Below are 216,544 nucleotides of genomic sequence, written 5' to 3'. Positions count from 1 at the left end.
GTACGTTGGATGGCTCCTTTTGAGTTCTGACTTAAACCCAGAGTAGATTCACTGCCCCACTGGCATAGGAGCCACTACAATCCCTCCTTTTTCAGACCCCAGGCCCATACACTAAGTGGAGCAGGAGACCATGATCTCGATTCAAGCCTAAACAAATAGAATCAAACAAGTTAATCGGGTTTCAGCACGCAATTACTTCAGCCGAGGGCTAATGCAACCGGAGGCCGAGTAGCAATAAAGCCGCTCACAACCTGCCAGAGGAATTGGTGGAGGCCACACTGAAACATGCGGCTAGAGAACATCTGAAGAAGCCGCGTGCCCAGGGGGCGCCAAAGAACTGCCGCCGCCAAAGGAAGGCGAGCAGTATTTCGTCGGGCTCCGAACATTCACACATTCCTCGTAAATTACTCCAGCGTGGTGACGCTTCCGCACCGCCTCCTTTCGGGCGCGCGCAGCCTTGGGAGCCGCCTCCCGCGAGCGCCCTTTGGTCCCGCCCAGTGCGCGCGCCCTGGCAGTAAATAGACTCGAGGCCCGGGCGGAAGGGAGGCGGGGCCGCACGTCTGTCACGGGTTGCTGCCTGTTGGGGAGAGCAGCGGCCGCCTTCGTGTGAGGGTGGGATAGGTGCGAGAGTTTGATAGCAACCAGGAGGGAGAGAGAACGGGGAAGAGTTCGCCCCTCTCCGCCATGGGTCCCTGCCGAACTTCCACGGGCTCCGTGTTGCTGCTCCTCTTCCTGGCTCTGGATAACGTCGCCCTGGGAGCTTCGGAGGAGCCAGGAGGTAAGGCGAGGACCTTCAGCTGCCCTGGGAGGAGGCGTGGGCGGCTGAGGCACTCCCGAGGCGAGGTCGCTTTCTTGGAAGTCTGCGGGAGTTGCTCGGTTCTTGTGCACTTTGCCCCAACGCCGGCCTCGCTCCTTCCTTCCCCCCCCCCTCCGCGCCATCCCAATCACTTTTTTTGAGGTGAGGGGCACCTTTGAGGGGCTGTAACCCTCCCCTCTCCCTTCTCCGCGGACTCGTAACAGCGGCCCGGTCGCGATCTAGTCCTGAGGAGAGGGACAAGCCGCAGAGCTTGCAGTGATTTGAGCAGCAGCGCTGTGGCACGGTGTTGGGATCCGCTGCGTTTCCCTGCGTGTTACGCGTTGGGGAAACGTCTGGGTGTGTTTAACCCAAGCGGTACAACGTTTAGTCAGTTAGATTAAAACGCTTTTAACTGGCTAAGAAGGCAGTCTTGCGGTTTTTGCAGCTTTCCCCCACTCCCCCAAATTTTGAATACAAGCTTGCCACCTATAGATAATATGAAAACTGAAGGGGACAAGCACCATCTTAAAGGAAGTTCCTCCCCCTCTTCTCATAGCAGGGGACGCCTCCTACCACGCATGCATTTAAAAACAAAGTGCTTCTTGTTTCAGAATTTCTCACACTTCTCTTTTATACATGCAAATTCAACTAATTGTTTCACTGAGGGTGCGATTTCCTAGGTGTAAGTTCTATTGAAGTAGGTGGGGCTTACTTCTGGGTAGACATAAAAAAGATTGCACCGGTGGACTTTTTCTTTTTTTTTTTTAATGGGGTGAGGGCTCTGAGAAAACCCCGAACCATAATGGGATGTGGTAGTTTAAGAAAGCCAAGCACTAATGCAATAGGTGTCTGTTCCTGTCGGTCTGCATTCCTTGAGTCGAAACTGTGACATTACGTGTAAATATTTGAGGAGATAGATTTTCTTAATGTTTGGACTTGAAACCTGAAGGCATTTGTTATCTGTGATTAAAACTCCTGATATAATGCCATGTGATGCAGATTACTTACTACTTCACACCCCTTAATCACTTACTTGTACTGCTAGTCGATTTAAAGAGCTGAAGTGGAAATTCTAATACATTGAGAAATTCAAGTCTGAACTTGGTAATGATAGTTTGGGCTAATTAACGAGTGGGCAAAGGTATTGATGTCATTACTGATGTACGCTGATGACACCCAACTCTACGACTCCTTTCCACCCAATTCCAAGGAAGCAGTTTCTGTGCTAAACCGCTGTTTGTTGGCAGTAATGGATTGGATGAGGGCGAACAAATTGAAGCTTAATCCAGATAAGACAGAGGTGCTCCTGGTCAGTCGAAAGGCAGATCAGGGAATAGGGATTCAGCTTGTGTTGGATGGGGTTACACTCCCCCTGAAGACGCAGGTCCGCAGCTTGGCTGTACTTCTGGATTCAGCCCTGAGCCTGGATACCCAGGTTTCGGCGGTGGCCAGGAGTTCATTTGCACAGTTAAAGCTAGTTCGCCAGCTGCGCCCATTCCTAGAGATGTCGGACCTGGCCACGGTGACACATGCCTTAGTTACATCCCGATTGAATTACTGTAACACGCTCTACGTGGGGCTGCCTTTGAAGAGTGTTCGGAAACTCCAGCTGGTTCAAAGAGCTGCAGCCAGATTGTTGACTGGAGCATACAGGGAGCATACAACTCCCCTGTTAAAACAGCTCCACTGGCTTCCAGTCTGTTTCCGGGCACAATTCAAAGTGCTGGTTGTGACCTATAAAGCTCTATATGGTTCGGGTCTAGGTTATTTGAAAGAACGTATTCTCCCTTATGAGCCTGCCCGTGCTTTGAGATCTTCTGGAGAGGCCCTTCTTTTAGTCCCACCTTCTTCACAGGCACGCTTGGTGGGAACATGGGAGAGGGCCTTCTCGATGGCTGCTCCAGTGCTCTGGAACTCTCTTCCTGGGGAAGCTAGGCTGGCTCCCTCCTTCATGGGCTTTCGGAAGCAGGCTAAAACTTTTTTGTTCAAGCAGGCCTTTGGAGAATAATCCAGCCCTCCATCTATGTTAATGTTTTATAATTTTGTTGTGTATTTTTTAATTGTTTATGGTTTTGTTTCCCTCCCCCCCCATGTATATTTTAAACTTTGTAAGGCCGCCTTGAGGCCCAGCATTGGGCAAAAGGCGGGATACAAATAAATATAATAATAATAATAATAATAACTGAACTTCGTGACTTGGTAATTAAGGCCTGAAAGGTGGCCTAGAAATATTTTTAATCAATTAATTAAGGCTGGAGTCCTAAACATAAGGGAATAAGCTTCATTGAATATACGCAAGGTTTACTTCCATAATCAAGCATAGGATTGCACTGCAAATGTTCTGTTCAAATGGGATGGGACAGTAGCTCAATGGTAAAGCTCATGATTTGCAAGAAAAAGACCCCAGTATCTCTGGTGAGAAGGAGCAGGTGATGGAAAAGACCCAGTCAGCAGTTGGAACAGAGTTAGGCTAGATGGCCAAATACGCTGATCTGGTATAAGGCAGTTTCCTATGTTTCTAACTTCAAGTTTCAGTTTGAGTAAATACTACGTTTCCTAGTATATAGGATAAAATTGTAACTTTATCCCTGTGTGGGCGTTTAAAAATAGTCCTGCCTAATCATGTGAACAAGTTTGCAATATGTAACCCTGCCCGGATGTCTCTCATGTTATGTAGTCCCCCCGTACGTGCATATGATGTGAACATCTATAGAGAGACCTACCTCTGTACAGCTGCATAGGCATAGGTCTACATGCAATCTGGAACCCAACGTGATTGGGGTTCTAGATCATATGGAGGTATATGCATGCATGGCTCCCTTCTACACATATTTGTGCCAGACACATGTGTTGTGGCATTGGGGGTGGGATTAGATAGTATGCCTCTGTTCCCCACTTGTGTGATATGAGTTAAGATTATTTTTGAACATCTGAAAAGGGCTATTCTTGTAGTGGAATTGGTTCTAGCTTTAGAGTTACAATTCATTGCTAGAATTACTACTGGTTACAGGAGTTCTTCCCAAGAAGATGAATAGCAATTGTTATGTGACTCTTTGAGCTTCTTTGGAATTGGTACTATTTTTAGGCAAATTGCTGTTGTCTTTTACTTCTGTCCTATTCACTGACAGGTTCATTTGAACTGGGTAAAGTGGTAGGCATGTTTCTCTTCTTCTGACTCAGATGTGTGTCTATCAGCACTTGTGACTAAGGTGTCTGATGTGACAAGCTAGAAAGCAAGATGATGAAACAAATGGCCTGGTTCTGAATTACTTCTTTGTAATTGCACTAAATAAATTCTGTGTAATGTGTAAAATTCTATGTAATGCGTTCACAATTGTGTAATAGACTTGCTTAAGACTTGGTTCACTGAAGCTGATAGCAAAACTTCATTAATCTACAGTGAATTTGTACTACAATTTGAAATCTTAATGGCCTCATATAATACCTACTTAGTATATCTACCTGGGAATAGCACAACAAACATAAACAAATAAAAGACTTCGATAACTCCAAGGTTTGGAGCTTCCTGTTTGTAAGAATTCTTTAATATCTATTTGTCTTCATTTTTAATGTGTGAGAAATAGTTTGTGCCAGTCTTAATCTTATCTCCCAAAATAAAAAGTAACTAAGTGTATAATCACAGGCAAATTAGCTTTGATTCCAGGTAGAGCCCCTCCTCGTTCTTTATACACACACACACACACACACACACACACGGTATGGGAGGAAACTGGGAACACTGAGACTAACTTGAAGTACTGTTACTTTATTATTAATATTCTTCCTCCCTCTTTTCTCATAATAGGTTGTCAACAATACACAAATAAAACTTGTGAGCAATGCCTGACGAACGTCACGGTAAGTAGCATACAATTGCCAAATAACACCTTTTGAAAGTTGAAATCCTGTGTGAGTCTGCTGCATGAGATGGTCTTAAAGGTCAACCAGACCCAGAATTCTTCAGGTGCTCTTAATATGCACCTATGAGTACAGACTTTCATATTCAGTGAAATAAAGGTAATTATTCTGCATGTGCAGGGAGAATGTGTGCAGAGGGTTGTCCCCGATGCCCTAATTGGGAAGTCTCCGCTACTTTACAAGCTTTGTGTGTGCATACGTGCATGATTGCGCACACACACATGCAGCGGTTGGATAAGAGCTAAGTGGAAACACCACCTCTATATCCCATTTAGGATTAGGGGGTGATGATATGGTGGACAAAAAACACAATAATTTTCAAGAGAAATCGCTCGTGTAAATTCAAAGCATCACTTCAAAGGGATACTGTCCCCTGCAGAATAAGAAAATATGTTGAGATTTGTCCTGCCATTTGTTGAAATGATTCAATGTTCTATTTTTGCTTAAACTTTCTGTGAATAGGGACATGTAGTCAGAGGCTAATGCTATTTTAAAACTATCAGAACATATAGTTATATCACACTATATGTTCCAGTTATGTTAATGACTTATAATTTTGTGTATTTTAAACGTTTTTTGTTTTTTTTTACATTTCTTTTCCTAGGTTTTACAATGTATGTTTTAAACTTTGTAAGACCGCCTTGAGGCCCAGTATTGGGCAAAAGGTGGGATACAACTAAATATAACAACAACAACAATTATATGGTCAAAGGCTGCTATCCTAAACAGATGTACTTGGCAGTACTGAAAATGGTTGAACTTCCAAGTAAATATGCTTAAGGTTCTGTTTAGATGAACTAGTAATGACTTTTATACTAGTCTCAACACAGATTCATTCATTCATTACATTTCTATACTGCCTAATAGCCAAAGCTCTCTAGGTAATTCACAAAAAAATAAACCCTAAAATACAGCATGATAACACGTAATATAAAACCTTTAACATACAAAAATTTAAAATAGTTTGTAACAGTTAAAACAATTAATAAGCTACCAGGACCTGATAAAACAACTAATGTTAAAAAGCTGTATCATATGCTGCCAAATCCCTGGAAGTAATGACAGTCATGTGATTGCTCAAGCTGTAATATATCATTTTCACATCACTTGCACTAATTACGAACTTATTTTATTCCCTTAGGAGATTACACTGGCCAAATTTCAGAAAAATAGGAACAGGGGCCTTTGTGCTTTGTACTATCTGCCTTTATATTTTGATTTTTTAAGAGGCAAACTACTGGGGACGCCAGGCATTTTGTGAAGCTCAGCACCAGCTGAGTCTCTTTATCTGTGATTGAGAAACACTGAACTCTGTCCTTCTCCCAGTACTGAGAAAGGCTAAAATGGATGGAGCTGGCAATGTCGTTACTGGGTATGGCCATGGCCACTGATGTCATACATCCGTCTGAGGGTCTAACCCCAACGTAGTTCTGCATTGTTTTATTGAATTGCCTTTCTCCCATAGCTGCTTCATTTGTATATTTTGTACAGCACCAAGTACATTGTTGGTGCTATATAAATAATAATAATAATAATAATAATAATAGCTACACGAGAAAGCAGCAAGAGACAGAACACAAAGTGCAAATTGGCAGATATAGAGGGGGTAATGTGAGTGCACATAGCCACAAGACTCCAGAAATTAAGCTTATATGTTGTACTGTTGTTCAGGGAATTGCAACTTAATGTCATTTAATTGGAATTAGAAAGGAAGGAATTTCACAAGAAAAGCTGGTGGGAATGATATTATTAATTACATAAACAGTAAGCGTGTTTATGTAAAATGTACTGAATGTGACTAAGAACAAAAGGAGAGTGGAACCAAAATGAATTGGGAACCAAAATTTAGGGTTGGTTTCCCGAAGATGCTCTATGCAGGCGCAGAGCTCATGTGTGTGAAGCACAGAGACCACAGAGAAGAAGAAACCTGTTAGTTTTGTGTGTCATAGGCAGGCAGTTCAATTCAACAGGCTTCTTTCCCCATTATGAACCAGTGAGCTTCATGGCCAAGTGCGGACTAGATCCCAAATCTCCCAGGACCTAGTCCAACATTCTAATTACTACCCCACACCACACTGGGGATAACACTCTCTCTCTCTTTTTCCTCGTGATCAAAATGGAACTTGGAGGCAGCTGCTTGAGCCATCATCTAGTCTCTGGTACAATAAGGTGAAGACCAGGGGTAGGAAACCTGGTGCCCTGCAGAAGTTTTGGACTACCTGGCCATTGGCCTTGCTGGCTGGGGCTTATGGCAGTTGCCTACCCCTGGTGTCAATGCTGCTCCATCAGAATATCTTTACTCTGCCTAACCATCCGTACAATGGGTTGGTCAGTAGAGACAAGCTCACCATGCAAACAGGTCAGATTTTGAGTGTAAAGAGCAGGCAAATTTACAGTCGGCCAAAACCACTGTCTGTCTTATAAAAATAATTATATAGGTAAGTTTCAAATTGTTAAATAGCCCTCTACCCCAACAATTTTAGGTTGCAAGCCTGTGGACTCTTCCTTGTGAGCAAGCCCCATTGAACATTGTGGGATTTAATTCTGAGTAAATGTACATAGAATCAGGTTATGAACGTTATTGCTTTTAGTTCTCGGAACTGTCCCTCAATCAGTGGCAATAGGTGCCTGATATGTGAACATAAATCTTCTGTTCTGTTTGTAATAGTACCCACCTGTGCTTTGCAAAGGTATGCAGGTGCACTAATGAAGCAGCTGCATTTCAGATGGAACAGCAGGAGTCAGTACCTACCATAGGTTGTTTGAGAAGCATGTATTGTCCTAGCTGCTGCTCTACCACAGCCATCTGAGGAGGAGAATGGGTTGTAGTATCTGACTCTTTATGACTCAACTGCCCATGACAGAGAATAAGGTGGCAGGAGTGTTGGGCAGCAGTATAGTGGAGCCAGAACTCATGGTGATGGCACTTTTTGATTAGCAGGGACTCTGACATCATCTGCCACACCCCTCAAAATTCCCTGTTCTCTCTGAACTGAGCTGCAAGTGTCACAGAAGCTGGGTAGAAATGAATTTCCCCAGCAACAATATATTTTCTGTTGTTAATACCAAATGTTTTTGGATGGCTTGATCTTGAATGGACAATTAAGATCCATTCATTTTGCAAAAGACCTGCTTCTGGTGGGGGGGAAAGCTGCTAGATTAGCTTTGTTGATATGTATGAACACAGCAGCCTGAATATTTGGACTTTCCTTGAAGGCTTGGCTATGGGCATTGTCATGATGAGTTCTTGCACTTCAAAATTAATCCCTATACCAATTGTGTTTGGTGTAGCTCAACACCCTCTTCCTGATGCTGTTAGCTGCATTAAATGTTTGCCCGGGATACCCTATTGCATGAACCAGCTCCTCTAGTTGTGTGTGGGAAGGGGCAGGATAAGAGGGTTGCTCTGTTAAACTTCTGTGGTTGTTCCATGCTAGAACCTCATGGTCTCTTGTGGATGTGTAGTCCCACACACCAACAGGGAAGGATGAAATAAAAAAAGATAGAAAACTGAGATTAAAATGCAACAAATTTGTTTCTGTGGAACTGGGGGAAGAAGAGGGATTGAGTGCATGACATAGGGGTGGGGAAGACATCTGTAGTTACTGTGTGGGATGGAGAGCTGATTGTAAAGGAGCAGGGAAAGGAATTCATTGAAAAAGACAGGGGTGTTGGGGGGTTAGTGTTAGTGAAAGATAGGAAAGCAGCACAAGAGATGGATTGTGTGTGTGAACAGCTTGTAGCAAGGTTGGGGGAAGGGCGTTGAGTCTGCTTCAAAGTCTTGGGAAGGTCAAACATCAAAGTAAATGGCCTATTTGTTTGAAGTTCATAGGATGGAGCAGTGAAAGAATGGCCTATGTGTGGGAAGATGCTGGTAAGGAAGGAGGATGGCAATTGATTGAAGGTCTGTCTTGAGGGAAGGCAAGGCAAAAGATGAAAAGGGAAGGCAATGAGCATGTGGAATGGAGGATTATATGAGAGCAGCTGGCTGGTATTGAGGGAAAGAGAATTCCAGTTCTGTAAAAAGTGCTTGGAAAAGGCTGAGGTTGGTTTGGTGGTTTTTCTTCATTTTTGTGTGTGAAATAGATTATTATTTGTGAACTGTGTAAAGAGAAATTCATGGTACACCAACAAACCCAAATAAAAAACCGAACAAGACAAGAGTGATCTTGTTAATAAACTTTGTCTGGTAGGAAGGAAACTTCATGTACAAAATAAAGGTTTTAGTTTTTTAAATTTATATTTATACTGCTTCTTCATAAGCAGTATGTCAGGTATGTGGGACAGCAAACTTCACACATTAGCATAGAGCTTGTTACTTCCTACAGCTATCAATATGGTGTTTTCTGTGATTGGTGAGTCAATTGATTAGCTTATTTTAAGCATTGCAACCACCAGTAAAACTGGCTTGGCAGATTATCGGCACTACTTCGGTTCTGAATGAACAGTTTGTTGAAAAATTGAAATGTGTGATTTGGTTTTAAGTGGATGAAGCAACAAGCAGTGCCAAGGGTGCCCATTTTGTAGCCTGCATCTGCTTTAGGGAGTATGATAATTGCATAAACTTGCTGTTCTATAAAGTGAACAAAGGAACACGTAAAGCAGACTTTTCACCAGATTCCTTTGTGTCCGAAGTTTATGGTGACCAAATTACGTAGCTCTGTACGCATATGGCGCACATCCTATCAAGCCAGTATGGAGACTTTTTAATCCCACGCTACATGGTATATTGAGGAATATGTAACAAGGATTCAGTTCACTTGAGGTGAGTGGCCTCTTAAATAGTTGATAGCTTAGCCCTTGCTATGTATCATTCCTTAAATAGTTGACAGCTCTTTCAGCTATCTGAAAACTTGACCTGTGAAGGCTAAACAGATTTGTTGAGTTCTGAAAAACAGTGTGTTGAACTTATAGTTTAATTGTACTATTGTGAGGAAAGAGGCAGGCGCTGGAGAAAACGACTATTACTTGCTGAGAAGTGAAGGGCATCAATTTTTGGCTAACTACATTAGTACTCATTTACTCACTAGTAGTGACTTAATAGTGAAGCCGGCCTTTTGTGTGCAGGCTGGATCGCTCTGCCTCAGGTGTCTCACTTTGAAATTCATACTGTTCTGAACAAATATGTGTAGTACCAGAGGGCAGTATCCAACGGTGTCATTCCACAAACTTAGATAGTGCTAGCAGAGCTCCATTGAATCTTTCTGTTGTGTAAGCAGTTTGCACGATCACAATGTGGTTAACAAGCCATGGTGGCTTGTTAACCCAGCTGTACATGCTGGCCCGATTTACCTAATTACCTTGCTAGCATGGCTTGCTGTGTCATCCAAATCCAGGTGGCACGGCTTCTTTGAGGGGCAACCACCCTCAAATAACCCATGGGTTATTTAAGGGTTGTTGCCGTCCTCAAACAAGACATGTTGCCCAGGTTTCGACGATATGGCAAGCTGCGCCAGCAAGGGTAATGAGGAAAATCCAGCTTGCCCCCCCCCCCCAAGGCATACAAATAGTACATGACTGGCACGGACCATGGCTTATTTCCCTCGCTGCAATCATGTGAAACAGCTCTCTGTGTGTGTTTAAAAAAAATTGTGACGAATATTTGTGGCATGTATGTTCAACATGTCTTTGAAAATAGTAGAGCAGCAGTTTGTGCTGAGCTGAAAGTGCATGTAGTCATTTACTTCCTCTGAAAACCATTTTTTGTGATATGAACATTATCATATGACTACTCTAAAGATATTTTCATCATCTCTCTTCAGACTCTGCTCTGAGACTTAAAATTCAGAGTATGTTTTGCTGGAATTTTAGATCCATGTCAGAGAAGAGCTCAGAGCCAAAAAGCAATGTATGCTTTATTTCTGTTTGCAACATCCTGTCTTTGTGAGACTGTTTCGATTGCAATCACCAAGTATTCAAAATAAACATAATGTGTGAACAGAGTGTTGTTTCCAGCATACCAAACCAATCTGAAAAGCTGTGTAGTTCCAAGCAAGTATGTCCTTGACATTGACTTGGGCAGGATCTATTTCATAGGCTTTCTAACACTTAATAACTGTGCTGTAATACTTGGAGTTTGTACCATTAAAAACAAATTAATTCATGATTGGTTGTTGATAAACTGAGAATCTTTTACTTTGGGTTGGGGAGGGAAGAAAGGAGTTTAAGCACAAGATGCTTTATAACCAATTATTTAGGAGCAAACTGCTTGTGTTACTTGTGGATTAAAGATACTTGAGAAACATCAAATCTACCAAACGTTGCTTTTAATTTCAGTGGGACTTGAGCAAGTGTGTGTTCTGGTCTCATTGTACTGAAGCATCCAGACCAAGCCGTTATTTAGCTTTCAGTATGACAAGCAAATGAATACTTGCCCTGCAATCTTTTAACACAGTTACTCCCTAGTAAGTCCCATTGAGTTCACTGAGACTTACAATCCTGTGTGTTTATTCAAGTGTTTGTAAGACGAATAAATCTTTGATGCCGATATAGGATAAACACAGTATTCTCTTCTAGAACCTTTCAACTGCCTTGCCATATCCTGTATGCACAAAAGACTTGTACTAATTAAGCAGCAATCTTCCTACCCAGTAAAGAATATCCAAATATGAACAGAAATTCTTAAATCATTTTTTGGCTATTTGAATATGCACAATCCTTTAGTGTGCCAATCATATCCTTTAAAAAATACTGCAACTTTTGCATGGGACTCCTAATAATGTAAGATGAAATACATGTAAGTCTTTAAAAATGACTTCTAGTTTCTTCCTCTCTCTCTCTGGATCTGGTCTTAGTCTTTGATCTGAAAACACATTTTGATATGGTGCTTCTTGGGTTCACTTGTACATTAAACCAATCCAGCACATCTAATACACAGCCTCCAGTTTCTATTGGTGACCAAGAGATGATTCTGAAAGTAAATGGCTTTTATCAGTTCACTTACTGATCTGTTTATATCACAGCTTCAACATAACAGGTTTTTGGTTGGGTACAAAACTACCTAGATATTCTTATCTTGGAAAATATGCAGTCTAGCCAAGAGCTGAAGAACACATTTTAATGTGTCTGGGATATTTTTCGCAGACATATATTAAATGTGACTGTACATTACATCATGTGTAGTTAGCTCTGTGTTGAGTTCAGTTGAACTTATTTCAAGTAGGTGTGGATAGGATTGCAGTTTAAGACTAAAAAAAAATATTCTTCCCTTCTAAAATTACCTTTATATTAGACCTTTCTAAAAATGGGACATTTTAAAAACATGAAGCTATTGGAGAACCTGTTGCTTTAATGGTAAATGCAAGTTAACAAAAGTTTTCACTATACTGAGAGCCTGACACTCAATAGGAAAGGTTGTAGCAGTGCTGCTATATTGGTTATTGGCAGTGCCCTGTGGTCAATAGATTATCAGTATTGTCTGTACATGTGTTCCTGTTAGCGTGTCTGTATATATGGTCCTATTATCATGTACTGGCAGCATTTGGTGGCAAATTGTGAGTTAATTAATCCACATTTGCAGAGCCATGCCCTCCATGGGAACAATTTCCGGCTTCTTTAAAAAACGCACAAAAAACTATGAATGGTGAGGTCATAAGTTGTTAGTGTGACATATGAACCCTGGACATTTTCGGTTATTCATGGGTTAAGTAACTCAAAGGTCACTAAGAATAAACTATACAGTCGTGTGAAAAAGAAAGTACACCCTCTTGGAATTGTATGATTTTACATATCAGGACATAATAACAATCATCTGTTCCTTAGCAGGTCTAAAAATTAGGTAAATACAACCTCAGATGAACAACAACACATGACATATTACACCGTGTCATGATTTATTTAACAGAAATAAAGCCAAAATGGACTGCTTCCATAGGAATTAAGATGCTAAGTAGCAGACAGGTGCTGCTAATCAAATGCCCATGATTAATGATCAGCAGCAAGTATGACCACCTCTATAAAAGTCGAAGTTTTTTCAGTTTGCTGGTCTGGAGCATTCAGGTGTGTGTTAACACAATGCCAAGGAGGAAAGACATCAGCAATGATCTTAGAGAAGCAATTGCTGCTGCCCATCATTTCCAAACAATTTAAAGTCCATCATTCTACAGTGAGAAAGATGATTCAAAAGTGGAAAACATTCAAGACAGTTGCCAATCTTCCCAGGAGAGGACGTCCCAGCAAAATCACCCCAACGTCAGACCGTGCAATGCTCAAAGAAATTGCAAAACCCCCAAGAGTTACATCTCAGACTCTACAGGCCTCAGTGAGCATGTTAAATGTTAAAGTTCATGACAGTACAATTAGAAAAAGACTGAACAAGTATGGTTTGTTTGGAAGGGTTGCCAGGAGAAAGCCTCTTCTCTCTAAAAAGAACGTGGCAGCACGGCTTAGGTTTGCAAAGTTGCATCTGAACAACCACAAGACTTCTGGAACAATGTCCTTTGGACAGACGAGACCAAAGTGGAGAAGTATGGCCATAATGCACAGCACCACCTTTGGTGAAAACCAAACACAGCATATCAGCACAAACACCTCATACCAACTGTCAAGCACGGTGGTGGAGGGATGATGTTTTGGGCTTGTCTTGCAGCCACAGGACCTGGGAACCTTGCAGTCATTGAGTCGACCATGAACTCCTCTGTATACCAAAGTATTCTAGAGTCAAATGTGAGGCCATCTGTCCGACAGCTAAAGCTTGGCCGAAATTGGGTCATGCAACAGGACACTGATCCCAAGCACACCAGCAAATCTACAACAGAATTGCTGAAAAAGAAAAGAATCAAGGTGTTGCAATGGCCCAGTCAAAGTCCATACCTCAACCTGATTGAAATGCTGTAGCGGGACCTTAAGAGAGCTGTGCATAAACAAATACCCTCAAACCTCAATGAACTGAAGCAACGTAAAGAAGAGTGGGCCAAAATTCCTCCACAACGATGTGAGAGACTGATAAAGTCATACAGAAAATGATTACTTCAAGTTATTGCTGCTAAAGGTGGTTCTGCAAGCTATTGAATCATAAGGTGTACTTACTTTTTCACACATGGTTTCTCCATTTTGGCTTTATTTCTGTTAAATAAATCATGACACGGTGTAATATGTCATGTGTTGTTGTTCATCTGAGGTTGTATTTACCTAATTTTTAGACCTAAGGAACAGATGATTGTTATTATGTCCTGATATGTAAAATCATACAATTCCAAGAGGGTGTACTTTCTTTTTCACACGACTGTAGGTTAACTTTGGGTTGTTTAAACGATGAACAACCTAAAGTGTTTGGGTTTGGACATCTTGCTAACAACCTATGAATGAGCCGTTCGTAGGTTGTTTAAAAGTAGAAATGGTGGGTGTGCGAGGAGGCAATTCTCCTGTTCGTGCACGACAACCCATGGGTTGTTTAAACTATAGGTTGTTGCATATGAATTAGGTCATATTGTTGGTGTGCTTCTTGCTCGCTTTACCTTTTTGTCTTTTAGCTGATTTTTGCCATCTGTTGGCTTGTAGTATTTAAATTTCCTTCTTTTTCCAGTGTTTATGGTGCAGCAGTACCAAAAAGTGTGTGGAATATCCTGTTCGGAATATCCTGCCTCCCAGTTCACTTTGCAAGCTGAGTGCTGCACGCTGGGGAGTCTGCTGGAGTGAGTAACTCCTATAAATATCCTACAATTATTGGCATTGTTGCTTTTGATGTCTCTTTTCCTTAAAATTGCTATAATATGCTGATATAATGTGTTGAAGTGCAACACCCTGATTAGCTTGCAGTCTCTTTACATCATGTGTGGCTCAAGCTACCACATGTTTCAAGTTCAAAAGTGGAAGGGAGCGCCTACTAGCAATAGCATCTTCTGTGACTTTTGGGTGGTAAAACATAATAGGATTTTTTTTAATGTGTTAAAAATTAAGTTGATCCTGTGGAAATCATGATAAAAAGTGATTACCAGAAGATACGGGGTGCCGTGTGTGTGTATCTCACACATGCAGGATCCTATTTACTTTGCTAGATTACTCCAAAGATACAACACTTTCAGCAGTAGCTAGCCTGGTCTTCATAGGAAAATTGCAAGCAGGATAGGATGGTGGTTATCATCCTTTGCTTGTTCCTAGTGCTTCATAATTAGAAGGTATGCAGCTTTTAAACGTAAAGGCTGTGTTTCTAGTTTTGGGGCTTAAGAGATATTGATAATAAATGCATCTAATCCTTTCCATTTAAAACCATTATGATTGGGGCGGGGGAACCTTCTCAATAATAGATGTCTTACAGACCACCTGTTGCCTATGTGGTGGCTCATATATGAATCTATTGCACTGAGTCTCAGTTTTCTATGGTATGAGTGGATAAATTTGCAATATTTCTTGTGAAAGTGCTTGTATTTTAAAATAAATTACTGAGGCTGATCATAAATTCGAAGGGTTGTGGGATTTTTTGCGCAAATGATTTGCTCACGACCTTTTTTTTATTCAAATATTTCAGTGAATTTTGAAGCTCTGATTATTGCAATGTCTGTGGTGGGAGGAATAATCCTTATCGCTATTTTCGTTTGCTGTTGCTGTTGCTGCCGGAAGAAAAAGAACAGAAAGCAAGTATCTGAATATGTTTCTATTTTTATATCATAAGTACTAATATTTTACTTTATCTTGAGGATTCCATCAACTTATGACATGCGTACTCATACTTGTCTTAAATATTCTGACTTTGAGCAGGCCTGATAAAGAAGATGAAAAAGCTGCCAAGGAGAAAGAGCAACGAAGAGTAAGGCAGGAAGAAAGGTAAGTTGTTTTCAACCTATGGATGCCCAGCAAGTCTTCTAGCTTCTAGTCTTTGGGTAATTAGCTAAGTCCAGATGTTTGCAGAAAACATTTGGAAAGGTAAGCTGTTACACTTAGCCTTTATGCAATATCCCTCCATTTAGTTTTTGATACTTAGTTTGTGGCGCTTAGAGGATTTGAACACCTATAAGCATCTGGAAATACTTTAAGGTCCTATTGAGGGTCAAAAGGCACAGTGTAAAATTAAACTGAATGCAGCTTGTTGAAAGCAGACATCTTGACTTCCTTCCTAATTGGTAAAGAAAATGTTTGTAATAACTTAATTTTTTTAGATTTCAAACACCATATGACATGTTTCATATTTCTTGTAGGAGAGTGGAGATGAAATCTAGGCATGACGAAATCCGGAAAAAATATGGTAAGAGTCAGCTGCTACTGGTTGAATGTGTACGATACTTCATGTCAAAGTGCCACATGCCAATTTATTACAGAGAACAATTGACTTATTTCCAGGGGTCCACAATTTTTGGCAGGCATTGTTAACCAAGTCAAAAATTAGTTGCCAGGAACCTATTCTTTCCCTTGTGTTCGTATGGAGGTGCACCATGCAGTCATAGTCCTCAGCGCCCAACCCTGGCTCCACGTTTGGAGCTGGAAAGTGGAGGTAGATGTCTGCGTTTCACTTGCTGTAGTAAGCATGATGAGTCCGAGCCTTCCTCCCATCCTGGAAACTACAGATCTGGACAGGGATCATCCCAGCAGTTATGTTCAGTTAAGGAGTAGGGATGAGGGGACTTGCCTCTGAAGCAGCATTTTAACATAACATTGCTTAGTCTTTTTCCCATTAGACTTGAAGACAATGGCCTATCAGTAGAATGAATGTGTTCCAACTTGTTTCTTAGCCATTCCCACCAATATCCAGAACTCTAAAGTACATACGTGCTAACTTGTTTGTATTTGTGCAATAAAATGCATATACTTATGAAAATTAGTTTTAATAACTGGTGTTGCAATGGGATGAAATGTTTAACTGTTAACGATTAGCTGATTTATTGGAATCATTATAAAATACAGAATACTGCTTTTTTGTTGCACCATTTCATTAGACAACTGAAAATTAGGAAATTCATGTGATTAACTTGGTTACATTGAAAATGAGAATGTTAAGTCATCTTTTAACAAACTAAAGGCACTCTGTTCTTCAATTTAGAGTAAGGACACAAAGTAGACAGGAGTTAATCTTCCCCAAATTTGTCATTTGATTGAAATTTTGCTTGAAAAGGAATTTGTTTTTGGCAATTCTGATAAGCTGATCCCAATTCCATGGCTCTATCAAACTCTGCTTAGTACTAGATCAATACTTTGGCCGTTGGGAGACAACGAATTACCGGCTAAGCCAAAATACTATACTATGAACATAATTTAGAGTATTTTAATAAATAGTTGTCCAAAAATGTGTTGCAAGAAAGGAGATACTGCATTGTGACCATATGACCACATTCTATGGAAGAATTAATTCGCTAGCCAAACCTCTGAAGTGTAGGTTATTACATGCTAAAGAGTTTGGAATGCAGAATATATTTGTTTTGTTCTTGAATCTTAATATTATATTCTTATTTCTTGTGAGCCAGCCAGAAAACAAATGTTGTTGGGTGGCCTATATAAATATAGTAAATAAATATTTTTTATCAGTATATTTTTTATTTGTTACTACTTGGCAGCTGCTTTCCATCCCCCCCCCATTTCCTCTTTGGTATTTTTCTCTTTACCCCAGCCTGGTGCCCTCCAGATGTATTGGACTGCAACTCCCAGAATGGCTGGAGGATTCTGGTAGTTCAACACATCTGGAGGATGCCAGGCTGGGGAAGGCTGCCTTATTCCAATACCTTCAGTCCCTGTTCTGAACAGATGTTATTTCTTTTCCAGGTTTGTTTAAAGAAGAGAATCCATATGCCAAATTTGAAAACAACTAAGATCTGTTTTGGAATGTCAAAATAAACTCTGGCAATGCTGTCTATTGAATGTGCAGTACAGCTGCTAAAAGATCCTGTAATTTAGATGCCTTAATCGCGAATGGAAAAATGGTCTTTAACATAAGACAGAGCCAACTGTAACCGCAATGAGCTGTTAATAAACAGATGACTGAATAAGCCAACATACCTCTGGAAAGCTGGGTGCCCTCTCAGGCTGCGATATATATATATATATGTATGTATGTATGTATGTATCTCTGCCTGTTCTGCAGGTGCTTGTATTTTATAGGATCTCACTTGTGTTGCATATCTTTTGTTTGCCCGTCCAGTCTTGAACAAAACGTCTTCATGAAGTGAGGAGGGACTTCGGTCTTTTCTGTAATCAACAATTTGTAGCATTTTAAAGTAAGGTTGGGAGTAGGATAAGGTTTTAAGGGTCCTTGTTGGTTACCTGGAAATACTAGCTGAGTAGGCTATATGAAAGGAAATAAGCCTTAATTGTGCTAATAGCAAAAAGTGCCTAAGTTGTTTGAAAAATAATTTGTTTGTAACATATTCCATACGCCTTTATCATGGGATTGATAACATTTTTTCCTGTGCTAAATGTATGTTCTTGTACCTTTTAAAAAACGCTTCTACTACAGAAGTATATAGACTGAATGGTAACAGTATACTGGTGGTCATTAGATGACTGCTAGTAGTAGAATTTTAAATGCTGTGCTGTATTCAAGTACTTCTGAAAGCCCACTTTATACTGTTTGCAATAGGAAGTTATCAAATCCTTATTGTATCTGAAGCAATGTATAATCTTGGAAAGAATGTCTCTAGTAACCAAATAATCCAAAGAATGAAAAGGCTTCTTTCTGAATTAAAGAACCACATTGAAACCTTGAGCTTGATTTCTGCTGCCTAGAATAAGTCCTGTTGATAAAATCTTTTGGCTTGATGCAATAGCCTGTTTTTCAGGCTGTTCTACATCTTGAGTCCTATGCACTGGTGTTTGAAATATTTTTTTCTAACAAGTCAGATCAAACCATAAGGAAAACAGTTTTTCTAATGTTTAATATCAACTGGAAGAGTGGATTAAAAAGGCTACTATGAAACTATTTGGATGGGTGGTTGCTTTAAAAAGGTACTTGCAATATACTAAATCTGTTTTTCAAGAAAATCGTTGAACACTTCAGGTGCCTGAGAAATGCATGAAACAATAAAAGGTCATGGTGCAGAAATTTAGTGGAGAATGTGGAATGATATTGACACTCCTGTAATTTTTTTTCACCTAAAAGCATTGGATAGCAGGTTTAAATGTAATATTTTCATGCCCTCAAACGAAAAAAAGTTGCATTAATCACTTTGAAGTATTGTTAGTTAATACTCAATTATAATCTTAAGGTTTGTATAGGTGTTAATGACACAAACACATACAATATTTTTTAATCTGTTAATATATTTACTCTTCTGTTAACCACTTTATATAAAGGTCACAGTGAACTCTGGAGACCTTTGCAGAGTCCTACCTAAAATGTATAGTACATTCCAGAAACATAGGATATCCTATCATGAAAGCTTTCATACAATTCTCTTGCCGTGTTCATAGTTGAAATTACACTAATTCTTAACTATAATGAAATTTGTAAATTATTTGGCTAACAAAATAAACAGATTTAATATCTTATAGTCTCTTTCTGTTGGCATTCTAGCATTCTATTGCCCTCTTAAACATTAAGAGTGGGGAATGGGATGTGAGCTGAAGTAACCATTTTTCTCTTCACAGGGAAATGAGTAACAAAATACTTTCTTAAGGGCACAATCCTATCCAGATAAATAGCAGCCTTTGAAATCAGAGGCTATTGAAATCAGAGGCTATGGAAGGCGGGTTCCATAAGATAGTCAGTATGAGAGCCAGTGTGGTATAGTGTCTAAAGTGTTGGACTGGGAGTCGGGAGATCCGGGTTCTAGTCCCCACTTGGCCATGGAAACTCACTGGGTGACTTTGGGCCAGTCACAGACACTCAGCCCAACCCACCTCACAGGGTTGTTGTTGTGAGGATAAAAATGGAGAGGGAGGAGGATTATATACGTTGCCTTGGGTTCCTTGGAGGAAAAACGGCGGGATATAAATGCAACAAATAAATAAATCTCCTCCATGCACCTGCCGCACTGCATTTTTGCCTTACGCCCTTCTAGGCATGACTTTGGTGAGGGAAGGGGCCTGGAGACCCGGCAGGAAGCTGCATAAAGCTGCTTCTGTGTTCTCTTACCCTCCCCTGGGACCACATTCTCCCATTTTCCACCTCTCTGTATTCTGTTTCCAAGTGCAGAGACTAGCCAGGGCAGCAAGAACCACGCTGGCCACTAGGGGGTGAGGAGCTCAGTTTTGGGGAAACTAAACAATCCTATGGCCCCCTAAACAGTGTCTGAGGGCCATAGGATTGTGTCCTTAGAAGTTTAAGTTAACAGTGGAATTTGGAATCTGCTAATGAGTAAAATGTTTAACATTGGCACACTCCCACGCCCTTCCATACATTAGCACTCTGCAAACTGCTCCTTGCTGCTTAAGCCGTCTCTCAGTAGGAAACAGGATAGAAGCAAACATGTGCAGTAAGGGTACATGTAGACCACGTACAAGTATTTTGGTTCATGCTTAAGTCACAACTGGAAATGGAAAGCAGTTTTAGAAACATCTGATGGTGAGGTTGCAGGACTATTCCCACTACTCCCTCCTAGCTGTAAATAGTGGTAAGTTAGAGCAGAAATGGCAGTCTGTATTCTTAGGGACACTTATTTTCCCTAAAATAAGTTGCAGGGGCCATAATAAGTGAACATGTGTCATGTAACAACTTCTTCACAGTACATCAGCACTACATTGCAGAAAGGGCTTCAATGTTATAGGGTGTGTGTGTGTGTGTATTGCTCTCAGAATCCCTCAACAAGAGCACCTCTTAGGAGGTAGGAATAACTGCAACACTGGGTGCTTTCATACTGAGTGGAATAACATTAGCCACACTTTATACAATCCCTTTTTAGGGGGAATCTACACAAGATGTAGTCACTCAATCATTTTTATAATATTAAGATTTGCTAATTTCTTTCTGTTGACTACTTAAATTCTGATCCATGTTCTTATTGCACAGATTACTGTAAAGTCTTAGTCCCAATCTCTCACCCTTAAACCTCTTACTTCTGTCCTCAGTTCTCTGGCCACCTAATCTATCTTGCTCACTATTTAAACATTTTCCTTTCTTTCACTCTCTTCACTGGCAACCTGTGCTCATTTCAAACTTCTTGGTCTTCCCTCTTTGCAATCTTGCCTCTTCTTTGCATTCTTCACACTCTCATCTAATACCAATTTATCTATTAAATTATCTGTTACATATTTTTTCAGGGGCCATTTCTTTTTTTGCCCATTCTCTATAGCAGGTTATGCATCAAATTCTCTTCTTCCATGTATTTGTCTGGCTTCCCCTCTCTTTCCTTCTTTGGGCTGTAATCCTATACATACTTATCTGGGCGTTAAGACCCATTGACTGTGTAGACATGCCTAAGATGGCACTGTAAAAGATTTGAAAATGCCTTTTTCTTGCATTCCCATCTTGACCTCCTCCTTGCCTTTCTTTTGTTGGATTTGTGAACTGAACCCAGCATTTGACAACCTTATCTCTTACATTTTGTGTTAGATTATAAACTATAGGAGGAAGCCTGTTGGTGTTTTTAATGAATATACAGCACCTAGCATACAAAGCATTTAATTAAATAATCGATATTATGTAGTGGGCTGTCATGCTGAGTGAGTGCGTATCTATTAGAAGTAAGGCTCATTGAGTTCAATGGCGCTTACTGCTAGGTAAGCAGGTATAGGATTGCAGGTTGAGAAAAGTGACTTGGGTCTAGCTGTTTCAAGATCCCTGTTAGGAAGGGATCAAGGAGGAGTTTTGACTTTCCTTAAGAATAATTCATATCTCTCTAGGCTACACCACCTCTCCATAGAATCCCTCTCTTGGAAGGTTAACATTTCATTTCAAAGAAAGCCATTATGAAAAACCCATTTTTAATGGTAATATTTGCTTTTTGAGAGGTTTTTTTAAACTGTCAAAACCAAATGTGAGTAGCTAAGGGATGGAAATCGCTATATTTAAGCAGAAGGGCTTAGAAAAATGGTAAGATCTGAGATTCTTATCACTGTAGCATGATTACAAGGAAAAGAATGCACCAGTATTCATTTGCCACACCCAAGAGTTTTGAAAGAAAAATGAGAGAAGTTAACCTATTTAACATAACATGGAATTCTCAGCCAAAGCCCTAAGTTATTCCTTTGATCACTTTGACAAGATGTGGCATGTGTCAGTAAGACAACAATGTCTAATTGAAATATTCTTGAAAGTTCCTTGGAACAGCAGACAAGGCTCCAGTTTTTATAATGCATCTGCATATGTCCAGGATCTTTTGTGACTAAGGTTTTGCCTCAACCTTTGGCACAATGCAGCTCTCACAAATGATACAAATTCAGTTCAGCGCTTAAAAATGAACCTAGAATTCAGAAACTTTCTCAGAAGACTTGTTGGTTGTAACTGGTTTGTTGCATGTATACAGGTTCTTTCCTCTTCACCCTAGATTTAGGTTTGCCATTGATCCCATGATACAAAATACTGAGTAATGGAAATCTTTGTTAGTGTTAATAGGCTTCAAGTGATACTTGAGAATGTTGTCAAGTCATGAAGACCACCATGTTCAGCCCTGGCCCATCTGTTGTGGTTGGACTGAAGCCGTTGCTAGTCGGAATCATCAGTGCCTCTGGCCCTTTCTAAACCTAAGGATTATCCCAGGCAGGGATCATCCCTGCCTGCTCCTGGGATCCCATGTGTCATTTGGATGCACAGGGATGATCCCAGGATGATCCTCGGAAAAAAGGCAGGCACAGAAACAGCACAAGTGTTATGATAGGTTCCTGCCCCCTTTTGTTGTGAAAGCCACAGCCCTGTGTGAAACCATGTGCTTCCCTAGATTATCTAGGGAGCCCTGGTCATACTTCCTTTAACTCCAGAAACCTTGCTCAAGCTCTTTCTATGGAACATAGCCTGTTTCTAGTGTTTACTACTGCAACCCTAAGCATTCCTGTATGACTAAAAATTACTCTTAAGTGGAATTTTTTTTTTATTCTTCTTGTCTGCATTCAGTCACTCAGCTACAGTAAATTTGCTATTCAGGATGGAAACAGTAATATACGAAGTGTTGATATCTATCTGGATGATGCATTCTTGACGGTTTACTTCTGCATCGTAATTCAGGGATTTGTGTGAATTAACTCCATGTAAATGTGCAAATACCTGGGAAAAAATGTCAGTTTTTGTTTGTAATAATGTAGTGGGTCACCAAGAGTAAAATTAAACCAGTAACCCAGAGTCTCTTCTGATTGCTTGTTTTTGAAGCACAAACTTGACCTATAAAGCAAAGGCCTTGGTGACTTGATCGCAATGTATCTTTGAGTACCTTCACAAGTGGCATACTGCACTTAAAAAAAAGTCAATATGATTATCACTGTGCCTGAACTAGGAAACAAATCTTTTACATTCAAATCTACTTAAATATTCACAAGGGATGCTAATAAACTTTTCAGCCCGTAGCACTTGTGTGATGAATATTAGCAATGTGAAACAGAATGCAGAAGCCACTAATTGTGAAACTCAGGTGCATATTTTATAACACAGACTTTCATTTTAATTTACATATGTGACAAGTAAATAGAATATTTTTTAAAAAGCAAATGGCACATCCTCATTGCTGAAAACGAGACTGCAATTTCTGCACTTTGTGAGAATAGTTCAGGAGAGCGACAAATTCCCTTGCTATGTATTTGAGGAACTTTTGAAAGTGTGTGTCTAGTAATATCCTCCATCACTTTCTCCCTCTCTCTTTTCAACAAGGTGGGCTGGAAATTTAAATAGCTAAAATGTATGAACATAGGTATATACACATACAGACGTCTCTATATGTAGGAGAATGAGACAGAATAGACGTACTGAGCATATTTCGATTATTGGTATCTAAGGGCCACACATTGAAATTCCTGACCATGACAAACTTCCTCAGGGGTAGGAAAGGCATTAACCCCGTACCTCATGTCCCAGTTTTTAAATATTTGGGGGATGAGAAAGAGCTGACCCCGCCCCTCCCTCCTCCCGCGCTCCGGGCTAGCCACGCCCCCACCTCGTACCTTCCCTGCAGCCCCAGCGCTCCCGCTTTAACCGGCGATGACGCACCTTCGGCGCCATCGCCTCCTCCACCCCAGCGAAGCGCGCTCCCGACGAGGAGAGCATCGCTCGGGAGCGCGCCTCGAGAGCGTGCGCGCCCCACGTGACCCCTCCAGGACCAACTAGAAGCCGGAGATTGTGGGGCGCGAAGCGCGTTCTCGCAGGCAGTTGCTGCGGGCGGGAGAGCCGAGCGGAGGAAGAAGCGGGCTCCCAGCGTGTGCGGACTCGCTCCCTGAGAGGTCTCTGCCTGCCGCGTCACCATGTCCGAGGAGAAGCCCAAGGTACGTGGGGGAGGCCCCGCTCTCCATCCCAGCAGCCCGCTCCCGTTCCTCTGGAGCCCGAGCCCCCCTCGGAGTTGCGCGACCGGGCGGGGGACCCATCCGGTGAGAGCACTGCCGAGCCTGCAGCGGCGTCTCCCTCCTCGGGGCCGTGGGGAGCGGCGCTTGGTCCTCCTGCAAGCCCGGTCCCAGGCCCGCGGATCGGCGTCCCCCCGCCCCTGTTGTGAGCGAGCGCCGGATCCGCCTCACCCGGAAGGAGGGCGCCTGGCGAGGGGGCGGCCCGACCCGACCGCGCTCTTCCTTCCCGGAGCTCCCGCAGGAGTTGAGTCGGGCTCCTTCTCCGCGGTTAGGCCGCGTCGTCGCGACTCCCCGGCCAACGCCGATCCTTCCGTAGCGTGGGCCTCTCAGTCATGCGTCTGTTAGCTGTGTGTTTAGTTTGTATCATTTTAGGTTGTATTTTTAATGGCGGGCCTGTTTTGTGAGTCTCACAGAGAGTATCTGTTCTGGGGTTGCCTCTATGCGGTTAATAAATAATAATCAATTTCCCGCCCCTCCCCCGCTGGGGCCTTTATTGTTAAGTGACGGCGTGCGACCACCACGCGGGTGCAACCAGTTCACGGAAGCAAAGGGCTGACCCCGACTTCCCTTTTCTTCTCCCTTTCCGCTGCACTTCTGTGCGCAGTTGGAGAGAGGTCCATTGGGATCAGGGTTCCTGCTTTCAAAGGGATTTCCGCCCCCACCTATGTTCGTGGAGGATCGCCACCCACGTGCTTCCCAAGTGAAGATAGCTAATTAACACTTAGAGAGGCCCTGTTTTTTGGGAAGTACGTCCCCCAGATTTCGGTGGGACTTCTGAGTTAACATGCATAGGATTTGGCTGCAAATTCTCTGAACGGAGACTTGCAGCCTAATCCTGTGCATGTTTAGTCAGAACTGCGACACCGAACTAGGTACTCTTGAGGTCAGCGGGGCATACTCCCAAGGCAGTATATACATAGGTTTGTATCTTTAGTCCATTTTGTCGAACATCTTCAAATATTATGCTTTATTAGATAGTAGTGTGTCTTGCATTGTCCCCATCAGTTCTAAGCCAACAAATTATATTTTGAGTCAGTGGATATAAACAATGCTGGGCATACAAACTACTTAAAGGTGGGTTTCATAGATGTTTACTGTTCGAGTGCTGAAAATAGAGTATAAAGTACTAAAAAGTTGGCCTGATTACAGAATTCATCAATACATTTGAAGATCGCCTAGTCATAAACACAGCTGAGGAAGTGTTGTAACTAAATTACCAGTTGTATTAAGCCACTATGAATGGCTCAAATGTTTAAGTTGTTAACAATTGTTAAAACTTTTTGTATTTATTTATAAAAGCGTTTTCTACTGCTTTTTGACCCTAACAGGGAGACCCAAAGTGCTTCGCAAAAGAGCATCAAATAGCAAAAATGAAAGTGAAGATCTTAAAAACAAAAGGAAGCAGATTTAAGTGTAGTTATTATACTTTCCTATTTACATATATATGAAATCTAAGTGAAAGATCCCCACCTCACCCCTAAACATTTCATCAGTCTATTGGGGTTTCATCAACCTTCATGGGGGATATTTGTTTTTTGTTTTTTTTGGCCACCCCATCTCTTCTATGACGTCCTGTGATGCTGCTCTGGAAAAAAACTGTGTCTTTTAGTATGACCTCTTTTTAGCCTTGAAACTAATGGGATATACTAGAATTCTAAACCCAGGATCTCTGTAGCAGAGGGAGGGCATTTTAGAATAGACAGTGATGGAGGAGCTGCAACATCATGGAGAGAAGCTGTGTTACACATTTCCTTCCCAGCTTTTTTTCTCAAGGAGCCTCAGGCAGGTTATATGGCCCTCCTCCTCTCAACAACCCTGTGAGGTTAGGCTGAGATTCAGTGATTGGCCCAGAATTACCGAGTGAGATTAATGGCTGAGTGGGGACTTGAACCCAGATCTCCTGAATCATAGTCTAACAACTCTGCCACACCCGCTGTCTAGCAGAAATTTAGGACAGATGGAGTACTACTTCAAACAAGCCATATTTAAACCATGAAATTTGCTTCCACAGGATGTAGTAATGGCTGCCAACTTGGAGAGCTTTAAAGGGGGATTAGGCAAATCCATAGAGAGTAAGGATGTCAATGGCTACTAGTCATGATGGCTGTATGCTCTTTCCGGGATCAGAGACTGTATGCCTTTCAGTGCCAGTGCTGGAGAACATGGGTGTGAGAGTGCTTTTGCTGAATTTTCATAGACATATGGTAGGCCATTGTGGGAACAGCATGCTTGAATAGATTGGTCTTAGGTCTGATCCAGCACTTCTCTCTAAGATGGTGAGGGGGCTGGAAACCAAGTCCAATAAAGAATGGTGAAAAAAAAACCTGGGTGCATATAGCTTGGACAAGAGAAGATTAAGGGGGGACATGATAGGGATCTTCAAATAACAGAAGGCTGTCATGCAGGAATTGGAATAGTGTTGTTTTCTGTTACTCCAGAGAGAAGTACTAGATCACATGGGAGGAAGTTGCAGGGAAATTTCAATTAAACACTGTGAGAAACTTCCTCAACTTGAGGCTGTTCTTCTGTGGAATAGACTGCCTGAGGATGTGGGGTGGTTCTCTTCTACTGGAGGTTTTTAAGCAGAGGCTGTATATTCATCTGTCATGGATACTGAAATTGCATCCTGCATTGTAGAGCCTGCATTGAGCGAGAAGTTTGATTAGATGATCTCCATGGGCCCTTCTAACTCTGTGATTGTATCTTCTTATGTGACAATAGCACTACATCAGTATTGCATTATAGAATCATAGAATTGTTGAGTTGGAAGGGACCACAAGGATCATCTAGTCCAACCATCTGCAATGTGCAGGAAAACCAATTAAATCATCTGTGAGGTGGCTGTCCAGCCTCTTCTTAAAAACCTACAGAGATGGAGAATCCACAACCTTCTTAGGTAAACTGTTCCACTGTTGTACAGTACTGTCAGGAAGTTGCCATGGAAGCTCCCAAAATTGTTGAAAGCCAGAAATGGCAGGGGGTGGGGTGGGGTGGGAATACAATGATTTGGGACAAACATTGAGTTGGATCCAGGCTATGTTTGTTGCATTTAGGGCCTGTTGAAATTAATGGGACTTAAGTCTTTGTAGTGGGACCTATGTGCAACTAAACTAGACTGGATTTTCAGGAATAAAAGACTTACATGGACATAACTGTATTAGTCTAGTAGCAAAATCCTAAACTCAGATTTATTAACGGTACCTTAAAAACTAACATTTATTATTGCATCATTGAGTGTCCAAATGGTGTCAGTAGTAAAGGAAAAAGCTACAATGGAAGGACTGATAGCCTCCTTTACTAACTGTCATTTTATAGCGGATTACATTTGTAATTATTATGCATGTCTTCTGAGCAATCTAGGTTTTTTTCCTTCAAGCCAGCAAAAGTTGTGGGTTTTTTTAACAAAAAAGTGTGTTGATAAGCATGCCTCTCCCTTGCAACAATATGGCTCAGTTCAGATAACATGTTTCTCTATGGTGGTTGTAGAACTCTATGGTGGAGTTTTACACCATCGTTGAGAAATGTGTTGTCTGGAGGAAAAACTCCACCCCATGGTGGAGTTTTTAAAGAAAACACTCCATGCTGAATATTCATGCTGTGCAGAGAGTTCCTGCACAACAGTTGTGTGGAGGGCTCCATGGAGTTTCCCATTGCATTGAGTGGACTTGCCCCACTGGCTACAGAGTTCTCTGGCAGGAGTGAGCGAATGCCACACTAGGAGAGCCACTGGGATTAGTGTTTTTTTTTACAACAATAGCTGATGGAATACCATCAGGGGGGCTGGGGGAGGAGAGAGGGTGGAGGAACTGTCAATCAAACATCCTGTTGCTTTTTACTCAACTCCATGGGAGACCACTATCACAACAGTGGAGTTAGAACAGTTTGGCTCCATTCAGACAACATGCTAAACCATGCTGCTTAACCACAAAATGGTTAATGGAATGCATTCCATTAATTAACCATTTTGTGGTTGAGCAACATGGTTTAGCGTGTTGTCTGAACGAAGCCGTTATGTAGTGACTACTCCCTAAAAACTCAACCGTTGAGTGGAGTTTTTCCACTGCGTAGAGAAAAGTGTTGTCTAAACTGAGCCAGTATGTGGGAGTGTCCATGTAGTCCTTTTAAAATGGGTTGGGAGGGTGAGGACAAACCACAAGCAAGGCCTCTAAAGTTCACAGATGGTGGGGATATAAATACATTAGAAATAAATAAGGTGACCTGTCGTTCCATAGCAGTGCTTAACTATTTTGTGAATGTTTCACTTATGATTGTTAAATGTCTGTGTGTGTTTAAGGTCAAGGAGCACAAGGACCCCTTAGAATGGGGGTGGGGGAGGAAGTAGGGGAAGAAAATTAACTCTAGGGAAGTCAGGAAGAAGGGAGATGAGGAATTTACATCTACACAATGCTCTCACACAGTAGTATACATCTCCATTCATTTGTGGGGCAGGAACTAGCAAGTATGGATATCCCAGTCAGCGAGACTATCTTCATCTATTACATTCTGGCAGGATATAATACTACTGTTCCTTGAGGAGCCTAGCATGTATTTTTGTGCAATGCGGATATTCCAAGGTTTTTTCTTAATGTCTGGATAGATCTTTCTCCAGTTTGTTACTATTTTGGCCTTGATATACAGACTTGGAGACTGCTACTTTGGTTTTCTATGCTCTTGGTATATGACTGTAAATAAAACAGAGGGATCAGAAAGAGCAGTAGATTACAAAGAACGCTTCTAACCAACTGTTTTTATATATGGTTACCATGAAAACAATGCAGCTGAAGTTTTACTTCATAGATTATTTAGGTAGTGGGAGCTCTGAGCTAGTAAATAGCGAATCCTGGTTGTCACCTTTAATGAAACCAGATAATGTAGCTTTGATCAAGCATGTATCAGGTTCCCTTCTGTAATGCATTTTGTCTTTCATTTTGCAAAATAGCATTGGTATAAAATGTTTGTGGTGCATTAAGTTCTTTAGAGATCTGCTACCATGTAGGAACACTGCATGTGTAATTAAGCTGTCCTCGAACTCACTTCCTTTAACAGCTGGTTTCATGAATTAGTACTAAACTTGAAGTACTTTTTTCAGCACTAAACTGAAAAGGGGGTTCTGTGTTTGCAGGCTATCTGTGACTTGGACTGGGCTATGCTTGCTAGTGCTGGTAATCCTTTAGTTTGCCATTTGGGCTAGAGATCAGCAATGTTATGATTTGCATGTTGTCAGGTATGTTATAGGAATGTGCTTAACACCTGAAAAAGATCTTGCAAGTGCCTTAAGTGTCTGCTGGGTTCTCTGACTTGATATGTGTTTTATATTTTGTTTGGCAGGAAGGAGTAAAAACAGAGAATGACCATATCAATTTAAAAGTAGCTGGTCAAGACGGATCGGTGGTCCAATTTAAAATAAAACGGCACACACCACTAAATAAACTAATGAAGGCTTATTGTGAGAGACAGGTAAACAATTTAACTGAATATTTTTCTACATTATGGTCCTGTTTATTGTTGAATAGATTAAGATTCCTCCAAGTGTCAATGGTTTATCTGTTCAGAGAGATTCTGGTATAGAAATGTTTCCCCCAGGCTTATGAGATGCTGATGCGTTGGTGATGTAAAATCCATTGCTCTGGTGAGTTGAAGCATACTCATATCCTATATAATCTTAGATGACCTTGCACTTCCAGTGCTATTCTGAACTCCTTTCAACTTCACTATTGTGTTTATTATCATAGCCCTAGAACTTAAATGCCAATAATCTCAATTAATATAATTAATTCCTCTATGTCAATAATAGGGGCATTGATACTAAGAGCTAAGGAAATCCTATATTGTGGGAGGTACCTGCACCAGTGTCATGTCAAAATTTATTTCACTTCTGTTCTATAGTATTAAGCAGGAGTGTGAGAAAGCATTCTTTAACTGGGATAGTGTGATATGGATAACCCTTGGTGCTCCTGAAATAAGCTAAAGTTACTCTCTGTTACTTTGGAGGCCACAAGGGAAAAGGAAAAGAATACAGAAATTTGTCAGTTCTCCTGTCATCATACTAGTTACTTTGTGTATGTATTGGATATTTATGGAATTCTATGCAGAGTCACCTCTACACTGCACAGAGAAATTATATTACTCCAGTTATTTTGTGTCCCTAGTGGTGCTGCTTAGTTTTTGGTAAATTAGACAAGTGTATAGAAATGGTCAGGAGGCCAATACTGTCTCTGAGCTGAACTTGGCTTATGAAATGCACACATTTCATCAGTCAGTTTTAAATTTTTGGAATACTGATGTCTCTACCCAGTATCCTCTTTGACATAAACAAAGATTTCTGTTATGTGTTTTTAACTTTTGTGAACCGCCCAGAGAGCTTCAGCTGTGGGGCGGTATATAAATGCAATTAAATAAATAAATAAATTATGAAAGCTTTACACATTAATTGTCATCTTTCAGGGTTTGTCAATGAGACAGATTAGATTCAGATTTGATGGACAACCAATTAATGAAACAGATACACCTGCACAGGTAAGAGAAGAGTGTTCTTTGATATCATGTACGTGAAGCTGAGCTGATAGTTCAGGGATGTGCAACTTCTTTGCCCCCGAAGGCTTCATTTGGAATGGGCGGTGAGTAGGGGGCTGCACCTGTGAGCACATGCACGCACGTATGCACACACACACGCAAGCACTCCTGTGCATGCATGCACAGACACATAAACACACCCTGTTCTCCACATGCACACAGTCATACATGAATGTCCACTCTCCCCCCACTCCCAGGGGAGAGCAACCTCCGACTGCAGGCCTAATCTGGCTCATGGAGGATGGAGTATCCTCCATGGGCCCCTGGCCCTGCCCTCCCCAAATTGCAGTGCAACCGGGAATCTCCAGCTTTTCTCCAATCTCAGAGATCTGCTGGGGATTTTCCTGTGCAGGTTTCCATGCCAATCACCCCAATTGGGGTTGTACGCAGTGTGGAAAGGACCAACTCAACTTGGCTCCTGCAAGTTCCAGCTGAGTACTTTTCTGTGTGTTGAGAGGGGTGTGGAGGAAGACATATATTTTAAAAGTGAGCTAGGTGGCTGATGTCGTGGGAGTGGAGGGGCTTCAAGGGTGAGCCCCTGCCCCTTGATCATCCGGCCCACCCGCTTGGTCAAGGGGTAATCCAGCCTCCAGACCAAAAGCGGTTGCCTTACCCCTCCCCCATCCCAGCACACTGGAATGTTTTACCCCCCCCCTTTGTACACTGAGATCATCCCCTCTTGATTCTGCAGAAAGAGGGTGTGTGTGGAAATTATTCCTTTTGTGCTCTCTTTACTTGTAGAATCCAGGACAATAGGGTGCACAAGGAATTATCCCTGTGCATCCTCTTTCCCTGCATCATTGAGCTCCCATGTGTTCATTGAGTCTCCCTTCTCTCCTTCTCTGCAGAAATGGACTGTGGCAGAGGTGTGTGTGTGACAGAGAGGGTGGAATTAGTGGGCAGGGCACCAACAAGGGGCTATGGGTTGCACACTCCAGTTATAGCTGCTGCCCATATCCTGGGAATTCTGCTGATGCTTAGAATGAGAATTTTGTTGATTCCTAGAACATAACAGCTGAATAATTGTTAAGAACAATTAGTGTCTTTCCACACAAGGGACCAGCTTATCAAGATGGTAAGAGAAAAGAGTCAGGAGGAATTAATTGTGTTAGAGAACAAGCTCATACACCTCCTATACACAGGCAAATACCACTAGTGAAGAAGTAGTGGTTAATGCCAGTTTTTCCTTCACTGATTGTGTGTAAACTTTCTGGGGTGTAAGTAAGGTTGGTATTACCAGTGTGCCTGACACAGGGTGGTAAGATTATCACTCTTAGCTACTGGTGATGATTAGAAGTACAGATAATGAACACTTCTACATGAATTAATGCTGTAGGTAATTAATTCAATGCTTTGTACTACTTGGTGGAATTCATACAAAATAAGCATATTTTCTTTAGGAAAAAATTATGCCCTACATCAAATGAATGGAACTGCCTGCATGCTTCAGCATGAATGTATTCCCAGCAGAAATGAGAGCATACTCAGAAAGGGTGTGCATATGAGATTCTAAGAATAGTATGGAGTCATTTCCTAAGACTTAAACTTTGGCTGCAACACTTATTTGGGAGTAAGACTCATTGAATCAGTAGGAATAGGTTTGTAAGTATTTGGCAGGAGGGAATGCAACTAAATGCATCTTTGAGATGGAATCCAAAATACTTCTCAAAAAGAAAGATGGAAGTTGGGCCATAAGGTCTGCACACTACGCATACATCTGAGCATGAACTATTATTATTATTATTATTATTTATTTATTTATTTATTTAGCACCATCAATGTACATGGTGCTGTACAGAGTAAAACAGTAAATAGCAAGACTCTGCCGCATAGGCTTACAATCTAATAAAATCCTAGTAAAACAATAAGGAGGGGAAGAGAATGCAAACAGGCACAGGGTAGGGTAAGCAGGCACAGGGTAGGGTAAAACTAACAGTATAAAGTCTGCACAACATCAAGTTTTAAAAGCTTTAGGAAAAAGAAAAGTTTTTAGTTGAGCTTTAAAAGCTGTGATTGAACTTGTAGTTCTCAAATGTTCTGGAAGAGCGTTCCAGGCGTAAGGGGCAGCAGAAGAAAATGGACGGAGCCGAGCAAGGGAAGTAGAGGCCCTTGGGCAGGCGAGAAACATGGCATCAGAGGAGCGAAGAGCACGAGCGGGGCAATAGTGTGAGATGAGAGAGGAGAGATAGGAAGGAGCTAGACCGTGAAAAGCTTTGAAGGTTAACAGGAGAAGTTTATATTGGATACAATATCTCCATGGGAATGGACTAAAATAAGATTACGTCTTAATATTTCCTGTTAAGTCTGTTTTTAAATGGTCGTTATCATTTGGGATATGAAAATGGTTCCTCTATCCTTAGTTTATAGCTACAGTTATAGGTTCAAAAGGCCATCAGGATAGTAAAAAATGAACTCTCAGGCAACTTGGTCAAACACCTAGGACTTTTTGGGGGGTTGACACATAGGAACCAGAAATATTTATTTAAACTTGCTGCAGATGAACCTTACCAGTTAAATGTTCTGTATGTTTAGACTACACATTTTGGCTTGCCTTACTAGCCAGACATTACTTGTGGTTACCTCTGACCAAGCTCCTATACCATGTGCAGAGAATTTGGGGAAAAGAGGATTTGCCCATATGCTGAGCTTTTGCAGAAAGTGCATTGCTGGTGCCTTCTGCAAAAGCACATCAGAAGGAAAAGGGTTGCACCCCTTCTTTCCTTCCACAAGTTCTTCCCCATGAGGTGTGCTTCTGCAGGAATGTGCAGCAGCAATTCTATGGATAATTTGGGTGAGAAAAATGAAGGGTGATTTCTCCCTTCCTCCAGAATCCCAGCACGAAGAAGTTAATCATTCAGCTCCTCCCAAAACTGAAGTTGTGCAGAAAATACTAGCAGCTGCTGTCTCTTACAAAAGCCAAATGGGAAGGGAGAGATACCACCCAGTCCTCTTCCTCAAGTTCTCCTTGTAGGTTCTTTTTTTTTGGGGGGGGGGGAGCCTGCATTGACACCTCACCTAATGGGCTGTCCAAGATGTACGTTGAGCATGCTATTGTTCGAAGATATGCTCTAAAAATGCATGACTGTTTTCTAAGCAAGTAGAAAAGTTTGAGAGAAGAAATAAGAGTTGTTTTGCTTGCCCCATCGAAAATGTTTGGAGTTGTTAAGTGTACCTAAAAACATGACTTGCTAAGTATAAGTACACAGTTCTTGTTGGGTTTTTATAAAGCATAGCAAGAAGCATTATTCTGTTGTTGAGAATCTATTAGTACTTTAAACAAAGCAGGCATGTGAGTTGAGGTTGTAATGCAGCAACTGAAGCTATAGATCGTTAATCTTTTAAGTTGACGCAAAACTGTTAGTTACATTTTTAAAAGATTTTTAAAATACTTGTCATTTTTGTCTTCACAGTTGGAAATGGAAGATGAAGATACTATTGACGTGTTTCAACAGCAGACGGGTGGCATGTGCTAAATACCCTGTCCTTTTGGGAAGAGGAATGTAAAATGTCACCTCACTTTATCATCTGTCCTTGGATTTGCTATTAAATAGTAAACAAATGAACATGCCAATCATACAGGAATCTTCTCATGTTCTGAGGACACTTATCCAAATTCTTTTCCTGTCCCTGATATACTGCGTGTGCAAGTTGAAGCTGTATCTGTGGAAAATAACTGCATCATAAAAATGGGCCCACTCAAAATTAAATTATCAAATAAGTGAAATACTGGCTGTTGTCTGCTATCATATTGTTACTATAAATTTGTGGCCTAAATACCAACCTACTGTAAAACAAGGATACTTAGTCCTGGCTTTTGTTGTTTTTGTTTTACTGCTTAATTATAGTAATGTAAATATTGAAATATTTTTCCTTGCGATAGTAAGTTTTTCTCAGAATAGTTGGCTTGGGAAGGAAGAAAGGGTTTTTTTACCATTAAACACAGTAATTACTTTAAAACTGTTAATGGGATATCAGAAAGGGCAGTACTTCCAGATACAATGCTCAGTATTGTGGCAGTTTAAGTAAGGCAAATGTACATGTGCTTTTTCATAATAAAATAGCATAGAATCAAACAATTTTTTTAAAGTAATGGAATGTCTTTTGAATTTGTCAACAGCTGTAGCATTTGCATATGTTAACTTTCACATCTACTATTTAACTATCTCATGTCCGGGGTTGAGCACAGTATATTTGATAAAATGTTTAAAGAATGGACCAGACTCCTCTAGGAAGCTCTGCTGTGCAACTTGTGTTAATTTTAATGGGACATGTGCCGGAGAAATTCTTAGCAGATGGTTCCCAGTGAGAGTCACTGCTTCTCATTATTGATTTATTAGACAATAAAAATTGTGTACCTTCTGTCATCTTGAAAGCTGAACTTGTAGCCGTATTTCTTAATCTGATACTTTCAGATCTCTAGGCTGGGATTCAAAGAGCGATGTACCATGTTCTGCATATGCACCAGTGTTTTCTGCTTCTTATTCCTGCTAGAGCTCTTAGCAATGTGCAATGCAGTACGGAGAAAGTGAATTCAATACCATATTCTTTGTGTGCAGATGGATCCTCTGCTCGTGCATGGGGCTCTTTCGATCCCAGTCATAGATTCATAGTTCTTTTAATATATTCTGTTGAGTAAATTAGGCCTTACATTTAAGAACATGGAATTTCAGTATATTTGTGGTCAAGTTAAATGTGCAGGTGTACTATTGGAAGACATAAAACACAAAATTCTGAATAACAAAACCTGATATTCTTAAAGAACTTGCTGTGCTACTTCCCCAAATATTTTGAGTTTTAAATGAATTTTTGTAGTGACATCAGCTTGTGATATTCCTGAATATGTCCAAATAAAAATGTAAGGTCATTCTGTTGACTTTCAGTAAGGGTATTCATTGCTGCTTAAGGTCACTTTCTGCCTTTTATATCTACTGTCTATGTTAAATCATCTTGCAAGAAATCCTGCTGGAAAAGTCTTCTTTTTTCATTTGATTGTATATGGGCTAAGGAGGGATATTCTTTTAACTGTCATTGTTTATTCACCAATTTATACAATACTTGTTTCCTTTACTACTGTATTCAGTAAATATAGTTTGGTACTCTGTCTCTTGGCTTATGCTTAATCGCTGCTGCATTTCATATGACTGTATTCAAAATTTTGTCACTGAAATGCTGACAACTTATTCATATGTACATCTTTATTAAAATTCTTTAATGGGAGTGGACCTACTGTTCAGGGTATAAACTTCTCTTAAGGATATAAGCTTCAGCAGTTTTCATAAAAAAAGGGCATTGGAGGTTTATTCCATATCTTAGTTTGTATCACATGTTAATTCACTAGCTATTTCCTTGTTCATGGGTCAGATGTAAGGTGAGAGAAATCCTTTGGCCCCCAGACTTAGTCTGGAGGGCCATAGGATACTTCAGATTCCTGGAACTAAGGTTGGGGACGCTGCTCACGCCCAGGAGTCCAAGCTCCCCTCCCAGCTGGAGTGGAGCAAACCATACCAACTGCTAAAATGCAGAGCAGGGGGAGCGCAGAGACTAAGCTTGTGCTTCTACCACTCCTCCCACTCGGCACTGGATGGCCGTAAATCAAAGAGGCTTACAGCCGTGCCCATGGTATTGTACCCTTAATATTTTAGAGAGAAATGTGCTATGAAACGTGGGTGTAACAGAGTAGTAAAGCCATGTGTTGTGTAATTATTTCTGGAACACTGAATACAATGGTTGCTATGAGAAACTAAGAACTAACACTGCAGATTCATATGAGAAAAAAAAGGGACCTGAACATTTTGTTTCCATATGTAATGTTACTCTGAATTTTCCTCCAGTGTTTCTGTTGCACATAGTATTTTCACAGATTGTATACTCAGTCTAGTGCAAAGTGAATTTCCAGATCCCAGGTCTCAGAATTCCATGTACACTTAAAAGTATAATTAACTTTCTGGATGTTGTGGTATCCCAAAATATGCCTCTCACTTGGTATATTTTGATGATGTAGCTTTATAGGGGCAGTTGTGTTTTCATCACCTGCTATGATCTTCCAGTTTGATTCTAAATTGGACTACAGCAGTTGCTAGAAATTCAGTTAGCTGTTAACACATTTTATTTCTAAACATTAGAACTGTTGGAAGCTCTGCAGTCTTGAATACTCCACATCTATTAGACACCAGGGATTATTCCATCAGATTGTTGTTGAGACTGAGCAGCAGAAGCTATCTTCTAAGGATGCATGCTATGATCGAGATCTTATAACTTGAAACCAAAAATCTTTTACCTCGGAAATCAGAAGCCAGTTTTACATTTTGCCTGTGGTTCTAGATCATGTAGGAGATAAGCATCTCTTGACCTGTTTTTGATTCCAAATTGGTAGTTGCCTTTCTTGATCTTTGGTGGTGGTGGGGGACTCCAATGAAAAAACACCCTGAATTTGTTTTTTGTGAAAAGTATCTTAGATACACAGCTGATGACTTGTTGAAGATGTAATAGATTATTGTAACTGTTCAGCTCAATTAAAATAACAATTGCAAGAATAAGTAATTGAAAGGATAAATGATCCCAAGGTAAATGTTTAGCATTAAAATGTGTTTCTTCTAAATAATTACAACACCAAAGGAACTAGTGGGCTATGTACATCCTGTGTTTTCTTGCTTTGTGATCTCATCTTTACCAGTGTATCTACAATGGGATCCTGTAAAGGGCTCTAAACATTTTCCATTCTATTTTGAAAGATCTTTACATTCTATATCCTTGGGATCAGAGTGAAGGGAAGAATGACTTGCTTTAACAGGGTAGCCAAGATGCTGGGCGGAAAGAACTTTAATTTCAATTCTGACATCAAAAGTGATATAGAAATGGCATGCTAAAAGGGGTGGGGTGCTTGAGAAGAGGTATAACAGCATACATATTTTTTAACATTTCTGCAGCCAGGAAATCAGAAGACGTTTACTTCTGACAAATCTTGATAAAATAGTTAAGAGCAGAGACACCACATTGACAACAAAGGTCCGCATAGTTAAAGCAATGGTATTCCCCATAGTAACCTATGGCTGCGAGAGCTGGACCATAAGGAAATCTGAGCGAAGGAAGATAGATGCTTTTGAACTGTGGTGTTGGAGGGAAATTCTGAGAGTGCCTTGGACTGCAAGAAGATCAAACCAGTCCATATTCCAGGAAATAAAGCCAGACTGCTCACTTGAGGGAATGGTATTAAAGGCAAAACTGAAGTACTTTGGCCACATAATGAGAAGACAGGACACCCTGGAGAAGAGGCTGATACTAGGGAAAGTGGAAGGCAAAAGGAAGAGGGGCCGACCAAGGGCAAGATGGATGGATGATATTCTGGAGGTGACAGACAGACTTGACCTTGGGGGAGCTGGGGGTGACAACGGCCGACAGAAGTCATGAAGAGTTGGAAGCGACTGAACGAATAAACAACAGGAGAAAATAGCCATCTGGAGTTTGCTGTTAATTAGCATTTCTCTTCAATGTTATATCCTTAGGGTCACACTAGCAGTACAATAACTGCTGCTGGGGGAAATGTAGAAAAAGGACAACAGGAACATGAGGTCCTTTGGGTATTAAGAGTCTTTGGCCTGAAAGGTTAAGATCCACTGATTTAAAGGGAATGTGCACAGGCAATAAAGCAGCAGTCATCACAGTTTCTAAAAATATAAAAAAACGTTTTTTATATTCTGCTTAAAATTAAATTCTGAAAACAAAATAATGTAAAATATAAAAATAGCCTGGTGTGGCAGGAGGGGATGTATCATTGTGATGGTATGGACGGGCGCTAAGAATATCCTGACAACGAGCACACTTAATAGGCAAACTTGGCCAGGCAATACCATGCACATTCACCTAACAGTTGCATTAAGCCTCTGAATAAAAATCCATAGAATTGTGCATGTAACGAGGTGGGGGATTAAATGTTTCCTAGTGCTTCAGATGCCCCTCCCCCTTTGAAGAATGGGTTCACCATTTGGTGAGGAATATGGCAGTATTCATAGCCAGAAGCCTATTTCACACTTAACAATGCGGCTGGTATAAGACAGCAGCGATCAAATGAAAGCGGTTACATGATGAGCGTCTTCTGGACGGATGAAGCGGGTGGATTGACAACGGCAGCGATCGTAAAACACGTAGGCGGAGCTATGTGGCCGTTTCATTCAAAGATGCGGGGGAGTAGGACTTCGCAAGGATCCCTCCACCCCAGACTACTCATGCGCATTTGACAGAGGCATAGCTGTTGGGTTTACAGACATAAAACTGTAAGATGACTTAGGGGATTTCCGGGTTCACCCTGGAGAAACCATTTTTAAACCTGCGCCAGGACGGAAGCGAGAATTGTCCATAGAAATTAATGGCGAAATAACAATCTGAGGGTGTGTGTGATTGGGCACCAGCACGTCCACCTAAGAAACAAAGGGAAGCTGTAAAGAGAGGAGCTCATGAACTTCCTAGCTCAGGTTTTATTTTTGTTTTAAAAGCTTTCCCAAATAGCCATGCAAATGCAATCCATTGTCCATATATTGTTTAGGGAGGAGAGGTGTGCGCGCGTGTGCTGTGGCAGAGAACGTGGTTTACAACAGCCCTGCAATATAGTCTTAGTGCTGCTAACTCCAAGTCGTAGGTGAGGAGTATGGCTTACAACAGCACTACAACGTAATCCGCTATTAATATTTCAGGTGAGAGGTGGGACGGCGATGATTTGGTTTTCCAGCCCAAAGTCCCCGCCACAGACCTCCCCTCAGGTTACAGCAAAGGTAACCACCCCCAGGGGAAGGGGGGTAATCTAGGAATCGGTTGTACGCAGAAGCGTCATGGTCTATTATTCATAGACACTTTTAAATCTCTCACCCCACCGAACCCCTCAAATAACTTAAAAGTCTTCACATGAAACAGAGAACCGAGTTAGAAAAAGCAGGAGCGCCTGTTCTTCGCCGAGACGTTTCGTTTGGGGTGGGGGGTGGGGGTACACCTGCCGCTATCCAATCACAACCAAGGAAAAACAAGTAGATTCCTATTGTGATGCCTATGGGCAGGTCTCTTTTCCGCCCCCGGGTCGGCGTAGGACAAAAAAAGGTTCTGTTAAACCCGCTGTCCCTGTTGTCGTTCTACCCTTTTCCTACCTCTGTGGGTTGTTTGCACATTGAGAGGCGAAGGGCATTGGTCGGCCTCGGCCCGGTCAAAGAGCAGCCGGAAGTCGCTCCTGGAAGAGCTGAGGCGACAGCAGGAGTAAAGCCGCGGTCGTCTCGGCCTCTGCTCTCGGTTGCCTGAGCCATGGCGGGCACGGCGCTCAAGCGGCTCATGGCGGAGTACAAACGTGAGTGGCTGCGGAAGCTCGGGCAACGGCGGCGGCGCTGTGTGTGGTTACGAGGGAGGGAGGTCGCCTGCCTGCCTGCCTGTTAGACTTCCAAGCGGCGTCGGGCATTTTTCTAGGCTTCGTGGCCACGGGAGGCCCCCTGTCCCTTCCTGGGCCTCCAGGGCCTTTCTCCGTCTCACGTTTTGAGGCTGAGGAAGTGTTTGGGCGCCTCCCTGTAGGTGGGGCAGAGGAGGGGGCACAATTTTGACTGGTTTCGGTATAAAGGTACTGAAGTGCACTGACAACTGCTGGGGCCCATGACACATCTACACCAAGTAGGATATAACACTATGAAAGCGGTATATGGTATGTGTCAATGGGCCCCAACAGTTGTCAGTGCACTTCAATACCGCTATAAAGCAGTAGCGTGGCTCCTGCCTCTTATATACCACTTTCATAGTGGAATATCCTGCTTGGTGTAGATGAGCCCCCAGTCTCTTTCAGTCTCCGATGAGCGTAGTGGTGTTCGTCTTCATGTGCGCAGGCTACCTCAGGGATGGGCAGACTTGGATGGGTTTCTTTTTTCACTCGAGCTAGGTGCAAAATAATAGTTCCTGATGGCTGACGTAGAATTAAGGAGCAAAGTGCTTCTGAGCGCAGCCTCAGCCTTGGAATTGTTTCAGTGCCAGGACTGAGGCACGCCCACAAATTATTTCACATATAAACCTACTCTTGCCTCCCCCCACCCCCAGCATTCTTGATTAGCAGCCTAATTTAGGAAGGGAGAAGAGCTTTTTGTTTTTCCTACCTTGTTCTATCTACCATCTGTCCCTGCTCTAAGTGAGGAACCCATCAAGTCAAGTTTAAACATACATTGGTCCAAAGGAATAACACTTTTTCCTGAATTGCTCTAATTGTGCAGCAAAGTTTCTTTTAGAAAACAAAGGTAGTGGTGTTGGTCATAAGTAAAATTCCAAAATCTATATTGTATTAGGCCATTAGTGTAATGGCTCAATAAAGATATTACACTAATATGAAGATTGCCTTTCATTTTTGTGTTATATGATCCAAATGCTCCTAAAAATAAAAAACAACTGCTTCTGGAAACCCCACATGTCAGGGAGTAGGGCAGTGGTAGGGAAACAATGGTCCTCCAAATGTTGATAGACCCCATCTTCCATGAGCCCCAGAAATCAAGACTATTATTATTATTATTATTATTATTATTATTATTATTATTTATTGCCATTTTATACCGCCCAATAGCCGAAGCTCCCTGTTAAGGATCGTGGGAGTTGTAGTCCCAACAACATCTGGAGGGCCACAGGTTCTCCTTCCCTGAAGTAGGGTTCAGTCTATGCGGCAGGGTCTTGCTATTTACTGCTTTACTCTGTACAGCACCATGTACACTGATGGTGCTATATAAATAAATAATAATAATAATAATAATAATTTACATGTATTTTTTTCATGTGCTGAGTTCTTTGTTTTGTTTCATCCTGTACAGAACATTCAGTAACAGTCTGAAATGGTATAGTGCAGCAGAAGGTTGGCCACTTGCTTCTGTTGATTGTATAAACTGTCTGGACCCAAACAGGAATTACTTTGAGCAGTTCTGTTTAAAATCCTGACCAGAAATATATGCTACTTAGTTTCATTGTATGTAATTTTGGTTTTGTCATTAGCAAGCCCTCAATAGGATTGTCAGCTATGGTGGTTGAAATAAAAAATGTAGCCTGTTTCTGGACTGTAGCTCAGTGGTGGAGTACATGCTTTGCATGCAAAAGATCCCAGTTTCAATCCTTGGCATTTCCAGATAAGGCTGGGAAAGACTCCAATCTGAAACCTGGAAATCCACTACTAGTCAGCGTAGAAAATGCTGAGCTAGTTGGCTCAGTGATTTGACTTTGGATAAAATAGCTTCCTAAGTTTCTACTAGCAAAGTCTCTGTAAAAGCACTGAATTGGTACTAAAAACAAACAAAAACAAAACACATTTCTGTTAATATAGGGTTGTATCCAATGGTGTCACTCCACTGATGGAAGCAGTTCTGTCACCAGAAGCGGTGGGTGTCTGTGAGAGAGATTCCCTCTGCTTTGAAGGACTGAGAAACTGCCTGAAGCAGATTTGCGGGCAGTGCAAAAGTGTGCAGTAGGGAGGATAGAGAGAGAAACTCCCATTTCAGTATCAGATTTCTGCTAGCACAACAGTGGATTTAAGTCATCATGTTCTTGTCAATATGTGTCAATAAACAATACATAAGTGCCGTGCTGGATCAGACCAAGGGTCCATCTAGTCCAGCACTCTGTTCATACAGTGGCCAACCAGCCATCGGCTACGGATGAACAAGCAGGACATGGTGCAACAGCACCCTCCCACTCATGTTCCCCAGCAATTGGTGCACACAGGCTTACTGCCTTGAATACTGGAGATAGCACACAACCATCAGGGCTTGTAGCCATTGATAGTCTCCTGGAATTTATCTAACCCCCTTTTAAAGCCATCCAAATTGGTGGCAATCACTACATCTTGTGGTAGTGCTATGTTACACAGAGTTAAGATCATTGGTCCATGCAGCTTGGTATTGTCTCTTCTGAATTGCTTTTTCCTGTCCTGGTACAGAGATATATTTTAACTAGCGGCACCAGGACCTTATGAATGCCAAACACATACTCTTCCATTGAGCTATCAATTCTCCTGTTCAAGGTAAAAAGAGAAATTAGACATGATCCAATAAACACTCTTTTGCTGGTGTTTGCATCTTCTCCACTAGAGAGTGCAATAACTCCTCTTTTCACTGTAGTTCACTCCTTCCATGTTCCTTTTCTCCTGTTTTCATCTCCCACTCTTGTCCATCTTCTAAGAAACTACTAACAATCTAGAAATGGGCTAAGGCAGGCACTTGTTAATCGATACTGTGTAGGAAAAGGGAAGACTAGTAGTTGCCATCTGCTAAAACAGAACAGCTGTTCATGGAAAATTCAAAATACGTTTACAATCTTGCGTCTTATTTCCTGTATTCTGAATTCTATATTTTGGGTACCTCAATATAAATGAAAGAACAGGTTTGTTGTGGTATATATGTTATCTCTTCAATAGTATTCTGTCAACATTCTTTTTAATGGTCCGATACTGTGCATGTTTACTTGCAAGTAAGTTCAACTGTGTTCAGTGAGACTTACTCCCTTGTATGTGTGTGTACAATTGCAATCTAAAGGAAATTTGGTGGAAATATTGTTCTTCCCATTCTAAAGCCTTTTCTCCTGTTGGATTGGAAATTATTGCTAATCGGAGAACTGACAGTCAGGACCCTTCTGGCAGATTGGTGAATATCTTGCTTTTGTGATTTTGAAAAGTGTGAAGTATTAACAAAAAATACTTAAGATATTTATTCTTAATTTTAGAGTTGACGCTGAATCCACCAGAAGGCATAGTAGCTGGTAAGGAATCTTATTTATAATTTTATATGTGTATATCTTGAATTAGGAAGCCTGTAATAAAATACTACTTTTCTTCTTTAAATAGGGCCTATGAATGAAGAAAATTTCTTTGAATGGGAAGCATTGATAATGTAAGTTAATCAGTTATTGTGCATTTCAATTATATTAATATAGAAGGATTTGTGCTGATGAACATTGCAGAACAAAAACAATGATTAATTCTTTATGAATCCTGTAATAAATGGAGTGTCAGGTTTAGGGATTTCCCTGGAACCGTTTGGGTTTTGTGTATCCACCCTTCCACACAAGCACTCTTAATATGTTTGGAAAACATACAATTTCCAAACAAGCTGTAATAAACTAGCTTCCTTGTCTTAAATGGAACAAAAGAAAGATTGCCAGCCAAGTAGGCCTCTTTTATTTGTTTCATACATATGTTGGTCTTCATTACAGTGCAAGTAAGAACTTGCAAATTGTGTACTAATGAGCATGCAGGCACTCAGGGTATATTGTGGGTGTGAAGATGCCAACACACCTTTTTGGGTGGGCTCAGATAATGTAGAAAAAGGATAGCATTATTGCCTTAGATCTCACTGTGATGTTCCCATCTTTTCCCAGTGAAAATTCCTTTTCTTGAAGGCCTTTCTCACTCCCAGCAGGAACCACCTTTTCTCAGTCTCACTGGGTTTCGCTGCCATTAGGAACTTCAAGGCTCAGGCCCAACCCTTACTCAGTCCTCTTTCAGTGAGGACACACAGACTATGCTTTAACTGTATATTGTTCCTTTTATTACCTCCCTCTTACTTACCCATGAGCAGGAGGTGTAGGATTGTATAAACAAAAGAAGCTTTACTAATTAGTATAATAAGTTGTTGAATAATAAATAAGTAACTCTTAAATGGCTCTATCCAGGGTGGATTTGATTTAAATCAATTTGATTTAAATCATGATTTAAATCACTACTCAGAAAGACTCGATTTAATCATGTGACTCCTCCCTCCCACCCCAAAAAGTGTACTCTTCCTGGCTATATTTTATACAACTCAGAGTTACCAAAGACTCATTCTTGCTGGTATAATAATATTTACAACCAGATGAAGGTTTCATTTTTAGAATAGCAACATTTTTTGAGATTAGATTTACAATTATATCAAAAAAATACTGATTTGGTTATACTATTAGATACACATTATACATAGATAATTATGAAATTATTGCAAGTTGAACTGTCTCCAGTTTAATAGGTTAATCATTCATATTTGGACAACTTTTCTGCTGTACTTTATTGGAAGGAGAAAAATAATCTTACAGAAACCTCTGGAAGAGCATGACATTGTAAATGGATTAATGGAATTCATTTACCAAAAAATTGAAACAGCCTCATGCTACATAATTAAAAACTAATCCTTATTTCATGATGAATAACCTTTGGACTATAATGTATCTTGAATAGAAAACTATCTTTAGATAGATTTTTCCTCAAAAAGCATTTTATTAAAAAAATCTGATTTAAATAAAAAAATCTGATTTAAATAAAAAAACTGATTTAAATAAAAAAATTTTTTTATTTTTTTTAAAAAAATCATTGATTTTTATCTACTCTGGCTCTATCAATATAGATTCTTTCATCTGCAATACTTCAAAATCCCTTAAACAATCCTTGCACAATCACCACAGACCTCTCTCTCCTAACTCAACCACCATTTCCCAGTCTCAACTCATCTCATCCCTGTCTGCCTCCCACAGGCACAGCCCCCAGTTTATATAGCGCACGTGCGCACACACACACACACCACCCTTTCCTTCTCTCTCAGCCAATCAGCTCACACATGCAAATCTACCATTCTTACCCTAGAGATACTTACCAAACCATAGATCTATAACTACACAGTTATAAACATAACTCAGTATGGTCAGACATGTTAATGTTACACTCACGTAGTCAACTAATAGACAGGTCAGATCAACCAAAAACCTTCTGTATTCCCCTCTCACCTAGCTGGTTTTTAAACTGCAGATTAAACAGGCAGTGAAATGGTTAAAGTCCAACCTGCCTGAGGGGGTGCTTCTGTAATATATCTTAACAAAATAAGATCTGCTTCATATTTTCACTTGAAGGGAACCTTGACAGTTGGAGGGACTTAGTTTTCTTTACCATAGCGCCACTCCTCTCAGACTCTTACTAGTGAAACCTGCAGATGCACTTGACAGCTTCAGGAAATGCCTAAAAGCATTTTTCACTTAGAGGTTATTTCAGAAAGGAAGAACCTAGGTAGGGAGAAGTTTGTCTCAAATCTCTTTCATGGAAAGAAGGATTGGTTTTCATTAGTGATCCTTCCTCAGCTATTCCTTAGCAGAAGTGATAGATCTTATCAGGCTAGTGTTGTGTCTTCTACCTGAAATTTATCTAAATGGGTAGCCTTGCTCTAGAATAGCTGTGAAACTCCCAAAGGGGAGTGTTATGTAGCTGTTGTTTTAAGGTAATGAAGCCAAAACTTTGTGACCAGCACTGTAGTAAAACTTCTACTGGGGATGTGTTGTAATTGCAAGTATCTTCAATCAGAAACACGGGTATTTAGGAACACTAGCAGTATAGTACAATTTACAAGTGCTCAGGAATAACGCCTCTATCACCAGCTCTCCATTTTTTTTCCTTCTAAAGGGTACTTCTTCCATGTCATTTGGCAGTCTGCTCTATAAAGAGTCTGAGAGAATTGTGGCATTTATAGAAATGCAGTATATGTTGGAAGCATTGAAAGAAATTAAATCACATTGATCTGGAAGTTCTTTTTAACTAATTAGAAAAATGAATGTTAAACTTAAAGAGGCTTTTCAGGAGCTGCTCCCTGGTTCTGGAGCTCCCTGCCAAAGGAGGCTAGGTTGGTTCCATCTCTGTTTTCCTTCCAACAGCAGGCAAAAATGTTTTATTTAGGCAGATCTTGGGAGCGTAAGCTGGTCTGCTGCTAAAGCTTGTTTTAATTGATTGGATTCTGCGGATTGGATTCTGCTTATTCCTTTTACTGTTGGGTTTTAAGAATCTATTTCTTATTTGTCAGCTGAGATATTGTGAGCCAACTTGAGTGCTTTTTTTAGTGGGAAGGTGAGATAGTAATGGTTAAAGTTTAGTACAAGTTTTGATTGAATGACCCTAAAATGTATGAATAAATATATATTTAATTCTTGTGCATAAGATGTACACCACTGCAAATCGAATGGCAAGACAACAAATTTTGTTTTATAACAAATAAATGCTCTGAAGGAAAGCATGGCCAATATTCATAAAGACAACTGGTATGCTTAAGGTGGATTCCTGCATTGAGCAGGGGGTTGGACTCATTGGCCTTAGAGCCCATTCCAACTCTACTATTCTATCATCAGCATCTTTTGGAGATGTTGCATTGTACACCTTTTCATCTTTTGCTTAGTAGTTGCATTTCCACAAAACCATACTTGTTTTCTAGTGCACAGAAAAATATTGTGATCTTTGGTGTAGTTTCTCACACCTTTGATCTTGTCACATCAAAGTGCAAAAGAATATGTGTTTGCATGCTGTATATCTGCTGAAGGAGACAATATCACCATACAATATCGTAATAAATAGTTCTAGAATGTAAAATATTTCCATCTTCATGCTGTGTGAGTACTGTGGTGTGCAAATCAATTAAAAGCACAATCCTATGCATATTGAGACAGAAAAAAATCCTATAACTCCCAGCATGCTACAGCCAACCACACTGGCTTGGAAATGCTAGAAGTTGTAGGACTTCTTTCTGTCTAAATATGCATAGGATTGCGCCCTAACTTGATATATATGGGCTAATGTATTTCTCTCTCTGTTATACTGGGTTAGCGTATTAACTTGAGAATTGATGGCATTTGAAAACAGTGCTCGCTACCACAACAACTTAGCCCAGTAAAATAATACGAAAACGTTCATTGTTAGAACTTGGTTAGCCTAAAGGCTGCCCTTAAAAATAACAAGTACAAATTTAAGCCAGTATTTCAAAAACCTGTCTAGAAAAGTAATTATATTTTAGGTATAGGACTTTAATGTATATGTTTCCTTCAGTTTGGAATTCCCCATTGTGCACTGTGAGATTGGGGGTGGATTGCAGCTGCTTTCATGAAAACAGTTCATAAATGTGCTTAAAAACAATGATTATAGCGTTAAATGACCTCCCACAAGTGTTTGTTCTTTTAGCAGATGTTCGTATGATGCTCTACCCTTTTATTTCTGTAATTGTATGTTACAGATATAATGCAAAATTGTTATCCTGTGCTTTTGTTTATGTTCTAAGGTCCGTGTAAAGCCATGGCTGTTTAATTTGTAAAAATATTTTCTGTCTTGTGCTACTGAAACTACAACAAACTACAACATTACTCACTTTTTTTAAAAATTATGTTGCTCTTGGATCCTGAGTTATGGTGTTTTTAGACAATGTCATTTATGTTACACCTAATTGTCAGAAATCTTTATGTATGAAGAACTGGAAGACTGCTTTGAATATTTGAGCAAGTGGTCATTTGCTTACAGATATTAAATGTTGCGATCTAATGTTTATGTGGAAAAAGTAATCAAACTTCATGTATTAACTTCTAAATTTTTGGTGAAGCTAACTTAGGCTTAGTTTCAAATTCAGATAAAAGCATAGGAAACATAGTGGGAACATGGTTTAGAAGTATCCTTTCTGTGCCAGTTATACTTGAGCAGTGAATATATGATGTGGTATTGAATCAGGCATCCGAAAATTGTGTGCAACTAATGCTTGCTCCAAGTTTTTACTATTATTTCTTGGTGTACAAAGAATTATTTGTCTTTCATGAGGAAGTTCAATTGCAGTTTGCTAACTTTTTTGCATTAAGAAACACAACATTGTTGCGAAACAGAACAGTGACTTCATTGCTTAGAAACACACTCCTAAAGAAGGCCATAAGAAAAGTCGTGCTGGATCAGACCAAGGGTCCATCTAGTCCAGCATTCTGTTCACACAGTAGCCAACCAACTGTTGACCAGGAATCCACAAGCAGGACACGGGTACAACAGCAGCCTCCAGCTCATGTTCCCCAGCAACTGTTCACATAAGCTGCAGTCAGTTACTCTAAATATTGCTTCCCTGTTACTTTAGAAATACTTGTAAACAAAAAAATGGTTATCTAATCAAGTTAGACTTCTGGATCTCTTGCAGATCATTAGAATTCTGCAACTTGGGGTGTGCAGGGTTAACTTTTGTTATATCTTACTGTAATGCTGCATAATTTCGCAAATATTAGTATGTTCCCATAATGCTAGGTAAACAAAGCCTACTTGTACTTATCCAGACATGAGCTGCTTTATTTGTTTAATATTGAGAATTGTTAGTTGCATTACAAGTAAAAGACAATGATCATCTTTGATCCAGAAAGATTAACTGCTGCAGGCAAATGCTTTGTCATTCCAGCACAGTCCACATCCAGTTGGTTGCAGTATAATATGCGTATGACCTTTTTTATTTAAGTCTACCACACAATGTGTTGGCCATCATAGAAGACGTAAACATGTCTCCTGTTTTTATGATGGAAATTATCATTGCTCCCAGCTGTGGTGATGGAAGCAGTTTGCACTTTGAGAATTTTGGTTTGGAATGTTACTTTGGTAACTGAGCTATTTAATATAGTGTCAGTCTGGAAAATCTATGTACACGAACAGCTAAGACCTTGCTGCTGTCACCTTGGAATATGAAATGTTTTCAGCTTCATGCCTGGAGAGCTGTAGGGCATATTGAAATAATTGTCCAGCTTTATTTATGTCACTATTTCCAGCATTTACAGCCTGCCCTTCTAACAAATATTCAAGGTGTATTGCAATCAAATTAAAAGCAGTAAATGAGAATAATACAAACAAAGTCAAATCGAAATATCTGCAAAAACAAAGTATATAGCTGTTTTTTATATCAAATAACTTATTATTAAAATCTTTTAGAATTCTTGGCAATGAATTGGATATTTACATGTTATGTACTCTCTGTTTCACTGGATAGATGTTTCCCCCTGCTTTCTTTCTTAATAGCATATCCGGTGTTTCCCTATAGAAGTGTATGGGTCTTTAACCTCTTGTCAGTCTAGTCCAACCTTCCCCAACTATGCCCTACACATGTGTTGGATTACAACAATGGTAGCCCAACATATCTGGAGGGTATTGAACTACAACTCCCATTATCCCATCAACACATCTGGAGGGCACTAGGTTGGGGAAGGGTAATCTGGAGGATGGCGGTTGTTTAACTGTTCATATTGCCAGCCCAACACTTTGACACATGCATGCACACACACCCCACATGCATGCTGCTGTCTACTTAGGAGTTTGCATTGCAGTAAAGATCCTGTGTGTTAGGGACTGAGTATTGAAGAGGGCTGCTATGTTCCAGCTGATGGTTGCACCAAGTGAGGCCCACTGCTTATGTAATAGGGAGTTAGCACTTTGTGTTATGGATTGGGACAGGTTGGTGGAGCTCCCTTCTGTGAACTCCACTGCCCTGTTGCAGAAACGAGCATTTCTATTCATTTTGGGTTGCTTTAACAACTGGTTGCTCCTTGTGCTAGCAGCAGATCCTGCTGATGCTCAGGCAGCATAGGCTACTGCCCTGAGTAATTAGTACACCATTACAAATAGGTTTTTAAGAGTCCCAGCGAAAAACAGCACATCAGATGTTTGAGGCCTTGCCATTAATCCAGAAACATGTGGCAGCATGTACCTGCAATTCAAGTGAAAATTTAGTATTTGCTTCTAATGAAAAGGCATTGTTCAAACAGGCCAGGCTTCCCCAACTGAGTGTCTTCTAGATGGTTTGGATTACAACTCACATCAACCTCAGCCAGCATGGCCAGTGGTCAGGAATATTGGGAGTTGTGGTCCAGTACTTCTGGAGACACCTGCCTGGGGGAAATTCTTACAGTCAAACAATAAGTTGTGTTAAAATAAAAGCTAGTGTGTTGATTGCAAACGTTTAAACATAGAACTTGCCAAAACTACCTGTGAACTTTTCTTGGGAGTGCCCTGTGAAGTCCTATTGATACAGTGATTACAGAATGAAGCTACATAGCTTAAAGCTGTTGGTATATTGCCTACTGTGATGTCATGTTAAGGCCTTACATTCATTACATTTGCTTTTTATAATAAGCGTTACCTTGGTTTTACTTAATAGTGTGATTCCGTTGACTATAAAGCACTCTTTTTGCCCTTAATTTAACCTCCCTTTTACTATCAATGCACTGTAATGCTTGGCACCAATAGCTTGCTGAGCATAGTAGAGGTCGTACGAAAGGATCTAGACTAAAGTAGTTGAGTTTAGAGTCAGGTGTAATAATTGGAACAAGTCAGTCCTGAGGCCGATGCTAGGGAAAGTGGAAGGTAAAAGGAAGAGGGGCCGACCAAGGGCAAGATGGATGGATGATATTCTGGAGGTGACAGACTTGACCTTGGGGGAGCTAGGGGTGGCAACGGCCGACAGAAAGCTCTGGCGTGGGCTGGTCCATTAAGTCACGAAGAGTCGGAAACGACTGAACGAATAAACAACAAACATCTATGGATCCAATCTACAGAACTGATAGAGTTAGTAGGGACTTTGTGCTAGAGTGCTGGGTCTGAATATAGGAAAGTAGGATCAAATCCTAGTCCCACCATGAAGCTCAAATGTCTTAGCCCAATTTGCCTAACAGAATTTTGAGGGTAAAATGAGGATCCTGCCCAAAGGTCTTAAAATCATATTAGGTGAACAAATTGGGATAATGGGAGAGACTGGGTCTTGAGAAAGGGGTAGTAGTGAAGTGAGGCTATGGTTGTCCAAGGGGCTCTGCTGAAATGAACTTTGAAGAAAAAGTGCAGGGGGTGGTTTGTTGCTGTCCTTCAGATGAGGAACAAGTGTTTTAAGCAGATTGAACGGAAATGAGAACAGGAAAAGATGATAGGGACAGATTGAATTTGTTTTACTTCTTTCCTGTACAAAATGCGGGGGATAAGGAAGTTGAAACTTCTAGTTCTGAGACTGATATACTACTTATGGTGACTGTAATTCTGAAATAAATATAAGAAATGAAGTGAAATGTTGCTATTTGGTTCAGTTCAGCTGTGCACAGACACAACAGTTTGTTACTATCTAAAAGTGCTGTGTTCACACATTTGGAAGATTTCTCCTTTAATGATTAAACTGGGTGTGCACATTAGATGTGCTTCGTTTCAAGAGCCTTAAGCCTGCACATCTTAATTACACATCCAGAAGTTGCTGTCATTGCTTGAGTTATTGTATTAAATTCTCACATGCACAGCTTTCTGTAGGATCTTTAGAGGAGTTGTTTTATAAGCCTTGGTTATACAGTACCTTTTTAAATGGCAATTTTTGACACCTTTGTCCGTGTAGTATAGCAGCATCTTCAAAGCAGTAAGATCAGCACCTGCCGGCAATAGCTTGACGTGCAGGCACTAAAATCTGGAACATGCCTTGGAGACAGATTGAGTATAATTGAATGAACACACCCTGGTAATTAAGCAGTGTTGTGACCTTCCTAGTAATTTAATGTGCAAGCTTTCATTTCTCTCCCTTTCAGCTTTTGTTTTATGTTAGGGGGAGTGGATGAGAACAATTTAACTCTTTATACTCAATACTTCCTCCTAAAAAAATAGATAACTTGGTTCTTTCAATGTGTGTGGATTTAATTGTCTAATACCTATGTTAGTCTGTGTCTGTAAATTTGGAAACTAGCATACTATGAATTAGCTACCTTGGAAATAGAACCAGATGTAAGATGATGGGAAGAGATCAAATAGTTGCTGTCTTTTTTTAAGGTGTGTGCAATCATGGTATCATTTTTTTTAAATATATATTTTTTAAAAAGTAGGTGCTGTTCATGTAACTTTAGGAAGGTGTCACTGCTAAACAGTATTATCATAGTTACATAAGGGCTGAAGTTAGTGACTTATTGCCCTCAAATCCCATCAGCCCTAGCCACCATAGTCAATGGTGAGGGATGATGGGAGTAGTAGGCCAAACAAATGGAGGGCCAAAAGTTGCCCCCCCCCCCATTACATGGTTCGGAACCTTTGTCGGGAGAAGGATCTAGGGAACAAGAAGTGAAAAGTGGTGCTGTTTCAAAGAAGATACATATGTAGGGAGATATGTAGGCTGAAGGGGAAAGGACAAAATACTAAGGGATGATTTGCATATTTGAGCTTTCTGATTCTTTTCACCATGTGCTCCCTTTCTTATATGGGAGCATGAGGAGTAATCTCAGTGTGAACTGGTCAATAACAATATAATTTATAGCAGCCATTTCTATAAACTTCGTAGTGGTTTTTCTCATGGAAAAGATGAACTGCCACTTGTCTCTCTGAACCCAGTTTACAAGGTAGGTGAGACATAATGGCAATACCAAAGTGAATGCATGAGTGTAAAAGTATTGTGGCAGTACAGTTATATCCTTACTATTAGGCTAATGGACAAGGTTTTCTATTCTGTCATCTTGCACAGAAAGTGAAGCCAATTTGTCTCTTAGCTGAAGTATTTAGTGATGCCTATTCTCTTGGGATTAACACACCCACACATCCAGAGCTCAGTTTGGGGAAAACATTTCTTAATCTGTTATTAGCAATCAAATCTCAAATAATGTCTATTTTTTAAATGAGATGTATTTAATTAGTCCTACTTAATATTGTGATGGGGATTATTTATAGTAAGAGGGATGCAACTATACATAGATGATGCCTTATGTCTTTTATTATCCCAGCTGCTAATTAGGTTAGATAGATTTAAATTGAGCTAATTTTAAATCATAATCTAAATAGCTAATTAAATATCAATTCTTGAATGGAACAGATCATTGATTTAAGTTGTCTATTTTATGAATTATTAGCTGATTTACCCAGCGTTGTTCGGGGCCCCTAAGATATATGTCTGTGAGGTAATCATATTAAAGTAGTAGGCTGGTGCTAGGCCTGTGAGTTAACTTTTAAACAAATTAAATTCATATCTTTTTTTACCTCTCTCACCCTCACAACTATGCAAGGTAGGTTGGTGCTAGACCTGTAATGTAACTTTAAAATAAATTAAATTTGTTTCATTTCTCTCTCCTCTCTCTCCCCTGACACATGGATGTATGCTGTGCTTGTGTATACTGTCTGTTGTGTGTTTTTATGTTTTTAAATTTTGTATAACATTTTCTATGTTTTAATCTTTTATAAACTGCCCAGAAAGCATATAATTAATTAATAATTTAAAGTGTGGGGCTGAATTGCCCCTAACTAAGACCACCATGAGCCGGTTGTTGCCAGCTCTTCTCCCTAATGTCACATCAGGATGTGTGACCACACACCCTGTGTTGTTTGAGACAGAGTTCCGTGCCTCCTCCCAGGACTGAGAAAGGGACTTGGACGGTGCCAGGAAGAGCATCTGTTTTTTCACCACTGGCAGATTCCTTGCCATCTGGTCTTATGTTTGACCAGAATTCGGATTTAATGGCAGTAATCCCTGCTATTACTTCTGATTTCAGTTCAAAACGACAATCTCCTTGGAGGATATGGGGAGGGGAGCAGGTCCAGGATGCTGTGCAGGCCAGATTGGAAAGCCCAGCTGACCAGGGGCTCTGCTCCTCTGACCTAGGGAATAGATTTTACTAGGTAAATTTTTAGCTAGGATATTCTTCACATAAATTGTACTGCACTGCACATCTAAGACTTAGATGATTCCTTTGTGATGCTGGGGAAAGGGATTATTTGGACAGTCTGTTTTGACTGCCCAAATAATTAAACTTGTTTACTTTGAGACTGGTAGCACATGAAACTGATTTTACTGTATTATATCTAAGAGATCCTATTGAAGGTTTTGATCCCTTTGTGGTAGAGAGTAAATGTTACTAATTCATTTCAGTTTCTCATACTAATTAGAAACTACTTCCTTGTCATAATTTATGTATGTATACAAAACTACATTTTAGTAGATAGTTTTTTGAAGTGCTATAGCATTTGATGGTAACCTATTACAATCCAGTACAATTTTTATGCTTTCATTCTTAGTAGCTAGTAATTTGGAGCTGATTTTATAAAGTAATGCTGAATGGTCTCATGCTGCACAAATATAATATTTCATTTTGCTTTTAGGGGTCCAGAGGACACTTGCTTTGAGTATGGTGTTTTTCCTGCTATTCTGAGTTTTCCTCTTGATTATCCTTTAAGTCCTCCAAAGATGAGGTTCACATGTGAGATGTTTCATCCTAATAGTAAGTTCAAATAGCAAGTAGGTTTTAGCAATATTTGACATTATTATGTTTTCTACATAGGTAAGGAGTTCCATCAAGTCCACTTATCTAGGGCTATTTATCTTGCAATTAGTTTCTAACTCAAGGCAAAAAAAAGGGGGGGGGAAGGTTAAGGGACTCTTAGAACACTTTGTTCCCAGTTTGGTGTGACAGAGACCTCCCTTTCACCTGGGGAAGGCAAGGATCACATGGCCAAGATCTTTGCTTTATTACTAGTGATCTTGTGGTCCTCTACGTAGCTAGTCTTTGACTTTTACTCAGGACAGAGCTAGCTCCTTCGTTTGGGTCTCTGCTACTCAAAGTTCCTGATTCTTTGTTCCTTACAACCTCTTTGTGCTTCTCTTCTTACCTTTTCTCCTTTTAAAAAAGAAAAAGGTTTTCAGATCCTCATTCACCTCCTGAGTTTTTCTGATTTTCGGCTATTTCCTTCTACTGAAAGTCACAAACATAGCAAACATTTTCCTTATACTGTATGTCTAGACCTATCCTCTATTTACACTTGGCAATTCATCTTCCCTTGAATACTCTGGTCTCACATGATCTATACAACAACAAAAAAGACTTGAAGGGTTGGAACACTAAGCCCTGACAGACTGCAGATACTTTATGTTAAACTATGGAAGTCGTGCTGTTTCTGAAACCCTCCTTTTGCTTCTGATATATTGTGCTACCTGGATTCAGCAAGGGCATTAGTTTAGCTTGCCAGTTCAGTTTCTGGTAACCTTTTGTCCTCACTTTGCAGACCTGGTTAAAGTATGTAGTTGGGTTCTGTATAATTTCCATCTTAAACAAAACATTCATAGAATTGAGTCCAACATTGTTAATCCACTTTGTTATGAATGCAAGTTTACATTTTAAATAGCGACTAGAGAAGAAAAAATACCATCCGTGAAAAGTATGTGATGAAGTCTTCTTGTGTATTTTTTCCTAAGCTTGTATATTGGGACTTTGCAAGCATATTCATCTTTGCCTGCTCAATACAACAATGCAGAAGGCCTGCTCTCCACTCATTACTCCTCCATAGAAGTAATAGCAATCCATCAAAATGTTGTCTTCCTTTCCCTTAGCTATGGATAGACAAGCAACCAATCCCTACCTTAGGGCTATAGAGAGGGAGTAAACAGAATAACCTATATATAGCACTTAACGTGTTGCAAACTTGCACAGATGTTAGCTGAAGGGAAAATTTGAAACTGTGCCTGGCAGATTTCAACCACCCATTTAAGTGCTGTATTTTGGGTGGAGGGTAGCTGGACAGCTGGTAGAATAACACTGGGGGAGGATTAAAGAGCAACAAAAACAGAGCCAAACCTTTCCCCAAGCCATTGGGTTAGAACAGTACTATTAATTTCTATTTATGGTATAGTCTACTTCCATCTTATTCAAGGCCGTCACAAAGGTTAATGGCAACAGACTATGCAAGGCAAAGCAAACTATTAAAGATTCACCAAAGGTTTATTGAAGCACAAAAGAATTCAAGATCGTAGCATTTTTGGAGGCATAGAGCCATTTTTAGGAGGCTTTGGGCGTTGCGGGTGTGTGATTTTAATAAAGGTTTGAACAGAAGAGACTGACAAAATGCACATTACAAAAACATGATGTTAAACAATCCTACATATAGTTATATAAAAAAATCTAAAAACATTCCCTGTCCAAAATGAAGGCTGCAGTTCTCTGCATGGTTAGACAGGGGTGGGGAAAGGCCTATAACTCCCCAAGGGGATGCTGGCTGAGGAATGCTGAGAGTTGTAGGACCTTTTTCCTGTCTAAACGTGCATAGGATTGCATCCTAAATGAAGTTTAGACAGAGAGAACTTGGGAAATAACAAACTACATCAATTCTGGAATATCTGAGAAGCATTTTTCTTAAATAATTGTTGTCTGGAGGAAGCAAAAGAGTCACAAATGCTTCTCTTTTCCTCTGCAGTTTATCCAGATGGGAGAGTTTGCATTTCTATTCTTCATGCTCCTGGAGATGATCCCATGGGCTATGAGAGCAGTGCGGAACGATGGAGCCCAGTACAAAGTGTGGAGAAGATCCTCTTGTCTGTGGTCAGCATGCTGGCAGGTATGGAACAGCATTTCACCTGCAGGCACTAAACTAGGAAGATTGTTCAACCAATAACAAATTCCTGGACTACTCTAGCACTTTGTGTATCCAATTTCCTTAAGATATTTACAATGATCTACCCTAGATTAGTAGTTTATATGTTAGGTTCAGTGTTTATCACTGTAGTTGTAGGAGTTGAAGGCTTTCATGTGCTTTCTTAAGCTACCTAAATGCCAAGGGTTTCAAGGGCCACTTTGGAAGTTGTATAGATAAGGTTCTCTTTAATGTAGTCTTCTATTCCCTGAGATTTGGCACTGGCCTATCTTTTCTACGATGAATTGTATCCATGGAGTGGCTGTCAAGATAATTAAAAACTGCAGTTCATGACCAGTCCAGGGAACTTATGTTGCTGAGATAGATCCATGTTTTCCTAAAGAGGAGAAAATTGGTACTCTCTCGCAATATGGCAGAGATTACAGGGCAGGGCAGCCTGATCAGCTGCATAATGCTCAGATGTCAAGGGTGAACAATGACACTTATTCTAGCATTGCAGTAGTGGTCCTTTGAAGTCTTATTACCATAAGCCCCAGCAGGCTTGAATAGTGTATGCTTATGTCCTGGAACTTAACTTTAAAAAAGTGTCATGGTACTGTCTATAAGATCTATTTATTTGACTTAAAAAAACATTTATATCCCACTTTCCACTAATCTGCCTTCCGAGACTTTATGTAACAATAAAAATGAATTAGTAAAATCCAAATACTAATATAAAACATATGCAAAGATCCAATTGAAATGTGGATGAAGTAACTCAGATTGTCCAACCTGGGTCAATTAAGTAAAATGTCCAGTGGGCCAGCCCCCCCCCCCCCTTCAGACCCTACATGGGCACTTCTCCATGGCTGCTAATGTCTCAAACTCAGCCATTCAAATTCCTTAATGCTGTTCATGTGCACGTGGGGTAGTGTGAATACATAAAAGCCAAGCTGTCAGAATATTGGGAGCCTGTGATCCATATATATCATTCATTAAGTTTCACACTGTATGGAAGTTTGGGATGCAAACACCACATAGAAGCTGCAGGGAAGGAAATTGCGGTGATGGTGGTTGGGAGTGAACAGGCAGAGGGCCAGTCAGAATCTTAGGCTACATTCAGATGTAATACCAAACTGTGGTTTGGCATAGCAAGCAGAAAGAGCATGGAACATACATGCTCTCTCCTCCACTTCGCATATCCTCTGCACACAAGAGGAGATTAGAAGCTTCTAGTCATGATTTGCTGCAAACCATAGTTTGCCAGGTTTAGAAGAAACAGTAAAGTATGGTTTGTTGCAGATGCAATCTTAAGTTTCTCATTTTTTCTCCTTATGTGTCGAGGATGTGTGGAGAGAGGAGGTAACATGTGAGCCTAAATTTCAAGGGTGCACATGTTGGTAACACTCATGTGTCTGAATGCAGCTTTAATGTGCCTGCTGTTGGTTGTCTCTTGCAGAAAAGAATCTGGAATCCTAAGTTGCTTGATTTTTTTTTGTTCTAGAACATAGTATGTAATGAAGTAGAAATAAGAATTCTTGTCTCCTATATGTTCCGCTTCTAGTGGCTGTAATTCTTGTGGCACAGAGCAACACTGTACTTGGGCAGATCCCATAGCTTCTGGATCCCCCCCCCCCAATTGATTTAATCTTTATTTCTAATTTCAGAACCAAATGATGAGAGTGGAGCCAATGTGGATGCCTCTAAAATGTGGCGGGAAGACAGAGAGCAATTTAACAAAATTGCCAAGCAAATTGTACAGAAATCACTTGGGCTTTAAAAGAGGAAGAGAACTGAAATGTTTGACAATCGTAGTGTTGAACTTTTCTCAGAGCCCCAGATGACAGTACTCTGTGTCGGTAGCAAAAGACAAATCTTGTACAATCATTGACTGGGTTTCTTACCTTCCTGCTCTCCCCCTTCAAATACATACACTCAAATATATTTCCCATTTTTCTCTACGGGAAAAAAATCTTTTTGCCTAAAACTTGTCAGTAGATGGAATACAAATGGATTTGGTTATAGCAGAAACTATACTGCAAGTCACTTTGCACTAGTGACAGCTTGGAAACGTTACCTTGTGGTGTATCTCTCCAATTATATTTATATTATTTTCCTGCTCCCTTTCAATATACTTGCTGGTAGTGGAGTAGAGCAGATCTGTGAATTTATAACTGCTCAGAAAAGTAGAAAAATACTGCTTAAACACTATTGGGATCAGGTTTTTGGAAATTGAGAACTTCCTTTTTAAGGATGTCTTACATAATTTCATGTAACAAGATAAAAAGAACTTGTCTCCAAAATACTGCAAAACGACTTAAACCTTGAAGTTAAATGAGAACAGAATTGAGCTTTTGGTCAAGATTATTTTATGAGTAAGTAAATTACTGTCTCTAATGGAGGTAAACCAGGGAAGAAGTGGTCAGTGTAATCAGTATCTTGCTTAAAGGTATAACATTCTTCCTGCCTAAATAAATAACACTTTATGTGGGTACTTTTGAATGCCTTCAAGCATGATTACGTTCCTCTTGAGACATTCAGTGAACTTGTTACAGCTCCATTATGTTTGGTGTTACTTGAGTAATCATTCCCAAAATGTATTGATTTCCTTAAACAGATATCTCTACCCATAATGGATGCCGGAAATAACAACTGTTGGTCAGAAGAGCAATGTCTCCTAAGTGATTTTTCAATCCTGATCTCACAGATACCTAATATAAAGACTCAGTCTTGAACCTAGCATTGTCTGGACTCTACTCCTAAAGGAAATAGGACAAACAAAATCCAGTATTAACATTGCCTGGATTAGCAATTACTCTTGTATTCTTTTGAGGGCGATATAGGAGAGAGCCGGTGGAAGTTTCTGAAAAGAATGGGTTTGATCCAGATTTAGTCAGAGTAGACCCACTGAAATCATTGGGATGTCATTGGGTCTGCTCTGATTAAGTCTAGTTATAGCCGTATATTTATGTGTAGTATAGGAATGAAATAGACTGCTCCGTTCTTTCTTTTTGTCTGAGCAGGAACTGACATCCATATCTTGTTATGTAACACTGTTCTACATCTGGTACTACTTCAAAATGCCAAGTTTGAAGTTATTTTGCAAGAAATACCATGATCATAACTTGCATAGCCTTGGATTGGTCTTATGCTAGTATTTACACTTGAACCAGAGTTTCAGATTTAAAGGGACAACTATGAAGGACTGTGTCAATAAAATAGTTTGTTGTGACAGTACCTTGTGGACCTGCATTTCTCATATTGAACATCATTTGGCATCATCTTTATTCCCAGTGGAATTCCATATATTGAGCTGTTGGATTAATTGGAAGACTTCAGGTTCATGTGTTACTATACTAGCATGATTTCCAGTGAAAATAACTCCCATGATCTGGCTGATCTAGAGGGGAAGCTGAATCTGGGCATTTCTTTAGTTGTGTGAAGTCCTGCCCTCATGAGAGATTTGCGGTGACAAAAATGCCACAGGAGCAATGTCTGAATCACATGTAAATCTTTTTCCATTATGAAGTTTTGAGAGAGATGTAACTTTGGGTACGGATTGGGAGGGAATGGGAAGGAATCTTGGAAAGTAATATATTTTTCAAAAATGGCATCCACAGATGTTACTTTTCTCTGCACATGAAAGGTGTTTGTTCATTTAAAAACATGCCACGTAGCTTGAAGGGTCCAATATAACAGCAACGTTCTGAAAGAAGGGTGTTCTAAAGTTTCGTTGTTTAATGGTGGTTGACAGTTCCATGGGAAAGCCTTCCTACTTTTATGCAGTATTCATATGTGTTTAAAGCTCGTTGTTTTATAAAGGACACGAAACTCTAATGAAAATAAAGACATATTTTCCTTAAAAGTACAAGATCGTTTGTATCCACTTTTTGGGGAACATCCTATTTTAACATGGACTGAAATGTGAAAAAGGGTTTAGGGAGCTAAGATTAAATTCTCATATGAGAGAATATGAGCTCTTTCAGAGAATAGAGAATGAACGAACTAATTTGTTGTTGCAGTGACAATATCAGTGATGCTTCTAATTCAGTCGGCATTTGATGGGAGGTAGTTAAAATAACTCCTTATGCATTTGCACTTTCCATACTGTGGGTTTGTTGGATGAATAGATAAATAGATATAGACATTTTTGTCGTCTTTTATGTCACCAGCTTTAACCCTCTGCCCTGTCCCATCTTGAAGATGCCTTTGTCTTGATTTCCACTTTGTGCAAAACCAATGCTTGTGGGTGTTTTGTAGCAGGGAAAAGCTACTATATCCTTTCCTCTCAATTTGTCTGGCCTCATTGATGATTGTGTGGCATCACACTTAAGGTTTGTTTATGTGTCACAACAAAAGTGAATACATATAGAAATGGTTCACATACTTACTATAATTGGGCCCTCCACATATGTGAGGGAACATAAGTAAAGCCATGCTGGTTAAGAATAAGAGTCCATCTAGTCCAGTGCTCTGTCCACACAGTGGCCAATCTGCTGTTGACTAGGCACCCACAAGCAGGACATGGTGCAATAGCACCCTCCCACCCATGTTCCCCAGCAACTGGTGTATACAGGCTTACCACCTCTGAAACTGGAGGTAGTACAAAACTATCAGGATTAGCCATTCATAGCCTTCTCCACCAGGAATTTATCCAACCCCCTTTTAAAGCCATTCAGACTGGTGGCTATCACTACATCTTGTGGTATTAATTCCACAGTTTAACTATGCACTGTGTGAAGAAATTCTTCCGTTTGTCTGTCCTGAATCTCCCACCAATCAGCTACTAGTCTGTCCTGAATCTCCCACCAATCAGCAGTTTGTCTGTCCTGAATCTCCCACCAATCAGCTTCATCGGATGAGCCCGGGTTCTATGGGAAAGAGAGAAAAATGTCTCCCTGTCCACATTCTCCACACCATGCATAATTTTGTATCTTAACCCTCTGTCATGTCTCTCCTTAACCTTTTTTCCAAGCTAAACAGCCCCAGGTGTTGTAACCTTCCCTTGTAGGGAGCATGAATGCTTGCACACTCTCACCAAACATGTAGTGTCGCAAGCATCATGGTCTATGTGCACATACATTTGGATAGACTCCCTTGTGGAGAAAGGATCATACAAATCATACATGCATACAGGCTGCCTTATAATTCATATTGTAGGTCTCATTCCAGTACGAGCGTAAAGTTCCCCACGGGATATACTGTATAGTATTACTTGTTTCTAACATGTAAAGTATGAACTGTCTACATCTCTTCCCAGCCTCCTACTTCATGTGGGCACTGTAGTAACACACACAATATGATTTTCTGCATCTTGCTCTGCTTATGAGGCTTCCCAGGGGCATCTGGCTAGACACTGTTTGAGAATGTCTGCTGGACTAGACAGACTTTTGCCTAGGCAGTCTTATACAGCAGCCCAAGTTCTCCTGTGTGAGTTTCCACTGTGTACACATGATGGGGGGCGGGGGCGGGGGGGGGGGGAGGCAGCCACAAATCTTCACTTTATACCTGCTGCTACTATAATGGCTGAAAGCGATCCTTATGTTCTTGAAAGAAGGAAACATACTGGATATCTTTCAGTATGAAGGCAAAGCAGCTTAGATTATGGACTGAGTTAACTAAGTAACTCAACAATGTCTTCTATTAATCTGGGAGCTTTTGATCCTCTTGGTGTATTGAGAAGGAGAGAATCACATTATCTTGTGTGATTCACCTAACTCCATGAGTACTAAATTTAGAGATTACCAGAAAGATGTGGGGGAAAAGCCATGGATTGATGTATAAAATCGCCCTTTGCTCCCCAGTAGGACTGTTTTATAAATAATTGCAGCCTTCGGAAACTTCTACAAAGCTGCATTTTGTAAGGCTACTGCTCTGGTGTAGTGGCAGTGCCACAGCAAGGAGGAATCTTGTCCTTAATTCCTTTTGACAAGGATGTGTATGATGTTAGGCTCTTTATCCTTAGCCTCTAGCAACATTTCTAATCCGTGTACCCTTCTTTCCTGGTAAGAAACAATTACTATAAAACTTGTTTCTTGGCAAATGTCAGGATTTTTATAGGTGTTAGTATGATATGCATGCAAGTAACTTTTTAATCTATAGGTTTCAGTCTTTCTGTTTAGATGGTTTGCTTTAGGCTTTGTAATAATAACAGTTGAAAAGGATGCAAACAAATGCCTCGCTTCTGGCGGAAAGCACTGTGTCAGGACACACACACACACACACACACGAGAGATATACATTAATCATGCTTCCCCCCCCCCCCCCCATGTGTTTTTGAAAGAACTAACTGGTGTATTAAAGTTGGAACCACATAAAACAGTTGAAGCTTAAGGGCAGGGCTGATCCCTGGATTCTTACTGCTGCCTTGTATTTGGCCCAGTTCTCACTTTGCGATTATCAGCATGATGAGAGAAATATGTGTGTCCTACAATCAAGTTGGCATGCTTGCTTTGAAGTTAATACATGCACTGCAATTGACACCTGCCTGCATTTTTTTTACTTCCCATTTTGTTTGCAAAGTCCCTTGCAATAAGGTATGAGCAAGAGATTGCAAATTCAACAGTTGCATGCTTTATTCATAAAAGCCACAACAATTGTATCAGAGCGTGCGCTGCAACTAATCTCACACACTGAATTAGAACTGCTGGTGGCTTAATTAAAGATGCTATTTTACTGGGTTCAAACAATCTAGCTCAGTTCAACACTCAGCAGAAAAGGAAATGCAACAAACTCACAGTGACTCAGGGCAACTGATTTACATTGTACGGGTTGCGCCTGGCATCTTGTGATAAAAATAAGGAAATCATTATTGATGCTGCTGGGCCCACCACCATAAATTTGACTTTTTAGATTATTATGTTGAAACACCCCCCCACACATAATTAGATCTAAGGAATCGTATAAAACAATATTTTAAAAAGTACAATGGAGGGACAACCCATTTTCTTTCTTCGCTTAGAGGTTGGGGATTTATACTATTTGAAGGCTTACAGAGTGATGGTTGTTTTTACCAAATCCTGTATTTTCCTATAATGATATAACTGAGTAACCAATTCTCCCTTTACCCCAATACAATCATATCCGGGTAAGTTAAATGCAACTATTGTTACTAAAGTTTCTGAATGGGAAAAGAAGGGATATTTTCGACTGAAAGATTTCGATGCCCAGGATAAACCCCAAACAATAGAACAACTTCTAGAGTTGATATAGAGAATTAGGCCTGGGATGAATGGTTATAAGAAGTTCAATTATCCCATTTACTTAGCGACACTAACACAAAGATACACACACTCAGAACTTTAACAGAATTTGAACGAGTATTGTTATTGGTAGGGGGAGGAGGGAAAGGAATAGTATCTTTAGTGTATGTTTATTAATATTAATAGATGCCCAGATGGGCACAATGGAGGGATTGAGGGAAGTGTGGTAAGGAGATTTCGAGGGAGAATTATAGGAAACTGGATGGAACAAATTAGTGAATAACAGACCGTTTAGATCAATATCAGCGTCTATTCGAGAAATTTCTTTAAAAATATTGCACAGATGGTATCAAACACCAGTACAATTAGCACACATCACCAAAACTAGTAGTCCTCTCTGTTGGAGAGGCTGCAAGATAAAAGGCACATTTTCATTTATGGTGGTCTTGTCCATATATACAGGTATTCTGGAGATCAGTACATAGAGAATTAATGATTATTACTAAAGGAACAATTGTATATGATCCAGAATTATTATCAATATATAAAGGACTTAATACTGAATTGAAATGTAAAGATTTAATAATATTCCTGTTGATGGCTGCTCGTCAGAGAATTACGCAGCAGTGGAAAAAATTGGACAATTTGAATTTATCTGTATGGTATTGAAACATATGGTCTGTGGTAATATCAGAAAAATAACTTATGACTTGCTTCAAATTCAAGGAAAATCAGAATCAACGTCGTTCGAAGCCATATGGGGGAGATTCGTACAATATGCATCACAACCGAATGTACAATGTATGCCTGTTTCAGCTCTGAATATATGGACATTGTAACAACAAATGAAGGAATACAGCACATTTATGATTTAGGGTGGGTTTTTTTTGTTTGTTTCTTTTTCTTTTTGTCTCTTTTCTTTTTAACTTTTCTTTTTATACTTTCATTAAGTCTCTTTTCTCTAGAAGTTGTATCAATCAACTTTAGTTCCCCCCCCTTGTACATTATACATATTCATATAACCGTTGGTTTGATATTAATTGTTAGGGGATTGTTTGTACTCATTCCTTTTTTGTATCACTTTAAATAAAATAAAAAAAATTGGGCAGGAACTGTGTAACCAATATGTTAAGTTATTAGCTAAAATTATTTGGCTAAACCTAGGAAGAATAAACACTTTCTGCTGACCCATACCATAAATGAACAAATGCATGATTTGATTTTTAATATGAAATAAATTAACTGTGGGAAGGAAAAGAACCTAAAGCTGGTTTTGAGGATGTATGGACATCATTATTCCAATATATAATCAACATCCCAATTATGCAGTAGAACACCGTGTTCACTCTTTTTTATATATATTAAACTAAATTTTCCAGTACTGGGATTAAACCACAAGTTAGTCAGAGCAGCTATAATGGACTCCTCCACAAATATACCTGATAAAAGCCCATGTTTTACAACTGTCAACCATTAGAGCTGGGTTCATGTGATGTTAAATCTTCCTTAAATTCTATATAGCTATATTTCACAGCTGTTGCAGCCCAGACTATTATGCTAACCAACAGAACAGTGAATGGGTCTTGACTTAGCTGCTTTTCCCACTCTTAATTTGGGGAACAGGCTAGGAAGAAGCAGTCCCAGAAGGTAAAAGCAATGAGTGGGATAGATGTGTCCAGACAGACACTATCCATGCTTGGATCACATTTGCTTATGAAGTAGCCAGCTCTTCTGCCAACAGAATTCCGTGACCCTCCATTCAAGGTCTTTTTTTCTTCTTTTGGCCCTGATAAACACATCTGTGCCCTTGCATCTCATAAAAGGACTCATTAATTTGTTTTGTCCTTTGCTAAATTTCTTGGTCAGGATTTTTTTGTTTAATTGGCCATAGAATCATGTTCACTTTAGATGTTCCAGCAAAAAAACTTAGTACTGTCTCCCCCAAGCTAACGTGGGGTTACAATTCCTATTGAATTGAATTACAATTCCCACCATCCCCAGCCAATAGGAATTGTAATAACACATCTGGATGACACCAGCTTGGCGAAGACTACCTTGGGAGAAGATGAGAGGGAAAGACATGTCAAAAGCCTCTCCTTATCAAACATATAACAGAAATTTCATAAAACTGTTTTGACATTTGCTAGACTTGTACTATTAAATGTGTTTTGCATCTAAAACATTATTTTCCCCATTCGGTTTCAAAACTTTGTACCAGAAATAGGCGGATTCACACAACATGCTAACCCACCATGGGTTATCTGTGTTGTTTGCACACAGCACATTTTCAGCAGGGGGAGTTAATGCAGGACGTTTTCTGCAGGGTGGCTTGTTAACCAGGGAGTGTGGTTTATTTTTCTCAAACAATCCACCTTGAGAACCCATGGCTTGTTGTTCAGGGTAGTTAACAAGCCACACTGCATGGCAACCCTGCAGAAAACGCTCTGTGTTCAGACAACACAATAACCCACCCTCTGGAAAAAGTGATGTGTTCAGACAACACAATAACCTACTGTGATGTTTTGCTCGTTTATGCCTGTTCTAGATGTAAGTACGTGTAATATTTTTAAGAATGTTTATCGTTTAAAGATTTACTTATGCTGGAACCAGGATGGTAAGTGTTAAATGCTAGAGGGAAGGGGAATGAGTGACCAGGTTGTGAGGTGAATGCTGATTGGCTGGTCTGTCAAAGGTCTGGATTGGCTGCTGGCAAGCAAGAGGGAGGAGTTAGATGAGTGGGTCTGTGTGTGAAGTGCTGGGAGAGAGAGAGTTGGGTTTTGAGTCTGTCAGAGATAGGAAGGGTCTAGATCAGTGTAGGATCTACATGGGTTGTTTTGGGGGAATAGATGGAGGACTGATAGTGTTGCCTAGAGGGTAGAGTAGGCAAGGTTGAAACTGAAGCATTTTAAAAACCATTTAGAAACCATTTAAAGAAACTACTGAACCCATTACGCTTTGTGCCTGAGGAAACCATTACGCTTTTACAACTGCAATACCTTACTACTTGTTAATAAATCTTTTGTTTCACTCTGGTGTGGTTTGTGAGGTACCTAAGGTGGGGCACAAGTATTTAATGGTGGCAGCGGAAGGGAAGGTGAGAGGATAGGGGGCTGGGCTAGGCTGCTGTGAGGCCAGTCAAGGGTGGCAAGTCACAGAGTGCAGCAATCTGAGGAACCACCCCTGGGTTGGGATCCTTTACAGAAGAAATAAAGGAGTTTCTCGGGGGTAGACCTCATACCTACCCTGTGGGAAAGCACTGTGCTCAGACAACCTAATAACCCACCCTGCAGAAAACGTGCTGCATTCAGACAACATGCTAACCCATAGTTAACAGCAACCCATACTGGGTGGGTTAGCATGTTGTGTGAATCCAGCCCTGAGTGCATGTGGGAAACCAACGTGTTCAGAGTTCTAAATAGTTGAAATGAGACCTAGAACTGAGAATACCCTTTTGTGTCCTTACCGAGCGCCATCTATAGCATTTCTGGGGCAACATTTCCTATCAACTCTTGGACAAAATTACCATCCCAAATAACTTATGTACCTTTACATATTAGTACATCAGGGATACAATTTACAATCCAGTGAAATTCAGACTAATCCAAATTAGAACTGATTTCATTTCTTGGTTGTGGTCTTGGGCTGATAACCTACATAGCAATGTGGATGCCTGGCCTGGAGTCTGTACATGTGCCGTTTCACAAAAACCACACTTTTAACCACTTCATCCACTTGGTGGTGCCCCCAGCTTGCCTAAATGAAAAATAGTTCCTGAAGGAAAAGACAGAAGCTAAGGCCTGAATTGTAAGACTGCAAGGAACAGCCAGCTCAGTCAGGGTGGAAACATCAGCCGCTCTCCTGAAACAGATTGTCCTCAGTTCTTGAGGAATCATTTTTGTTTAGTGGACTTGATGGTTCACTGCAAGAAAAACTTTTAAAGATGGGAAATAGCTGGCAACATGAATTGGAGGCTGAAATTGGTTTTGGCTTAAATTCACCTGGAACATCAATGTGAAACCTGTATTAGCTGCATCAATGCATTGTGTCCATCTGGCACAAATAGCTTACAAGGGGCTCAAAAGTGGAGATGTCTGACAAATGAAAATGTATTCAGATTCTTTTTAATAGAATCATTAAATATGCTTGTGTAAAAAATATAAAGGCATGGTTCAGACAACACGCTAAACCATGCTGCTTAACCACAAAATGGTTAAGGGAATGCATGCATTCCCTTAATTAACCATTTTGTGGTTAAGCAGCATGGTTTAGCGTGTTGTCTGAACCAGCCCAGTGGGTGAAGTGGCCTTGAGAGGGTCAACTTCAGCAGAAAGAAGCACATGAAAAAGTACCTAGGGTTTGCTTTGTTTTCATATTCTGATAGGCTCCTCTAAATTAGGGATTGCACACTTGTGATTGGTCACTCATGGAAGTTTTTGGGATGCTTTGCCAGAAGAAGCAACCACGGGGTTTATTACATATGTTTGCATGTAATGTGAAGTTCACCTCTGAACCTAGAGAGCAGCCAGCTGCAACCTGCTGCTCTCTAGATGTTTTGGACTTCAACTCTCATCAGCCCCAGCCAGCATGGTTAGTACTCAGATATGCTGAGGGTTGTAGACTAAACCTTCTGGAGGACACAGGCTTGTGGAAGGCTCCTGTAAAGTTAATGACCCAGTTCAGACAACATGCTAAGCCACGGTGATTAAGCGTTTTGAACTAAATATTATGGCTTAGTGTGTTGTGTGAACCATTCCTAAACATGGTGGCTACATAACCATGGTTTAAACATGCTCACTAACCATGTGCTGCTAAATGGTTAGCAGCCTAAACATGGCTTAGCGTGTTGTCTGAACAGGCCAATTGTGACCAGGGGAAAAAAGATTTCTAGAGAGGTATCCCTGCTGCAGCAAAACTAATAGTGAGTGTTGTGGTACCATTGGCTGAAAGATCAGCTCTAATGCTGGCCAGTATGTGCAAGAAGCAAAAGAATAACACAATCTTAATCTCCCCACAAGGCTGTGGGGACTTGACATATTGTTAGAAGAACCAGACTAGCAATTACTGGTGCTTTGCAGTTGGATTAAGGCGATTACTTCAAGTGCAGCTCAGCAGAAGGCTGCTGTTTCTGAGCAATTAGTGGGGTCTGGTGGTAGCAGTATGGTTGAGAAGTGTTCCCACATTCCCTTGGTGAAGTTGGATTCCCTGGGGACTGGCTGATAACTAACAAGAGAAAGAGAACTGCTCAGCCTGTTTCTTCATGATGGCTCAAAATTCTTCTGCTGCCCTCTTGCTGAGGTCAGGACCTAACTTCTTGTATCTGCGCATGCACGGACACTTAGGCCCTTGCTAGACGTGCTGGCTTATGGCGGCAGGGAGGCGGGGCCAAGGCGCGCTAACGTTAGCACGCCTCGCCCAGGCTTCCAGACGTCGGACGCGCAGGGACGTTGGGTCCCTGCAGCGTCCGCCATTTTTGTTTTTGTTTTAAAGGGGCCGCGTGTGCCCCGAAGCCGGAGAAGGTAAGTGGGTTTTTTTTTTAACGGGGGGGGGGAAGGATGGCAAGGGGGGAGGGCGGGTGACAGGGAGTGCTGCGCGCCGCCGCCGCCCGAGCAAGCACCCCCCTGCCATCCTTCCCCCTCCCCTCTCTTCCCCCCCCCACGGGCCGATGGGCACAGCGGCTTTTTGCGGCTACTCGCGAGTAAGCGAGTAGCCGCAGAAAGCCGCGGAAGTCACTAGACTTCCCCCAGCCCCGGCCTGGGGAAAAGGCGCGCCACAAGCGAATTCGCTTATGGCGCGTTAGACCAGGCCTCAGCTCGGCCTGCCGCCGGATTCCCCTGTGCGTCATGTGGACGCACAGCAGGGAAACCGGCCCACAAAGTGCGCTAAGGCCTCGTCTAGGAAGGCCCTTAGAACTGTTTTAACAGTCATTGCCCCGGCTAAGGACACTTGGGAACTATAATTATCAAAAGGAATCATTCCCTCTAATAGCAAACTTGGGTATCTGAGTGTGAACAGGTTTGGAGCCAAATTGGGCTCCCTGAGGAGCAAGAGAGAGGTTTTGGCATGCACAGGTGAACTCCAAGTTATGCATAGGGACAAAAGAAAAACCCTTGTGGATCGGACCAAAGACAAATCTAGCCTGGCATTCTGTTCCCACAGTGCCAAACAGATGCCCCAATGGGTAGCACACAAGCAGGACAGGAGGAGCACAACAGCACACTCCTGCTCATGTTCCCCCAGCAGCTGGCATACAGAGCCATGCTGCCTCGGATACTGGGACCAATATACAGCCATTGTGACTGGCAGCCATTCATAGCCTTCTCTTCCATGAATTTTTCTAATCTTTTAAAGTCATCCAGGTTAGTGGCATCGCTACATCTCGTGGTAGCATATTCCATCATTTTAACTATGCGCTAGGTGAAGTCCAAAACATTGGATGAACCACCCCACAACAGGGGCTAAAGATCCATTGGTTTATTTCATGCAGGCTTCCCCAATCTAGTGCTCTCCAGGTAGTTTGGACATCAATTTCTATCCAAACCCAGACAATGTGGCCAATGGTTAGAGATACTGGGACTTGTCATCCAAAATGTCTAGAGGGCACCAGATTTGGGGAGGGACTTGCTTGGTTGAGGCCCATTCCCTTCTGTAAGCATTACTTGGAGGTGAGGGAAATACCTCTTTATTGCTGCTTAGTGTACTGTGGGGTTGTGGTCAGGCACTGAACAGAGGCTTAAGGGCTGCTTTCCTGTATGTGGAGGGAAATGGATAAGAGGTAAAAACTTTGTTTCAGCAGCAGTGTAAAGCAGCGACTGATCACATTCCCTCAGGGGTAATCTGTTGGAGGCCACACGCTACTAGTGGGTGAGGCCAGACTCAGAGCCAAAAGTATGCCAAGCCTCTCCCCCCCCACCCCATTTTCTAGGGCTGGCCCTCATTAGGCTAAGCCTGGTGCCTTACATTTTTTATTAAAAATAAAGTTTTGAAAGAGGCAGTTTGTAGAGAGCTTCAGAAGCACCATTGGAGGCCTCTGTGGTAGGGTGACCAACTGTCAGGATTTCCCCGGATTTGTCCTGGTTTTTGTTCTTTCCATGGTGTCAGGGGGGATTTTCTATAATTTTCAATAATGTCCTGGAATGACACACCTTCCTCTTTAAGGCTGCCATTAGCAAGGCAGGAGGGAATGACATGCTTTCTTGAGGCACATCATTCCCCCACCCCAAGCTCCAATTGAGGTCTTAAAGGGGAAAGTGGGTCATTCGTGGACATTATAGAAAAGGCCCCAATTGGAGTGGATGGTGGTGGTGCAGAATGAAATCCTTTCCCCTCCTCCACTCCAATCGAGTTCTTTAAGGTGGCAGGGGAATAACGTACTTTCTGCAGGACTCAGAAAGCTGCTTCCCACACACACACACACTAGGTGTCCTCTTTTTTGGTTTCCCAAATATGGTCACCCTACTCTGTGGGTGCTGTGTTAGGAACCCTTGTTTTAGAGGAGGAAATATGGTTGAATATTTCTCATGTGCATTGTTCCAAGGCCTGAGTGGCAGAGGCCTGCCCGAAACCCAGCACTTCTTCTCATGGGCGTGAGTGACTTTTCCAAGCTGCTGTTTTCAACAGGGAATCTTCTCACAAAACAGTTTACTCCCACATTAAAATCCTAGTGCTGCCCTTCAGGGCATTCAAAGGCATGACGACAGTCTCCCAACTGGAAAGGTTGCACCACTTTCAGGATTGCACTCTTGTCAGCGAGAGGGGGAATACGGGCTCCTTCCCTTCGGCCTGTTTAAAGAAGGAGACTTCAGAGGCCCCACAAAGCCTGCGTCTGACTCTTAAAACGTGGATCCCACTCCACTCCATGAAAGGCCATTAAGATTATGGGGTGTACCAAGTTATAATTAATGTTAATTATATGCTTTGCTGTGTCATTATAGGGTATGCGCTTCCGCTGGCGTCACATGTGTCAATTGCTTGTGAAGCACAAGGAGAGACTGCACCTTTGTGAGCAGCAGCAATTTAAGCATCCAGTCGAGGCTGGACAGATTGAAATGATGGCTGATTTCATACAACCATTATGAAGCGATAAGATGCAGATTTAGGGGATGTAGTTTGACTTGTCTCTTCTGGGAAAGTGAGTTGTATAATTGATGTTGAAACAGCATGTTCCCAGATCAGCATGTGGCAAGGTAACTTTCTTGAGGGAAGCAGATAAAATATACTGTCAGCCCAATGGGGAGGACCTGATCACAGCTTAGGAACCTTTTTGTGAGGGCATTGGCTGCAACTTGGCCAGTGATGAGGCCTCTTTGTGGTTCTGTTTATTTGTTGACTATGGGCACACTATTTTTTACAAGTTCCCCACCAGTGAAGACTGGTACCTCCAATGTCAGTGGAGCAGAGAATCTACTTCAGGTTTCAGTCAGAGCCAGTCAGAACTCTAAAGGATCTATTCAAGCTCCACACCTTGGACAGCTTTGCACCTTTGGAAAGCTTTTTTAGAGTTCTGACTGGCTTTGACTGAAACCTGAAGTGGATTCACTGCTCCACCGAAATCAGACCTACCAGGCTCCACTGTTCCTCACTTCACAAAATGGCATCAGTAAGATGTCTAGGAGCAGCACTATGGTTTAATTTGAGTGAAAGAGGATGCTGAAGACCTATGGTTGGGCAATTATATGGTCTGAAACTAAATAAAAAATAGATCCAGATAATCAGTCTCCTCTGAAGTTGCACTATCACCCGCTCAAGTCCGTTGCCGAAGAAGGGACTGTAGTTAAAACTAGTGCTATGTCAAAAAATTCTCCAACTTTTTAAAAAAAATCATTCTGAAATGGCTTCAGAAACGAAATTCTAACAAGTAAATTTCAGAGAAATTGTCATAGATTGGCTTCAAGTTTCTTGTGCTTCAATGGAAACTCAATGGAAATCATGCTCCATCACACCCACTTTTTTTCCCTGGTATGCACCCGCAATTTTGACCTTTGTTTCGCAAGTGCAGCAAACACTGGTCCCTTACATGATTGCTGCTGTTGTTTTCTTTCCTGCTGTTGTGTCCGGCCCACCCTGCTCCTTCTCTTTCCCGCTTCAGTTCATTGGTCGAACGAACACACTGGCTGTGTAATAGACAGAAAACACACACACACACAGCACCTTCAGCTGTGTTGTAGTGATTAGGTAAGTTCAAAAATGCCACAAAAATAAATTTAAAAAACACCTTGAAAATGAGGCAGAACAATGAAAACTTCTTAAAATTCTTAAAATTGTAGAACAGATTTTAGCACAGGATTAGCTGCATCTCATTCTTGGAGCTAGACACAACACTGGCCCCCTCACACCTGCAGTATGGCAAATACAAAATGTGGACCAACCTGCAAATGGAGATGATGCTGTTGCCATTTGCAGTGACAGCACAAAACCTTGGGGGAAAATAAACTGTGGTAGAACCCTTGTCAATGGTGAACCCTACCTATGAGAAACTATTGAGAATTTTTCCTCCCATAGAGAAATTTGGTGAAATTGCCCTCCAATTTCTCTACCCACAACTAGAAAATTTTAAGAGGCCATTTGTGCATAGCGCTTCTGAAGTCATTAAACTCTTTTATAACTTTGACCACACAGTCAAAGTACAATGTACACCATCAATGTACATTGATGGTGCTATATAAATAAATAATAATAATAACCGTGCCCTACCTTTAATCCCTGCATTGTCCATTTCTGGGTTAAAATCCTCACGGTCCAAGGAGGATGTCACATAGGGGGAAATCTCATTTCCTTACTGTCGCTTTCCCCAGAGGGGAAAGAGGAAGTAAACAAAGACCGCATGGCCCATTCAGAGCGCCATCACACCGGGGGTTAACACACTCCCTACCTCACTTCTCCGCCCATGTTTTCCTTCCTCAAGTTACTTCCTCTTCAAGAAGAGGAAGTACAGAACAAGCACGAAGCCCATTGAGTCTGCTTTGGTGCTGCTTCTCCTGCACACAGCAGGAGAGAGCAGTGATTCCAAGTTTTAAAAAACATCAGATTTAAAGAGGAGTTTTTTTGTTGCGCGAGGAAGGCATGTGGGAAGCAGACGATGTCATGTGAGGGACCTGAGCAACTCCATGAGTGCCCAGTAATGAGTGTGCAATAAAATGCTCGTCGAATGGAGCTTTCAGAGGCTGTTTTTATCATGCCGCTTTTCCTGCACACAGCAGGAGATTACAGCACATTCTGTGTGTTTTTAAAAAGTTGGATTAAAAAGGGTCTATTTTGCTATGGAAAAACGAACGGAAGGAGAGGCACGTGGGAGGCAGACAACATCTAAAGGATGCCACCTCAGTGGCTGCAAAACTGCTTCTTTTGAGGTGGTTAGGACCATACCCTCCCAAAGTGAAGGATTAGTCGCGGCAAGCCATCCTTTAATGATACAAGCCAAAAAGGGCAAGGGTTAAGCAAATAAGTGGTAGGTCATACCCTCCAAGCACCTTGTCCACACAGTCAGACCATAACAATGGAAACTTGTCCAATTTCCTAGAATGAATTGCAAAAACAGCAGCATCTGTGTCTAAGGGGATGCAACCATTTTATCCTCCAGGTGTTTAGAAAATAGTTACAGTAGGCCCCAAGTCTTGTGAGCTAAACTCTTTGTGAGCTAAACTGGCGATGGTACAGGAGCACTCGGAAGATCAAACATACAAAGTCCTTCATCTTGTAATCAAAGAATACGCATGTACCATCTAAAAACAAAGCATGCTTTTTTCTTTAGAACTATTGTTTTTTTTCTTGTATGCAAAAATCATGCTGCTCAAATGGCCTGATTAATCAATTAACTGAATCTAATATGCTTAATTGAATAAGATTTCCTAAATGGGGATACAACGGTTCAAATCCAATGTCACACAAGTGGATTTCCCCATGCTCCCCTTTCCCTGGCAGCCCCCCCATGTGCTCTATAAATCTTCCCCAGAGAGTCCCCCCAACACTACAGAACATATTTGGGGAGGGGCACAAGGGGAGTGGAAATCTCTTCTGCCATCCCAGCAGTTTCTATTCCACGCTGATGGGATAGGGTTGGATTCAAGCCATTATCTTGAAACACACACACACACACACACACACACACACACACACACACACACACGGGGGGGGGGTATGTGTGCATGTGAGTACACACACATGCTGAATTTTATTGCTTGGTTTTCAAATTACATTCCCCACCCGATGAAATGAACACCGAATTGAACATAAGAAAAATAAATCAAATCACTCTGAAGAATGGACGACTTCTCATCTGCTGAAGGGAGCTGGGACGTGAATAAGAGTTTCCCGTTCCAAAAAGGTTATTGTTTAATGGGCTGGCGGAACATTCATGGGAAAATACAGGGCAGCTCTTTTTCCTCTCTGGAGGTGTGTCAGTATTCTGAAGAAACAGTCCAAACTGGAATCACCTGTGGAATGATGCCAAAAATGAATTTGCCCCCTAAACCTGACTGTGTGCTATTTCCCCTGCATTTGTTAAAGTAGCAATTAATACCTGGGAACACCCTGTAAGCATCCTATATATGGGAGGAATATGGCAATAATCCTTGGTAAAAACCAGTAGAAAGCTAGAAGGTAAATGCCCATAATTGTTGTGTTGATAGATACGACATTGTAACAATCTGGAAGCAAAGAGACCCAGTGTTTAGACACGCATAATATGAACTATCAACAAAGGTTTTTTTACAAGCTATTTACCTGTCAAGACATAGTTTATTGCTCGTGACAGCAGCCCTTTCAAATTGTCTTACAGAAACAATGGCAGGTCCTAACCAGCATCCCTCAGGAAGGGACGCTGTTAGTTCCATCTGGAGAAGCCAAGCAGCATGTCTGAGGTTGGGCATTAGGACCCAACAAGCCAGCAGGAATCACGGTATTTGAGAGAACCATCCCCTTGACAGATACACCTATCAAAGGGAGAGAAAGATCCCGTGTTTGAGACCTAGGGCTGTTAGCTGCTCTGGAAAAGGCACTCTGGTATTTAGTTATCTATTTAAAGTATTTTTATCCCAGTCTTCAGCCAAAAACGTTCCTGGAGAGGATTACATATAATTGTTTAAACAAGACAGTCCCAGCCTGCAGGCTTGCAATCTAAAAAGACATGACACACAAGGAAAGTGGAATGGGGAGGGAAGAGGTAAAAGGATAACAGCTGGTTGACAGCTGATTGGCCACTGTGTGAACAGAGTGCTGGACTAGATGGACCCTTGGTCTGATCCAACAGGGCTCTTCTTATGTTATGATAAGGAGAATGACTGGATTAATGCAGACACTGGTCAGTTAGGAGGAATCCTCAGTACACATGCGAAAATTAAGATACACACATGGGAAGCTTGTCTTAGAGGAGAAGGCTATCAATGACTACTAGTCCTGATGGCTATGTGCTACCTCCAGAGTCAGAGACAGTAAACTTATGTACACCAGTTGCATGGACAGTTGCTCTTGCACCCGTGTCCTGCTTGGGGATCTCTGGTCAACCGTTCGTTGGCCACTGTGTGAACAGAGTGCTGGAAGAGATGGACCTTTGGTTTGATCCAGCATGGCTCTTCTTGTGTTCTTAAAGTATATTAAAGAGGTTGGCATCCTGATGAACTCAATATTCAGTCATTGAGGCTGCCAATGGTGGGCCAGCTATTCTGTTCTTGTGGCTTCCTGGCCAGCTTTGCCCCACTTGCCAAGTACTGGGGCTGATTCATCCATTGCCTTCATCTGACATTGTTGGCTCCCACACTACAGGAACGCCATAGCAGTCTCTTGTCTTGTGGGTACAAAGAAGAGCCATAGTCATAGCCATCTGAGGAGGGGGCAGGAGATGAGCTGCCCCTGTGGATGAGTCATAATTTCCAGATTACCAGCTTTCATTTAAAAGAAAGAGCCGGTCTCTATCCCCTGCAGAGCCTGAAATATGAGGCAAGACACGCAGCTACTCTTCTTCCCCATGTGTTTTGTGAGAAACTAGCCAACTCCTGCCTTTCAGTGTTTATAGCCAATGAATGAAGCCACCGCAATGGTGACCATACTCACTATCTGGAGAAGGAACTTTCCGATTTATTTTAAAGCCTTTGGGGGGCAGCTCAGTGGCAAAGCAGGTGCCTTGCATGCAGGTGGTGCCTAGTTCAATCCTTAGCATTGAGAGGTAAGTTCTGGGAAGACTCATTTGAAACCTTGGAAAGTTACTGCCAGTCAGTGTACTTGACAACCCTGAGCTAGACGGACATCCTGGAGAGGACAGACTTCTCACATGACTGCCCCAGCCACTGACTCAGGGGGGAGCAATGATGGTGTAAACCGCAATCACGTCCTCCTCCCGCCTTGAATATTAGCAGTGTGGGTTGAGACCTGACCATGCAAAACCAGCAACTCTGCTGCACAGATGACATACAAGTCAATCTGTCAGTGGAGCAAGGAGGTTAGAGTGGGAAGTGCCTACATGTGAACTGGCTATTCAGGTGAGACTAACATGCCTGCAGTGACCACCACACCACAGAAGTAATATATAAATTGGCTCGCATTTAACATCCCATCCCTTATCTTGTATTGCCCAAAACACATATTACTGCAAAACACCACAGTATATATGTTAATAACCAATTCACAGAATGGCAGAAATTAATATAGTTTAATATATTTTAATGGCAGTGCCATGACTGTCTTTTAGCATTGAGCAACCCATGATGTATGTGAAGAATGTCCCAATTTGTCCCCAAGATTGTGTATTTTTCAGGACAAAAAGTTCCATTCATATATTTTTTCATGAAATCGGGGTCCTTGAAAATGTCAGAGACTCACGCACTGATGGCTTTCATCAGAAGAACAGTAATGATGGTTTTTCACACTTGTCACCAGGCTTCTGCTGCTGTTTTCAATAAACCCACAATGTCATCTTTCTATTTACATTTTAAAAAATGTATTAAATGTGAACATGTGTCACCTATTCTGGATGCACTTAAAAAAAAGAATATGCCACAAGCAAGTAATGTACAGGCTTTTCTTCAAAATACTGCATAAAAATAAGTCAGAGCTTTTGGCTTTGGAACAGACCTCAGAGAGAGTCTGAATGAATTAATGAAAACAGCTTTAACCATTTTCACAAATGATGCATAGTACATACTTGTTTTGCTGTTGTTATTTGTCTGTTTTGTTTTTGCATTTTCCATGTTTGTAACAGGAATGAAAAGCCTATCTTGGCTAGTATATATACATTTAATTTTAAACTGGCTTTCTCCCTTGATGTGTAGCTCAGTAACATTCACAAGGGACATTACCTTTGGAGCTTAACAGGGCTTTTTAGTAAGCCCTATATACACTTTGTGTTGAATTGGGTTCTGGTTTGGCCAGGTCCAAGAGCTCCATCAGACAAGCGTGTTATTGCATGCTCTTTACTGGGCACTCACCCATTTTCATGGGTTCCTCTCATGACATCTGCCTCCTGCGCGCCTCCTGCCCCTTCTAGCCTCCTTCATGTGACAACAACAACAACACCCTAGTAAGTCCGACTTATTTTTAAAGATGGAAATTGCCACTATCTCCTGCTGTGGGCAGGAGAAGCAGCGGCATCAAAACGGCCCACTGAATGGCCCACGTGCACATTGTTTACTTCCTCTTTCAAAAGAGGAAGTATTGAGGGACAAGCACATGGGTGGAGAAGCAACAGTAAGCAAACATGATTTCCCTCCATGTGATGATGTTATTCCAAGTCATCAATCAGGTTCTTTCGGTTACCAAGATGAAACAAGCCACTTGTGCAAAAACATGACAGTTTATTGATAGAATATGGATGCAGAATATATACATGCACAGAAAGTTTACATCTCCTTCCAGGTAATCAAACTCTCATAGCTGGATGTTTATCGGCAGGGGTGGGTGGGCACAATGGATACAAGCCATCCCTTTCAGCCGCAGTAGGTTCTCCAGGCCGGTAGCGTGTGCAGTTCTTCTTGAAGCAAGACTGAAGTATGAAGCCTGTGCATTCGATCTTATAGGCTCCTCTGCTAGATGCCTGCCTCCCTCCCTCTCAGGAGCTGACAGGCTACATCCCTCCCCCTCCCAGAAGAAGCATGGGTGTGCCGGGGGGGGGGGGGGGCTCTCGCAGGTTCCCAAAGCATCTCATCTTGGGAAACTAATTGGCCTGGTTAGGAGTGAAAACCTCCCAGCTCATTTTGAGATAAGTCTCTATGAGAAAAGGATAGGGTGACCATATAGAAAGGAAGACAGGGCTCCTGTATCTTTAACAGTTGTATAGGAAAGGGAATTTCAGCAGGTGTCATTTGTATACATGCAGCACATGGTAAATTCCCTCTTCATCACAACAGTTAAAGCTGCAGGAGTCCTGTCCTCTTGTGTAGAATCATAGAATCATAGAATAGCAGAGTTGGAAGGGCCATCGAGTCCAACCCCCTGCTCAATGCAGGAACCCACCCTAAAGCATCCCTGACAGATGGTTGTCCAGCTGCCTCTTGAATGCCTCTAGTGTGGGAGAGCCCACAACCTCCCTAGGTAGCTGATTCCACCGTCGCACTGCTCTAACAGTCAGGAAGTTTTTCCTGATGTCTAGCCGGAATCTGGCTTCCTTTAACTTGAGCGTGACCAAACTTGAGAGTGACCAAATGTATGTGTTTGCATACATATATGTGTGTGTGCATGCATGTGTGGCCCTTGCTACCCCAGCAGACACTTTATACAGCCTAAGGGCCAAAAAAGTTATGCATCTCTGGTCTATACCTTGGTATACCTTCACCACTAACAGACTTCACCATTTTGTCCAGTTTTTTAAAATCTGTCTTTTAATTTGCACTTTTATGTTTTTATGATTAATTGTTACAATGTTTGTGCAATATTATTTTAATGGAAAAAATGTCAGCACAACTTTTTAAACTTATGTTTTAAATAATGCTGCCTTTCCATTCACCAACATGTTATCCCTGTATTTATTTTTGTCCCATTTTAATTTTAATTTTTCTTCTATGTCTTTGACTTTGTTGGAATAATTCCTCAATAGTGCTGAGATTTTAAAAGTTCGATAGTGAAGGTCTTCTCTCCCTCTCCAACGTATTTAAAAAAAAAAAGATCAAAAAAGATTTGTTTAAAATATCAAGTTCAGGTGAATTGCCAATTCCTCGTGCGTAAATATGTCACACTTTCTAGTATAGATGGGACATAGCTGCATGTATGCATATAAAAATCACAATACTCCCTGCAGTGTGGAAAGTCAGTTGCTAGGGCCAGACCTATCACTAGGAAGAGTGAGACAAGACAACCACTTCAGGTGGTAGATCCTGGAGGGTGGGGCAGCAGTGGTAGCCACCCACTGTTCCCCTTGATTCCTCTAAGCTAGCCTTGTTTTTAATTTTTGTGAACCGCCCAGAGAGCTCCGGCTATTGGGCAGTATAGAAATGCAATCAATCAATCAATCAATTCTGTCCCCAGGTGTGGTGGAAGATGCTGTCCTTCGAAATAAGAGTCATCTGCAAGTCCGGTCACATTCTGTATGCGAAGTGGAGGCGACACAATCTTGTTCTTTGCCTCAGGTGGGAAAATGTTTTGGGCTGTCCCTATCAAATACAATTCTTCATTGTAGCTTACAGCAGAAGAGCAATGGTTGTGTGGGAACTGCCCATCTGGAAGCATCCTTATTCTCAAAAGGCATATTGTGCTGGTGCTCTTGTGGAAAATAAAATGCTTCCACTGGTATTAAGCACAGCATGTGGTTTCATGGAGGTGGAGGTGGAATGTGCCTATTGTGCTTTACGTATGGGTGGCAAAGCCCCTCTTGCAAGTTAGATGGTTAAAGGGTTTTGAACTAGGGTTAGCGCAACAGAACGTAGTTCTTAAATGCATCTTTAGAATGGTGGAGCATAGTAATTGAATCCAAATGAAACAGCAGGCTTCAGTTCTGGAGAGGTGTTAGGAAAAGATGGATGGTAATTTAGGGCAGGAATCCTGGATCACTTTTCCCTCCTGCCAAACACACGGCAATTAAGAGCGCAAAAATGCCTGAGCGTCCTCCACATAATTTCTGAACATTCTGACTTCAAAGGCTTGGAAAGTGGAGAAGAGCTGAGGTACTGTGGCTCACTGACGGAGGGATATAATTACAGCTAAAAAGCAAGCAAGCAACAAAAACACACACCAGAGCTCAGGGTACGATCAAGGGCTTTCTCGTCATCACACACAGTTTCCCCTGTCTATTTATCTTCTGATTTGGGGGAGTAGAGGCCTCTATTTACAGACATACAGCCCTATTAGGAACAAAGGCACGTTCTGTTTGATGTGAATCAAATGCTGTCTATAAAAAGGAAGGCTAGGCCAGGTTCTTCTCTCATATAACCACTTGTTTTCTTCTGCTTTAGCTCTTTGATACATTGGCTGTGTTTAACCTCCCTACCTCCCCCGCCCACCCCCATTTTGTGGTGAGAATGCATGCAAAGCTACATTGGAGAAATGTTTTCCTGAGCCCTCCACCTGCCTCCATGCGCAACAAACCCCACCTGGCGTTCCCCTCATGAACAATTAAGCATAAGCCCCCTGTGGTTTGTGTTAAGAGTGCAACTGAGGGTAGATGGAGTCTCACCTAGGGTGACCAACTGTCAGGATTTCCCCGGATTTGTCCTGTTTTTTGTTCTTTCCATGATGTCGGGGGATTTTCTATAATTTTCAATAATGTCCTGGAATGACACACCTTCCCCTTTAAGGCTGCCATTAGCATGGCAGGAGGGAATGACATGCTTTCTTGAGGCACATCATTCCCCCACCCCGAGCTCCAATTGAGGTCTTAAAGGGGAAAGTGGGTCATTCGTGGACATTATAGAAAAGGCCCCAATTGGAGTGGATGGTGGTGGTGCAGAATGAAATCCTTTCCCCTCCTCCACTCCAATCGGGTTCTTTAAGGTGGCGGGGGAATAACGTACTTTCTGCAAGACTCAGAAAGCTGCTTCCCCACACACACACTAGGTGTCCTCTTTTTTGGTTTCCCAAATATGGTCACCCTAGTCTCACCCAAATGGAAATCAAGGGAATTGGTGTGGTCACCATGGGTGGTGGTCCTCATGAAGAAATCTGCGACAAAACCCATGATACCTCTTTTGTAATGGCATTGCTTCATAGCTGCTCACTATAGCACCTCTTGTCAGTTAAGAACATAAAAGAGCTCTCCTGGATCAGAGCAAAGGTTTATTTAGACCAGCATTCTGTTCCCACAATGGCCAATCACATGCCTATGTGCCAAACTACACATTGCACTCTTATAGCATGAAGCTGAAGATCAGCATTTTATTTACTCTAGTGTAACTACGTCGCCTCAATTTGGATCAGAACCTCCATGTACTGGATGGAAAGGATTAAACATTTTGCCCCACCATTTCCCCCCGAAATCCACCCCCGTGCATGTGGGGATCATGATCCAAATTGGGGTCACGCATGCTTACACTAGAGTAATTTAAAAGCTAATCTTCAGCAACACTACACGATTTGCATAATGTGTAGTTTGGGTTTAAGGAGCCCACATGAGCGCAAGATCACTCTCTTGCTCACGTTCCTAGCAACTGGTATTCAGAGGCATATTACCACACTAGATCCATCAGGACTAGTAACCATTAATAGCCTCATCCTCCATGAATCTGTCTAATCCACTTTTAAAGCCATTCAAATTGGTGTTCATCAATATATCTCATGAAAGTGAATTCCATAGTTTTAACGATGAATTTCTCTACATGGGGGGGGGGGGGACAGGAGAAATCCCACAACTTTACCGTGGCTTTTGTCCTTGCAGTATGGACCCACAAACTTCCATGAATAGCCAATCATGAGCATGCAATAAATTGCTTATTTAGAGGAGTTTTATGCACTGTGTGAAGTCCTTTGTTTTATCTGTCCTGAATCTCCCACCAATCAGCTTTATGGGATGACACCAGAAGGAGAAAACCTTCTCCCTATACACTTTAGGTTCTCAGGATTCTTTTCTATTCCCTCCTCCTTTTTTTGGTCATTGTTCATATTTTGAAAGAAAATGTAAAGATTTGATGCAGGGTCCCATTTTAGCTCTGCATTTATATTTTAAGTCTTTTTTTTTTTCAGGACAAGAAACTACTTATATGTTAGAGGGCAATTAAAGCCTTATGGAGTAGTGAAAACAGTATTGATCAGTTTGCCACTTGCAACTCATTTCCTACCATCTTCAAAGGCAAAATAAGAATAGGCCCCATTCTGTATTTACCCATTCTGATTAATTCCAAACTTTCCATTCACAAAGTTCACCGGAACTTTCCATCTTACAAATTAATTGTCATTCAGTGCCTGACAGACTTGCTCCTCCAGTCTCTCAGCATGGATTGCACCATATCCTTCATAAATCTTCGTCTTGCTGTATAAATCATTACATGAAGTCAGCTGTGATATATATATATATATATATATATATAGAGAGAGAGAGAGAGAGAGAGAGAGAGAGAGAGAGAGAGAGAGAGAGAGAGAGGCTTGTATTGACAGTTCTGGCTTCTTCATGCAAACAAGAGTAAGAATGGAAAGCAAGCTTTTATAGGCTTATATTTGGCCTCAGGAGCTGTATTTGTTGCTCTTCTAAGACAGATTCCAAGTGAGGTCAAAGGCAAATAATACACATCGCAAATTGCTGTCAGAAAGCTGCCAAAATGACTGGAATTACAAATTGTCAGGCAAGAGGAACAGGAGGAACCCAGAAAACCATCATTTTATTTAAGGAACTGACTGGCAGATGAGTAGGGTAAATAAAGGCTGTTAGGATCTATGCACCCTAATTTTCATTTGTCTCATATGCGAGCAAGGCCAGGTTTTTGTCCATCTGAACTCTTCCAACCCTATTTCACAATTGTCCCCACACGATGATTTTCCTAATGCTATTTGCATAATTGCACTGTCGTACTGTGCAGCTGACATTGATCACCCCTAGGTCGACATCGTTAAGCGATTAGGCCCTGTCTGAATAAAGTTGGCAGCAGCGGATAAGATGTGGTGAACTATAGCTCATCAATGGTCTATGAAGGGGAAGAGCATTCAGATAAATAGTCATCATTTTTAAGGTTGTCACTGTATGATGACATCATCACTACAATCACCATTTCGGCTGCCCACTCGTCTTTTCCATTGGAGTGTTCAAGTACATCAGAAAAGTTGTTTTCATACAAGTTAAATGGTGGCTACAGAAAGCACATTTTACAAGCGAGCGCTTCACCATTACATCTGGAGAGGGAAATTAGTCTGACACAGATACCCATTGTACTGCGCACTTCTCCAAATGTTGTGATGCAGTTCATGGCTTACAGAAATGTGTATATTTGGAGAAGTTGTATACAAAACAAAATGCACATCTTAGAGAAATTTGCATACAACTATGCTTGTATTTGGGGAAATTAGATACACAATCCATGTTGGGGAAATTTCTGTATGAAAATTGCTGCAGATTTCTATGCATTTTTTTTCTTAATTTGCACACTGATGAAGAAATTGGATGGAACAGAGTTACAATTGAATACACGCAAAACTAACATGGACCAGAAATAGACTGTTTTGTCCATGCTGCCATGTTTGACTATGACCATCATCAGACAAACATTTTATCGCACGTTTGTTACTGGCCACTCACGGTTTTTCTCAGGTCCGTTTGATCTCCTGCTCCTTCTGCTTGTTTTCTCATCGCAAAAAAAGACCCAGAAAATCTGACTTTGTTCAGCTGTAGCAAAATGTGCTGCCATTCCCTGCTCTGTGCAGGAGAAACAGCGGGATAAAACCACCCACAGAATGTGCCATGTGGCCATTGCTGCTTCCTTTTTCTTCTCCATGTAAAGAAATAGGAAGTATTGTGGGACAGAAGCGGGGGGAGGGAAGCGACAGTAAGGAAACACAATTTCCCCCCTTCTGATGATGCTCTATAAATAGAAATTAGGCAGTCAGAAACAGAAAGAGTGTAAACAGAAGGAACTAAAGGAAACTACAAGACCCCAATCACTCCCCCGATTTTTCAAGTCAGGCAAGGAATTATGCCTCCTGCATTACACATTTGTACTGCCCGCCCACCCTGCAAAGGTGTTGGTGCACTGACACTACTGTGGAAACCTTCTTGGTCATGTTTCTTTTTTGCAGCCATTTGTTGGAGCAAAATGTTAATACTTTTATACCCAAATATGCGTGCATTGAAAACAATGAGCCCCTTGTTCAAAGAGACAAGCTGTATTTTTATTTCATTGGGATTTTTAAAGGGAACAATTACTTAAACCATGTGCTACTTGTAGCTAATGAGCTTATATTTAAAGCTCCTTTGGGCCCTAGTGAATAGGAATAAATGCGTACAAAAATTGAACTGGACACTTTAATCAGTTCAGGATGTAATCCACAAATAAGTCGTGTAGCCTCATTGACTGTCTTATTTCAGCAATGGTTAGAGTACCTTGACTAATTTAAGTTGGACACATTACATTTTATAAATGTACATGTGGCACGTAGTCTTTTGTTTTGTTTTAAAGGCAGACAGCCCACCCAAAATCTGGAAGGAGGCAAGACTGAGAGCAGAATCAGCATTCCGTTTGCTGGCATGCCTGCCTGTCATTCAGATTGTGAAACTATGCTCATGCCACAGCTGAAGAATTTGCTGTGAATCTTCTTTTATATTATGCCTGTCATCACCCTTTAAGAATGTAAGGACAAACGTATCAGGCAGAAGATTTACGTCTTCTCAAAGCTCTTTAATTTTGCCCTTGAGTGTTGTCTTGTATTCAGCAGAATCTTTTTATAGGTTCAAGGGGGCTTTTTCCCCATTGGGGACCACAGTGGTTGCTGCACTATAATGAAGCTTCCAGACACAAATATTTCATGTAACTTTGCCCCAATAAGGTCCCTACTGCCCTTAGATTCCCCTCCTGAAAATATCCGTTCATTCATAGGTTTCGGCCACACATTTTCTGCAATGAAAACAGGCACAAATAATTTGTTTAGCTTCTCTGAAGTCTCTTCATTCTTTAGTACTCCTTTAACTCCATTGTCACCCAACGGCCCAATTTCCTGCTTCTGATGTATTTAAATAGTGGTTTTTTATTGTTGGTCTTAATGTTCTAAATGATACACACTCTGTGTGTGTGTGTGTGTGTGGGTGGGTATTTGCATCACTTATGATCTACTTGCCTTGCCTTGGTCCAAGCTGGTGTTCCTTTTTGTTCTCGTTTGGGCAAGACTTCCAAGACTGTCTTCAAGGTACCAAATTGGCAGCATTCCACCGCCACACCTTACTGTATCGCTGGTGTGGGGTGGTGGCGAGTAATACAGACTGAGGAGATAGCACAGGCTTCCCATTGGCCATTACGCTCACTGGGCCCGTCCCCTGCCCTCTGCCCAGGCAGATGGTGACCAATCAGATGGCGACCAATCAGATGGTGACCAATCAGATGGCGATCAATCAAGGGAGTGCCATCCACCCGGCCATGCCTCCTCCGTGACTCTGGAGTGAGGATGGATGGTGGATGTGCCATACTCACCTCACTCCGGAGAAAAAAAGGGAGGGTAAGTCCCCAAACTTTTGTCTCCACAGCTTTGCTGGAAAGCGAAGTGCACTGTGGCTGCTGCATTGTATAATTGCTGCAGCGCTACTGCAGCCCCACCCAGGGGCTTTCTGTGTGTTTAGACAACCCCCCCCCCACACACACACACAGTTTCTGAAGGACACCTTTTTTTCTCTAATAGCTTCCTTGATGTTACTCATTAACCATGCTTGTAACTTCTTGGACATTGTGCTACTTTTCTTGATCTGTGGGATACAGTGTGTTCAGAGAAGCTGGGAATTATGTGATTTGTAGATCCAATAATCCATAGTTTTTCCAGATGTTTGTGGACATGTGGAAACATCCAAGTCCTTCACAGTGTGAACAGGGTTCAGTTTATCACCCTCCCAGTTCATGTTATTTACCAAAGTCAGGAAGAACTTCCAAGATGCTGCCATTTGCACATGTAACTTGCAAGCATGTCTGATGTCTTGGGTATTCTGGTGCATTCAAGGCAAGCTTGGAAAAGCTAGATGATTTATTTCTGTGAGATCTACAGTTCCTGAGCCCTCATGCTGTGAATAGATGCCTGTTGGCCATCTCCTCCCCCACCTCCAGTCAGTAACATGAAATGGAAGAGCTCTATTCATGCTGGGAAAGCCACAATAACGTCTGAGGTCTCCAGGCCCTGGCATACAGCAATCTGGATTTAATTTGAAATCTGGATTATTATTAATGTTGTTTTTGATGTCCAGAGGATGTCTGCCAATTTTGTCTGGGAAATCTGGATTAATTCAATTTCAGACTTTGGGGTTTTTGTCCCTCTCTAGTCTTTTCCTTCTCCATACTGCAATTTTAATTTACAAGGATTCTCTTATTTTTATGGAAGTGCAACATCCCCAAACCTCTTCTGTGATTCTCAGGCTATTCAGCTATATTCTTGCACAATGTCCAACATTAGACAGAGGATATATTGACACTTGGAAGCTCCTATAAGGGAACAGATGAGGAAAAAAGAAAAGAAGACTCTAGATTTTGACGCTCATTTCCCAGCTTTTGGTTGTCCCATGCTAGCCTTCCCCAACCTGGTCCCCTCCAGATTTGTTGAACTGTAACTCCATTAACTTGGTCATGCTGGCTGGGTATGATAGGAGTTGTCCTCCAATAGTTCCAGGGGGCACCAGGTTGGGTGAATCAGCCCCATGCTTTCACTCCCAGTTCCAGCACATTGCAAAATTTTCTTCCACGAATTTCACTCTGGCTTGATACATCTCTCCCAAGCAAAACTTGTAGAGTATGCTATGAAACTCCAAGCCACAACTGAAATTTGAAATACATGTTGTAGAGCCACATCCAGAGACATGGAGGATTTGTTCCAGATAGATGCTTGGTTCTGAACATCCAGCACATTAATAATTTCCATTTGTGTCTTTGTTGCAAATCCTTTGCTGGGATTTATTTGCAAGATTTGCCTTTGGATCTGAACACAGTTTGCTAAAAGATATTAATCTAGCAAGAGTTCAGAGATGCCTGAAGCTACATACGTTACTGTTTCAGACAAATGGAAATACATAAATTTGGGGTGGGGAATAATTTATGGCATAGAGAAGTTCCACCTCCAAAGACTCAATCTGTTTGGGCTATAGATTGCTATATAGCTTTATGACTGGGTTTAGGTATTTTATGTTTTTTACTGTGCTGCTTGTTATCTTTTGCATTGTCTTTTATTGTTTTGGGTTTTCTTGGAATCCACCCAGAGAATGTTAGTTATTGGGTGTGTTGAAATACAATTTATAAATCAATACAATTTGCATTTTCCTGTTATTGCTGAGTCCCAACTCCCCACACTCCATTTTGATGGGAATTATTTGGTACTGATGCCTCCTGTTAGAAAGGCAGTTAGCAGAGAAAAAACAGAACAGAATGTGTTGTTCATACAAGGCTAAAAAAAGGAGTCCACACCCATAGTTTACATTGTGTTCACTCACAATGTAATCTTGCATGTAAATTCAGGTACGGTGTAGAGTTTTCAAAAAGACAGCTTGTTCAGTCAATTTATGATTTATTATCTTTTATTACATTTCTATACTGCCCTATAGCTGAAGCTCTCTGGGCATTTTGCAAAATAGCACCCCACATTCAGAGTGATTGTTGAATCTTACTTCAACAGTGGCAATGGGACATCCTCCAGCACAACTGAGGATAGCAAACTAGTTTAGGGGGTATAGGGGAGGTTGTGTAGAACCCACAGTTTTGTCGTCCAACACCTCATTGCTGCCCCCACCATATCTGCCTTCAGAGGTGGCTGCTTCACTCTACCTAATAGTAGGTCCAGCCCTGCTTTTATCTTCCACTTTATACTGAACAGGATGGACACATGAAAAGAAAGGCATGGCCTACCACTCTTATATCTAGTTTGGCCCTATGTCTATGAAACAAACAAAGAACAAACAGTGAGGTGTGTTTGGGGGCATGAAGAGCTTTTCCAGCACATTGGCATATATAGGCCATCTACACACTTTGGCATTGCAGCAAAAGGGCTAACTCACAAAAAGAAGGGCAGCGCACACAGTTGAACAGCAGAAAGCTTAAGAATATGCTTCAAAATGCTGTCATATCAAAGTTATACTTTAATTGATTATAAAGGCCATTTTCTAAATTGATTGCAGATATTTACGAGCACATGCAAATGAACATGATGAACTTAGGAACCTTCTTTATATCAAGACAGACCATAGCCAGGATTTCAGACAGGGAGTATTTTCCAGTCTTGCCTGGAGATGCTGGAAATTGAACCTGAGACCTTCTGCAAGCAACACTTTTGCTCTGCCATTGAGCTATGGCCCTTTTGCTCAAATCTTCACATTAGTGTAATGCCTTTATTAAGCCAACCAAAAGGTCACCAAAAATGGGCACGCATTTGAGATCTCTGGATCTCTTAATCAGCTGGTTGACCTAATAAAAGTATTACAGTAGTACTATGGATTTTGACATGTTTCTTATGGCCAACATAGCTACCTTTGCTTTTTGTGAATCTTCAATATAGGGATGTGATCAAGGTTGTGGCCTTAGGCTACTAGGGGCCTTCCTAGACGAGGCCTTAGCGCGCCTTCTCACCCGGTTTCCCTGCTGTGCGTCCAGATGACGCACAGGGGAATCCGGAGGCAGGCCGCGCTGAGACCTCCTTCAATGCGCCATAAGCGAATGCGCTTATGGCGCGCTTTTTCCCCAGCTCCGGCCTCAGGCCGGAGCTGGGGAACGTCTAGCGACTTCCGCGGCTTTTCGCGGCTCCTCACTTACTCGCGAAGAGCCGCAAAAAGCTGCGGCCCTGCCTGGCACAGCACTCATAGGAGTGCTGTGCCCATTGGTGGGGGGGGGGAAGAGAGGGGAGGGCGAAGGATGGCAGGGTGGGTGGCACGGGGAGGGCAGGGGAGATTGCGCCACGCGCCTCCCGAGCAAGCAGCCGAGCGGCGCTTGCCCGGGCAATGCCGCTCGGGTGCTTGCTCGGCCGGCGCGCGGCACGATCTCCCCCGCCCTCCCCCGTGCCACCCACCCTGCCATCCTTCCCCCCCCCCCATAAAAATAACCAAAAACGGACTTACCAGTCCAACGTCTTCGGGCCGCACCCGGCCCCTTTAACAACAACAACAACAAAAATGGCGGACGCCGCAGGGACGCGACGTCCCTGCGCGTCGTGTGTGTGTAAGGCTGGGGGAGGCGTGCTAACAGTAGCGCACCTTGGCCCCACCTCCCTGCCGGCGTAAGCCGGCAGGTCTAGCAAAGCCCTAGGTTGATTGCATTGAGGGACTTCAACATCCATGACAAAGAGTTCATTCATTAAATGTACTTCAGGATCTTACTGCCACCAGAACAGCTGTGGGCCTGTATCCCAGTATATTACAGATCTGGCTTATGTAACAGGTTATTTGTCAGACCTAGGCTAGATCTACACTACTGCTTTGTAGTGGTATTGAAATGCACTGATAACTGTTGGGGCACAATCCACATTCCATATACTGCTTTCATAGAGCACCATCAGATGAGCGTTTTATCGTATGCTCACTCTGGCCCACTTACAGATGTGCATGTGTCATTTCAATGATGATGACATCTGTCTCTTGCGTGCCTCCTGCTCATTTTTCCATCGCAAAATAGACACCCCCCCAAATTCTTTTTAAAAATGGAATGTGCCACAATCTCCTGATGTGTGCAGGAAAAACAGTGTGATAAAAGCAGCCCCTGAATGGGCTATGGGGTGTTTATTTACGTCCTCTTTCCTGGCCGGGAAGAAGGAGGACGTAATGAGGCACAGAAGCGGGGGTGGAGAAGCAATGGTAAGGAAACATGATTTTCCCCCGTGTGATGATGCTCGTAGTGTTATATCCTGCTTTTTATTCCACATTCATAATGATTTGACAAGGTGCAGATCTGGCCTTAGTGTACTGCACCAGGAATCTAAAGAAGGGGAAGGTAATCGTATCATTCTTGTCACGGTCAGATCAGTTCCTTGTAAAAGTGCTGTGTTTTTGTGGCCTGAAGTCTTTCTGTCATTCATCTGATCAAAATTGCCAAGACTCGGGAGATTTATGGAGTTATTGGTTTCCAGAACAGCATGGGGGATTTAGCCTTTGACCTTAGTAGCTAATTGGAGGGTAACCCGGACAAGCTTTGGAAGAAGAGATTGACCTTGTCAGGGTTTACAATGAGGTTAGCCCCTAAGGGTACATATTCAATCTGGAGACAAAACACAGAATGAGTTCCATGGTCTTCAACTGCGAGCCCTGTGTACCAAATGACACTTGGCTTCCTTTCCTTTACATCCGCTTTTCATTTTGGAACAAGTCTAGCAGGGAAACAGGCCTCATGTGCTAACTCCGTTGTCACAGAACAGCACTGATGTCTTTGTGGTGACAGTAATCGAATGGTGCATGCTGTTCTAAAGAGACTTTGCATTTCTGTGTCTAATTCGAAGGTTTTCGTTTTAATGAGCTTCTAAAGCCATATGTTTTCTAGCTCTTTCTCATGAGGCCATTACCCCGCAAGCGACCTGCTGGAGTCGCTCAGCTCATACAACCACCTCCTCACTGCAGGGAAGTGCAGAACTTGGCCAACCTCAAAGTATATCCCTCTGATTTAAACTGGCATCCATTTCCGTTGTTTTCCGTACAGAGTCCAAACTGTGTTCTGTTGGGGTTTTAGACAGGGCCCTATTTCCTGTGATTGCAATAATGTTGCTGCTGTGAAGTGGAGTCTAGAGATATATATATATAAAATAAACCTCTTTTTTTTTTTTTTTTTGCAGAACAGGGAGCGGGGGGGGGGGGAGTAATTATACAGCTGGGAAACTCAGGCACACAACCATGCACATGGCTATATCTTAATCCAGGCTTGCAGCATCACTGTAGATGATGAATTCAGGTGCACACAGAGCTCAGCTCCTCCTCCTTATTGTCTGGCAGTGGCATCCCCTCTGAGCACTGGCTCTGCTGGAGAGGGGAAATTCCTTTGCTTCAACATGAAAACCCAACCTCAAGAGGGCTGGGCAAAAGATGAAAGGCTCCCCAAGGCAGTGCAACTCCTCCTCCTCCTCCTCTTTTTCAAGCTTGTTTCCATTTAAATGCCTGCAAAGGCAGTCTCCTTCTCCGGCTGACTTTTGTGGCTGGTGGGAGGTCTCTGCTTCTTCAGTATGGAGCATTTCAGCAACTAGACACCGGCCAGCTGAGGAGAAGTCACTTTCTGGAGCTTCCTCTGTTGAGGGTGTTTGTGCTTCTCCATTTAGGAAATGCCTCTTACCTTTAGTAGCCTACCAATCATAGCAACAAGCTAAGCCAGGATTGGTGGTTTTAGAGGTGGTGACATTGGGAGGAACATCTCAGAAGGAGAGGCAACGAGATCAGGTTGTGGCCACCAGCTCTGACACTCATTACTTCTAGGAGTAGCAGAAGCTGTGGAGCACTGGGGGTCACTGACTGCGCTCCTGGCCCTGCCAGCATGTTTTTGTAAAGCCTTATGGGGAGGTTTAGGATGAGGAAGTTAGATGATGACCAGGAGGGTTCCTCTGCATGGACCTGGTGACTAAGTTCCTCGATGTCTGCTCCGCTACTGGTTTGGGCCGTGCTTCTGCACTTGGGAATCGACCAGTCCCTGGCCAGAGGAGGAAAGTCATGGGAGCAATGCACAGGTAAGAGCTGGGGCATCTCAGTACAAATCCTTAGGGGTGTTTGCAAATGGGAGTGAATGGCCACACTGCGTTGAATATTCAATTTGCATGGTTAGGTTACAAAACTCATGGCAAAGTCACATACTATGACTCTGAACCTTCCCCCTCGAGAGTCATCTGCAATCACTTGAGCAACACCTCTTTATCTGCCATGTGTGTTCAAGGAAATGAAAATGCCATTGATACCATGGTTATGTGCCCTGGTTTGGCATTGTGTAAACTAGGTTAGATCTACACTAGAGCTTTTTGTCAGTATTGAGGTGCACTGAAAACTGCTGGAGCACACTAGGCATTCCATATGCTGCTCTTGAAGCATTATTTCCCACTTTTTATTCCGTATTATCCAAAATATCACAAGAGATGTCACTGGGTGCACTAGGAGGTATAAATGCTCAAGAGGGAGATAGGGTCACCATGATGGGATTGTATCGATATGATACAAAGTAGATCTGGTGCTGGTTGCTCTGAGAGCAAAGGACCCTGGAAATCAATGAGTCACTTATGCTGAGACAGCAAAGAAACCACACAGAGTCCAACATAATTCACCAATAATTACTGCTTGCAGCTTTCCTGTGTCAAGTTCCATTTAAGCTGTGCAATACTTTTGTGCGGCAGAGAACCTATTGGCACAGCAAGAACGACCGCTGTATTAGGGTGTCTTCCAGATGAGGCTTTTACCATGCCATTGTCCTGCCGCCGTGGAATTTTACATGCGTCTGTGTTCCAGATGAAGATGCCTTTCACTTGTATTCCATCCATGATTTCCCACCACTTCTATATTTTTTTCTGAACACAAAAAAAGAGCTAAGGAGGGGAGCATGGAATTGCTGCTTGATTAGGAGTACTCAGATCAGTAGTGCTGTCTGGAATAGGAAGGGGGGATTTATTTTAGTTTGATTTTGATAAGAAATTTGCTAAGTTTTCCATATTCAGGACAAAGAGAACTTGGGATTTAAACAAACATTGGATATGGGAGAAATTGAAATGGTTGAAAGAGCTGAGTATGTTTAGCCTGGAGAAGGGACGATTAAAGGGAGACGTGATACTGCTATTCAAGTATCTGAGAGGCTATCATGCAGAAGATGGAGCAGAGTTGTTCTCTGTTTCTCCAGAGAGCAGGACTAGAACTAATAGTGGAAATTGCAGAGGAGCAGATGTTGGCTAAACATTAGAAGAAAATTCTTAATGATGACAGCTTTTAAGCAATGGAACAGATGGCCTGAGAGGTGGTGGACTCTCCTTCATTCTAGGTATTTAAGTAGAAGCTGGACAGCTCTCTATCTGGGATGCTGTAGCTGCACCTTCTATTGAAGAGCCTGCATTAAGCATGGGCAGACCAGATGATCTCCAAGGTCCCTTTCAACTCTTTGATTCCATATCACTTGCCTTTGTTCATTGCTAATTCAAACTGTTATGCACAGGGTGGGGGTGGAATTCTACCTCACTGTTAATGCCATGGTTTTGCAGGAGTTGTAACTTCAACTTTGCTTATGAACTAAATAACGGCAAGGCTGATGGGAATTAAAAATGTAACTGAAAGGAATATTTAGCTATACATTGCAGGTATAAACACAAAAGCCAAGTGGAATTATAGCTATTAAATCTATAATCTTCATGTAATGTGAAAGTTACATCCTAGGGTTTATCTGTAAGTGCAACTACTTGCCCAAGCATATCCAATGACGCTCAAGATTTGGTACTGGCCCCAAGTTAGATAATTAAACAATTTAAATAACACTTTTGTTGCCTTCACATTTCCCCACTTCACCAATTGAAAAATGAAGCAAAGTTTCAGTGAGCTGATATGGACATTACTATGTCCAAACAGTGTGCTCATGCCTGCTGAGTGACTGCTCCTACTGCAGGCAAGAATGGCTAAACGAACATCAGAACTTTGGTCTGTGGTTTGCTTAACATGTTGTGCAAACCCAGACCTCTGACTTGTCTCTCTCCTGACAAGCCAGAGAAATAACTCATGGCTTATTGGTGGGTTATGTCCTCTGGCTTATTGTGGGAGAAACAAGCCAGAGTTCCAGTTTTACATGTCATACTGAACAAATTGGGCGGCATGTACAAGCACACTTCTCATATGGAATAAGCTAGGGTTCTGGAGGCTTCTGATGCGCAGCCCATTCAACGTGACATGCAAACTGGGTCAATGAAACTGTGCTTCATTTCTCAATGGGTTGTCCATGGTTTGTTTAGCTGCTCCTGCTTGTAGCAGGAGCACTTGAGCAGTATTTACAAGCACACTGCTCATCAAGGGCAAATCACATTTCCAGCTGAACCAAATGTGTAAGTGCTTCAAAGCTCCTTGTAGTTGAATTATGCTAAGTATTTTTAGCCTTTCAAACTAAAAGTAGGTTTTAAAGAGGAACACCAGCTAGTGATGAATGATGGACAATGGTGTCTATTCTGCCTGTGATTTTTGAATAAGTCTCACTTTGTTTCTTTCTGGTGGGCTGTTTTCATGGCAATGCAATGAGAATCACTTCCACCTTTTCTCCACTTTATTCTGATTTTGCCTCTGATCTGACAGTCCCATGGCAGCTTTAGATCCATCTGAGACAAGCCCGTTTGTTAAGATATGCAACTCACCAAAGAAAAACAAAAACTGAACAGTGTAAAATACTAAATTGCACTGCTGAGCATACCTTATCTAAACCATTATTCTAAACATGCCTTAAATAAGAAAGAATATTCCATACCTGGAGTTGTTAATCTGGAATAATACATTGATTCTGGGAAAAGGAGGCATGAAGCTGTATAAGTCTGTTGCAGCAAGACAGCAAAAAATTATTTTCTGCTTGTTTGTTGTATCTCTATGTCTCTACATAGTTGGGTTATTATTTGGGGGGCACTGAGCTATCTTTAGGGATGTGTGGTCTCAATTTGATTTCAGCCTGTTTCCTAGGTCTTCTCTATCATTTTAAAGCACTCAAATAATTGCAGAGTTATGTACTCCTGGAAGTGATATTGGCTGGATTGTCTCTTTAAAAACACAAATCTTATGTCAGCTCTTGGAAATTGCAGTTGTTTAATATGTAACCAAGGGGAGAAAGACATACTATAGCAATTTTTTATTTTATTTTATATTTTGAAACAGAGATGAGATTTCCTTTGGCAGCTCCGTAAGGGGTTTTTTTTTTGTTCTCATATTTTTTTTTTGTACAACATGGTACATTGAAGGAGGGAAATCCTTTCTCCATTCTAAGCATACTACTGTGCTACATTGATTTCCATATGTTAGCCTTTCAGATTATATCTCTCCATATTATTGGATGTGATAAACTCAGAGATTCTGTTAAGTAATCTAGACAAACAACATCATCCCCATTGTATTGAATTTTTTGGTAGTGTCAAAGATAGGTGACCATATGAAAAAGAGAACAGGGCTCTTCAATCTTTAACAGTTGTGTAGAAAAGAGAATTTCAGCAGGTGTTATTTGTATGCATGCAGCACCTGGTGAAATTCCCTCTTCATCACAACAGTTAAAGCTGCAGGAGCCCTGCCCTCTTTGAGATCACGTCACTGTAGCTACATTGCATCTAGAAGCACCTTTAGATGCATGCGTCTTCCCAAGTTTCACTTTGAAAGAGTGAGCTAAGGTATATTCAACAGGAGAACTCAGCCAACTAGCCTTAGGTTTTAGAGCTGAGCTGAATCCTTATCAAAGGATGGTGTCTTTGGAGCACTGCCTCCATTCCTTAGGGCCTGGCACAGTTGGCCTCCTCTGCCAGCCAGGGAAGAACTGGGCTGATGGGTAGCTGGCAAGATTAATCACATTGTGTGTACTAACAGTGCCCAACACTGTCCTTCTCCAGTGTGCTTCAGAGCCCTGAAATACCCTTCCCCCAGCACCCTTGGAAGGTGCCTCCGACATTCTGTTTTAGAGCTGCCAGACCATCCTACTCCATTGACTGGGTTGCACATCAGCACACACCAGATATCAAAACAGCATGTAGTTTTGTAGTACAAATGCAACCTAATACTTTCCGGTACTTTTTTATATGACATGATGAGCACATCCCTTCCCTCAGTAACATGGCTTTATTTGAACTTCTTAATATGATTATGAGTACATGGGAATTGGGAAACCATTTTCCCATGTACTCATTACATGGGAAAATGTAGCTATTTTAAATTGGCCTAATTGTCCCCATCTTTTTAATTTGAATGAGCTGATGAAACTTTATTTTTCTGTTTTTACAAATGACCACCTTATAAAGGTTTGCATTAGCACCATCACAGAATTTTTTTAAAAAAAGTTTACAGATGGTGGGAGGAGGAATCAGGAGCACAAAATCACTGCTTTGTGAAAATACATAATGCTGGTGACTGTGAAATTGTGTCTTAGATGCACACAAGCCAAATCATGGTCCCTGTGTCACCTCTCACCTGTGGGGGAACCCCCCCTCCTCGAATTTGTCTTAGTAAGCATGTAGGATCTCATGATGAAAAATACAAACCACAGTGCTTACCTTTGAGTTTGCCCAACCAAGTCAGCTAAAAGTTACTCATGAGTAATTGGTAACATGACTTGGCTTTTTTAAAAAAATGTCATTAGGTGTTTGTAATTAAAGTTGATTAACTTAAAAAATGTCAGGGGAGAGAGAGAGAGAGAGAGATGGGCAATATCTTTAGAACCCACAAAAAATCCCACAAAAATATGCAAGCTTTCGCATTCCCCAGAATTCTTAATCAGGCTAGCCGGTATAAAAAACAGGGGGTTGAGGAAGTAACAGTGAGTGCAGTCTTGTGTTGGTTGCTCACAAATACTGAAGTGGCAAAGAATACAGATGAATAAGAGCAATGCTCTAACTGACTTAGCAAGGGAGTTAGTTTGGATGGCACTGCCTGCTTGATAACCTTGCTAAATGCCTCTTGATCTCAACCACATCATTTCATGTCCAAGCATCATGAGGGTTGTTCTCTCTGTGTGGGAAGGGAAACCACATTCCATCGCATTCTATGCTCCCGTGCATGTAATACTGACCATGCAAATCAGTACAGTTTATACATATTGGCTTATTTTTGGTCCCCTCTAGATAGATGTTTAATATATATACAGATCAGAGAGGCTGATCTACACATTCCGTTTGTTTTTCAAAAGTGTGCCACTGTGTGATTTTACCTCAGCCCTCCTTGCTTTAGCCAATTCAGGACCCAGTAGCTTTACCAGCCTCTCCTGTGTAACTTGAGAGCTTTTGAAAATGCTGCTCCCACCACATTCCCTTGATCTCTGTGATGTGATATGACTATCCTCATACTTCTGTTAAAGAGGGATCTAGCCAGAGCCTTCACAGCATAAGCTGCGTAACTTTCTCTCAAATTATCCACAGCTGCTGTTCTGTAATCATTACTGAGATTCTGCATAATCCCTAGCTGACTTTAATCATTAAGAGAGTCTGTATAATATGGGAGGTGAACTGAAAATGACTGCTTTGGCTTTCATTTTACATCAATTTGAGAAAAATCTGCTCTTCCATCTCTGAGGAGTCTGTCTTCAAGCCACAGACAGCTCAGGTGCACAAAGCACTTGTGGTAACCTACCACAGTCAGTCCTTCCCCTGCAAAGAGAATGTGAAGTCATTTAGACTACTTGAGAAGGAACATCACAGCCAGGGTGTGCAGATCTAATTTTCCAGTGCAACTACTTCTTCTCCTTCTCCTTCTCCTTCTCCTTCTCCTTCTCCTTCTCCTCCTCTAGTTGATTTAGATTTTTATCCCATCCCAGTCTGAGGTTCTAGATTTAGAGCATGAAAAAATTTAAATGCTGACAAAATACAGCAAGCTGGAATCTCCCAATATGCCCAACTGTTGAAAGGCAGCCCAACCAAAAGTTATCTTGCATTTGCTTTAAAAGTTGCATGGCTACGGGCGTCCCAAAAGATTAGCTCTACCTTTCCTTTTCATCAAACCCAGGTGAGGCAGTGCCTGTTCTGAACCAGTGCCTGGGCACGGTAATGGACTGGATGAGGGCTAATAAACTGAAACTCAATCCAGACAAGACGGAGGTACTGTTAGCGGGTGGTTCTTCTGTCCGGCGAGGTGATGTTTGTCCTGTCCTGGACGGGGTTGCACTCCCCCTAAAGGATCGGGTCTGTAGTTTGGGGGTGCTCTTGGATCCAGAACTGTCACTTGAGGCACAGGTGAACTCAGTGGCAAAGAGCACCTTTTATCAGCTCAGGCTGATATACCAGCTGCGCCCTTATCTGGACAGAGATAGCTTAGCTACAGTTATCCATGCTCTGATAACCTCTCGTTTGGATTACTGCAATGCGTTATACGTGGGGCTGCCTTTGAAAACGGTCCGGAAACTTCAACTGGTGCAAAACAGGGCAGCAAGGTTATTAACAGGGACTGGCCGGCGAGATCACATTACGCCAGTCCTTTTACAACTTCATTGGCTGCCAGTCCAGGTCCGGGCCCAATTCAAAGTGCTGGTATTGACATTTAAAGCCCTAAACGGTTTGGGGCCAGGTTATCTGAAGGAACGCCTCCTCCCATATGTACCTACCCGGACCTTAAGATCATCTACAGGGGCCCTTCTCCATGAGCCCCTGCCAAAGGAAGTGAGGTAGGTGGCTACTAGGAGGAGAGCTTTCTCCGCTGTGGCACCCCGGTTGTGGAACGAGCTCCCCAGAGAGGTCCGCTTGGCGCCTACACTGTACTGCTTTCGTCGCCAGCTGAAGACCTTTTTATTCACTCAGTATTTTAACACTTAATTTTAACTTAAATTTAAATTTTACTGTTTTAACTCTGTATTTTAATCTTATATCAACTTTGCTGTGTGGTTTTAACCTGGTTGCGCTTTTTATACTGTATTTCGTAATTGTGTTTTAAACTGTTGGGTGTTTTACTGTAGTTTTAATTTTTGTGAACCGCCCAGAGAGCTTCGGCTATTGGGCGGTATAAAAATGTAATAAATAAATAAATAAATAGAAGGGAGAGATTTCCTTTTGAAAGAGTAGCTACTGTATAGAAGGCGTTCTTAATTCCCCCTGTGCTATAAACGTCACAGCCTTGATGATATTGTCACACGGCCAATATGAATGGCTTTACATTGATTGATTGATTGATTGACTGATTGCATTTATATCCCACATTTTCCCCTCCAAGGAACATAAGGCAGCATACATAATCTTCCTCCTCTCCATTTTATCCTCACAGTGACAACCCTGTGAGGTAGTTGGGCTGAGAATCTGTGACTGGCCCAAAGTCACCCAGTGGATTTCCATGGCTGAATGGGGACTAGAAGCTGGATTCTAGTCCCCCCCAGTTCAACACTCTAACCACTACACCGGCACGCATATGATCTATTTATACAGGGGAAAGTAATAAGTCCTATACACAGTCTCCTTCATGGTGAAGCTTTCCTCAGAAGTTACCATGCAGTGAAACTTTCCTGTCACAAATAACTGTATAGTCATTTCCGATAGCAAGTGATCTAACTGCAAAGCTGCCATCACTTCCATCATATTAATTAATACTTTGATCAGGGGATATGGTTGTGCTGGCTCAAGGTTGCGATTTCTTTTTGCTCCCGAGGCAATGAATAGCAGTTAATTTAAACTGTGGCTTTTTTTTAAGGAAATAAATTATGTAGGTGCTGCATAAGCATTTGAACCCTCCAGGTAAGGTTTATCCATTCTTAGTTGCCCCACAACACAATATTTGTGAAGACATCAAAAGGTGGGTGTTTTCCCTGCTGCTAAATGGACCTAATTTGGTGTTGCTGGTGTTTGTTTGAAGCTGCACATAGCTTAGTTGGCACTGCAAAGCTGAGGTCTGGGCTTACCAGATGTTTTCTGTCAAAGTAGCTTATCCTGCCTGGCTTTTATTTTTTAAAAAGTCCATGTGATTCCCCAGGGCCACACATGTGTCTTGCTTTCTTCTCTGAATAATGTGAATTATTTGGAAGCTGCATATCTTTGTGGGAGTGTTTGCATGAATGTGTTTGCGCATAACAAAGACAGCTAGGCTTTAGGCGAAATCCCTGGAGCCTCAAATCCAAATCTATATAGGGGCTTGACTATACACTGTATATACTCGATTGTGGCTGCGTAGTTGTGCTCCATTGTTTATATGACACAGACACCAATTCGCAGCTGCATTGTATTATTCCCTGTGAAGCTGCGCATTTTCAATGTCTCATTTTATGCGAGTTTGTGTGTGCGTCAGTGGTGGCTTCAGTTTGGGTTAAGAGAGTGGGCATAGAAGAGGGAGAGGCAGCTCTGGTACTCGGATGGCCGCTGGAAACTCCACGCTCCCTCCATGGCATCGGGAGAGAAAAACTGTGGGGTTTCGAAGGGAGATGGCACCAACCCAGCACTGTGAAGACAGTCATTTGGATAGCTATGGAAATATGGGAGAACAACTGATTGCCAATGACAACTTGTGGTTTATCTCCTCTGTGAATCACTTGGGAAACTCTGATCTTATTTGTGGTGAGCACTAGGATCGCCTAGAAGTAGTGTTGGTGTGGCTGACAGAAGAGAACGAAGCCATTGGAATCTGATGTATACACTGCAACTTGATACTATATACAATAATATAGCAGAGACCAAAAGGGGGCTGGTTGTTGGGGTGTAATATTGAGTCATTGGTTTTAATTGCAGGAAAATTGTATGTAGATTTCTTAAAAATCATATGGAAGCTGCAAGGAAAACTGATAATGAAACATGTTGCATAGAGACATTGGAGAACCAACTTTAGAAATTTTGAGGGAAGGGGAAGGGGCCATTTTAAGTTGCAAATCATTTATTATTTCTCAGGAGCACCTATATCGCTGATTATTATGTAATATAACATCACTACAACAAATGTTCTTAATACATGACTTCTTTTTGGTAATGTAATCTCGAATATATCCAAGAATTGGAGTTTGTATATCCTAGAAGTATCTTTCCATCTGTGCTTAGGTACAGCATCTCCTGTTTTGTGCAGGGACGGCATTAGGGATGCTAAACCAGAAGTTCCAAATCAAGGGATACCCTCAAGTTATGGTGTGTGAAGGAAGGAATATGTTCCCTATGTTCAACAGAGCTGAAATAAGAAGAGCCATTATTTTCCGGGGGTGCTGAGTATACCTAGAATAATAGTTAATCTTTTGAAAGAAAGGGCATTCTTTACAATAAGAGATATCAACCCTAGATATGGGGTAGCAGTAGGATGTGATGGTCCATTTTCAATTTTATATTGTTGTTTAGCTTGGAAAAGAGGAGGCTAAGGGGAGACATGATAGAGGTGTACAGAATTATGCATGGTATGGAGAATGTGGACAGGGAGACATTTTTCTCCCTCTCTGAAAATACTAGAACCTGGGGTCATCCCATGAAACTGGTTGGTGGGAGATCCAGGACAAATAAAAGGAAGTACCTCTTCACACAGCACATAGTTAAATCATGGAACTCACTACCACAAGATGTCGTGATGGCCACCAATCTAGATGGCTTTAAAAGGGGTTGGAAAGATTCCTCGAGGCAAAGGCTATCAATGGCTACTAGCCCTGATGGTTGTGTGCTATCTCCAGTATTCAAGGCAATAAGCCTGTGTGCAACAGTTGCTGGGGAACATGGGCGGGAGGGTGCTGTTGCACCACGTCCTGCTTGTTCATCCCTGGCCGATGGCTGGTTGGCCACTGTGCAAACAGAGTGCTGGACTAGATGGACCGTTGGTCTGATTCAGCATGGCTCTTCTTATGTCCTTAGTATCCTTTCCAATTTTGTTTTAACAACCCTATCGCTGTTCGGTAAGACAACCCAGGGATTTTTCTTTATCCAGGCTGAGTGCTGCCAGTGAATCAATTCTTTCGATTATTTTTGATCCATCCGGAAGCTGCTTTGGTGGCGTAGGTGTGTGGCCTGTTACCATCTTTCAGCAACAGCTTTTGTAGCACTCTGCTATGTTCCCCCAGGTTTACTAACATGGCTTTGTGCTTTCTCTGGCCTAGACCTGCGTCCTTTGGATATTCTCTCTGAAGTGGTTCCCATGAACGGGGTGAAGAGTGGAATACGGATGATCCAAATACAAGGCGCAAGGGGCTTCCAGTTCTCGGCAATGCGCCCTCGCTTCCTCAGCTTTCCAGCATCACGGATTTTCATTTATTGTGACCTTTTCCCAGAGGAATTCTCCATTGTGTTCACGCTAAAAGCATTCCACATGCAATCCAAGGTAAGCCTGTGATGGATTTTTACACTAGCACAGAATCATATCTGTAGATCATAGTCACTGTGGTGAATTCATTTTACAAGTCTGGATTTAATATTCCTATTAATTTGGTAAACTCTGCAGAATAATGAAACTATCTCACTATTTCATACTATAAACTGTGACTGGAACAATTATAAGCATATTTATTTGGATGCTAACGGGCTTGGATGTATGATACTATTTAAACAAAATTATGCAGGCTATAGAATTTAATTTTAGTGCTTTAACTTGATATATAAAACTGTCACAGATGGCAAGATATAATTTTAATTGACAGAGTTTAATTTTTAAATTACATCCTTTAAAAACAGAACTCTGAAAAATATCCTGGGGTTTTTCAATCATATTTCCTTTAATGGATTGTGGAAACACATACATGGATAGGATTTTATTATTATTATTCATAGCAGTTAAAAAGAAAATAGAATCGGGCAATCTCCTAATCCATTGGCACGTTGATTTTCTTTTGCTTACATCTGGTTTATGTTGAGTAAGGCTGCAATCCTATACCCAAATCAGTGGGACTTACTTCTGTGTAGACATGTATAGGATTGCAGACACCTTGGAGTAAGTCACATTGAACTCCATGGGGATTACTTCTAAATAATAATAATAATAATTTCTTGCCCACCTCTCCATTCTGATCGAGGCGGGGAACAACAATAAACAATAAAACACATAAAACTGAATTAAAACATAATATACATTGTTAAAACCATCCTAAAACCATCTTAAAATTCCACTGGATAGGCCTGCCGGAAAGATCAGTCTTTATAGCTTTCTTGAATGCTAGTAGACTGTTAAGTTGACGAGTCTCCTCCAGCAGGCCATTCCACAGTCTGGGAGCAGCAGAAGAGAAGGTCCTCTGGGTAACAGTTGTTAATCTAGATTTTGCTAGCTACAGTAGATTTTTTCGCAGAGGACCTGAGTGTGCGGGGCGGATTGTATGGGAGAAGGCAATCCCACAGGTAGCCTGGACCCAAACCATGACACATATAGGATTGTACTGCACAAGACACGCATAGGATTACACTCCACAAGAAAGTGCTTTGCTGTGTAATCAAATCTTCAAGTGACCAGGCTATCATGTGATAACATGCATTCATCACATGAATAACATGGTCACCTGAAACCACCAGGAATTAGGGAAAAAGCCAGAGTGTGCTATTATGAAATGATGAAAAGTATCAAAAGGTGTATACTTTAAAGGTGTATACTTTAAAGGGTTAGCATTGGTGAAATGAATTTTGTGCACTGAAAAAGCCCTGTTTGTTTCAGCTCTTTTGGAAACCCCTGAACTCTGTGGCCTGGCTGAATAAACCCATAGTGGATCTGACTTTGCAAATGTGCAATCAAAAGCTGGGATCTGAACACCTTGACACGTTAAGGTGGGATCAAGGTTTAGCACTCAGAGCTGTTGCTGAGGGCCAGCAGGGCCATGCCTTTCCAATAGCCCCTTTCTTGATGTCTTCAACCCACTGTCTTGTGTGCCAAGCACATTAGAAATTGCTGTAGGAGAGGGGATCAGCAATGGCTTTGCTTTGTTAATGTGTGTTTTAAATTTCAAAGAAGTGGATGACCTATGAAAAATGTGGTACAGTCATGTTTGTACCAGTAATTTACATTTAGCACATTATCTACCTGAATTGGTCAAAGCTATTTGTATTATTACTATAGCACTGTGTGTAGAAGTGTATAAACACCCTTTTGCAAAGCACATCTTATCTGACTCACTATTGAATGCAGGTACATTTTCATTGTGGGGTGGGCTTTGATGATTACTCCCATGAATGGAAATTGTAATGTGAAAAATGACTTCCATTCTGCCTTGAGAAGTGCTCTGCCCTTGGTAGTTCAAACCTCTACATTGGGTGAGTTCACAGGACACAACAACCCATCCTGCAAAACAAGCTACACAGCATGGGTTGTTGTTGGTGAGCCCGACAGATGATTGGGCTCACTGTAGGTTGTTCTCCCCATCCTTTCCCATCGGCCCTCCTGCCAGCAATGGAGATCACTTAAAAACCTTGGGATCTTGACTTCTTTTCCCCACGCTGCCTTTGACAGTTGACAAGTGAGCAAAAGGGATCAAGTTCCCCGTTCACAGTAACTGCTTTGACTGCTGTCAAGAGTAGCTGCAGTTACTGTAAAAGAAGCAAAAAAGGGGGTGGACTCTAGATCACCCTTAAAACCAGTTGCTACTGACTCAGGAAAGGATAGATAGATTGGAATGAGGGCACCCCCAAGTAACAGGCCAACATTTAAAACTCTAGGGATCTTGACCCTTTTTCGCCATCTTGCTTTTGATATTTGACAGATTGAATCCAGACTTAGTCATAGTAGACCCACTGAAATCATGACTAAGGCCAAATCTACACCTTATGTCAAATCATTAAAAATGTAGAATAAAAAGCAGGATAGAACACTATGAAAGGGTATATGGAATGTGGATTGTGCCCCAACAGTTATCAGTGCATTTCAATACCACTATAAAGCAGTAGTGTAGATCTAGCTTAAGTTAATTCTAATGGATTTCAATGGATCTACTCAAAGTTTGACTAAGGGTGCTACCAGATGAGGAGTTCTAATAGTAATAGCCAGAAGGCATGGTGCAGCGATTCCATCTTGTTTTACTTAATAGATTTTCTACTATAAAGAAAAGCACAGAAGTAGTGATGGGAAAACATGGCAGTAGGGTGGTGTTATGCATGGAAGATGGCATCATGTACATCCCTCATAAAATACCATGGATGAGGCAGGGTGATGGTATGCTAAAAGCTTCATCTGGAAGCACCCTAAGGATGTATCCATTCCAACCACTCATGGCCAATATTGACCATGAGTGGCTATCATTGTGTATTTTGCAGACCCAGGAATTTATATCTGTGGCTTTGACCCTAAGGTGCATGAGTAGCTACTCTATGCCTACCACTATTGCTACTCACAATGTTAAGTAAGTAATTACACATTATAGTAAGTAATTCATATACAGGTTATATGTGGTTGTGTTTTTCTTGTTGTATACTTATGCAACCAGCTCCCCAAAGCAACATAGAGAAGGGAATGAATGATAGCAAATCCGGATAGGGCCAGCTGTTGGCAAGGGAATAACTAGCAGTTGTTGTCCCATAAGTATCCGTTTCCTTTGGGGCCAAGGACTCTGCATGCTAGCTCTAGTTTTACATACCTGAAACCATTCACACATATTGAACTTCCATATAGTCCAATCCTATGTAGTGTATCTTATTAAAAAGCTAGAACAACACAAATTTATTAGTGCAAAATCAATTTACAGTGATTGCACAGTATAACGCTGGTGTGATAAAGCTCTAAGAAGTGAACGGACATTGGTCCTATAGCACAGCTATAGAAAGGAACCCCAGTAACATATGTCCCCAAAGCCATCCACATGCAGACAACACGAGTACCCAGTTTTCTAAAAACACCCATAAGCACTGTCTTTTTCTTTTAGGAATCTTACTATTCCTTTGAATCCTAGGATCAAAGCATTTTTGGACATATTTTACCAAGTCACAAGCTGGTAAAAAGAGACAATGCCTTTCAGGCTAATAGGTGTATCTGTGTTTTTCAGAGAAACGAGTACATCTTTACGATTTTGGAGGAAAACAGTGACACTTTGCTGCTTGGTCTCCGATATTCACGGAATAAACTTCACTTCCTCTTCTGGAGCAGAGAGCTGTCCAATGGCTGGCAGACGCGGGTCACCTTCCGGGATGTGTTTTTGGCAGACAATCAGTGGCACACACTGGTACTGGCAGTATCTAAAGGCTCCTTCTCTCTCACTGTGGACTGCAGCATCCCCACAGATGTGTATGTGAAGCACGTACAATTCAGGGGTAATTTAACCACCACCACCCCTGGGATGGGGCTGCATGCCCCAGAACTGGGAACTCTGAAGGCTTTGGTCAATGTGTGAGAGCACTTGTCACCTACATAGCACAGGTTATCTCTAGAAAATGCACTAAGGCAGTGAACCTCTTCCACATCCAAATAGAAGCATTACAGTGCTTTACAATCTGGTCAACAATGGGTTGAATCCTGTGTAAGTCCTACTTAGAGTAAACCCATTAAAATGAATGGGACTTAGATAAGTCATGACTAACTTAGGTACCATTCATTTCAGTCTACTGTAAGTGGGGCTAATACTGGATTCAACCTATGAAAGTGTACTTGGAGATGTGGTGGGTAACCATCAAGATGCAACCTTAAAGGAGATCTACACTACTGCTTTATATTGAAGTGCACTGAGAACTGTTGGGGTACAATCTGCATTCCATACACCACTTTCATAGAGCATCATCAGAGTGGGGGATTTCTGTGTTTCCCTACCATCGCTATGGCCTCCTGCTGCTGTCCTGCATTAGTGACAATCTCTTTACATGGGGAGAGAAAGAGGAAGCAGCAACAACCGCATGGCCCATTCAGTGGGTGTTTTTATTGTGCTGCTTTTCCTGCACACAGCAGGAAATGGTGGCAAGTTTCATTTTAAAAAAATAAGCCAGATTTTCTGGGACTTTTTTGTGATGGAAAAACAAGCAGAAGCAGCAGGAGATGTGTGGGAGGCAGACAGCGTTGTCTAAAGGATGCACGAGAAAGCGTGAGTGGGGAGTAGCAAGCGTACGATAAAACACTCGTCTGATGAACCCCTAAGTGTTATTTCCTGCTTTTTATTCCACATTTGTAATCATTTGACACAAGGTGCAGCTCTGGCCTCTGTCGTAGTAGTCAAAGTGAACTGCACATGGCACGTTCCCATTGCAGAAACAATAGGGAAACAAAGTTTGTTACACAGGGGCCAGGCAGAAACATCATGGGCCAGGCAGAAACATCATAGACCAGACTTCCCCAAGCTGTTGCCTTCCAGCTGTGTTGGCTGCAACTCCCATCATCCTCAACCAGCATGGTCATTGGAGTTTCTGTCCAATACATCTGGAGGGCATCGGCTTAGGGAAGGCTGCCTTAGAAACACACGAAGCAACAGGGCACTGAAACACTTTGGTCAGCTTTTGAAGCCCAGGTCGGTTAATAACTCTCCAGACTATTTCATCCAAAGTGTGCTTCAAATCAAAACAGTTGAGCCCTGGTTTTGCCTCTGCTGTTAGCAATGATAATTACCTTAGCTGTCTGGATTCAAGTGTGCTTTCATTTTCATCCACTTCAGGATTGTGGATTCTGCTTTCCCCACATCCTTGACTGTGACTGGATCCCGCTTTTATGTAGGGAACAGAAGGAGAAGAAAGGGTTTCTTTAGCGTGAGTATCATGTCTGATATTTGACTGTGTTGAAGAGATTATTATAACTATTCAGCAAACAATGAGGTGCCTCTGCTGCACTGGAGGGTGGGAGGAGCAGATCTGAGCTGAATGAATGAATAAGTTTATACGGTATAACAACCAGCACTCCAAGGGCTGAATGTATAATATATCATTTTGCTCTCATGGCTTTCCCCTAGACAGTTTTGAGGATTGTAATTCCCTGAGGGTGCTGAGAATTCCTTGTTAGAGATTCCCAGTCCTCCTCGTGGAAATTGCTATTAAACCAGTTTAAGGGCGTAATCCTATGCATGTTTAGACAGAAAAAAGTCCTACACCTCCCAACATTCCCATGCTGGCTGGGGAATGCTGGGGGTTGTTGGACTTCTTTCTGCCTAAACATGCACAGGATTGGGCCTTAAGTCTGGTATAAATATGATTGAGACATGCAACAAAATGTGGGAGTTGTAAGACTTTTTTTATACCTAAACATGCACAGGATTGTGCCTTAAGACTGGTATAGATATGTCTGGGATCTGCAACAAAATGTTGCAGTGTATCCTTCCTCCCAGCAGGAGTGCTCCTCTTCCAAATAGCCATTCCCACCAAGCAGGGCATTTCACTTTCCACCACTCTCCCAGTTTTAATAAGTTTGGTACATGATCTTACTAAATGCAAGGCCTGGGGATTGGGGTCATACCCACTGGCTCTGACCTCTGCATGTTGAGAAGGCATGAAAGGAACCTGATCCCATGGAAGAATCTATGCACATGTAGCTGTATGTGGATAGAAGCTCAATTCACACCTCCTACTGAAGGCATGGAGATCCAGGGCAGGGCTAGTAGACATAGAGGGCGGGAGCAGTAGGGGCAGTCCCAATTCACTCTCTATGTGTATGCTCCATGTATGAACTGAACAGGAAATTGGACACACATACACACAGAAGGAGACAAGCCAACTTAAAATGGCGGGTGTGTGGCTTAAAAAATGGTGTTAATTTCAAAACTCAAGCACAGCAGTACCCATTATTATTTATTTATTTATTTATTTATTTATTTATTTAGCACCATCAATGTACATGGTGCTGTACAGAGTAAAACAGTAAATAGCAAGACCCAGAAGAACAGATCCTGGAGCTTCTAGACCCACAGCCTGCGAAGTTAGCTGTGATGTTAAGAATTTTATAGAAGGGAACGTTTTATTAAGTGTACTGGTGCCACAGTGTAAAGGGAAAATTCCACCAGGCGAAGTTCAGGACCTCTCACCTGTGTTTTGATCAGGATTTATAAAGCTCCCTGGAATGTGCAAAGCTCAGTGCTGCAGAAGATCAAACTAACTGTGCTGTGCAGAACAGACCCCCAAGAGAATTAATCACACCAGTGGAAGTCGTGGTACTAATCTAGTAGGAATGCTTTGGTTTTCTTTTCCCCTTGTATCATTTCATAGATGGAACAGCTTCTGTTCATTTCTGGGTCACTGGTGATAACTGCTAGCCATATGGGTCAGCAGACTTCCTGAGGAGACATTGCAACAGATACACAATACGGTGTGCAGCTGGAACTGGGAGATATGATTGAGTGAAAGCTAAAATTCTCTTTCTCCTTCTTTAAATGGACTTATGAAAGAATTTCAACAGGAGTCAAGAAGCTTCTGGCCTGAGATAACTCAGCCTTTGGCAAGAGATGATCTGAAAGTGCCACATCTTTAATCTGAAGGCGAGATGGAAGTTGATAATGGGCAAAGGCAAAGGAGAGCCAAGCAAAGCCAAAAATACCACACAAAAAGACATATAAAGAAACCTCAAGGGCGGGATATGCACATGTAGCTACCAGGAGTCATGTAGATGACTCCTGGTAGCTGACATTAGAAGAGAACATAGAGACCCAGTTTGCATGTAATGACAAATTGTAGATTAATTAACTTAGGCTAGATTTACACTACTGCTTTATAGCGGTATTGCAATGCACTGATAACTGTTGGAGCACAATTCACATTCCATATACTGCTTTCATAGTGTTATTTCCTGCTTTTTATTCCACATTCATAATGATTTTCCATGCTCTAAAAAAATCTGTGAAAGTGCTCTTAAAAAAGATAAGTAAAACTGGAGCATCACGAGGTCATCTAAAGAACCCATAAACAACCATGAGCAAAGAATGATAAGCACACAATAAATGTCTTCTGTAGAAAAGCTCTGAATCCAGTTGACATGCTGGAAAACCTGAATAAAGAAAAAAGGGCTTTGCCTGGTTGTGAAACAACATCAAATTCAGTGCCAGACGGAGCTCTATGTGGAGGGCATCGCATATGTGGGGTGCCAAAGGAACTGAAAAGGCCATTTCTTTAGTTGTCACTCTCCTCAATTCAGAAGCCAGGGGACTTCGAGAAAGGGCCTCCGATGATGACCTTAGTACTCAGACAAGCTCATATGCAGAGAAGCCATCCTTTACATACCTGGCTGTAAGTTTCAGCACTTTGAATTGTGGCTGGAAATGGCCCAGCAACCAGTGTAGTTTATGAAATGGTCAAGGTGTGTTCCTGTTGGCTAATCCCAATTATAAAACCTGCAGAAAGGATAGGGTCAAGGCTGTGAGACAAAGGCATATTGAAAAGAGGCTCAAGACACTGTGAAACATACACACAGAACAAACTATAACGCAGGAAAACATGTCAAGGCGAGTTTTCACACAACAGATACAAGCTGTACAATACAAATCAAACAGTAAGTGAAGAACTTTCGCTTCCCTTTTAACGTAATAACTACACCAACTGGCCACATTAACGGTCTATAGCAATAGATTTAACAAACTTGTCTCTGATTTTCTCAGCTGCTGTGACATGCAGAGCTGTCTTATAAATAACATAATGATCAACTTCTGCCAGCAAAAAAAGAGGCAAGCATTGAAATAAGCTGGAAACTTCAAGAGGAATAAATTCAATAATAGCGTCACTGCAAGTGGAAATACCAGCACATAAGTAATATAATACTGTGGACATGCTATCACCTTCCTGAACAAAGCTTTCATGGCGATTTTGTGAACTGTGAGCTGAGGTTGTCCAAAATTGGAATTCTGAATCTGATATCAAATCCTATATGAAATTTCACAGCATATAAAATAGCTTTGTACACAACCAAGTTCTTTTGCATCCCAGAAAAGTTTATTTCTTTTTCCAAATACTTCTTCACATGAACATGCCTTTTCCCCTCTGAATTATTTGTGGTATTTAGAGGGCAGCACCCATTCATTTTCTTTTTAAATAATGTTTTATTGTATGTATATATTACTCAGGCAGAACTTTTGCAAGAACGGGTAGAATAAATAGGAAGAGAAGAAGACATTAGCCAAAGTGATTTAGAATGATTTTCATCTTGCACCTACAAATGATTTATTAAATTCATATTATGATTAAACAGCCTGAAGGCCACATCTCAAACTTAAATATAGTGTAAAGCTAAACTATTTGCACCGAGGGTGTTGGGTGTGTGCTCAGGATGGGTGGCTGAAAGAGGTATATTAGGGGAGTGCTAGAAATGGCTTAGGGGTGGGGGTGGGGGTGGATAATGGGAAGATGGGGTGGGGGGTCTGGGAAGTTGTATCTAAGATGGTGAGAGTAAATTTGGAGATAAGACTCTAGTGAAGGAAAGACATTAAAAAAGACCAGTTTATATAAACCAAAGTTCTATGATGTTTTGCCAGGTGAATGAGAACCACAAGAAAAGCAACTGGATTCTTGATGCATAGCATACAGGGACACATTTTGGAAACTCAGGGCTGTGGGCATCTCTTCCTTCCTATGTGTTTTTAGACCAGACAGGTCTACCATTAGGCAGAGTGAGGTGGTCACCTCAGGCAGCAGTTGCTGGGAGGCAGCAGCAAGATGTTGGAGGAGAGTGCTGTGTGCATACAGCCTGCCCTGTGCCCCTAAGCTAGCCTGCTGCCTTCAGGAATGCTAGAGGCTGTTGCTGAAGAAAGGTTTAACTAGCAGGCCAGTCAGCTTTCGTACATCGAATGGAAAGAGGCGCCATCTTGTTCTTTGTCTCAGGTGGCAGGCTGGCCCTGAGACCACATGTGATCAGAAGCACCTGTGCTTCTAGCCAACTCCTTCAACCTTTCCTCATAGGACTTGATCTCCAGGCCCTTCGCCATCTTTGCTCTCCTCCCTCTGGACGCATTCCATGTCATTAATATCCTTTTTAAACTGTGGTAGCCAGAACAGGACACTTGTCATTTCCTCTCTCCAGACACCTCAAGAATGGTGAGGCACTGGAGTAGGAGCCATGGCTCCTGTTTACCTGCTCTCCTGCCCATACATCTATGAGTAGCATACTCTTTCAAACCCATCATCTGAGTATTATACTGGGGTAGAACTATACATTATGTAGTGTAACAAAAGCCCAACAACAGCTTTTTTAAATGAGGCTAAAGTTGTCTCCTAGTTCCTGGTTCCTTATCTGTGTTTTCCCCTCCTAGTGGTAACATTTAGAAGAGGTGTGTGTGGGGATTGGAGGTAGGTAGGCAGATAGCGTTTGTGGGACCCTTTCCTAACCACCGCTCTGTTGTTCCAAATTTTCTCCCGGCCACTTCTCTCCCCTTGCCTTATGGGATTCTGAAAGTGTGGCTGGGTCTACACTAATGTTTTATAGCAGTATTGAAGTGCGCTGGTAACTATTGAGGCACATTACACATTCCATACACCGCTTCCATTGTGTTATTTCCTGCTTTTTATTCCACAGTATCTAAAATACTGCAACAAATTATTATTATTATTATTATTATTATTATTAATAATAATAATAATAATAATAATTTATTTACAATATGTAGCGCCATCAATTTTCATGGTGCTGTACAGAACAAAATAAAACAAAATACAAAACACCCTGCCATATGGCTTACATTCTAAAATCACAGTAACAAACAATCAGGGAGGGGAAAGGCCAACCAGCATGGGGGACTAATAAAAACTAGTATCGTCACACTACGGATTATAAGCTTTTGAGAAAAGAAATGTTTTCAAATAAGATTTAAAAACTGTGATCGACATCGCGGTTCGCAGATGCGCTGGAAGAGAATTTCAGGCATAAGGCGCAGCGAGCGAAAACGGTCGAAGACGAGCGAGAGAAGTAGAAACTCCTGGGCGAGTAAGAGACATAGTGTTATTAGAGCGAAGCAAGATATAACACTTAGAAAATGGTTTGAAAAGGGTATATGGAATGTGTCCTGGGCCCCAACAGTTGTCAATACCGTTATAAACTATTATAAAGCAGTAGTGCAGATCCTGCCTGTGTGTCCTATGAGGTATAATTCCACAAGAGAGATATAGCGTTACCATGACGGGATTGTAATGATTTGACACAAGGAGCATCATCAGATGGGGGGGGGGGGAATCATGTTTGCTTACCATCACTTCTCCACCTGTGCATTTGTCCCTCATTACTTCCTCTTTTGAAAGACGAAGTAAACAACGTGCACGTGACCCATTCAGTGGTCCATTTTGATCCTGCTGCTTCTCCTCCACACAGCAGGAGGTAGCGGCAACTTCCGTCTTTAAAAATAAGTCAGACTTACTTGGTGTGAAGAAGGCTAGAAGGGGTGGGAAGCATGCGGGAGGCAGACAACGTCATAAGAGGGACCTGGGAAAATCCGTGAGTGCCCAGCAACGAGCGTGAAATAAAAAACCCATCTCATGGAGCTCAAGGTGTAGATCTGGCCTGTGTTTGGAATCCTATGAAAGGTGGGATGGCTGAAAGGCCACTTGCAATGAAGGAAAAACATCCAGGCCTCTCCCTCTCCCTCCACCCTACTCCCAGGCACATCCTCCTTTCCTAATTTTCCTTCCAGTGCTCCTTTTTCCCCCCTCGGAAAAGCTGCCAGCTTTTGTTATACACTTAATGAATTTAACATGTAGTTACACCCAGGGGCAGCATGAAGGGTAGGCATCATCAGGCACGTGCTGAGGGTCCACATCCCAGCAAGGGCCCACTGACAAGAGCCCCATGGACTTGTGCCTCCTCTTCCCCAGCCTTGTTCACCTGCCTCTTGATGTGGCCCAGACAACAGCAGTGACAAGAAGGAACAGCAGTAGATGCCGCTGTCTGCTTGCTCACTGGTTCTCTGCCTCTCAAGCCAGCATGTGACAATGGTGCTGAGAAAGTAGACTGACTGAGGTAGGGCCCCCATTGAGGGGGTCTTGCCCATGGGCCCTCCAGAACTTGGAGCCGGCACTGGTTATACCCTTAAGTCAAAGGAATAAGGGGGAGTCACCATTTTACTTTGTTACAGTAGTAACATTAATTATCAGTAGTTTTCTATCATATTAACTCCAGTAATAGTTTAAACCGCTGCCAAAGCAGCAGTACAAACAGAAGTGAAGTATTCTATGACAAACCATTGTTACTATGGGTGTAACTGTTGTTTGAAAAAGCAGGTGCAAATGTATCAGTCCTTTCCTGAAGGCCCAGAATTCTTGTCCATGAAACTTTCCTTTGATCCTCATCTACTTTGTGATGTAATCAACAATGGTCAGGGGAACACAAACGAAAGTCTTGTTATCATTTAACAGTTTCCTGAACATTGCCCCGAACATGCATCAAAGGGTAGGAGTTATTAGCTTTGTATTATGCTTGTTTACCTGTCATGTACGCATTGGCAAGGAGCTGCTCCTTTGATCACACTAAGGATAAAGGAAAATGCAGACTCCGGGCTTAATTTCAGCAGAGGTTCAGCCTTGGAACCTATAGGTCAGCCCCAGAATCTGTTTTCTGTAGCAGAGCTTAGCAGTCAAACACATGCAGTAGTAAGAAAAGGATGCCTCCGAGCATGTGAAGAGTAGCTTCTTCCATCACTGAAAAACTACACTTAGCTAGAAAACCACAAAGTCAATAGAATTTGTAGCAAGTGAGCAAAATGAGTTCTATTGCTATTAGAAAATGACAGTAGAATGTATTACAATGATACATTTTTTAAAGAAAACTATATAAAAATAGCACACGCTGTAAGTGGAAATCACTCATATAAATTGCACATGCATACTGAATCCCAGCTGAGATGATAAGATCTCCAGATTATATCCCATGTCAATTATTTCATTACAACCACCTAATTTTCTCATGGAGGGCAGCTCAAATATCCTTTGGCCTCTTGAATATTTCTTCCAGGTAGTTGTTATCTAATGTGAATCTTCCAAAATTCTTAACCAGAAGAATTCCCCCTGAAAGGGTTTATCATCCCCCTGAAGCTTTGGTGCTATATAAATAAATAAATAAATAATAATAATAATAGGATAGTCAGTTCAGAAATGTGGAAATCTCTCCAAAACAGAATATGCCTCAGGCCTGCTGAGCCACAATTAGTTCCCACACTTCTGAAGTCAGGGCCCTGGGCTTCAAGGTCAGAGAGTATAATTTTCAGGCTCACTTAAGCCCCAGCATTATAGAAATGAAACGTAGTGTAAACCCACCAGCAACCATTGCCCCTGACTAACCATGATAGACTTGATTCCCTAGTCTTTCTTCCTCTCTTTTTCAGGGCTTGTTAAGGCAGCTAGTCCTGTTGCCAGGATCTGATGCTACCTCACGGATGTGCACTGGCATGAACTTTAATCTAGCAGTGCTCTCCATCCCCAAAATTCTGCAGGATCTCCCTGTGAAACCAGTGGACAATGAGCTGCTGAAATATCCTTACGGTCAGTAAAATGGAACATGGTTTCTGAGATGGTTCACCAGCTTGTATTAGAAAAACATAGAGGAGAGCAACACTGTGATCACTCTAAGACTGGGTTCAGACAACACACCGGAGCTCATTATTTAACCCATGACAAGTTGCAGTGTTTGTAGGCGCCATCTTGCATACCCAACCCTCATTCAGGGATTGTAGTGTCGTACTAACTAGGTGAGCATGGGCTATGTGCTTGCTAAACAACCCTCACATAGCTCTAAAACAGACCATGGCTTATGTGAGCCATGCTTGCATAACCCATGCTTGCCAGGTTTGTAGAACATGACAACTCCTGAGTGGGGTTTGCATATTCAAAATAGTGACTACCTGCATCCTGCATATACTACAGCCTCACCATAACTGTCATGCTGTGTCTGATTTTAAAAATAGATAGCTGTGCCAATCCATGAGGGAAAAAATACCCAAATCCACAGTTGGTCAATACCCTTATTAGGACCAACCAGACTTCCACAAAAATGTGTAAGCTTTCAAGTTCTCTAGAATTTGCCTTCAGGCTAGGTGGTACAAAAAGCAGAGAGTGGGGGAAGTAACAAACAAGTCCAAAAATCTGACCAGATGTTGTGGCCATGATGTCTTCATTTTAGAGAGACCCAATCCCAAAGTGGAGATTTGTAGTCTGAATGAATTAGTTTTGTAGTCTGAATGAACCTGCATTGAGCAGGGGTTTGGACTCGATGGCCTTATAGGCCCCTTCCAACTCTACTACTCTATGATTCTAGTCAGTGATAGGTGTTGCAGCAGGTATCAAATTATGCCATGTAGTGCAGTTCGGGATAGAGAAGCAATGTCTGATCTCCATTTCTGAAAACCCAAAGACCAGCTGTAACTCTGATCTATCTCTTGCCTTGGGTGAAACACTCAGGTTCCTGAGTCAGCACAGAGAAGAAGTGCAGAGAAACACGACAGTCTTTATATTAGCAAAGCTGGAGATTTATTTTAGATGGTGCACACTGTACCATCTAAAATTTGAGCCAAATTGTCCAAACGTGAGCCTGGAGTTAGAGTAAACCCAGTCTGACTGGGTTGCAGCACAGGAAGTGTAGAAATTCACTTTTTTTCTTATAATGTTATTCTAATTCATTTCCTCTTCCTTTAATGACATTGAGAGATTGATCCCTTGAAATTAACGAACCTTCCTTCCCTGCACTCTTTGTAGCTTTGAGTGATACACATAAAACATATAATTGCTATCTAGTCCAAAAATATGTAGCATGAATAAGTTCTCTGCTTATATTTTGATGAACAGAATACATGCTTACTCTGATTGTCTGCAAAACAAAAAAGACAAAGTCCCCAATAACAGCTCAAACAACCACACAAGGTGCAAGAGACCTAACAGAAGTGCACCAGACCAATGAGATAATTTTAGAAAATATTTATAAATAGAGCACTTAATGATGCACATCAAATGATAAAGGGAGCAAATATTTCCAATGCCAATATACCATTTATAAATCATATCAAAGTCATAACAACCATATCAGTCATAATCATATCAGTTTAGAGAACCCAGGTATATTCCTGTTTTGACATGCATAAACTTCATCAGGAACTCCTATAGACAATTCTTAAGGTACATAACAAACTCCGATAACAAATTCTGATAACTGATATTGTTAACAGATTGTTTCACTTTCTGAGTAAAGGAATTTTTAATGATGCACTGATCAATAAGGCAAAAAAGCCAATTATATTTATAAGTTGCTAGTTCTTTTTGGAGAAAACTCCAATGCTGTATTGAACGTAGAAATTCTGAAAGAGAAAAACAAATGTATTTACAATATTTAATCCCCCCCCCCCCCAAGTTTAACTGGCACAAATTTACCATAAATTATAGATAATTTTCACCTGGTTTCTTCCGATTCCTTCCTTCCAAAATGTGTTTGCACTCAAAAAGTCAATCTCCAAACAACTCCCAGCATTCCTGAGCATTGGCTATGCTGGCTGGGACTGATGGGAAATGAAGTCCAAAACATCTAGAGGGAGCACCATCTGGGGAGGGTTGGACTAGAGGGAAGTAGAAGGATAATCAGCAGACCCAAAGTTGAAAGTAGGCCTTATCTCTAATGCCCTGGTCCACACTAAGTCCCACAGAGGCCCCTATCCAAGTAAAGTTAATGATGCTTGAGGTCAGTGTGTCTTAAACTGGTCACAACTGAAGTTGTCCCATGGATTTTGGTAGGATGTGGTCACAAGTAGTTGGATGGGAACTACAGAGTGCTGGGTAATGAATGGCCAGTAGCCACAGATGTTCTCAAAATCTGTGATTGTACCATATGAAAATCAGAAGGAATGACCCCAGTGTTTCCTTACCTCAACAGAAATAGAGTCATCCACCTTTCATCAAGGGAACAAAAGTATAGTTCTCATCATCTGAATTGTTTTTATAAAGTCGAACTTCACACCAATTATTACTAATTGACACCCCAAAGACCGGCAATGGACAAATACCAGATCTAGGGGATTATTATTATTATTATTATTATTATTATTATTATTATTATTATTATTATTATTATTTATATAGCACCATCAATGTACATTTGTGTAAATGTGTAAATGATTTGTGTAAATGAAGCGGCTAAATGTTCTGGAGTGGCTAAAGTCATTGGCTACTCCTATGAATACTATAGCTGCCCAGCATTTTCTTAGAACTGCATGGGATGGATTCAGTCATAATTAGAGTACTAGATCCAAATTAGTCATGACTAACTTGTTCCATTAATTTCAGTGTGTCTATTCTAAGCTTGACTTATGGGTTGCACCCTCGATGATTGTAAGCCCCCATCTTGGAGGTTTACGATTATCCTATGCAGAGTGGGAGGAGTGGAAGAGGCCATCTCCCCTGCCCCCCATCCTCTCACACTTCAGAGGGATTGGGTAGGAGGCTGGAGAGGCTTCAGGATAGCTCGTATCTTGGCCTCTCCAGTCTCCTCTCCTCCTCACCAACCGAACCACCCCCTTCTCCGACACTGAGTCTCCAACCTTGGAGATCAGCCAGCAGGGTTCTTTCCACAATGGCTGCGAGAGGGAGGGGGTGGAGCTCTGATTCCCCCTCCCAGGGCAGAACACTGTCTCTGACCTCAGATCAGAGAATCTGCACTATCCCACGGCCCCTCAGACACTGGCTAGGGGCCATAGAATAGCTCTCTCTGCCTAGATCCAATTCTATATGTAGATCACAAGCAGCAGCAGAAGATGCATTTAAAAACAACAATTGCCATCTATTCAGTGCATTCAGAGACGTCTCAGTGGTTTGCCAAAATCCTGTTATAATATGCTCCTTCTCCCGCCACCCCTCTCTGTGTATATAACATGAAATTACATTTCTTTTGGTACCAGAGCAAGTATTTAGCTGCTGCTCCTCATGTTTTTTGTTGTCGTTGTTCAGAAGCAGACATGAAGGTGACTTTGGGGTCCCGCCCTCCCTGTACTAAGAGCGAAAGTGGCCAGTTCTGGTTTAATGCTGCTCAGAAAGGACTGTATCTTTGTAATGGAAGCGTGTGGATTTCCATGCTAGAAGGTAAACGCTTTCTGGGCACTTTTGAAGGGTTGGTGCTTTTCATAGCACTGGCTCATGAAGGGAGGCAAATATTTTGAAGAGACGAGCGGTCTTGTCCCTGAAACCCTAGTTCCTGAAGCCTTTGCATCATACTTCTAGTCAGGACACCTTATTGCAGCTTTCCCCAGTCTAGTGCCTTCCAAAGGCATTGGACAACACCTCCCATAATTCACAGCCAACATTGGGCTTGCTGGCTGGGGAGTATCGGAGTTGCAATCCAACACAGTTGGAGGGTACCACCAGGTTGGGGAAGGCTGCCTTACTGTAATTAAGCCAAAATATGTGTCACTGAAATAAGCACATATTCTTCTCATGATTACCCATGCTTTCATCTCCCCACTTTTCTGTTGTTTCTCGAAGTCTGTTTTGACTTTAAGCCTCATACCTCTATTTTGTAAAGCATACATAGATGACTATTATTATTATTATTATTATTATTATTATTAATAAGGCATATTTATGTTACAGTTAAACTGGTTTAAAAGCCATTCCCTCGTGCCAGAGAATTTTGGAAATTGTGGTTCTATGTGGTGGCAGGGGAGGATGTGGGCGGAAGGGTATTCTTACAGAATAATCTCAGTTCTGTTACAAACTACAGTTCCCAGGATTCTTTGGGGAAACCTCTGACAGCTAAAGTGGTATCCAACCAATATCGTTTTGTCAGTATGCCCAGAGAGTTACACTACATACTATACATTAAGGTAGATAGTCCTCCATTTTCTTTGCCAGTGTAGAGACAGACAAGAAACTGTCCCATGTCAGAGACATTTGTCAAGGAGGAAGGGACTTACTAGCTCCAATAAGTTTGTAAAGGTGACTTACAGGGATGTGAGAGGAGTGCGTGTATATAAACATGGGAGGTAAGTTTGAATAGCACCAATGAAGGCAGATTTGGGGTACAGATTGGGAGAAATTTGGAGCATATGCTAAACCCAAGAAACAGAGTCACAGAAGGCAGTGGGGTGGAATGCAAAAGTCAGTTTTCGAAATACTCATAGCTTCTTGAAACAAACAATTTATTGAATGCTCATGATTGGCCACTCACAGAAGTTTGCGGGTCCATTACACAATGTTGTCAAGGTCCAGGATATCTCCCACACTGCTCCCTGGAAATCTCGCCTTTTAAAAACACACACAGAGATACCATGGTATTACCTGTGAAATCGCGGGATCTCCAGTGTGTAAACTCACCACTAGATGGCACTGTTTCATTAAACTCAATGAAGCCTTTCCAAGAAGGGAAGTTTTCAAAATCACATGGATGCATATAAATGACCACATCATCATTGTGGGAGGACTGCAGAGGATGAAAGCCCCAGTAAGGTTCTGGGATGTTTCCTGTGTGTGATCTACTGGATTATCATGCTTTCAGAATCCCCTTGCAAGTGACAATTGATTGCTGCTGCTGTCTGTTGCTTTCTAGTCGAAGAAAGATTGGACTATCTAGAAGAATATCAGAGTTTAGTTACAAATTCTGAAACCATGGGCATTGAGATCTTTACCATCCCTAAGGTGGGACTCTTTGCAGCAACTGCAAATCGGTACACGCCTCGTGGCTCAGCCATCTACAAATGGACGGATGAAAAATTTGTGGCTTACCAAAATGTCCCCACCTACCAAGCCCAATCCTGGAAATTCTTCACTATTGGAAAAAAGGTAAATTGTAAATTCTTTTCCAGTACTATTTGATACACTGTAAAATCACAAAAGCTGGGATCCAAAGGGCCATGGATATGCCTGCTTCCTTCCACCAGCACTCCCGAACTGTTCATGGTCTCAGAAGTTTTCATTTTTGCAAAGGTGCATCCAAAAATTCCGAATTGCAATGTATCATTTACTTATTGGCAACATTTTAAAAGCATGCCTCTTCTATCATTTAATGTGGAGTGCAAAAATAATAAAAGACTGCCAAAAATAATCAATTATAAAACGGCAAACAATAAAATCACAGATTCAATCAACGTCAACAGCAGAACTGCTCCAGTGATAAACACTTTAAGATAATTTCCAAAAGCATGTAAAGCGTTAGGGCTTGCATTTAAAAACAATGACAACTCAACAAAGAAGGACCCTGGTTGTATTTGGAGGTCATGCCAGAGTTTTAGGACTAGGAATGGAGAGACCCGAGTTCAAATCCCCACTCGGGTATGAATCTCACTGGGTGACTTTGGGCCAGTCACCGACTCTCAGCTTAACTACCTCACAGGGTTGTTAATGAGGATAAAATGGAAAAGAAGAGGATTGTGTACATTGCCTTGGGCTCCCTGGGAGAAAAGGTGTAACAAACCTGGAAGGTGAGATTCCGAGGAGAGCCTTGCTAATAGAATTTAATAGCTGGGAGGCTTATATCAGAAAGGAATCCTGTACATGTCTACTCAAAGTAAGTCCTATTGATTTTAGTGGAGTTTACTCTTAGGGAAATATTATAGATGTGGCTGAGTAAAAGAGCTTTTCAAAGCTGGCTTTTATTTGATTTTATTGCTCCACTGTGTCTTGTTTTATTGTGGTTTGTATGATTTGTCGTTTCAATAGTGATTTTTTTATTGTAAGTAATTCTGAGAACAATTGCTGAAGAGTGACTTATATGTTTTCCAAATAAATAAAAGTCAGGATAGTGGAGAGAGGCTTTGGGAGCAGGAAACATAGCATGCACATGCTAGTTATTTTCCATTTTGGGAAAACTCTGTTCTAATCCCAAATCCCAATCCCAAAAATGAGTTCAGGGCCTTGGATAGCTCTCTGGAGTTCCAACTGGTTCTGACAGAAACCCATAGCAGATCCATGGCCCATTGAAATCAGAGCCACCAGCCTTCACTGAATGGAAGGGTCATCCTGGCAAGCTCCTATCCCATAACACTATGTTCCTCATTGATTTGGACAACATGCTGACCCACACTCACTGGTTGAGTGAGGGTTGCTGTTCACAGGAAAGCTTGTTAATCATGCAGTGTGGCTTATTTTTCTCAAAAAAGCCACATTGAGAACCCATGGCTTGTTACTAGGTTGTTCAGGCTGTGCGCTCAGAAAGAATCTATGAGCTTCTAAAACATTTTTTCCAAAATAAACCTTGGTAGGATGATTTAAATCAAGGCGAGAAAAAGGCTTTAAATCAGCAAGAAATCAACAAGTTCTATATCGGCAAGATTTTTAAATATTTAAATCAGCAAGAAAAAGTCCAGTTTAAATTATTGATTTGATTCAAATGAGGTTGCCCTTTGAGATATATACACACACACACACACACACACACACACACACACACACACACACACATAAAAATCAGTGATGCAAATCTGAGCATTAAACCATGTTATTTTACATCTAAATTCAGTTTTATTTACACTATTCTTTCATTCTTACAGCCAGCCCTTGGTTTTGGAGAGATGTTCCATCCGTGGGTTGTTAACTGTGATGTCTGAACCCAGGATGTTCGGTTGTTGGGGGACGAACAACCCAGAGTTTGAACCCATGGTTGTTGATGACATGCAAACTGGGTTTAAGTGTGGAACATTTCTTTTTATTGTCTCCCTAATTTGGAAGAACTCCCTGTGGAAGGCATTTTGACAGCAGAAATAACTTCTGTGTAATGAGTAAAAGAGCTTTTACTTAAGCTGTTGGTTTTCAGAATTCACCGCCACTAGGGGTGATACCATCTGGGATGCTTTAGCTCACAGAATTAAATGCACATGAGCTGCAGATGAGGCACATGTACGATCTTCTGCCCCAGGACATTTTGTGCTGCCTCCAGAGGAGGTCAAAAACGTCAGGCAAATATGAAGCTGTATCTTTATGCTAATTCTGGACTGTGTGTGTAAAACACTTTATTTAACATTGGGAGTACACAAGTGTTTGATCAGTGCTTGTGGCAATGAATGTACAAAGTGGGAAAAGGAGAAATTTGTCTCCAAACCCAGGAGGCACAGGAGGATGCGCACCTCAAACATTGGTCAAACCTCCCCTACCACCATCTCAGTGTGCAGGCATTGGGAGGCCACCCAAATCTGCACTGCTGGTGCTCTCTAGGGCTGCTTGGCCTCCTCCTCTGACTCGACGGATGGTATATGTTCTCAGGGCCCTGTCTGTGGGTTCCTTGAGGTCTACCATTGCTGAGGGGCCTCTGGAGAAGCTGGAGGTGCCCTCAGGTAGCACTGAAGTCAGGCAGTCTCACAGGGTCTTTGGACTCTGCGATATCAAGGTCTCCATCTGAAGAGTCATCCCGGCCCAGGTCTGGGTCAGGCATGACAGCTCCTGGTGTCGAAAGGTATGAATGGGAATTGCCTTCTTCACTTGATCACCATGCAGTGGCTGTGGACAGTTTCACCTTGTGAGCTACTTCACCAGCAACCACTGCTTGGTTCATATTTTCAGCCAAGGGAGATTTGAGGACCGATGAACAAATCCTTTTTGTTTCACAGGCTACATCTACACGACAGCTTTTTATCAGTATTAAAGTGCACTGAGAACTGTTGGGGCACATTATGTAGTCGGTATACCGCTTTTCTAGCATCGCTATATGTACGCATCCTTTGGCCAGTTAACAGAAAGCAAATTCATATCCTGTTGAGGATGGAGTCAACCAACTCTGTGCTCTTGATTGTTCTGTGCCAGAAGAGAGTCTGAGCCGCTGTGACTTCTTGTGTTTCAGATTTTCCTTGCCGTGGCTAATTTCGAACAGAATGAAAGGGGGCAGGAGTTTTCTGTAATCTACAAATGGAACTACAGAAAAGAGAAATTCATTGTGTACCAGAGGATCGCCACACACAGTGCTCGGGACTGGGAGGCATTCGCCATTGATGGAGAGGCCTTCCTTGCAGTGGCAAATCACAGGAAAGGTACCTAGGCACTAACGGGCAATTCTGCTGAGCAGCGTGGGCAAAACCCCGTTCCCTTTGTCACTGGACGAACCATCTGGGCTGCACCTCTTCCTGACATTGGCCCTATGCCTGTAACAACTGCATTGTGCCCATAACAGCTGCATGACGTGTGTAAAGTCAACAGATGCAGCAGCATCTGGCTTGCAGATGGAGTGATAAGAAAAAGCTGCTCTTGATAAATTAATGCCTGCCATTTATTTACGGAATTTGCACCCTGCTTTTCTCTGTTCTAAGGAAGACCCACAGTGGTTAGTCTGTTGTGCAGCTGATGCTTGCCACACACAGGCAAACACACACACAAACATAGAGTAGAGCTTCCATTTGAGAGGATCCACTTTCCAGACAAGCTTAAGCCAAGCGCCCATTCTTTGAGGAAATTGAGAACTTTGTGGAAATTAGTGAAGGAGTGTTCTCCCCGCTCCACAAATAACGTTAGAACTTGGGAGAGGAGATCCAGGCTATGCAAGAGAAAACTCTGCACAAAACACAGCAACTGGCATTCAGCAGCATTCTACTTGGAGGATAGTATATTGCTATCACGACTAATAGCCATTGATAGACCTACCTTCTATGAATTGGTCTAACTGCCTTTTAAAGTTGCTTTGAAAAGTGGTGGAATCTTCTGAAACCTTTTTGGATCCGTTATGATCTTCAGAGAATGGACTTTTTGGGAAAACAGGACATTTTGTATGTCTATAAAAAGGCCATATACTGCCACCCAGTGGAGACTGTTAGCATAGTCATTCCTTCTGGAAAGAACTATGTGATGGTTACACTCACTTCTGTGAGCTCCATCAGACGGGGAAAATCACGCGTTCCTACTGTCGCTTCTCTTCCCATGCGTTTGTGCATCATTACTTCCTCTTTGGAAAGAGGAAGTAAGCAACGTGCACGAGACCCATTCAGTCGGCCGTTCTAATTGCGCTGCTTCTCCTGCACACAGCAGGAGATAGCAGCAACTTCCGTGTTTAAAAATATATCGGATTTTCTGAGGATTTTTTTTTGTCAAGCGAAGAAGGTCAGAAGGGGCAGGAGGTGCACAAGAGGCAGACGACATCATGAGAGGGACCCGCAAAAATTTGTGGGTGCCCAGCAATGAGGGTGCAATAAAACACTCTTCTGATGGAACGCTATTGTAGTGTATTCAAGATTATAGAATGAACCACAGAGTCTGAATTAGAGAGAACAAACTTTACTTAGCAGTGTATGTACAACTATATCCAAAACTGAAAGTAGTCAGATACTCTTTAGCTTCCTTTCCCTGCTGGCCTCACCCAGAAATCTTCTTCACCCACCTACCCCGCCCCCATACAACCATTTTTAAATGACTTTGGTTTCTACTCACATTACAAGTGTTGTGTGGGAAGAAACATTATTCTTAGTCTTGGCCTTAATAAACATGGATGATCTGAACATAAATTCCATCATTTTCTTATGGGTCCTCCAACTTGCTTTTGCAAAAAGGTGGTGGAAAAGCCAGGAGTAGGGAATCTGAGGCCATATCCAGTGCTGCCAGCAGAACCCACTAACACTTCCTAACACAACTAGAAATTAGCTAAAATGCTCATTTCCGGAACAGAGCAGATCAGTGGCAACAGTGGAGGCTGGTGGCTCTGATGCCAATGAGGGTGGTGAATTCAGTCTGGAGGGCTGTCCATATGCCTTCAAAGCCCCACGGTGGCTGAAAAATGGCACTGCCTTGGTTATACAACACAGCCGTCGATCCACAGCCACAGCAGGGATTTTCCCTGATGCTGCGGTGTGAAAATGTCAGGCATTTACTCCGACTATTTCCTTGGGAGCGAGGGCACCATGGCTCTTCCACTGTGTGATCTTGCTCTGAGGTCAATACGGGGTGTGTGTGTGTGTTCTGGGATGAATGCTGATCCCCACTGGTTGCCAGCCAGGGGAAAGAGTACAGGGAGCAGGATCCAGTACCTGGAAACCCCACACTCCCTGCTGGCAGAGGGATTTCCCACCCCCACCCTGTAGCAGTGATAACGTGGGGTTTCAGCAACAAAGAATGGCAAAGTGGTGCCATGAAGACAGGTGGCGAGTTTCAGTCAGAACCAGCCGGAACTCTAAAGGAGCTCAGCACCTTGGACAGCTCCTTTAGAGTTCTGACTGAAACCCAGAGTGGATTCACTGCCCCACTGACATCAACACCACCAGCCTCCCCTAGATAGCAAAAGGGACCTCTGCTGACTTGTCCAAGTCCAGAAATGAGTGTTAGCTGCTGGCTGCACCAGCAGTAAGTACTCCTGGCAAATCATGATCTGCAGAGGTGCATGGGCAGCATGAAATACTGCCCATAGTGCCCTCCAGCTATTTTGGACTACATCTCCCATAAGACCCAACCAGCCAATGGCAGGGGATTGTGGGAGTTGCAATCCAAAACATCTGGAGGGCTACCAAGTTTTCCTACACCTATCTAAACCTTCTGCAGAGCTGAGCTGAATTTTAACTCCATTATAAAACCAACGCTCAGTTTTTAAAAATCTTATTTCAGAAGCCTCACAAAGGCTCAGCCAGCTGGCATGATCCATTGTGCAGTAAATTAAACATAGAAGCAGTAGAAGAAAGAACCAGAAAAATTCACAAAGAATTGTAATCCATAGCGCGTTGTCCTTCACTTTGGAACCTTTTGCTATACATTGGCCTGGTTTGTACTTAACACTAAGCTATGGTTTAGCGTTAATTGAACAAGCCTCAGTGGAGGCTTTCTCTGTCACAGTTGCAAGAAGGTGATTGGAAGCTTTCACTTGCAGTTTTAGATTTACCAGAGTTCTTTGTCATATCAGAACTTTGGAGACTCTGGTTAGTTTAAACTAGGGTTAGGGAGCAAGCCAGGAACAGAAACCATGGTTTGAACAAACCACAGTTTAAGCTAACCAGAGTTCCAATAGGTTCAGATTTAACAAGGGACTCTGTTTAGTTTAAAAGCAGAAATAAAAGTTTCTAATCTCCTTTTTGCAGACAGCCAGAGGAGGAAAGGGGAGGAGAGAGCACAAGGCCCCCAGACTTGAACAGGCTTCTTCATGTCACGCTAAACTAGTCTTCCTCAACCTGGCACCCTCCAGATGTGCTAGACTAAAGCTGATGGAAGGTGTAGTCCAGTACATCTGGAGAGGACCAGGTTGGGAAAGGCTGCGCTTAGGCCATACTCTAGCATTACAGGTGAAGGTGATTTGAATTGTTAGCACCTCCTTGTTTCTTTTCTATGGTCCAAATCTAGACAAAAAAGTGTCAAAAAGCTCTAACAACTTCTTGGCCGGGCAAACACCTACAACTTAAACTTGATGATGTCTGTCCTTGACATCTGTAAAGTCACCCTCATTCCTGTCACCTGAACATTTCCCATCTCCTTGTTTTACCATCTTTCTCTACTATTTCTGTACACAGCGTTCTTTCCTTATTCTTTCCTAGGAGATAACCACAATATAGACAGTGTCGTATACAGGTGGAACTCCAGGATGGGCCTTTTTGAAGCCAACCAGACCATTCCTACCTCAGGAGCCTATGACTGGGAATTTTTCAGTATCGGTCCTTATTCCTTCCTGGTGGTGGCCAATACATTTAATGGAACATCCACCAAGATCTACTCTCACATCTACATTTGGCTCAGTGGATCCTTCCAGCTCTTTCAGTCAATTTTGGTAAAGCACATCAACATTTGCATCCAGAATGTATAGGATGTGTGTGTGTGTGTGTAGTATGTATGTATGTATGTATGTATGTATTAATGAAAGGCAGGTCTTTTTTGTACACATAAGACAACAGCTCTTTGTGCACAAATGGTCACTAGATGCTGCTACTTACTTGGATTTTCTCTGTTGTATGTCCCACCATCAAGAGAGACTAGATTGGTGGGAACACAGGACAGGGGCTTTTTCTGTGGCAGCAACCCACTTATGGAATTCTCTCCTTAAGTAGTTCAGAGGGCCGCATGGTTTCTGGGTGGCTTTTTAGCCATGGCGACAAGCCAAATTGGCCAGGTCTACATGACATGGGAAGCCACGCTGCCAGGAATAATGATGCAAATCCCCCCCACCCCAGCAAACTACCAGCACATGCAGGGATGTTAACAAGCTACCATAGCTTATGAACCACCCAGTGATCATGCCAGTTGGGTCAGTGTTTTTAGGGATATTCCTTCATAGGTATGATCTCCAAAGTATTTCAGCAGGTGGAAACATGATGCCACAACTGCTATTCTTAACCTCTTTGAGAGACCTCGAGGGAGGCTAGGTTGGCCCTGTCTCTGCTGTCCTTCCACTGGCAGGCAAAGCCATTTGTATTCTGTTAGGCCTTTGGCATATAAGCTGGCCTGTTGCTTGAAAGGAGGTTTAATTGGTACTGCTTATTTCATTTATTGGTGTGTGTGTGTGTGTGTGTGTGTGTGTGTGTTTAATTTGTTTTTACATTATATTACATTTTTTTCATTTTAGTCTGAATTTTATTGTTATTTATTTATATTTAAATGTTTTAAAACATTTCTTGGCTGCCTTTCAGGACAGAAGTCCTCACAAGGAGGTTTACAACAATAGCCAAAAAAAAATGGTGCTCAAGGTAGCTAACAATAAAACCGTTAGGCTCCTTGAGCACAATTTCTTTGGCAGAAAGGCAGCCTATAAATTAATTACTATTATTATTATTTAAAAATGGAAATCCTTATAGATCAGCGAATATAAGTCTAGTTGCACATGAGCTATGTGTCTGGATGGGTGCTTTAGCACCCTTTGTGTTTAACTCAGGTCTGAAAACTGGGCTGGTAGTTGTGCTCGAGATACATTATTCCTTCATGATGAGTTGCTCCTAAGATAATGCCCAGTGAGCCTAGCACATAGGAATGTAGAGCATCTACCACACGATGGAGCGATTGCTGCCAACTTGGATGGCTTCAAAAGGGAATGAGACAAATTCATGGCTACTAGTCATGATGGCTATACATTACCTCCAGCATCAGGGGCAGTATGCCAGCTGCTGGGAACATGCAGTGAGCAGGGGGCCTGTTGTACTCACATCCTGCTTGTGGGCTTCCCATGGGCATCTGGTTGGCCACTGTACAAACAGAATGCTGGATTAGATAGGCCTTTGGTCAGATCCAGCATGGCTCCTCTTCTGTTCTTATGCATAAAGGAGGGGAAGGCTATCAATGGCTACTAGCCCTGATGGCTATGTGCTATCTCCAGTATCAGTAGTAAGCCTGTGTGCACCAGTTGCTGGGGAACTTGGGTGCTGTTGCATACGTATCCTGCTTGTGGGTTCCTGGTCGACTGCTGGTTGGCCACTGTGTGAACAGAGTGCTGGACTAGATGGACCCTTGGTCTGATTCAGCAGGGCTCTTCTTATGTTTTTATGAATCAGAGAATAGAAAGAAGCCTTTGCCTTACATTTTCCTAGCAATATTTCCAGTAGAATCCAGCTATGGAGGAAATAAAGTAGAACATGGCTTTGCAGAGTGGAATGTGCCTTTGCTTTCTTCACAACTGCAATTATTTAATTTTATTATTTAAGACATTTCTTGGCCGCCTTTCAGGGCAGAAGCCCTCCTAAGGCAGCTTACAGCAATAAAACACATAAAAACAGTTAAAGTATTAAAAGCAGTAAAAGCATAGACATAAAATAACAATCAAAATAATAAAAGCCAACAATAAAACCAGCAGCAACAACAGTGGCAATAGAAGCAACAATAGCATTCATATCAAGAGAAGGCCACGGTAAAATAATATGTTTTAAGACCGTCTTCAAAGCCTGCAATGGCAGAGCATGGCAGACCCCCAATGATAGCTTGTTCCAAAGGTGAGGGGCCACTGCAGAGAAGTCTCTCTCACTTAAATCCTAAGCATATGGATTCCTGAGTAAAAACCAAGAGAGTGAACATATTGACTTGTCTGGATGGCTTTTAAAATTAGGAACCATGAGAGAAACTGTTAGGTCTGCCTCTGTAACAACTATTCAAACATATGTACAAGTCTTGCTGCTGGAGAAAAGTTTCTTTATTCCATAAAATAATAATAATGAGGATATGTTTTTCCTAGTTCTTGGGAGGAAGAGGAAGTTACTTCAATCAAAAAGAAAGAGTTATTGAATGGGGGGGGAGCAGGGGAAGGGGGCAGCTCTTCCTAATTTTGATGGCGTGTCCCTTTCTAAAAGGCTGCCTGAACATTTATGTGGAATGGTAGGGAAATGCTCACTGATTAATCTTCCAGGAATGGTTCAGGCATTTGGGGCTGGGGTTGGGTGGGAGGGGGCATTGGGCTGGAGTCTTCTTTCCTTGTTATGAGTAGAAGTCACAGACTCTGTCCCATGTGTGCTTGCAACTAGTCTCACAATCACCTGATTAACCATCTCACCAGCAGTTTCACTGGTTGCCTTTATCAGGAGAGAAGAATCGGGTAGGCAAGCAGGTATGATTTGTGGTTCAAGGGCCAGTAAAATTAATTTTCTCCGTAATGGAAATTCAACCTGAGGGGAAAATTTCTGTACTCTTCACAGCCAAAGGTTTACTAACAGAAATCATACTGTTTGTACAAACTTTTAATGGAAACCGATGCTCAGCCTGTAGGTGCAGACTAATACTTATGCTGACCTGCTTTTTCCCTGAGAGAGAAGAGAAATGATCTAGACATCTCCTCCACATATTCAGTATATTGTATTGGGTGGGATGAGATCATCCTTCTAGAGCTGTTACTCATTTTCTGCAAAGCTTTTCTTTTTGCCTTCTCTTTTCTCCTAGACTTTTGGTGCTGCCGACTGGGAGGTCTTTCACATCCAAGACAGAGTCTTTCTCGCTGTGGCAAACAGTCACAGCTATGACAGTAGCCCTGTTGCCCCGGACAATGACTTTGCCATCAATTCTTCCATCTATGAGCTTAACATCACTGCACAGATGTTTGTCAAGTTCCAGGACATTCCTACTTACAGGTGCCACTTTTCTGTAATGCTCAAAACACTGTCATTGTGCAATTCTGATAGAGGAAGGGATGTGTTTTTGGCTTCCGGAATGTTTTGATTCTTTTATATATTGTAGGATTTGAATATTTTAGAATACTTAATTAAATTGTTCTTGCCAGTAGAAGTGTATAGTAGAAAGACAAGAATGCTAACTTTTCTGAAATTACATTCAGTTTGGAAAATGATAAAAGCCTTCTGTTCTATTTACTAAATAGAAATAGGATGTCTTTGCCAGTGATTCTAGGTTTGTTGCTCTCTCTTCATGTTTGGCTGGTTTCTGCTGCAGTGCTCTGGACTGGGAGTTCTTTTCAGTGGGAGAAGATCATTTTTTGGTGGTAGCAAATTCCTATGATGGAGTGACCTTCTCTGTAAACAGTATTATTTACAGGTAAGAAGTCAGGAGCAAAACTCCCAAACTCTCATAGCTTGATTCATATCTGTACTTTTTACAGCGAATAAAAATGAGAGAGATTACTAGTTGCTTTGTTCAGAAGGTAGAATGGGCTAATCTCTACTGTCACTGTGGTCTCTTCTATTGGGATATCTTATGATGGTAACCAATACAGGGAAGAAAACCTATGATCAAATTCATCTGCCTTCACCTTCTGCTCCTTGTGGCATATGATTGACTCATGGGTTATCATAAAGGACAGGAAGGGATAACATAAATTTTGTAGCTGCAGTCCAAGGATTTCCTAGTCTTGAAATTTCCCTGACTAAGGCCTTCTGCTTTTGTATACTCCATGAATTGTACAAGTCACTCTTGAGAGGTTCACTTTCATAGGTTCATATTTATTGCTTGCTAAATGCAGTGTCAAGTGGTGATTTACAAGTGAATGCCCATCATAGATAAAACACCACAGACAGAACTTTCTCATCACCTGCTCACTTCACCTCAAATACGATACTTTCCAATAGAATCTATTCACACATTCATTTTTGAGTAATCAAGGAAAGTACATCTGTGAACTAGGCCAAAGATATTGGGGGAAAAAACCAGCTCCAGAAATTATCTCTAGAATGTCATTAGATTCCTCTACGTATTAGTTAATTTGCCTTTTGAGTGTAATTTCCCAGATAATTGATTACCAATATTTTCTAACCCCTTATCCCCATCCATGTTCCAGAAGCTTTTCCAGGAGGATGTCATTTCGGTTTTGGCTAAAAGCCTTGTAAAATGTTGCTCCCCTTCTCTGTTAAGCCTTGATTAAAGAAGGGAACTAGGTTAGTCTGGCATGATTTATTCTTCATAAAGCCATGTTGGCTGTTAACAATCACTCAATTTTGCTCTGGAGATACATACATTGGGTCTAATCTAGATTTAGTCATATTTAGTGTAGACTTAGCAAAACCAATTGGAGCTAAGTTAGTCACGGTTAACTGTAGTTCCACTAATCTCAGTGGGTCTACTCCAAGTATAACTACATCTAGATTCAACCCATCATTTTTTTTGTTTTATTGTTCTCTCTAGTGTCTTCCTAAGTATTGGAACCAGACTGAGTAACCTGTAATTCTTTCAATTTTACTTCTCCCTTTAGAAAGATAGAGGTTATATTTGCTTTTCTCCATTTCTCTGGGACAAGTCAGACCAATCTAGTTTCCTATTTTGATAACATAACCAAAAAGAAGAACTTGGTTGATGCACATTGTCAGGAAGAGAAGCTCTTACCTGCAACAACTTATGAAGCGTGGCCACATACCCCTGAGTGAAAACCTTAACTGAAAGACAGAAAGACAATGGACCTAAAGTTATTGTATAGAGAACAATTTTCCATCACTGGATTCTGGACTTCATTATACTCTTCCAGGGAGGTGGCATTCAGATGCAGAAGGCCTCTGCACACAGATTCCTGGCTGGATGAGGAATCATGAACACAGATGTTTGCTGCACAAGCTACTCAATGCACTGTCCTTTCTTGATAGAGTTTGTAGTTCCTAGTTTGTAGTTCCTAGTACACTAGTTCACATTAGTGTACCATTCCCAATTCATGGCCATGGTACATCTCCCTTTCCCCCTGAGTCATTAGAAAACAATAGTTCTGGATTCTATATGAGTGTCTAGCTCAAAGAACCTTCTTGGTGGCTGCTCCCAGGCTGTGGAACTCCTTGCCAAACAAGGCTAGGTAGATTCCCTCTTTGCTGTCCTTCCACTGACAGGCAAAGACATTTTTCCTCGATCAGGCCTTTGGTCTGTTGAGTTGAATGCTGATTTTATTGTTATTGTTGTATTTTTAACTACATTTTAATATAGTTGTTTTAACCAAGTTTTTAATTTCAAAACTTGGGTTTCTTTGACTGTTCACTGCCTTGAGTCCCATTTTTTTGATGGAAAATTTGGGTACAAACCAAACCAATCTATTATTATTGTTGTTATAATTATTATTATTATTTAATAAAGGTTTAAGACAGACTTTCCCAACCTCAGATTCCTAGGTGCTGTTGGCCTACAACTCCCATCATCCCTGACTATTGGCCATTATGGGAGTTGTAGTCTAACAACATCTGGGGACTTAAGTCTGCAAAAGTCTGGTTTAAATGGAGCCCTAGAGTATGATAGAAGCAGTATTGTCAAATATGTCATTGATATGGTTAGGAGGAGTATGCCCAACATCTATATTTCTAGGATCTCTGAGCTTCTGCTAAAGATGTTTCTCTCTTTAGAGAATTTCCTGGAGAAATTTGATCAGAGACAAAACTGTTTGAAAGTGGTAGAAGAGGGAGAGAATCGGATCCTGTGGGATTGGAAATTACGGGCGTTGAGTTATTCTTTTTGTCTCTACTGCAGATGGCAAGGATATGAAGGCTTTGTAGCAGTTCATCATCTTCCAACACTAGGCTGTAGGGACTGGGAAGCTTTCAACACTACAACTGGCTCATACCTCATGTATTCGAGTGCAAGGGAACCACTCTCCAAGGTGCTGAAGCTGAAAACCTTTTGATCTGGAAAGAGATGCCTTGATTTGCTGCAAACTAGGGGCAAGCCTGGACCTGGGAGCAACTGCCCTGCCTACTCAGGGCTAGAATGAGGAATGATGGACCTTGGAGTCACTCCAGTGGATGCCACAGTTGCCTTAGGATCAATGCCACCAGGCTGAGTGTGAGGCTTTTGGGGGTCCGTTTTTAAGCCCTCTTTCTACTATAGTATTCCTGGAGTGGGCTAGGAATATAAATTAGAACTGGCCTTTGATACTAGAAAATACAGTGACTTTGCTTCATCCCACCACACACCCACACACACTTCCAAACCCTGAAGAGCTGCTAATGTAATCTACACCTCTATGTAAAAAGTTGAGGATGTTTTTGCTACTGGAGCAGGAAGTGGAGGTAGGAAGGTGCCTGTAGCACATTGTGGCCCTACTGATCCACAACTCAGAAATATGAAGCAAACATAAGCATTTGTGCTAACTACTTTCAGATCCCAGATGTATGGATGCCTGCTGCTGTCAGCTCATATGAAAAGCATGGGTATGCACCATTTGGGGGCATATTCCAGCTAATTTGCTTGAAGCACACTCCACTGGCAGAGATGCTATGAAAAGATCGGGAGCCCTGATAAAGATCCCAGAAGACTTGAAAGGAGGTTTCCTCAGAACATGAGATACTGAAGTTTGTGGGTTTTGTGGGACTACAAAGACCCAGCTGCTTATTTGGCTTTTGTACACTTTTGCAGCTCCTAAACTAGCTTAGAGATTATTTATGGCTCCATATCTCAGGATTTCAAGGGAAAACATCTGAACCTTGCTGAGCAAATTAGAATCCTAGTTACCTGGTTAGTACAAAGTGCTATGGTTAAATCAAACTGCATGACATATAACCCATACACACATGGGATGGCACTCCAACAGCTGCTCAGGTCAGTGGGCTATGGTGAAAGCCCTGTACCTACAAAATGTCCATGATCTGTGCTCAAGTATTCAGGGACAGGGGGAGTTTCCAGCTTTGCAGCATAACTACAATGAATGGAAAACCAAATGTTTAATGACTTTATGTTTAGGCTGTAGGAAAACCGCACTTGTGGATTTCACAAACACAGGTATGTTTTGACACTGCAAAAGCCATTCGTCCCTCATCGTATGGATCTGTGATATCTCTGTAATAAATTCCAACCCAATGTCATTGTTGCTTTTTCAATCCTTGCTTCCATGTTAGTCAGTGAATTACCCCCAAAGAATAACTTCTACTTGTTGCTGCAAAGGATTTTGTCATTGTCTATAAATGGTTATGTTTAATTGTATAAATGGATGCTATTGACAAATCACATTTGTTATATGGAGATGGAATTATTTATTATTGGGTGGCTATTTGCAACATTGAAAGTAATTCCCCAATAAAACTAGCAGAGTGACTTGCACCATTCCAGAAGTTAAGTCCTGCTTCAAGCCTTATTGGTTGGTGTATTCAACACCATCCCAACTGAAATACATGCATCTTTAGTTGCCGTAACGCCATAGTTCCACATTACTTGGCTACTGTGGATACTTAAGTTAGATTCAGTTTTATGTTTGTAAAAACATAAGAACATGAACATAAGAAGTTCTGTGTTGTAGTAAGATTAAACTTACTGAGTGTGCATGCGTGCGTGCCATCTTGTCTTTTGCCTCAGGTGACAAAATGTCTTGGATTGGAATTTGCTGCCCTCACCACTTCAGTGTAGGTATTTAAATGGTCTTTCACCCATGTTTGGTCAGATTCACCCCATGTTCTCCTTCAGCAGTCCTGGATGTCCATCCCATTTCATTGCCCTCAACTCTGGCTCAAGCAGGAGGGAGAAGGTGCTTAGGAGTGTTAGCATCAATGGCTTGAGCCATTTTATATCCTTCAGGTCACCTAGGGCTTTGACAATACTAAAATTCCCCAAGTGCATATAGGAAAATATTTGGATCTACTGGCACCTGGGGTGGACCACTCTAATTTGTCCTCCACCCCTGAGAAGGTCCATAGCAGCAGCTAGTCCAAAACTAACCACATAGTGATCGGTCCATGGCAACTAAGTCACACCAGTGCCAACTCCCCCGCCCCCCAAAAAGAAAGGATGTAGAGTAGTCTTCCCCAACCTGCTGCTCTCCAGATATTTTGGACTATAACTCCCAGAATCTCTGGCCATGGGCCATGCTGGCAGGGGCCTAGGAGCACTGAAGTCCACAACATTTGAAGGGCAAGAGGTTGTGAAAGGCTGCTATAGAGGCAATAGAGTTTGGAGTGAAGGGGGCACATGAGGCTGCAGGCAGATGTACATTTCCCAAAGGATAGAGGGACCAGAGCCTCTAAGGCATTCTTTCCCAACTAGTCGTCCCTGCCTGCTCCCGGGATGTTGGACTCCAAGCCCCATCACCAAAACCAGCATACTCAATGACCAGATGTGATGAGAGCTGTAGTCAAAAGTTGGAAAAGTCTGCCTGAAGGACTAGAATCAGCAAAGGCAAGCGAGGTGGGACCACCAGCTGGGACCAGAGAAGGAAAGCTAGGGCTGGCACTCACCGGCCTAACCAGCTACAACCCTTCTTTATACCATCATTTCCATACATGTTCCAAGTATGTCTTGGATGCTATGGTAGTAGGTGAATAAGGACTCTTGTTGGAGGCAAAAGACGAAAGCAACATTACACAGTGCTTTGGATGTGTTTACTATGAAGGCTACAGGGCATGAGAATGAGAGATATAAACCCATTCCAAAACATCTGATATACAGTCACAACTCTTAAATCATCAGACAAGCCTTAGTCCTAGCAATGCTCCTGACCACATATTCAGGTTCACCACCAGCCTTCCTTGTACATTTTTCTCTGCAGATGCTCCCCTCTCCTCTATTATATTTATCCTCTACTACACATTGACTTTTCCTAATATTAGAGAACCAGGTTCTGCCTCATTCTTGGAATTAATACACTCACAAACAAGCAAAATTCTGCAGGGCTGCCTCCAGATAAAGGGCTTCTGGCGCAATCAGTCAAAAGGCAGCTATTCCATCTTTCCCTCAACAGACTTTTTTTTGGAGGAAAGAAAAAAGATGGAAGAAGTGGTGGGAAAGCACAGGAAGGTTACAACTGGAAGATGGCAACGTCTGGACCCCGCCTCTGCCCCTCCCCCATAAAATTCTGTGAATGAGGCAAAGTGACTGCATGTTAAAAGCCTCGTCTGGAAGCATCTCTCCCCTTAGCTAAACCTAAGGTTTATCCTGGGATCGTCCCTGCCTGCTCCCGGGATCCCCTGTGTGTCATTTAGATGCACAGGGACAATCCCGAGATAAACCTTAGGTCTAGCTAAGGCCTCTGTCTCATTAATACTATAGCTGGGTTGAATTAATACAACCCGGTTTGCTCAGCCCAGGCCACAAATGGCTCAATTCCTTACCAAACCCAGCAGGGGGCAATGGAAGAGTAGGTTCTATAGGAGGATGTAATAGGAGGAGGGAGAGGAATACGCCTGGAGACGCTAGCAGGGTGTGTAATAATAATAGCATTTCCTAGCCCACAGGTTGGGCTGTATAATCTCCATGGGGGGAATATGCCACAGTTGAAAAATCAGTGCCTGAAATTTGCTTGCTTTCCTGTTCCCTCCCTACACCCTTTTCTTTTGTAAAAGGCCTATTAGATTGTAACCCTGCCCATGAAGACTCTATTTATTTTAAAATATATATTTTTACAGAACTTAAATTTTATGGATAATAAAAACATTTTTGAAATAGAAGAACAAGAGGATAACTTTTCTGCTTTTAAACCTCTCTCCCCCTTTCTCTTTAAGTAACCTTGAATGAGCACTTCAGTCGGGTTTTTTTCTAGGCACTTTAAAAAAAATGGGGCCCAAGCCCACAGGCCACAAATCTACATAAAACTTGTGTATGCTTAATTTCTATCTACATAAGCAAATTCAGAAATAATAACTAGGATTTATTTAAACATCACAGACAGCCAACTCAGCCAATTAATTTCTCATCCAAATCACCTCAAATAAAATAAATTCTTCAATTAATTTGAACCCTGCCGCCGATCATCCCAAATCAGTAGTTCGGCATCAATCGAAATTACTTGCAATGGTATGAAAAGATGCCTCAAAAGCCAATGGTTTTTATGAGGAAGTCACACAATCACCTTCCATTGGCACCAATGGATACTGGGGGCTTAGGGGAATAGATCTGGGGACCTGGGAAATAGATCCAGGGCTGGGACCCCATGGGCCCTAAATCCAGTACTGTGGCAACACAGCTGCCGAATGCGGAGACACCACCTTTTTTTTAAGCTCACAAAACAATTCAGGCAATTGTGTAACTCATCATGAGGGATGTCCCACCCAATAGCTCTGCCTGCGATATGCAACCACATGCTACACAAACCACATAAAAGCAGTGTGTGCGCCCAGTGGGGGTGGTGGAAGAAGAATCGTCTTTTCCCGAGTATCAAAATCTAGCAGTTTTGAGTATTGGACTGAGGGATATTTTGACAACCCAAATGCTACCATGAAGGAAGACACGTGCATTGCATCCCACCCCACAAAGGAGTAGCAAGGGTGCATAAACTGTGCTATAAAACTGAAAAAGGCCCCGAGTGACTGTCCTTTTCAGTGTCCAGGAGAGACTGTTCTTCTGGCATTGTGCTTTCCCTGTTTTTTGCTGTTATTCATTAGAGCAATATTTAATTAGATGCAGTACGTATACTTAGAATTTTTTATCAGCTAGAAAGACTGGTTGGGCTTTGGGAGTTGCCACTGCTGTTTTTTTTTTAATTGTACTTATACATACGATTCATGTGCCATTTTTCAGTTTCAGTACATATTAGGGCCAGAGGAATGGGTGAGTTCACAATACGAAAAGGAAGCATATTTAGAAATAGGCAATTTCACTCTCATGTTCGCATTGTTCACTATATAATATATGCTCAAGTTGTCTTTTGGGGTCCTCTCCTATGCCCACTGTATTGGCGGTGGTACTGAACACAGGTTAGTAACAGTGTGAAGAGACGTGGGCTTCAGATGCAGTTTAGTGGGCACGTCCAAGAGAAGTACATAGCCTCTTTGGATTTGCAACACCCCTCGTCATCACATACATACACTCACTCACACACACACACACAGTTGAATTACACCAAGCTATGTATGTGCATGCTTGGAAAATTTACGAATTTGGAGGCAGGATTTTGTATGGTTCTGAAAACTCCTGAGAGTATTTTTGCAGTATCTCAAAGTATCAAGCAAAAGTCAACAATGTTCATCCTTCCTGCTGAGATTGTGAGCATCGTTGTCAAGGTTTCAGTGGCTCCACTCAGGTTTTTTTTTAGATCTCTCCCTCTGAGTCAAGTCCTGATTGAAAACTTCAGTGTCCACAATCATGTGTCCAAACAGTCTCCTGGAAAGTAGAACTCTTTACAGAGCTGTCTTATTTCTGCCGGAACCCCACTGTTCATAACATAACACAGGACATGGGGACCTTGATGCTTAACAACAACATTTTCCCTTTCTATTAAACACATTGTTTTAAAAAAACAACATAGAAAAGTCCTTGCAGAACTAATAAGAAATAAAAGATCCAGATCCCACCCAACATTCCCTCCTTTAGAAAACTGGATTTCCAGCTGAGTGGCTGGCTACAGGATAGTGCTGATGGACTCTTTAGGAACCCTTGTGCTAGGCAGTGATTTCAGGTATTCCAGGTGCTTCTTTGTGTCCTCTTGGTTGTGTCGAACGTAGTACACCACATAGCTAATGACCAAGGTAAACCAGCTGAACATGGTAACAAACATGGCAACATCGGTAGTTTTCTGGTGCATGTTGCAAAAGTTGATGCCGGAATCAAGGATATGGAGCAGAGGTTTGCCAGCATATTCCTCCTGCACTGACGTTTGGCAGGTGATCTCATTGACCGAGTCAGGGTCTAGTTTCACTTCCCCCAAGACTTCCTGCAAAGTACATTCACAATGCCAGGGGTTGTTGGATAGACGGATCATGGCATTCAAGTTCACCAGGGCTTCCTTTGGGATCCTCTGAATATGGTTGCCAGAGAGATCAAGCAATCTCAGGCCATCAGCCACCCCTTTGAATGCTGCCGAGTCGATCTGCTCAATGGCATTTTTGGAGAGGTCTATCTCTTGCAAGTGGGCAAGGTGCCTGAAGGTGCTGTTGGGGACAGCAGTGATTTTATTCGCATCCAGCTTCAAGAACATGGTGTCTTTGGGAATATCCTTGGGAATCTCGTCCAGGTTGCTGGAACTACACAGAACAGCTGTCGCTCCCGAGTAGTTGGTACACTGACACTGCTCAGGGCAGGAGGTGCAACAACCGGAAGGGGCACAGAAGAGGAGGCAGAAGAGAGCTGGAGACCACAACCAGAGCACAGGCCAGGATGCCTCGGCTGCCAGAAACATGCTGGTCATCCAATCAGCCGTGTACAGTCCTGCATGGCTGCTAAAGCAAAGAAAAGGAGTCTTGCTCACAATGGTTTGAACTGGGAATTCCCACAACGCTTTCTTCAGACAGCTGGTGGTTGGTCTGCAGTAAGCTCAGGTGTGGCCTGGCCATTCACTCACCCCTCTCCTTTTTCAGAGTGGAGAAAGGTGGGCTAGCATCCTCTATTGGGGCAGACAATAGGAAGACATTTTAAGCTCATTCAGCATATGACAGCCGACCTAGCATCTACGATGGTACACAGTTGAACAACCTAACCAAATGTTACCTGCAAATATATGCAACACAGCCCTGACAGATAGCTTTCCCTCCCTCCCTAGTTCAAACTCCAATGGGGGAGGAAACAAATGTGCGGGGGGGGGAGGACAAAACTAACACACATTCCCTTGGCAAATACATTTTCCCAAATCCACATTGGCTGGCATATTATGGATGCAGCCGTGGCACTTATTTGGGGGTAGAGGAGAAAAGGGTTGGATCACACACCTGGGGGTGGGGAGGAATTACAATAATTGGAGAGAGGGACATTTGCAGGGGAGTTCCGTCATATGGGGTTGGGGAGGATTAATGTTATGAGACATACACCAGGCAAACTTGCATTTTCCTTGTAGCATCTCGCTCTTTCCTTAGAGTGGAATTTCTGTGGGAGGGAAGGGGTTCTCTCCACGTGTCTTTACTTGACTTCAAATTGCCTTTCCACGCTGTTTTCCCTACTCTTCCCCGAGGTTTAAAATACGTGATTGTTGTGAGCATAAAGATACATGTGCATGTCTAAAGGGGGAAAGCAGCTGGCAGTGCAATTTGGAGTGGAGAAGTGATGGGTGGGAAAGGGGTTAAGTGCCCCCTCCCACTGCTTACTTCTCTGTTTTAAATCACTTCCTTCAGAAGCATTTCCCCCCCACCCCTCAACAACAATACAAAAGGCCACTTGAGGTTATCTTGGTGTAACGCCCAGTGAGGCCCTTGGGAACCAGGAGTAGGGGGAGCTGATTCCTGCTCTACTTATCTAAATCTACTCCGCATAATTGTTGAAAAAACAGATGCAATAAAAATGGTCAAACACTCCACCCATTAAACAACAGCAACTGTATGCACAGTTGATGTTTCTGTTTTGATTCATTTGTCAGTCAGCCTCACCCTGCTATTCTGGGAGATGTAAATACAACTACAAACTGGTAGGATTTTTATACCAGTGTAACTGCCATGGCTCCCTCCAAAGGATCCTGGGAATTGTAGTCTGCTGAAGGTGCAGAGAAGTCTGGCACAGAACCCTAGGCTACGCTGACTGAACTACAATGTCCAGAGTTCCTCAACGAGAGGGAATGACAGTAAACCAGTTGAAGTCTGTGGTCTATCAATGTGCCCTTTTAAGCATCGGCTGAAATCACCAATTTTGGATTTGAAAACCGGGGCTCCGGGCATTGGAGAAATGCACCCCACTCTGCATCTCAGCCACTGTCAGGCTGTTGTGATCCAGAGAACCTCATCAAGCCGGCGGGGTGGGGGTGGGGTGAATCCTCTCTCCCCTGGGGGAATCCCTCCTACTCCGCTCCCACCATACCATACAAGCGATTGCCTGGGGTGGAGCTCTCCCATTCGAGGCTCCTTTACCTTTAAGAGCTGTGCGGACGAGGGACCCGCTTTTCCAACCCCGGCAGCCCTACGACACGACAAGCCGCCTTTCCCCCAACTATTAAAGGTAGATGAGTCATAAAGTCGAAAGGCTGGCCGTCCCTGCTGCCTGCCAGGCGGTGGGGAAGCGGCTGGTCCGGATTTTCCGCCAGGGGTGTGTGTAAATATGACACCAAATCGAGCCGCAGCATCCCGCCTACGTTTCCTTGCGACCGTGGTGTCTGCAACGAAAGCGGCGCCGAGGGCAGAAACGCGCCGATCCACAGAGCCCGGAGTGGCTGGCGGCTCCTTTAGAGTCCCGACTGAACCCCGGAGCGGATTCACCGCCCCACTGACATCGGAGCCACCCGCCTCTACTGCACAGAGCTCAGCCGCCCCCAGAGACCGGCCCGGGGGTGGGATGAGTCGCAGGTTGCACTTCTCCAACGGCGCCGGCGTGCATCCCTTGCGCCACCCCACCGTGCGCTCCCTCGGCCACCGCTCCCCCGACGCCTCTCCCTCTCCTACCCGACCTGGTGATGCAGGCGCCTTACCTGAGCTGAGCTCAGCGGAGTCCCGTTGCCTCACCCGCCCCTGGGATCTTCGGCCCGGGAGCACCAAGGCACGAGGGCTCCCTGCTCGCCACACCCTGAGCGGAGGGCAGCGGCAGCGGCGGGGACTCGCAGGCTGCGCACAGCACTTGTTGCTGCCGCCCTCTCCTCTTCCTCTCAGGCGCACAGCGAGCCATTCATGGCGAAGACGGGCTGTAATTGGATCGCGCCTGCTTGTCGCGGCCGCCTTGGCAAAGCAGCCGTGGATTTTTAAAGGGGCAGCAGCACCTTCCGAAGCAACACCCGCTTCCCCTCGGGCCACAGAGAAGAAGGCGCGCATGGCCACGCCGCACGTTGGGGAGTTGCGCGCTCCCCACGCCCACGTGTGCGGATGGGTTTTATCAGACCCTTGGCAATTACTGGGAGCGGGTGAGAAAAGCGGCCGTTCTGGCTTGCTTCCAGCTGTTACCCCAATGCCTAGCTCCCCTTTCCCTCTTCCGCTGGGTTGGAGTGCAACTCCCATCATCGCCCAGGCAGCTTTGCTTATGGGACCTGTAGTCCAACACATCGAGAGGGCACCAGGCTGGGGAAGGCTGGCCCAGCTGTTGAGACCAGTCCTCCGTTGGCAGAAGCGCTTTGTGTAACCGCTGCTTCTGAACCTTAGACCACTGCACAGAAATCTGGACAGAGGTGGTTGTAGCAGTGGAGGCTGGTGACTCTGATGTCAGTAGAGCAGTGAATCCACTTGGAGTTTCAGTCAGAACTGTAAAGGAGCTTCGCACCTCGGATCCGGCTGGAAGCTGGAGTAGATTCACTGCCCCACTGACATCGGAGCCACCAGCATCCACTGGTTTGCAACATGCCCTCACATCCCTCTGGTGAAAGTGAGCACTCTAATACTGAAAGGGAAACTAACACCTGTATGCACACATATGCAGGTACATACATTTGTAGGCATGTCTTGCCATGTTGTGAAATTCTACACAGGGCCGACTATGAACACCTTTTTTTTTTTTAAAAAAAACATTTTGTATGCTGTGAAGTTTTTTTTTTAACTTGTCTGGCCCACATGCTTTAAAGCACATATACTAAAGGGCTTTCATTCCACTCCCCACTCCCACACTGGCACCCTCCTCCATAATATAGCACTTTGTTTGCCAAGTCTGTGGTGGAAAGGGCTCCAGCCACTGTTGTGAGGAGAAAGAGGTGGCTCTCAGCCAGTATGAGCACTTTCCAGCAATTGTGTGTGTGTGTGTTTTGCAAAAAGTAGGACACTGGAGGAAACCCAAGTAGAAGGCCACAGTTTTCTCATGAGAATAAAAGCAACATTGCGCTGCGGGTTGTTGACGTAAAAAAAAAAAGCATTATATGACTCTGCCTGGTGGTCAGCTGATCTACAGGGGGTGGTGACACAGGACTGGATAAGGCAGCCTCCCCCAACCTGGGGCCCTCTAAATGTGTTGGACTACAACTCCTAGCATCCCCTAGCCAGCATGGAGGGCCCCAAGTTGGGAGAGGCTGGAATAAGGAACATAAAAAGAGAATTGCTTTGTGCAAATGGCCTTGGACCAAAGAGGAATTCCAACCCTGGCTGCTGGGATTAAGCCTGCAGATGTGCTAAGAAGGAAGACATCAGCAAGGTAACTGGCCTCCCACTCTGAGGCCCTTTGCTACATAGCTGCCATCTCTCGACTTCTAAAGCTCATATTATTATTATTATTATTATTATTATTATTATTATTATTATTTATATAGCACCATCAGTGTACATGGTGCTGTACAGATTACACAGTAAATAGCAAGACCCTGCCACATAGGCTTACAATCTAATAAAGTTGTAGTAAACAATAAGGAGGGAAAGAGAATGCAAACAGGCACAGGGAAGTGTAAACAGGCACCGGGTAGGGTGAAGCTAAACAGTATAGAGTCAGAACAAACTCAATATTTAAAAGCTATAGGGAAAAGAAAAGTTTTTAGCTGAGTTTTAAAAGCTGTGATTGAGTTTGTAGTTCTCAAGTGTTCTGGAAGAGCGTTCCAGGCGTAAGGGGCAGCAGAAGAAAATGGACAAAGCCGAGTAAGGGAAGTAGAGGCCCTTGGGCAGGCGAGAAGAATGGCATCAGAGGAGCGGAGAGCACGAGCGGGGCAATAGTGTGAGATGAGAGAGGAGAGATAGGCAGGAGCTAGACCGTGAAAAGCTTTGAAGGTCAACAGGAGTGTGCATCATAGCAGGAGAATTGTGTCATTTCCAAAACTTTCAATCCCTTGACCTTTGGAAATTAGTGGTTTACCCTGACTTTTTTTTTTTTTTAAAAAAAAATATATATCACAGATATATTTGCATCCTGCATGGGGGGCTGCCTGTAGTCTTCCACCAAGAGGTAGGTCAATTTGACATTTGTCCAGCTTCTACAACTCTATCCGACCATTCATGGATTTGTCTTAATTAGAGGGCATGAAATTTTAGTTTCATCGGAGTCTTACCACCTGCACAAAAACAAGCTGTCAGATCCCTCTTGGTCCATCCTGCTGTTCAGTTGCGTAAGTACTGGCCTTGTGTGCAGTTTCAGTTCTGCTGATACACAGATACAGAACTGGGAAAAATGGGCATCTGAGGCATAAAAGACTATGTCTTCAGCTGTAAGATCAGCACTCAGCAAGCTGGTGCCCCAAACAGCAAAAAAACCCTAATGTGGTGTTGTATCTCCTCAACACAAGACGATGGAGACACTTTCCTGGCTGGGTGAAGCCTTTTCCTCTGATTCACTCAAGAAAAGGTCTAGAGGTTGGGATTAAAGAGCAAGCAAATCCAGTACAGCTTTAGCACCACAAGGGGCCTGGGTTTCAGGGCCACACAGAGGAATCTGGAGGCACAGGGCAATGGATTTTTTTTTGGGGGGGCTGCCTCTCTCTCCCCCCAAAAAATGCTTGTCAACCCTCCCACACACTATACAGGGGCTTAGGGCAAATTGCCCCCTTTGGGCAGTCCAGTGGGCCCTTCAAGGAGCAGCACTGGTAACTAATAATGCTGAGTATATGCCTAATGTTAGAGCAAGAGGATCCTCTTAGCGACAGTAGCATCAGACTGCCCAGTTCAGTGACAGTCTGTTCTTGAACAGAATTCTTTAGGTTCTTTAGTCCATTAGAAACGGCAGAACTGTAAGGAAGAGACTTTGAAATTAAATGTTTTTTCTCAATCAACACCTCTGTGGATCTTAGCACCCTATTTAGCCACATTTAAAATTGTCTTTCCATAATGGCAGCCATCATCAGCCATATTTAAAACCAGCTTTGCAGAATGCAGCCTTCTGAGCATCCCACCATGGACCACACAGAGACAAAGAAGGTAATGTGTGATCCAGCCCCTGCCAGCATACACTGCAGTCTCCCAGAAGCATTTTCCAAGATTGTAGTGGGTAAAAAAATTGTAGTAGGCAAAAATAATAATAATGGAAATCATTTCTGGGAGATAGTTACTTTATATATGGCTGGGTCAAGTTATGCATTAGGCTCCCTTTGTGAATATGGCTCTCAATAGGATGGTTGGAATTGATCTCATGGGAGACATGTTAAGTGTCTGATTTGGGCCTTACAAGTCTAGTTATTCAAAACTACAAAAGCTGGTGCAATAAAAAGGTTTAATTTTAAGCTGTGTACAGACTGAGCAATGAATAGGAGCAGGTTTTGTTGTTGTTGTTACTGCGGAGTGAGATTGTCTCCCTGTTACCTTTACTCCTTTAAAGGCATGCATAGCTGGCTCTAAACTGAATACCAATTGTTAGTTTTCAAGTGCTTTGCATGGTTATCTCACCAAACATCTGTTTGGTACTTGATTTATTTTGTTAAAGTTTATAAACATTTTCAAAAGCTTTACTATTAAATAACCACTCACACATTTTGAAGTGGCGAGAGGCTTTGTGATTTAGACAAGGGTCCAGCCAATCAGCATGTGCAAATACGTTTGTATAGAAGGGTCCAACAGATCAACATGTGCTAATGTTGAGTCTACTGAGCTTAATTTGTGGTAGACTATAGGGTGCTTTTAGCACACATGAGAGGGTCTGTCTGACCCCCCTTCCAATAGTACATGTCATGTGCCCACATTGTACAAATATCCTTCCATGGAGGGCTCTCTGCTAAAATTATATAGATCAATACACACCATCACTGTTTCCCATTCTGTGGGGCCAAATCAGCAACAGAACTATGTGGTCTGGAAGGTCTGTCATTTTCCATTAACCTGTCCAGATTATATGTCTCTGGCTTCTAGAATGTTTCTACATAAAACTAGGAATGAACATATGAACCAGTAATCAAGCTACTTTGCTACTGATTAACAGACAGAATTAAATCTTTGAAGAAAACCTGGCTACTGTCCTACTAGTAATGCAAAGCTTATTATACAATGCTTCAGTCTATAAATAGCAGCAGCAGCAGCAATGGAATCTCTGGCACTGATATATCAACACTTGGTGAAGCAGAGCTTTTTATTGAGAAGCAGCAGACCAACATGAGGCATAAGCTCAGATTCCATTAACCTTAGCACCATTGGACTAAAATATAAGATATCAGGAAGTCCCAAGTATTAAAGTGAATATCAGGCATATAATGAATGGAAACATTGATTTTAAGAGCAAACTCAGAAGTGAAAACATTTTTGTGATGGCATTGTCAGCAGACATAAGATACCGTCTCTTCTAACAAATGTTGGATATATTGAATTAGTGGTACTGTACATAACAACTTGGACCTGCACAATATGCAATAATGAAAATGCTTGTGGAATTGCATTCGTTATAAAGTAGTGGGCACCTTCGAGAACAGGGATGGGCTACTTGTGGCCCTCCAGATGTTTTGGCCTAGCACTCGCATCAGCCTTAACCTGCATAGCAAATGGCGAGGGATGAAGGAAGTCATAGGCCAAAACATCTGGAGGCAACAGGTTGCCCACCCAATCTAGAAAAAGGTATATGTAGGTAAGGGTAGAAGTGCAGTATTGTGACACCCCCCGCCCTAATTTTCAGTGATGATGATATAAAGCTGCTGTGTATTGAGCTAGAGAGGGAGTGTTTAACTCTTTCCTTCCCAGCCATTTGTTCCAAATCACTATTCCTACTGCACTTTGAGCAGCTGGGAGGAATGTCTTTGAGCAGGCAAATGGTTGGGGACGAGGATGTGTGGCCATCAGTGGTGGTGCTGCCCTGCATCTCAGCACCGTCAGAAGGGCTGTCAGTGGGGACACAGGAAAAGGCTTTTTCAGTTCCATCACCCAGGTGGGGGGAATGGTCTACCCAGGCCCCCTGATTGCCCCCCTCTTTATTGTTAACACCTGTTTGTCCCACTATGCTTTGGGGTCTGCTTTATTTTCCTGCTCTGCTGATTCTTTCATATTTGTTGCTGATTCGGTTGCTTGCTTTTTTAAATGGATATTTAAATTGATCATTTTTTAAAACCACGTCTTGTCAGTTGCCTTGGGGTCCAAAAGGCAAGCTTTAAGTATTTTAATGACTAAATCGTTTATTTGATCACAATTCAGAGTGTGCTGATGTACCCATTCATTTCAATGGAGGGAGCTTATTTGCAAGGGAATTTATTTGCACATATTAGTCACCTTCATCCATTGAAATGAATGGGGATTCATGCACCAGTAAGACCTTAACATGCACACATGGAAGTTGTGCATGCTGGGATCCCACTCCCTTCAACAGAGGATGCTGATGCATGAACAACAAAGAGGAATGTGTGTGTGGATTGTCTCCCTCTATTGAAACAAATGGGGCAACTAGTGTGGGTGGGAACTCCTCAAGTGCACATCAGAACTCTCATTGAACAGAGCAGACAACTGAGAATCAGGGTGCCAGGTCATCAGTATAGCTATGTGGTATCATGGCTCCAACCTCAAAGTCAGAGATGGAGGGAAATTCAAGGCAGCTGGGCTGGGGAACTGGACTGGGCTCCTGACACTGTAGTGGTCAGGAGCTGACGGAGCCTAGAGCTGGCGGTCGGACGCCCAAAGAAGCCAGAATCCATAGGTTATGTTCCCCTGAGTCTGAGGAGTCAAGTGCCTCTCATGCTGCTGTCCTTGCCCTCCTACATGTCACAGGGAGACATGTTCATCTTCAGGCCAGGTGGCTGGCCCTTTAAGGGTGCACATTCTCTAGGGAAAGGAGGTGACACTTGAGGAGTGGACTGGAGAAAGAGGTCCCAGCAGTGGCATTGTCAGAGTAACTTGCTCATTAGGAGCTGTCCACAGTGCTGTTAATACACCTTTTTGACAGTTTTCCCCAACCTGGTTGGCTGGGGCATGCTGGAAATTATAGTCCAACACATTTGAAGGGTACCAGTTGGAGAAGGCTGCTTTGGGGGTATCAGCTTCAGAGAGGTCAGAATATGTGGAACTGTCTCAAGTGATTTGAAATGTTAGTTGCTTTTTAAAAAAAGGTTCTGTACTCAGTACAGTTTATATTTGCTTAGCACAAGCCAAACTTCAAACTGAAGGCATTTTGATAACATTTTTCCTGCTTTAGAAGCCAGCTCCACAACCTACTATTAGAGTAATCAATTGTTCCTAATATTAAAATCTTCAAATCTATGCTATGGCATTAACCTATAATCTCATTCTTTCTGCAGATCTCCGGGCAACCTATTTAATTTTTTAAGCTTAAATGAATTGATTTTCCTTTGAATAATTTCACCAATCTGTTAGATAAGGGCTCCTATGGCTACTAGCACGAACAATTTTCAAACGTTGTGAAGTTCTTGTTAGATGATGCTATTTAATGTTTTAAAATGTGAGGACTTAGGCCTCTCTAAGGATTGCCCCTTTGTCCCAGGACAAGGCAGAATAAGGCAAAGGATGTTCCTGAAAATAGAAAGGACTAAAAAGATGAGCCCAGATACGAAAGTACTGAAAGAAATGTAACACACAGTTGCGTGCATCTGAATGGCAATACATAAATTGTCAAAGAAAAATAGAGTTTTGTGCCTTTTTACTACCCTGGCAAATCATTTAAAAGGGTCTGTGGAGGGGTGGTGGTGGTGGAATTAGACCTCTATCTGGATATTTTATTTTTATTATTTATTTTTATTTATTACATGTTTATACCGCCCAATAGCCGAAGCTCTCTGGGCGGTTCACAAAGTATCTGGTTTATTGGTGGCTATTAACGAAAACTGAAAACATTATGCTCACAAATAGTGGGCTGTTTCAAAAGTAATGGTAAGGTAAACCATGGCTTAACATTACACAAATGCTTCCCCCCTTTGTTCCCTCCTGCTCCAGCATGGCCTCGAGGAAGAATTCAGAGGTTTTTTTAGATAAAGCACATCTTGCCATATCCTGTGAACCTGGACAAACTGTGTAACGTTAACAATGATTAGTGGAAACTAGCCAACCACAAATCATAGTTAATAAAGCTGGCTTGTTTCCATAGTTAAAATTAACCACAGTTTAGTGTTCAGATTACATGCTAAACTGCAGCTAATCTAAAATGCAAGTGAAGCTTCCAATCTCCTCCTCGTGACCCCATCAATAGGGGAGGAGGAAGTGTGCAAGTCCAAAGCTTGCTGAGGAGCATTCTCTGGTTTAACGTTACATCCGAATTAAGTTGTAAACAAATATGAACATTACTGGAAAATATGCCAATATATAAACCGTTTTAAAAAAACATAAACACCCCACCATACATTTCATATATCTTTGACCATTCTTCAGCATCCACTGCACAGAACCCTTTTTTGTGCACTCTGTTCATTGACTGTATACTGAGCTAAGAAAATACACAAAATGTTATGTGCCAGTGGAAGTTAGGTAACTTGCAGACTTTTTCATTTTGCATATTTTTTCTGAATGGGGAAATATGATTCCATCAATGAGCAAGCGATGGAACAAAAGATGCCTGACAATTTGCAAAACACACAGGGAACAGATTAAACGAAGTCTGTGTATCCCTACTCTAAAAGTAGGTGGCATATCTGATTGCAAAATACTGGGGCTAAACAAATGGGGGGAAGCTATGATGTTTCCCTCATGCATCTCCTAAGGGGCACCTGACTAGCCAATGTTGGAAATGAAGTGTTGGACTGTGGTATGACCTAGGGAGGCCGTTTTTACATCTTTGTGCGTGATTGTAACGTGAGGCAAGAGAGAATGGAGGCAAGAAAAAACTGATTTTCATTAAACAAAACTAAGATCCATATTCAGTGCAAGACTCAACATATCTAATTGGCACAGCAGTAAGCACTGAATCACAGATGGGCAAAATGATTGAGTAAAAGCAAATAATGGGGTGGGTGCCTTGTATGAACTGGGCTTAATTCTTCTGTAACCTATGCAGCAATTTAATTGTCAGTCTGGGTAAGAGTCCGTAAGGTGACAAGTAGTTAATGCTGCAGTAGATTCTCACGTAGTTGAAAAGTTGTATGTCCTTGACCGTGTGCCCTCTTGGACCTCACTTGACCATAAGAGGTGTGGTGCAGAGGTTCCTTTTGCCATGCCAAGTTTCTGGCATGGCAGTGAACTGAAAAAGGGGTCTGCTTACACCTTAAGGCAGGGGTGGGGAATATGTTGCCTTCTAGATATTCTTGGGCTGCAACTTGCATTGGTCCTAGTCCACAAGGCCAATCGTGAGGGATGATGGGAGTTGCAATCCAACAACATCTGGAGAGCCACATATTCTTCATCCCTATTTTAAGGAAAGCAGGAGGCATCTCCAGACTCATCCTGGCCAGGTCCCTCAATGAACACAAAGCAAACAGGGAGCACCAGAGGAGCCTCATTCCCTCTGCCTCACAGCTCCCGCTTGGCACTCACTCATGCCAGCTTTAGAGATGCTTCCTGATCTTCTCCAGAGCAGCATGCCAGTGGCTGCCATGGAGGAACATCAGACTTGAGAGCAGACCTGCTGAGGGCTTTCTGGCTGCAATGAACGCCTGGCTCAGGAGTCATTGGGGAATGGCTCCTATGTTGGGCCCAGTATTGACTTTCCAAAAGCAGAGCTGATTAGGTCATGCAGCTTGAAGTCCCCTGCAACCACCCCGCCTTGCCATTAGCATGAGAGTAGTGACATCCCAGAACCAAGCCTACCTGAACTCACTGCATCAAAAGCACAGCCCAGAGCCCTGGGATCCCTTGACTTCCATAAGACAGCCTGGGGCATAGCTGGAAGGGGAAATCCAGCGTCCCAGGGAGCATAACAAAGGAAAGTTCCGCTTCTCTTTCTGAGGGCAAACAAACACTAATTTTTGTGCGAGCCGAGAAACGCCCACTCCCAGAGGTCTCGTCTCTGACTTGAAAACCCAGGGTGGGGCTCAGCCAAAGTGGAGCAATGCACCAAGAAAACCACCAGGGGGGGAAGGTACCAGTCAGGTTTACTGCATTTAGAAAGAGCTGAGGGAGAGAAGTGGGGTGGTGGTGGGAATGGATTGGTAGTGTCGACATTGCTGTGTCGTCAGTAGTAGGCCCCCAGGAGGAGGGATGCTTTCTGCAGGAGCTCTTTGTGGTTCACATAAAGGGGAACTTTCTTGTCCACAACCTGCCACCGGGCCGTCACCTCAAGATCACAGCCGTGGAGAAACTGTGGAGAGAAAAACAACAACCCAGAGAGCAAAGGAAGATTGATTAAGGTCGGCTTTCCCTCAGCATACCACAAGCCATGAGGAAGCAGTCACAGCTCAAGAGGAAAAAGAGTAGCTTCTCTCAGGAAACCTATTAACAAGGGACTACCAAGAACATCTAAGCCCCTGCTAAGAACAGTCAAGATGCACACTCCGAGGGTCTGTTCAGCTTCTCTCTACTTAATGTTATATATATAGCATGGTGCTCTACATCTGATTACACCTAGGAGTGCTGAATGTTCCTGTTTACTGCACTCTCAGAAACTGTGTCAGGAACTGTGATCTAACCTATTTTAAACACTAAGTAATAGGCCATTTCTACACCAGCCCGAAAATCCAGGCTGCTCATGGCCGAGTCCCTGTGTGTCCAAATGATACACATTTGCTCAGGGACTCCCGGGAGCAAGGAGGGGACGAGCACGGGTTTTCCCAGGTATAAATAATCCTTGGGAAAAACCGATTCTTCCTGTGGTCTTGGGATTGTCCTGAGACCGTGGGAGGTGTGTGGGCCCCTGTCCTGTCTTCGTCCCACCTCCTCGCAAGTAAACGCAAGGAGGCAGAAAATTGGCATGGGGCACGGAGCTCTTCAGGTGCTCCGTGCCCATCGGAGCTGGAGGAGAGAGTGTGATTGTTGTTTGTTTTTTAAACTTACCTTTTAGTTGGAGCGCACATGCGCTCATCTTCAGTAAAAGAAAAGAAAAGAGGCAGACACGACATCTCTCCTTCCTTCTGAGATGTCGCGTGGGTATGTGGACAAAGGGGAGGATCTTGTGATCAGAATATCTCGAGATCCTCGTCCTCCCAACCTCTACAACCATATGTTGTAGAAAGGGCATAGTCAATCATTCTCTCTCTCTCTCTCTCTCATACACACAAGCATAAGTAGCCTCCTCCCTTTATTTATTTATTGCATTTATATCCTGCCTTGTTTCCTCCAAGGAACCCAAAATGGCATACATAATCCTCCTCCTTTCCATTTTATCCTCACAACAACAACCCTGTGAGGTAGGCTGGGCTGAGAGTCTGTAGCTGGCCCAAAGTCACCCAATGAGTTTCCATGGCCGAGTGGGGACTAGAACCTGGATCTCCCTACTCCCAGACCAAAATTCTAACCACTACACCACACTGGCTACCCTTCAAGTCCATTCCGTGCTTCCCTGTGATTTCCTTTTCCCATGTACTCAAGGTGCTCTTTCTTACATCTCCCTCACATTCTCTCTTGACACTGTGGCCCATCTGCAAAGCTGCCCTTTCTCTCTTTTGTACAGCACAACAACAGATGCCACAGGATCTGTAAAACGGCGGCATCACAGAACCTTGGAATTTGCATCCAGGGGAGAATCCTGGGGCATAATGGTAAGAAGTGCCATTATGACATGTACCGAATTCAATCGCTTCATCTCCACATCATTCTGGTCTTCAAAGTGCACACTAACGGCCACCGTCTCTATCCAGGCATTGTCCGTGTTCCTGGGGTCATCCACATACCCTTTATATACCTAGAAGAAGGTGGGATAAGGGGGGGATGGAAAGAGATATATAGAAAGAATGGCATCTTCCAGATGAGAGTGAGAATTGATTATGAGTCTAACAATCAACTCTGTAAAGCTGATGGATGGCAAGTAGATATTGAAATAAAGTAGCTGCCAATGCTGTGAAAGGTCCTTAGCTTCTTTGCTACAGAAAATAGTCCTCAATCAAAACACTCTGAGGGCGTTATCAGAGTGCTGCTGCTGCTGTCCCACAATAGCAACTATCTCTTTACACGGGGAGAGAAAGAGGAAGCAGTGATGACTACGTGGCCCATTCAGTGGGCATTTCTATCGTGCTGCTTCACCTGTGCACAGCAGGAAATGGCTGCAAGTTTCATTTAAAAAAATAAGATGGATTTTCCATGTCTTTTTTTGAGATGGAAAAATGAGCAGGAGGAGTGGGAGGCGCACGGGAGGCGTCGTGAAGGACGTGCAAAAAAAGTGACTGGGCATTAATGAATGTGCGATAAAACGCCCATCTGATGACATTCTAAGCTACCCATAACTAACCAAGAGAGAAATCTTGGGGTTGTGGTGGACAGCTTGATGAAAATGTATGCAGTTGCTGTGAAAAAAGCAAACTCCATGTTCGGCATAATTAGGAAAGGAACTGAAAATAAAATTTCCAATATCTCATTGCCCTGATAGAAATCTATGGTGTGACCTCACTTAGAATACTGTGTACAGTTCTAGTCACTTAAAAAAAAGATACTGTACAGCTTGAAAAAGTGCAGAAAAGGGCAACTAAAACGGTCAAGGGCCTGGAGCAACTCCCCGATGAGGGAATGTTAAAACAACTGGGATTGTTTAACCTGGAAAAAAGGAGAGTTAAGAGTGTACAAAGTTATGCATGGTGTGGAGAATGTGGATAGGGAGACATTTTTCTTCTTCCTGATACTAGAACCTGGGGTCATCCCATGAAGTTGGGGGCGGGGATTCAGGACAGATGAAAGGAAGTACTTCTTCACACAGCACATACTATGGAATTCATTTTCACAAAATGTAGTGATGGCCACTAATTTGGATGGCTTTAAAAGGAGACTGGACAAATTCCAGGAGAAGGCTATCAATGGCTATTAGTCCTGATGGCAAGTTACTCCCTCCAGTATCAGAGCCAGTTTGTCTATGTACACCAGTTGCTGGGGAAAACTGGTAGAAGGGTGCTGATGCACTCATGTCCTGCTTGTGGTTTCTTGGGAGCAGCTGGATCATGACTGGCTTTTCTTACGTTCTCAACATTGTGAAGAATTCTTGAACTGATGGTATGTTTAAGTGTGTGTGTGTGGTGTGGATGAAACAGTCAAGGCAATAAAAACTTCCCATGTTTGATCTTGTCGTTGCATTATGTTTTCTAAGGTGAGAGCAAATCACATTCTGGCTAAGTGCCAGAGGCTAGCTTAATGGAAACTGTCTGTTGTTTAGAAACATGGTGGATCATTGCAGAGGGGCAATGGGTTGGTGGTACGGAACAGGCATACAGCTGCAAGCCCTGGCATCTCCAGTGAAAAGGATCATAGATGGTAGGACTGGAGAAGAGCAGACCACCCAAGCCTTGATGGACCAAGACATCTGTTCATATCTCTCTGCCTCAGAGTCAAGAGAATACATGGCCTGTCTCTCTGAATAGCCAGGCACCATGGAATACTCGTTGAAAATAACACCTGCTGTGTGTTATTGGGGCTAGGCAGCAGGAAGGAAAGTAGGGTGACTTCCAAACACACACTTCAGCCAACCTGACTTGGTTAACAAGAGGCAGCAATTAGAGTTCAACTAGTTCCTGGAGCCACGGACTCACAGTTGCTTCAGGGCCTGCAGAAATGGCCAAAGGAAGTCAGCGGATGAGAAGTATGGCCATTGGTCAGCCTGGCTGGGAATGCTGGGAGTTGCAATCCAATGCATTGGGAAGGCACTAAGTTAGGGAAGGCTGATCTACAGGAAACTGCAAAGTACTGATGACTTGTCTGGTAGGCCAAAAATCTGCTCTTCCTTTTACAAAAATTATGAACTCCTGGCTATATTATGTGCCCGTTAGGTGCATCATGCACCAAAGCATCATCAACTCACAACTCTCCACCATCAAGCATACTTTGGCAGGAGGGCGGGGTGGGAAGGCAACCATTTACTGACAGTACCTATGAAACTCCGTTTGTGCTTTTGCTAAGCTCCGATGGGTGCCCAACGTACCTCTGTACCCTGATTCAGCAATTTCTGAAACTGTGGCCAGAATTCCCGTCTCAGAACCCGCTTCAGCTTCTGTGGCAATGCTTCTCCTGGCTCCAGAGATCCCTAGAAAGAATCCAAACATTACTCAGAGTAAGAAGCAGCTAAGCTTTTATGAATATTGTGACCAAGAAGGAAGAAGGGGTTTCTATCCAGTTTCCAGCTGCCATCCATTTTTCTGAGGTGCAGTAAAGTATGGCTTGGTTTCACGGCCACACAAATGACTCAAGAGTACAAGATTTTATTTATTTATTTATTTAATTAAGATGGACAAAGATATTTCACAATTGTGGTTCTGCGAGTGCAATATAAGTAGCATTTACATATCAAATGGGTCGTGTGTTTGCGTTTATGATTGTCGTGTGAGACTTTTAGTGAAATGTCCACCAACCACTAGAATGCAGCACCACCACCCAACATGCTTTGGAGGCTAAAAATAATGAGCCCCCATCTTCTACAAAATGGCGGCTCACTGGAAGATGGGAGGCTGCTGGGTGCAAGCGGATGGGTCCAGTAAGTCCTGACCGCTCGCGTGGCTCAGTTCAGGATTCAGAACTGAAGCGGTACATCGCCCTAACCACAATAAACAAGCCATGATGGCTTGTTAATATGGGTTATCATGTTGTATGAACCCAGCACGGTGGCTTAAGCAAGGACTGTTAACACTGAGAACCCATGGGTTGTCATTTGGTGGTTGACTGTGGCTTGTTTAAGCCATGGGCTGTCATGTGCGAACCGGACTGTGGCTTGTTCCAAAAGGCTAGAGTCATTTGGCGAGAGGGACAAAACCAACAGCCGCTCCGCTTGCTTCACGATCTCACTAGCCATTTCCCACCCTTCCAAGGTTGCCTGGAAACAGCTGCAAGACGGTTCGTCCTGCTCCCTGCTGTTTGGCACTTCCCAGGAAAACCCTTCCCACAATAGCAGTGGAATGTTTTTTTTTTTTTGATGGGGCCAAGCTGCTCTTGTCTACAGTGAGTGACCTTGGAGGAACATAGCACTGCTTCCAAGTTTAGTTGTGTCTACATCCCAAACTGTACCCAAACCACCCCACTTAAGTACCAATGTCGCACCGCTCCCCAAAGTCCCATGCTCGGTGAAACTTTGTGCTGTCACTACCCTTTGGTAAACAAAACAGTAGTAGCTATCTAAAGACAAGCCCAGTCCCTCTCACTTCTCTGGGCGTGGGAACTGGTGGGATGAGAGTTGCCTCCACATCTGTCCACTCCATAGCAGCTTTTATGTCACTCCATAGCCACTCTTACATTACTTCCTGTCACCAAATCTGGGTAAGAATCATGATGGCTAGGAAAACCCCATGCTCGCCAGAATCCTGAATAGTGGTGGAGGAAGAGGAAAAGGAGGAGGGCCACTCTGCCTCATTATTCTCCCCTGCTATTGAGCCCTTCTCACAAGCCGCTCAGTTAACACAGACACCTTCTCAGACTCAATCTTCTCCACAAGGCCAAACCCAAAGACTACATGCCAAGTTCTGGGTTGGTGCTGAACTAGCCATATTCACTGACCTCTGGATCTTTCCAGAGGCACAGGAGGACCTTCAGAGCACCAGACATGGCACTCTGTTCCCCTGGTTTTCTAAGCAGATGACACTGCAAGGCTTTGCACCTAGCCCTGAAAAGCTACTGAAGCCTTGCCAGCAGTTGCCTGCCCTTCTGTGCCACAAAAGCTCCAGGAATATGTGCGGGCAAGGAGAGCAGAGGGAAACAACCTGTGATCTCCGAAAACGAGCCACTCTGCGCTTGATTGTCCAATGGCAGTACCATGGCTTAGGTATGGGTAAAAGCAACCCACTGTGGCTTAATTAAATCATGAGTTGTTGTGTCATGCGAACTGTTCCACTGAATTATGAAAGGCTTGTGTGGGCAGCCAGGATTGTTTATTTCTACAGATTCTCTGGAACACAACTGTGGCTATTTTAACAGCATGTGTCATTTATTACTCTGACTTCGTTAGACATAAGCCTGTATATACCTTGTTGCTCCTTCAAATCTAGGTTGGGTGGTCTGCCTCATAACCACTTACCCCAGGCAAAGCCCAGTACTCTGAAAAGGGGAATTTGACCACTAAGACTTCCAGCATTTTCTTTAAGCTTTTTCTATATATGGATCCGTCCACATTCCTTCTCCACCTACAAACAACAGAGACAGATGTTACAGATGTTATGGTCTGACGGCACATGATGCTACAACATTGAGGAAGCTAAGCAGGTTTGGGTATGGCCAGTGCCTGAACGAAAGACCACCTGGGAACCCTGTGTACATCGCTTTGAGGTCCTTGAAGGAAGAAAGTGGATATAAATGTAATTCGATATATAAATACAAATAAATAAATGCCCAGGAGAGGCCTTTGCACAAAACCACTGTGGTGGATTTCCCTACGGCCTGTTAAACAGTTTCAGCTGTACATATCCCTTCTCTGACATTTACCACAGAAGTGCCGCTTTCTCACAGCGAGAGAAAAGACTTCTGAAGCAAGGAAGCTACGTGCAGCCCCACTAGGCCCACATCAGCCTGTTTTTAGGCCAGGACATCCTTTTCCTTCTCTGCTGTTGTCATGGCTACAACACTTAAGCTGCAAGGGTGCTGCAGCCAACAGCTATGGCTCCTGAGTGAAAAGGAGTGCTGTGAAAAAGAGGCAGGGCACTTTAACAGTGTTAGCCTGTGAAAAGCAGGCTGCTTCTAACCTCTAGAAGAGTATGAACCCAAAGCGAGAGAAAAATCCTGCTCACTTCTCTCAAAATGCAGCTGGTAAAATTACCCTCTAATGGCATCATGAGCTAAGGAATGGGAACAGGTTGCTGAAAACAAAAGCAGGAATCGTTTTTAACATTTCATTTCCAGCTTCTCTCATGGTTTTGAACACTGACCTCAGCACAGACCTGCCTTCTTAGAGTGGAAGTCTACCCCTGATGGGCTGGGGAATAATGTCCTGGCTCTACTCACCGTGTCACAATAGGGTGAAGGGCATGATTTGGTCCAAAGAACCGAAGGATCCCTTGGCCCTTCAAGCCTGTCCTTCCCATGGGATTCCTGTAAGGAAAAGACTTGCATTGGTGCTGCCATGAACTAGTAGGGCCCTAGCTATGTTTTAATTCCAGCTGCTCCTCTCATTTTTAAAGAAATGGTAAGAAGGGAAATTTCAGGGGATGTTAATAAGCACAAGTAATGATTAACTGGGCTTAAATTGAACTGACCAGGTCTTGGTCCTGGAGAGGGAAAAAACCCCTATTGCTGCAAAAGAGACAAAACTGAACTGGGTGGGCTCTCCTCCAATAGAAGAGTAACAATATGCTTTGATGGACATGGCCCCGGCCCCGCAGCAAGTGGGAGGAGTAACCCATAGCAGAATAATGCTCTCCACTGAGGGAAAAGGAGCTGTCTTCCATCAAAGTAGGACTTTAGTTGACCTAGTTCAGAGGTGTTGAACATCAGATGTGAAGGCCAAATGTGGCCCTCCATGGTTCCCAAGAAGGCCACACACCCTTACCACCTCATGAGGTGATTTCCACTTTTCCCTCAGACCACCTATGGTTTCTTGGTTTCCTGCTTTTTTCTGAAAGCATTTCCTAAGGCTTCGTTAATGGCGGTAAGAGTTCTAAGCTAAAATATGCTAGTATTTTTGGTGTTTTGGCCCCGCCTTTGGCCCCTCCCACTACTGAAATGCACCCCACCCCTGAATTGAATTTGGCCCTCAGGGTAAAAGAGATTCGACATCCCAGATCTAGTTTACTCCTGTCAACTCTAACTGGTAGCAGATCTCTAAGGTCTCAGACAAAGGTTTTCCAGCTCTGCTTCATGATATCCTTTAAGCCAGGGGTGGTGAACTTTTGGCCTATGGATCAACAGAGACAGTCAGCACAGTCAGGGATGTGTCCTCAGACCCACTCACAGTGGCAGGTCATCCTTGACCTGATAGGTGCCATGGAAGCTCTGCCTGTTGATATCTCCATCCATACCGTTGAAGTTGATTCTTGAAAGATTCTCCAAAGAGCTGAAAGACAGGAGAAAAGCTTCCATCTCCTCCTCAGCATTTGCAGCAATTGAAAAACAGCCTCAAACTCAAAAGGATGCTGGTGCAAGGAGGAAAAGGTCATCACCAAAGCACAAGTGACAGAAAAAGGTACAGAAAAAGACACAGGTACAGAAAGAGAAGCTAAGGCAATGTCAAATTAGGAGAGTCAGAGCAATCTGTTTGGGGGGCAGGGTTTGGTGGGTTTTCCTATGCTGGGCTCCCCAGACTTTATTTCGGTTCCCACTGCAGCGGCCGACTCAATCTGCAACGAATTGGGTCAGTTTGTGGATATTCTGAGAATTTGGTATGGTTGTTTTAAGGTTCTGCAATTTCTGCAAATTTCTGAGCAATTTCTGCAAATTTCTGAGCAAATTTGCACAATTTACGACTGAATTTGTGAAATTTGCACAAATTTGTCTGTAATTCGTACACAATGAAGAACTTTTCCAAAAAGGCGAAAAAAGGTGCAAAAAATGTTCCCAGAGTTTGAGAACAGCCCATAGCTTGGATCACAGATGCAAAGTGAGTTGTACATCCTGCAAAACGCCGCTGAATCAAAAAAGAATTGGATTTCCCCGCAATGGACACCCCTATGTCAAGTACCATGAAAGGGGGTGGAGGAGACTACCTGAGGGCATACTTACTCTCTCAGAAACTCTGGTATAACATTCTCTTGCCTTTCTGTGCTGTAGAAAGGTGGGTTGTAGATCTCAAACTCTATCTGTGAGGGGAGAAGTCTCTTTCAGACATATCTCGGAGTCCCCAACAGCAAACATATATTTACATTTCAAGCACAAGAAGTTCTTAGGAAGCTCGAGAGTTCTGTCCAGCCTGTCCCTTTCCTTAGATTCAAATTCTGGAGGGTTCTTTTCCTTGGCAGCTCTAAAACAACGGCCGCTTGCCTTTATTGCTCTGCTGGTTTTAATAAATATTTTCTATGATTGTTATTCATATTTTCTATCTTTTTATGACTTTGTAAGCCACCCCGAGAGCTTGTTAGCTGAAGAGCAGCATTGTAAATAAGGGATGGGCAACTTCAGGTGACCCAGGGGCCATTCTAACCTCTTTTTAATTAAAGGCACCCATTGTGGCAACGGAACAGCCAAGGGGTCAAAATTATCTTGGGTTTGCTACATCAGTGGTAGACAACTTGCAGCCCCTGAGAGTTTCCCCAAAATGGAATTCGGCCATGGGGCTGAAAGATATTTAGTACTCCTGGTATAGAGACTTATTTTTAGAGATTTCTAGTGCCCCGCCGCATTGCAGTGCTGCTATTCTCAGGGTTCCCTGGGCAGGGGAAATGGCCATTAGATCACCTTATGTCTATAGTGTGGTGGTGTCCCAAGCTTTGTGTGAGCTCTTGGCATTACTCTTTCCTTTCTACATAAACCCCGCCCTTGCTCCCTAAGATTTAAGGCTCCTACCTCCCATGGCACCTTCTCATCAGGTACAGGAAACCGGACAGCAGTGGAGTTAGGATACAAGAGGTTCCTGGCGCTCACGTGGTATAGGGTGTGAAAAGATGCTGGGACCTCCTCTGAAGGGTGGCATTCCTTCATCTCTGGGGCTCTGCTGGGGACTAGGACAAAATAACAACAACCCTTCTTCACACTACACATTCAACAGGCCATGCTTCTGTCACGCTCTGTATTTTATTTGTATCTGGCTGGCCATCACTGGTAGACAATAGTCTGAGCTGAATAAAAATGTCACTGAAACAGCATAGTGATTCTTAGGTTAGAAAGGCAAACATATAGCAAGTAGAATAGGCTGTTAGTTTGAACCAATATGGCTATACTTAAGCAACAATTGCAAATATATACACAGGTAGAATCCCACTGGGGAACAGAAGAACTCTCAATGTTGTGAACTCCTGGGGCTGAAAAATACAGCAAAAGCTGTTGCTTCTAGTGGTAAGTATATACTATTTCCTCACAAGGATATTGCAGGAAAAGCTGAATAGCCTTCACACAGGCAGCCTCATAAGTGACGTGCTAGATCTCTCTTTTGTGCTCAAGTTTCAGCACCAAAGTACAAAATGTATTGTAAGAAGCAGGCCTCAAGCTCAGATGCTTGCAGCCAGACATACCTATGATAGGAGCCTCTTCCTCAGATCCAAACCCACTGCTGGACAGGGAGTGAACAATCCACCTCAGTGCCTTGGCAAACTGGAATGTCTAGAGAGAAGCAGCCGTTCAAACATGTGAATGCTTACAGTACACAATCAAAAGTGGGATGTTAAAGTGGGGTGTTGTGTGAGTCTAGAACCCAAGGAGGAACTTGGGATACAATCCAGGATACAGGTCACTTCTTACTGGCGACTCCGTCTTTCCCAGAGAGTAACCTCTCCACATAGGTAAGGTTAAGCATTTATGTGAACAGAAAACACCACATTTCCAGTCTCTGGGCAATTTAAGGAGAGAAGGAAGCCGGATTTTGCTTCCCACCCTTTTCAGTTCTCAGTTGGGGGCTGGCTTTATGCTCAGAGTGACTCCCCCTTCCACATGTGCACACCCTCAGTGTTCTCCAGTTGGGCTAATCTGTGGGGAAGCCCCAGAAGTCAGCCTCACCTGCTCTTCCAGATACACCAACCTCTGCTCCACCAGCCCCGTCCTTTTCACCCGATCAAGGTCCAGCATTTCCGCCAGCATATCCACTCTGGAAAAAAAGGTGAGGGCTCACTGAGAGGTCAAGGTAGGAACACAGGTAGGGCCACAGAGCCCTCTAAACTGCTTGCTTGGGGGTATAATGCACTATCCCATTCTGTGAGTCAGGGTGTTCTTCTATCACTGCATATAGGCAGCCCCACCCAGCCCCCAGCCCAGCTAGACTGGCACCTGGGCTCGTGGCATGTATTTCCCCATTAAATTGGTGTCCTAAATCATGATGGGGACATTGCCATTGGATGGAGAGGTGGGGTGAGGGCCTTGCAGCAGTCACAAGGCCTTAAGTGAGGTATATGTTAGCAGAGCTCTCTCCCACTGAGGGGAAGGGTTGTGGCTCAGTGGCTAGAGCAACCTGCTTTGCATGCACAAAGTCCCAGGTTCAATCTGTGGCATCCCCAGGTAGGGCTGGAAAAATCCCTGCCTGAAGCCCTGGAGAGCCACTGCCAGTCAGTGTCGACAATACTGGGTCAGACAGAGCAATGGTTTGACTCAGTAGAAGGCAGCTTCCTATGTAAGTTCTTCTGAGTTGTATTCCTGTGATTCCCAGGAGCAGGACTCCCAGTTGCTCTGGTGTTGGTGACTGCTTAGCATGGCAAAGGGAGCCTTTACCTGTCTGCAATGTCCTGGATCTTCTGCTCAGGGTTCTGCTTCTGTTGGCACTGTTGGACTTGCAAATAGTTTTCCTTCATATACATCTCCCAAGACAAGAGAGCTGCCTCTTCATTCTTCTCAAGCTTCTGTTCTGCAGGCCAAATCAGACACACAAGGAAATGTCAGACACATGACTCTCATCTCAACGGCAGAGGAAGAGAAGCAGATTGGCAATCGCCCAAGGCCAATGAACATGAACAACATTCCTTTATCACAAAAGAATAAAGACTGTTAGCACAGTCAATTAATTAGCAATTATAACAACAGATAACACATCCAACCCAAACTATTGTTGGTTATTTGGCAATGATGCATTTATTAAAGAAAGAAAGTCAATGAACTGTTGCTAGTTTATTTATTTATTACATTTATATCCCACCTTTCTTTCATTGTGGAACTCAAGGTGGCTATATGTGGGTTCCAGATGGTCTCCCCTCCAAGCGCTCACCAGACCCAGACCAGCTTAGTTTCAGCAAGGGGGCTTCTCACATACCTTCAGACAGTGTCTTGGGACATAGTTTAATGGCAGTTACTATCGCAGATCTTTTCAATCTATCAGAGTCCACTTTCTCCTGTTTTATCTATTCACTTTCTTCCCTTCTTCCTCCTCTTCTTCCTCAGGTATCTCTTCACTGTTTTCTATTTCCTGTCCCATTCCAAGTGCCACCAATCAACAATACCCTCTCTTGCTTCCACCCAACATTCTATGCCCCCTTTACTTGCCCTACATTCCACATTACATACTGAGAAGGGAAAAGGGCACAGGAGAAATGGAGGCAGCAGCCACCCAAGCAATAGAACTGGTGTTCTCCAATGTCATGTCCCCCAACCCTTGGCCTTTTCAGGCTACAGCAGAAGTCTCTGACAAAGACAAGCATCAGAACATTCTTCCAGGGTAAAGACGGTCAGTCCCATATTTACACATACACCTTCACACCCACTGCTGGACAACAGTCTTGCCATGTTCCACTGAGTCAGAGGATGACCCCAGGCAGAACATTCATCTCCCCAGCCTTGCAGAAATCTGAGACTACAAAACAGAGGGAGAGCCAGAGATGGTGGAGCTGACCACGCTACATATCACGGCTGCCTATATAAAGCTGTTGTTGGTTTTAGCTTGTGGCTGAGATAACATTTTCTTATAGTTATAGGAGAAGGGAGCTTCAGCAGCAAAGCTCCCTCTGAGCTATCCAAGATTATGTTGCAGCTGCCTGCCTTTACTTAGCTGACTGTGCCTGATGTACTTACCTTGACTAGACTCTATCAGCTAGACACAACCTTGTCTGCTTAGACCTGACTGTTCTACCTAGATTCGATTCTGATAGACTGGACCCCCTGCCAGATGCCATTGGCTTCCCCAGCAAGCTTCAGGTAATCACAGAATGGGACATCCAGAGCCCTGTGAAAGGTCCAACACTTCTGGTGTCACTTGTTATAGTGGCACATACTTCAAAATGACTCTTTCCAATCTCATCCTTTCTTTCCTTCCAGAATGAGTGAGTGATACAAGACACCATCAAAGGATTGGAAATGACCACCTGCTCACAACTTGGGAGAAACAGATCTCCAAGACTGACCCAACAAGGCTGAACCCAGGAAAGAATCTTACTGAGCTGCTTGTGCCGTGTGGCTGGCTTTCGGAGAATGACCCGTTTGACAAAGAGCTGCAGGTGGTTAAGGAGGATGAAGGGTGGTGGAGCAGGGGGCCTGCCGTGGTACTCCTCAATTAGGTCATGGCGTTGAAACTTCCAGATCTGATCCGTGTGCTCTTGCACCTGTTGGAATGTGTAGCTGGGAGAGAAGCAGAGCACAAGGGTTAGCTTTGCCACACGATGACTGTAGTCTTCTAAATATGCCATGACTATGTAGGGCAGCTTTCCCCAACCAGGTGCCCTTCAAATGTGTTTATTTATTTATTTAAAACATTTGTATCCCGCCCTATATCACTAGGATCTCAGGGTGGCGTACAGATAAAATCATACAATATAAAACAATAAATATACGCAGCTGAAAACAAATTAAACCATGAATCAAGTTAAAACCAGTATATAATTTAAAAGCAGTAAAAAAATTGAAACAGTTAAAACAATGTGCAAGTCAGGTGAATTGAAAGGCTTTGTTAAAAAGCCATGTTTTTACTTGGCGCCATAATAAAGTCAGCATTGGCGCCAGTCAGGCGTCCAATGGGAGGGCATTCCATAGTTGGGGTGCCACAAAAGAGAAGGCCCTCCCCCTTGTCCCACCATAGCATATGTGTTGCATTGGTGGGATGTGGAGGAGGGCTCCTCCAACAGATCTCAAGTCTCGGGCAGGCATATATAAGGAGAGGCTGCCTGAGGGATTCTGGGAGTTGTAGTCCAATGCATTTGAAGGGTGCTAGGTAGGGGAAGGCTGCCATAGGGAGTGCGGTAGTTGTTTCCTATACATCTCATAATATGGATGGATGGGCAAAGTCCTACAGAAGCACATCATTCTGAATAGCGGAAGAACGTGAATTACAGAACTGTAATTGCTAGCCATTAATACAGCCCCTGGCCCAGGTAACCTCTCATTTGGCCCAATGCCTGCTGCATGTTGGCATCAATCCTGTAGTTATTGTAACCACTTTAGCCAATGCAAGGACTAGATCTACAAGGCTAGATCTACACGAACGCTTTTTATCGGTATTGATGTGAACTGATAACAGATGTTGGGGCACATTCCATATACTACTTTTCTAGCATTATTTCCCACTTTTCATTCCGTACTGTTACAAATGCCATTGTGTGTGCTACGAGATATAGATGCGCAAGAGGGATATAGCCATGATGGGATCATATCGACATGACAGGAGGTGCAGATCTGGCCCAGGCATCCTTCGCCTGCCCTCCTCAGAGGCCCGGGGTTGTCAGAGAGGCGGCAAGCGGAGGGCAGCAACACACATCAGTGCCAAATGTGGAACTCACTTGAACATGGCAATGAGGAGATTGAGGAGGAGAATGTTGGTGAAGAGCAGGTAGAGGCAGAGCAGGATGACTGTCAGCCACTCTGGGAAGATGGGCTTCTGGTTGGCCTCATTGTTCTCTGGGCACTTGGGCTTGTAGGGGTCAGTCCCGTTCGGGCTGCACTGATCGAGGCTGAAGTTCACACCTGCCGTAAAACACATCGAACCCGAGAAAGACTTGAGTTTTCCCCAGCAAAAACAAGGATCTCATCCCATCCATTCCCCTGCCGAGAGTAACCTGAATTGCCGTATCTTTAACAGGTAATAATAGATCTCAGGTTAAGAACTGGTGTGTGTGTGTGTGTGTGTGTGTGTGTGTGTGTGTGTGTGTGTGTGATAATTCACATTTCTGGAAGGGTTGCAATGAATGATTCAGCTGCATGTTAATTGATCAGAAAAAGACAGTGTTAGATCTGAGAGCTGATTCACAGCCTGAGAGCTCATTCACACCCTCACACGTTTTTTCTTTCTCTCAGAAAAGCTATTAAGAACTGCTGCTGGAGACACGTCACGTGAGCTCATCTCCTGGGGACCGCATGGATGCTCTGAGTGCTATTTATAGCAAGAGTCTGGGAATAAGGGCCAAGGATCAACGTGATGCAGCCGCCGTGGGACAAAGAAGCAAATCTTGGGGCGTAGACTTCCTATGTCATTTAATCAGAGTGGGCCTAGCATAATAGGAGGTGGGAAGTGAGCTTCACCTGGATAATTTCTTCGTCCTGTAAAGACAAACAACATGTCGTAACAGCATGATTGCTGTTTATGCCACAGAAATATATTCCATAGTAGCCTAGTTGCAATTATGATTGGTAGCCATATTTAATGAGATGAACCCCATTGTCAAATGTCTGTTCCACTAGCCACTCATTCACGCTATGGTTCCAAATTTTACTGTATTTACACATTATGAAGTCAGTCCATGTGCTCCCACAGGATCCTAGTTCTGAGGCCAGGTTGGGGCTATTTGAGTATATCCTTAGTGATGAAGGGATATAATGTTTGCGCAACATTAACAGCACTTGCTAGCACGACAGGTTTTCCGGTAATGTACCACTGCATCTTTCCCATTCAAACAAATTGACCTTTGCTACTTCAGAGTATGAAATAATTCTGCATTCTGTACCATCAATGTAGGAAGGGATCTGTCCAAATATTGTCAAGTAAGAATGGTAAACAACACCCCGGAAGATCCAGTCCACGCGCTTCTCATTGTGGATCAGGATGGCTTGCTTGGCCACTCCGAAGGACACAACCCAAACAGCCAAGAGGAAGAGGAAGAAAAAGACATCCTTCATCTGTAAATCCATAAAACAAAGCAGAACTGGAACCTTCCTTTGCCATAGAAACAGCTCTCACCCCAGAGCCTCTTTAGCTCTGGCCTCCACATTGCAAAATGAACACTATGTGCAGCCACTGTGGCACTTACCATCCTCTTTACTATGATGATCTTGGGGCCAAGAGTTTTACTGACTGTGAAAATGTGCATCAAACGCAGGCAGAAGATAATAAAAGCCAGAGACAGTATGATCCTTCCTGGATACAACGTGGCTGGGATCCATCTTAATATAGGGGAATGAAACAACAACAAAACCCCCATGGTTATTAATTATGTTAACTAGATGAAATGTTAGGACCAGGTTCCTAGGCACAAGGGAGCCTGGTTGCCGGAGGACATAAGACTTCTCCACATTCAGCAAAACCCCGCAGACTTACCAGGGAAAAGTCTTCTAGAGTCTTCATGGGTTTAATGATCGGCAAAATACACCCACCCACCCCGTTTTTGCCAGTTCCTTCCTAAAGGTTTCAATTCTACCACCAGCAGACGGCACTGTTTTATAGCATGTTTTCCATTTATTACAGCATTTTCAGGGTTTTATAAAATGATGGATTCTTGCTTGGAAACAGCGTGAGAGACATCAGTTGATGATGTCATGAAAAGCACCCGCAAACTTTTGTGAGTGACCAATCACAAGCATGCCGTTTCATTAATTGTGTAGGTATTTTCCACTCTAGAATAAATGCACAGGGCCCTGTTTCAGGGTTACCGTGCACTGGGAGGGGAGGAGTAAATCTTCCCCCTACCCTTACAACAAAATAAATATTCCACCGTGAGGAGGGGATAGGGGGGAAAGTGTGTGTGGAGGGGAACGCTTCTATTGATGCCAATGAAGAATTTTTCTTTTCTTTAATCCCTGCACAGTCACGGCGTGGGGGTGGGATTTAATCTCCCCCTCCTGGTACACAGTGGTCCTGATCCAAATTGGGGCCATGCACCCTTACTGTAGAGAAGAGAAAAATATATTCTCAGATACATGCTACAGACTTAACACAGCGTGTCGTTTGACCCCTGCACTAGCACCCTATCACAACAGCCATTCATGGTGTGCATATGCTCCTGTTGCAGCATTTTCTTAAGGCACAGCAGCCAAAAGATGAAAAAGGCCCAGATAAATAGACAAAAATGAGCTGAGACTTTTCAAAAGGCTGGCCTTTGAGAGAGGCTGACCAGGAAATGAGCAGCCCTAGAAGTCTAATACTCATGCCAACAATTCCAGCCTGTCCAATAGATCAAAATGCCAACTAAGGGGAACTGCAGCCTAGCAGGCATCAGCTTCACATAAATGAAACTGTCCCAGACATGGAGCCAAACAGCTATCCCAAGGTGAATGCTGTAAAAATACCATGTTAAGCACAAGCCTGTTCTCGAGGCATTTTGATGAGATTTTTCAGCAGAAACTGGCATTTAGATTTAAAAGACAAATAATATACTGATATCCAAAAATTCCTTGCGTTTCTCCTCTTCCAAAGTGGTTGGTATTATTACACTGTAACTCACCTGCAGGCCAGGCCAGTTATAAAGATTAGGATGGCACACACATCCAATTTATTCCAGAAATCATTGAGGTACAAGGAAACCATTTTCACCAAGCCAAACCCATCAGGATCATAAAAAAGCTGAAGGAAGAAGAGGAAATAGTTTTACTGCCCCAGTTCAGTCGTAATAATCCCCGTCCAACAAACTGTGGACTGAAAACTAGCATTGGATCTGGACACTTCCTCCTCCCCTCTCTTGTGCGCTGCCCTGAAAAACATCTGGGTTTGTTAAAACACAGTTTCCTGTTACATCTGAACCAAGAAACTGTGTCTTAAAGCCCCATCACATCTAGGTCAAAATGCTTCTCTGTTGTCGCTCCAACGTCGCTTCCTGAAAACAGGAAGTAATAGGCCCATTCAGTTCGGTAGGAGAGAGCAGCAACCAGACTTTTTCGGGGTGAGGTGGGGTTGCAGCACAAGGAAGGCCAGAAGGGATGGAAGACAGGCAAGAGGCAGACGACGTCATGTGAGCAATCTGTGAGTGCCCAGTACCGAGCATGCAGTAAAACACTCATTGGATGGAGCTTTTAATCTCCAGCTACAACCAGGACATCAAATGCAACTTTCCTGTCACGGTCATGGTAAGATGGTTCCATCAGCTGAGTAGCAATTACACATTCCTCACACCTAAAAACATAATCTACGAAAGGTCTAAAGCTTAAGGCAACACTCAGGTGCTAAAGATCACGGCATATTAACTGCACTGGCAGCAACATAGAGATGGGCGAATTCCCCAAAGTCCTGTTGGTGCTCTGTTTGCTGGATTCCTACTGGTTGCCTGATCCCAATGTGCATGTGGGGCGAGCAACCGGACAACCCCCTGGTGCCCAGCGAGAGCACACATCTTTTCTTTTTGTCCATGACCAGTGATTTGCGCAAATTCGCATAACAATGCAGCCATAAGGGATCATTTACACCTGCAATTTTGGCGCAAACTGCACGATTTAGGGCCACAATTTTTGCCACAAAGTGGGAAACTATGAGCAGGCCCAACTCAACATGAGCCAAGTCAAATCAGCTCAGAGATCCATGAGCTGGCATCCAGAGAGCCGAGCTGGCAAAAACACACCAAGCTCCACCCCCAAAATGGATTCCTCCAGCATCCCTAGACAGCAATGACGCTTCTGTGCCTCCGGCAGCCGATACCTGACGTGTCTCCTCACACACCAAGGAGAAGAGCCAGAAATAGATGACATACTCCCGCCAGGATGGAGTTGGCTGGAAATCTGTCATCAAGACGTAGGCAAAGAGCAAGAGGAAGCTGAAGTAGGAAAGGATGTTGAGGTGGAAGATGACAACTGGAGCCGTGAAGAAGGCTCGGAAGCGGTTTAGGCAAGTCATTGGCTGGAGCGTCTTCTCTCTGTGGGTAGGAAGGATGAATAATGTGGCTGCTAATGTAGCTGGGAATTCTAATTTTTGCCTTACTCTTCCATATTAATATGCCTGGTATGCGGTCAAGGCTGAAATACCATATGGCAGGGTGTTGAAATTCTTTTCACCTGAGGGCCAAATTCAATTTTGAAGAGGCTCTTGGGAGCTACATTCCAGTGGTGGGCGGGGTCGAAAGCAAAATGGGGGCAGGACCAAAGTCATAGGGAGTGGAGCCAAAACACCAAAAAGGTCAGTTTATTTTAGTTTAACTAAGCCTTAGGAGAGGCAGTCCAACCTTTTAGAATGATCTACCCAAAGGCTGGGAAACTACCAAAGGGGAAAGGGCGAGGCCAGAGGAAGGGTGTGTGGTTATCTGAGGAACTATGGAGAACCAGATTAGGACCCCAGTGGGGCTGGATTTGCATCACGGGCTGGAGGTTCTGAACCCCTGCCATATGGGGGATCCTGCTTGCTCTTCATATGTGACTTTAGGTTTCTCCCATTGACCAAGCAGAGCCTTGCCCAGACAGGTCTCATATAAGATAGCTGCTCACAGAATTCAGCTCTAATTCACAAGACCATCACAAGCAATGGTCTACCTGTCCCTGGGCAGATAGAACTCCATTCACAAATACCTAAAAGATATTTGCTGATATGGAGTTAGTCAGGTTTGGCAAAGATATAGATACACACTTGCACATGCTTTTACTTTTAAAAAGTGGAAAATGCCAGACCAGTCTCTCAAGTTTGTTGTTCATCTACATATTGTGTAGATTTCATCAGCCCAAAGATGGATCTTGCTGACTCTAATGTGGCAAAAGCACATGGCTGGAAAACATGAGTCCAAGATTGCTTTACACATGACATTATACTAACATTGGAAGTGTGTGTGTGTGTGTATGCAATCATGAAGAATGTGCATATATCTATTTCATTGCAAACACAGACACACACACACAAACACATTGGGAATTCACTGTTCATCATGACTTCTCTACAAACAAATCCTGCAGAACCCTTTCACTGCACCCCATATAAGGTGACAGATCAAATGTCACGTGAAGAAAGGAGAATATGCAGATCAACTAGACCTTTGGAGAAGAAACCAGGAAACTGTAGGAGATGAATGAAAGGACTGGTCATAGCGGGGTGCTGCCCAAGTGGCATTTTCCACTTGAGATGGCCCTCTAATGCACACAAAAATGGGGTCTAAATCTCGCTGCCTTAGGGTAGTGCAGTCAAGCCCTCCAAGTACCTGAAAGTGATGAGACCTGTATAGAGAAGAGGGAAGAACAGCATGCACATGATGACCTGGCAAATTCCATTATCGACACTCAGCTTCCCCCACCAGACTTTGGTTAAGAAGGCCTGCAAAGAGGAGAGGAGCAGCAGAGTAGTACTTCCATGGCATTAACAATAATTAACCACAGGTTTGATCTAGGATCTGCCTTCTGCGAGAGGAAGGGCTCCCCTTGTGAAAGGTTCCTCCCCTTGATTTTTGAGGATCCCCACCATAGCTCACCCCTTCCAACAGAGGGTGACTCTCTGTGTAGCATTTGCATGGGGCTGGAGGAGCTGCCATGGGAAGAAAGGGGTGGGGACACCCACTTCCACCAGCGCAGTTGGATCCAGTTGATTCAGTTGGGATCCAACCCATTATATATTGTTTTGTTGTTTTCTGAAACACCCTAAGTGAGCAAACCACACCTGGATGCCGCCATGAGACACAAACTTCATATTTTTGGCCTCCAGAGCTAGTTGTAGACAGGTGGTCTTCCCCCAAGCATCAGAGACCCGGATAAGGAGCTTCTGGGCTCTTTCTTCATCCTTCCGGTAACATTCAGTGAACACACCTAGAAGAGCAACTGGGATTAGAATTTTTTATTACTTCTCTTACATTTCTTTCCCAGCCTTTTTCTGAGGAGCTGAGTGGCATTTTAGCCTCACAACGAACCTGTGAGGTAGCTCAGGCTGAGAGGGAGAGACTGGGTTCACAAAATATGATAATCCATAGTCAAGGATTGAGTGTGGCTTGTCATTGAACAGTGGGTTGTAGTTGAAATGTGGGTTATTGTGTAGTTTGAAACCAGCCATGATAAGAAACCTTGGCTTGTTAACCACAAACAACCCACCGTTTACAACCTGAAAACAAATCATGGGTTCTCTTCATGGGTTGTTTGTGGTTAACAAACCATGGTTTGTTAGCATGGCTGGGTTCAGACAACATGATAATATATGGCTCAACAACAACCTAACTTTTTTCCACTTGAAAATTGCTGGAGGTCTTGGCAGACCATTTAATAAACGTTTTGTTTTACAGATTAAGACACATCCATATATAAACTTTTGATAACGTATTTTCTTCAATACTGGCATTATAAGCAAAACCAGTGTCACGTTATGAAAATCATAGGCCCTAGGCCAGAACCATGTTAGCCTGTCTGATAATCTGGCCCTGGTCAATACGGCCTTGATCTCCATCAGAAAAAAATATAGTGTGAAGGGCCAAGTACAAATGTTCTTGACTGCAACCCTTCCAAGGACCATCTGAATGGAGCTCATGGACCATTCAAGAACTTCTGATGTAGAGGTTAGAATGTCAAACTAGATGGGAGAGAACTGAAATATAATTCCCACTCAACCATAAAACTCAATGAGTGACCTTGGGCCAGTCACAGTATTATTATTTATTATATTTTATTTATATTTATTACACTTATATACCGCTCCCATAGCCAGGGCTCTCTGGGCGGTTTACAGAAATTCTAAAATTGAGGTAAAAACAAGTATACAAAATTTAAAACTCTAAAACATAGAACATACACACATAAAGCATTAAAAACCGATTAAAAACTAAACATGTGGGTAATTAGGATGCCTAATATATTCTACATTGAGCCTTGGAAGAAGAGTAGGATATAAATGTAATAAATAATAATAAGGCTGGAATTACACATGATGGTAATATCCTGTCTGACCAAATCACTTATAAAGGGGTAGTGAAATTGATTTTAAGTGTAAGAGCGTTATATGGGTGTGAAGAACTGAACCCTCTTCTTTACTGATGCTCACCTCCCTGTAATATGATGTTACAAACTTCTTTTCCTCCCAGTCAGGCTCCAAGAAAGTAGGCCCAGGTGAGAGGAAATTGCCGGGGGAGAAGAGCTTTGGGAAGATAAGGAGGAAGGAAAGTTCAGAGGCCTCACGTCTGCACCTCTTTTACTCTTAAAATCCCTCCCCGTTTATATGAGATTGGAGCAAACCTGCAAAATGTCCACATGTCAGACAAAACTGAATCCCTGGGATCTGTATGGCTGTTGTAGTCCGACTCCAGCCTTACACGAGGTAACGTGAGAGTGTCTTGTAGTGCAAGTGGGAGAGGCAGGGCAGGAAACACAAGATGGCAGCAGCCATACACTGGAGGATTCTGAGGCATGGGAGTTGCAAATAGGCCAGGGCAACACAGAAGATGAATCTGGATGGAACATCCCCAGGAAGAATGAGAGAATTTGCCAACCTGTCCAGACCAGAGGCCTACCAACCCAGCCCAAACTCACCAATGGCTCGGGACTCATAGTCCTCCGCCAAGGCCAGCATTTCCTCAGTGCTGTCAGTGTCGGTTTCTTCCTTGGATAACTCCTTCAGCATCTTGCTGCAAGCCAATGCTGCTGCAATGCAGTCCTGGCTCTAAAGCAAAAAGGACTCAGGTTAGCAAGAACATGATATTTCTGGTCCCAGGTTGACCGGGTAACCTTCAGGAGTCCTCTGTTCTGGAAGGGAGGTTGCGCTTTCAGCACAGATCACTTTTTCCATTCCTTGTCTGCAGATGTCTTTGCCGTTTCCTGCTTCTCACTGATTCTTCTAGGCTTTGGCTCTGGCCTCGTTCTTATTGCAGTGGTAAAGCTGTGCCTCAGAGTTACCACTTCAGACTGTGGGTTGGGTATTACGTCATTGAATGTTCCTCATTGTGAAACAACAACAATAGCAACAACAAGCCCCATGTACACATAAATCAAGAATAGTTTTCTATGAGGAGGATTTTTTTATTTTAAAAAATGGAGAAACCTGAAGTGGTACAGCCCAGATACAGATTTGCCACCTCAGAGAGAACTAGGCCCAATTCTCCTTCTTTGGCTCATGTGGAAGGAGTGCCAAAGTGTCCCCCTTATTCCCACTCTCAGGGCCTGCTGCTAGCAGGGATAGCAAAGATTTGGCCAGCTTTGCATGTAAGGCTCCGGACCAGGTACAGAACTACGTTTACCAAACTAATGGCTCTGCTATGAGGCCTTATGAGCTGGGTACAGTCCTGTCTGGAGATGGCTGGAGAACAGAAGATTTTACCTGGGTCCAGATAATGTCAGCCAACTCCTTGCGGTTTTGGACAATTGCCCAAATGAGCAGGTCCCTCACAGGATCCATGGTGAACGTGAGCCGGCCAGTGGAACGCTTGTAAAGGGATCGAAGGCTCACCCCTTGTACCTACAGAAGAGAAAAGAACCCATTAATGAAAGCTGGAGAGGAGTCAGACAGTGGTTACTAAGAGAGCAGAGGGTGATGTGAGTGAAAGAGACATCGATGGTGCTGTCAGGGTAGGACTTTGGGGCAGATGTCTAGCGCTACACTCTGAGGAATGAGTAGGAGAGTCCCCAAACACAATAGGGCTGGCTTATCACATTATGAAATAAATAAAGTATTGCATGTTACCACCTAAAAAGCTGTCTCCGCACCCGGAATGACAGCTGCTCCCTGCCCCATAAGACCATTAAGCTCAGAATCTAAAATTTATTAACTGCACCCATGTTGCCCATGTATTCTCTAATTTCTTCTGTCCTACTGACACCTCTGGTCAAACAGATTTTCGATGCACTATGAACAGCCTGCAAAACCTGTTTCCCAAGGAGGACCACAGGATAAGTATACGAAGCACGGAAACGATGCTGCTTCTTTCGTGCTACAACTCTAGACAATTATGCAGGAGAGGGGCCGGGCGGCAGGGCTCAATGGACGTGGAAAATGAAAGTGGAGGCCAAGGACTGGCACCCGGAAGGGTGGAGAAAGGGGAACTAAATGTAACAATTGGGATCTGCAACAAAGTGCTGCAGAATAGAGTTTTGTTATTCAAGATCTTAGCCACTCCATTCTATTCTCCCCCTTCCAACAGTCAGTCAGTCAGTGGTCCATGGCCACTAAGCATGCCCAGTCCTCATTGGGCTGTTTTGCACCCACCCCCACCCCTTAGAATCCTGTTCTAAAAGGTTTTTTTTTTTTTAGATTCCTGCAAAATTGGGGTTCATTCCACCAAGCCTGCTGCCTGTGGGTGGGTGGCAGCAACGTAAGCAATGGCACTCACAGCCTGAACATTGGAAATAGAGGGACACTAGTTTGAATGTCCTGGGCGCCAGGTAATGAAGTCCCCAATACCAATTCTACATCATTTCAGCTTCTGCTGCTACTACAAATTGACTGCAAGAAACAACACGATGGATTCAGGCTTGGCCACGCAAGTAGCATACCAAGGAGCAGTGCTGAGCTGATGGGTGATATATTGCTGGGAATTGGTGCAGGGGTCACTGTGGCCGGGGGGAGGGGGGAAGAGGACTGCCCTGTACATTCTGCCCTGTAAAGCTGGGGTGCCATGAAAGGCTCAAGGGGTTACTAGCATGCAAAGGTACGGTACATTGAGCTTGATGTGAGGCACAGCGATGGAGAGACGGTGTCGCTCGGTGGTCTTTGGCTTGGGGTACAGCTGCTGTGTGAAGTCCCCCAGCAGCTCCCGCAGCACCTGGGACACGTGGTACAGCTGGATCCGTGGCACTTTGGAGAAGGCAGAGCGCTCCTTCTCCTCCAGCAACACCTTCTGCAGCTTCCCGTGGAAGACGCTGGAGGTCGCCGTGTTTTCATAGAGGTAGATCAGGGTGTCCCAGGTAACAAATTCCTTCAGGCGCATGCCTTGCTCCAGAAACAGCTTGATGAAATCCGGCTTGTTGGCCACGAGGGCAGCTGCCATCATGGGGTGAAGATCAGAGGGCTGTTGGCCAAGAAAACAGCCAGAGGGAGGCGGCATCAACACAGGTTGTCCTCCTCATGACACAGATACAGGGAGAGGGAATAAGAAAGGGTAGCTCAAAGGTAGGAAGGAAGTAGCATGCAAAAGTCAGAGCAACGGAAGAACATAGCAAGAGGCCTTATACTATGGTTTATTTAGCCCAGTATTGTCAACACTGACTGGCAGCGGCTCTCCAGGCTTTCAGGCAGGAGGTTTCCCAGCTCTACCTGGAGTTGCCAGGGATTGAACCTGGGACTCTGCATGCAAAGCATGTGGCTCCACCACTGAGCTACGGCTCCTCCCCAGCAGCCTCTGGTAATCAGGGCCAGCACCAGCTATATTGTGCCCTAGGCAGGCGCGTTCTGAAGGCCCCCCCCGCTCGCTCGCTCACCGCCCCCTCACTTGCCTGCCCACCCGCTCGCTCGCCCACTCACTGCTCCCCCGCTCCCGCTCGCCCACTCCCTCCCTCCCACTCCCGGCTTTGAAGCCAGGACGCTGGGGTTGGGGGGCGGGGCAGAGGCTTTGAAATGGCGCGCCTGGGTCGCAGAGTCGGAGCGCGTCACGGGCGAGAGCCGGGGCGAGGCGGCGGCGGCAACAACACAGGGTGGGGATGCCGACGCCACGGGCCGGCCCACCGATCCCCTCACAGCCGCCTCCGTTGCCGCTGCCCCCGGGATGTGAGGAGCCGCCGCCGCTGCTGAGGGGCCGCTGAGGCCGCCCCCCGCCTGGCTGCCCCTGCTGCTGTTGCTCCCCCCCGTGGGCCGGTCAGCTGGTTAAAAAAAGAAAAAATGAAGCGACACGCCTGGAAGTACTGAAGCCTCCGCCTCCAACCCCAGCATCCTGGCTTCGAAGGAGCCAGGACGCTGGGGTTGGGCAGAGGCTGGGGCGGCGGCTTTGGAACAGCACACCCGGAAACCGCTCTAGGAGAGCAGCTTCCGGGTACGCTGTTGGGCGCCCTCGTTTGCTTGGCGCTCTAGGTGGCTGCCTGAGTTGCCTCTATGGCAGCACCGGGCCTGCTGGTAATGGCAGTGGCCAACAGCAGTAGCTCAGGTCCTGAAAGAGAGAAGCAGGCAGCAGAACGCGAAGAGGAAGGAACTGCCGAGCATACGTCCAGGTGTTTTATCTCCCCGTTAGCCCAAACGTACGCCACAGCCAAGGACGGGAAGCAGCAGGCAGCTCCAAGCAAGCAGGGCTCGCTGTTGCCGATGGGGCATAGCCATTCCCTCTCTACCATGGTGTGACGGATACATGAGAAGCCAATCTTTCCTCAGCCTGCCAGCCTACGGAACAAGACAACAAGCATGGGGTGGACAGCATCTGCAGTGCCAGGGTCTCCCTCGCCCCCTCTTCACCCCCTCATGGTGCCCCTGCCTCCCATTCCAAGAAGCAGTGGGAGGCTGCCATGTTGTCAGAGACACAAAACATCCATGACGCAGGTTCTAATTGGGAGAATAATGTTAAGGATAAATAAATGGATACTTCCACTCTTTAGCAAGCTACAACTTAAGGTATCTTGCCAGCCACACTGACAGTGCTGTGAAGCATCTTGGTTAGCTCCTTTAGAGTTCTGACTGGTTCTGTCCGACCCCCAGAGCGGATTCATTGCCCCACTGCCATCAGAGCCACCAGCCTTCACTGGAAATCCCCAAATGATCCGCATGGCCATCTGGGGAATTCTGAAGGACTGAACTCCAGGCAGGCTGGATTTGGGCCCATGAGAATCTGCACCCCTCTATACAGAGTTGTGGCATTCAAGTCCAGACAGAAGAGCCTCCGGCAGCACAAAGGTCACCCACCCACCCCGTTGCCACCTGGGCCGGATCTACACTAGTCTTATAACGTTGCTAGTGTCCCTTTCTAACGTGGTTCTCTGTATCGGTTCTCTGTATCACGGGACACACTAGCGTGACTTACGTTTCGCTGCAACAGAACTTCAGGGCACATTGTTCAATCCTTCCATTGTTCTCTCTCTTCTGTGAGAGCTGCTGGGTTTGCTCCGCCCACTGCCTGCCTCCTAGCCAGCACAGCAGAGCAGGGCAGGGCAGGGCAGGGCAGGGCAGGGCAGGGCAATAGTCATAAGCACACACAAACCCCCTCCCAAAACATCTCAATGCAAGTCCCAGGGAATTGCCTGAATGCATAGGAGCCAGCCACTTTGCTGAAGCTAAGCAGGGCCGGGTCTGCTCAGAGTTTGGATGGGAGACCAAATTGAAAGGTTTTAGCAGCAGCCCCATTTAAGCCCCGCTGGTCATGAGTTTTGGACTTTGGACCCTTGTTGATTTTCCTGCACGGAGCTACAGCGATCCTTTGAGCACTCCTCAGCTCCTTTGCAAAGAGGGGGGAAATGTTAAAAAAAAATCATAAAAAATCAACCGATGACCCAATTTGATTCAAATTTTAAGGCAGAATCATGGGAGTACTTCACAATAAAAGCAGATTCTAAGGTGGAAAACTTCTGAGTCCTTTGCATGCAATTGTCAGTGATTGCACAGTATAACGCTGGTGTGATTTATCTGCTGTAGCAGATAAGATAGCAAACGGGGCGAAGGAAGGAGAACAGGATGTGGGCGGAGCAAACCCAGCAGCTCTGAGAAAGGGAGAGGAAAATTACCGGTAGAACGAGGCACATGAATCTGTAGCCATGCTGGAACTAAGAAATAGAACCTGTAAGTACGACTCATTTGCAACGTTGGAGACCCAGAGTCACGTGACGCTGTGCGTCACAGTAACCCATTCAAAACATTAGAATAACATCAGTGTAGATTCCCACCTGTTCTCGCTCATGCATGCTGGTAAACTGAGTGGAATACACAAAGGCCAGTCAGGAACAAAATGTTATAAGAGAAGGCAGGGCAGAAGGTAGATCTCCAAATGCTTTGGACTTCAACTCCCAGAAGCCCCTGCCAGCACAGCCAGTGTTGAGGTATGCTGGGAAATGAAGCCCAATCTGGAGATCTACTTCCTGCCCTGTTATAAGAGATGTGGAGTTGCTGCCCCTATTTCAGTTGACCATCACTTCCTCACAACATGAACCACAAGACTAGACAACTTCATCACACTGTGTGCCTCCACATCCCTCTGAGGTGTCCCACAGTGCACCGCAGTACATATTACAAGAAAAAGACAGCAAAGCGGCCCGGAGTGGCAGCATTGCAAGGCAGCCCTAATAATGGCTAGTAGTTTCACCCTCACTGGCACCTCCATGCCTTCCCAAGAGACAAGGCTGCATTCAGTCAAGGCTGGTACTTCTGGCCCCTGCGCTAACTATGCTGGCGGAAAGGGGGCACGCTCATGGCCAAGGCGGTGTCAAAAGCTTCCACACCTTCCACTCATGATCATCGGTGAAAATCTCACTCCGGGCAATGTCCACCCTGTTCCATGCCACCGCAAGCTTCAGCTGGTGGTCCCAATTCTCACAGCCAAAGTGATCACGGTATCGGGAAGCTGCAGGAAGAGAACAGACAAGAAAATGACTGGGTTGCAATGGACCAACACTTAAGCCTCTTAATCTTATGCATCCAAAACTTGAAGGGGAAATACGAGGAAAAGAAACATATTTCAGAGGCCTGTTTGTGGAATGAGTTTCCCATAGAGGTTTGCCTGCAGCCTATGTTGTGCTTTTTCCAGCACCAGGGGGGAATGTACACTAGTGCCTTTAAAGCGCTTTAAAGCACTTTGAAAACGTTTTGAAAACTGTATATGCAGTGTGTCCTGGGCCCCAACAGTTGTCAAAACTGTTATAAAGCGCTTTAAAGCAATAGTGTAGATCCCTCCCTAGTGAAGACTCTTGTATTTTCCCAGGCATTTTAGTCTTTTGGCTCTGTTTTAAATCTGTTATTGTATTTTAAACCTCTGCATTGCTGCTAGGTTTTATTTTGGTTTGTACTTTTATATTGCAGTTTTAAGCATTTACATTTTATATTGTATTTTAGGATGCATGTTGTGGTTTTAATTGTTGTGAACCACCGACAGAGTGATTGGGTGGAATAGAAATGTAATAAACAAACAAACAAACCTGAACATGCCTGATCTCAGCAAAATAAGCAGGATGGGGCCCAGTTAGCACTTGGATGGGAGACTGCCTGGGAATATCGGGTGCTGAGGCTTGGGAGGGGCTGTAGCTCAGTGGTAAAGCACATGCTTGGCATGCAGAAGGTCTCAGGTTCAATCCCTGGTGTCTCCAGGTAGGGCTGGAAAAACTGCCTGAAACTCTGGAGAGCTGCTGCTGGTCAGTGTCGACAGTATTGGTCTAGAAGTGCCAGCAGTCTGACACAGTAGACGGCACCTTCCTATGTTCCTAAGGAGCTTACAGTGTAAAAGTGAACCCCTGGTTCAGCCTTGTGACCCCAGACTAGACATCTGCAAATACCCTGTGCCAGTAAGCATCATATCCAACACTGCTCCCTAGAGGTATGTCAGTCTGAGCATTTTCCAGACAGACGGAGACACTGATATTTAACAGCTGCAGTTAAGCAGGTATGGTGGAATCCTTTTCATGTGTTTCTATTATGCATTTTTGAATGTCGAATGCATATTTTATTGGGTTGTTACCCGCTGTGAGAGTAACAATCAAACTCAGCAAATCAAAGAAAGCACTTATTCCGTATCAAATCCCTTTTTGCACCTGACCAAGTTTTGCTCAACATCCCTCTCCCTTGTGCAATGTCGCACAGCATCAGGGCTACGATATGAGGCAGCATTCTGCCCATTGCAGCATCCTGCTGTGCTTCCACTCCTTCCATGGAGGCAAAGCCCGAAAGGTAAGTGAAGCCTCAGCTGTCACTCCACAGGAGTGCCTTGCACTGCTTCCTGAATCCATAGCACATTTTGGCACAGGGCAACATCACTCCCAAGAGGAATCCCAGGGACGCACTTCCACCTCCTGCCCTGCACAGCTGCCCTGCGGCACTCATGGCACTTCTCACCTTTGAGCATGGCTTGCAGAATGGCCACATCCACATCCTGCTGCCCATCTTTGCCTTCCCTGAAGATGGTCAAGAGCTGCCTATTTCGCACAATATCCTGGATCTGCAAGAAATGCCAAGAAGAAAATGTAGGATTGTGGTAGCCCTACCCATCGCTGGTGGGAATTCATGCTCCTCTCTGCGAAGGTATTTCCTGCATTCTCCAGTTACTTTAGGGTGACTGCCTCCATCCCACTCACCCCAGCACAATATACTGACCCTCAAGCACCTCCGAAGTCAATTCTCTACCTCCACTAACACCTAGTGAAATTTCCAGCCCATTCAGACTCGCTGTTCTGCAGACCCAAAGAAGCTACTCAAATCTGCACGGGGACCTTTTGCCTTACCTTTTTGGTCCATTCCACAACCTTACTCTCAGTGAACTGCTCATAACTGTCCTTGAAGAATGTGCTCAGTTTTTTCTGAATCAAGGAAATGCTTATTTTGGGGCTGGGCAGGTTAGCCACTTGAGCAATGACATCAGCCACACGTCCCGAGCCTTCCACGATCACGCAGGGGGTGCCATTGGTGACTGCATTGTAGATGGTCTGCAGAACAGAATAATGGGAAGGTCGACACTATTTGAGCTCATGCTGTCCCACGGACTTCAACTATGATATCCACACCAACTTCAGAGCCAATCTAAACATTATGCAGAATGAGATGATAAAAGATGTTGGAATTTTCTGAATGGCATTATAGGTTTATAACACTGTATTTTATTTATGTGGCATTTCATATATCATCATCATCACTTAAAAGATTTTTTAAAAAATCAAATAGGCAGATGATAAAAATTGTACCTACTGCAAAGGATATAGTGAAAGAGTACTGAGATTTGATAGTTTTAGCTGCCCGGTAAAAGACTACTCATGTCAAAATCATGTCCCCCCAAAAATTGACATGCCAACAAAAATTAGCTAAGTCAAAACACCTGGCTTTTATTAAACATGACAGGATTTTTTTCTACATACTGATCAGGGACAAGAGCAACAATATACGTCAAAGCCTTTCCTCAGATTACGTTAAAGAGACTAAATATAAGTTTGATATAGAGAAGAATTATAAAGAAAACTTCTAAGCAGCTCACGGACTCCACATATATTTTGGTCTGCAAAGCAAAGCAAAAAATATGAAACGAGGTTAAATGTACCACCCTCTGTCAATAAGTTGATTTAAGTTCAACACATTATTTTTAATTCTTTTTATTTACTTACTTCTTTGCTTTTATTTGTCATTTTTTTGGTTCATTTTGTTTTGGAAAATCAATAAAATTATTTTTTAAAAAACCATGTCCCTTATAAAAATGGAAGAGAGCCCTAAGAACACTGGTCTGAACAGAACATAAGGAGATGAATGTATAGAAAATGCACAATATTATCTGATAAGTGTGGAAAGTCAACTGCAGTTCCATTTGTAGCTTAGAGTAGAAGAGCAATGACCAATTAGCACTGGGAACCATCCTGTCTCTGCCACCTCATCCTCTGTAATGTGAGATCAGCTCTCAGCAGGTGGGAGAAGTCCCACTGTTCACAGCTAAAGCATATTCTCTCATATCCCCTGCTATAAGAATCTTTTGATTACATCTGAGATAAAAGGGAGTGCTGTGTAGTTAGTTAGAACCCTATGTGTTCACTCACATGTGTCAAGGAGAAGGCAGCACATGTTATGCACTAACATTACCTGATGCATTTCTATGGGTGTCATGCAAACCCCCAAAAGTTGGTTTCTGAGGCCTACTGTGCCCTGAAACAGATTTTTCCAAGAGTTAACAATAACCATATTTGCCTGTGCTGTATTTCCTTTCTCACAATGCGTGGCCCTGATGCTCACTAGAGTACTTACGTCAAGTGTGCCAGGGCCACCCTCCAATACCACACAAACGATCGGTATTTTAATGGCAACTCCTGTGAGGAAATAAAGGCTCAGTCAGTCCCACATGCATCCCGGTATACATTGCCAGTCAACTTTTCTTTCCTACTGGAACTCATTACCAATACCACAGGGATGTCGTAACGCAAGCAGTTCTCAATTATTAATCACAAGAGACCAATTGGCAGTTAAGTCTAATGAATATGGGGGGGAAATCTTGATCTTAAAGATTCAAAACAGTTAACACAACGAAATAATTAATATTTATAATGACAAACAAGCAGCAGCAATGCCAGCAGCACTCAAATGACCCAGCATATATCCTATTAGAATTTCTTTTCTTTTCTCTGACAGCTGCAAGACAAATAATAGCAAAAAAATGGAAGACAGCAAGGATGCTGACAGTAGCTATGTGGAAAAGGAAAATTTGGGAAATAGCAATTAGTGAAAAACTGACACAGAAGTTACAATTTCAAAGAGGAATAAAACAAAGAGATAATTTTAAGAAGGATTGTCAAAAATATATAGAATATATGAAGAAAGAAAAGAATAAAACAACTTTGGCAGAAGCTTATAGGACTCTCTGGGACTTCTGAAAAGAAGTAGTGCTATAAAACAATATAAAATAACACAAAATAAAATGGAAGAGATAAGGGAAAATGATATACCATCCTAGAAAGAAAAATGGGGCAATCTATGTGAGACTTTGGGAGGGAACAAGGTAAAGGAATAAAAGCTGAAGCTTGAAAAGAAAGTAATTTCGCTATAATGTTTGGCTGAAAAAAGTTTATTGTATTTTGTATGTTTGTATATATATATATTGGAAACTTAATAAAATATATATATTAAAAAAAAACATTATTCCATCATGTTATAGCAGCAGGCAACACACACTATCACAAGCAAGAACAAAGGAAACTGCCTCATATGGAATGATACCATTGCCTCATCTAGCACAGTATTGTTTACACTGACTAGCAGCAGCTTCTGGGGTTTCAGACAGGAGTCTTTCCCAGTCGTACCTGGAGATGCCAGGGATTGAACCTGGAACCTTCTGCATGCAACCCACGTGCTCTACTACTGAGCTACAGCCCTCCCCAGTAACTTGGCATCAAAAAACACTAAATGGGTCTCCTTTTCCGGACTGCAGAACCAGATGGGGGAAACCATCCTTCTGCATACTGTAGGAAGTTCAGTCCAAGTCTGAAGAAACCATCTCCAACAGCAATGGCGCCCCAGTTACACACACACACCCCATTATAAGGATATTGCTCACTAATCCCAGCATTCAAGTCTCCTTGACACCAGCCATTGAGAAGAAGTGCCCTGATATGGTCTCTTGCTTTAATCTGACGTCAGCATGATGGCTATAATCAATAGCTACTAGTCATGATGGCTATATATTACCTTCAGTATCAGAGGAAGTATGCCTCTATTTGCCTGTTGCTGGGGAACATGAGCACAAGGGTGATCTTGCCCTAATGCCCTACTTGTGGGCTTCGTACAATATCTGGTTGGCCACCGTGTGAACAGAATGCTGAACAGATAGGCCTTTCGTCTGATTCAGCTTGGCTCCTCTTACGTTCTTATGATGTAATGGGAGAATGCATAAGCCCTCAGCCTCATTGGCACAAATGAACTCTGTCTTGCCTAGTCTTGGAAGCTAAACAGGCCTAATGGGATGAAATAGTGTAGATAACAGTCTAGCATTATTGACTGTTGCACATAATAAGACTTTGATCAGCAATGAGATACCCCGTTTTCTTGCATTGCCATTACCTCCTTTCACCTTGGTTTGCTCCGAAATGAACTTCTCTAGTCTGGTCCTCAGGGAGATCTCCACGCCGTATTTGCCATGTGTCCCATCATCCACCAGGATGAAGTGCGTGTGATTACTGTCCAGGCAAGAGAGGTTCCCTTGGGTCTCCTCATCCATTACATATTCAGCTGGGAAGCTACCCTGCAAACATCCAGGTTAAAAAAAGGAGTCGCAGACGGAGGTGCTCCTGAACAAAAGGAGCTCATGGGCTTGGCTCCATTTCATCTTCTCCCTTGCTGCATTGGATCTTGTATGACTTGCAGTCACTTAGCTCTGTCTGCGAGGGCATCTTCATCACAAGTGTGTTTGCCACAGGGGTGCAGAACCTCAGGCTCAGGGGCCAAATCCAGCCTTCTGGGAATCCCAATAGGACCCACTGGGGTCCCAGAAGACCACATCCCTTTCCCTGGCCCCCACCGTCTTTTCCCCAACCACCAATAATCACTGGATGGTTTCCTGGATTTTGTGCAGTTTTTCCCCTCATTCTAAAGCTGCGAAATGCTTCTCCTAAGGCTTTAGTTACCGGCAGTAAGAGCTTTCTTTTCTCTTTCTTTTCTTTCTTTTTAAAAGCAAGTACTTTATTTAAGAAATACAAGTAAAAATGATATAACCAAATCAGCCTGTTTTGCATTGTTCATCACAAATCGTATACACATTTTAGGATCCTTGAATACACACTGGTATATATTTTAAGCTCTACTACAGCCACAAAATTAGCACTTTTTAATTACTGAATAGTTATTACCCCCTTCTGAAACTGAGTCCGTGCACTCATTGGATGCTGGTCTGCTGCTCCTACATTAATGTATAAACGAAATATGTGCTAGTATTTCTGGCCCCGCCCTCCACTGGAACGTGGCCCTCAAGAGCTTCTCTGGAATGGAATTTGGCCCTCAGGCAGAAAGAAGCTCTGCAAGAGGTTTCCAAGGTGTCAAGCCCGTTCAGACAACACACTAAGCCATGGTGGTTAAGCACTTTGAGCTAAACATTATGGCTTAGAGTGTTGTGTGAACCATGACTTAGCAAGCCGTGTGAGCCATTCTTAACCATGGTGGCTAAATAACCATGGTTTAAGCACACTCATTAACCACTTGCTACAAAAGGGTTAGCAGCCTAACCATGGCTTAGCATGTTGTCTGAACAGGCCCGTTATCATCTCTAATCCCCATCTCCCCAAATATAACAGAGGGAAGACTGAAAGCACAAACCTATGCATGACTACTTAGCAGTAAGCCCCACATAACCCAATGGGACTTACTCCCAGGTATAGGAGTGTTTAGGATTGCAGCATTAGTCATGTGCTCTCTTAGGAGCATGGTCTGAAAATGCTTTTGGCTCACCATGGGGCAGATGAGGCTACTGCGGTTGTGCACGGTCCCCCATGTAGCAATGCCAATGGTGACAATCCCGCCTTTAGAGCTGCTGATCATGCTGAAGTCTCGTACGGCTTCCCCAACTTGCTTCATCACTCCAGCATGAGAACCGCCGGTGATGATCCAGGCACCTGTGGAGCAAGGAACCTGACTGGATATGGCCTGCTGCCCTCATTTCTCCTGCTTTTTCTCAGGACCTGGGAGAGATGCTTGATTTAATTTGTCAATAGAACATCTTGCACACTTTTAGTGATGGTTAATTTTGTACGTGTGTGTGTGCGCCTGCTGAAAAGTCCTTTTAGTGCAGGGGTGGGTGATGTGCAACCTTCATGTGACTCTCCATGAGTTCTTTGAGGCCCAGAGGGCACCACTCACTTTTCCTCATAACCCAAGTGATCATCTGGGCTGAAGGGGAAAGCCTCCCTCAGCAATCCCGATGCAGCAAAAATGGCTGAGGCGTGGGAAGAGGCTTTAGCATCCCCATCCCACAGCAGCCATTCCATGCGTGTGTGTGTTTGTGCATGCATGCATGTGTGCATGGGAACAGACCCCCAACCCACCATCCAGCACTGCATGTTGCCCTCAGGGCCGAAAAGGTCACCCACCCTTGTTTCAGGGGCAGTAATTTTAGCTTTCTGTTCCTACTTTGATTGCTTACTGCATTTTGGATTGGATTGATTGTATTTGCATCTGAACTGAAAAGCGGGCTAAATAGAAAATGAAATAAATAAGGTGTATAATACAGGAACAAGCCCCTTCCCGTTAGCTTCAGACCAAGAAACTGGCTTACCTGTCGTCTGGGCCACCTTGACAAGCCCCCTCCGGAATATGTTCTTGAGTCTCAGCTTCATGTTGAAGTTTTTAGCTCCTCCAGTCACAGATACTAAGAGGTTGGGTATATCGAGGCCCCAGTGCTGCGTCATCAGATGATAGATGATTCGCGGGGGGGTGTTAGAGGAGACACGCACATACTACAACAAGGGAATAAAACCCAGAAGGAACAAATGAGGGGACCATTCCCTGCTACTTGCCATGATGAAAAAATGGCCAGGATCATAAGCAGTGGAGGCTGGTGGCTCCTATGTCAGCGCAGCGATCAATTCACACCTTGGATAGCTCCTATAGATTTCTGACTGAAACCCAGAGCAGAAAAGAGCAACTAAAATAATCAAGGGGCTGGAGCATCTCCCCTATGAGGGAAGGTTAAAACAGCTGGGATTGTTTAGCTTGGAAAAAAAGGAGGCTAAGGGGAGACATGATAGAGGTGTACAAAATTATGTATGGTGTGGAGAATGTGGATAAGGAGACATTTTTCTCCTTTTCCCATAATACTAGAACCCGGGGTCATCCTATGAAGCTGATTGGTGGGAGATTCAGGACGGATAAAAGGAAGTACTTCTTCATACGGCGCATAGTTAAACTATGGAATTCACTACCACATGACGTAGTGATGGCCACCAATTTGGATGGCTTTAAAAAGGGGTTGGATAAGTTCCTGGAGGAGAAGGCTATCAGTGGCTACTAGTCCTCATGGTTACAAGCTACCTCCAATATCAAAGGCAGTAAGTCTAAATACACCAGTTGCTGGTAAATATGGGTGGATGGGTGCTGTTGCACCATGACCTGCTTGTGGGTTCCTGGTCAACAGCTGGTTGGCCACTGTGTGAACAGAGTGCTGGACTAGATGGAGACTTGATCTGATCCAGCCGGGCTCTTCTTATGTTCTTATTCGCCACTCCACGACACTGGAGCATTAGCCTCCACTGATCATAAGAGTTGCAGTCTCCCTGCCACTTCCCATTGTACTCAAGTACCTTAAGGGCTTTCTGAATCCATGATATAAAATACTTCATGACAGAGGGTTCCTGGCGCTACTAGTCAAAAGGCATTGTGCAGCTATTCTGTCTTCCCTTCCTTAATGGATTTTTCATTTTAAGAAAATGAAAAATCCATTAAGTGGAGGGAAAACATGGGAGGGTTACAAATGGAAGATGACTGGTCATGTGGGCCCCATTCCTACAGCAACATTTCTGGAACAAGGAAAGCCAATTGCACTCTAAAAAGAATCATCTGGAAGCACCCATAGTCCCGAAGCTCATAAGGCAGCCTTCTCCAATTGGGCACCCGCCAAATGTGCTGGACTACAACTCCCATCATCCACAATCAGCAGGCGGTGTTTAATGATGATGAGAGTTGCAGTCCAACACATCTGGAGCTCACCAGATTGGAGAAGGCTGTCATGAGGCATCTGAATGCAATAGGAAGTAATGTTATTTGGCGCTGCATTAATAGAAGTATAGCTTCCAAATCACGTGAGGTACTGGTTCCTCTCTATTCGGCCCTGGTTAGGCCTCATCTAGAGTATTGTGTCCAGTTCTGGGCTCCACAATTCAAGAAGGACGCAGACAAGCTGGAGCGTGTTCAGAAGAGGGCAACCAGGATGATCAGAGGTCTAGAAACAAAGACCCATGAAGAGAGACTGAAAGAACTGGGCATGTTTAGCCTGGAGAAGAGAAGATTGAGGGGAGACATGATAGCACTCTTCAAATACTTAAAAGGTTGTCACACAGAGGAGGGCCAGGATCTTTTCTCGATCCTCCCAGAGTGCAGGACACGGAATAACGGGCTCAAGTTAAAGGAAGCCAGATTCCGGCTGGACATCAGGAAAAACTTCCTGACTGTTAGAGCAGTACGACAATGGAACCAGTTACCTAGGGAGGTTGTGGGCTCTCCCACACTAGAGGCCTTCAAGAGGCAGCTGGACAACCATCTGTCAGGGATGCTTTAGGGTGGATTCCTGCATTGAGCAGGGGGTTGGACTCGATGACCTTGTAGGTCCCTTCCAACTCTGCTATTCTATGATTCTATGATAATGGAGATGGTGGGTTTTCAGCCTTGTTGGTTTCAGTGCGGCTTGTCGTGAAGTCCAAACCTGGCATGGTTTGATAAGCACGCACAAGTCACCCTGAGAACCCAGGGCTTGTCATTGGTTTGTTTCAGGCAGCTTGTTTTCTGAGTGACTTGTCATGACATGCAAATCCAGCACAACGGCCTGTGCCAAAAGCCTACAGAGTTGCTTGGCAAGAGCAGTAGAAAGACCATCCTCTCCTCTTGCTGCCTCACAATCTCACTAGCCGTATGTCAGGCTGGCAATACCTGCATGCCCGATTCCCTTTCGCAATCGCTGCTCACTCTGCACTAATCAGAGAATTGCACAAATGAAGCAGTGATCAACTGTAAAATATGTGCAACTTCCCCCAAATTCATGCAATTTTCCTAATTCGCGGATTGTGAAAATGCGGATTTGGTTGGGGTTTTTTTTCTTGCACTTTTTTACCTTCCCACCCACACTTTGGGGGAGATTTGTGCACTTTCACATTAACTAATGTGCATTTGTGCACATGCACATTAACTAATGCACATTAGTTAATGTGAATGTGTACAAATCTCCCCAAATTGGAAAAAAGGTTACAAAGCACAAATCCTCCCAAAATCCACATTTTCATGCTTTAGATTGGGGGGGGGGGCGTTGGTCTCTGGTTTTTTTTCCACCTTACTAAATTTGCATACAATTCCAGAAAGTTTTTTTTTAAAAAAGATGCCTGGCAATCAGGGTGGTTTATTGAGATGTGTGCGAAGCTGCCCAGTGTAAAGGGTATCTTCTGTGACTCCCTTGCAGAAGTCCGTTCCAAACTTCACAGGGCTCCTCTTCACTCAGAGGCAACTATTTTCTACTTTTCTACTTCCCAGTCCCTATGTGCTGTTCTAAACGTGGACAGGATGTAATATTCTAAATGTGGATAAAGTTCACAGAACATTGGTGGCTTGCAGGACATGCTGTTCAGTGATAGGAGCAGAACAGATTCTGGCCTGTAAATCCGCAGATTAGATGGCAGCCCAATGAAACCTGAGTGTGTTCAGCAGCCACAGCCATGAGCTCACTAAGTGGCTTTAGGCAGGTCATTCTTTCTTTGCCTCTACCTGCAGCTGTAAAATAGAAATAATACTAGTCTACTTTGCAGGCCTCTTGCAATATTTACAGAGATAATTTATGTAAAGCACTTTGAGAATGTATTTTCTACTCTGGATCCTTCATTGAAGCCACAATCCTGTACACACTTACTTGGAAGTAAGTCCCAATGAACTGGATGGGACTTTGAGTACAGGTTTACAGAATTGGATTGTAAGCTATGTACAAGAAATAGGTTAATATAACTGAACCACATGTTTGTGGGTCCTAAAATCTCTTCACTGGCTGCCAATTAGTTTCCGGGCGAAGTATAAAGTGTTGGTTATCACCTTTAAAGCCCTACTTGGTTTGGGTCCAGGCTACCTGCGGGATCGCCTTCTCCTGTACAATCCGCCCCACACACTCAGGTCCTCTGGGAAGAATCTACTTCAGCTAGCAGGAACTAGATTGACAACTGTTACCCAGAGGACCTTCTCTTCTGCCGCCCCCAGACTGTGGAATAGCCTGCTGGAGGAGACTCTTCAGCTTGACAGTCTTTTAGCATTCAAGAAAGCTATAAAGACTGATCTCTTCCGGCAGGCCTATCCAGTAGAATTTTAGGATATTTTTAGTATGTTTTTAGGATGTTTTTAAATAGTGTATACCATGTTTTAATCAGTATTTTATGTAATTTATTCTTGTTGTTGTTCCCCTCCTCAATCCAATCGGAGAGGCGGGTAAGAAATTTATTATTATTATTATTATTATTATTATTATTATTATTACTACAGCAACCCCATGGTGGTATCAGTGTTACACTGAAAGGGTATTTAGTAGGTTAGTTCCCAGAGAATCCTAGAGTGTTGTTACAGATGCCATGAAACAGGAATGGGGGTACCTTTAATTTTGCCCTTGCAGCCTGAAAGTCTGAGTGTCTCCTGCTCTTATAACGAGGGTGGAGAACCTGTAGCCCTCCATATGTTGCTGGACTGCAAATCCCAACATCTCTGGCCATTGGCCATGCTGGCTGGGACTAATGGGAGTTGGGGGTCCAACAGCATGAAAGGCTACCGGTTTCCTACCCGTGCCTCCAAAGCTATTCAAACAACACTCTCTTCTTAACTTCTCAGATTTACTAGAAAACCATGGGGCTGCTGCATCTTTCAACTATTGTTAATGCTGGTACCGAGTCATGCACTCACTCACCTTCCCTAATTTCTGCCCCAAGCCTGTGAAGTTGATGTCCCCGAAAGCATCTGTTGGCACTTCCTGGACATGTCTCCTGGGGTCCCATTCTTTCCCCTGGAACATGGCAGGTTTTATGGCCTCCTCTAAATGGTGTTCCCTGAGATACCCACACTCGCACACCACCTTCCTGTAAGAAAACAGCACCGGAATCTCAGCAACATCTTGGGAGACCTGTGAGGGCAGCAGGCTGCATGCGAAGACAAAGGGGAGACCAGCTTGATTGCATACTCTGCACCAATGTAAGTCACATTACATCCATGCCTATCATGAAAAGCCTATCAACTTGCTAGGGTTGTCAAATTTCTTACAAGATAGTTCTTCTGAGCTTTTAATCATTGTCCAAAAGAGTTAACTTTGGCACAGTCATCTTCTCTCACCATCACAGCACTTGCTGGTGTCCTCTGTTCATCATAGGCAAACAATAAATGAGGAGATTAGATGGCGGAGCATTGTGGACTCCAGGTCTCACAACCCCATAACTCACAAGTTACTATGTTTTTGTTTTCAAAATTAAGGAGTCCTCTGGCACCTGAAACACTAGCATATGTCAGGCAGTTTCAGCTGATGCCTCTGTTCTACATGAACGTGTATACATGTTGCCTGATAATGACTACAGAGTAGCTTTAAAAACCTTCTCTGTGCTGGGTTGCCACCCCACTCTGCCACTAGGCACAGTATTGACCTCTTTAATATCTGGATTCTGTCCATGCTGCCAGATGCACATGATCGGCTGGCCAAACTAGGCAGCACCATCCATAGGATTTTCAAATGATTTGGCCACAACTAACGCCACCCAGGTGACATGAATAAGCCAGTAGAGCTAAATCTTCCATCCTCTAAAATCAAAACAAGCCAAGTTCATTTTTGCATGCGAAACTTAAATTGGCTTTGTTGTAATAAATTGGCGCCTAGCACAAAGACAAAACCTACTTTGGCTGGGAGGTACATTGATTTTTCTTTGGGATTTTCAACCTCAATAACAGCATTCCTATGTGACACACAGGAACAGCAGTGCACAGGCGCTCCTCATGATGGTTCCCATAAACACCCCCCCAAGGCAAGTGAAAAAATGTAGGCAGCTGTGTTGATCCACAGCAACAAACCAGTTCTAGCAGTCTTTATCTCAACCAGGAGTAACTCTTTTGTTAAGTGAATGGGTCTCAATTGGCCATTCAAGACCAAGGCGTCCCAAAATACTTTCCATTAAAGCAGGGAACAATACATTGTTGGTGGGAAAATACATTTTCCCCCAGCTACTATTGTAGCTAAACTAAGAGGGAACAGGAAAGTCTTATTTGTGTGTATGGCATATGACCTCAGCATCCCTGCTAATAAAAATTGCTGGTGCTCTGTCCCTGTGAGCCCTGATTCAACTATAACACTGCACACAAAACATGAGAGAAGTTCAAGCACACTTAAGTGTCACATGCCCAAGCACTCTTCCTTGCAGGTAAGCCCAGTTTGTACAATGCAGATAGACCCCTTACTGAATCCGAAGGTAAGAACCAGCATCTTGAATCAGGCAGGCTTTTATATTGCACCTTCAGCATACTTGCTGTAAAATAACCACCACTATCATCAGTGGAACTTTCAGGAGTACTACCACCTTAGGTAGTGTCCAATTCACTTGTACTGCTGAGTGAGCTCACCCCCACTTTTGAGCACTCAGTGAAAAGTGAAAAGGAAACAGACAATATCAATTGCAGGAGCTCCCTTACCCAGAATCTGACATCTGGGAACTTTCGATAAAATAAATACATTCTTTTTTCCGAATGTTTTCAGGAATCCACGTGCTGAGATTTTCCTGCAGAGAGAAGATACAAGGAACAGAACAGTAGCAATAGCAGAAGCAAGCTGAAATATACCTCCCCAAAAATTGTGAATATTTGCATAATTCATTTAAGTAGGGAAAAGAGGACAAGGCTCCTGTATCTTTCACAGTTGTATAGAAAAGGGAATTTCAGCAGGTGTCATTTGAATGCATGGAGCACCTAGTGAAATTCCCTCTTCATTGCAACAGTTAAAGCTGCAGGAGCTCTGTCTTCTTGACAAGATACAAAAGAATTTTGCCAGATGCTGCATGCATACAAATGACACCTGCTGAAATTCTGTTTTCTATACAACTGTTAAAGACACAGGAGCTCTGTCCTCCTTTCCATATGGTCACCCTAGTTTAAGTCACAACATTCACTTTTTCATGGTGCTGTAATTTGATTTTTTAAGGGAGACAGCACAACAGCGCTGTTGTTATTAACTGTAACCCAAAGAACATATATCTTTTCTATCTTTTAAAGGTATTTATTTTATTTATTTATTACATTTCTATACCGCCCAATAGCCGGAGCTCTCTGGGCGGTTCATAAAAATTAAAAACATTAAAAAAAATTAAAATTAATTTTAAGGTAGGGTTATCCCCCCCTCCCCCCTGCCTTCAGCCTGTGCTATTGTTTTGTATCCCATGGTAGATCACTCCTCCCACCACAAAGATCCAACGTCTGGCTCTATCTTCTTTTTCTTGAACTTGCCTTCTCATTGTTGCTAGGATTGAAGTGAGCCCTTTTCTTGGTCTTACTGAAAGCACTGTTACTTCGTCTGAGGTTGGGGACCACGTCGAGTTCATAATAGCTCTTAGGATACACGGGATAGCCATCTCCTTCATCAGGGCAGACCTTATTCAGCTCTGTAGAGAGCATCCCAATTCGCCGGCCTGGGCCAGCCATGGCAATGTTTCTTAGGTTAATCACCAAAGCTGTTCAAATGTAATTGGGAAAGGAGTCCTGGAAACCATCATACCAAAAATAGTGGAATACAACTGGAGTACGCAGCCTGTATTTAAGAAACACCAAAAGGGATTTGCTGGTTGAAGCACTTCTACACAGGCCTTATCTTTGAACTTGAACATTTTGTGGGATTCCCCAAATATCATAACACAGATATAAGTGGCACTAAAGCTATTTGCTGGGTTACTTCAAGTATTCAAGGTACATAACTTATGTTTTGAGCACTAACATTTTGAAAAAGCACTTTTGGTCAAGACCAAAAAGAATTCATTGAGTGCATTTGCATTTTCCCTCAGAATGCGATAGTAATAGTGCAAAATGTGTCACTCCAAGAAAACCAAGTACCATTTTCAGGGCTGCCATTGAATTCAATGGGACCACTAACCCCCTTAAAAGTGCACTGCATACCTATTATATGCAGTGCCTCTCTGTATGTAACTCTGACCTATGCTTAGCTCATTTTCATTGCAATCTTATACTTTTCTACTAAGATATAAACCCCACTGCGTTCAATGGGACTTAATCCCAGGGAAGTGTGTATAGGATCGTATCCTTAGTTGTGAAAGAGTTTAGAAACTTCAGACTGAAAGGTGCAAAATATTATTTATTCATCAATTTAATGGATCATACCACTCTTAGTCATCATTGATATTAAATATGCACATTTCCTGGCTACAGTTTGTACAATGCATCTTTATTTATTTATTTGAAATTAGTAATTCAATTATCTCCCTAATTAAAAACAACCCTCCTATGGTAATGTCCAAGGGTTTTTCTAACCAAGGCTTTTAACCCAACATTTTACTGCTTCTTCAGCTTCCAGATTCTTTATGTGATTAAGGTTGGAAATCTACATTACTTTTTTTCCTGAGGGGTTTCCTTCTCTGCCTTTCTGTAAGTTTTCGGTGGCATTGTGGTATAGCAGAATTACGCAACTACACTAGCATTTCATTCTGCCATTTCCCAAAATGCTGGATTTTCCAGGATCAACCCCCTTCCCAAAAATGCTTGGAAAGCACAGGAGAGGCCCTGGAAGATGACAATGTCATGTAAAGCACCACCCACAAACTACCATGAGAGATGAATGGTGAGCATATAATTAAAGCCTCATTTAGTAAAGCCCCAAGATAACACTGATATCTCACCAGGGATGATCTAGGCCATCCAGAGGAATTACCTAAGTTATGATGCTGGAAAGGTTTCTGGCAAGGAAAAGTGTAGGAATGCAGATGCAAATAGCTCTCATCAATTGATATTCGACCATTAATAAAAAGTATCAGTTTCTCTCAAAATACTGGGGGGGAAACTAATGTATAGATCAAGCAACCTGTGTTTTCATGTTACCTATAAAAGTGCCTCCCAAAAGTGGAGAAGGAGGAGCTGGTGGACCTTTGTCCAACTCCCACAAACAATGGCATTTCATACATTATCGTTCACATTCTCAGCACAGACATCAACATCCCAAGTACCACTAAAATAGCTCATGTGCCAACAGAAACATTATGGAACTTTGGCAACAGAAATGTTAGGGAACTTTGACGGGTTACCCCAAAGCAATGAGAATACTGACTCGGGTGGCCATTATCTGCTCTAACTAGTGATGGCTCTCTAAGATGTCTGGCAGAGAGGTATTTCACAGCCCTGCTATCTGAGGTCCTTTCAACTGGATATCCTGGAGACTGAACCTGTGACCTGATGCATGTAAAGCATGTACTCTACCACAGAACTACAGCCCCTGCCTCACATCAACATCTACCAGCAGTCAAATGACAGGCTGCCCATTATACTTATTATTTTCCCAGCACTTCTAATATGCAAACTGCTTTGCAACTCTATATTTTTAATTACACAATACCTCTGAGTTATTTCAGCTTTGCAGATACGCAAATGAGGCTTATAGACAGCAGCTTGCCCAAGGCAACCCAGTTAATATAGCAAGTTACATTTGTATAACTGGCCATGAAATTGGGTTTCAGAATGTACAGTTACCTTCACTCGGTAAGGATCATCCAACGGTCCACAAAATGAGATGGAATTTTCAGAAGAGGCCTGATATCACAAATCCCATTTGCTCTCGATGAGCTATTGTACTCTGAACATTGAAGAAATATGAATTTGAATTTCAATCTGGGAAAAGGCATGCCAAATTTTAGCGGAACGTAAATGCACAGTTATGTACCAACATTTCCACTGATTTCAATTTTACTTTCTCTAGATTGCACCCTTAGATAAATTTTGCAGGAATGAATCTAAAGATAAATGTTGCTGTCCAGCGTAGGGACCCCTTTGTATCCCACTATCACATCATTCCACTTTAACATTTCATTAACAGTCCTAATAGGGCATTAAACACTAAACCAAGCGTAACCCAGTAGACTTCGTTACATAAAAGAAAAGCTGCAGATACCTGCTCCGGAGCATTCCAAAACATTAGAACCCGCAATAACTGCTAGGACTTAAAACAGAGGCCCTCCCAAGGCAAGAAAAAAGTCTGTCCCCAAATGGAACTTTAAGAGACCCTAACATAGCTAATAAACAAACAAATAAAGGCACATGGGCTTTGCTAACTAGATGCCAGAAACATGATATTAGCACCCAAACATAAGTACCTGTATTTATCCCATCAAGATCAGTTTTGCCTACTCTGACCAGTTCCCCAGGGTTTCAGAGGAGTCTTTCCCAGACCTATCTGGAGATGCCATGAGTTGAATATAAGATCTTCTGCATACAAAGCATGTGCTCTACCACCGTACTACAGCCCTTCCCTTCAGGATCTCAAAGGATTCTTCATTGCCCTTTGCAACCGAGTGGCTGCCTAAAAACTTGATGCTAGCTCTGAGAAGTAAAAAATAATAATTCCCTTCCTCTAAATATGACATGGATGGGCTCCCCACGATCACTCTGCATCTGCAAAGTCTCTTTACAGCAATAGGCTGCAATCCAATGCACACACTTACTTAGGAGTAAGTACTACAGAATTCAGTGAGACTTACTTTTGAGTAAGCATACACTATCTCAGGTTGCACAGCTTGAAGGGAGAAAGCGCACAGTGCCAATGACTCCACAATGCACACACAGAAACACACAGTTAATCTCTCTATGCACATAAGCACCCAGTTCTATGTGCATAGCACAAAGCACTGTACCACTGCTTAAAATGCATCAAGGATTTCTCCTGACCTTGCAGTGCAGAGCATTTCACTCCAGACACTACCATTACTAAGCAATTCTGCACAAGCTCTGGGTGTGCAGAGCACAGTTACTCTCCACATTGGCAGGGATGTTTGTTGCAAATCCCCAGCTTTTTCCTTTACAGGGTCCCAACTTAAAGGTTCTTAGCATGTGCAATAGGAAAGCCACACAGACAGCTGCATCTACCTCTCCTGCAGCATCCTCCCACACTTCCTATTCATGTGCTCCTTGCACATGAGGGAGACGTACCTCTGTCTCGTGCTGCGAGCAAGTCACTTTATGGCTTAAGATGCCAGGAATCCACGGAAGCCTCTCTGAAGTGACTGCAGTTAAGGAGGAGACGGTCCAGGGGGTGGCCGCTTGCCAGCAAATCACACTGCAGGAGCCATGCTCCCCCCACCCCCTTGCTCAGGAGCTTGGGATAGATAGAAGGACAAACCAAGACTTCGCTAGACTGTGTGATGAGTGACTCACGCATCTGTCTCCAACTGCAGGGGAAGCAGCCGAGTCCTGCTGAAGGAGGAGCTTCTTTGATTGAGCAATACAAACAATGGGGCAAAATTCAAATGGCATTTTTGTTGGCTATCTGCAGAGTTGTTATGAACAAAACATGTGGCCCAACTAGTTGAGAAGATGCATGAGGCCTGATTGGCTTGTGCTTTATGCATTGCTGCAATATGCTCGATGCTGTAGCATGGGATGTACATAAGTGAACCAGACCAAAGATTAAAGCAGTGGGTTCAGAAAGGATTCCGTTTGAATGCCACTAGATACCTCCATTGGTTAGTTAATGTTTGCCTTTTGAGTGCAATTTCCCATATAATTGAGTACCCATGTTATCCCCACCGCCCCCACCCCACCAGTCCATATCCTAAACAGTGGTGAGGCTGGGGCTTGGTCCAGAGCACTGCCGCCCAGTGGCACCCCAAAGGACCACCCAGAGAGGAGCAGGTGATCAGGAATGCAGAAGCAAAGGACATTTCATTCTCTGTAGTCATGATGGTGCTATGATTTAAATTAGTTTAAAATGCAAAACTGCACATTTTGGTTTCCCCCCTCCCTAACGATTCCCAAATGTAGAAGCAGTTTTAAAGCATGGAATGGCAGTCGGAGGGGAGGGTGAGAAATGTTAGTTGTGTGCTTCCCAATTGAAATAATGCAGATGGCCATCTAAAGCTCCCCGCACCCCATAAACACACAAGACCATTATGTCCAGATTCTGAATTTATGGAGCTGCTTCATTGGTTCCCAGAAGCTTTTCTGCAATTAGCTTGCATTCTCATCAAAGACAGCTCTGCTTTCTGCTAGTGTTCAACTGGCATTGCATGAATGAGACTGAGTCATTGCATTCCTGTAAAAATAAGTTAAGAATTCCCACAGGCCAATAATTACATTTAGGTCACGATTTTTGTTTTTTGATTTGTGCATATAATCAGGATAAAATACACAAAACAACTAACTGGGAAAGAAGCCAAGGAGTGGCCTGAGATAGCAGGCTGAGGAATGACCAAAATCAAAGAAACAGTGACCAAGGTAGGATCTACACTACTGCTTTATGGTGGTTTATAATGGTTTTGACAAGTGTTTGGGCCCAGGACTCATTACATACACCATTTCCAAACCGTTTTCAAATTGTTATATTCTGCTTGGTGTAGATCTGGCCCAAATGCAGCCACCACAGGCCAGCCCTATAGACAGCACGACCTAGCATGTACTGCACCGCCAGTACATACATGTTTCCAGCTGTCATGTTCTTTGTGGTTATGCGCAAGTGCTCAAAATTTTCTCACTACTTCACAGGCCTTTCTTTTACATATTGATAAATACCAGTGCAAAAATCAAAGGAAAGAAAAAGAACGTTTGGGGGGGGGGGACTTTCCCTGCTAAATATTTTTATTTACCTAGCCTTTTCATCTTTTAGGATCCACAAGGCAGCTTGACAATGACATACCAAAAAGTAATTAAAATGAAATTATAACTAAAGGTGTGTGCAAACACAGTTCAAGTATTTATTTATTTTAAGAATCAGTTAAAATTGGAGGGAAGGACGATCATGCTACCTCAGATCATTTAACTGGATATGCCAGAGGATGAACCTGGAGTGTATGAGTTTCTCTATATAAGCAATTTATTGCACGCAGGTGATTGGCCACTCATGGAAATTTGTGGGTCCTTTACATGACATTGTCAACCTCGAGGATGTTTCCCGTTCTCTCCCCACCCCCCGTAATCTCGCTTTTAAAAAGATCAGAGGTAATGCAGTAATTAAAATTATTGTGGGATATCCGCAGTGTGTAAAACCGGTGTTGTGCTAATATAGCCACTAGATACCACTGTTTCATTGAACATATAGAGCATTCCCGAGAGGGGAAGTTTTCAATTCCAATTCACGTGGTCTCCTTCTAAAGAAGCCTGGAAAGACTCTGGAAGAAGAAAGCCGGGTAAGGATGTGGGGTTGTTGTTTTTTAATGTAAAGGCAACTTATTTCATGTGAGGCATGAGCTTTCTCCCACTGCCGCCGTTTCTTAGCCAACTTAAAATTCCCTCTACTCCGGAATCACTCAGACGACATCATGCGGTCTACAATATAACCATTAAGGTCCTCATCCAAATTCATTTAAGCCAGTCTGAGTTCCCGCTAGCTCTAATAAGCTTAGATGGAGGCCCTGAGTGTCTATGAATAAGTGTGTTTTTCAAGTCTTTACAGTTCTATGAAAAGAAATATCAGCAGGCAATTATGTAAAAAGTATTTTAGAAAAGATGGAAAGTACATTATTCTCAGACATCAAGGTTGCCAAAGAGCTTTTAAGAAACAAGGCAAAGTAGGATGAATGATGCTCTGGTGACTGAGATGAAGGGCCTTCACAGACATGCATTTTCATGCACGCACACACACACACACACACACACATATGCACACTACATGCTCAGTTTCCAGTAGCCATGTTAGTCTATTGCAGCCAAAACAACAGTAAGTCTTGTGGCATCTTAAAGACAAACAAATTTATTCTGGCATAAGCTTTTGTGGACCGTAGTCCTTTACATTGAGTATTATGGAGAGTTTCAGTTTTGCATGCAGTACATATGGTGAGGGGTGGAGGGGGAGGGGAGAGGAATTGTAAATACTAAGGACAAGGTTAGGTGCCACTTTTTCATCTAAACATCTAAACATCTTTTCTCAAGGAAGTGTGTCTATATTTTAACATTTATATATCACCATATGATTAGAATTCTCAAGATGGTTAGCAATAGTTACAACACAATAAAATAACAGAGATAAAACAAAACATAATAAAGCTTACAAAATCAGTGGAACTGACATAAGTAGCAACAAGGAAGCCACAAGAACCAAAGTCCAACAGTATTCAGGTGCTGTACAATTTAACACTGCCCAAGCAACTCATAGAAAAAGATAGTGTTGCTTCCATTCCCATAGTCTATAAAGAGTGGTCTAAGCCCATCTTCCATTATTTTAAAGTAGCTACTGAAAGCAGCTCTGCACAAAACCTAACCTTCTGTTCTGCATCTCCCCGCCTCTCTGTCTGCCAACGACTTTGCCTCTTTCTTCAATGCTAAAATCCAAACTTTACGCTCAGATCTAGCCAACTCTGCTCCGCTTCCAGCTCCTGCCCCTCACCTGTCAGTTCCTCCTTCAACTCTCTCGGCGTTCCCTTCGGTCTCAGCTGATGAACTGTCTAAAACACTGCGCTCATCGAAGCCTTCCACTTGTTCCCGTGATCCGATTCCCTCTCGCGTCTTTATTAATCTTATCCCCGCTATCCTCCCGTCCTTGCTTCACATCATTAATTCTTCTCTGTCCTCTGGTTCATTTCCTTCTGCTTTTAAACATGCTACAGTCTCTCCCATTCTCAAAAAACCCACTCTTGATCGACTATCCCTGTCTAACTACCGACCTGTCTCCCTCCTGCCCTTTGTCTCAAAGATCCTGGAACGTCTGGTCTACTCTCGTTGTCTTGACTTTCTCTCTAATAACTCTGCTCTGGATCCCTTTCAATCTGGCTTCCGTCCTTTGCATTCCACTGAAACAGCCCTTACCAAGATCACCAATGATCTTCTTACTGCCAAGTCTAAAGGCCATTATTCCGTTCTTATTCTCCTTGATCTAACCGCAGCCTTTGACACGGTCGATCACGATCTTCTCTTAGATTCCCTCCATGACCTTGGACTCTGTGGCTCTGTCTATAACTGGTTTGCCTCCTATCTAGAGGGTCGCTCTTTCAGCGTGTCTGCTAACGGCAGCTCGTCCTCCTCTTTTCCCCTTTTAGTTGGGGTTCCTCAAGGCTCGGTGCTTGGCCCGTTGTTGTTCTCTCTATACATGCTGCCCTTGGGCAAGCTTATTCAATCTCACGGCCTCCAATATCACCTGTATGCCGATGATACACAATTATATCTTTCATCTCCAGAACTTTCTCCAGATGTTCACGATCGTATCTCAGCATGTCTTTCAGATATCTCAGCCTGGCTGCTTCATCGTCGTTTGAAACTTAACATGGCAAAGACTGAATTGCTTGTTTTTCCTCCTAAACCTTCTCCTCACCTCTCATTCTCTCTTACTGTCAACGATGTCACGCTTACTCCGGTCAAGGAAGCTCGTAGTCTTGGCTTTATATTTGACTCCTCGCTCTCCTTTACTTCTCACATCGAGGCAGTAGCTAAATCCTGTCGTTTCTTCCTATATAATATTGCCAGGATTCGACCATTTTTGTCTGTCTCTTCTGCCAAGACTCTCGTTCACGCACTGGTTATCTCTCGGCTGGACTACTGCAACCTTCTTCTCTCTGGCCTTCCTTCGTCTCACATCAGTCCGCTGGTCTCTGTCCACCACTCTGCCGCTAAGATCATCTTCCTGGCCCGCCGCTCTGACCATGTCACTCCACTTCTGAAATCTCTTCATTGGCTTCCAATTCACTCCAGAATCCAATATAAACTTCTCCTGCTGACCTTCAATGCTCTTCACGGTCTAGCTCCTGCCTATCTCTCCTCTCTCATCTCACACTATCGCCCCGCTCGGGCTCTCCGCTCCTCTGATGCCATGCTTATCGCCTGCCCAAGGACCTCCACTTCCCTTACTCGGCTTCGTCCTTTTTCTTCTGCTGCCCCTCACGCCTGGAACGCTCTTCCAGAACACTTGAGAACTACAAACTCAATCACTGCTTTTAAAACTCAGCTAAAAACTTTTCTTTTCCCTATAGCCTTCAAATATTGAGTTTGTTCTGACTCTATACTGTTAGCTTCACCCTACCCGGTGCCTGTTTACACTTCCCTGTGCCTGTTTGCATTCTCCTTCCCTCTTTATTGTTTACTACAACTTATTAGATTGTAAGCCTATGCGGCAGGGTCTTGCTATTTACTGTGTTATCTGTACAGCACCATGTACATTGATGGTGCTATATAAATAAATAATAATAATAATAATAAAGAGTTGCATCACCAGATCTCAACAAGCGAGAAGATTCATACATTCGAAAGTGTTCCCTCAGCTATGCCACACCACACCCTGATGATTTAGGACTATAGAGGGTAAAAAATAAAATTTAAAAAAATCAGAATCTTGGATTAGGCCCGAAGTTAAATGGTAGCCAACCCAAATGTCATATGGTCCCACCAGACGGTATTAGTCAGGAACTGGGCTGCTGCAGTTTGCACTATGTAAAGCTCATGAATCATGCCATTCTACAGTCCAGTGAATGACAGTAATCAGTCTAGAGATTACCAGATCATGGTTCATGATGGCCGAATCACAATCTTTCAGGAAATATTAAGGACGGCTAGGAATTGTCATAGACTGCAATAATCATCTTCCTGGAATCTGATCCCATCTAGAATCCCACTTTTCCAAGGCAAACCTTTATGATGGGTTTGGGGTTAGTTTAAATTATCTTTCACAAGTCCTGAAGAAATTCAGGATCTATTCCAACTCTACAGTACTTGACTCCTAAGATTTCTGTAAGTGAGTGCCCTGGGGTTATTTTATTTATTTTTCACATATTTTTATACTGCCTTTTAAAAGAAAATAAAAGAAGCCTCTTAAGGCTTGACAGAAGCCAGTGAATAGCTGGTAACATTCTGGTGATGGGTTTCAATAGGAGCTAGGATGGCCTAAGAAGGCATAGGAGATGGGCTGAGGTGACTCATCTTCTCTCCCACCATTAAACCAGCAGTGAAGTCTGTGTAAGGAGCAGGATGTCAGTCTGTGCTGGAACTGGGGATAAAAAGGAGGAAATTCTACAGCACGATGTGTTTCCCAAGTCATCTGCTAGATAACAGGAATCTCTTGGGAGTGCTAATGCTGTGAGCCCTCATCTTATGCTCAGCTGCTCAGCCTGTATCTATATTTATTTATTTTATTTATTTAGAATATTTATATATCGCTCCCCATTGAAAAATTTCGGAGCGGTGTACAAGGTAAAATGAAAATAAAAACAGAATAAAACAGTTAAAACAAAATTTAAAAAGAAGCAAAAAACAACAACACAGAAATCCAAGGCTGCATGTTAAAGAAAGGCTTCTTGGAATAAAGATGTTTTCAGGAGGCGCCGAAAGGAGTACAAGGTTGGAGCCTGCCTGACCTCCAGAGGCAGGGAATTCCACAGGAGGGGTGCCACCACGCTGAAGGCTCTTCCCCTGGTGGACTCCAATCGGAGGATGGATCTAGGTGGAACCACCAGGAGCAGGCCCTCGGATGACCTCAGTGACCGGGCAGGTTGGTAAGAGAGAAGGCGCTCTCTCAGGTATCCTGGTCCCAAGTTGTATAGATAGATAGATAGATAGATAGATAGATAGACCTTAGATTTCAGAAACACCATCCATCTCCTTTGACCGTCTAACGAAACTGAACCCCAAGAAAGCATTGGAACCCCTGAAAATTCTCACCACTTGGAAGTTGGGTACTTGTTCATTGCTCCTGAATGCTGCGTGCAATGTGTTTATGTTTAGACAGAAGGAAGTCCTACAACTCCCAGCATTCCCCTGCCAGCATGGGACTGGTTGGGGAATGCTGGCAGTCGTAGGCCTTCTTTCTGTCTAGGATTGTACACTAACACAGCTGAGCATGTAGCTTGAAACGAAGAAAGGATCAATAAGATTTTTCAAAATATACACAGAGGGAGGAAATGTCTTTCCAAAACTCATTGAGCTTATTAAAGCATTTTTGGGCAGCTGAGAATAACGTAGCTCCTGTTTTTTGACATTGGATTCTAAAGTGAGACAAAACTCTTTGTTGTTTCTACCTCGCTGTGTTGTCATGAGGATAAAATGAGATGGGGTGAAGGAAACCAAGGCCACAGCTAGACCTAAGGTTTATCCTGGGATCATCCAGGGTTTGCCCCTGCCTGAGCACTGGATCCCCTGTGTGTCATCTAGATGAACAGATTTGACCCCTGGACGATCCACGGGTAAACCTTAGGTCTAGCTATGGCCCATGTCTGCGAATTACAGTTCTTTGGAGGAAAGGTGGCATCTAAATAAAATTATTAAGGATGCTACCCAATATAAGTTTAGACAGAAAAAATATATATCCTACAACACTCAGACTGGCTGGGGCACACTGGGAAATGTAGGACTTTTTCTGTCTAAACCCGCTCAGGATTGTGCTCTAACTAAGTTTTAAAAATGTGAGTGATGTGTACAACTCATTGGGCGACGTTGGGTCAGTCACACCGTCCCCATCTCGTCTACCTGAGGGGCTGAACTCCTTGGAGAAAGACAAATGTGGAAAAATAAGCATTTTCTGAGGTAAAGGTGGAAGCTGGCATTTCAATACTGAATTTTCATATACGTTTAATATTGTATTTACATATACGCGACACCCGTAAGCCAAACGACGTCGCACCAAGGCAGCACACCGGCTTCCCCGCCGACTCTACCCACCCAAGTGGCTCCGCCCCTTCAGAGCCCAGCGCGGCGTAATCCCGCCCCTGCCGTCGTTGGCTGAGGCTCGCGCGGCGCCGTTAAGGGGGCGTGGCAGAGCAGAGGGGGTGGGAACAGGTACAGGCTCCGCCTCCTGCCGCCAGCGTGCGAGTTCCGCCGCTAGCGGGATGGAGGCGATGGCGCCTGCGCCCGGGTCCGCCCTTGGAAACGCGTCGGAAGCTGCGGAGCGGGCCTTGGTGACGCGTCCCGCGAAGCTCGATGCCTCTGCCGGGACCATGAAACTCACCCGCAAGGCGGTCCTGTCCCGGGCCAAGGCCACAGACCTCACAGGCGTCCGCAAGCTGAACTGCTGGTAAGAGGCGGGGCCGGCACCGGGTGTGGGGCGTGTGTGTGTGGGGGGGGCAACTGGCTGGTTCACGGGGATACCTGGCCCCCTGCCACGAGCAGCATCTGCACAGGAGGGAAGGAGACGCTTGCAGATCGGGGCGGGAGGGGATGGCTGACGAACGAGGGAAAAGAATGGCGTTCAATTCAGCAAAACGCAAAATAAAGATGCTGAAATGGGGGTTTCTCCTCCCCGACTCCAGGCTGCATCCCGCCCTCCCCGTCCTGTTGGCCACATTTTCCTGGCCTGCATCAGCAGCAATGATTGGAATAACACTGACCAGGAGGGTAGAGATTCAACCCCCCTCCCTGCAGGCTTGGTGGTGGGAAAAGCTTCACGTGCAGAATTCTTCCCTGTCGTTTGGTTCTTAGAAACGGTGCTTTGATCGGAAACAGCGAGTTCCAGCCGCTTATTGGTGATGGTAGAAATAAGTAATGTGAATCATTATTCTGAATAGCATTCTGAATATGAAATCCAGTTTTCTTAGAGAACATTTCCCTTCCCCAGTGATGTTAGAAGCTAGTGTGTGGTGGTATTAAATACTACTTTATTTCATTAACTAGTCATTAATTCATTCCACCACCACCACCCCACCATCTTATATGTTTCAATCCATAGTCTTCTCTACTCTTTGCATCTTCTCTTTTAATTATATCATCTGATCAGACCTGTAGTGCTTCTGCAGCCTCATCTCCACTTGGATGCCCAGGTTGGGACAGTGGCCAGAAGGATGATGATGATGATATAATATTTATTTCTTACCTGCCTCTCCCTTTGGATTGAGGCGGGGAACAACATTAGAACATGAATCAATAGGTCTTAAAAATTCTTGATTTTACATTGATCTGGATAGGCCTGCTGGAAAACGCTAGTCTTTAAAGCTGCCTTAAAATCACACAGAGAGTTAATTTTACGAATCTCCTCCGGCAGGCCATTCCACAATCTGGGGACAACAGAAGAAAAGGTCCTCTGGGAAACTGATGTCAGCCTAGTTTTAGCTGACTGAAGTAAGTTCACCCCAGAGGACCTGAGTGTGCGGGGAGGACTATATGGGAGAAGGCGATCCCACAGGATGTTCTTTCACCTCTGGCTCATCTGCCAGCTGTGTCTTCCTGGGCTAGAAGGACCTGAACACTACCTTGTATTCCCTTGAAACATCCCCAGAGATATGAAGTGCTAATATAAAAAGTGCCAATATTGCATTATTTCAATTTTTCTGAAAATTTCCAATTTTTTTTTTAGAAAAAAACATTTCCCTCCCCCATGGCTTCAAAATTTCTGGAAAGTTTACATCTCTAAACATCCCGTCTGGTCTTCTGCAGTGTGCTCCATGTGGGGCTGTCCAGGCATTGCAACCAAACCAAAACACTGCAGCCAGATTAATATTTGGTTGTAGTTGCAGGGACCATGGCTGAGTTGGTGCTTTATGAGTTTGCTTCTGGGCCAAGTGGAAGGGCTGGAGAACAGCATCACCTTCCCGACCACTATGACCTTAGTATAAGGAGGTTCAGTTGGTAGCTCTTAGTGTATGAGCTTTAGACACAGATCCAAGCATTGTGTGATAGATTCAGAATCTTGACATTTTGAACAAGCTGTGAAGATTTTCTTAAACCTGCCTTTGCTGAGTTCCTGTGTGTGCAGACAGGTGCCTCTATGCATATGTGCGTATGCACATTGTAAACATGCCAACAAACATGTGCGGGGATTGATGAGTAGGCAGAGCCTACCATTGCAATGCCACTCCTACACATGCTCATTAAATGCATGGAGGAGAGCCCAAACTTTTGGAAAGGGTTTTAACTGTGGCATTGTGACATGGGTCTTTCCTTTGCGTAGTATGATTACTGCTTCAATGTTTTATGGCGTAATCCTATGATCCTGGGAAAATGTCCCAGGGACCATAGGATTTTTTGGAGTATCCCTCCTGAGGCTGTAGACCAGAGCTTTCCAAACTTTTCATGTTGGTGACACACTTTTTAGACATACATCATTTCGCGACACAGTAATTCAGTTTTAACTAGCAAACCGGAAGTTAAACTAACCCTTTATAAGAGATACGGACACATACATAAATTGTAATAGCGAAATGTATGGGGACACGACTTATCTCATGAAAACTTTTCATTTATATTTTTTAAAATATATGATTTGCAAGATAATAACATACATTTCCAAGACTTTTCACATTGAACCAATTTTGTCGAGCTGCGATCAAGCAGCAGTTGAGACAGTGTTCTATCAAAAAACTGGACCCATGGAATTTCTCGAACGCGTCACTTCAGGTGCAGCCACGTCACTGGAAGTGATGCGGAATCAGCTTTTTCGACCCAATTATGCATACTGCGCATGTGCAGTACCTGTATGATCCCTCGACCGTGGTATACATACACGGATACGACGGAAGGGGAATATACTAGTGCACCATACTAATCGGCACCTTTGCTGCTTAAAAATGCATGCAAGTTGGTATTGCTTATTTCACATAGACTCAGAGGTTTCTCGTTACGTTCGTGTGACACACCTACACACTGCAGCTGACACATTAATGTGTCGCGACACACAGTTTGGAAAGCTCTGCTGTAGACACTCCTGCAACTTCAGGAGGGGGGCTCTTGTGTTCCAATCCCTTCCTTCCTCCCCCCTCCCCCCCTGAGTTGCCATTGGAAGAACTGCGGCAGTTGCTTTCTGAGGTCACAAATGCAACTTCGGGGAAAGGGGGTGTACTGGTGGATGCGGAGGGGAGGCTGGGATATGTAGTATACTGGGGCCTGTCCAGTCCCTGTCACTTCTCTAGATGGGCTCAGAGGGCGGTGGGATTGCATAGGGGGGCGTTAAGAGGAAAAGGGACGGCAGGGGGGCGCTTGAGGTGGTCTCTCCAGAAGGTACTAAAATAGAGTAACTAGAGACCCACAGGGAAAAATTCTAAATCTGTGCAAGTCCGTAGAGAAAACAATAACAAGGAAGACCCAGAGGCAAAAATCACTTCTATTGCTTGGAGCATTCCAACATCAAAGTGCTCCTTTAAAGGGCATAGGATTGTGCCCTTAATTGTGTGTATCCTTTATTATATCTGCCTGATAAATAATCATTTTTCTCTTCTAGGGGCAGCCGCATCACAGATGTAAGTACTGTTTCTCATTTTCTAAAAACTTATTAAATTGAGGTAGTGGCTACCATGCTTGTTCTGAAGGGCAGGGGAAGCAGAATAATTCAAATGGTATCTTTTCTGTTGCAAACCTTAACCTCTTTTAAGAGTTGCTACATTTCCAAAATGATGCTCTGTCTGTATTTGCATAGAATCTCCAGATCTCTCTTGCCTGTTTGGGTGAATGGAAGAAGAAAATACTCTATTCTTCCCATAGTTGCTAGTGACGGCAAGGACTGAGTATCTTTCATGGTCTTTTCCTGGCAGGGGACGTGATGTTCGAGAGGCCAGCTCCAGGAAGGAAGCAAAAACTTCCTTCTCCTCCTTTACTTCCTTCTCCCTGGAAGTATAGAGATGAGTAGGTGGGGAGGTGGCTGTGCAGCAGCAGCTTTGAGCCAACTTTAGCAGCCTTTATTCTATGCTGGAGTGCCAATAAGAAGCAAACTAAGAGCTGTCTTGCCTTCTGCAGCTGCTGTGTCACTGTGCTTTGCCTTGGCCTCATCTTGAAAGGCAACGGGGAATTGCTACTGATATGACCGCTGCAGTAGAGTGCCCGCCTTCACTGTCTGTGCTGTCCCGAAAGGAGGGAACCATAGCTTATTGGTAGAGCAAATGCTTTGCATGTAGAAGAAATCAGGTTCAACCTCTGGCATTTCCACTTAAAAGGATCTCTGCTGGAAACCTCTGATAGAATTTCTGCAAGAAACAGAGAAAAATGATGTATTTGTCTGTGGATTCAGTGTATGAGATATAGTTAACTTAGAAGAAAGAAAAGAATTTGATTATTGTGTTAAATGTATTAAACAAGGAGAGAATATATTTCACATTTTTGATGTGTAGAGAGCCGAAAATATACCTTATATTTGATGGTCTGTGTACTTTCTTTTTTGTGTTTTTCTTTTTGTTTTTCTTATTTCCCTTACCTCATCTTTCTTCTTTTATCTTACTCTTTTTCCCCATTTTCCTTAGATGTAATGCTTTTATGTCATGTATGTTTATGAAACAATACAAAAATTGATACAGGGAAAAAAAAGGATCTCTGCTAATAGGGTCAAAGAGAGGCTGTTGCCAGTCAGTGACATGCTCATTTTGTATCAGTCGTTTGGGAGCAGGGGCCCCTGCGCTGATGCAGCTGACCTCCATATCCTGACCAGCTCCACACTTAAAACAATTGTAACGTCAGTTGAATCCGTGTGCTCTCGCCTCAAGCTAAATAATTGCATTATAAAACCTCCATGGTGAATGCTTGAACATTTCTCATAGGCTTACTGGATCAGTTAGTGAATTACGAACTTTTGCTTTCCCCCCCAAGAGACTGAAAAAGCTTTCTAAAGTTTCATTTTTGCCTGCTTCTGTTTTTTAATGCCTAGATATCCATCTGCCGCGAGCTTCCCAACATTGAAGTGATCACGTTCAGGTATGTGTCGGAGCTGCTAGAGAGCAGAGGCTGGCCTCACAAGCCAAGCCAAGGGAAATCAGATTCTTCCTTTTGAGAAGAAACCCTTACTAGTAGGCCCAAGCTATCTGCTAGCTATTTTGTTGAATCGTAACACTTCCTTAACCCAATTGCTCACCCTCCTGCTTTGATCGTTGACTATGGCACATGTCCTTTCTCATACCACAACCTCTTTTTAGCGCTCTCAGACATGCTGTAAATTCTGCTTGGACCAGATATTTATGATGCCGCACAATTTGTTTGTATCTTTGAGGTTGAGCATCAGCTTAAAAATGAGCCTGAATTATCTATATTATGACGTCGTACAATGCCAGTCAGTGGGAAATAATTGTAAATAAATACTAGTCTTTAGTTGTTGATTTCCAACTCACTTAACGTTGGGATTGTTTTTAAACTGCACTACTGTGGATATGTAGGTTTGAAACCATTCCATGGGATCTGTATTGCCAGGGGAATGAAATGTCACCAGTGTTGGTCCCAGAGTACTCCTGAATGACATAGTGTGAAGCAACTGTGCTGGCACTGGGAAGAGCATCTGCTGCATCTACTACATTAGCAATGGAAAATCTTGTTTGTGGCAGAGTTTTCTTTTTAACCCTCTCTTTCTGTGTTCCAAGAGTGCTCTTGTACTCAGTCCGCATCACCACAGGTCTGCATTGTAGTTTCTCAGTTGCCCCCCGCCCCCAGATCTCTCTGCACCCTAGCATTCAGTCCCCCTCCCTTTCTTTGTTTAGTCCTGGCCTTTGCAAGTGTTTGCTTGCACATATGTAAGGCTCAAGTGGGCAGGGGAATGTAGATGTGCACCCTCAACGTCTCCATGCACCAGGTTACATCATTAATCTTTACACATTCAATGTAAAGATTTGAATAGGGCTCTGTAATCACATTTGGGTGAACATGGTTACAGAACCCTATAACAGATCTTCAAGCTGAATGCACAGATATCTAAATGGCAGCTGGGGAAGTGGTCCTTACCTGTGCACCCATGTCCACCTCCTCCCTTTAGCCTTCTCTCTCGCTCTGTGTGTGTGTGTGTGTGTGTGTGTGTGTGTGTGTGTGTATATATATATATATATATATATATATATATATATATATTTCTGGTCCTCTCTCCTTATTTCTCCTCATTGAGTCCAGTGGCAAAAACTCACAAAGCTTGTACTCTTGCCCTGAAACTCATGAAGGAATCTTGGATACTGGTGGACTACTTGGTGTGGCTGCCTGGCTGCAACAGAATGGAAAAATAAGGCTTCTGAATCCAGTGAGGTTAGGAACAATCTAGATTTTTATTTATTTATTTAAATTTTTTATATCCCGCCCTATATCACTAAGATCTCAGGGCGGCATACAGATAAAAACATACAGTATAAAACAATAAATATACACAGTAAAAACTAATTAAACCATAATCCAAGTTAAAACAATATATAATTTAAAAGCAATAGACGCAGTTAAAACAATGTGCCAGTGAGTTTAACCATCAAAGGCTTTGCTAAAAAGCCATGTTTTTACTTGGCGTTGAAATGCAATCAATGTTGGTGCCAATCGGGCCTCCAAGGGGAGGGCATTCCACAGTCGGGGTGCCACCACAGAGAAAGTCCTCTCCCTTGTTCCATCATAACGTATATGTTGCATTGGTGGGATGCAGAGAAGGGCTCCTCCAACAGATCTAAGGTCTCGGGCAGGCAATGCTGCCCTTTCCCCATCTCTGCCCTCACATTTGATGGTCCCAAGCTTCAGAAGTTCCCACAGAAAGGTATGAAAGGACCACAAATAGTGTGTAGTTCTCACAGAGGGCAGTGGTTGGCGCATGGGCCTTACGTTGTACAAGCCTGATGTAGATAACACTTACCTTTGGCTTCCCATGTTCGCTTGTTCTCTCCACTAGCGTGAATAACATCTCCGACCTGGAGCCAATGAACCAGTGCCAGCACCTCACTGAGCTGTATCTCAGGAGGAACAGTATCGCAAGCCTCCGCGAGCTCTTCCACTTAAAAAAGCTGTCCCACCTAAGAATCCTCTGGCTGTCTGAGAACCCTTGCTGTGGCCCTGACCCTCATCGTTATCGGATGACGGTGCTGCGGAACCTCCCCACTCTCCAGAAGCTTGATAATCAGAGTGTGTATTGCGGTGAACTGCCTTGTCTGTGTTGGGGTTTTGTGGTTGTTCTGATTTAACTCCTCTTAGGCTTGGTCTGACTGTGTAGCAGAATGAAGAGGTAGAATTCTGAGATAGTAGAGTGGATTGTACCACTTCAAATGGGGAGGAGGGAGAAGGAATTGCTTCACATGGCAGCTTTGTCATGTGTTGAACCATGCAGATGTGGTGACTCTCCATCCCAGTGCCAGAGGAGATGGGGAGGCATTCACAGTGGCGTAGAAAAACAGCAACACTTGTTTATAGTGGTTTAAAGCAGCCTCTGCAGCTGCAGCAACTGTTCCTTTGTCTTCTAAACACCTGAAGTTCTCTTCCTTGACTAGGAGAGGCTTCAACCCTAGAGCAGTGAGCTCCAATAATGAGCATACTCTCTCTTTGCCTTTGTGTTTGATATTTGTAGTGGTGACAGAGGAAGAACTGTCCCATGCGCTGCTGGAAGGGGAGGAGATAACGGCACCCCCAGCCAAATCGGTCGTGGACAACTGTTGCCAAAACTCCACCACTGAGTCCAGTGTGACGGAGTCTACGGTGGAGAATGAAAATGAACTCCTGAACTTCAGCTTGGAGGAGACAAAGTGAGGAAGGCTCCGCTGCTCCTTGTTGGGAATTCTTTGATGGACATCATTCCTGTAGAATTAGGGTTGACAACGTGGTGCCCATGGGCACCAGTGGGCCCCTGGATACCTTCCTTGGCAACCACCAAGGTGCTTTACCCCTCCCACTTAAAACAACAACACAACAACAACACAAATGCATTTCCTTAGCAGCTGGGATGACTTCAAAGCCAAGTGAGGGCCTCCAACTGCTGCTGCTGGTGCATCTGCACTTCTCATGAATGCCTTGGGTCTTGCATGTTGCTCAGAGACGTTCTTGGAAAATGAAGACAGTGGGCGGCTGCAGGCCAATGCTTTCCTTTGCGGTGCATCCAGCAACCAAGAAAGAGAAAGTTGGGGGAGGGCGGAAGGAGACACATCATTTCTGTCTGATAAGTTGGAGTGGGGTGGGGACAGAAGAGAGCAGTGGGGGTGGACTAAGAAGGGCAATGGTAAGCTAGCTGGGGGCGATCAGGGAAGTTAGCAGGAAGCCAGTGGGGGGCAGGGTGGGGTAGGGAAGTGAGAGCAGCAAGAAATCACAGCGGTCTGGGAAAGCCAACAACCTTAGGGGTTGGGAAGGGTTATGTGCTTGTATGTCTGAATGGCTGGTGTGTGTGAGAGAGGGGGTGTTGAGAGGGAATTTTAGAGGGATCTTGGAAAAAGTGAGGGTGGGTTTTCATGTGCTTGTAGTGAGGGGAAGGGAGGAGCTTGTGTGTGCATGCATGATGGGTACTTGGGGTGTGTGTTTGTGTGAGTGAGTGGATGGAGGATAGATGGGTGTGAGGAAAAAGAGAAGGGGAGAGGAAAAGTTTAGGGGTGATTCTGAAGGGAATCGGAAAGAGTGACTGTGGCTTTTTGCATTCTGAGAGTGGGGAAGAGAAGGCAGAGAAGTATGTGTATGATACATTATTGCATGTCTGGCACAACCCAGCGGTCCAGCCTCTCCTTGCATAAATCCACATAGCAGGTGACTGTGAAGGGACGCCTAGAGTTTTAAGCATGTTGAAACATTCGTGCAATGTGATCGCTCCCATTTCAGAGAGTGCTAGGGTGGGGCAGGGATGTTTGCAGAAGACTGCTTTCATTAGGTATTTGCTTGTTGTCTCTCCTCCTCCCCGGTTTAGTAAAATCCGCGAGCAGCTTGGTATGAAGCCTGTTGTTCCAAGAGAGAAGTTTTCCTCCTTCTCACCCAGGGAGATGGATGGGAACCGAAAGAAACGGGTGAGTGTGAACGAGAGCCTTTCCTCCTGCCCCAAAGTTCTGTGTGTATTTCTGGATCATGCGCTGCACTGTTTTGAGCTGAGCCACGCTGTAATGCGCTGCAGCTTTGAAATACTGAAGGGTGTTTCCAAAAGCAAAGCAGCAGCCCTTTGTTAGTGGGAAGAGGCGGCTGGCTGGGTATCCTAGTTTCATTCTGAGTAATCTGCCCTAGTTTGGCAGAAGAAAACTGAACAATCAAAATAAAGAAAAATAAAGACAAGTAACAATAGAGTAATAGATGTCTGCAAAATAGCTGATTCCCTGCTTGTCCCTGAAATTGTTGTCTTGTGTCCTGGATTAACAGAACAACATCCTCAATGCCATCCTGCTACTCCTAGAAGAGGTGGATTCAGAGGGACTAGAAGTTGTTCATCAAACAGTTGGGAGCAAACTCCAAGCCTTCCAAAAGAGGGAACTCCAAGAGGACCGGTAGCATTTCTCACGGAAATTGTTTGGTGGATCATTGGAACGTGCATCACCAGCCCTGGCTGCACCCTCTCCCTTGCTGCTGGGCTTTGTGTGGGGGATGTGTGACCAAGTACAGGAAGAAACTACATACATCCCCTGTGCTTCATGTGGTAGGACCTGGTTCTATTGATGAGCTTTCATTGCAATAGCAATTTATGTGCCTGCATCTATGCAAATACTACCCAGCACACCACAAGGCCCACAACAGAGAGGGAGAACTAGTATGCACAGAACTACAGCAGGTAGTTGTGACATGGAGAAAAGGTGGGGCATTTGTGGCCCCACCTCCTTCTGGTGCCTCCCAGTTAGAAGAATCATTTGTAGTCTTGCTTCAGAAGTGGCTCTGTCAGTCTAAGCCTGAGCTGCGGCTGGCTTCGTTAGCATGATGTCCTTACCTTGCATCATAATGTTGGAGCAAAAATAAACTTCATGCCTCCATCCTCATACAGCAAGGAGCTTTTGACCTTGGCTGTAAGGTCAGAATTTCACACACACACAATCATTGAACTTTTAAATTTAGTGGCAAGTGTCTAGTTTTTCCCTACAACTTTCTCTTCTCTCCTACATAGTGTTTTGGACTTGATGAAAAGGCTGTCATCTGCTGAAAAAATAAATTGATATATTGTTTTCACTCTGAGTTTCCTCCTATGACTTGCCCTCTTAGTCTATATATGGTTATTTAATTGCGCTGATGTGCAGGAGATCTGTACTAGTAGATCTGGGTCTACCTTCTGTCCACCCCTGTTCTGTTTGATGAGACTGATGAAGCTCTGTTCTGTTGATCCAAATGGGGTAGTTGATATGTAGATTGACACATTCTGCATTCATTGATCTAGTTCTTCTATAAAGTACATCGGCTCTCGGTGCAATCCAGGGCACTGCATTTCAGATGGTATAGAGAGCATCTGTGCATTTAGTAATGGATTTATAACAGCTTTGATATGGTTCAGTCAGTATATATTTCATTTGGGGTGGTGTGCTCCATTGTTTATGTATATGAATTAGTTACTTACTACATCTGACCCAAAGCAAGAAGGTACGTTTACATTTTCGCCCCATTTCTGCAATTGCAGTTGAAAGCTGGTGTGTCTGTGTGTGGATGCAAAGTGTTTTTAATGCAACCACGAGGGCAAACAAACCTACCATAGAATGA

The 216,544-nt window shown here is 43.1% G+C and overlaps 7 protein-coding genes across 9 annotated transcripts; 5 read left to right on the top strand and 2 right to left on the bottom strand.

The window, feature by feature from the left end:
* Positions 1-577: 577 nt before the first annotated feature.
* On the top strand, positions 578-19,121 carry PTTG1IP (PTTG1 interacting protein). The gene is made up of 7 exons (XM_063132327.1): positions 578-778; positions 4,602-4,654; positions 14,238-14,346; positions 15,180-15,285; positions 15,410-15,475; positions 15,847-15,893; positions 17,402-19,121. Exons 1-7 carry the CDS (start codon positions 685-687, stop codon positions 17,446-17,448), a joined length of 522 nt encoding a protein of 173 aa, XP_062988397.1. The 5' UTR covers positions 578-684; the 3' UTR covers positions 17,449-19,121.
* Positions 19,122-23,680: 4,559 nt separating this feature from the next.
* Positions 23,681-35,726, top strand: LOC134402695 (small ubiquitin-related modifier 3). 2 transcript variants are annotated; one of them, XM_063132338.1, is made up of 4 exons: positions 23,681-23,977; positions 29,381-29,509; positions 30,497-30,568; positions 34,036-35,726. In XM_063132338.1, exons 1-4 carry the CDS (start codon positions 23,957-23,959, stop codon positions 34,096-34,098), a joined length of 285 nt encoding a protein of 94 aa, XP_062988408.1. In that variant the 5' UTR covers positions 23,681-23,956; the 3' UTR covers positions 34,099-35,726. The 2 variants fall into 2 exon arrangements, with proteins under 2 accessions (XP_062988408.1, XP_062988409.1); XM_063132339.1 differs by lacking the exon at positions 23,681-23,977 and adding an exon at positions 24,267-24,399.
* A 4,105-nt stretch (positions 35,727-39,831) lies between these two features.
* UBE2G2 (ubiquitin conjugating enzyme E2 G2) lies at positions 39,832-60,606 on the top strand. Its single transcript, XM_063132325.1, has 6 exons — positions 39,832-39,950; positions 43,334-43,369; positions 43,455-43,500; positions 54,495-54,613; positions 56,580-56,720; positions 58,403-60,606. Exons 1-6 carry the CDS (start codon positions 39,908-39,910, stop codon positions 58,513-58,515), a joined length of 498 nt encoding a protein of 165 aa, XP_062988395.1. The 5' UTR covers positions 39,832-39,907; the 3' UTR covers positions 58,516-60,606.
* Positions 60,607-92,113: 31,507 nt separating this feature from the next.
* Positions 92,114-134,573, top strand: TSPEAR (thrombospondin type laminin G domain and EAR repeats). The gene is made up of 12 exons (XM_063131535.1): positions 92,114-92,638; positions 102,634-102,854; positions 106,486-106,724; positions 108,076-108,166; positions 115,696-115,852; positions 119,297-119,428; positions 120,891-121,123; positions 124,113-124,299; positions 127,768-127,997; positions 131,081-131,268; positions 131,585-131,686; positions 134,084-134,573. Exons 1-12 carry the CDS (start codon positions 92,545-92,547, stop codon positions 134,235-134,237), a joined length of 2,028 nt encoding a protein of 675 aa, XP_062987605.1. The 5' UTR covers positions 92,114-92,544; the 3' UTR covers positions 134,238-134,573.
* A 5,208-nt stretch (positions 134,574-139,781) lies between these two features.
* LRRC3 (leucine rich repeat containing 3) lies at positions 139,782-140,785 on the bottom strand. The gene has a single exon (XM_063131534.1). It carries the CDS (start codon positions 140,658-140,660, stop codon positions 139,875-139,877), a length of 786 nt encoding a protein of 261 aa, XP_062987604.1. The 5' UTR covers positions 140,661-140,785; the 3' UTR covers positions 139,782-139,874.
* An 11,216-nt stretch (positions 140,786-152,001) lies between these two features.
* TRPM2 (transient receptor potential cation channel subfamily M member 2) lies at positions 152,002-198,500 on the bottom strand. 2 transcript variants are annotated; one of them, XM_063132324.1, is made up of 33 exons: positions 198,287-198,500; positions 194,591-194,891; positions 193,784-193,869; positions 192,024-192,192; positions 187,659-187,839; positions 186,836-186,999; positions 185,456-185,636; positions 183,650-183,711; positions 182,152-182,352; positions 181,766-181,868; positions 180,163-180,284; positions 176,472-176,822; positions 175,136-175,273; positions 174,352-174,481; positions 172,502-172,647; positions 172,050-172,162; positions 170,570-170,783; positions 169,386-169,504; positions 167,976-168,108; positions 167,673-167,844; positions 166,512-166,695; positions 165,176-165,357; positions 163,525-163,657; positions 162,820-162,907; positions 162,339-162,426; positions 161,674-161,828; positions 160,894-160,970; positions 160,127-160,228; positions 159,181-159,267; positions 158,261-158,366; positions 156,182-156,283; positions 153,848-153,964; positions 152,002-152,425 (listed from the first exon to the last, which is right to left on the bottom strand). In XM_063132324.1, the coding sequence occupies exons 2-33, from the start codon at positions 194,783-194,785 to the stop codon at positions 152,300-152,302; spliced, it is 4,527 nt and encodes a 1,508-aa protein (XP_062988394.1). In that variant the 5' UTR covers positions 194,786-194,891; positions 198,287-198,500; the 3' UTR covers positions 152,002-152,299. The 2 variants fall into 2 exon arrangements, with proteins under 2 accessions (XP_062988394.1, XP_062988393.1); XM_063132323.1 differs by lacking the exons at positions 194,591-194,891; positions 198,287-198,500 and having other exon boundaries at positions 193,784-193,921.
* Positions 198,501-206,090: 7,590 nt separating this feature from the next.
* Positions 206,091-216,022, top strand: CFAP410 (cilia and flagella associated protein 410). Its single transcript, XM_063131533.1, has 7 exons — positions 206,091-206,279; positions 209,415-209,433; positions 210,828-210,874; positions 212,802-213,031; positions 213,471-213,645; positions 214,788-214,884; positions 215,228-216,022. Exons 1-7 carry the CDS (start codon positions 206,095-206,097, stop codon positions 215,354-215,356), a joined length of 882 nt encoding a protein of 293 aa, XP_062987603.1. The 5' UTR covers positions 206,091-206,094; the 3' UTR covers positions 215,357-216,022.
* Positions 216,023-216,544: the final 522 nt, after the last annotated feature.

This window comes from Elgaria multicarinata, chromosome 8, assembly GCF_023053635.1.
Source record: "Elgaria multicarinata webbii isolate HBS135686 ecotype San Diego chromosome 8, rElgMul1.1.pri, whole genome shotgun sequence".
In the NCBI taxonomy this organism is placed as follows: domain Eukaryota; kingdom Metazoa; phylum Chordata; class Lepidosauria; order Squamata; family Anguidae; genus Elgaria; species Elgaria multicarinata.
The sequence above is the reverse complement of the archived record's forward strand: the minus strand, read 5'-3'. Positions and strand labels throughout refer to the sequence as shown.

Bases quoted from the DNA above. Each gene is read 5' to 3' on its own strand.
- LRRC3 (XM_063131534.1), bottom strand. From the start codon at position 140,660: ATGACCAGCATGTTTCTGGCAGCCGAGGCATCCTGGCCTGTGCTCTGG.
- PTTG1IP (XM_063132327.1), top strand. From the start codon at position 685: ATGGGTCCCTGCCGAACTTCCACGGGCTCCGTGTTGCTGCTCCTCTTC. The intron at 779-4,601 runs GTAAGGCGAGGA...TTCTCATAATAG, and splicing joins AGCTTCGGAGGAGCCAGGAG to GTTGTCAACAATACACAAAT. The intron at 14,347-15,179 runs GTGAGTAACTCC...CAAATATTTCAG, and splicing joins ACGCTGGGGAGTCTGCTGGA to TGAATTTTGAAGCTCTGATT.
- LOC134402695 (XM_063132338.1), top strand. From the start codon at position 23,957: ATGTCCGAGGAGAAGCCCAAG. The intron at 23,978-29,380 runs GTACGTGGGGGA...TTTGTTTGGCAG, and splicing joins TGTCCGAGGAGAAGCCCAAG to GAAGGAGTAAAAACAGAGAA. The intron at 29,510-30,496 runs GTAAACAATTTA...GTCATCTTTCAG, and splicing joins AGGCTTATTGTGAGAGACAG to GGTTTGTCAATGAGACAGAT.
- TRPM2 (XM_063132324.1), bottom strand. From the start codon at position 194,785: ATGGCTGGCCCAGGCCGGCGAATTGGGATGCTCTCTACAGAGCTGAAT. The intron at 168,109-169,385 runs GTGAGTTACAGT...CCCTATATTAAG, and splicing joins ATAACTGGCCTGGCCTGCAG to ATGGATCCCAGCCACGTTGT. The intron at 162,908-163,524 runs GTAAAGGCTCCC...CTTTTTTTCCAG, and splicing joins ATCCAGGACATTGCAGACAG to AGTGGATATGCTGGCGGAAA.
- CFAP410 (XM_063131533.1), top strand. From the start codon at position 206,095: ATGGAGGCGATGGCGCCTGCGCCCGGGTCCGCCCTTGGAAACGCGTCG. The intron at 213,646-214,787 runs GTGAGGAAGGCT...TCCCCGGTTTAG, and splicing joins TTCAGCTTGGAGGAGACAAA to TAAAATCCGCGAGCAGCTTG. The intron at 214,885-215,227 runs GTGAGTGTGAAC...CTGGATTAACAG, and splicing joins ATGGGAACCGAAAGAAACGG to AACAACATCCTCAATGCCAT.
- TSPEAR (XM_063131535.1), top strand. From the start codon at position 92,545: ATGTCTGCTCCGCTACTGGTTTGGGCCGTGCTTCTGCACTTGGGAATC. The intron at 106,725-108,075 runs GTATGTGAAGCA...CATCCACTTCAG, and splicing joins TGCAGCATCCCCACAGATGT to GATTGTGGATTCTGCTTTCC. The intron at 121,124-124,112 runs GTAAATTGTAAA...CTTGTGTTTCAG, and splicing joins TCTTCACTATTGGAAAAAAG to ATTTTCCTTGCCGTGGCTAA.
- UBE2G2 (XM_063132325.1), top strand. From the start codon at position 39,908: ATGGCGGGCACGGCGCTCAAGCGGCTCATGGCGGAGTACAAAC. The intron at 39,951-43,333 runs GTGAGTGGCTGC...TCTTAATTTTAG, and splicing joins GCTCATGGCGGAGTACAAAC to AGTTGACGCTGAATCCACCA. The intron at 43,370-43,454 runs GTAAGGAATCTT...TTCTTTAAATAG, and splicing joins ACCAGAAGGCATAGTAGCTG to GGCCTATGAATGAAGAAAAT.